This window comes from Nomia melanderi, chromosome 10 (assembly GCF_051020985.1).
Source record: "Nomia melanderi isolate GNS246 chromosome 10, iyNomMela1, whole genome shotgun sequence".
In the NCBI taxonomy this organism is placed as follows: Eukaryota; Metazoa; Arthropoda; class Insecta; order Hymenoptera; family Halictidae; genus Nomia; species Nomia melanderi.
The window spans coordinates 17614959-17903316 of NC_135008.1; the positions used below are offsets into that span (position 1 = coordinate 17614959).

General features: G+C 39.6%; 1 protein-coding gene and 3 long non-coding RNA genes across 19 annotated transcripts; 3 read left to right on the forward strand and 1 right to left on the reverse strand.

Moving 5' to 3' along the window:
* Positions 1 to 3173: 3173 nt before the first annotated feature.
* LOC116428753 (uncharacterized) lies at positions 3174 to 158572 on the forward strand. Of its 8 annotated transcripts, none has more exons than XR_012999564.1 (4): positions 3174 to 3416; positions 5432 to 5507; positions 17810 to 17920; positions 155799 to 158572. It is a non-coding gene; the product is annotated as an uncharacterized LOC116428753 (long non-coding RNA). The 8 variants fall into 8 exon arrangements; XR_004235337.2 differs by lacking the exons at positions 17810 to 17920; positions 155799 to 158572 and adding exons at positions 7959 to 8293; positions 8374 to 10627; XR_004235338.2 differs by lacking the exons at positions 17810 to 17920; positions 155799 to 158572 and adding exons at positions 7959 to 8220; positions 8374 to 10627.
* Positions 158573 to 196758: 38186 nt separating this feature from the next.
* On the forward strand, positions 196759 to 205068 carry LOC116433733 (uncharacterized). Its single transcript, XR_004236347.2, has 3 exons — positions 196759 to 196941; positions 201325 to 201440; positions 202058 to 205068. It is a non-coding gene; the product is annotated as an uncharacterized LOC116433733 (long non-coding RNA).
* Positions 205069 to 210225: 5157 nt separating this feature from the next.
* LOC116433732 (uncharacterized) lies at positions 210226 to 229243 on the forward strand. Of its 9 annotated transcripts, none has more exons than XR_012999555.1 (5): positions 210226 to 210463; positions 210542 to 211552; positions 211783 to 212167; positions 213387 to 218226; positions 228580 to 229243. It is a non-coding gene; the product is annotated as an uncharacterized LOC116433732 (long non-coding RNA). The 9 variants fall into 9 exon arrangements; XR_012999559.1 differs by having other exon boundaries at positions 213387 to 213459; positions 228580 to 229193; XR_012999562.1 differs by having other exon boundaries at positions 211783 to 212096; positions 213387 to 213459; positions 228580 to 229193.
* LOC116433731 (uncharacterized) lies at positions 214232 to 215369 on the reverse strand. Its single transcript, XM_031992152.2, has 2 exons — positions 215221 to 215369; positions 214232 to 215149 (listed from the first exon to the last, which is right to left on the reverse strand). The coding sequence occupies exons 1-2, from the start codon at positions 215316 to 215318 to the stop codon at positions 214660 to 214662; spliced, it is 588 nt and encodes a 195-aa protein (XP_031848012.1). The 5' UTR covers positions 215319 to 215369; the 3' UTR covers positions 214232 to 214659.
* Positions 229244 to 288358: the final 59115 nt, after the last annotated feature.

Sequence of the window (288358 nt, forward strand, 5' to 3'; positions counted from 1 at the left end):
TTTTCGCTCTCACTTGTCATTTGGCAAGCTGTACGCAAATTTCTTAAATAGGGATAAACAGAAAGAATTTTTAACGGCCAGAATAATCAAATCCGGCAATAAATTCAGAACAAACAGTTCTTCCAATACTAAATAACATCTTAATCGACAAAGAGGCAATGGAAACTAACCAACTGTCAATGAGTAATCATCAATCTACTATCAAGAAGTGTAAAATTCATCTTTCCTGATCTTTTCATTCAAAACTTGGACATAGACTAGTCTAAATGGCTAACAAATATTCCTGTAGACAACCGTTTTAGTATTTTACCTGCAGTTATTGATCAATATATGAATACTGCTACGACAAAACCATGGAATCAAAGCTTTTACCAAACCACATCGAGACTCAAATCATTGAGCCACTAATAACACTTCTAAATGAAACAGCAGGTAATAATTATACTTTACAGCAGATAAAAACTAATCATATTAAAGTTCAAGCAAGTTCCACCGGAATCTATAATAAGTTTTTACCTTAAAAAACAAAAATTCTAACTTCTATACATATCAACTCAAGAAAGACAGAAGCTACCAGATAGTACTCAGGGGGATGTACCTTAAAACAAATGTTCAAAGCATTATCAATGAATTAAAAGAGTCCAACCATCAAATATAATAAAATTCTGTTAATTTTTGCAAATATTAAATGTAAAAGACTGAATATTAAAAGTTCTTGTACTATGTATCACTTTTCAGTTAGCAATACATTACAGATGTTCAGGGTAAACATTTCTGTTGTACCTATAAGCGTACAGAAAAGCTGAAAACGTAAACATTAATACTGACTGCTACGTCAAAATGATAGCACAGCTTCAAAGTTTTCCTACTTTAGTTGGTACAGAGTTGTAAAATTGTTTACACCAACAAGTATATAATATTATGCACATTTTAAAAGCGATATCTTGTAAAATTATATAGTTTATTATACAATGAGTCATGGTAAAAGATTAAGTGATTGTGAAATAGCAACAATTCAGAATTTATGTAAAATTTGTGATAACATTAAATCGTTGTCGTAAGGTTAGTTATAACTTTTTTCAAAATATGCAGAATTATGAAAAAATAAAGAAAAAGTTGTCCAAATACGATAATTAATCATTGTCAACATACAATTTTAAGAACTGCATCATATTCAGCATTAACTGCAAGAGAAATTGCAGCAGAAATTGGTATAGATACTACTATCCATAATGTACAGTGTATTATAAAAAATTGTAAATACATAAAACACTGGAAACTTATGCATAAATCATCACTAACAAAGTTGCACAAAGAAGGTTGATTACAATTTACAGAAAAATATATTCACTGGGAAAAGAAATAGCAAAGAATCAGTTTCAGTAACGAAAAGAGATATACATTGGATGGATCAGATGGATGTCAATACCATTTTTATGATTTATGTAAAGAAATACAGATTTTAAATCGTCAACAAGCATGTCATGGAAGAATAATGGTCTGCACTGGAATTGGCTATTATGGCAGTACTAAAATTACATTTAAAGAAATATGCAATGAAGATTGTAAAGCAAAATTTTTATTTATTTTTGAACTGAACAATGTAAGTGCTAATAAAGCAAAGTGTGTACAAGAATACTTTAGAGAATAAAATATTCAAATTTTAGAGTGGTTGGTTAAATCATCAGTCTTAAACATTATTGAAAATTTTTGGGCATAGTTAGTTGAAATTAGTATATGTTAAAGAAAGACTATTTCATACCATTTAAGAATTAAAAAACTGTATTGAACAAAACTAGACATTACTAAGCAAAAAAATTGTTAAAAAATGATTTAAATCTATTCCAAGATATTTACTGTCAGTTATACGTACAAAAGGAGGAGCTACAAAATATTGAAATAATATTTTCTTTTACATATTAATTTAAGAAAAATTTTCTATCTTTTTGACAGACTAATTTTTTACTTTCTAGTACATATTGTTGAATTTTTCTTTTTATAATTAATCTGTTTAAGTACATTAAAATAATTTGTTAATTTTATTAAACAATATAAATATCAAAAGTAATTCAATATATGGTTTTAAAAGGTAAAAACATATTATTTATATAGTGTGCTATCTTTTTGTCGCTGAGTGTATCAAAGTCACTACGGTTGTTCTTCACAAAATTCGAATCCACTAATAACAACAAAGAAATCTTCAAAATAAATAGACTCCTAAATACTATAGTTACTTTCGAACCCCCTAAAGCCAAAGGCAATATACCACAATGTATACAGTGTCAAATTTATGGCCATACTAAAAATCATTGTTTCAGAACAACTATATTTGAAAACACTGCATATGGCACTCGGTTCGCTTAACGTGCTTCCAGTGCCTGCACATTTCTGAGAGCCCCGAAAAAACTTTGTGCATTGCATATTTAATAATATTACTTAATTCAAGAATGTTGCTAGTGTTAAGTTTATTTTGATCAGAAGTGTTATTTGTGTGGTGTATCCTATAATTTATCTTGACTTTCATTTTCTTTAAAAGTACGATACACAATTGACACAGACCTACCGATATAATGACAATACTGACCGATTGTTGGCTGCTCTTTCAGAATTTCGACATACATTTCTTTCGTTAATCATTTGTCATAAGAATATGCAAGCCTTCGTTGGCTTGGTAACATAACAAGAAAATCAATTTATTATTAATTTTTTGAGTCGTCGATACGCGCGCATAAAAAACCAATAAAATGAGATATCTCGTAACCCAGCCGCAAAGTTCGGTTTACTATGTACGAGATATCTTGTGACCCGTACGCAATGTGTTAAGTATGTTAGAAAAAATTTTACTTCACTATGCCCTCTTCAAGGTAAAATAGAAAATGTAAGATGTTTTAATTGCCAGGGTAATCACCTTGCTAGTTACAAAGAATGCCTTGCTCGGAAGCAACTTCAGTAAAAACTCTATCCTACACTATATGAAAAATACTTAACAATGGCTCTAACACTCATATATATAATTACACCACAGAATATGATAATATTGTAAATCGCACCTGCGGTACCATACACAAGTTTGTGTTAGACCACGAACTAGAAAATTTTATTGAGTGCAGCGTCTATACTTGTCGTAAATCTGTGGCATTAGTTTCTCATGTTTGAAATTTGCATTCCCGCCATTTATTGATTATAACATCGCAACATCGAAAAGTATTTTCGTTAAAATGGTTATAGTAATTTACCGTTTTGTTTACTACGAAGGTTATTTCTATAAAAATTAAATAGTGCTCCGCAGCCGTAAGATTTTATAAACGTTTTACCCCATAATTAAGATTAGTTTTATATTTGTATTTGTTAAAGCTAGTTTGATGTGTTGCCCTTTTTATACCGGTAATTTTCTTTAACACGTGAGAAATTATTTGGTAAGTGTAATTTTATATCTGCGGAAATGCCGGTCTTATACGTATGTAAATAATTTAAACATTTTTATTTTCCATATGCATGTGTGATTATTTTTTATTATTAATTACTATGATTTTATTAGTCTACACATTCCATTATACAAATACAAAACAAGAAGTTCCATTATAAGTATGATATTTGTAAAAGAATGTTTTGTTGTACATAAATATTGAATTATATTTCTTCATACTTATACCATGCATATTTTTTAGATGAATTTGTTTTACTTAACAAAATTTAATTATAATTAACATTCTAATAATCTTTATAATTACAATTTGATTTCTTCTTATATGATGCAATACTATTTCTAATTGAAAAGATTCTTTTCATAGAAGTTGCATCTTCAGGCAAACACAAAATAAGTTATATTGTAGTACGAAAATCCTAAAATTATATACAATAATTACTTCAAAAAATGTTTATATGTACTTATTCTGTATAGAAATATTTTTTGCATCTTAAACATTCAGTTATTGTATAACTAAACTTGTATATTTTACCAGGATATGTTCCGCAAATAGAATTTCCTCTTGTTACATTTATTCCGCTCTTTACTATTTTGTGTTAAATTTGTTTTTCTTTTTAAATACCTTTTGCATAATGAGTAACATCGATTTAAATTTTTCAGTGTTTTGTAAGCTGAACGTTCATTGTTTTATGTTTACTGATATGGTATTGTACAAATTTTCAATAGCTTCATAAAAATTAAGTTCAATAATTTCAACTGTATTTGCTAATACTTTCAGTTCATTGTTTATGTCAGTCTTTGCAAAGAGTTTAATTTTTGAAGTTTATTAACAACATGTTTACTTTTAACTGCTACTTTTATAGGTGATATATTAATTTTTAGTTAAGATGACAAATGTTTTGAATAATATGTAATATTATGCAAGTATAATAAAACTATAATTTTAAACAGGAATCTATAAATAGTTCGTACCATAAGAGAATATATTTAAAAAAATATATAATATGAATTAATTCCACCAAATATGATTAAAATTCTGTAAGTTGATAAATCTAAGGACAATAATTTTATGTTCTTATGTTACATGTATTTGATGTAATTCTCTCTTGCAAAATTAAAAAATTCTTTAAAATTTTATAATCCAAACTGCATATAAAATAATAAATATTAAGTACTATAAATATAAATACAAATATAATTCTATATAAAACATATTCGTACATTTAAACTGTTAAACATCCAGTATCAGTTAATAATTAAGTATACAGAAGACAATTATAACTTTTCTTTTATTTTCATGAGTATTGCACAAAAGTAGGTATAATTGAATAAAAGAGTCCATTGAATCAAATTAAATTTATAATTAATAACTTAAAATGTAAAGGTATTTTTTATTTTATTTCAATTTTCATTCTTCACTGGGTTAGTAGTTTTAGGAAAAATATTAGATCATTAATTTTTGTTTCATTTTTAACTTTTAATTACATGCAAAAATTTTGAAAAGTGCTATATTACAGCTACTGCAACACATGTATAGGAATGTTTCTTAATATTTAAATAAAAATCCTAGTTATAAGAAATTATCATTATTTATATTTTTAGAGTAATAACATATTATTATAAAATTATTGTCTTCAAATTATTCAAGTCTTTATGATGAGATCTGCTGTAGTTAGAGAAATTTAAATTGTATTTATTCACGTTTTTTTTAAAAAGAAGTAATTTATACTTATTTACACCTACAAGATATACAAGAAATATAAAATAATTGTTCATTTATATTTTAACTGCAGTATAAGTATATATTTACTTAGAATTGATTTCATGTGCACATAAATGCTCAATTTTGGTTAGAATTTTCAGATAATTAATCAGTGTTTAATGAATTTTGTTTACTCTAACCATATATTTTAGAACATTAAACATTTCTATGCCTGGAAACTAAATATAATTTAAGCAATCAGATCAAATCAGCCAATTAAAACTATTGTATATTTTTTTCAGGAATATATATTGAATTGCCAAGATGAGCTGTTTTGCAGTATATCAAATTATGGAATCAATGTGTACTTTTTTGAACGTGAGTTAAAAATCATATAAATTAACTCTTTTTTTTCATTATATTAATCAAATATTTCTCAAATTCTACATTATGCATGAAAGAATTATATTTTAAGTTTTGCTTGCACATTTGTTTTTTCAGAAGTATTTATTTTTTTGTAAACAGAAACAGAATCAATATTGTAACTTTCTTTGAGGGTATTTATATAAATGAAGTCTGCTTTATAGTATGATATTATTCAGTTTTATCTTGGACTCTTAGTTTTCAAAATACTTTTTAAAACTTTTGAAAAATTGGTGTGTGAGTATTTTGTTTGCTTTAAGGGAATTTTACTTAAATATGTATAATGATAAATATGTGTTATCTTATTTAAGAATGTTTGTAGAATTATATTATGCAAAACATTTGAATAGCTTTTAATGTTAACACAAATATATATAAGAATTAAAAATTTGATTTTGATTTCCCAAAATAATTGTTTTAAAAGCTGTGCATAATAAAAAATAAATAATTTGCAGATTGTTATCCAATATATGAGAATTTATAAGTATCGCTTTTTGTTTAACCTATTAACTGTGAAATTTAATTTAAAAAATCTCTCATTTTGCGTGCAATGAAATAAAAGAATGAAGCATATACTTGTCACACGCAGGACGAATACATCTAGGGTATATTTTAATGAAAAACTAAAGCAAAACAAAGAAGAATTACATGTTTATTTGAAAAAAATAAATAATTCATTATTGAAAGAATTAGTATCATTTCATGTCTTTAAGATGACGTGTATACTAGTCAGATGCATTTACCTGGTTAATATAGCATAAGAAACATGTTATATAGTATTAGCACTATTAGTTTTCTTAGAATAGTGGGTCAGTGCTTTCTGGTATTTTTTCCAACATTTGTTTCATTAATTTTAATTAAAATTTTATGATACACCTATTTTGATTTGTTTTTATTTTATATAAGCAGTAAGCCTTCCAAAAGCACATATTCATGATGCAGAAAATTATTTTTTGTACTATTATAACCTTCTATGAACCAGATGAATAAAAATCACATCTTGAACCATATAGGGTTAATTGTATTTTAAACATTATCTATCTACTATATCTGTATAATTATTTATTTTATTAAGTAACATGAAATATTACTTAGAGTTCTCTTGTTCCCTTGTTGCAGTACATGCTGCTACCATGACCATACTTATAGTTTATATTATAAAACTAGTTTTAGATAATTATCTTAAAAACAAAAGAAACAACTAAACATAATGTCACATGTGGGCAAGATAATGAGGAAAGTTCACTTTAAAAAACATAAAAGGAAAGTTTTAAGGAAAATCGCAAGAAGACTTATTGAATAATCCAGTATATACATAGAGATACTTTATGGAAACATAACTTATTAATCAAAACATATATTTTATTTTATTGGATATAAACTAATTTAACTCATTGCCGTCACGATTGGCTTCTTGCTTTTTCCATTTTCTTTCTATCTTTTTTTTATTAGTTGCCAAGTGTATTGATACCTGCGTAATTTAATCTGGAAAAGAATATGGAAAATAGTCAATGAATTGCTTAACATTTCACAGGGTTTTGGAAATTTATCTACAGTAACAATTTCATTTTTTATTTGATTATATAATGTTATAACAGCTGATATCATTTTAAGAATAACATTTTTTTTCTAAATCGAAAAGCTGTAATAAGTATAAAAATGAGAATACTCTTAAATGTAAAAAGACACAATCTATTCACGACAATCGTTTCTCAATACATAAACCACGGATTTGTGCAGCAACGGCCTCTGAGTCTGAACTCGAGTCTGAGGCTCAGACTGCTTGCGGCGCGTGGTCGCATGCGTAACATAGGGAGGCTTCACCTCTAGATTGCGATTGTCAATTATCATTTTCCTCGAGTGGTTTCTCGCTCAAATCGCCGTTGTTATAGCTACGCATAAACGCATGACGGGCCGTCGAACGTTCTCGAAAGCGGGACGTCTGGAACGTTCTTACACCTAAATTGCACGGCGCTGACGCACTGATAATGTAGAGTCTAAGAGTGATCCGAAAGATTGCCAAATAGAGCTTTACCAGATTTGCGAAGTTCATAATGTTGAGGAAAGGGTTGTATTCCTGGATATTATTGTCCACACGATATTCGTTTCTTTTGTACTAAACGATTTATTTGTAGTGCTCTATACATACTGTGTCGTTGCCAGACTTTGCGCTTCAGTCATTAACGAAAATCTCCTCACAAAAAAAAAATCTCTTTTTTCTAACTCTCGTTCTCGCTTATATCTACTTCTATTCTACAAGGAGGAGTTGCAAAGTCTTCTGCTGATTGGTGGACTCTGTTCGCACGGGTTTCCACCAATCAGAGAATTTTACAACTGAGCGCCTACTCTTTGTACCCTCAGTGCGCTTTTTCAGAGTGGGGGTAGTTGTTAACTTAATTCTTTTAGGTGATGCAGTGGGGTGTTTTTCTGGCCCAGTCCCAAGTGCATCGTGCAGCCTTGGTCCCGCCTAACTGGCATCTACTTTCGCCGGCTGACGAAAACCAGGCGTGCGCTTTCTCGAACTTGAGCTGTAGCCTTTAAGCAACCCAAGATTTATGATATCCACTGGCGCTATTAAAGATTGCTGTGCTAGACTACGTGGACAAGTCTGGCCGCCAAATGGCTAAAAAATCCTAAGAACACTTTCTCAAAAACAGCGTCTTACATTGTGCGTACCATAAATCTCACTAACTCTTGCATGCCGAAAGTTCTTCTCCTGGCGCTTTGTTAGCCGCTACAAGGTTAATTTTGATTTGAAAGGGAACTTTAACTCGATCTCTCTGAAATCGATTCTTATAAAGCATGAATAATATAATTTCAGGAATGCTTCTACGTTTTTGGACCGACGTGACAGCATGAGATTCTAAACTAGTCTTGACCGATGTCACCTTACAAATGTCTAACTGACTCTGAAATGGTGTGAGTAAAAATTAACAGGTTTATATACAGTGACTCGCAACCAAAATTGTACATCATGCAAAACAATGTTTCATGTTGTAAAAAACTTTGGGGTTAACTTGGAAAGAAAGTGCAACGAATACATATTGTCAATGTATCTATATTTATTATGTAGCAATAACAAACGAAACTAACCTTTGTAAGTACAAAAAAATAAAGTTACTACATTTGGTCTATACAGTGTCTCACAGCTAAAATCGTACACGTATAAAAAATATTAATAAGTTAAAACTAATCTTACTTTGAATTTAAAATTAATATTTTGTAGGGTAGTCTGGACTACATTCTACGGCTCTTAATTTGTTTGGCAACAATCTCACAACTTTTTCAGTAACATCAGATTCAATATTATTCTATTCTTCTATTAATGTTTTTATTTGAAATTGTGTGTTTTCGTATTCTTACTTCTAACTCGTTCCAAATATTTTCTATAAACTTTAAAGATTTCCAAAATGCCTAGTTTTTCAGCACTGTTTTTTTTAAATTCTTTTTTTTTTAAGGTATGTAAACAATCATACTCATTCATATTTTCGTTGATAAATTCCAAATTACCAACATCAGCAGCTGATACACAATCCCTGACCATTAACAGTGGGATATAAATTTTGTATTTTAAATTCCTGATTTGGTTTGCATTAACTGTACCATCGGATTGAAAAAAATTAAATTTACTTTCGTCAGTAAATATTACTCCCTTCCATAAATTAAATTAAAATCTTTATTTAAAAATTGTTGTGCAAACTCCAACCCCTTTTGCTTATTTTTTGATTAATAAACGGTTTGTTCCGAGCTATTCTACCGTGAAAAGTATTCTTCCGCAAAACTCTCCTAATTTTTTCTAGATTAATATGTGTTTCCAAATATTTGTCCATCTCATTTGTTATTTGAGGTGCAGAAAGTACGTTGACCGCATGTACGAAAGAACAGTATAACGTCGTACAATATACTGAATGGTACTTGCACTTTTTCCAGTTATTTTAGAAATTTCTCGGTAGTTTTTGCCACTATCAAAACACTTTAAAACGATCTGCTGCATTTTTACCGATGTTTGCTTCATTTTTACTATTTTTTTTGCTGTATTTTCTGAGTATAACAATATGCGACTTTACTGAAAGGCCGTAACAATTTAGCATTCTTTTGTTTAAAATTATTCATTTGTTTTCGGGGATTCCTTGGTAGGAGTACCAACAAAATGTATACTGTACGATTTTAACTGTGAGGTATTTTATAGACTAAATATTTAGTAATATATAGTAACTTTATTTTTTTATATATTTACGAAGGTTAATATCGTTTCATATTACTACACAATAAATGTGGATATATTAACAATATATATTCATTATATTTTCTTCTCCAAGTTAACTCTAAATTTTTTTTCAATATGAAACATTTTTTTGTGTGGTGTAAAGTTTTGATTGTGAGTCACTGTACCTCAAAAAAGAGGTAGAGCCGGCTGTATGGAGTATTGGTACGGTTATGTTGAGTAACATTCCAGATGCTCTAGTTTCCAGTGAAACCAAACAATAGCTCGGGTTATTTAGATGAAGGGTTACGAGAGGTTATTTAGGGCGATCCCTGCCAGAGATTGAAGGACATTGTATGAAAAAATATTTTTCGTAGGTAACAGGACACTAATGGTATTAGATCTTATTTTTTTTCTTATTTCTGCCTACCGTAACTCTGTCGAATTTAAATTGTGCCTGTTGAGCGTTATTCTTAAAACGTTAATTTTACCTGGTTTTAAATTTTCATTTATTTTATTTTTTCTATTATTTGAAATAGTTGGTATTTTCTCATCCTATTATTATATGTAACATTATTTTTTATTAGTTAATAAGTTATAGCAGCTTTTTTGGCATGTGTAGTAGGTATTTTATCTATCTGCACCGAGTGATATGGTGTATTATCCATCACTATAAAGTTTTCGGGATGTTTGCTATAAATTTTTCTTGTAAAACAACACGTTTGGGCGTAAAATAATAATGTGATAAAACTCTATTTGAACAGTACTGTCTTTAATTCGGTGATCTTCGCTTGGAGGCTACAGAAAGAAGGAAGGTCCTTTCTTAGTCGGAAGGACCCCTTTTGTCAGCGTGGGTCTGGCTGTTTTTCTTTTTTACGTGGGGGAACCTTCATAGGCGGACCCCCCCCCCCCCCCCCCCTGCCTACACGTCTAAAAGGTCTACGTCCATTGACAGATCACCCCAATCAATGGAAGACAGTTCTGGGACTTCTACCGGTTTCTTCTTTTTTTTAGCCTTCAAGGCCGGGGCCTGTTGTTGCGGCCGCCTCCTGCATTCTAGGCGTAGTGTTTACGCTGCGGCGTCTGCTCTCTTGTAGGGTCCGGCAATAGGGCCCGCCCATTCGGTGGTTACCCTCATAGCTTCTGCTCTTACAGAGAAGGCAGGAGTGCCTCTCTTCCTTGCATTCAGCAATGAGGTGTCCCTTATTGCCGCATCGGAAACATTTCGGCGTTAGGGCCTCGTTCACTTTTGGGCACCGAATCTTCACGTGCCCAGACTCCAGGCACTTGTAACACTGGAGTGGCCTGGCCTCCACTGGCGTCACAATGGTGGCCGACCATCCGACCATAAGCCGCTCCAATGCTACAATTTTCTTCGCTACAGCGACAGGACATTTGTCCCATGCTGTGCCCATCCCGTAGGGTGAGAACTTTATGGTTCCCACTTTTATATCGGCCACATCATAGCCACTGCTAGCGGTAATTGCCGTGACGATATTCTGCAGGGTCACCGAATCATCAATCCGCGTGATCCGCACCTCCGACATTTTTTGTGGTACCGCAATCTTTATGTCTGTCCTTTCTTGGAACAAAAGCCTCATAGATGTAGCCAGGGCGGTTGCTTTCCCTTCTAGGTTCATGGACCCGGTGATTGTCCGTTTGGGCCTGAGTTCACCGGGTCCGATGCCTAACCCTTTAAGCGCTATGTTTGCCCTGGCTTCTTTAATAGTATCGGCCATCGTCGCACTAATGCCAGGAACTAGGCTGACCGATACAGCCGCGCTCTTAGGGACCCGCCCAACCTTCGGTTTCCCTTTTTTGGCTTTCTTCTTGGTTTTCCGCCTGGGGCTCTCTGTACCGGAAGTAGTGCCATCCGCGTCCGTGGATTGGTGTAAGATTCTGGGTGGGTGGGAACGACCCACGACCCTCCTCCACTCACCGTCCTCCTCGGAGTCTGTCCCGTAGGGAGTAGAGGATTCTTTAGATTAGTTAGATTCCTCTTTTCGGCCTAGTGCCTAATGTCAGAGACTTCGCTGGTGGTCCTTTGTTGAGGCATTCCCAGCTAACCGGGTGCAACGGATGGGGGCACTTCGAGTCGCGGTCGCGGGTGTCCGGGCTTCTACCCTCGTTTTCCCGAGGATGCCTTCAATCGTCCCCGTTAACCGTCTCGTGATCCGGTCCTCCATGGCCAGGAGATCCCGACGGAGAGCCGATTCTTCCCTCCCTCGTTTCTCTTCCTTATGATCCTGGGCCTCAGCGGAGGCCAGATGGGGCCGTTCTCTCATGCGGTCCATTTGTGCCCTCAACTGTTCTACCGTCGTTTTTAACGTGGCTATGGTGATTTCCTGTTCGGAAACCTTCATCTCAAGGGTCGCGTTCTGGACCCTCAATTGCCTCACGTCCATTGGCACGTTTGAGCGCGCGTGCGGCTCTTCGCCGAGAACCTTTGTGACCTTGGCACAAAGCCGAAGGTCACGTTTAAAATTTCCTTTTAGGTTCGTGCTATGGTCGGCTGCATAGCGTATTCGGTTCTGCAACTCGTTGATCCGCGCGATTTGGTCAGGGGTCGAGAGGTCGCTCAGGGACGCTTCTCTTAACCAGTTAACTGTGGCGACCTCTTTTCAGAGCGCGTACCTGTATGTGTTGCGAAAATTCTGCGATGACGTGTATACTCGTCAATCACAGAGCAAGTGTCGTTGTTAAAATATTGGATCAAAATGATGGTTTTATTTTATAGAACTAACAATTTTATTACTAATATTTACTTACTCATTTAACCTAAAAATATGCTACATACATAGTAAATGAAAAACGCAGAAAAAATCAAATACTTATAAAAGTTAAAAATTCAAATTGCTGCTTTGGAGTGGCATTCAGTAAAGCAAGAAATGATACGTAATGGGACTTTGCACCTTCAACACCAATATCGTGATTCTTTTCTCATCTTATTTTTATAACAATTTGAACACCTTAGTGTAAGATTGTTTTTTGATGAAGTGCCTGGTATATAATCGGGACCATGTTTCCCCATGAAGTGTGTAACATTAAGTTTAGTTGATCGAGATTGTGTTGATTTTACTGGTTCGATTGGATACGATGCAATAGCTTCTTCAATATATTCCATTAAGAAGTTTACACGCGTTAACGTTTCATTATTCTTTTTATATAGCAGAAATAAATTTAAACAAATAATATCTATGTTACGGCGTGAACAAAGGTTCGCGACGCGATATGAACTCTACGTTCTGTAATGCTCACCTCCAACATAAATTTAATTGTGATGGAAGATCGTTAGTTTTTAGGAGAGGAAGACGTGACTCCTAAGATGTATGATAAAAGAATGTTTAAAGAAAACTTTAATTATTCCGTCCAGTAATTATTTTGTAAATAATTTAATCTCAGTTGGACTCTGGCATGCCAATTGTTAATGTGTGCATTTCGAATTATTAACTGCGTAACATGATTGTTTCTTGGTAATAAGATCGGATATTTTTTGCCGTAATTCATAGACGCATTTGTTAATCTGTGAATCTACAAATGGATTGAGTGTGAGTAGTTTGCTTTTGGTATGTAATTGAATATCGTTTCTTAGCTGTTCTAGATCATGCAAAATGTGCGTCCTGTACATGTTTTATAACTTATGCCCGTACGTCCCTCAATTCCTGAATGCTATAATTTTGCGTGACCTTTTGAGTTATCTGTCTATTATGTATGGCCCCACGACAAAATGCCAGGAATCTATCTAATTTGTCCATAGTCGAGAATCGTTCACATGTGTCATTATATTTAGATTTGTTTGTTGTTCTTAAGGTTACTAAGCTAATTAAGTTACATTTTTCTGGTATTTCTATTTGCGTTAATGGATTTGCCTGCCAATGGCACTCACTTTGAGAAATGCAGGACTGTGAAACCATTGGTTGTTTTTATGTAGTTTTCTGACTATTTGATTACATAGATGTATCTTATTATACTTTAAATTTACCCCTTCTATTACCGTATGCATTAACTTGCTTAACCTTTTATGACAGCGCGTTATTTGCATGTCAGTCGCTGCGACTGATCGTCCATTGACCGACTAGTGTCCAACGACCAAAATAGTATTCGAAGATTTGATACCATTCTTAGGATTTAAAAAATAATAATTGCAACTAAATAAAAAATATCCATTTTTTATTTGTTTTTAGTAGTTGTTTAAGCTATTTTAATTTACTTAACTCAATTTGCATATTCTTTCAATAATAATGGGTAATTAAATATAAAGGTAAAAATTCGGAATTGATAATGAGGAACAAATTTATTTTAACATAACAACAACAAACAATTTTAACATAATGAACGAATAAAGATAATAAAAGGATAATTGAAAAAATTTAGTAATCAATTTGCGTGTGATATATCTTAAAACATGGATCAATGCATAAACCTACATCGCATTATTTGCATTCGTATCTACTTTCTCGGGGAATTTTATGTTTACTACACACTACACATTTTCGCGTTTGATTTTTTTTTCGAAGATGGATTAAAATATGTGTTTGGAAAATGCCTTTCAATGAGACGTAATGGACCGTCAGTATTCCTTTTGCATGGATATGTATTGGAAAAGTTCATAGATATTTTTCAAATATTTCTTTTATCAGTTGTAAATGAAATGTTGCGAAATGTAACTCTTTACCTGATACGTATTTATACAAAACATACGAGTTCCAAATATTTACATCTAACAAATGGAAAAAAAACTTTTTATACCACTTATAATTTTTTCTTATGCACTCAGTTGTACTAATCACCGTATCAGTCTGATGGACAACACCCATATAACGATTGTAGTCTTGAATACATGTCGGTTTATTTATCGGTAATTTTGTCCGATAATGAAGCTTCCCTGTCTGTACAATATCAGCGTTATGTAAACTGGTCAACATCCACACTTCTCTTTCATCCTGCCATTTTAAACATAACAGGGTGCCAGAAGATCGAAATGATATTTCTCCTTTTTGTAATTTGTTTGGAATAATTGGAAGATGTGATGTTTGCGGCTTTTTTTTACGGTACAACTATTTGTCTGGTTCCGGTGTAAGATGTTAAATAAAACTGGACTCGTATATCAGTTATCAACATATAAACTGTGACCTTTCCCGAGGTAATCTTTCATCAGCGTCATGACTATATTAACGGATTTATCTAAACCTTCTTGAAACTCAGAAATTTGTATATTCAAATCTGAGTATATTAACAAATCTAAAATATATGCCGTTTCACAGTCGCAAATAATGAAAGATTTTATGCCAAACCGATTACGTTTAGACGGAATGAATTGCTTGAACGATAAGCGACCTTTGAATAATAATAAACTTTTATCGATACAAATATTTTGAAAAGGGTAGAAATTTTGTTTTAAAAGCAATCGAAAATTATCATTTAATTCACGAATTTTAAACAATGAATCTTTATAATTTGATACTTCGAGATTGCTGAAATGGAGGCACTGCATTAAGTTCAGAAATCTGTCTCGAGGCATCATATTATGAAAAATGTCCGTTTTTAGAAATTTGTCGTTCGAGCAATATTCCGAGTAAGAAAGTTTTTTTGCATGCGACATTAACAATACGGTATCCAAGAAACAGTATATTTCATCTGCACTAGTATTATACTACGAATTTATTCGCGAATTGATTTTCCAGTTATGCTTTCTTTTTAAATAATTATGATAGTTATTTGTTTCCTTTACAATGAAATCTACTAAAAATTCTGGGAAAAATAATTGGAAATAGACCAACGGTTTTGATATCTTGTCCAGGGCTGCTTTGCATCCAGAATTTGTTTTGTCAAAATTATGTGTTTTAGGATTTAAATTTTGCTGCGACCAAGATGTCCACAAATGGAACTGCTGATGTAAGATTCGTGGCCATTTATTTCTTGTGGTTGCAAAACATCTTGTTCTTCCGTTCCTAATTCAGAGTCAGAACTTAAAATGCGCAAAACGCGTTTTGTTTTTTGTCTAATGAAATCCTCTTCTTTAGATGAGGAGAGTGTTTTATCAAGTAACACTATTTCTTCCTCTTCACTACTACTTCTGTGTACACGTTTTCTTTTCTTTTAGCAAAACATTTTTATGGTGCACTATATTATTTAGAAAAATAACGAATGGATAAAATAAATAATTAAATTGAACTGAACAATACGATAACAATTGAGTGAACGATAATAAAACACCTGCCGCTATCTTAGTTGCTATGTTACATAGGAGGACGATAAATTCCATGTTGAATCAATAAGTAAAACAGTAAAGATGTTATAGTACAAAAATGCAGAGAGCGTATATTTACGCCTTTCGTACATATTGATAGACTTGTAAGTACGTATATACATATGCCTTTCGTAAATATTGATAGATTCATGAGAGTGTATATATACGCCTTTCATAGTCAATCGAGGGACAGTTATTGTTTTCAATGGAGCAACTCTAGATTTCGTGCAAATTAATTGAACCGTGCACTTATTTGATCTGTCTATCGTTCTCAAATAGATGCAAGTTCCGTAAGCTACTTGACTTGCATCACAGAATCCACGTAATTGAGTATCAATGCCGTTGGGCAACCTGATGTGTCGCGGAAATTTAAATTTATTAAGTACTTGTAATTCGTGTCTAAAGATAATCCATTTAGTGTGAATTATTTGAGGCATGGATTCATCCTAATCTACCTTGCCTTTTCACAACTCCCGCATAATCACCTTAGCTGTTGGTATTACGGATTCTATAAGTCCTAATGGATCAAATAATTACGCTATCTAAGATAATATGCTTCGTTTTGTTACCCGGCGTTCTATTGACAATGAGGAAAATGAACATTAGAGTACGTCTTCGACTGCGTTCCAATGGATTCTCAAGAGTTTATGCTGAGTGTTGTTTAAGCAAATAAGCTGAGTTGCACTTTCGGTGTCGGTATTAATCGTTAATTCAGTTCTATTGGAAGCCTATTTATGGAATTCGAAACCGCCTAGTCTTAAGAGTTTGATTAACTGTGTGTTTAATTGTTGTGTTTCTTGCAAGGAGTTAAGCAACGGTAAGAATATCATTAACATAAAAATCGGTTGTTACATTTGCTGATGCTAATGGAAATTTGTGTCCCTCGCCATGGGCTAACTGCGCGAGGATTCTAGCTGCTAGGAAAGAAGCGGAGGTAGTGCCTTCAGTTACTGTGTTTAATTGATATATCGATACAGGTACGTCTTCATTTTCTTGCCACAAGATTTTTTGGTATATCGAATCCGATTCCTCGACCCTAATTTGGCGATACATTTTTCGTAAGTCTGTAGCCAGTACTATCGAGTGTAGTCGGAAACACATCACTGTGAATATTAGGTCGCTTTGAATGGTAGGGCCTACCATTAACGCATCATTTAAGGATACATTGCTAGTGCTTTTGGCCGATGCATCGAAAACTACGTGGACCTTAGTAGATAAGCTTTTATTTTTTATGACTGCGTGGTGTGGTATTTAATAACCTTCCCGTATTTGGTTGCGTGCTACACTATTGCTCGTGTGTTTCAATTCATAATATTGTTTTAGAAATTCATGGTACTGTTGCTTTAAAGCGTTATCTTTAGACAATTTTCGTCCTAAGGAATAAAAACGCTTTAAGTCCATGTTTTATGATTCTCCCAGCTTGAATTTTTTGTCATTAAAAGGTAGTTTAATGACATATCGTCCTTCAGAACCATGTTTTGTTGTTTCTTTACATAATTTTTCATATTTAGCTTCTTTTACGGATTGGAGTTTTAGTCGCGGTACCTCTTCTATTGTAATTCCCAAAATTCAGCTACCTGCTGTTCTAATTGTGTGGTTACGCAATATGTTTGTTTTATATTGAGTTTATAGTGATCGGCTTTTCCTACTGCTATCCACCTTAACAACGTTTTTTGTAACATTACGTCTGATTCGTTTGCTAATTTAAGTTGTCCATTACATTGTAGTTTATAAAATAGCGTCGTACTTATTAATGCGTCTACTCTGCAGGTTTGTTAAATTCTGGCAAGATACCTGTTACAGTGGGTAGTGCTACAAACTCTACTTACGCTTCGAACGGATTTGACTGCGACCGGATGATAGTTTGTACGCTGTACTCGGCACGAGTTGTAAGCTGACCCAAACCAGCGAACGGTAAATTTATCAGTTTCTTTTTAAGCCTTAATCTCTCGGCTAGACTTTCAGAAATAAAGTGACTTTGGGAATACCCGTCTAACAACATGCGGCACCGATATTCTCTGGTTTCGTTGTTTAAAATAATTACTTAAACGATGCCTGTAGCGTCCTAGCACCGCAATTGTTCGTACAATTTCGTGGGGTTGTAAATCCCGTTAACGCGGATCGCGACGGTGAATCAGACGCTGGCTGGATCGAACTTAATTGATTCCAGTCGGGTTCGGTTGGGTGAATGAACTGGCACTCACAGTTGTTCGGGTGAAAAATTATGTATTTCAAATGATATCGGAGCTGGTGCTTGTAGTGTGTTTGAGAACTGTTTGAAGTGTGTTTTGCTACTGATTGTCGCGACCGGCTGTGTCGATCACGAAGTCTCGATTTTTGTTGTTGATCGCTGATTGGTTTTGTCTAATTTCTAACATTACCAATCAGTAAGCCTGTCTAAGAGTTCCGACACACTTCCTTGCGCCCTTAGCGCGCTCCCTTGGGGAGGGGTGTTGCGGAGATTGTGGGAGTGCCAACCTTGGCAACGCTGCGGAAATTCCTCCAGGTGGTTGACTGTTTGGTATCTTTACCGTTACAAACACATGTCGAACTACCCTTCAGAACTTCCCAGTTTACGATACGGCCACGGTTATTGAGAGGCGAAAGAAGCGAACCTCGAATCCTCATCGACCCTGAGTAATAATTCGCTTTCTCTCGCCAAGACATATTCTAACACTAAAAACATGCTAATTATATGCTAAAGTCCTAAACTCAAAAATAACCATTTGCGCACGTCCGTGCCATAAACCGCGTTGGCGATGGTCGTCGAAGGCCTTCGAATTTCCGTCGGTCTTGGGACGGAACAATGCCTAATAGGACCTCATATTTATAGGTAACTGCATATGTTTGTCTTGGTTGTGAATTCGCGGTTTCTGTGTTTGAAGAGCCCTGACTGAATTTGCTTACTGTAGTGTTCTTTGGGTTTGAGGAATCTGTGCAATGTAGGAGCGTGTAATGTTTCCTATTGCTTTTTTTACAAGTGGTGGCAATACAATTATTAGTTGTGTGGTTGCTTCTAAGACAACTGAGACAGAATTGCTTATTTCTAACTGCGTGTGCTCTCTCATACGGGGTTAGATTTAAAAATTCGGAACACATAAAAACACTATGATTTGCCTTACAGTAATTGCATTCTATTCTATTTTGTGTGCTTATAAACGTTTGTGTGCGTTGATTTGGGTATCGGAACGGTTGTCTCTCGTTTCTAAATTGATTTTGAGGTCTATGTATAACGTTGCTAACAATTTTTAACTTACCACCTCGTTCTTGTTTTGATAGGAACGCGATTAATTCTTCGAAGGTTGGTATTTGTATATTTTCTAAGGTTCTCTTCCATGCGCATCAATTATTTTTGTTTAATTTTTGAAATATAAAAACTAATATTGCATCTCAAGATTGCACAGGTTGATCGAATGCCCTCAATACACTGACATGCTTTAACCCTTAGCGCTCCTCAAGTTTTTGTACCACTGCTTACTAGCAACTCCGGCACATTTTCGCAGCGGAACGAGTAAGAAGAAGGAGCCTTATTTTTAGTGGGAAGAATTACACGTGCTTGTGAATGTTTTTGATTTTATTTATTTTATACATATGCATTTTTCTCTTGTAAATGAAAAATAAATTTTAAATTTTGTAATTTACCATGGTGTGATATCTTTGGAAACAATTTCAATAATTACTCGTAAGTAAGTAATCACTCGTTTGACGTCTGCCATCCATTTCTTTCCTTGTAGAGCACACAACGCAGTCCCTCTTTGGATCTTTCTTCATTATGTGAAGTTTTCCGTTAAGTCTGATTTCAGAAATTGATGTAGAAACTCTTTTTCGATCCTGACAAAAATCTGCTACAAGTTGATCGACTAAAATTTTTCGATACTGTGAATGCGTCACTGCTTTCTTATTTTTATTATGCTGTACAGTTTTATACATAATGTATGAATTAATTATTGATATCTCCATTCCCCCCAAAAAACAGTTTCCGCCACCACTTAAGTGATTTCCTCAAAAAGCAATAACTAGAGGCATATTGATCAGCCCGATTAACACCACCCATCGACTTTGTGTACCCAACAACTACACTTGGTTTTTCGATTACTTCGTTTGTACCGCCTCGTTTAAATCTTTTAGTGGTTATCATTCCAGCATTATGCCAGTTACTCGATAACGATACTATTCTCTTATCCCTCCAAGCTAAGAGCATTGTATTTCCTCGTTTATATGCGAAAGTTCTTTTTCAGATAATTTTGGTTTCTTCAGAGTTGTTGGAACACCTTTTCTGTTCGTTTGTATGGTACCGGTCAAGTGGCACTTCATTTTTCTTAATTCTTCAGCTAAGGATACACTAATGTAATATCTGTCGGTATGCATCTGATATCCTTTTGCGTTAGGTACCCGATCCAATAATTGTTGGTACAGATGCAGGGTAATTCTGGTGCTGAACAGTAAATCTGGTCTTAGCAGATTTTCGGAAGTGATACTTCCATAATATGGAAGGATGCCATACACATATCCTGTTTCTGAATCTGCTAAAACATATATTCGAATGCCTCACTTGGTAGGTTTAGTGGGATTGTATGTGATGAAGCTTATTTTTCCTTTAAATTTTACTACGGATTCCTCAACACATATATTTTCTCCAGGTATAAAGTAGTCTGAAAATCTTGAATTTATATATTCTAAAAAATTACTTGCTCGTTGAATACGTGTTCTAATATCATTTTTCGTAGGATAAGGTGTTTTCAAATGCAACATCCAGAATATCTGGTTGAATCTCTTTCTTGTAAATATGTTACTAAAGAAAGGGTTCCAACTATTATTGTTGAGCTTCGCAGTTCGTTACGGCGATGCTCTGGCTCAGTTTCAGATTAGTGATGTTGAGCCTGAATGAACTATGATAAATAATGAGGTTTTCGTTGAGTTTTAACTGGATCGATGTCGATATGTTAAGTTGTGGAATTCTTGATGATAAATTCCGTCGATATGTGTTGTGGTGGAGCTCTTCGTTAGAGACTCCGTGGAACTCTTGGTTAGAAATTCGCCGATATGTGTTAAGATCTACCCTTAAATAGGTGGCTGTAAGGGTAGCGTCGGGGGATGAGACACGCGGATTGGTTGTTTCCTAGAGTTCTACGTTTTGGACAGGGAGGAGGCCGTTTTTCCTGGTTGGTGACAGTCACCGGCTCCAAGTCCATCGGTCACCTGCAGGTATCGAGAGTACCTTCGCGTGACGTCATGGACATTCCACGTGCCTCGACCGTAGCAGGTAAAAAACTGTATGAAGCTCCCTAACCCTAATAAAACATGCAAAGAGTAAATATCTGAAATGTAAAAATGCTAATCCTCGAACAGCTGAGGGTGGTTGTTGAAGGTAATGGTCGATGGCTTCATAAAGTTATTTGAGCTACGATCCCTTGAAAGATTTAGAGGAACGTTGACGTAACGGTGTTTCAGTTTGGGACACCGAGCGTCAACAATTATCCTTAATCGACCAGTATTCTTGCATATTTGCCAGAGGTATCGTACCCATATTGACCGTAACTCCAATAAAAGCCCAAAATTCATCCTCTTCAACCGCACGCCATGTTTGCCAAATAGAATTACTAGATATTTCTTTTTTCTTTAGAATATTTTCTGCGTAATTATTGCTTTCTTTTATAATTTCATTTATCAATTCGTCTGTGAAAAATAATCTAAAATATTGTATCGGCTGTATAATATTTGTAGGAACTTGTGGTCCAACGACCTTTGGCGATAAACTAAAATGTATTCTATCCGGAATATCTAATTCTTCCGTGACATCGCACCATTCATCTAAGTCTTCCAGCAAATCTTCGCCTTCACTTTTGATAATTCTTATCCGTCGTCTCTTTGGTAGTTTAATTTCAGAACCACTGCTTGAAGTTTCAGAATTATAATCAACATTATCCTCTATAAAATCTCCTGACACTTAAAAATCAAGTATGTCTTCACTATCACTCACCTCTAAATTCTCATCATAATAATTATTTTTCTGCATGTTTTTAACCAGAAAAAGGTCAAAAAATGGTTTAATCGTAACAGTAGAGAAACTTAACATGTTTTACCTACAAATAACAATTGCCAAACGCCAACGATACCGTAGCACCTTAAGCGTAATTATGCTAAAAACATTTGGCTCCGCAGCGGAGCCTCCGGAGTTACGGAGCAAATGATGGATGACTCCGTAGCGGAGCCAACGGAGCGCTAATGGTTAATGCTCCTTCTTTTAGATTTCTTAATCTAAACGGTAAGCGTATATAGTAAATCAGCTACGTTGCCACGAAATGAATTTTTTAGTAAATGAAATTTTAGTACTGCTAGAATTTTCTTATCGTTATGCATTAATTACACTGTGGAACAAATTTTGACCTATGTCAGTTTTTGCAGTAACCACTATGTGATTCTTATAGAGTTCGTTATCCTAAATACGAATCCGAAAATCAAATTGCTGGGTCAGGTCCAGTTTTCGAAAAAACTAGGGGTTTGTAAAAACGGTTGAATTTTTCAGAAAACCAAGTGTTACGAATTGATTGATTAGTACGAATTTGCTGTGCACCATTGGATTCTGCAGACATTTCTGAAGAGGACTCCCCCCCCCCCCCCGGGGGAAGCGTGAGATCGTTTTTTTTTGGGACAGGGTAAGAAAATGTCCGCGAAGAGCACGTGCACAGAACTTTCGCGCCACACGGCCATCGCTGGCCGGCCACAGCTATGCAGGGCCGTGACTACGCGCTGTATAGATCTGGACCCCGGTCACTTCTTATATGTATATATATATAATGTTCAATTGTTTTATAAATTCTCATAATAGTTATGAGAAAGTTTTCACTATCGTTCTGTTTTAAATAATTTGACGTTTAATATAATAATTTAATATAATATAATATAATATAAAGCAAAAACATTATTTTAATCGGTTTTTTACATGGTACATCTAATGATGAAAAATTAAGAATAAGAGAAAATCTTTGTATTCTCTATCACAGCCTTATGTAAACTTGTACTAAGATCAACAAGAGCAACTACATAAAACTAGTTCCTTGTATCCTAAGATCATTAATTACTAAAAATTTAGAAATTGCTTTGATGGCCCTCATGTCAGGCCCAATCAGAAACGTTTCCGTTTTAAAAGGGGCATTCCATCCTAACATCCGAAGTTCAGTAGTCAAGACAGTTCTACTTCCATTAAATCTAGAACAATCCTACAGTATATGGCACAGATCCTGAAGCTCAAACCCACATTCACAAGAACTGCTACGAGTTATGCCCACTCGAGCTAGAGACGCAGCCAGGTTGTAGTGATTAACTCTGTATCTACTGATCCAAACTGCAGTATGCCTTGACAGATTTCGGTTATAAAACCACAGCTTCCTGTTGCGCTCGAAATATGTGTTGAAATACGCTGAACCCTTGGATGCTGCTTCACCAAGCCACGTATTTACGGAATCTTTCCACATAATCTCCCTTAAGATAGGAGAAAAATCAATATATGGAACCTTAAAATTGAAATCCTTGCTTAAACTCGAAGCTAACTTAGCTGCTGCATCAGCTCGTTCATTTCCAAAAATACCCCTATGAGAAGGTAACCAAACAAACTCAATCCTACATCCGGGAGAAGCCATTGTTTCAAAAGCAATTAGTTCTTCCTTAATCTCTTTTAACAAGGAACAAGATCGTTGGCAGAAGACTTTGCCATCAAGCGCCTCTAAGACACTAAGTGAATCACTGCATATTATGTAGGAATTACTCCTATCCTTATTGGCCAAATTAACCGTCATATGAGTTCCATGACATTCAGCGGAAAATATCGATGTTGCATGGTTAAGGCTCTTGGTAAAAGAGCAATCCGACAGAGGGCAGACACATGAGGCTCCAGTTGAAATGGCTCCATCTATCTTTGATCCATCTGTGAAAATCTGGACGTACCCAGGGTATAAGTCACTGACAGCACTCTGGAAGACCTTGTCTGGAATGCTAGATGATTGAAGAAAACGTCCAAGAAGAGTATTTATGCTGATTTTACTAAGCTGTACTCTAAATTCCGTAAGGTTGCATACTAAAGACGAATTGCAATCCAAAAAAAGGAATAAAATTAAATATTTCATTCCAGCAGGATCGAATAAAAAGAGAGCGATTCCTTCTATATGGACTAGGGGTAACAGAAGCCAAACTGGAATTAAAGTATCCCGAAATTACCTTGGAAAGGGGATTAGATTGACAAGAGAGAATTTTAAGAATGTATTTCGAGCCAAGCAATTCTGTTTTGTCACAAATGAACGGCAGCTTAGCCTCAGCAAGGGTGGCATTGTTAGGTGAAGACTTCCTAAGACCCAAAGCAATTTTAGCTGCAGGAACTTGAATCCTCTCTAGCTGATTCCTAAGTTTTTGAGAATTATGAGGATAGTACCACATACTACTATAATCTAATCTGGATCTGATGGTACTACAGTAAAGTATCAGCAAGGTCTGGGGTTCACATCCTCACCAAGTATTTCTCAAGAATTTGATTATATTGAGATATTGGCTACACTTTGAAACCAACTGCTGAACATGAATATCAAAACGAAGCTTGTGATTCAAGTAGATACCAAAAAACTTAACACAGTTATTATTGTAAACGGTTTCGTTACCAATTCTGAGGGAAACTGTTCCTGGATGACCAACTGACTTATCAAATACGAGGAACTGTGTTTTAGCTTCTGCCACCTCCAGACCAATTTTCAGTAAATTGCTTTGGACAATACCAATTGCTGTTATAATACCAATCATCTGCAGATTGATTGAAATGTAGAGATACCAAAATTTCCTCCGGGATACCATCAAAGATTCCAGAAACATAAAGGTTATACAGTAAGGGGCTTACCCCCCCCCCCCCCGAGGTACCCCCTTGTAAACATGGTTATACTTGTAAGGTTCTTCAAGATGAACATCACCAACAACCTGCACCTTCCTTACATACATCCAATCCGCCAGGAAATGAAGAATGTTGCTTCCTACTCTCATTTGCGAAAGTTGCTTCAAGAGGATATCAGGCAAGACATTATCAAATGCCCCCCTAACATTCAGAAATGCAGCTATTGTGCATTTGCCAGTATTTAAACTTTCTTCAGCCTGCAAAACCACGCTGCCAATATTATCCATACAGGATCTGCCTCTCCTGAATCCAGATTGAGTGGAATGTAGCAAGCCAAAATGCTCACACCACCAAAGAAGTCTATTTTTCACCAATTTTTCAAAAAGCTTGCAGAGACACGAGGAAAGGGTAATAGGCCTTAAACTTCCACCATCTGCTTTGGGAATGAATAAAACCTGCACTGCTTTCCAGTCATCAGGAACAATATGATTAATAAAAAACTCATTAAATATGTCCAGAAGAATTAATCTAATCCGAGCAGGGAGATGCTTAAACATATTGTTATCAATACAATCCGGACCAGGAGCAGAACCACAGTTGCTTTCCTCTATAGCATGATTAATTTCCAGTGCACTAAAACCATCATTTAGGAACAAATCATCTTTGCCTAAAGGAACTTTGTATCCCTCCTCCGGCACCCAAGATGGGAATAATTTGTTGACTGCATGCTGTGACATTTTTTTACAATCCTTAGAAATAGTGTTACTATTAGAAATTCTGGCCCATTTAGATTTAAAGATTTTGATTTTATTCCACAAGTAACCGATGTTGGTTTGAGCATTTAAAGATGCAGCAAATCTAATAAATGATTCACGCTTCCTTGTATGAAGAGTTTTCCTCGTGAGTGCACACTGCTTCTTATATGCAATCCAATCGTGCATGGCTTCTGAATGTTTAAACTTAAGGAGAGATGCCTTCTTAAGCCTTACAGCTTTAGTACAATCAGCATCCCACCATGGTTCAGGATTGGAATGGAAAGTAAAGCGATTATCTCCCCTATAATGGGTGTTTTACTGAACAGCCTCCTTCATCTTATCAACAAACATGGTGTATTGATCCGTAGGAGATTTGGAACCAAAATCAGAAACTATGAAAAACTTCCACTTATTATCCATTGTGGTGTAATATCCAGTCCAGTCTGTTCTATGAGTAGAAATGCGGTTTGTTTTACATCTGTGAAAATACTTATTTGTCTGCAGCTGTATAGAAATAGGATAGTGATTAGATCCCAAAGGATCATCCAGTTGATGAGCTTGAATGAGATGGGCAACGCCTGCTGAAGAAAAAACTAAATCCAGATTACTATCTGTCTGGAAACAATTGCTAATTCTGGATCGTGTGTCAGCATTGTGAAGGAAAAGATTCTGACTTTCCATTATTTTATGTAAATTAACCCCTGCATCATCAGAAGCAACATAATTCCAAGCTTCATACAATGCATTAAAATCTCCGAACAAAATGCAGTCACCATCCATCAAGAGTCCTTCGATTGCCTTTTCCCAGCTGCTTAACCAAAGACTATGACCAGGAGCCCTATAACACGCTACAATATTAATTGGTCTATTCAAATTTTCTACTCGAATGGAACACATATCAGTAAATTCATCAAATTTGATAACGTTATCCAGAAGGTTGGCGGAAAGACCTCTTTTAAGGAAGATAGCTACGCCACTTCCTCTGTGGTTTATCCCATCTTTTTTTAGACAATAAAATTCAGGCACGTTAAACCTAATATCTGGCTTGAGCCATGTCTCAGTGCAAATGATAATATCATATTGCGCTGAAATAATTTCTATTTCAGATTTTTTGTTTTTAATACTTCTGCAATTCCATAAAAGAATATTGAGATCCTGGTCCATTATTACTATTTCTTCTTAAGAATATTAGGTTTATATTGCTTAATAGCTGCTTTCAAATTATTGGAAGGTACTATAGGTGAAGATGAACGGCTTGGTATTATCTCTAAAGTTTCCTGATGCGATTTAACTGCAAGTTTAGGAACTGACTTAATTGGAAATTTGTTTCTGAATATTTTCACAGAAGTTGATTTGATAGTAGACTGAATATGATTTTCTGAGGAAGAAGGAATATCCTTCTAAGGAACTGCTGGAGTGGAAGGAATTTCCTGCCCTCCAAAAGATTTAATAGCAATAATTTTTTCAGGAGAAGGCTTCTTCAGTTCCAGGAAGTTCTCTTGAGTAAATGCAGGAGCACAAGGAGCAACATTACTTTGAACCATACCAAGGAATTCAACAGCCAACTTTTTGGCTTCTAAATGAGGAACATTCTTAAAGGCCTTAATCTTATTGATCTCCTTCTCAGGGGTTAATACCTTACAGGAGGAGTCAAGAGTAAAATGGTCACCCTTGCAATGCAAACAAGTTTTAACACCTTGCTAACATATTTCCTCAGAATGCTCTTCTGATTATCCACAAAACCTACACCTAGGTAGACTCTTGCAAAATTTAGCCGAATGCCCAAAACGTTGACATTTATAACAGATTTTACTGGTTCAATGTAAACTTCAATCTCCATGTTATAAAGCCCATAAACCTTAATTGCATCAGGTAAAACACCACCTTCAAAAGTAATCAACACCGTTTCACTTGGAACCCATTCAGGTTTACCACCTTCTGTGCCAAATTTCTTCCTATTCAGTCTCACGGCCTTCAACACTTTACATGGAGATAAAGCTCTGTAATTAAATCTTCAACATTAAGATCCAAATCAAAATTTGTCAGGATACCTCTTCTCTCAGTTCTAAATTTGGGGCTGAAGGCTCTGATACCTTTCTGTTTAATTTCAGAATTTAAAACAAAACAATTAGCAGCTTCCCCAGATCTAAATTTAGTTTCTGCCTTTCCCCTACCTGACGGGATAACTTCTTCAGCATTAGCTGTGAGAGAATGAATGGTTTCTGTCAAATACAACAATTGGCTGCCAGTACGCTTTAAGAAATCCGACTCAATTATCACTGAAATGTAAGCCGGGCCAATATGCGATTTCGGATATAAATTAACCTCTTTAATGCTCTTAAATTCATTTTATTATTTTTCCCTGATGGTACAGACTCCCATTTCTCAGTAAAATCTTGAATACAACTCATTTCCTCTTTCCTGATGCCATCGGCCCCGTGGCCTGCCAACCGGTAATTTTGACTGATTCGATAGTTTTAGTGTTAATCATCGTAATAATATTACTCGTATATGTGTATTCACATATTAAACGTCAAATTATTTAAAACAGAACGATAGTGAAAACTTTCTCATAACTATTATGAGAATTTATAAAACAATTGAACATTATATATATATACATATAAGAAGTGACTGGGGTCCAGATCTATACAGCGCGTAGTCACGGCCCTGCATAGCTGTGGCCGGCCAGCGATGGCCGTGTGGCGCGAAAGTTCTGTGCACGTGCTCTTCGCGGACATTTTCTTACCCTGTCCCAAAGAAAAAACGATCTCACGCTTCCCACGGGGGGGTTCCTCTTCAGAAATGTCTGCAGAATCCAATGGTGCACAGCAAATTCGTGCTAATCAACTCACTTTTCGTAGAAATGTAACAGAAGTGCATACAAAATACGCGCATCTACCCTTTTTTAAACTTTGATCATCGTTTACAAACATTTAATGATACGAAAAATTCAAAATTTTTATAGCGTATACGCCCCACGATCAAATGAGCGCATCAGCAATAGTATTAAGATGCCCATAATTAACTGCATAGGGAATTTTTTAAAAACTCTTTATTTTACAATGATAATACCAAATGGTTTGAACGGAAAGTTCAGCGTGGGGCGTATACCCTCCACGCGGCTGGGAACGTGTTACTGATATAAATGCTCCGATTCTGAACTGGATGCGACTAAAATATCGTCGATGTAGGCAGCAAAAATCTAGCTCCTGTAATACCTCGTCGATGAACCGTTGGAACGTCTGAGCGGCATTACGAAGGCCAAACGCCATGAAAGGAAATTCAAATAACCCAAAGGAGGTCGTAAAAGCTGTTTTTGGAATATCTTTTATTGCCACGGGAATCTGAGTGTACGCTCTAACTAAATCGATTGTTGAAAAAATTATCTTACCGCTCAAGGACTGAGCAAAATCCTCGACGTGTTTAATCGGATACCGGTACGAAGTTGTGCGTACATTAAGGACACGATAGTCGCCGCACGGTCTCCACGAATCGCTTCCTTTTTTCGAAACTAAGTGTAACGGTGTAGACCAACTACTTTCGATCGGTCGCGCGATGCCAAGACGTATCACTTCCTCGAACTTCTTTCTGGCCTTTTTTTTTTTTAAATTTACGCACTGGCACCCCGGCAGCCTCTTCATTTTTGGTTACCGGGATAGTGTGGGACTCACCAGGTGTGTTTGGGTCCAGCCCTTCGCTGACTCTGAGGAGCAGGGTCAAACGTGCAAGACCGGTACTACCCACTAAACCACCACCGCGGTCTTCCCTCCGGTTCTTGGTCCTTAGAGCTGCCCCGTACTGCCCTCCGGTTTTACTTCTGGGCTGCTTTGGTGGAATCCTGCCCCTGGAAAGAACCTGAAAAAAGAAAAAAAACCCTGAAATAGAAAAGAGATATTAATACAATACCCCCTCCCCCCACACGGCTTTCCCACACGACCAAAATTCAGGGTCATGGTCTTCGTGCCGTACGTCGTGATCGGGGTGTCGTTTGCCGCAGAGAGCTCGTACTCGGAGCTTGGGCACGGTCCATGGATCGATTTTCTCAGAAATACACAAAGGTCACCTCCTGTATCCCGATCTCCGATCAAGGACGAAAAGACAGCGAAACGTCGGGCTGGTATCGCTAGGGGCCATCAGCGAATGCCGTAGTTGTTTCCTGGCAGCGGTGTGTAGGAGCAGAGCGAAGAACACCGACGCGCATTGGGTCCATACGTTGTGTGGTACCAGCACACACCACTAGACGTAGGCGGTCACTCCCGCGAATTGTATCGACGCTCCGATGTACTGCGTTTCCGATCAAACCGGCGGAAGGGTCGATGGTACCTTCGTGAAATGCGTAATTCCTCGATTTGGCCCTACATAACTTCCGTTTGTCTCTGCAAAGTGACGAGCAATTGCATCATCCGCTTTGTTACAGAGTCAACGGTACTTAGTTGCGCTGATGCACTCATGAATGTAATCTCGGCCACCAAGGGACGTCCAGGCATGGTGTTCGTAATCGTATTTGCTAATTCGGCCACCTTTTTCAGCGTCGTATCTTTTTGCGTTGCCAGAATAGCCTGCACATTTCCAGGCAAACGGCCCAGCTAAAGGGTTCGCAGTAAGGGTTCGGACACGCACGTGCCAGCTAAGCCACGCAAATGCTGAAGGAATTGCGACGTCTTGTGGTCACCAATTGCCTCATGTTCTAACAGTCAGAATCAAATCCCTTTTTAACGTCTCGTATAGGCCGGTGGGTGGAGCATTCAAAAGAATATCGCGCACCTCGGCGATATACCGCGGACCGAGCGCCATCCATTACATATCTGGCCATGACGCTGTCCAATTTAATTCCGCCTGCCACGAAATTGCGTTCCAAGAGTCAAAACCACAGTTCTGGATCATCCGGTGTAAAATCCCTCATTACCCTCGTTGTTTGTCGACATTTTTTTAAAGTTAGTCTTATCATTTATCAATCACCAGTACTAGATACACTAAACTTATGATAATCGAGAGTCACAATAAAGTGTTACTGCAAAAGTCACAAAAAATGTCACGTAAAAATTGCACTCCACACAAAAATTCACTGCCGCGTCGACGATCACGTTAGGGTCATCAATTTGTGGGGTGGAGTGTAGGCGAAGAGAGATGATGGAACACACACACACACACACACACACACACACACACACACACACACACACACACACACACACACACACACACACACACACACACACACACACACACACACACACACACACACACACACACACAAACACACGCGCGCGTTTCTGTTCGCGGGAGTATGTTGTGGAGAAGGTATTAATGCAGCAATGTTTAGATTTATACTCTTCGTCATCCAGCGTGGACCCGTCCTTTTATGCACTTTTTGGGATCCACGCTGGAGACAATTGAAGATCGATGGACGGTCGATTCTCTTCATGGTCCGCGCTGCTGCGCCACACTCGTGGCTGGCCGCGCAGACCGCCACAATCTCTTGTAACTGTACTCTGTACTCTGGTCTACTCTCATTACTCTGTCCTCTACTGTACTCATGTACTCTCTACTCTCTACTCTGTCTGTACTCTGTGACTACTCTCTCTGTACTCTGATATTTTTGGCCCTTTTTACCATATTTAAACCCTCTGTTCTCCCTTCCATTGCGCCCTTGGCGTGGTACTTTTCTGGAAGGGGAACAGAAGTTCCTACGGGGGAGGACGGCGTTTCTTGTAAAAAGTTGGGTTTTTCCAAGAGCTCGTGATGCGGTTCCCGTTTTGCCGAAACCGTTACTTTTCAGGTCTGTCCCTTGACCGTCGAGTCCTCGAGGTTTATGACATGACCTGTGCCGCTGAAGCCGAAAAATCAATAAATGAGTGCATGGTCGTAACTGCCTTTGCTAAAACTAAATGTCACGTACCATCGTAGTGCTGGCATACAGATGGTACGGATAATAAACTATGGAATTCAAAAGTGGCCAATTCTTCCGTCATGTCGTAAACCTCGTCTGTATGAAACTCCAACATGCCGCCCCCCTTGAACACACGGTGTGTTCAATATTCTAAACCTATACTATGCAGTGTTATAATCTATACTATTTCTATCTATTAATTAACTTGTATGTTGTCGTAGTTAGCAGATCCGGCTCGTATAACCAGAAATTGCTATACTACGATCGACAGGTCGACGCTTGTTCGCGACTCGAATGTTTTCGCGAATTTACGTAGACCGTACGCGTGATGCCCGCCAAATTAATCTTGGGCACCTGGATCCGTCGGTGGAGCAGTGGTCGCGTGTTCGCGTTACGTTTTGTTCGAATCGAGATTTTCGTACGAGTCTTTCGTGTGATAGACTCGAAGGTGATACGTGATTGAGTTTTCCGAATGTTGTACGTGAACTCTATTTGTCGAGCGCGTGTCGTGAACTATTGAAAGTGTATCGAGAACTATGTTTATCGAATGCGTGTCGAGAACTGTTTGAATGCGTGTGCGGAACTATACTATGAAATGAACAGTTCTTGTCGAATGCGTGTGTATAACTATGAAGTGAACTGTTCTTATCGAATGCGGGTGGATAACTATCCTTCGTCGGAACTCTTGCACCCACAAGTCAACTTTCTTACCCCTCCTTCGGATGTACGGAAGGGGATGCTGACGGAGTGGGAACAAGAGATCGACGAAGTTTCGAGTAAAAAATACATTTGGCAACAGCGAGAAAATACCGCTACCTTGACGAACGTGCAAGGGTGTACCCCGATGCGAGTACGCACCCTTGTCCGCAGGTAGTCCTCGCTGTTGCGCGCACGTTCGGTTAGTCAGCGACGAAAACCCGTTGCGTGGGCCCATGTGCACGTGCCTACCTAAGTACGGGCACGTACCCATGGCCGCGGGTAATCCTCGCCGCTGCGCGAGAATTTGTCTGGTTTATGACAGGGGCGATTTTTGTACGGGACAGAAAATGCGAGGCTGACTTGCACAATGGCCGAAGCCGGGCCCCGGATCAACTGTCCCGAACGCTCGATCGTGTTTGCGCCCGTGTCATAAACCAGAACCGTGTATCGACGTGCCGCGGTCCTCGGTATCCCGAAGGGCCCCTTGTTCCACGACGGAACAAACTGATAATCTGACTTATATAATACTAGTGTATATGTGTTATTTACATCTGTATGAGACTGTATGTACATTGATTTTTACATTCTACTCAGAGTCTGAACTGTCTGGTATCGGTAACATGCAAATTTTTGTGACTGGCCGTTTGTAGAGTCCGTCAGAGGTTCTTACGGAAACAACCCGTACAATCCCATCTTTACCTTGGTGTAGTTCTACTATCCTGCCAAGGCACCAACGTAATGGGGGTAAATTATCTTCTTTGATGATGACCAAGTCACCCTCCGCCAGATGATGGTTGGTTGAAGATCTCCATTTTTCTCTCTGCTGCAGTTGATGTAAATATTCCTTCTGCCAGCGCTGCCAAAAATGTTGGAACAGTTGCTGGACCAGTTGATATCTGTTTAACCTGTTTAACTTGACATCTTTTAGGTCATGGTCCGGTAATGTACTCAGAGCAGTGCCAATTAAAAAATGTTCGGGGGTTAGGGGCGTTAAGTCGTTCGGATCTGAGGAGATGGGGCTGAGAGGACTGGAATTTAGGCATGACTCTATCTGTGTTAGTAGCGTGTATAGTTCCTCGAATGTCAATCTCTGCTCTCCAATGACGCGATTCAAATGATATTTCGTTAATCGAACTGCACTTTCCCATAACCCTCCAAAGTGTGGAGCATGGGGAGGTGTGAATAGCCATTGTATTCGATCTTTCTTCAAAAAACTACTGATGCGCGTATTATAATCGCTACTTCCTACTAATGCATCTAAATCGCTCAGTTTATTCTTCGCCCCTACAAAATTCGTTCCATTATCCGAAAAAATGGTATGACAGCGACCTCGACGAGCTATAAAACGTTTGAGGCAATTTATGAATGCGTCTGTACTTAAATCTACGGCTAACTCTATGTGTATTGCTTTAGTGGCGAAACATACAAAAATACATATATATGATTTTATTGTTATTTTACTACGACTGCGCCATAAGTGGCGAATGGTCGTGCAGGTGTCACCCTAGCAGCCGGTAATTGGCCCATAGGGTACTGCACTCCTCGTGGATTGGCTCGGAAACACCTAACACAGCCTCTAATTACTCTTTTCACATTTCTTGTACAATTTATCGGCCAGAAGTTTTCACGAAGTGACGCAATGACTTGTTGGCAGCCCGTGTGAAGTAATCTATTGTGCTCCCGTTTAATAATTAAATCAGTTAAATGGTGTTTTGCAGGCAATAAAATGGGATGCTTTTTATTGTATGTTATAGGCGCATTACTCAGACGCCCGCCGACCCTAATAATTCCTGTTTCATCTATAAACGGGGCCAATGTCTGTAATGGACTTTGTTTCGGTATACTCTGATTTTTACTTAACGCGAGAGATTCGTTAGGAAACGTTGTTGCTTGTACCACACGTATTAATGTTTTTTGAGCTTCTTGCAATTCTACTACTGATAAGCTACTGCTTCCTGACTTCGTTAATTTATTTGTTTTGGATTTCCGCATGTTGTTAATGAACCGGAGGCAATAAGATGTTATTCTCAGTAATTGGTCGAAGTCAGAGTACCGGTCAATGATTTTGTTGTTGGCAAGGGTGACGGTGGCCACTAATATTATGGGTTTCTTTTGCTCTGGGATATTAACTGTCTCTTCTATTGATTGTGTCCAGAGATTCGACTCATTCTTTAACCATAACGGACCTGACCACCATAATTCACTAATGCTCAGTAGTTTGGGGGTAGTTCCACGAGTTATTAAATCTGCGGGGTTTTCATGTGACCGAACATGAGACCAATTCTGTTTGTCGGTTACCAATTGAATTTGCGTGACTCGATTTGCGACAAAAATCTTTCATTTACTTGAATGACCGCGAATCCACGCAAGGGTAATTGCCGTATCAGAAAAATACCATTCCCTATCTATTGAAATCCTAAGTGATGATTTTACCTTATGCACTAATCTTGCAAGTAACAACGCGCCGCATAGCTCTAACCTAGGCAGAGTTATGGTTTTTAGAGGGGCAACTCTCGATTTCGAGCATAAAAGTCTAGATTCCCATTCACCTGGTCTAATGCTTGACCGTAGGTAAACGCATGCCCCATACGCCTTCTCTGATGCGTCGGAAAAGCCAACTAACTCTATCTTCCCCGTAGCGATAAGTGCTCGACGAGAAATCTTCAATTCATTTAAAAAAGCTAATTCTTTAACAAACTCCATCCATTGGTCATACAAACCCTGGGACACTGATTCATCCCAGTTTGTCTGCAGTTGCCACAATTGCTGCATTATTAATTTTGCATTAGTTATTACCGGACTGACTAAACCTAATGGGTCAAAAATCTGTGCTATCTGAGACGAAATTCGATACTAAAATCCAAGTTACGGCTGTAAATGCGGGCCACCGGATGGGTACCCGCGTAGGGTTCCTCCATCCACAAAGATTCGTCCTGCACTGACTCCTGCTTAGCCTTAGTGATGCCACGCGTCACTTCGGCGGGGTCGGAAATTTCCTTAGCAGGTGGTGGTGGGGTATCCACTTTCGTAGTTTTCTTCTCACTCTTCCAGTTTTGTGACCGTGCGGTGGGCTTTCCGGTGGTTTTACGTGGACCGGGATTTCTAGGTCCCCATTCAGGGTCCCAGTCATCGGCCCAACTCTCGGGAACAGGAGCTGCGGCATGTTTTCTTAAGTTAAACTCTCGCATGCGTCTCTGGTCTCGATTCATCTGTGGAGTTCCAACAGGAAGTGATTTGGTCATCTGACCGGTTCGTTTCATTTTCATTCAAGAACAAAAGTATTTTCAACAAAAATCGTCTCGTCCTTAGCTGGTAACCACTGTAACCCGAGTGTTTTTGTACTCTTATCAGCACTTGACATTTTATCCTTTATATCTAAATGTTGTGAGAACGCCGGACTGTTGGTAGCCCATTTTCGTAGTTTTAACCCTGCCCTTCCTAAAATGTCCCACAAAGTTTCTTTAATCTGCTCTAATTCTGACATTGTTTCTGCGCCAGTTAGTAAATCGTCGACATAAAAATCGTTAATAATGATTCTGCTAACGGTTGGAGCTTCTACTGCACAATCTACCCCGAGTTTTTTCAGAACACGCGTGGCTAGAAATGGCGCGGAGGCAGTGCCGTACGTTACCGTATTTAATTCATACGTCTCAATTGGAGAATCTTGATTTGGCCGCCATAGAATTCGTTGCAAGCAACGCTGCTTTGGTTTTACTAAGATCTGCCATTACATTTTTTCTATGCCTGCTGATAATACGTATTGGTGTATTCTAAACCGTAGGAGGATGTCTATCAATTCGCTCTGAACTGTTGGACCGACCTTTTGGGAGTACAACACGAAGTTTCGTTGTTGTACTCCCTTCTTTGATTACGGCGTGGTTAGGAAGGTAAAATGATAACCCGGCATCTGATTCTGAAATTGGAACTCGCGACATATGACCTAGCATTTCGTATTCATTAAGAAATTTCACGTATTCTTCGCATAACTGCGGTTGCCTAATGAATTTAGCTTCTAGTGACTTGAGCCTATTTTCTGCTTGCTGTCGGGATCATCCTAATTTTCCGACCTGTTCATTGAGCGGAATTTGTACTATGTACCGTCCAGTTTCGTCTCTACGTGTCGTGGCTTGAAAATGTAATTCACAGTCATCTGTATTGTCTTTATGCTCTATCGTTACGTTTTCAATTTTCCAAAATTGTTCTAATTGATTGGACAGGTCATGATTGGTAACGAGATGACACCGTTGAATCGGAGATTTATTCTGAATGGGCCAACTGACCGTTCCTCCTAAAATCCAACTTAGCTGCGTCTTTTGCCACAGTAAGTTGGTCCCTGCTCTTTGTTGGCCGACGCATAACACATGACAGAACAATCTGGCACCGATTAACATGACGATCGGCCGACACTTGTCGAAATCCGGATCTGTTAATCTAACATGTGCTGGTACGGATATCGCTAATTTATCTAAACTGATGTTCGGCATGTCTTGAGTAATTTTATCTATTGCTAAACATGAAATATTGGCGTTGAAGTTGTTAAGTCGTGAAATTACGTTTATGTTGACTCTATCTCGTACTATCTTTAATTTTCTGCCAATCCCTGATACCTGCATTTCTGTCGGCTCATAACTAATACCTAATCTTTTGCATAATTCGTACGTAATAAAATTCGACTGAGACCCTGAATCAAGTAGTGCCCGACATTCTAATCTTTGTCCCCTTTTATTCTGTACGTAAATGACTGTTGTGGACAGTACACTGTGCTCCCATGATCTATCATCAACGTTAGCGACACACGACGTTATTTTATTGGAGTCAGAAGGACCCGCTTCCTCGGTCGAAATGTTGGTTGCTTGAGGAGCAGCTTCCCGATGCAACAATACGTGATGTTTCCTATTGCAAATATAACATTGTGGTGCGTACTCGCATCAGGGTATACCCTTGCACGTGCGTCAAGTAGCGGGATTTTCCCGCTGTTGCCAAATGCATTTTTTCTCCAAAATTTCGTCGATCTCTTGTTCCCACTCCGTCAGCATTCGCTTCCAAACATCCGAAGGAGGGGTAAAAAAGTTGACTTGTGGGTGCAAGAGCTCCGACAAAGATCAGTCGCAGTTCACTTACCACAGTCAGTTCACTCACCGCATTCGAAAACCACAGTTCATTCACCGCATTCGAAAACAACAGTTCACTCACCACATTCGAAAAAGAACAGTCGCAAACACTCGTAACAACATACCTCGCTGGAAAGACTCCTTCACAACTCACGCGACAACCACTCGAAATCACACTCGAATCATCGTTCCAGATTCGAAGACTCGTTTACAAAAATTCTCGATTCGAACACAACGTAGCGCGAAGACGCGACCACAGCTCCACCGACGGATCCAGGTGCCCAAGATTAGTTTGGCGGGCATCACGCATACGGTCAACGTAAAATCGCGAAACCATTCGAGTCGCGACCAAGCGTCGACCCGTCGATCGTAACAAAACGTGTGCACTTCGTATAACGGAATAATACAAACTGAAGAACAACTGAACAGCCACTTAAAGACCAACCGCCGGTCTCATTTGCTTGTTTCTGAACATTGTGTAGCTAAAGAAACTATTCAAAACCCTTAATCTACAATTTAAGATAAACACAAAATAGATACATAATCGAATTTTTTAATTTATGATTTTAGAAAAAATACAGTTGTTTATTTCATGGTGGATTATTGCATAAATATATAATATAAACAGAAAATAAAAATATTAACATTTAAGGCATGTATGGTATTTTTCAAAACATTTATACAAGCAAAACAAATTCCGCAACATCACGGGACCGGATCTCAAGTGATAAACTCAGAATCCCGCGTTAACGCGGGTCCGGTGCTCCATGTGTTAAGACCACGAGTCAGACTCGGGATATTCATGTTTGGCCTGAAATGTCGATAACGAGTCAGACTCGTGATATTCATGTTTGGCCCGAAATGTCGATCACGAGTCAGACTCGTGATATCCACGTTTGGCATGAAAATAAACAACGAGCCTGACTCGTGATATTCAAGTTTGGCCTAAAATTTTCATCACGAGTCAGACTCGTGAAAATAGTGCAAGGGGTTAACGTTCCGTCGGGCAGCGTAACGTTGTTGGTTGTTCGATATTTTAGATTCTCATTTTTCCGGGAAAAACACCGTACAGTCAAGGCGTCAAAAGACACTTCAGTTTATGTAATTCATTAGTTGAAATGTAACTAATGTAATATCGATCTGTAAACATGTGATGTCCTTGCGTACCTGGAACTTTATTCAATAACATTGTAAATACACTCCGGGACAAAAAGATAGCACACTCTTCATTTTCTTATATTTTGTATTATAAACTGTAAGAAATATATATTGTATTTTATCAATAACTTCGGGCACATCTGTATGTATAACCTGCTAAATATCATCCACAATACTCATTTTAACAAAATTTTGGGAACGCAAATGTAAATATTACAGTTTACAAGTGGGACAAAATGATAGCACATTTAAGGAAAAACTTAACATATAAACAAATTTTTAAATAATATTTACTATTTAATATTTTGTGGCACCTCCTTTACATTTAATGATAACAATTATCCTTTTCGGTAAAGATTTATATAATTTTTGAATACTTTTTTGTCTTAATTTCTCCCATTCCGCTCGAATACATTGTTTCGAATCATTGATATTTCCAAATTGTCTGCCATTTGCGTATACTGCTCTAGAAAGGTTTTCCCAACAATTTTCAGTAATGTTCAGAGATTGGGAGATCTTGCTGGCCAATTTAGAACACGGATTTTTCGCCAAGAAAAGTACTCATTTATTATTTTTGCTGTATGCACTGCCGCGTTGTCTTGCTGAAAAATAAAATTATCTCCAGAAATTCTTGCGGCATATGTGTTGATCTGTTTATCGATCATTTCCAAATACTTTTTGCTGTTCATTCTGCCGCTAATGAAGTTTACTTATTTTTTTCCATGATAACCACTGCCGGCCCAAATCATAACACTGCCGCCTTCCATTTGGCGACGATTTAAAAAAACTGTTGTTCTTTTTTTAAATCATGGTAATAACGATTAAAACCGTCAGGTCCATCCAAGTTAAATTTTTTTTCATCCGTAAATATCACATTTCGCCATTTTTTTTTCACGTAAATATGTTTTTCTGCGAATTGTAACCGTGTGACTTTATGTTACTCTTTTAACCACGGTTTTTTCTGCAATTTTCTTCTTACTATATGTTTGCATTTTTGCAAAACACGTCTCACGTTCTTTACATTGGTGTTTATACCCACACTATTCGCAATTTGTCTTGCAGTCATTTTAGAATTCGATGCTGTTTTTAAAATTGCTCGTTCATCACGAGTTGTTACGTTTCGCGGATGACCAATACTCTTCTTCTTTCCATAATTTTTTGGACTTTTTAATAAATTTAAAATTACTTTTCGACTTCTATTCGTGTAAGGGCGGTTTGAATAATGACACAGAATTCCGGTCAGGATGAATTCTTTATTTTACAAGACCGACGCGTTCACGACTATCGGAAGTTTCCGTGTTTTGACTCTCTCAATGCTTTTACCCGCCAAAAAGATGTCTTTTCTTGCTTTTCCGCTCCTTAAGGAGGAAGGTCCGCGCCCCACTCCTTTTTAGGGAAAACCCCAACGTTGCTGGTTTTCCGAGGCCTGATCGTCGTCGCCCCAAGCGTGAGGGGGTGAGCGCGATCGGGTCTTTTCCACTTCTTACCGCCATAAGGGCTCCATATGCTTGGGCCCCGGTTTATGGCGGTACCTAACGGAACACGGTTCTCGCAGGCTCTTACAATCTCGGCCAATCCTGACCATCGAGTCCGACCCTGGACTCGCCCATTCATGCGTACGCGTACATTGAATTCGACTTATTTACTACTCTAAACTTAAAGCCTCTAAGCCTAAACTCTAAGGTATAAATTTATTATGTTGAGTTTAACACAAGCTTACCCTAATTCGGACACCATGATCTCGTGTTTGCGGATGCCCAGGTACCCTGGTATGGTCTTTGGGCGCTTTAAAAACCTTTAATGTCAGCTACTATGTATCGGTCATTTCGTAACTTTCTTACAATTTCGTAGGGCCCCTTAAATTGAGGAATTAATTTTTGGGAGGCCCTGGGAGTGCTTACAAAATTTCTTAACATTACGTAATTTCCGACTTGATACTCGTAGGGCGGTTTGTGCTTCTTATCGTAATACGTTTTATTATAATTTTGTAGATGTAAGTTTTTCTTCGCGGCTTCGCGGCGGCACGCCTCTAATTTTGAAGGTTTGCAGTTTGTTTCGGTTTGAATACATTTTCTTAATACATCTGGCACTCTACCCGTTTGATCAACTCCAAATAACTTGCATGGCGTTTCGCCCGCGGCTTTATTTACCGTGTTTACTCGGCATCCTCTGTCGGGTTTGCAAGAATGTTCAAAATTTCTAAAACGACATCGTCCATGATTTCCGGTTTCGTTAGCGTCATCTCAAATGATTTAAGGGCATCTCGACCTAGCACCACTGACGTGGACATTGTTTGATCCGACACGACCAGAAGTGAAATGTTTTTACGGACATTATCAAGTATAACCTGGGCATGAATTGTACCTATTGGATTTAACGCCGATCTGTTAATCCCTACAAATCGATTGCGCCCGCCATCGTCTATTCGATCTATATCGCAAGGAACAAATGATTCTTTTATAAAGCTTACGGGACTCCCGGTATCAAACAAGGTTTGTAGTCTAACTTCTAAATTGTGCATTGTATAGCTAATATACCGGTGAAACTCGTCTTCTTGTAGCGGTAGCTCCTGCACGCAGGTAATTTGGGGCCTCTGTTTCTTGGGGCAGGCAGGTAGTAGGTGGCCCATTTCCCCACAGTCAAAGCAAGAACCCATTTCTCTTTTCGGCCGGTTGCACTCCTGGGAACTGTGACCCATCCTGTTGCAATTATAGTAGCGTATTGGTGTTACCTGCTCCGTTGTCCTTTTCGTCATTGCTGGTTCCATTGTCCTCGGTCGAGTCGGTGTACCTGGCGTCGTCAAGCTCTTCGTGGTAGATTGCAGCCTGATTTTGTTAAAGGCCTCTAATAATGCCGGCGCCGTTTTAAAGTTGCACATGCGTGCCTGGTTCCGCAGGTTGATATCCGAAATCCCGTCTATTATGAAATCAACCATTTCTTCGTTGTCGATTGGCTCCTGCCCCAGGGGCCGTGTGGCGATCACGGTTCGGGGAGTGGCGCCCCCGGGCTCCTTAGCTAGGGTCTAACCAACCCTTGGTGTGGACGAGACACCTTGATATGGCAGGCACAGCTTATTCATGTATGTAAGAAGCCGAACAGGTCCTACCAATAGACCTGCGATTGGATTGGTACTACGGGCGCTCCGGTTGCCCATGAGGGCGTACGAAGGGTGCCTAGTCCCCTTGTCCCCTCACAGAGAGTGACCATGGGTGCTTGTCCCCGGGTCCTCTCGGCCGGTGCAATTGGTGTTGGATTCGTAGTGGCAGTGGTTGCAGCCTACATGCTGGGCAGAGACCTTTCGAGGGTCTCGGCGCGTGAGCAGCGTCCCACCTGCTCCTGGACCAGACAGGAAATCTGGTAGAGTTTTTGGAAAGGTAACTCGGCGCTACCAACAGTCTACTTCCATGGGACTCGTCATCCCCGGGAAGCAACGCTGGTAAGGCTTCGGCCTCAGCTGACTGAGCTTAATCTCAGTCCCACGCCCATGGGGGCTCTCCTTGGTAAGCCTTCGCGGCAGGAACTTGGAGAATAATCTAGGGTTTCCTCTGTCGATTGGCTCCTTAGCTAGGGTCTAACCAACCCTTGGTGTGGACGAGACACCTTGATATGGCAGGCACAGCTTATTCATGTATGTAAGAAGCCGGACAGGTCCTACCAATAGACCTGCGATTGGATTGGTACTACGGGCGCTCCGGTTGCCCATGAGGGCGTACGAAGGGTGCCTAGTCCCCTTGTCCCCTCACAGAGAGTGACCATGGGTGCTTGTCCCCGGGTCCTCTCGGCCGGTGCAATTGGTGTTGGATTCGTAGTGGCAGTGGTTGCAGCCTACATGCTGGGCAGAGACCTTTCGAGGGTCTCGGCGCGTGAGCAGCGTCCCACCTGCTCCTGGACCAGACAGGAAATCTGGTAGAGTTTTTGGAAAGGTAACTCGGCGCTACCAACAGTCTACTTCCATGGGACTCGTCATCCCCGGGAAGCAACGCTGGTAAGGCTTCGGCCTCAGCTGATTGAGCTTAATCTCAATCCCACGCCCATGGGGGCCCTCCTTGGTAGGCCTTCACGGCAGGTACTTGGAGGAAAACTCTGGGTTCCCTATGTCGATTGGCACACGATTAGCCAAAATTAATTTTTCACGCGGCGCGCTGCGACTGTACGGATGCTTTCAGAGCCGAAGTCGTCAGAGGTCGTAAATCTCTGACCGATTTTTTAATCGACGACGCGCCGTGTATTTCCCTACGACCCTTTACGGTGTTCGGGATGTTAGGGGGTGTAAAAATGCAGAGAGTTCCGTAACTAAGATAAACTATTTAATGAATGCAAGAAAAAACACTTAATAACGAATATTTTTAGATAGAATTGTGTAGGTGTTGTGCGTGTGACGAGGGAGGATAATGTTTCCCGGTACTGTGGAGATATATGTTTCTCGCGGAAGAATGGTGTTGCTTCTTTTAGTCGACGATGCTAACTGACCCCTTGGAGACGCAAATTCACTTCGCTTCGCCCACGCCGGAAGTGAATTTGCCGCGTTGACGGAACGCACGCGGAAGTGGATACGTCGAATTTTCTAATTCGCTGAGATTGAACGCGTTGGCGTGTTCTCAAATCGGATTGGGCGCTTGAGAGACGCACCAATCAGCGAATCGGAAATTGCCGGAAAACGGCGGTCCCAATTGGCGGGCCCCTCGGACTAAGGCGATTCTTGTGCCACCTTTATGTGCGTGGGTATACCTTAGCCGCAAGAGCCCGCTCTTCTTGGGGTTTTCCGGCTTCACGTGACGTCATCCCCTCTCCCTCCGAGGGTGTCTCCAAGGGGTGGTTTGCCAAGACTGCGGCATGTGTTTTGCAAGCCGTCGACCATGGACCGAATTTTTACCGTTAGGCCGGAGGGCTGCAAAACACGTGTATCCCCCGTCGTTTACTCGAACGAAAATATTTTTTCGCCAAGTTGTAAAATGACGAAGGGCTTTATGGAAATTTACGATCTCTCTCTTTTGTCCTTCCGTCTTCGGACGACGGAACAATGACCAATGTCGTTATGACAAATCTTAATTACGTTACTAATCATCGCTTCGGGTACAAAAAATAATATTCTATCGCCGTCCTTTCTATAAACAACGCCATTTCGTAACTTGAACTTTGCGTTTTCGGAGACCTCAAGTTCTGTATGCAATTTCTTAATTGTAGGATCTTATAATTGTTTATAAACTAATATTTGCTCGAACGATAACGGTTCAATTACTAATACGTTCCGGCTTAGAGCGTCTACGTGACGCATACGATCAGCTGCACGATGCTCTATCTTGTAATCATAATTTTGTAAAACCAAGCACTATCCATTAATGCGATGGTTAATATCTTTTTTACTTAATGCTAATTTTACCACGTAACAATCAGTTACTATAGTAAAATAATGTATTCCTTAGAGATAAATACGAAATCGCTCTAGTGCATAAATTATAGCCAGTGCCTCCAACTCATAACTAAGATAACGGTTTCCTGTGTCTGTTGTTCGTCTGCTAAAGTACATTACAGGATGCATACGTTTGTCCATCTGTTGTTGCAATAAAATAGCGTAATACCCGTACGAACTGGCATCCGTATGTAATTCCGTAACCGCGATTGGGCTATCAGAAGCTAGTATCGGTTTACTTATTAACAAATTTCGTAACGATTTGAATGCAGTTAATTCTTCTACCCCAAATTTAAAAGATATTCCCTTTTTAATCAAATTGTCCAATGGTCGCGCGATTCGAGAAAAATTAGGCACAAATTTTCTAAAATAGCTAGTGTATCCTAAAAAACTTTGAACCTGTTTTACTATCTTAGGTTGTGGGAAATTTTGTATAGCTTCAACATTCGACTCATTCGGTGTAATTCCACTAATACTGATGTTATACCCTAAACACTCAATCTCTCGCTTAAGAAATTTACATTTACTGAACTTCCATTCTAATTTATGGCGGCCTAATAGTTCCAAAACCTCTTTCAAAATTTCTAAATTTTCATTAATATTTTTGGTGGCGATCAAAATGTCGTCTAAATATAGTGTCCCGGCACGGTTTATTTGGTTAAGATACATATCATAAAAAAACGGCAGCTCAACGACTTAAACCCCGAGCCCACAGCTATCGGTACCTTTGCAGGTCAGAAGGGAAGACGTACCCCCTACCTCCACTACTAGTAATGTGGGCGTAGGTTAAAAAACGGCAATTAGCAACACCTCGAGCATTCTAGCCTTCTGATTTGTCACTAAGGACACCGCTCTATCTCTGTATTTTTATATATATAGAGAGACATTGAGACAGATAGACAGACAGACATACATCACAAGTTCATGACAATCACGCTGTACTCACTGGACAACACACACACTTTAACTTTGTAAACACATACACGTTCCTTTCACTCAGTATTCAACAAATACAGTCCACTTTCGAACGAGAAAAGGAGAAGCCTTTTTTCATCACATCCATTTCACACAAGGTTAATTCGGCGCGTGAAAGTGTTACGTCAAGTCCACTATTATTGCCTGGACAGCGTGCACGACCATATAGCAAGACCTTTCCAGATTCTAACAGCGGTCTAAACATTAAGTTAACAAACCTTTGAAAACCTGCCGGTGCATTTGCAAGTCCAAATGGCATTTTTAAATATTCGAACTGTCCGTCGGGCGTGACAAAGAGGTAAATTTTAGTGACTCTTCGGAAATAGGGATGTGATGAAATCCGTCTTTTAAATCCAAACTTGTAAAATGGGCATTGTTAGACAATCTATCAATTTGGACTTCTATTAACGGGAGGGGGTACCTGTCTTTCACAGTGATTTTATTTAATGCCCTATAATCTACGCAAAGTCTGTAAGTACTATCTTTTTTCTTCACTAAAACAATCGGACTACAAAAATCTGAATTGCTCGGTCTAATAATCCCTCGAGACAACAAGTCATTAATAATTTTCCAAACTTCCGTTTTTTCATGCCACGACAATTTTCCTAGGCGAAAAATAAAAGGGCTTACTATTCTCGGCGAGTGTAATTTGAAGTTTATAATCAACCGGTTCAGCAGTACGTTCTGAGTTTACATAATTCTTTAATAATTTTATTAAAGTTTGCTTAACTTCAACGGAAAGCGATGCATCCAAATTCTCTGTAACCGTATCTAATTTTTCTTTCATCTCTATGGACTCAATATTTAATATTTCGTCTCGATACTTTCGATCATAGTGAATGCTCACTACTTTGCTAAGAACAACCGTCATTTCGGGCTTAGTCATAAATTTGCGCCCTAACAAAGCGCTGTATGTCATCGTCGAGTTGGGTACCACCATAAATCGCACTTCAAAAACATCATGCGGTAGCAACTGTAACTTAATTGGAATATTCACGAACCCCATAACTGACAATGGTAATTGGTTTACTCCACCATAATTAAAATTGTCCTTACTTTGCAGCAGTTCGTAGCTACTAAAAAAGTTATTAAACGTCTCACAAGTCATAAGGTTTATCGCACTGCCTGAATCCACTAACGCTTCCACGAAGTAATTTTCTTCTTTTTCCTCCGTCAATAGGACACAATAATCCCGAGACGGACCCTGGAGTGATGAATGCCTTCGTTGTCCTTAAGTTGTTGAACTCTGCGATCCGTCGATCAGCGACACACTTGTTGGCTCCACTTTTGAAGACTTTGGACACCTCAGGTAGCCGTGTCCTTGTTCACCGCAGGAAAAGCATGACCCACGCTCTCTCTTAGGTTTGGGATAGGAGCCTGCCAGATGTCCTTCTCCATAACAGTTGTAGCACCGCCGCACAGGCTGCAGTGGGTTTACAGTACTAACATTGTCACTGGGCTGTCGATTCGTTACAATTCTTCTGTTGACAACGACGTTTTTATTCGTTTTGGGTTTCACGAATATCTTCTCAAACGCCTCTAACAATTCGGACGGTCCCGTAAAGCCATGCACTCGCGCTTGATTACGTAACAGATCGTCCGGAATCCCGTCGATCATGTAGTCAATCAATTCTTCATCTTCGACACCCACTTGATTAGCCAAAATCGTCTTGTCGTGATGATATTCACTGAAGTTTTCTTGAATTCTCCACGATCTTTCTTCAAACTTTCTCCTTAGCGCTAACTTATTTTAGCGATGATCAAACATTTTTTTCATGTTGGATAACAAACTTTCCACATTCATTTCAATGTGTTCGGGCTTTGAGTGAAGCCACTCTAACGCTCTTCCCTTCAGTTTCACCGTGATGAGAATCTTGATAGCGTTTTCATCTAGTTCATACGTATTCTTCAATAATAAAAGAGATTTTTCCCACACTAAAGAAGTATTGGTGGATCCATCAAAGTCGCTCAACAAATCGCCAACTGCTCTCACGTTAACATTCGGCCCATGACTTTGTACTGACCGAGGCGAATTTCTTAAAATTTCATTCTCTCGCCTCATCAAGTCCATTTCGCGTTGCAAAAGGTCTCTCTCTCTCTCTCTCTCTCTCTCTCTCTCTCTCTCTCTCTCTCTCTCTCTCTCTCTCTCTCTCTCTCTCTCTCTCTCTCGTCGAATACATTCTAACTCCCTTTCGTATTGGCTCCGTGGACCTGTCTGTTGTTCGACCATCTCTGTCTCATCTAGTTCTTGGCATGCGCCAGGTTCATTCGGAAGAGACATCCACGAACCTTCTGGATCAGCCGCGTTTAGCCTTGCTAATAACTCGCTCTTCGATCCTGACGTTGGCAGATCAGATCGCTTCAAACACTGTTTCAGTTGCTGAATCGTAAAATTTTGACTTATCTTCACAGTTTGTTTCAAAGTTCACAAAATCACATACACACGCTATTTTTTCCAAAATGCTTCACATAAAAGTTTACTTAAAAGTTCACATAAAAGTTCATTTAAAAGTCTTCGTTGAACCCGTATCCCACTTCTGAAGATTAACACTGTAAGGTGTCAGGAAAAATTTGGCAGACTTAGGCCAGTATTCAAATGAGTCTTAATATTTCAGTTAGCTTTAATGAATAGAAAAATAGTCGGTTCACGACTGCACGAAGAATGAATACATAAAAAACGTAATAAAACGAAAATACGTTCTCCGTCGACACGACTGATCCCGACCACGGCTCGACGAGAAGTGTCCCGATGTCCCATAACGTCTTAAGCATTTGTTTTTTCTCCCCCAAAATTACCGATGCGCATTTCGGTGCAATTTAAACGGGCGTTGGCACCTCTTACAAAATATACTAAAGTTGTTGATTTTGTACCTCAATGTTTGTTTCTAACTGTCTTCTTCAGTGTTCATAGTTATTGTATATTTTTAATAATAAGCGTAATAAAATATACATTTCAATCCAAATAATCTTAGGTTCAAAGTAAATTTTCTTCTATTACATCAAATTTTAATGAAATTTTTGGTGGTAAATACAAAGATTAATGATTTCTAGGTTAAATATTGATTTTGGTAAAGAAATATTTTCCATTACTGTAAAAAACAAAAAATTAATAATAGGTAATTCATTGCGGACCGCATTTCTTACAGATGCAGGGTGGTTCCAATGTATATTTTCCGCAAACATATTTCTTATTGTGTTTCAAAACCTTATTTGACATGTTTTACATTTATTAGAATCTGTCGTAGAATTAATCGATGTTCTTTTCTTATTTGTTATTCTTATTTGTTCTTCTCGGACTTCTCGATAATTAGCGACAAGTTCTACTACTAACTGGGGTAAAAAATCTTGTCTCAATATATTTTCTTCTGTCGTTTCCTTATACAATATCCAGGCATTTATGCCGGCTAAATCAAGGATATTATAAATACTTGGAATATAGTTTGGTTGTAATATGAAATGGTCTCAGGTAAACTTTTATCATTTTTTTTAACTTTTACAGATCTAAGCTTGGAGCTAAGTAAAAGTACTTTTTTCTTCGGCTTAATTTTATAAATTGTAAGGGTACAATTATCTGACTTGAAAACTTTCGTTGAAAACCGTTTCATATCATCTTTATTTTTCTTGGCAATTATGGGCAATTCCCTTTTATTGGAGCGGATAGTTCCAACTAATGTAGTCCTTTTTGCTGTAAGTTTTGTAGCTAGAGATATGCTTGTAAAAAAGTTGTCTGTAGTTACAGTTCTTCCACAACCCGTAAATAGTTTTATAAGTTTCAGTACAACATATTCGGCTAATGGTACTCACGAGTGCCTATCTTCACCTTTTCCCAAGTATGGAAGTGCGTTTATGATGTACTTACTGTCGACGTCTGATGCTAACCAGGATTTGATGCCTAATTTTTGCCTCTTATTATGTTGTGTTGGCTCGACACTTATTCGCGACTTGAATGTTTTCACGATTTTATGTTGACCGCACGTGTGATGCCCGCCAAATTAATATTAGGCACCTGGATCCGTCGGTGGAGCAGTGGTTGCGTGTTCGCGATACGTTTTTGTTCGTAACGAATGATTCGAATGGACGACTTTACCCTTAAACGTTTCGGTAGCGAAATTTCCGTGAGCGAGTGTTTCGAGTGAGTGTTCGAATCCGGAACGATTGATTCGAGTGAGTGTTCGGTAGTAAGTGATCGATCGTATGCCTTGTTAGCAAGTGTGTTTCGTCGGCGCTCTTGCACCCACAAGTTAACATTTTACCCCTCTTTCGGACGTTTGGAAGAGGGTGCTGATGGAGTGGGATCAAGAAACTGACGAAGTTTTCGAGAAAAAATGAAGTCTGGCAACAGCGGAAAAATCCCGCTACTTGACCCACATGCGAATGTGTACCCAGGTACGAGTACGCACCCTTGGCCGCAGATAGTCCGCGCTGCTGCGCAAAAGTTCGGTGAATTTGTGATACCGGGGGGCAGCGTAGGAAAACTCGCTATTTGGGCCCATGTACGTGTGCCTATCTAAGTACGGGCACGCACCCATGACCGCGGGCGATCCTCGGCGCTGCGTGAGAATTCATTTGGTTTATAACAGGGGCATTTTTTGTTCGGAATAGAAAATGCGAGGCTGACTTGCATAAGGGCCGAGGCTGGACCCCGAATTACTGTCCCAGACGCTCGATCGTGTTTTCGTCCGTGTCATAAACCAGACCCGTGCATCGATGTGCCGCGGCCCTCGATGTTTAAACGGGTCCTTGTTTCGCGACGGAACACCTCTGGTTTGTAACAGTTTTGGCTGTTTTCAATTAATTTAATCCATACCTCAGATATCAAAGCGTATTTATCTGTTTTCAAACGTTGACTCAGCACACTTTTATTTATCATAACGGATAAATCTGAGAATTTCTATAAAACAATTTCTGCTCATGGTTTCTGAGAAAAATTTAGGGCTCCGTGTTCTATTCCACAAGAAAGGAATTTCCAAATTGTGTGCTCCATACGCACCTCGTGCATATAAAATTGCAACAAATGCATCTAATTTCGCTCGAGAGAGGCTCCATTCAGTTTCTAAAACTTTATTTGCTTCTTCTATTGTGCATATTCTTATATGTTTCATAATGTGGTGGTCAATAATCAACGGAAATGCAGTCTTCATCTTACCCTTCATAACATTACGTTTTGCATATCCCGTTGGACCTGGTTTTTCCCTGAAAATATTATAAAGTGCTACTCTTCCAGGTATAGCACCTATTTGCATTTTTTCCCGTACAGTTCCATCAATTGAAATATGATGATCATTTTTTTCATTCTGCTCTTCAGAACTTCTATCTTCATTTTCAGAGAGTTCATCTTTATCAGTTCCCGAAAACTTTTCGCCTATGTTATTTATTTCTTCTAAGTACTTGGACTGTCTTAATTGTTTCGACATTTTTTTGGATAAACGGTAACACTAACGTAACGGTAATGGAGTAACGCCCTAAAAACCAAAATATAAACTTGCTACCAACAATATTTAGTTTTTTTTTATCCTTCTTTCCACTAAAACGATACTTGCAACTTGAAATTTTAGGCACTTTATTGAAATTTCAATTCACAACTATTTTTGATTGAGCTTACTAAGCAACAGAATGTGTCATTTTTTACTTGCACGTTAATAGTGTTTTCCACATGTGTTGAATTATGTGAACTTACATTGTTTAAATTTTTCTGTCCCTGCCCTGTAACTAGAAGAGTTGTCGCGACTCGTTGATCCGGAATAACTATTTCCGACAATTGTCTAATTTTCCACTAGCGGTCAATTTGTGTAAGCCATGTAGATCCTTATAAACAATGCGTATTTCTAAGGAACTCGAACGGGTTTTGACCGTGGGAAAGGTCGTCCGCGATATTGTGGTCAGTGGATGTATGATGCCAATCTTTGATATGAGTTTTCAACTACAGTATGCCCTCGACTTTCGCACATAATTGGTTCCTGAAAGTGTGTGCGAATGTTGAATGTTCGAAAGTAGAGGGATGTAAAAAAAATATGCACCAAAAACTGTGTTTCAAAGTATTTATCTATCAATATGTATACATAATAAAGTTAAAGAGGCGTGTTAAGTGCTTTCGGGTGTTTTCTTTATAAAGTTGTCAAGAGTTAGTTGAATACCACCCATTTTTTTCTTTTCTTGATAAAGATTTCTATAACATGCTGTGTCTTTCTCAATTGCCCTACGTACTTGAGATGTACGTTCTCCATTGGCATCACATTCATCCATAATAGTCAAAAATTTGTCAAGATGCACGAAGGCTTCATTCATATTTTTAATTGTCGAAGTCTTGACGTTTTTATCAGCTTCCTTTTTCTCACTTTCATTGTGTATATCACTGTTACTCAATTGTTGCTCAATTAAGTATTCATTTGACAGCGGTGCTGAGTGAGATTTAATCAACTCATTAACATCTTCTTTGTTGACTTCCCAATTTAGTTCATTCATTAAGGTAACTATTTCATCTGTGACAGTTTCCAGTATTTCTTCAAAATTTATAAAATCGCTCATGATTTCTGGGCATAATTGTTTCCAGGATCCTTTCATTGTCGACTCTTTTATTTCAGCCCACGAGTCTCCAATATTATTTATTGGGTTCCATATATTACAATTTTTCTAAAAATCTGTTAATGTTGACCCATCTTGCCTGTCAGTTGTCTTGATGGCCTTAGTCATTATTGTTCTCATATAATATCGTTTAAATGTAGCTATCACTGTTTGGTCCATGGGCTGTATGAGGCCGGTAGTATTAGGAGGAAGAAACATAACATTCATCTCCAGGTATAAATTCTGCAGAGATTTTGAGTGTTCTGCAGCATTGTCTAAGATTAATAATGCTTTAAATTGTAAATTATTATTTTTACAATATTGTTTAACTGTCGGCACGAAATGCTGAGTGAACCAATCTTTAAATATTAACGCAGTAATCCAGGCATTTTTATTTGATTTCCAAATGACCGGAAGCAATTCTTTATTTTTCGAAAAACTTAGAGGGAAATTATTTTGATGTTGATCATCAATCCATGATGACAAAGATCTTTCCATTTCATCCATCACTATGTCGTGTCTTTTGGAAACAATCTTCGAAGATATATTTCCACAATTTTGAACATATTCCTTAATTTTACTCTTGTTTTTCAAAATTGAACATATCGTAAATCTGTTTAGACCGTACAAACATCCGATCGAAACAAAAGATTTACCGTTTTCAGAACGTTTAATTATTTCCATCTTTGTCTCGATCGTATGAAGTTTATGAGTCCTTAATTTCTTTTTGTTCGTATCAACACTGCAGTTTTTCCGTTTCTGACTCATGTTTATCAATTTATAAGCGCGAAATATTTAAACTTAAACAAATAAATTAGCAAAACACACAACACGTTGACGCACGCCCTAATGTAAGACTGAAACTGTTTTGTTCTCTTGATCCGAATAACATTGTAATTTGATGGTTAGTCTGATGTCCCCTGAGGGAGGACATCCGATCGCAGAGGATTAAACAGTTGAATCTTTAAAAACGTGCGAAACAGTGAATTGTGCGAAAGTAATAGAATGTGCGAAAGTCAAGGGCCGCCTGTAGTAAATTTCTGCTACTCGATTGGCAACGAACGTTTTTAGAATATGAGAAGAAGCTGGAATCCAATGTAATACAATTGTGGAGTCAAACCACAAATAAATTCTGTTAAATTTTGATTTGAATACTTCTAATACCGTTTTAACTATGTTTGCCAATAGATGAGCTGCGCGTAATTCTAGCCTAGTTATAGTCATTGTCTTAACACTTTATCGACCGCTAACCTATTTATCGGCTTTTCGATTGCCAACGCTTATCGACCGCTAGCCATTAATAATGATGACACCGCTGAAGTAAATATCGATATATGGTCAACAAATGACAAATCAATTACTTTGGAACCTTTCGAAGGCAGCCCAGGTATAAAAATTCTACCAAAATCTGAAGAAAGTGTAATGGACATTATGAATTTATTTATTGGAGATGACCTTTTGGAATATTTGATTAAAGAATCGAATAGATATCACTATCAAGTAATCAATAAATATAAAAATATCTCAAGGACGAAGAAATGGGTGGATATTACGTTGCCAGAAATGAAAAGATTTTTAGGTCTAATTGTTTTAGTGGGACAAGTAAAAAAAGAGAGACTTCACGATTACTGGTCAACTGAGCCAAGCATCGAAACTCCGTTTCTTTCGAAAGTAATGAGCAGAAGCAGATTTATGCAGATACTGCAGAGCTGGCACTTTTGTAATAATGAAGATATATCCACAAATTCAAACAGACTTGTAAAAGTTCAGCCAGTGATAAATTATTTAAAGAATAGATTTATTGATGTATATAAACCTTATCAACAATTATCATTAGATGAATGTATTATTCCGTGGCGGGGAAGACTATCATTCAGAACCTACAATCCTCCGAAAATTGTAAAGTACGGCATACTTGTGAGAGCAGTCTGTGAAGCTCACACGGGATACATTTGTAATTTTGAAGTGTATGCTTGCCAAGGAATGAAATTGGAAAACACTATTCTAGAAGTTATTGATCCTTATAAAAATATTTGGCATCACATTTATCAGGACAATTATTATAACAGTGTCCATATGGCTGAAGTTCTCCTGCAAAATAAAGTACTGGTATGTGGGACCATTCGGAAAAATAGAGGTCTTCCTCAATGTCTTCAAAAAATAACCCTTTCAAATGGTCAAGCTACATTTCGTAGAAAACACGATCTTCTGTTACAAATATGGAATAACGGTAAACGAAATGTAAACATGATATCGATGATACATTCTGCGCGAATAATGGAATCCGGAAGTGTAAATAGAAGATCACATATATCAATTCAAAAGCCTGAGTCGATAATTGATTACAACAAGTATATTATGGGGATAGATCGCGCAGATCAATATCTGTCGTACTACTCTATTTTTAGAAAAACTAAGAAGTGGACCAAACGAGTTGTAATGTTTTTAATCAATTGTGCACTTTTTAATTTATTTAAAACGTACACAACACTGAACGGAAAGAAGATGACATATAAAAAATTCTTACACAAAGCGGCAATTTTGTGGATATCCGATTTATCATCAGCAGATTCTCAAAGTGACGACACAGCAGACTCAACTAACAAATCAAATACTTCAGAGCTTACAAGAAGAGCATCAAGATCAGATCATCCAGAAAGATTATCATGCATAAAGAAGAATAAACTTATAAGAATAGTGACAAGTGGTAAAAGCAAAACACCTCAAAAACAATGTAGAGTATGTGCATCGAAAAAGATAAGAAGTCGAACATGTTTCGTGTGTAAATTTTGTAATATTCCGTTACATAAGGGTGACTGTTGCAAGAGATACCACACTCTAAAGAATTATTAAAAAATTGAATTACTATTACCTTGAATTTATTTTAGGAATGTTAGTTTATAAGGCCCTTTATTATATAAAATAAATGCAAAATTAAGTATAAATATCAATAAAATTACATTCCTTTCAAACAAAAGGAATAAGCACAATACAATGAATAGCGAAAATTTAGCCGGTACTGGGAGTAAATGCGCGCGCGACTAAGCCGGTACTTACTGAGTGGCAGCCTCAACCACGACCAGTCGATAAAGTGTTAACTTTACGCGGGATTAGGCGCACAACAATTATACGTAACAATCGTTGTTGTTATTGATGGATCTTATGTATGTCGGGTGGTAATTCTACATGTAAAAATAAGTTGAAAAAAAGAATAACATTTGTTCATTTAATATTTAGTTTTTGGAAAACATGAGTTCTAATATCTGTCAGAAATCTCTGTATTACCTGTAAGTTTTGAAGTCTGAAACTTCCGTTTCTACTCGTGTTTGTATTATATATAATACAGGGCTATATATTGTAGGGCTACTAAAATAAAAACTAAGTCCGTAGTCAGGTTAAATATATTTATTATGCAATGTGGCTCTAACGAGGAACGGCGACTAACTAACTTTTTCTCAACGCTTTTCTAAGAAGGAAACCTCTTCAGACGAGGGCGTACGTGACCCAGGTCCTGGTGGTCCCCTCGGTCATAAATTAGTCAATGGGCCTGGTCTATCTCTGAGGCCCCCAAGTATTGACGCGAAAAAGGGCGAACCGTCTACAGTTTGGCTATTCCTGACAATAGTGACCGTCCTCGGTCACGAGTGCTTACTTTGAAGTGGTGATAAATTCCTAAACAGAAGAATGACTTAACAATAATGAACTGTCTCCATGACACATTCTATAATCTATACATAAATAACATACCGGATACGCACTCCATACAATGCACACTTTATACAATATTCCTAAGTCTATCATAACACACACACACCAAGTACATTAAATATTAAAACGAATAATGAACAAAATATAGTGTATTACAGCATAAAAAATATAGAACAATTATAAAAATTTAAACGGACAGTAACGGTGATGCACAATGATTAAAAGCGGATCCAATTTTTCATTTGGTCCGGGCCTACGACCCCAGTGAAGGGTATACGCGTAAGCTGGAACCCTTCTACATCTGTTACCACGTATCTATCACGGGCTAACACTTTCTTAATCACATATGGTCCTTTGAATTTTGGGATTAGTTTTTTGTTCACCCCCGGCGTAACATCAGAATTACGAATCATGACGTAGTCTCCCACTTGATACTCCGTTGATGCCTTATGTTTTTTGTCGTAGGCCTGTTTATTTCTTTCTTGGTTTTTTATTATTTTTTCGACGGCTTCCTCGCGTATTGAGGGAAGGTCCCTGTCCTTTTCCGAATGCGACTCTAAAACTACTCGTAAATTGTCGTTTACAGTTCCCATCTGGTTGACCCCAAATAATAAACGGGAAGGGCTTTCTCCTGTTGATCTGCAGACTGTATTGTTTAGCGCATATTCTACTGACCCTACAACGCGGTCCCATTTACCGGGTGTTTCAGCTAATTTCGATAGCATTGGTGCTAACACTCGATTAAAACGTTCCACTTGCCCGTTTGCTCGTGGTGTTCCGACTGCGATGAGGACTTGTTCGATCGAGTTACTCGCTAAAAATTCTTTAAATACGCTAGAAGTAAAACAAGTGCCCCGGTCACTAATAATCCTTTTCGGTTTGCTGTAGCTTCGAAAATAGTCCGTTAAGTGTTTAAGCACCTCTTCTGTCTTCGTTGTTTTACACGGATATAGTTTTAAAAATTTGGTAAAGCCGTCTATAACTGATAATATGAATTTATGCCCTTTTCCACACTTTTCAAGAGGGCCATAATGGTCAATGTGGACAGTCTGAAAGGGTAGGTTACCCTTATCCGGATTGTGTAAAAATCCTTCGGATTTTCCACTAACAGGAGAAAACTCGATACACTTTAAACAATTTCCGATATATTCTTTAATTCTCCGGCGCATAAGCGGGAACCAATAGATTTGGTTTAGAAATGTCCTAAATCGTCGTGATTTGTACAAATTACGTTATTTACCAGACATTCCGGGACGTAAAACAACAACTTATTATTTTTTGCTTTTCTATATACTAAACCATCTCGTAATTCGTAGAATTTACTCTCGCTTGTTTCTAGTTGGCTACGTAACTCACGGATTATTTTGTCTTGACATTGTTTAATTGACAATATCTGTTCGAATGTATTTGGCTCTAAAATAAGGATTGAGTGATAGCGGCTAAGTGCGTCAACGTGCTGCATTTTATTTCCGCTTCGGTGTTCGATTTCGTAATCATAGTTTTGGAAAAACATTGCCCACCGGGAAATTCGTGGGTTAACATTCTGTTTACTTAGGGTTAACCTAAAACTATCGCAGTCGGTGATTATTTTAAACGGTACACCTGAGAGGTACACATGAAAACGTTTTATGGCGTACACTACGGCTAAGCATTCAAGCTCGAAACTGTGATATTTGGATTCCTGAACTGTCGTCCTTTTACTAAAATAAAATACGGGCCGGAATAGACCGTTAGGTTGTTTTTGCAATAAAATCGCCCCGAATCCGCTGCTACTCGCGTCGCAATGTAATTCGGTTCTTAACTTCGGTGAATAGATCGCCAATAATGGTTTATTTACTAAGCATTTTTTTAAGCGTGGTAAATGCGCGATTTTCTTCCGGTCCAAAGTGAAAAATAACATTCTTTTTTAACAGATCGTATAGCGGTTTCGCGATAATTGAAAAATTTTGAATGAACCGACGGAAATAACTAGCTAATCCTACGAACCGATGTACCTCTTTTATGTTTTTTGGAATGGGATAACTAAAAACGGATTCTAAATTCTCTTCAGCGGGCGAAATACCATTGTTCGATATCGAGTATCCTAAATAAATAATTTCTTGGTATGCAAACAAGCATTTATCTAATCTATTAAAAAATCATCGATGTACAGTAAAAGTTTATTCTGTCTAACTAAATTGCTAAAAATCTCGACTAAAAATCTCTGAAATATACGGGGTGCATTTGTTAAGCCAAACGGCATTTTCAAGTATTCGTATTGCCCGAAAGGTGTTATAAAGGCTGTAAATTTTATAGAGGTCTCGGATACTGGAACATGGTGAAATCCGTTCTTCAAATCTAATTTCGTAAAATACGTTTTATCGCGGAGTTGATCTAGATAATCGTCGATGAGCGGGACCGGAAAGTTTTCTCTAATAGTGATTTTGTTGATTTCTCTATAATCCACGCATAATCGGATTTCTCCATTTTTCTTCCTTACTAAAACAATCGGACTCGCATAAGGAGAATTGCTCGGCCTAATGATTTTTTGTTCCAATAGGTTGTCTAGGATAAATCGTAATTTTTCTTTATCAGAGAAAGATAATCGACGCGGGCGAAAACTGATCGGTTGATCGGATTTTAACGAAATGACCGCTTCGACGTGGCACGAATGTTGATCTCCGTTAATTGGACGGTTCAGTTCCTCCAAATACATTTTTTCAAGCTTTTCTTTCATTCCTAAATCTAATTTGGGGTTAATGTGTAGGCTTTCGTTCGCGAGCGTTGGTTTTTCCACGTATTCGATTTGTAAAATTTGTCCCATGAATTTTTCTGACTTCGATGCGTAATTTTTTTCACCACTCGATGTTATTTCGAAATTTTCTCCCATAATAATACGGACTGATGGTGACAAGATAAAGTCTCTGCCGAGAAGACAGAAACATGTGATGGCGTTATCTGGTACTATTAAAAATTTAATGGCTGATTTTAAGTTGCTAATTGTAATTTTGGTTGTAAAAACTCCTACGATATCTAACGGTGAACAGTTGATCCCATAATAGTTACACAGTTCCGGTGGATCAGATCGGAATGTAGAGGGTAACAGACTTTGTTTAATTAAACTAACGGGCGAGTCGGAATCGATCATTGCCATGACGACCAAATTAAAAATACTACCACTATGATCTTTAATTTCGAACGTTACCGGTGCCATGAATGGAATCTGGGGAGAACTTGGTTGAATAAGGTTTGCTGAGTTTCCTGGCGCCGTTGACGATAACGTCGCCGTCGGTATCCACGATGGCCTTTTCGCCGGGCCGGTTGCATTTTGCGGACAGTTTTTAATGTGATGCGATGCACCACATCTAAAACAGCTTCCTCGCTCTCTTATGGGTTCCTGGCAATCCCTCTTCCAGTGTCCCACCTCGTTACAGTTGTAGCATCGGTTCTCCTTCGGCTGTTCCGCGCCCCTTATCATCTTCGCAGGAACCGATTTCCTTGAAATTTTGTCCTCCCGAGCACTCTTTGCGTCATCTCGCAACGTCAGCTTTCTAAATGTTTCTAAGAGATCTTCGGCTGTCTTGAGACGCTGCATTCGCACTTGATCTCGAAGGCGCGCGTCGGGTACTCCGTCGATCACTAAATCAATCAGTTCTTCCGGGTCGATCAAAATTCGATTGGCCAGTGTGATTTTATCGTGGAAATAATCGCAAAATGACTCGTCTCTTTGCTAATTCCGTCTTTCGAATTCTCTTCTTGCGGCCAATTTATCTACCCGGTTTTCAAACATTTTCCGGATTTCTTCTAATAGTGCCGATGCTGGCAATTCCATTAGGCTTGGTTTCGAATGGAACCATTTCAATGCCTTGCCTCGAAGACGCAGCGTGATCACGGTTGTTGTTTCGCCGTCATCCATTTGGTACATGGTCCTTAGCCGTTGTACCTGCTGCCTCCAAATTTCAAAATTTTCGGAACCCGAAAATTCGCTAAGTATGTCTGAGATTGTTCTCAGACTGGTCGTAGATCGGAGACTTGCACTGGTCGAGTCAGTGCCGAATCCTTTCTCGCCTAGTAAATTCTAATTCTCGCTGTAATAAGTCTCGTTCGCGACGAAGGAGTTCCATCTTCTGTTCTGTATTGAGAACACCGCTCACCGTTCGCTCGACTATTGGAAGAATTGAGGCTTGGGCGCTTTCGCACTGTTCCGTGTGCGAATGCCTCTGAAGAGCATCTTCAATATCCGATTCAGCAGCGAACAACCGGGCGATTAATTCGTTTTGGCTGCCTGACACGGGCAGGTTCCTAATTTTTAGTTGTTCCTTCAATTCTGCCATGGTCAAGTCATTCATGTTCTTCTTTCCTGACATTGTACCACAGTTCAAACTAAATTGTATGTCCACTTATTAAAAGTTCACTAATCTTTGCGAGAAAGAAAAATCGGTCTAAATTTTCCGTTCCACTAACCACGTCGCAGTACAACTAAAAGTTCAAAAGTTCTAAAACGTACAAAATTCACAGTGTTAACCGGCCTAAAGTAGCTGATCGCGTTTTCTTTATCACGCACCAACCTAAAACTGCACGGATCCCACTTCTGAAAACTGTAGGGCTACTAAAATAAAAACTAAGTCCGTAGTCAGGTTAAATATATTTATTACGCGATGTGGCTCTAACGAGGAACGGCGACTAACTAACTTTTCCTCAACGCTTTTCTAAGAAGGAAACCTCTTCAGACGAGGGCGTACGTGACCCAGGTCCTGGTGGTCCTCTCGGTCATAAATTAGTCAATGGGCCTGGTCTATCTCTGAGGCCCCCAAGTATTGACGCGAAAAAGGGCGAACCGTCTACATCATTAAACATCGACAATGTCGTAATTTGTTTTCTGTTATTGTTGCGATCTTATTACCGTGATATCGATTACTACATTTCTTTATTCTGTACTTAATTTGAATAGTTTCATAAATAAGAATGAAATTAGTTCAGGTTAAAAATGATTTCATTAACCATGTGTGTTTAGCCGCGCACCCGCGATGTGTATGTGGTGGGAACCAGCATACAAACCAAGGGCGTAAATCCTGGTCTCGACAAGGTCGCACCGCGCGATGGTAGCTTTCCTTGTGACCCTTTGCGGAGGCAAGGAGATTTGGGGATGTTTAGTGGATCAGTGACGATCAGTTGTTCTCTAACAACACTATATTCACTATACAACAATAACACTATAAGTCTAACGATGGGGTGAGTGAGTGCATGACGAGTGTTGTGTTTTGTATGTGTGTTTAACGAAGTAGTGTGTGGACTTCGTGATTCCACCTCTCGTGAGAACGTCTACTCCGGAGTCTTTTGAGTTATATGTTGCTTGATTCGTTCTTGGTTTTTGACTGACTTGAGGCTAACAGTCTTCTCACCTCCCCAAGAACTTCCAAGGGGGTGGAGACCTTGGGCGTAAGATAAGTTTTTTGAGTTTCCCTGATTGACGGTGACTATTTGACCAATCAGGTGCTTAATATTTTGACAGCACCCTATCCGTGCACCCGAAGCGCGGTCCGTGCGGACTAGAGGGTGTCGCGTGGAGGTGGTAGGAAGAAAAAACGGTCGCGCTGTTTAGACTTTATGTCAAAAAGACCCAGTACATTTATACGCTATGAACAACTGATGGTGCGCTCACAGTTTGTCGAAATAGGGTCTCTCATCGGGCGGCGTGTACCACCGGTGACTCACACTTGAATGTTCCATCAGATGGCGAAAAAAACCAACTAGAAAAAATTGCCATATATATTTATTTGCGACATATTTATTTACAATGTTCTTTATACACTTATATTTACAATTTCAGACAAATATTACAGAATGTAGTCTATAGTTCGACACGTCTTTTCTCGTCAACGTTCGCTCGAAGACTACTCGCTTGTCTTCGTTTACTCTGACCAACTCCTTAGCGACCAGTTTATTTCAACCTCCTTCAGATCCTAAGGGTCGGTTCAGCCGTGCGTGCTGGAGGGACGAGTTCGATACATCGCAACCTCGTCAGTTCAATGTATCGCAACAGTATATTAATTGATAAAAAGTAGTAGTATAAGGTTTATGCAAAATAAAAAAGAACTTTTCCACTGTTTTATTTATCTGTTAGAATATGTATGTATAAAACAAAACCCGCACTACTCTGATCGACATGCTCGCCGATTCTCTTACTCTCTTTTCCACTTCTACACGCACGCTCGCTACTCTTCAATTTGCTAACTTCGATTGCTGTCGCTAGCATTCCTCACTTTGTTTATATGCTGTTGTCCCACTGAATGTTCTCCTGCCACTTATCCTACTTGGGACAATTTTAGTACAGTATAGATCTTACAGCAGTTACTTTATTTTATCTGAATATTATGAATATAACTAACATAATATTATAAAGATAACTAACAAAACTTCGATACTAAAAACATTACAATTCAGTATTATAAACTTAACTAAACATGATATTATACACGTAACTAACAAAAATTCGATTGTAAAAACATAATTCAATATTATACACCTAACTTACTGTTTATATGTTCTATGGAATTTTTTAAAACATTTCAAAGTGCTGGCTGGTCCTTACAACTATTTCAATAAGTCGTTACCCTTTTTACCTTCCTCGCGGCATAGTCTCTTCCTTTTTTTTTATATAACTGTAACATTCCTTACGAATCAAACGTTGATTCGTTAGAAAAATTGTGAGGTGGGAAAGGCCAGCCCCTACAAGAAGGGGTAGTACGGGGACGTACCAAAATTACAGAATTTGGGCAATCCCGATGGTCACCCGAAGGTACCGTTGTGCGCCTTCGATTGACCGTGGCTCGTAATAAACCTGGTAAGCCGTGGTTTGAAAAAATCAGTCATAAACAGGGTCGACGAGTAACTTCTAAAACATCTGGCACAGAGAGATAGGAAAGACAAATTTCGTTATATGATGGTTCTTGAGTGGTTACTGTTGTTAAAGGCAATTATTTAAATTCGGCGTTTCATTTTGGAGGCCATAACATAGGGTTCGCAACGCGACATACCGGCCCCCTTGAACGGTCACGTTCAAAAACCTAAACGTCTAGAGTCAACGAACAGTCACACTGTAGGCAAAAACTAAATACTTAATACTATAATACATTATGATATACATATGTGCGGATTCTACGAAATTCAACTTATTTTATCATTGTCTCAACTTCAAATGTATGTTGTAATAAACTACTTAACTTAGCGTAAGGAGTAAAGTATCCTTAACCTAAATCACTCTTAATCTAAATTAATTCTTAAGGCGACTTATTCTAATCATACACTGGTCATTCATTTCGCACAGTCTATCGGTAGTGGCGCAAGTCTTTTTATACTCTGTTTGTACACTCCTAGCGGTGTCTTTACAGTCACTACACGGATAATCTTATCGTCTCCTGGATGTACCTCCAAGATTCTGCCTAATTTCCACTGCAACGGTGGTAGGTTGTCCTCTCGTATCAGTACCAGTGTTCCTTCCTCAATACCTGCGCTGTTACCAATATGCCATTTGCATCTTGTATGCAACTCGTGTAGATGCTCTCGATGCCATCTACTCCAAAAGTGTTGCTTCACCCTTTGAGTATGCTGCCACAATGACAGCTTGTTGGTATGCACATCTGTCCACTCATATTCCGGAAGGGTTTGTAACGAATCACCAATTAGGAAGTGCGCGGGTGTTAGGGCGATATAGTCATTAGGATCAGAGGATAGGGGTGTTAGTGGTCGGGAATTTAAAATAGCCTCGATCTCGATTATTATGCTGTTTAATTGTTCGTACGTGAACAGTGCTTCTCCGATCGTACCTTTTAAATGTTTTTTAAAAGCCTTCACCGCGACTTCCCATAGACCCCCAAAATGAGGCGAACGGGGTGGAGAAAACGACCAGTTGACTCCTTCATCGGTTAAGTACCGTTTTAATTTTCCCTTATGTTCTTCCGAATTTACGAATGCAGTCAGTTCCCTCATTTCATTATTCACGCCTATAAAATTACTCCCGTTGTCTGAATATACGATTCGTGATCTCCCCCTTCTCGCGAAAAATCGCTTGATAGCAGCTATACATGCCTCCATGGTCAGATCTGTGACCAATTCTAAATGAGTTGCCTTTGTGGCAAAGCATACAAATACTACACATATCCCTTTATTCTATTTACATTTCTGTGTTTCCGTTCCTTTAGAAAGAATGATCCGCAATAATCGACTCCTGTGGTTTCGAATGGCCGTGTTTGAGTCACACGGTCCTTTGGTAAATTTCCCATAACATACTCGGATAGCGTGGGATTGACTTTAAATTAATTTATACAGGCGTAAATTAATCTGCGTGTGAGATTTTTGCCATCTATTGGCCAATATCTTTGACGGCGTTTAATGTGGCTTGAATACCCGCGTGCCAATGTTTTAAATCTTCGTGCCTAACTATCAATTCTGTAACGTGGTTGTTACGTGGTAATAAGATTGGGTGTTTGTATGTGTACCTTATCGATGCGTGTTTTAATCGACCACCGACTCGGATTAAACCCTTTTCGCCGATGAAAGGTGTTAAGTTGAGCAGTTTACTCCTTTTACTTATTTCCCTGCCTTCCTTTAAATCTCTTAATTCCTGCGCAAACTCTTGTTCTTCTATTAATTTTACTAAGTGTACGTGTGCGTTGGAAATCTCTAAACTAGTTAGTTCGCCTGCTACTCTGTTTCTGCTCTTACAATTATTATAAAAACGTAGTATGTATGCAAGTACTCTGTTAAGTTTATTTATTGCTGAGAATCTATTAACGAACTCTGTTGTATCAACTGTTGCTACTAAAACCTTGAAGTTACGTGTTTCCAGTATTTCTATTGCAGGTAATGTCATAAATGGCCAAGCTCGCTCGGCTTGTGACAGCCACTGCGGACCCTTTAACCATGTTGGGTTATTAAGAAAGAGAAGAGGTGTTTGTCCTCTGGATATAAAATCTGCCGGATTTTCTATACTAGAAATATACCTCCAACTTTAAACATCTGTTTGTTCTTGAATTTCGCTTACGCGATTAGCAACGAATGTTTTTAATACGTGTGGTGGAGTCCTAATCCAATTCAAAGCTATGGTTGAGTCTGACCATAAAACAATCCCTTTAAATTCAATGTGGGTCATCGCGTTAATGGTTTCCCTTACTAAATTTGCTAATAGCTTGGCGGCACACAACTCTAAGCGAGGTGATGAAATAGTTTTTACTGGGGCAACTCTTGATTTCGCGCACAATAGGTTAACCTTACAGTCTCCTTGCTTGTTAATTGACGGCAAGTAAATGCACGCACCATAAGCCGCCTCACTGGCGTCACAAAACCCATGTAACTGGATTTCCAATGGGTTGTCGACAATGATTTTCCGCAGTGTCGAGAATTTATTCAAGTATGGTAGCTCTTGCATAAATTCCACCCACAGTGTAAAAATAGATTGGGGAACAGATTCATCCCAGCCTAGGTCAGCCTTCCACAGTAATTGCATAATGATTTTTGCGCGTACTATTACCGGTCTTAGTAGTCCTAACGGGTCAAATAACTGCGCGATCTGTGACAGTATCGTACGTTTCGTAGGTCGGGGTTTGTCTTCGGTTAGCTTTATGCTGTATTGTAATTCGTCCGTCCTTGGGTTCCAACCTATACCTAACGCTTTCCTGGTCTCGTCTATGTCTAAGGAAAGAGTTCGTTCTTGATTGATCGATTCTAAGTCCTCAACCAGACTCCCGTCGTTTGACGTCCACTGTCTCAAGTGAAACCCGCCTAAACGTGCTAATGCTATTGCCTCTTCGCGTATTTGTAATGCCTGTTCACGTGTGGGTGCTCCAGTGAGCAAATCGTCGACATAAAAATCTGTTCTGAATATGTCTGCTGCGACGGGAAAACTATTCTGTTCATCGACTGCTAATTGTTGGAGACAACGCACGGCCAAAAATGGAGCCGACGTGGTTCCGTACGTTACGGTATTTAGTTCATAAGTTTTAATTGGCTTATCTCGCGAATGGCGCCACAAAATCCTTTGGAACTTCCTGTCATCCGTATGTACTCTAATCTGCCGCAACATCTTCTCTACATCCGCCGTTAAAACATAGGAGTGCGAACGAAATCTAAGTAATATTTTGTATAGGGTATCCTGTAGGATAGACCCATTTAACAAAGCGTCATTGAGGGCTATTCCTGTTGAGGTTTTTGCAGATGCATCGAATACTACGCGTATCTTCGTTGTCTCGCTCGACTCTTTTATTACCGCGTGGTGCGACAGATAGAAACCCTCGGTGAGATCGTCTCCGCTGACCTGTGTCATATGCCCTAATTGCTTGTAGTCCTTTAAAAATTCCCGATATCCTGTTAAAAGTTCATGATTGGAATGTAATTTCCGTTCTAATGCATAAAATCTTTTTAGCGCTATCTCTCGCGAACTCCCTAACCGTTGTTTATTTTCGTTGAACGGTAATCTTACGCAATATCGTCCGTCTGCGTCTCGTATTGTACCCTGTTTAAATGAAATTTCCGCGGCTTTTTCTTCTTCTGACAAATACGATTTCTCCGCGAATTCTTCTATCTCTCAGAATTTGTTTAATGTTTTATCTAGACTTGACGTAACATGGAACGATTTTACTGACGGGTTCTTATACGTGGGTTGTAAATCTGTTTTGCCGATAACTATCCATCCTAATCTAGTTTTCTGCAATATGATCTTGTTATTATTCCATTTAATTTGTCTAATGCTTAATAGACTGAAGAACAATGTATTGCCTAATAACGCGTCTATCTTCCCCGGCTTACGGAATTCCAGATCTGCTAACGCGATGTTTTGAGGTACTTGAATCGCGGTTCTGTTTACTTGTCGGGACGGTAGTAATCCGGTAATCGAGGGTACGGCAATCATTGATATCGGAGTGGAAAAATTACTATTCCGCGCCTTGACTACTGTTTTTACACTATATTGTGCCCTGGTCGCCTGCTGACCTAAACCTGAGAATGTTAAATTTACGTTGTGTTTACATAACTGCAATTTTTCTGCTAATTCGCTGGTTCTAAAATGTCCGTCTAATAAAACGCGGCACTCATGTTCCTTGTTGGATTTGTCCAATATTTTAATTCGTGCTGTCCCAAGCAATATTTCGGAATCGCATGTGACCGTTAACGCAGTTGCATTGGCTCCCGAGCTTGTTGTTTGAGCTCCTACTTGGGTGTTACCAGTGTTCGTATTGACCCGGTGTTCATTATTAAAATGTAGTAATGTGTTGTGCCTTTGGTTGCATTTCTTGCACTCGTTTGCTTGACACGTGCCGACTAAATGTCCAGTTCGAAAACAATTAAGACATAATTTGTTTCGTTTTATCACCTCTAATCTATTCCGAATTGAAGCTTGCAAAAAATGTTGACAATAGTAAATTTCGTGGTTATCTTTACACATGACGCACTTATTGGTATTTGTCGTCGCTACGTGAGTGTACCTCCTTGCATTAACTTTGTTTCGTAGCGGACGATCTTGATATGGAACCCGTTTAATTGCGTTAGAAATTTCCGTTTCAATCTCATCGCCACGCGCTTGTTTGTTTACAAAATTAACTAACTGCTCGAATGTCGGCATCTCATCATTTTCCAAAGTGCATTCCCATCCGCGTCGCGTATTTTTGTCCAGTTTTTTCCCTAGCAAATAAACTAATATCGCGTCTCATTGTTCTACGGGTTGACCTAGAGTGGCGAGTGCATTTACATGCATTTGAGCTTGTTCCGCCAATGATCTGAGGCTCGAGGGTGCATCGCGAGTTACTCCTGGCAATTCAAATGTTTTCAAATGCGACTGAACGATTTGTCGCGGTCTGTTGCATCACCTTTGTAACAAGTCCTAAGCTACCCGGTAATTAGGTTCTGAAGCGTTTAACGAGGTAATTACAGACGCGATTTCTCCTCGAAGTGCATTTTTCAATAAATGGAATTTTTGTACTGCAGGTAAGTCTAAATTGTCGTGGACCAATGTTTTAAAGGTATCGTGGAAACTGTGCCATTCAATGGGATTACCGTCGTATGGTTTTATCTCTATTTTTGGTAAAAGAATGCTTTCTTGCCTTACCGTTACGGTATTTGGCGAGTCTATGGATCTACCTGTGTTTGCTAAAGTGTTAGGGGTTTGCAATTTCTCAATTCGACGGTTTAGGAGGCTACTTATCTTAAAATAGTTTCGTTCAAACTGTTCTCTTTCCGAATCGTGATCGGAAACCTCATCCTCTAACTCTATGGTTGACTGAACGTTTTCAAAGTTTCTATTTAACTTTATCACCTTTTCACTCTTCTATTAACTCTATCACAGATATGTTTCTATTCGCGTAAGTTGCCCTTTAATTGTAGCTCGTTGTCTCTTAAAACCTTTTAATTGAGCTGTCTCAGGTATGTTCGTCATATTGCGATAATTGAGCAACTAATGGAATCGAGATCGCGATTGGTTAATAAGGAACAATGTGTGAAAGGAGTGGTGATTTCTAGACTCACCCTACAGGTGTCTGATCTTCTAAATGATGCTGCTGCTACGAATCCTTGAGACTGCTGCGATGCCTTGATGCTGCTGCGATGCCTTGATGTATCCACTGTCCGACGGTTGCTTCCCCGGTTGAGGCGTCCAACTCTGGCTGCTTCCTCAGTTGAGGTGTCCGATACGGCTGCTTGCGAATAACTCAGCTTCACCGGCGACGTATTATTCTACGATGATGCTGTTGATCTGCCCTCTCCAAAGCGAGACTAAGATCCTAATATATGAACTGGTCTTTCTGTTGCACTACAAGCTCTACACTGCTAACAACTGTCAATGATGTCCAAGGAGGATACACCAATCACAATTGAGTCACTCCTCGGTAGTCACTACACTGCTCTATATTTCCGTATTTGCCGAAAATCTGGCTCGAAGGACCAAATGTCGTGTATGCGTTTTCCACCGACGATGTTCGGTGGTTAAATTAGTACGTCGCACGCCGAATTAAATTTGTGCGAATTTTTAGTTTCGTTAAGTGGACTGTATTCACTTGTGGAAATCAATGTAGTGACTTGAAACATTTTATATACTCTTTATTTGCTTGTCTGCTCGAAATTCTTGTTAGATCTGCAAATTCTCGTGAGCGTCGTTATTTATACATTTTTTGTTGGGCGTGTACAATTACTACGAAACGTTGATTCGTTAGGAAAATTGTGAGGTGGGGAAGGCCAGCCCCTACAAGGAGGGGTAGTACGGGGACGTACCAAAATTACAGAATTTGGGCAATCCCGATGGTCACCCGAGGGTACCGTTGTGCGCCTTCGATTAACCGTGGCTCGTAATAAACCTGGTAAGCCGTGGTTTGGAAAAAACAGTCATAAACAGGGTCGACGAATAACTTCTAAAGCATCTGGCACAGAGGAATAGGAAAGACAAATTTACTGTTGTTAAAGGCAATTATTTAGATTCGTGTTTCATTTTGGAGGCCATAAAATAGGGTTTGCAACGCGACACTTTCTTTTTCCTTTCGCTCAAAAACAACGTAGCATCGCAGGGCAGACTCCATCCCCGAACACACACACACACACACACACACACACACACACACACACACACGCGCGCGCGCACCCTTAAAACACGTAGGTTACATATTTTCTTTCAGTACCAACAAAGAAGACCACGCGAAACAATTAAAAGGAATCCAAGATTTTGTCAGGCAATCCCGACAGAAACCGACAAAAAGAAATCTCCGTTTGCCGCGTCGCGAAATCGCTTTAACAAGGCTATTAACGAAACCTCCTGCGAGGCACTTTAGAGCCCTGGGTATTTTTACCATAGCAGGAATAAAAGCCCAAGGAACCGTTACTTCATTAATTTAGTCGCAGTTGCTTCGGCACGTTTTGCCAGTTTTGTAGATTTACCATAGTTTTAACCTTACATCTGTTTGCCAGAAGTCGAGGCGATCCTTGGTTTTATTACTCGCTATGGTCAGTGTTTCACACTATGTGAGTACGCATTCACAACGAGACTGTGACCTTTTACAGTGATAGGGTGAATAACTTGGTATTGTAATGACTTTTATAAATGTTCGATAAACTATAATTTCCGATGCTAAAGTTAAACAAGTGTTTGTCGTGTCGTGTAGTGTCGAATCTATGTGAGTTACGTTTTGTTCCGACAAATTTTCGCTTTGAATGGTACGCTTTCCGCGGGAGGATGATGTTGCTCCCTTGACTTGATGATGCTAACTGACCCCTTGGAGACGCAAATTCACTTCGCTCTGGTCCTTCGAGCCGGATGTGAATTTGCCGCGTTGACGGAACGCACGCGGAAGTGGAGACGTCGAATTTTTCGATTCGCTGAGATTGAACGCGTTGATGTGTTCTCAAATGGAATTGGTTGCTTGAGAGACGTACCAATCAGCGAATCGGAAAATGCCAGAAAACGACGGTCCCAATTGGCGGGTCCCTCGGGCCAAGGCGATTCGTGTGCCACCTTTTTGTGCGTGGGTACACCTCAGCCGCGAGAGCCCGCTCTTCTTGGGTTTTTCCGGCTTCACGTGACGTCATCCCCTCTCCCTCCGAGGGTGTCTCCAAGGGGTGGTTTGCCAAGGCTGCGGCATGTGTTTTGCAAGCCGTCGACCACGGACCGAATTTTTACCGTTAGGCCGAACGGCTGCAAAACACGTGTACCCCCCGTCGTTTACTTAAACGAAAATATTTTTCACCAAGTTGTAAAATGACGAAAGGCTTTATGGAAATTTACGATATCTCTGGTCTTTCCGTCTTCGGACGACGGAACATCCATTTTACAATCATTAAGCAATTTTTGTATCCATACAATTTCTTTTGCCGCGGACGCTGCACTTACACACTCAGCTTCAGTCGTCGATAACGATACGCATTGTTGTCGCTTACTTTGCCATACTATCGATGCATTCGCAAATTTGCAAACCAAACCTGATGTTGAGTTTCGACTTTCCTTATCCCCCCAAAATCATCATCACTATATGCCTAAAAATTCCCATTCTTACTATAAAATAAACCTATGTCTATGGTACCTTTCAAAAATCTTATTATTCGTTTTACCAGTAACCAATGTGCTCTAGTTGGTTTATCTAAAACTCTCGATGCTATGTTCACTGCAAAACTTATATCCGGTCTACTCACTGTTTGTAAAAACATTAAACTACCCACAGCTTCGCGGTACGGTACATCATGACAAGTATCTTTAATAAAATCGCTCGCATCCTAACCGACCTCTATTGGAGTTGATGCATTATTCGCGTCTGTTAAATTAAATCTTTGAACTATATCCTCAGTATATTTATTTTGACCAATAAAAATTGAACCGTTTCTCAGTCTGAAAGTTTCAATTGCAAGAAAATTATTTACATCTTTTGTGCTTGTTATTTTAAAATTTTTACCTAGTTCAAGAAAAAATTTATCTATTAAATCCTCGTATGACGCTGCTATAAGCCCATCGTCAACATAAACTACTAGAAACATTTTTCCATCATCTTTATCATAGCTATAGGAACAGGAATCGGCTGAACTTTTACTAAATCCAAATTTTGTAATAAAAATACTAAAATGTTTGGTCCAGCATCTCGGAGCCTGTTTCAGCCCATACAAACTTTTCAACAACTTACAAACATTCATTGTTCCATCACGGAACCCTTCGGGCTGTTTCATGTATATGTCCTTGTCCAAATTTCCATATAGAAACCCGGTCTTTATGTCAAACTGACCCAAACTTAAACCATTATTTGCAGCAATACTTAACAAAAATCTTACAGTATCGTAACGGGCTACCGGACTAAATGTTTCTTTGTAATCGACCCCTGGTACCTGTGAACACCCTTTTATGACTAACCGCGCTTTAAAACGTTCTGTACCATCAGGATCCTTTTTCTTCGTATAAACCCAGCGATTATTAATAACTTTACGATTTTCAGGTTTTTCAACTAACAACCATGTTTGATTTTCACGTAAGGCATCCTGTTCGTGTAAAATAGTTGTGATGATGAAAAAAGGCGTTTCCTTTTCTCGTTCGAAAGTGCACTGTATTTGTTGAATAATGAGTGAAAGAAGTGTGTATGTGTATACAAAGTTGAAGTATGTGTGTTGTCCAGTGAGTACAGCGTGATTAGGAATGAACTTGTGCTGTCTATATGTCTGTCTCCATGTCTCTTTCAATGTCTCTCACTATATATATAGTGATGCAGGGCGGTGTCCTTAGTGTCAAATCAGAAGGTTAAACGATCGGGGTGTTGCTGATTACAGTTTTTTAGCATACGCCCACATTACTTGTAGTGGAGGTAGGGAGTACGTCGTCCCTTCTGACCTGCAAGCGTACCAGCGGCTGTGCGCTCGGGGTTTAAGTGGTTGAGCTGCCATTTTTTTTATGATATGTCAGCTGCTGGTCATTTATGCCATCGGATGTAAAAGTGTAGCTAGCAATAAAACGCTTCCAAAATTTACTTAGATAGTGTTTAGACATGAACGAGCACAATTGGTCATATCATAAATCTTTACGTACCGACGACTGTGTCTCAACCGAATAAACCGTGCCGGAACACATCCACCTCTTCTTCCATAGCATTAATCCAGAAATCTTTCTCATTACAATTAATCGCTTCATTATAATCAGAAGGTAATTTTTTAACATGAAAGGTAATCGGACAACCGTAAAATTCTGTACGTTTAATTGTTCGCCTATCACGGAGTTGTTTTACGTTACCATTGTCAACTGAAGATTGCAAGGGTTGCACTTGATTTCTACTGTTATTGACTTCTTCAATTTTATCGCCTTTTTGAAATGTATCTAATTCAATGTTATTAGCTGTTAGCCTCTCCGATTTAAATAATACATCACGACTCAAAACTACATTTCGTAAACCCGGCACATATACTCGATACCCTTTGCAATTTTCAATATATCCTACTAAATACCCTTTTATAGCTTTTCTGTCGAGTTTTTTTCTCTTCTCGTACGGTACATGAACAAAACATTCTGTCCCGAAAATTTTTAAATTATCTATATTCGCCTCTTTATTACGCCATAACCCATAAGGGGTCTGACCTGGCTGTTTTGACGGTCCCGACCTGTTAATGACATACGCAGCTGTATTCGTCGCTTCAGCCCATAAGGATAGAGGTAATTCCGACTTCGAATATAACATTGACCGCGCGCCTTCGACAATAATTCTGTTTTCCCGCTCTGCGACAGCATTCTGTTCAGGTGTATACGGAACACTTAAAGTATGTTTTATTCCTTTATTACATAAATAGCGCTCGACGTCCTTATTTTTAAATTCTTTTCCGCCGTCACTGTGGATTTCCTTTACGTTTTCCCCAAACAAATTTTCAACTTCATTGCAAAATATTTGTAATTTATCTACTACTTCTGACTTTTGTCGCATAAAATAAATTTGTCTAAACCCAGAATAATCGTCTTTGAAAATTAAAAAGTAACGTTTATTTCTAATCGATTCATGTTCCATCGGCCCACATACGTCGGTATGTATAATCTCGCGACATTTCGTAGCACGATCGCTTCTGTTATAAAAACTCAACCTATGATGTTTCTCATAGGGACAACCATCGCAAATAACGCTATCGTCTATAACATGAATTCCCTTATTTTCTAAAAAATGTTTCACATGTCTGAAGTTCTGATGGCATAGCCTCTCGTGCTATAGCCGTAAGCTCTTAACATTTTCAGCTAAATTACATTTTTTCGGTGTTACAACGCGCAAATTTACTTTGAACAAGTCACCCCAAATCGAGCCAGTCGCTATAACTACTCCGTCGCGTGAAACTAGACATTTCTCTCAATATTCGGTAATCGCGTGATCAGTTTCTTTCCCCGTAACAGTAATTATCGAAAATAAATTTTGACTTAACTTCGGTACAAATAAAACGTTGTACATAATACCCGATATCCATTTTCCGTCTACATATGTTTCGATTTCAATGTTACCTTTTCCATACGCAGGAGTAAGCTCACCATCATCTAATCGAATTGTAATCGGCTCTTTAAATTCTTCAAAATCGCTGAAGAAGTCTGGTCGATGCGTCATATGATCGGTAGCTCCCGAATCGATATACCAGACGTCGTTGCTGCTGAATCCTCTGCTGCTTCCTACAAAAGCCTGATTCTGGGTCGAAGTCGATGTCTGCTACATAGTATACACGCCACCGCTGTTTCATGTGCGGAAATTTCCATTCTTCTTAAAACAGTTCCTACTGAGATGTCCTTTTGATCCACACACGTGGCAACCAACACAATCTTTCTGTATGTGGTCTGTTTTGCCACATGTATAACATCCAGACAAAACTTTCTTCCGACGCTCATCTTGATTCGGTTTGTGGTTATGGTTATTTTTCGGAAATGATGCATTTGACGACCTTCGTTTCATCAATAATCCCACAGCCATATCCTCGGAGCTATCCTGTTCTTGAGTTCTAACTTTCTCACTCATCAATCGCGCCGTTAAATTTTAAAGGGTCTTTTTTTTATCTTGCACGGAATCCCACGCACTGTGAAAGTGGTTAAACTTCTTCGATAATATCGACAATATACGTGTCAATATCATGGAATCCGGAACTGCACCACCGAGGTACTTCATTTTAGTTGCTATCTGCTCAACTTTTGCCAAGTTATGACTAACACTTTCATCTGAGTCCCATTTAAAATCAAAAAATTGTTTTTGCACTATTGATAAATTTTCGTCAGACTTCATGTCGTAAACTGCATTAAGTTCCTCCACATTTCTCGTGCGGTTGTGCAACTCAGGAGTAAATCAAGGGGTTTCTTTTCAACTGACGTCACGATCAACCTGCGAGCTGTTTTATCAGCCTTTAAAAACTACTGTATGTTGATTTGATAATTTGCTGAATTTTCAGCTGGACGCTTGAACTTCCCTTCACACACAGCAAGCATATCGTCATCTTCCTCTAATAATGTACGAATGACGAAACGCCATTGCAGCCAATTCTCATTGTCACGGAGCTTTTCTATTTTCAAACTCATCGACTCCATTTTCAAATTTGTTACACAACTCACTGCACTTTTCAAACGAACTATTTTCACTGATAACTTGTGTGACAACCTGGACCTATAACTTGTTAAGGGGTTATGTGAAATAAAAAATACACGCGTAGAGTATGTCAGAGTAATGGTTATATATATAAAGAGATGTTAAGCGGTGGAAACTATTGGTAGAACTCGGTGGTTACAAGACGGGCGCACAGTTAGAACTAGCTAAGGAAAAAACTGCCACGACAGTACATGCGTCTATACCTGGAGTACTCGCAGGCCCCAGACCCTAATTAACCAATAACTGCAAAGGATGTGGGATTTTCCAAAAAACGGTATAAGCATGGTCAATGCTTTAACTTCAACAAATATGTATTCCAAACTACAATATCTAACAAATGAAAAAAGTACTTCTTATACCCATTTATCGATTTTCTGATGGATTTAATGGAACTAACAACGATATCACATTTGTCGACAGCGCCCATTGACGAATTATAGTCCACTATACATTTGGGTTTGCGTATAAATTCTCCAATCTTATAATTTTTCTTTCCGGTACATATAAATTCGCTATTATGGAAAGTGGATAACATAAAATCATCCCTTTTATCACGCCATTTAAGGGCTAGCAAATTACTCGATGCCCGAGAATCAAGCTCGCCTTGTTTTAATTTTTTGTTCATTGTAGGCATTTCTCTTCGCCTTCGCTTTACAGTCCCAAAAGCATTTGTTATATTTGTATGTAATAAATTAAAAAGAGCAGGACTGCTATAATAATTATCTACATACAGTATATGGCCTTTCCTCAAGTAAGGTTTTAAAAGCGTCAAAACGATGTTTCCTGTTTTGTCAATTTCTTCCGTGTTTTCTGCTACGTCCGATTCGCTACCTGTATATATAATTGTATCTAGTACGTAGCCTGTATTACAGTCGCACAATACGTATGTTTTAATGCCAAATCGGCTTCTTTTGGCCGGTATATATTATTTAAAAAATAGTCTATCCTTGAATAATAAATGACTTTTATCTATGCATAAATTTTGAAAAAGATAATGTGAGTTTTTAAAAGATTTTTGAAGTCTACTTGAAATACTGCTAACTTTTTGCAAACGAACAAAAGACTGTTGATTATTATCAACAAAATGCAACATTTTCAATAGAATTAAATGTCTGTCTCTGCGCATAATTCCGCTGAACATATCTGTTTTTAAAAGTTTATCTATAGATCAATACTCGCTAAGCCGTAATGTTTTGTTTCTCGGCATTAGTAGCGTACATGCGAGAAAACAGTACAGTTCGTCGACTGTTGTTCCAATGTTGATGTTAAGCACGTCATCGCTTCCTGTATGTACCCAATAGTTATTTGTTTTATCCACAATAAAGTCCAAAAGATCAGGTGAAAAGAATAATTGAAAATAATCTAATATTGCAGAGGAGAAATTTATGTCTTCACTCTGAAGTCCAGAATTGGAAGTATTAAAATTGTGAAATGTTAATTGAACATTCTCCATAGCCCATTAAATATTATTAGAACTAGTTGATGGCAAAGCATCTTCGACATAATCATTTTCTGATTCTGACGTACTAAGTATATTTTTCCTTCGAATGCTGATTGCTTTCTTTCTAGCACAAATATTGTTTATTGCAGTATCGCTATCGGAGTCCGATGATTTATCGTACATTTCGTAGCTCTCGTTTTCGATGCCGTCGCAGTTTTCTCTCCTTCTTTTGTAATTTGTATTCATTATCTTTGAGGCGTGAAAAATAAATGAAAAATATAATAAAATGCAATGATACGAAAAATACAAAAGATAAAAGCACATACCATGCAAATGTTTCGAACGTGTGAGTGAGCCGTGTATTCTTTATGCCATGTGGACCAAAAATTCTGCCTAATCTTCTGGATATGTTGTCAGTTAGAAAGTTTATTAGCCGGCGTTGTCCTGAAATCAGTCTCAGCAGGGCAAGTCAAAGAATCACAAATCACGAAATGATTGGGAGTTAGGGCGGATGGATCGTTGGGATCGGTTGAAAGAGGGGTGAGAGGACGTGAGTTTAAGCTAGCCTCGATTTCGATGACAAATGTGTTGAACTGTTCAAACGTGAAGAATTTTTTGCCGACTACCTGTTCGACGTGGTGTTTGAACCCTTTAACGGCAGCTTCCCACAATTCGCCGAAATGTGGTGATAACGCCGGCATCAAGTGAAAAATCTCTGTAGCCCTTCGTCCTTTGATAACGTTTTTTGCAGCTGTGTCAATTCGTTGTCCGCACTAAGTGAAATTAGTCCCATTGTCGGAATAAATGTTCCGACAATGTCCGCGTCGTGTGACGAACCGTTTGAGGGCCGCGATGAACGTCTCCGTCGTTAAGTCACTTGCCACCTCTAAATGTACCGCCTTGGTCGCAAAACGGGTAAATATTGCGACGTACGTTTTTACGCGTGCTCGGTTTCGGTGGCGCTTTTCCTTTATATAGAAAGGACCGCAATAGTCTACGCCGCATTTGTAAAAAGGTCGGTTTCCGGTGACACTTGCCGCAGGTAGAACGGCCGGTGGATTTACCCGAAAATACCTTACGCATTGACGGATAATCTTCCGCGTTGTATTCCTTCCGTCAATGGACCAATATTTCTGGCGTATGTTGTATAATGTTGTGGTTACACCCGCGTGATAGTTCTCCTTGTGTGAGTCGCGAATGACGAGCTCGATCACATGGTTCCCCTTGGGTAGTAAAATGGAATGTCTTTGTGAGAACGGCAAGTTGGAATTTTGCAGTCGCCCTCCCACGCACAATATTCCTTTATCATCTAAAAACCGATGGAACGGCTGGAGCTTATTTTTTGAATGGAGTCCCTTGGTTTCGAGGTTTGTGATATCACGTTCAAGTGCGGCGGATTGAACAAGTTTGATTACGCGAAGATTGGCGCTTTGAATTTCTTCGAGTGTCAGTGGTCCAGCGATGCGGTGTCGAATACGGAAGCAATACGCGACGATTCGCGTGAGTTTCTTGATACACGAGTATCGAGTGAGAATTTCGTCACTCCGAACGGTTGAGTTCACGAGACATGTTACCCTTTTCGCTTCGGGTATCTCACTCGAGGCCGTGTATCTCGAAATTAGCTACCTTGCTTGATCCATCGTGAGCCAGTCCGGACCGTGAAGCCATAGTGAGTTTCGGATAAACTGCGCGGGCATTACTCCTCTTGAAATCAAGTCGGCCGGATTGTATTCCGACTTGATATGGCGCCACGTGTGTGTCTCGGTTTTGCCCTGTATATCGGCCACGCGGTTGGCCACGGACGTCTTTAGCATATAGGATTGTGCGTTGATCCAGTTTAACACTATTGTGGAATCGGTCCACAAAAATGACTCGTGGATCTTGACCGAGATCGCCCTTTGAACGGAAGTGTATAAGGACGTCAAAAGCGTGGCACCGCACAGCTCTAGACGCGCGAGCGTGATCGTCTTGAGCGGAGCAATCCGGGATTTCGCGCAGAGCAGGTGGATTTCGATTCGTCCCACTTCGTCTATTGTACGCGTGTATAGACAGGCACCGTATGCGCGTTCCCTAGAGTCGTAAAATCCATGGAGCTCGAAGCGTTGGTGGCTCCTCAGAGTCACGCAGCGGTTGAACTCGATGTTGTTCAGTTCTTGAAGTTGCGCTGCGTACGTGGTCCACTCCGTGCGAAGGCTGACGGGAAGCGTTTCATCCTAGTCGATTTTCAATTGCCACAGGCGTTGCATTAGGATCTTGGCGATGATGGTGATAGGGCCAAGCAGTCCTAATGGGTCAAATATCTTGGCGATCGTTGACAAGATGATCCGTTTGCTGACCTTGCCAATGACTTGAATTTCGACTGCGTAACGAATCGCATCGTTCCTGGCATCCCAGGATATTCCCAAAGCCTTCATCCTCTTATCGTCGCCGAGGATCTTCGGGTGGATTTGAACTTTACGGAGTCCCTTGAGAAGCGCGGGTTCGTTTGAAGCCCATTAATGGATGTTCAATCCACTCTGTTGAAGAAGTTCGACGATTTGACCTTGTATCTGTTTCGCTTCCTCCATTGTGTTGGCGCCCGTGAGAAGATCGTCCACATACAAATCTCGCTTCAGGATGCCTGCTGCTTCCGGATACGCGTTGCACTCATCGTCCGGTAGTTGGTGCAGGCATCGAACCGCAAGGAATGGAGTCGACGAAAGGCCGAACGTAACCAGGTTCAATTCGTAGGTTCTTATGGTGCTTTGCTCGTCTCTCCATAAAATGCGTTGATACGCTCGATCTTCCGGTCGCACGAGAAATTGGCGATACATTTTCTCAATGTCTCCGCTAATCAGGAACGTATACGTCCGGAAGCGCAAGAGCAATGAAAAGAGATCATGCTGTATCGTAGGGCCTATCATTAGTGCAGTAGGGCCTATCGTTTAATGATGTTCCGCTACTCGTATTTGCAGAACCTTCGAAAACTACGCGTACCTTCGTCGTCGTACTCGATGGTTTTACGACGGCGTGGTGCGGCAGGTAGAAGCCCGTTGCGTCGAAGGTTTCTACATGCGTCATGTGTCCGAGCACGAGATATTCGCTCATGACCGCAGTATATTCTTTTCTCAATTCCGGATCCTGTTATAATTTCCGTTGAAGCGAACGGAAGCGATGCAGGGCGCGCGTCCGAGATTCGCCTAGTTCGTCCCGTTTTTTCGTTGAACTACGTATCGCCCGGAATGGTCGTGTCGAACGTTCTTCACGAAATGCTCCTCGCACTCGCGCTCTTCAGTTGATGAGTGTCGAAACTCAGGTCCTTCTTCCACTTCCCAGAATTTCTGCAAGTTGAAGTCTAGATTCGCGATGAAGGTCTTGCGTGTCGTACGTGCGGCGGCGACGGTTGGGACGTTTCCCCTTATGATCCAGCCTAATTCTATCTTTTGAAGAATCAGATCTCGTCCGCTTCGATCTGAAAGGTCGTGTTTTCCGATGCTGAGACACGATAAAGCTGGACCAGCACCTATGAGCATGTCGATCTTCCCCGGCCGGTGGAAATGTGGATCTGCTAATTTTATGTTCGGCGGTATTGGTAATGTCGTTCTGTCTATTTGCTTGGCCGGTATTAATTCTGATATTTGAGGGATTATGAAAAAGGTTAACGTCCGCTGGTAATTGGATGATTTTGACTTAATTTTTGTGGTAACGAGTTTATTTGCTACGGTTCTTCACTGATTGAGCCGCTGAATCCCTACGGAAGCCCGCGCCGTTAGCAGGTGTAGTTCTTTTGCGAGGTTTTCTGTCATAAAGTTTGCATTTGAGCAGGTATCTATCAGTGCCCGACAGTGAATGGGTCGTCGGTTGTTGTCAAGTACCTTAATGACCGCGGTTACCATTAAGCCGTTCGTTTGTTCTTCAGGTATCGGGGTAGCGCTTTGTCGTTGTAACGTCGGCCGTCCTGTACGCGAAGGTGTATGTCAGCTTTTCCTATCTTCGCGTGATGCAGTATCCCGCTGGAGTTTCGTGTTTTTTCGATTGTCGCAAACCCTGCATCGTCCAGCTCGACAGTCTTCGGTCGCGTAATCCGATTGAAGGTAATTTTCGCAGAGTTTTGCCTTCTTTGTCGCTTGTATCCAATTTTCGACCATTATGCCGAGAAATTTCGGACACTGGTAAGCGACGCGTGATCCGCCGTTGCATATCTTGCAGTTGGAAACGGTGCTGGTTACGTAAGTCTGCCGTGTTTTCCGTGACGATGGCGGCGACCATCGAGACGACGTTGGTTGAATTTTCACCGATGGTGATGGTTTCCGTTTCGGAACCGGAGACCGTTGCGGACGGTATTATGTCGGGTGATGGCGAGAATTATCCGTCTGTTGATAATTTGCGACGCGATTCGCAGATGTTTTAAAATGTCTACCGCTTTAGCAACTTCGGTGTCCCCGAGCGTCCGTTCCCAGGCTCTTCGCGTCTCCGTAGACATTTTGGAGAACATCATACTTGTTAAGAAATCACTGGCTATATCTTCCCAAGTCCGGCCCAGTGCTTGGAGAGATCGTATATGTAGCTGTATATGGTTTACGAAGTCGCGTATGGCCTCTGGCGAATCATTGACCATCGGAGGAGTATCGCGTAGCAAGGTGGCATGACGGAGTACGAGTACGCGTTTCTTATCGTATATCTCCCAGAGCTGATTCCAGGCGGCGTCGTAATTTTCTTCGCTGATTGTAAACGTGTCGATTGCGGATTACACTCGTCCGGTTAGCGATAGTCGAAGGTATTGCAACTTTTGGATGTTGCTCAATCCCGGTTGTGAATGAATCATCGTTTGAAACGCGTCTTTAAACGTAATCCACTTTTCGATCCGTCCGTAGAATTTCGGCAAATCAATTTTCGGGAGATGAACCGGTAGCGCGAAGGATGACGTTAAATTGTTGAGCCGGTTGATTTAAACGATCGAGCAATACGGTCGCGGTAGTTAATGTGTCGTCGAAAGCTTCGGTTGTTTCGCGTTCACGTTCCGCGTCCTCTACATTTTCGAATAGGGCGACCTCATTTTGAATGTCTTCGAAAGCATCGAAATGTTTTTGCAGACGTTCGATACGGTTACGAAGCTTTATTCGTTCGCTCGTGGAATCTTCGAATGTACCGACGAAGTTGGTGAGCATCGTTATTTGTGTTTTAAAAGCTCGTCGCTTTTGCTTTAACGCTGGTATGCGTGAGTCGGTTTCAGAAACTCTTTGCGTGTTTGGCTTCGTCACTTTCCGATTGAAATGAGGTTAAAATGAAGAAATTGGAAATATGGAATACTTGATTGGCAAATCTATAACGTGCCTACCTTGACTCGATTTCGATTAGACTCGTCTCAGAACCGCACGTTGTCGTTGACGATGTCGTTGATAATTCCGGAATCGTGGTAGCTCCGCTTCCAATCTGGATTCCCAGCATCAGACCTCGAATCGGATGGTTGACTGCTTTCCTTGGATCCACTTGTGCACTGCAATTTCACAGAACGCGGCCTCCCGCTCGAAGGACCATGAAACGAATTGTGTTTTCGTTGTGTCACGACTTACCGCGCGAATTTTAATTCTGTTCGGGGTCATAAATCCCGAAGTAACCGTTCGGTACGCGACTCTTCTTGACACTTGTCCGCCAAATTAATATTGGACAATTAGATCGATTAGGTTAAATCCCGACTGATGGACTGTAGTTCCCAAAATTTAAAGTATTCACGTTGTCCCGAACGATGGACTCGTGATTACTAAGAGCGTATGATTATGAGTCTCGTATGAGTGACTCGATTGAACTTGTATCTGTCCCGAACGATGGACTTGTCGGTACGATAAAATGTTTGTAGAGTGAGTTTGTGGAGTGAGATGCGAGTGCAAGCCTGTAGGTGTTTTTATACAACACCTTCAGGTCGCATCGAGTGCGCTGATTGGGTATTTCCGACTTTCCAATTAGCGCATAATTCCAAAAATCGGGGCGTTTTGGACGACGCCCTTTTGCAAGCCCTGTTGGTGTAACGGTGAGGGCGACGGCCACGTGCGGGGAATCCTCGAAGATTTGCCGATGCCTTGGAAATTTCCTCCAGGTTGATTCTTGTCTGGTGGAACCGTTACGAACGAGGTTCGAGTCGACCCTTTGGAAATTCTCGGTTTACGATATGGTCGGTTATCGGTACGAACGAAGTAAAAATTCCAAAACTATTGTCTGAACACGCGCGGAGTGACTAAATGATTTTACCATGATTAGGATGAAATTGCTCCTTGTAACAAAAAAATAAACTGAATTCGAAAAAAGTTAATCCCGAAAATAATTTTGTTGGCACGTCCATGTCGTATATGAATCTTCGAGAATTTTCGCCGTTTTATTCCGCATCAGACGGAACACAGCGTCCCAACTAATGATTCATCAATTGATGGTTCTGTATGTGGTGTATAATGTAATTTGAAGACTCTGTTAGCATGTCTAACAAGTGGCTCGAATTTTTCATAGGGATTGTAGGAATTTTGCAATAGGTAAAATATTTCAAAATTTGTTGAAATCTATTTTTCGGGAACATTTTTCGGAACTACGGTATGTTCCGTGAATTTTCGGTCCAATACGAGCATATATTGAGTCTTATTCTAATTTCCATTTCTAATAAGAGTGCTGCAAATGTCTTCATCTCTAATACAGTAACTGGTGTCCAGTTCTGTATTTTAGACGATTCTAATGCTTCAGATAAAAGCCCCGAATATTCCGCGTATTTATTAGTTTCTTTGACTATTAATGACCATAATACCGAATCAGAAAATAGTTCAAAGCATTAGATGGGTTTATTTTCGCTAGAGAAGTTGTATTACGTTCCAGAATTGTCGGTATACTCGAGAGGATTATGTTGAATATAAATTTCTTCGATAATTCCTAAAGAGCTCGTTGTACTTTGGAGTTCTAAAAAATGACTGTCGCTCTCTGAAGTATTTAAAAGATGTTGTCTTTTACACTTGTTAGCAGAAACGATGTCGTCGTCATCTTCGTCACTTAAATAACTTGAATTTTCGGTTATGCTTATAATTTTTCTTTTTTGCTTCATTATACTTTTCTGGGATACAATAAATTATAAAACTTAAATCAATAAACCTAAGTCAATTGTATATTTACCTTCTCCTAATTTTGAAGGACACAATTATCAGCGATGATAAGTATTTATGCAATAATACGTCCGATCAGTTTGACAACTACATTAACACTATGCCGCCCGATGACACCACGTTGGTGTCTCGCGAAAACAGTCGGACAAATGCCGGTGACACCACGTTGGTGTTGTGTACCGAGCTATCAAACAAATGCCGGTGACACCATTGGTGTCGCATGTGAAGCTACCGAAATTTTGCGAAAATGGAGGGACAGGATTGAGAACTATGGAGATTAGTAAAACTTGAGGTTCGATGATCTCCCGAAACCTTGAAGAAACCCCCGTGACAGGCGAAATGATCCAAACGAGTCCTACCGGCGCCAAACAAAAGATCCCCGATTACGCGCGCAGACAGCATAGTGTTAAGTTTGACGACGTAAAAACAAGTGTAAATTCGTTACCTGGAAGCAGCAAACATAAATTCAAACAAGCGCAATAGCGCTGATTGGTATTTGTTGACACAAAATAAAAAAACGCTATTGCGCCGCTTGGCTTCTTTCGCAATTAGTTCCGACAATCTCGTTAGGTTGCTCACCCGTTCGCGATCACCAGTCGCTTCAATTTCCGAACTTAATCACTTCCGTACGGCGCTCATCGACCTCGAAACCTTGCCCACAGCCGGCATTCACCATCCGCACGCTGTTTCGTGCATCGACAGTGAATCCGTATTGTTCTTTTACAGATCTGCGATGAGGAAAGCTTTGAAACACTGAAAGCTTGTTTTACATTTCAGGCAGCATTACTTCTAATGTAAATCAACAGAGCATATGTGTTTATTACGATATTTCTAAATGTTCACAATTTTATTTTGATAAATGAAAAATTAGAAAATTCAATTCAATATTATTGTTTTATTTCATTCATATCGTTAAGAAATAAGCAAATTTTTGAATATTACAATAAGTGTTATTGTTTGGTATGATATATTTCGAAGCATGGGACTACATATAGGCCAACATTGTATTGTTTACGTTAGTATCTAGTATTACGCCTTTTGTTATCCTTTGAACACACGATACATTTTCTCAATGGATTTTTCCTTTTTGTTTTATGACTATTGTACAGGGCTGGAAAATGTCTTTCTTTGAAATGTATGAGATATGCCGATAAAGTACCAGGGTTGTATTCCCTTGATTCCGAGTACTGCTTTAGAAGTTATGTTATTAACACGTTCCGTGCCACGGCAATTTTTTAAGATTTTCCATTCAGGCCACGTGGGGCGTATACAACCCACACTTTAAAGACTAAAAAAGTATTTTAAGACGTATGCCTTACATTTCTTTCAGTACTACAAAGCTATAATTAGCAGGAAAAAGGTATAAATTTTAATATGCATTAGACAACAAAGCAATAAATTTAATTTTTAAGGAATAATTTTAACAAACACAAGGTCGAACGTTTCCTCTACCAGACGAGTTGCAAGCTCCTACATAACCATTTTAATAAAGTCCAAATGCATAAAAAATAAAACATTTTACTTCAAATATGTTTAATATTATTACTTATAAATCTATTTACGATTATAAAGGCATATTGCGACTTGTCTAGACAACCATCACAAAATGTTATAACTTTTTTAGTACAATTTTTTGCCGATTTCGAGCCAAACTTTTTAACATTACTTTCATAGCAAATTTTGCAGCGTTTTCTAATTAAATCAAATTCGCCATCCTTTTTTTAATTTCATGGCGAACTCTTTTTGGTACGTTGGATAAAGAATTATTATCTTCGTGGGACATCCTTTGCATAGCTAATTGTTATCTAAATTCAACACTTGATATTTTATTGTTTGTTATGTATTATCCGCGCATTTACGACAGCAGTATTCAAAAAAAGTTCAAAAACAATTTTTTTACACCATTTTACGGATTTGCGTAAAGGATTGCAGTATGACGACATTTGATCGGAAACAACTACGTAAGATTTTCCTTCATTGTAATGTATCAATTTTTGGTTTGACACAGTCATACCCCCTTTTCCGTACAACGACAGTTTCGTCAGAGTGCTTTGTAGATAATAAAAGGACGTCGCGTTTGTCTTTCCATTTTAGTACCGTTATACCATCCAAACTTTCTTTTGCAATATATGCGTTACGCTTTAATTTTTTTGCGACCAAATCTTTTGGAATGCCGCGGCGATTCGACCGCATTGTTCCAATGAGATGAGTGTTTCTTGCAATTAGTTGCCTAACCAAGTCGACACTTGTGTACCAATTGTCGGTACACAGTGTATGACCCTTACCAAATATGTTTTTACGTAATGACAAAATTACATTTGTAGGCGTCCTTTTCTCCGTGTCTGTTTTTTCTCGCAATAAATTTGAAAATTGACCATGTATCCCGGCCCCCAACATAATTTAAATATTTTTACACCGTATTTGTGTCGTTTTTGCTTTATGTACTGCTTCAAGACGATGCGACCTCGAAAGGGAATTAAAGATTCATCTACACAAACAATTTCGCTTGGATCATAGTGCTTTTGAAAATTTTCGTTTAGCATGTCAATTATGACTCGAATTTTGTACAAACGATCGTTAGGATTTTCATTTTCCTTATCACAGAAATGTAACATTCGCAACAAAAGCTCGAAACGATTCCTTGGTAGTACCGAAGAAGGGAGACTTTGAGCATAAGCTGCATCTTTGGACCAATATAAATGAACTTCCGGAAGTTTTACTATGCCCATCCACATGATGAGCCCAAAAAATCGTTTCATTTCGGTTTTATCTGTCGGTTTCCATTTGTCTAACCGCGATGACGTTTTCTCAAACATCTTTTCCGCATATCGATTGGTTTCTTCCGCCATAATTTCGAGGATTCTATCATCCAGTAGCAAGAAATAAATGTCTCCTACATTTTCATAATTTTATAGAGTGGTCAGAGATTTGGTAATAGAAAAACAATTTATTTTTGTTGACTTTACAAAATATGAGCCTGTTGGGGTCGCGGTCTATCCCGTGAATGATTTAGAAATCGCGACTTAGCGAAAAGAGTGGACTGCATTTGAACAACTTAGTCGGGTTACAAGTTTTCTAAGTGTGACTCTCCTAATCGGTGGTTCCTTTGCGAATGAATTTTGAACTCGCGAGTGTTTCTCAGCTCCCCCTTGGAATTTGCAATTGTCCACTGATTGGTTCTTCCTTAACACGTCGGTCGCAGATATTTCGGTGTTTTCTTAATTTTATACATGTCATTTTCCTACTCGCTACAATTTCGATTTAACATTTTAAAACAATGTGCACCTTCGAAAGGCATAAGCTGTGGTTGGTTTCCAATAGGATTAGACCAGTCCGTGGTAGAAGCATTTGTATTATTGTTAATAATATTCGATTCATCTTCTTCGTCTTCACTGCTTGATAAAATTATATTGCGACCCACAAGGAGACGATGAAAAGGTATTATGACGCTTGAGCTGTCTGTTGAAGAATCATGAGAACTTATGCGTGTAATCCTACGGCGTTTTGCTATAGCTTCTGATAGTGGCATATCAGAGTCCTCGCTCAAAAATTGTTCATTGGGCAATTCCATTTTTGGTCATAAGGGATAAAAATTATATAATTATTTGTCTGTAGCACACAAATAAGTATATACTTATTGTATGTTATGTATCCTCCGTTTGATTTCACTTTAGAAGCAAATAAACTGAACTAAATAAAACTGAAAAGTTTTGAACTGAATAAACACCAGCTTTAAATCAAACAGTAATTGTTGCTTCAACAACGCGCGAATAAATGACTAAACGATAAAATGTCTCCTGTTTGATAGAGTTGACATAAGACAGTTGAAAAAAAATGACTACCACGCCGCGTGGGGCGTATACGCTCCACACTACAATAAACGCTGTATACATGATGTGAGGTTGTCTGTATTTGACTGTACATCAAATTTTTTAAGAATTCTTTGTTTTTTAATGAGAATTCCAAATGGCCTGAACGGAAAGTGCAGCGGGGGTCGTATACGGCCCACATGGCACGGAACGTTTTAAAGCCAAATGGTATTCAGAGATCGATATATTCTTTTTTGTGTCAAACTAATATAGACAATATGCATTCCATATTGAAATGTCTAGTGTTCGCGAACGCGTCCGCGACGATGGTAGTCGTTATTTCTGTTTTCGATGTCATGATTCACGCTCGGACCCTACGACGTTCTACAGTGATAGGGTTAGTAAGGGTGTTGAATTGGTTTGTTTGTTTTAACGAAAAAATATAATTTCACAATTTAAAGTACAAATGTTGAAGTAAAACAGTGACTCGGACAATTTCATCAACACAAAGGTTGATTTGTTTTTTTTGGCTGCTTGTTTCTAAGGCGAGCCAGTGGTCATGGGGTGGTTTGGTTCCAGCCTCGTAGTGCGAAAGACCGGGTTCGATTCCCGGTGAAGGTCGATTTTTCCGAGTTGGGTTTTTCTCGCATTGCGATAATGGAGCCTGACCCCCTGATCACGGGGAGAATAATTTCGGCAAGTTTCGGGGTAACCCAGAATTTTAAGAAATTATTCTCTCAAGTCGGACCATCCCTACCATAGCTACACTATATGGTACTCGCCGCCCTACTCCTACAGACGGGACTATGGTAAAAGGGGTTGGCCGGACGCAACGGGAGAGGCGGCAGCACATGCGTATGCATGGTCTGTGCCGCTTGAGTGACGGAGGACCTGGCGTAGCCATGCTTGATGTGCGCCCCAGCATCATAGCGTGTTACGGGGAATAGTCGTGGTCCTTGGAGAATGGGGCTATCTCGCGAAATGGTTCTCGTAGTCCAAACGAATAAAGGTTTCAAAAATGAACTAAGATTCGACGTAGTTAGTGTTTTCTACAATACTGTCTTTATTGTGTTTTTTCGAGGTACTTATATACATAGGTTCTCAGGGGAGGGGTCGATTTCTAAGCTGTCTATGAGTTAGTTGTTTTGGAACATTTTAGATAGCGCATAGTTTGTTACGGTATGACTCGGTGTGCTACTCATCGCTGTCGGGGTGGTTATCTCTGTTTTACCCGTTACAAGCACTGCGTCAGTGACGCGCGGGTCCGTCTCCGATATCGATGTTCCTTAATAAAAAATGGCCCGCAATAGTCAACCCCGGTGTTGGTGAAGGGACGAGCCTCGGTAACCCTTGCTGCTGGCAGGTTACCCATGACGTAGTTGACCATTAGTGAATGGGCTCGGAGACAGCATAGGCAGGTTTTTATGGTCTTATCTGGCTCCGGCCGTCAATGGGCCAATAACGGCGTCTAACTGCGTAGAGTGTGTTTTGGATACCGGTCTGTAATTGAGCCCGATGCTCTAAATCGATTATGAGGGTGGTTATGCGCGACTTCGGAAGAATAATCGGATGACGTTGAGAAAATGGCACCAGGGAATGCTTAAGTCGTCCCCCCACTCGCAGAATACCTTCCTTGCCTATGGATTTGATGAATTTTGTGTTGGAGTTCGAGAGAAGTCGCAGTTCTTTGAAAAGTATCGTTGTTGCAGAAGTTTGATTAGGATATTCTGGGCATTCCGAAGTTCTGATACTGTGAGGTTACTCTGTTCGGTATTTGTCCTTTTCCAGCGGAGACAACGCTTGATGATTCATTGCATCTTGTTCCGCGAGGAATACTTGTCGAAAATGCTTGTGTCGACGGATATTGTGGTTAGACAAGTTGCGGGTTTTTGTTCTGGGATGATGTTGTATGGTATTATTTCGTTGGTTGGCTACACGGATTCTTTCGTTTTGAGCCATCCTAGTCCGTGATGCCAGATGGATGGTTGGAGGAACTCTTGTGGGCTTTGGCCTCGCGAAATGAGATCTGCGGGGTTGTCCGATGTTGAAACATGTCGCCAATCCTTGATGTTCGTTTTCGTCTGGATCTCAGATAGCCTGTTCGCGACGAATGTTTTCAATTTGTGAGGTGATGCTTGTAACCAATGAATAACGATGCTGGAATTGGTCCAGAAGGTGGTGCTGTCTATTGCTACATGAAACCCCCTTTTTGCTGTGGCAACCAATGAGGTTAGAAGTACTGCACCACAGAGTTCGAGTCGCGGAATAGTCTGAGTTTTTAACGGTGCTACTTTGGATTTTGCTAGGAGAAGCTCTACGTGTATGCGGCCGTTCGTGTCTATCAAACGGACGTAGAGACATGCTCGGTAGGCCTTCTCACTAGCATCACAGAATCCCTGTAGCTCTGTCTTAACTGGAGAATTTATTACTGTTTTCCTATGGAACACTGCATTGTTGAGCAGTGGTAGCTGTTTGTATAATTGAGCCCATTCTGTGTGAAGTTCCATGAGCAAGGATTCGTCTCAGTCTACCTAGACATTCCAGATCTTTTGTAGCAAGATGTTGGCCACGATGATCACAGGACCGAGAAGACCTAACGGGTCGTAGATTTTGGCGATTTCTGATGCGATAGATCGTTGGTGATGTGTGAGGTGACGAATGATGCCTTGACCTCGTATGATATGGTGTCATCCGAAGAATTCCAAACGATTCCTAAGGTTTTCAGCGTTGATGATTCATCGCGATAAAGCTTTTTATTGATCGTTTGGTCCGGTAACCCATCCAATAATGCCGTATGGTTAGCCGCCTATTGTCGGGTGTTCAACCCTGCTGACTTGAGCAACCGCGTTAGATCGTCTCGCAGCACGCGTGCCTCTTCGATGGTCGAGGCTGGTTCTATTGCGTATCTTTCTGTCCTTTATAAAGAAGGGACCGCAATAATCTACTCCTACCGTTTGAAATGGTCGAATTGTTATATTACAGTCACGAGGTAAATTTTGTCACGCGTAAGTAAGTTATACCTATTTCAAGCATTGTGAGCTATTTCGCATCACTGCGAAATTTTACCAAAGAAGCTACTACGCGATTTAGTAAATTTATTGAGGAAAATCTTTGTAATAATTCGTTAGTGCTTTGATTTGCTACTAGTGACACTATAGTACGTTGTTCTGGAATCTCTCTCAAAGATCCTAAATTGGTAACTGGCTACTGACGTTCCTCTTGCGTAAGCCATGATGGACCGTTTAGCCATGTGTGATTTTTAAGGAATAGTGCAGGCGACTGTCCCCGCGATATGTAATCCGCTGGGTTGTCATGACCTTTTACGTGGTGCCAACGTTGCATATCAGTTAAAGATTGTATTTCCTTTACACGATTATCCACGAACGTTTTTAACAGGTGTGGAGATGTTCTAATCCAGTTCAACGTTATTATTGAATCTGATCAAAATCCAATTTTATCAAATTTAATATTGTTAATTGAATCTCTGCGTTCCTTGTACAATTTCGCCAATAATTAAGCTGCACACAATTCTAGTCTTGGGAGTGATATGGTTTTGACTGGCGCAACTCTAGATTTTGAACATGGTAAGTTTACTTTGTAGCGGTACGTGGCTCGCAGCGTTGGTAGGAAATAGCATTGACCGCTTACAGACGTTTAGGTATAGGCAATTAAGCCTACCCTAAAGTCTGTAAGTCGGCGAAAATATTTTACACTTTTTACACGTGCGTAGCTGAATAGGCTACCCTACAATAAACGCTGCCAGCCATGTCCCGTTAAGGCTTCTTCGGCCGCACGGTCAGCGCGGCTCGGAAAAAACATTACAAATTAGAAATGCATAATTTTTCCCCTACCAAAAATCGAGGCGACGTTGGAGAAGGGAACTAGCTCCACCCTCGAAGTTTCTAAGGGGTAACGCCTTTCCGAAGACTAGTATAAATAAAGCGGAAAGGCGCGAGGAAGCACCTTTTTACATTACATTACTTTACATTACAACACATTACCCGTTCTGCCTCCGAACACTCATCTACGCAAATAAATAACTTGTAAACATATTTATCGCGAATATTAAATAACACTCTACATTCCGACAACTTCTTGCCTACTGAATTTATTAGTGGACCTAACATAAATACAAGCAACGTATGCTATTTCACTGGCATCGAAAAAACCATGAAGTTGTATTTCGATTGGATCCTGAATTATAACGTTGCGAGATGTCGAAAAGGTATTTAACCCTTTGCGGACGGAGATGTTCGACGAGTGAGCGTCACTGTGGACGAGAGGCATTGGAGCGCACACTAAAGAAAGTATACACGTTGAACGTTTGCGTTATAGAAGCTAAAACTTTATTTAATACGAAAAAACTTTTTCATAAAATACAACAAAATTATGAACAAACAACAAAAATAAATTCGGTTGTGTTTATATATTTCCCCTTTTATATTCGTGCATTGTGTGGTATCGTTCAAAGCAGTCTCTTCTTCCATATTTTACTTTCCGATTAGAACATACTACACAATCTTTACTCCTTCCTGTATCATCTCGCCGAATAATATCTAAAAGACCATTCAGCCTTTCTGCTGTTCCAGAAGTCGAAGGATTCTTGATTTCATGTCGAAAATCTCCAATTAACTGAGCCACCAAGCGACATACAAATTGTAGATGCATTAACTTTTTTATATTGTATTTCTTCTCATGTTTCCGATATAATAGATACGAGTTTATGACAGAAACATCCAAGCCCCAGAAAAATAATTTCCGCCACCATTTTTTATGCTTTCGGAAAAAAGCAGTACGTGCCTGTATACTGGTCTGCTTTGTATACACCGTCCATATATTTATTATAATCTATAACCACATTTGTCTTCACAATATTAGTTCTTCCTTCTTTGCGTGTCCTTTTAGTGATCGTTTTCGAAGACGAGGTAGCATAAGTGCTCTGAGCATTGTCACGATACGTTTATCTCTCCAAGTCAATAATAATGTGTCTTTTCGTCTGTAGGCAACGATTTCATTTTTCGCAATTTTTGGATTTTTTATTTGGCTTGGAATAAATTTCCTGTTCGTCTGGATAGTTCCAATTATGTAGCATTTCATTTCAAGTAATGCATCAACCAAGGGAATGCTTGTAAAATATCGGTCGTTAAAAATATAGTATCCCATAGCGTCAGGATTGGATTGTAATAAATTTTGACACAGTTGTAAAACTATTCTTGTGCTCATTGGGAGATCAGGTCTAACTAATTTCTCAGTGGTAAAACTGCCATAGCATGGCAAAATAGTACATAACCAATATTGGCATCCGCAAGAACATAAATACAGATACTCGACTTGGTTGGTTTTTGTGGGTTGTATGTAATGAAACTTACTCTCCCTTTAAATTTTACAATTGTTTCATCCACCGATAACTCCGCCCCGTGTACAAAATTTTCATAACATTTACTTTCAATCTAATCTAAAAAATTGCTAATTCTTTGCGTCCGTGTTGTCATGTTTTGCGTACCTTCAAAATTTACATTTGTATAAAGCATCTTAAATATTTGTAAGAATCGGTCTCTCCTGAATATTTTGGCAAAGTATGGGATCTTACACTTATTATCTGTTGATCAATATCCGTTTTTGTAACATTAATCCATGCATGCCGTGTGGACCGTTTTTTTTAAATGTTTCTCTTTTATTTTATTATTTGCGTACCGATTCTCGTCAACTATCTTCTTGATCAACTCATCGGTAAAGAATGAATTGAAATAATTAATGCTTCGATAAAATTGGATTTAGTTTTGAACCAGGATTTCATGATCCAGATCTAAACGGTATTTTTTCTAGAATGACGTCCGGATTGGTTACATTCCTCCATTCGTTATCACGACTGTCATTACTATCATGAATATTTATTTCTTCGCCACTGCTACTATCACTGCCAATATTGAAACGCCTGAGTGAATTCCTCGTTGTACTGATATCACTTCCATTGGATGAAGCAATATCGTCATCTTCCGTCTTGTCATATTCAAAGTAGTATTTATCAGTACTATCACTGTCAACCGTATCGTCTCTGAATCTTTTAGCCATTGTGTGTGGAATGTTATAAGATATAAAATATTAGTAGTATCGAGAATATTTATTGTAGGATGAATGGTTTGTTGTGCGTGCGTAAGGGCGACCAGGTCGTATTGCGACGGACCGGCGCCGGGATGTTTGGGAAATAGTGTGACTGCGTTTAGACAATTTCGAGTGGCTGAAAGAATGCAAGGAAGAGTGTCTGGAACTGAGCGACTGAACCGTGAGAAAAGCGTGTACGTGACTGCGTGAATTTGGACTATGGACGAAAGATGCGAGTGAGAAGGGTGCAAGGGTGAGAAAGACAGAGCGAATGGGGGTGTGTGTTAAAAGCGAGTGGAAATGCGTGCATGGGGACATTTTGGTGAGCGACAGCGGAGAAGAACATTTTTGGTGCGAGAGTCGTGTGTTGTATTTTTACGTGTTGTCCGTATTGTTTTCTTTATCTTATTAAATATATTGTTGTTTTCCTAATTCTCTTTTTACTGAAGATCCACATTTTCAATATCATCTAATAGTAAACTATCCACTATAAAATTGGGGGCTCGTCCGGGATCGTGAGATCAAGAAATTGTGGAATCACAGTAATCAAGAATATAGGAAAAGTGTTGATTTGTGTTGATCTGTGTTGACCTGTGTTGAATATTGCGTTGAAAATGAGTGAAGAAGGGAACAATACCATTGTTGAAGTATCTAACGGACAGAAGACCAGCGAAAAGTTGGAGAAGATATACTCCATGAGGCTCACCGAATTGAAGGAAGAACTGGGAAGGCGTAAGTTGAAAAAGAACAGGCAACAAAAAAGAGTTGCAAGACAGATTAAGGGCAGCCTTCATGTTAGAATTTGAGCATGGAGAAGATGAGGCGGAAGAAGAATCAGAAAGCGAGGTGGAAGAAGAGCGAGATGTTCGAGGTAGTACGAGACTCCACAGCACTTCACATCTGTTAAGTTTTCGAGATGTCGAAGAGTCAATGAGAACGTTCAGTGGTGATGATGGGGTAAACGTTCGTTGCTGGGTGGAAGAATTCGAAGATATGGCTGATGTGTGCGAATGGACGGATGTGCAAAAGGTGGTGTACGCAAAGCGGCTTCTGCGTGGTTCAGCCAAGTTGTTTGTGAACTACGAGAAGTGCGGCAAAAGTTGGATTGCGTTGAAGAAGGCACTGAAGTCCGAATTTACAGAAAGTGTGGATGCATATAAAATCCATAAAGAGTTGTCCCGTCGCAGCAAAAAACCTAATGAAACGTACAACGAGTACATTTACCAGATGTTTGATATCGCGAAACGAGCGGATATGTCGGCTGTGGCAGTCATCAAATATATAATTGACGGAATCCACGACGAGGAGGTGAATAAAATGATTCTGTATGGAGCCAGAAGCATCCAGGAGTTAAAGGAGAAGTGCACGCTGTACGAGACGATGAAGGAGAATACGAAGACGAAGAGGAAGCCAGCGGAGACACGGTCCAGCCGTGCAGTCGTCCAGGAGGTTGTGCGTCGCTGTTTCCTGTGCGGGGATCGGAACCATCTGAGTTCGAGTTGTCCAACCAAAATTAAAGGCGTTAAATATTTTAAGTGTAGAGAGTATGGGCATATTGCGTCTGATTGTAGCAGTGTAGAACAACCTGTAAAGGATGTAAATAGTGTGTCAGTGACCAGGAGACCAGATTAAAAAGGGATTATTGGTTCCGAAACTTGCGGGAAAAGGTGAACAAAGTGCTACAAAACTGCGTTGATTGTATTTTGGCGGAGCGTAAACAATGGAAGCAAGAAGGCTTTTTGAATTGTATAGAGAATGGATGTGTATTTTCCATGTGCAACGGTGAAGTGCTGTTAGCGACGTTACACAGCAATTACTTAGGGTCCTTATTAGCGATAGAACACTGGAAGAAACAGTCAATTCTGTTCCGAAAACCTCGACGAATTATACCAGATACTGACCACTTGTGTAGTGACACCGAGAGAACCTAGAAAGTGACGATGAAACATCTGAGGACAGATGTTCGGTCAGGAATGGCCGAGTGTAGTATCGAGAATATTTATTGTAGGATGAATGGTTTGTTGTGCGTGCGTAAGGGCGACCAGGTCGTATTGCGACGGACCGGCGCCGGGATGTTTGGGAAATAGTGTGACTGCGTTTAGATAATTTCGAGTGGCTGAAAGAATGCGAGGAAGAGTGTCTGGAACTGAGCGACTGAACCGTGAGAAAAGCGTGTACGTGACTGTGTGAATTTGGACTATGGACGAAAGATGCGAGTGAGAAGGGTGCAAGGGTGAGAAAGACAGAGCGAATGGGGATGTGTGTTAAAAGCGAGTGGAAATGCGTGCATGGGGACATTTTGGTGAGCGACAGCGGAGAAGAACATTTTTGGTGCGAGAGTCGTGTGTTGTATTTTTACGTGTTGTCCGTATTGTTTTCTTTATCTTATTAAATATATTGTTGTTTTCCTAATTCTCTTTTTACTGAAGATCCACATTTTCAATATCATCTAATAGTAAAACCATACTATATATATAAAAAGGCTGCTAGTTCTTTCGGTAGTGGCAAAGAAAGACTGACTCGACAAACTAAAATTCGTTCTGACTCTGTCATCGTCTCACATCTTAAGTTTACATTATACGGAAGATAAGTCTTCATCGCTAAAGATCCATTTCATTGAAAGGAAACTAGACTCTTTAGGCTATTATACCCATGCGTATCTTATCGTTCAGAACGACAGACATACGCGAGCTGCTCCATAATATGTCTTGCAGCTGTGAACTAAATTGGGCGGCTATATGCCGATACTCGTCCGCAAAGGGTTAATAAATATGATCCTTCCTTTAGACCTGACCAAGCTTCGTAAATGTGCTGGGGGACTGATTCGTCCCATTCGATCTGGGCCTTCTAAAGTTGTTGCATTAACAATTTGGTTTTTATAATTACTGGACCAAGTAATCCTTGAAAATCGAATAACTGAGCAGTTTGTGAAAGTATTACTCGTTTCGTGGTGTGTTGTTTATACGAAACTTAATGAACTATATAATCTATTTTGTCTGTAACTGGATTCCAGAATATTCCTAACGTCTTTGTACATCCTGTAGAATCCAACGCAATATTTTTGACTTTGTTTTTGTCCTGTAGATCTTGTGAGGCGGTTACGCGTGGGGAGAGTGCGGCGCACTAATGGACGAGAATTCGCGGTCCCTCGATAACACCTCTTTTAATCGTAGCGCAGAGGGAACTGCCTGAGTTCAGTATATGATTTAAAAATACGCGGTCGACAAAGGGTTGACTCGCGTTCGGGCAGCGTAGCGTTTTGGCGAGGTTGAATGTGACAGGATGACGGTGTACTGACTGTTGAGAACTGAGAACTGAGACTCGTCCTTTTTTTTTTTAATTGGTTTTCTCTTGAGTGGGAGATGCCTGTACCAGGGATATTTGGTCCCGTTTACCAGGATTTATCTAGGGAGTTGTAGAGTGTTATTGCGTCATGAGGCGCTGGGATATCATGTTAGGTGGTTGCATGTGGTGTAGTATCAGGGTAAAAGTTTCAAAAAACCTGATGTCTTGAGAAGTGTAGGAGATGGATTAGGGTAGGGGGTTTACGGATGTTTTTAAGTTATCAGCTGTAGTGTCTTCATGTTGGGGCGGAGTGGGTATTCATCTTTTATGTAGTTTCCTATGTTTGCAATGAGTGGATTAGTGTGGTTTAGATTGTATGCGTGTTCTTGTATGAATTGCTAAATTGTTGAGAGTTTGACTAATTCGTGGAGGTTTTTAATGGTTGTGCGATGGATTTTGTTTAGTATAATTCTAAGGAATTTGTTTTGTATGGTTTGTAATTTTTTAATATGGAAGGAGTTTGCTGGGGTCCAAACTTGGAACCCATAAGTGAGGATTGCTCGGACTACTGAGGTATATAGTAGTTTTTTAATTTGGATTATTGATTGCTTTTTCTGTTAATAAGGGGGTAAAGGGTGCGGAGGCAGACGGTTGCTTTGTTTGCTGTGTCCTGTATGGCTAGATTCCATAGTTGCTTGTTGTCCATGAGGACTCCTAGATATTTTACTGATGTGGACCAGGGAATTTGAGTTCCTTGGATTGTGAGCCCTGAGATTGATTGTGATTTTTTCCTGTTGAAGTTTATAGCCTGAGTTTTAGCTGGGTTGACGTTTAGCCTCCAGTCTTGAAAGTAAGATATGATTTGATCAAGGTGTTTTTGGGCATATTTTACAGCTTGGGATTGTTTCTATGGGGATGCTATTATGGTTGTATCATCTGCGTAAAGAGCTAAGTGGGTTTGGGAACTTTTTGGTATGTCGTTTATGTATATTGACAAAAAGGTTGGGGCTAGAATTGAACCTTGGGGGACTCCTGATTTGATTTTGAGTTTTGTGGAATAGGTGCCTTTGATAGAGACTAAGATGTATCTGTTTTCCAGGTAGCTTTGGATGATTTTTTGGAGGTAAATGGGGGTGAAGATATTATTTAATTTGAGAATTAGGCCTTCGTGCCATACTGGGTTGAAAGCTTTTTCTAAATCGAGGAGGACCATGGTGGATACTCTGTTTTTGTTGTATTCTGTAGCAATGAGATCGGTTATTCTCATAACTTGATTGATGGAGGCGTGGGCAGCTTTGAATCCGAATTGCTCATTTACTATGATGTTGTGTTTGGATAGATGTGCGTTGAGTTCATGCAGGATTAGTTTTTCTAGTATTTTTCCTAACAGGCTGAGAAGGCTGATAGGTCTGTATCTGGAGGGTAGGTTTGCTTGCTTGGACGATTTCTTGATGGGGATGATTTTGGCAGTTTTCCATGGGTTTGGGAAGTAGGCCTGTTTTATGGATGCTTGGAAGATGTAAAATATTTGACAGTTGATTTTGTTTGGGACATTTTTTAGTTTCGGGGCGGTAAGTTTGTCCATACCTGGGGCTTTGTTTTTGAGTTTCTTTATCATGTTTTTGATATGATTTGGGGATAGGGTAAGTGGTGGATTAGGGATTGGGTCAGAGTTTTTTAGTATTGAGGTTTGATGGATTGCTTTGTGGTCGTGAGGTGTGGCGGAAGGGAGGATGTTATTGTATGTGGAGGCGAAGTACTCAGCAAGTGCATTTGCTTTTTTTTCATCTGAGGTGAGTATTTGTCCTTTGTCGTTTTGTAGGGTAGGAGTTGTTGGAATGGATGGTTTTAGTATTTTGTACGTCTTCCAGAGGGAGTTATCTTGGGTGGTCAGGGTTTTTAGTTTTTTATCCCAATTTTTGTTTCTCAGGAACTGGATTCTGTATTTCATCTGCTGTGTGAGGTAATTTCGTAGGAGTCTGTCGAATGGATTCGCGGTTTTTTGATATTTTTTTCATGCCTTATTTCTTTGTTTGATGAGATTCAGGAGTTCATGATCTGGTGATGGGTGGTGAGTGGGATTGTTAGTTGTGAGGGTAGCCTTGAAGTGTGCCTTGTTTATTGTGTTTTGCAGGTTGATAATTTCTGTGCCTATTTCCTGTTTAGAGTTGACTCCGGATTTTAGTATGGGTCTGTTGCATATAAGTCTGTATTTGTTCCAGTCGGTGGTTGAGATGGGATTTGGGATTCTGGGTTTTTTGGTATCTAAGGTAAGTATGATGGGGAGGTGGTTAGATGAGAGGTCGTCTAACGTGATGCAAGTTATTTGGTAGGGGAGATTTGTTAGAAATAGGTCTATGAAGGCGGGACGTTTGCCTGGTTGTTTGTATGTCGGGCTTTGGGGTGTGATCAGTGTGGTGTTGGGAAGAAGAAAGCAGAGACGGTTTTGTTTGGGTATGGTCCGATACTTTATTTAGACTGGCGTCTCGTCACTGTCCTGCGTCATACCTGTCTAGCGGAGACACTCCCACCGCTCGACTCTGACACACAAATTCACCGTACACACTCATACGCACTGGCGGTCGTCCGTCTATACCACTGTAGCGAGGCAAAATAGTCGGGAATTTTCCATAGTACACTTTCTCGCGTCTCGCAGAGGCCGTGCGAGTCTATCTATGGTCAGTTCACGCATCTGGCGCGCAGATTCGCACGAGCCAGGGTTTTTCCAGCCAGCCACGCGGACACTTTCACCGGGGTTTTCGCGCGCTTTTCACGCGCGCTTTTCACGCGCGTTTTTCCTCCCGCGCTTTTGGGGTTCGCGTGGCTTGCTTCCTGTCCTTGTCTAAGGACGGGGGGATATAACCCGGAAAACCGGCGGGACGACTTTCAGTTCTCAGCTATCCATCCGCCACTGACAGTGCACCGTCACTCGGTCAGACTCAACTTCGCTACAACGCTACATCGCCCGAACGCGAGTCCACTCTTTGGTCGACCGCGTATTCTCAGTTCATCTACCGAACTCGGGTAGTTCCTTTCGCGCTACTATTAAAAGAGGTATTATCGAGAGACCGCGATTTCTCGTTCGCTAGTGCGTCGCGCTCTCCCTACACTAACCACCTCACCACAATCAGGTTTAGATTTGAGGTGTCAAGGAATTTTTTAAGTTCTCTGCCGTTTTGGTTTTGGTTGGGGTTTCTCCATTCGGTGTGTCTGGCATTTAGATCACCTCCTAGGAGGAGGAGATCATTCCTGTTTGGTTGCTGGGTTAGGGTTGTGAGGTCGATTTGTGATAATTTTTGTTGAGGGGGACATTATGCTGCTCCTATTCTTATGTTGAAGTGAGCTTTGGTATGGATAAATATGGATTCGATGTTGTTGGGAGTTGATTGGTTGGTGTTTTCGTGTGGTATGTCTTTGTGTATGAGTATTGCCACTCCGCCTCCGGCAGAATTTCTATCTTTTCTATAGGTGGCGTAGTTTTTGAGTTGGAGGTTGTCTCCTGGTTTTAGACAGGTTTCTGTGATAAGGACTATGTCTATTGAGTTATGGTGGAGGAAGTGTTGGAGTTCGATGGCTTTGTTTTTTAAGCTGATTGCGTTCCAAAGGAGTATTTGTGTGGGGAGATTAATTTTGGCTATCCAACATTTGAATGATTTTAAGGGTGGCTTTGAGTCTATCTATGTTGTTTGTGCATGGGATGTAGTGGATCTGGATAAGCTCTATTATGTGGAAAAACTGAGGTATGTTAGTTGAATTGAAAATATTGGAGATGTTGGGGTAGTCGTGGGTGTGTGGGGTGTTTTGAGTATTGTGTGGTGGGATAGGGGTTCTTTTTGTTGCTTGAGCGTAGGAGTTTGGAGCAGTTGTGTGTGAGTTTGGGAGTTCAGGGTGGGTATGGGTTTGGGGTGGGTAGGAGGTTGGTGGCTTTAGTGACGGAAATTCCTGGTGGGTGGGGATTTTGTTTTTTGGGGAGGATGGATGGATATGAAACTGGGGTGTTTCTTTTGTTGAGGAAGGCGAGTAGGGCTGGGCACTGTCTGTAATTTGCAGGGTGGTCTCCCTTGCAGTTGAAACAGGTTGCAGGCGTGTTGGGTGATTTTTTACAGGTGCGTGTATCGTGGTTACCTGCGCATTTAAGGCAGTTGTATGCGTTGTTGTAATTTGCCGAAGTGTGGCCATGTGCTTGGCATCGGAAGCACTGGATTATTGGTTTGCAGGAGTCCTATTTCTCCTAATAGATTTTGAGGCGGAATAGGAATCTAACTGTGTTGATTTGCTGGATTGAGGTTCCAGCGGTGAAAGATATTTTGTATATGGGTTGTTTGGTATTTGGGATTTTAGTGATTTGGGCCGGGGTGAGTCCTTGTTTAGTTATTTGCTGTTGAATGTCAGTTAATGGAAAAATGGGACGTCCCTTGAGGACTACCGTGGTTAGTTTTTCGTTATGCGGAGTGTAGGTATGGAATTGTATGTCTTCCTGCTTGCAGTCTTTGAATGCTTTAAAATTTTCCAGCTCATTAAATTGAATTTTCTAATGCTAATGCTTCGTGGAGGTTTGATGTACCCGTGATTAAGTCGTCGACATTAAAGTCTGTTTTTAGAACATGTGATGCTATTGGAAAATCCATAGATTTGTCGTCAGCCAAATGCTTTAAACACCGCATGGCTAGAAATGGTGCTGCAGCAGTACCGTACGTGACTGTGCTTAAAGTATAAGTTTTAACCGGTTAATCTATCGTAGCGCGCCATAAGATCGTTTGATACTTGGAGTCGTCAGGGTGGATGTTAATCTGGTGATACATTTGCTCGATATCCCCTGTCAAAACGTATGCATATGTGCGAAATCTCAATAAAATCGAAAATAGCGAATCTTGAATTGTTGGACCAACTAACAATGTGTCGTTTAATGAGACTCCTGTTGAACTTTTCTCAGACGCGTCGAAAACAACCCTAACCTTTGTTGTATCACTTGAATCCTTTATAATCGCGTGATGCGGTAAATACAACAGCCTCTTGTGGATTTGAATCTAACTCAGCCTCACTCATATGCCGTAGCGCGATATATTCTTCTAAAAAACCTCGATAGTGCTGTAATAATTTGCTGTTCTGATGTAGTTTCCGCTCCACGGAGTAAAATCATTTTAATGCGACATTTTTCGGTTCTCCCAATAGTTCCTTCTTGTCATTAAATGGCAAACGAATTACGTACCTGCCACTAATTTTTCTCGTGTTTTCAAGGAAATGTTTTTCGCAAACTAACTCCTCTGTAGATAAGAATAATTTGTGTGGTAGTTCTTCCATTTCCCAAAATTGTGTCAATTGTTTCTCCAATGACACTGTCACATAACTCCCTCTCCTGCCGTTTTGATTAATGAATTTAGTTTCTAAATTCGTCTCCCCAGTAACTATTCATCCTAATCGTGACTTTTGTAAAAATAATGCTGCCTTTGCATAAATGAATTTGTCCAACATTTAATACTTTATAAAATACGGTATTTCCTAATAAAACATCAATTTCTCCGGGCTTGTGGAATTCTGGATGAGCTAATTTGATATGTCGCGGCAAATCAAGAAGATGACGATCGATTTGTTGTGATGGGAGTAAACCTGTGATCATGGGTAAAACAAAGTTAAATCTAACTTCTGTACAAAAAGAGCGATCAACGGACCTGATAGTAGTCTTAACTGAATATTTGGCACGAGTGCGTAATTTTTGTAACCCAGCAAAATCTAAATGTGTTATTTGTTTTTGCAATTGTAATCTATCCGCGAGTTGCTTTGTCATAAAATGAGCTTGTGACCCTTCATCAAGTAATGTACAGTAAGCAGCAAAACTGAATCAATTTAAAAAAATTTCAGTAAATGTATTATTTATTCTCATATAAAACGTCGAAAAATGAAAATTAGCAATATTGATATGTTGCTTATTCTTGTAGCAAATTCAAATTAATCTTCAACATTGAAAATATGTTCTTCTTCAGTTGCAATAAATAGAATCAGTTTCGCACCACGATCTTATGTACTAGAATTTTCAATTTTTTACCTACCTTAATATTTTGTCCATAAGCCATTTGACTTTTTAACAGCATTAATACGTTTTGGTATACTTTATACTAATCTTAAATAGTAGTCTTGCGGAATTTGTTTCCATTGTTTCTGAACTCGTACGTCTTGACCTGTTAACGCTTTTGGTCGTCCTCCTAGTGCGGGTAACATATTCATAAAGTGTTTTTTGCGTATTCGAAACACTGTAGGTTGGCTCACTGCACATATTTCAGCTACTTTACCCGTTGATAAACCGTCTTTTAAAAGAAAAACGATTCTGTTTCACGTATAAAATGAAATTGGCTTCATTTCACCTTATTCCTAACCCAATATGTTCACAGAGCGAATAACAGTTGTAAACTGAGTGTGCTAGTATAAGGCGGCTTCTAATGTAAACAAACAACTATTGAACGTAAACATTTTGTCACGGAATACTCATTGTACGGAAAATACATTATACGAATTCGTCGAAGAAGTATACACTTTGAGCATTGAAAAATCGTTTGTCATTCCCAGAACAGTAAGCTAACAATTGGAAATGTTGGTTTTTATTATTATATGTTTTGTTCAACAATAAATAATATATTCTCTGAAAATTTGTACGGTTGATTCAGTTTTGCTCTTTATTGTATTTATGTTGTCAGATTTGTCGACTATTTTTATCTGCGCTGTGCCAAGTAAAACTTCTGAGTCAAAACGTACTGTTAATGCGGTTTTGCAACTGGTTGATTTGCTATTCTCTGAATTGTTACTACTTGTTTCCGAAGTGTTTAAAGTTGAGCTTCTATCGTTTGGAAAATGCAGCAGGGTATTGTACCTTTTATTGCATTTCCGACACCCCTCTAACCGATACTGGATTATGCTGTAATTCGCCTTTAAACAATTGGTGCACAGTCTTGCTTTCCTTACTATCTGTGCGATCTGAGGGAGATAAACTCAAAAATCAAGCACACTGATAAATTTCGTGCGACTGTTTGCAAATGGGACACAAAGGTTGTCTTTCGGTCGTGATAAGTGTGCTACCTCGTATGGAGTTCCTAGCCTTGTTGGGCGTATCTAAATTATTTGTTCTCACCGAATTACAAATCCCTAGCTCTGAGCTTGTTTGTTCAAGAATGCTATGTTCGAAACTAGGCATCTCGTCATTTTCTAATGTACGCTACCTAGTTCTACGAGAATTTCTATCTAATATTTTTGTTAAGATATACACTAGAAATGTATCCCAATATTGTACTGACTGATATAATAGTTTGAGCGTGTCCACGTGCATTTTTGCCTTCTCTGCAAGACATTTCACATTGCTAGTAAAATCGCGAGTGATTTCTGGCAGGTCAAGAAGCAGCTTTAAATGTGCGTGTATACATTGGCGTGGTCTATCGCAATGCTGTTTTAATATATCCCACACGACCAAATAATTCTGCTTCGAAGCATTGAGGGAAGCGATCACTGAAGCGACCTCTCCATGAAGGGAACCCTTTAATAAATGAAATTTTTGAACTGCAGGTATTTCTTCATTGTCATGCACTAGTAATTTAAATGTATCATGAAACATGTACCATTCAATTGGATTTCCATCACACGGAGGTATTGATTTGGTTTGTCGTATCATTACCGTGTTCGGAGACTCTAAACTTCTAGTCGCGGATACTGCAGGTGTTGATGCTTCTAATGTTTTAATACGATGGTTGAGTGTGCTTTTTAAGTTGCAATAGTTGTTACTACTTAAAATTGAATCGTTTGTCACTGTAGTCACTGCCCACTTCCTCTGCTTCAATTTCTAGTTGTATAGAATTATATGCTTGATGTAACTCCTTTAATTTGTATAAACGTAAAGTTAAATCGAAACTGTCTAAATCTGTATGGCTACCTATGTACGAAATCAGACGTGTGATTTGACCTTTAATGATCTTTCGTTGATTGATTAAATGCGTGCTGGGCACGGAGATTTGTTCGTTCGGCATGATAATTGAAATAAAAGAGAATGTGAGAAGAAGATGTAAAGGGAAGATGATTCAGTGTACTTACGGAAGCGATGACAACTGGACTGTTGTAGAATATGTCGATGCTGCACTGGTTGCCACGGCTCTGCCGGCTGCTGTGTCCGTCCAGATGCTGTGTCCGATAGGCCTCGTCGTAGAACACCTCCTTAACTTGGTAGATTCCTTTCACTCTGATATCACTCTATGTCAGTAGAAATGATATGATGTGTATGTGATCCAGTAATTCGGCTCGAAGGACCAAAAAATGTTCGTGAACGCTGTTCAGGCAATGGTAGTGGACGTTGCGTAACACTTTCATACGCCGAATTAACCTTGTATGAATTGGTTAGGATGAAGAAAGGATTCTTCCTTTTCTCAGTTGAAAGTGAACTGTATTTTTGTTCGTTGGTAAAGAATGAAGGGATTGTGTATGTGTTTACAAATTCGATGTGTGTGTTTGTGTAGTGAGTACATTCTGAACCCTTTGTGCGCGCGGCGGTTTTGAGTAAACCGTACCGTGGGGCCGAGCCACTGCCGCGATAGTCATTTAAAACTACCAGCGCACATTTCTGCTTAAACGCGATTTTCGTTCATAGCGCTTCAAGATGTCAAATTATAGACATATGTAGATATGTACATGCACAGATTCTCCAGAAGATAAATAAGATATTTATTTGCTTACAAACATTATTTTTTAGAAATCGAAATTATAAATATTTTGTCATATTTATTAACAAAACCAAATCAATGTCTAACTAAAAGTTTAATCGATAATTTTTTTGTGTGTGATATCGTTCAAAACATCGATGAATGCAAAGACCTACAGTGACGGTCATATACTTACGTACAGTTCCTATTTAAACTTTTAATGTTTATTTATTTCCTTAAAGGGTCTATAGCGCCTGTTTACATATTATTTCTAAGAAGTATCTATTCTAATATATATAACAGCTTGAGGGTTTTCCTTGATTCTTCGAAACGAAGAAGTTTGTAAATATTTTGTTTCAACATGTTAGTTTCATAGCGGACAACTACTTACATACACAGTACAGTACTCACATTTTTATAGTTTTTAATACTTGTATTATAATGTTTTTACAATATTTTAATATCTGGTTGGTATACCCTTATTTTTAATAAATTTTGCACATATCCGCGGCATCGATTCGATAAGGCGAACACATCGATCAACTGGTATTGACTCCCACGCTCCTTCTGTTGTGGAGTATAATTCTTCAATATTTCTTGGTCTTTTTCTTTTTACATATTTGTTCGTATCAATCCATAGCATTTCTATTGGGTTTAAACCAGTCATTGTGCCGGACATTTCATTACATCAATGTTACTGTCATTTAAAAATATCTTAACGACTCCTGCCGTGTGCTTCGGATCGTTATCTACTTGGTAGATCCAGTTTTCCGGCATACATTCTTCAGCGAACAGAAGTTGTACATTTTTTACAATATTTAAATAAACAAATCTGTCCATGATCCCTATTATTCGATGTATCGGACCTGTACCATTCATGGTCATAGAGCCCCAAAAGAGGACTGATCCACCACCGCCTTTCACAGTCGGTTTTGTACAATTTTTTTTATATTCTTCTTCTTTTCGACGTTTTACGCATACTTTTCTGTCAGATCCGAAACGATTGAACTCAGATTCGTCAGCAAAAATTACTGTCGACCATTGTTGCATTGTCCCATTAATATGTTCTTTCGCGAAAGTAATCCTGGCTCGACGATTATTTTCTGATATGAAGGGTTTCTTTCTCGCAACGCGTCCATTTAATTGAAATTCGTTTAATCTGCGTCATACAGTCCTTACACTAATGCCTACTTCCAAATTTACTGATATTTTATTGTAAATATCAACCGCTGTTTTAAATTGGTCAGCTTCAGACAGCCGATGTATCTTGCGATAGGTCCTTGCATCAGTTTTTCGGGGTCTTGCTTTACGGGGAAGGTTGTCTGTTGTTCCATTTCGTTTAATAAATTTTATAGCTTCATGAGAAGCCATCACAGATATTTCAAATTCGGCTGCGATTCTTCGATATGACATTCCTTTCTTACGAAATTCCTGCACTCGACGCCGTTGTTCCGGAGTGATGTTCTTACGTTTACTCATTACCGCACTATTGTAACATATCTAACTACTCACACTGTTCAACAAATACTATGAAGTATTGTTTACATCGCAAGTACTTTTGACTTTTGACGCATATAATCGCAGTGTACGTAAGTAGTTGTCCGCTATGAAACTAATACATTAAAAGAAAGTATTTACCAACTTCTCCGTTTCCGGGGATCAAAAAAAACCCTCATGCTGTTATATATATTAGGATAGATACTTCTTAGAAATAATATGTAAACAGTCGCTATGGAGGCTTTAACCCTGTTAGTGCTAGCGGGCCGATTGATCGGCTCTCGGTCCTTATGCGAAAACTGCCACGGGCCGATGCGTTGTGGCGGGCTTACGTGCTGAGGGGCTTTTTCTCAGCCTCGTTCGAAGGGCATCGCTTGTTTACATTATTGCTCTGAATGTCAAGTGGCATTCGCTTACACTTAGTCCTTATCTCCGATGTCAATAGTATAAACCACACCATGCTTCGGTTCATTTGGTTTTTCTTCAGTCTTTCTCTGGCGTCAGTTAGTGAAAGTCGAAGCGTTTTCCTGATTTCTTTTATTCCAATATTTGGTTTTAGTCAATTCATATATTATTTTGATATAATACCTCGGTCAATAATGGCAGAGCAAGTTCAAAAAGATAGTGCAGAAAGTTTGAGAATGAGAGAATCATCGAATAGTGATGACTCGCTCATCCACCCTGTTGGACTTACTTCATCAAGAAGACGAAGAATATTGTCATCCGAAAGTGAATTGGGAGAAAATTCGGGTACAGCAATAGCAGGTTGGGAAGAAGTGTTCCAGGATACTGATAATCCACCAGAAGCCCACTACAAATTTAATGAAATACCAGGTCCAAACCACACACTTCCTCGTGCTGCAGCGCCCATTGCTTATTTTTATTTATTTTTTACCAATATTCTGCTGGAAACAATTGTTGGGATCCGGGTGAATGACGTGAAGTCCGATTCGTTAATAATAATTATATTTTGGCGTTTCAACGTATACTCCGGATATAACACATCGAACGACGCGGAAACGGACAATTTCGGACAGACCGCGACGCAACAGGGTTGAAAGAATAACAATCTACTATTCTAGAGATATCAATTTTTATATACTAAGCTTTTCGCTAAGGAGGGGATATCGATGACCCTTGGTACCTGATGACTCGTTGTAGATGACTAGTCCTAGATGAGACATTTGTGTATTTTATCTAGGATTTTAGACTTGTGAAAAACAAGGCTGACTAAGATATTTTGAACGCAGCGGTTCTAGTACACTTATCTATGGTGCGTCATTAGGTTGGTCATCCACACAATAGTAAATGAAACGAACGCCTATGCAGATAATTTTTTGTCACGGAGAAATCTACACCCGAATTCCACGAAAGTGGAAGGATATTATGATATCTGAACTCAAAAGATTCATCGCCTGCGTAATAAATATGGGTCTAGAAAAACGGCCAACCATTTCGTCGCATTGGTCTACTAATAACTCGCAGTATAATCCGTGATTCCTCCGAATGTTTTCAAGAAACCGCTTCCAGTTGATTCTGAAATTTCTTCATCTGGCCGATACAAAGGATCTTTCTCGATCCGGACAACCTGGATACGACCCATGTGCTAAACTCCATTCACCATGCCCCTCATTGACCATGCCAACACATTATTCAGACAGATCTACACTCCCCACTAGCAGATGAGCATTGACGAGAGCTTAATGGGAACCAAAAACCACACACAACTGTTGCAGTACCTTCCTAACAAACACCATCACTGGTGGAGAATAAAACTGTGGATGTTATGCAACTCTGTTTCAAACTATTGTTTGGCTTTTTACATCTACCGAGGAGCACAAAGTGCTGCAGACAGATTCGAAATCCAAGAGAATGGCTTGGCGCATACAGTAGTCATGAAATTATTGACAATGGGAAATTATTTCTCAAGAAGTTACCACATTTTTGACGACAACTTCTTCGCATCAGTATCTCTGGCGAAGACTTTATACGGTCTGGGCACTTACATTACTGGAACGATTCGCAGAAACCGAAAATTTATATCCGAACCGCTTACTGAAAAATTTGCTATAGGCGTAACGAAATTTTTTAGACAGGGCCCTTTCCTCACTATTTGTTACAGGGAAAAGAAGTCCCAACGTTTTTCAGTTATTTTATTATCTTCCAAATCCAAAGCGCAAAGTACCACGCATTTCCGCACACGTAGAGGCCAAACCGAGGAAACAGTCAAACCATTCGCTATAGAATGTTATAATAATTACATGGGCGGAATCGACACATCCGATATGATGTTATATACTTATCTGGATGAAAGGCAGACAGTAAAATACTGGAAAAAAGTATGCTTCAATGTGTTTTCGAGAATGATGCTCAACAGTTACATCATTTACAAAGAAAGTCTCCCCTCTGAGGAAAAGCCTATTACTCGTTTCCGTTTTATGATTAGTATTGTGGAAACTCTTGCAAAGGAATGGGAAAGTGCGAAGAAAAACAGCGGTGCGGAATCCAACAAACTGGAAAAATTACCAGGAGAAAAGGAGAAAGACTGTTGCGTGTGCAGTACGAGGAGTAAAGATGACGGCGGAAAGCGAAGAAGAATCCAAACGATATGTTCAATTTGGAAGAAAGGTCTGCATGGTGCATGCTTTCCACAACATAGATGTAATTCCTAAAATATTATGTTGCTTGTTAACACATTGAGCGCCGGCGACCTCAGAGCCGTTTACAGCCTGAGCGCCACACCGTCTCGGCCGTTTAAAGCCCGAACGCCGGCCTCTTTCGCTTGTCTCTGATCAATGAGTAGCCAGAAAAAATATTCAAAACATTATACATTTTCGTAAAATAGTACATTTTAATTGCATATTCGTCATATACAATTTAACGGAAATGAAAAATAGAAATAAAATTGAAATTTTTAATTTATAATTACAAAAAAAATACAGTTTTTTATTTTATGGTAGATTATTACATATATATAACATAAACAGAAAACAAAAATATTAATATTTACAGCAAGTATGGTATTTCTCGAAACATTGTCCAAGATATAAGGGTACTAAGCATTCAGCACACATAAAACTACTCTGGCTTCTTTTTTTAGCAGCGAACTTTACATGGACGTCGTACAAATCGATTTGTTTTTCCTGATCCAACAATTCTGGTAACTTTATGTTTCTTCTGTGGCGGCCGAAAAGCTGCCTTACGCCACTGGATTTCCTCGCTATTCTTTTACCGAGCGGAGGGTGGCAACGGCGCTCCAGATCCGTCTCTCGTCGGCGATGGCGTTCGTCCTCACGATCCGTGGAGCGGAGCGACGAGGGACGAGATTACCAGGGAAAATGCTGGTACCACTGGCGGTTCGGCACGAACGCGCGGCGATGCGAGCTGCCCTGCAACTGGTCGACCCAGGGAAACGACCAGGGAAATCGTTGATGACGGCCAACGATTCCAAAACAGCGTCACGCCGTCTGTTTGTCACGGATGTCAGGACCAAGACGCGATTCCTGGTCGACACGGGAGCCGACCTTTGCGTTTTTCCGCGGCGATTCTTGCGCGGACCGCGAGAAAAGTCGACATACGAGCTGACCGCGGCGAACGGAACGACCATTGCTACATACGGCATGGTAACGCTTACCCTGAACCTCGGCTTGCGTCGAGAATTCACATGGAGGTTCGTGGTAGCGGAGGTCACAAAACCCATCATTGGAGTGGATTTTTTGGCCCACTTCAATTTGATGGTAGACATCCGCAACCATCGACTGATCGACCCCACGACCTCTCTGTCTACGCGAAGCCGGGCAGTCAGCAGCGAGGCACCTTCCGCCAAGACGGTGGCGGGAGGATCGGTCTACCACGAGCTCCTCGTCAGGTTCCCGGAGATCACTCGACCTGGGGGAATGCCGGCCGTCGTCAAGCACACGACGGTACACCACATCAGGACGACTCCCGGACCACCGGTTTCCAGTCGACCACGTAGGCTGGCTCCGGACAGGCTTGAAGCAGCTACAAAGGAGTTCGAGCTCATGATGAGGATGGGCATCGCGCGTCCGTCCAGGAGTTGCTGGTCCTCCCCGCTACACATGGTCCCGAAGAAAGGAGAAGACGCATGGAGGCCCTGCGGCGATTACAGGGCACTAAATGCGAGATCCATTCCGGACCGTTACCCTGTGCGGCATATCGAAGATTTTGCGCAAAATCTCCAGGGTAAGAGCGTATTTTCGACTATCGACTTAATGCGTGCGTACCATTAGATCCCGGTCGCCCCCGAAGATATTGCGAAAACGGCAATCACAACGCCGTTCGGCCTATTCGAATTTCCGTTCATGTCCTTCGGATTACGTAACGCCGCTCAATCGTTTCGGCGGTTTATAGACGAAGTTCTTCGTGGATACGACTTTTGCTACGCGTATATCGACGACATTCTCGTCGCGTCAGAATCACGGGAACAACACCTCCAGCATTTACAAATGTTGTTTGAGCGGCTTAGAGATCACGGTATCGTTATAAACCCCGCGAAATGCAATTTTGGTAAGGACGCGGTAGAATTCCTAGGGTATCGGGTTTCGGAAGACGGGACACAACCTCTACCCGGTAACGTGGAGGCAATCAGAGCGTTCCCACTTCCAAAGACGGCGAAGGATCTGCGGCAGTTTTTGGGGATGTTGAATTTTTACCGTCGATTCATCCCTAACGCTGCGCAGAGCCAGGCCCCTTTAAATGACCTGCTCGCGGGTAATATAAAGGGTAAAACACCGGTACCCTGGACGGAAGAAGCGCGGTAGGCTTTTAACACCTGCAAAAACGATTTAGCGGCGGCTACATTATTATCACATCCCAAACCCAACGCACCGTTAGCGCTTACCTGCGACGCCTCCGATTACACGGTCGGGGCCGTCCTGCAACAGCGCATCGGCAACGACTGGCAACCATTAGCGTTTTTTTCAAAAAAGTTAACGTCAGCAGAGCATAAATAAGGCGCATACGACTGCGAGCTACTTGCCATATACCTGAGCATAAAACATTTTAGACACATGGTCGAGGGTAGAACCTTTGCCATTTTTACCGACCATAAACCAATCACATTCGCGTTTAAACAAAAGCTAGATAAATGTTCCCCAAGACAATTCAGGCACCTCGATTTCATAGCACAATTCACAACAATATCCGGCATGTATCCGGAAAAGATAATGTCGTTGCCGATGCGTTGTCGAGGATTGAGACCGTACAGACACCGCTGGATTACGAAGAATTAGCGCAGTCACAGGCCCACGATCCCGAAATCCAGCGGTTTCTGTACGCGGAATCGGGTCTACAATTGCGCAAAATTAGATTACCTGGCTCGACTACGGAAGTGTTTTGCGACGTTTCGACAAACGCAGCAAGGCCCTTCCTCACGCCTCCGTTTAGGCACACCGCGTTCACCGTTACGCACGGATTAGCCCATCCAGGCATCAATGCGACGGTCAACCTCATGACGCAACGTTATGTTTGGCCGTCGATTAAAAAGGATGTACGCCGGTGGACGCGGTGTTGCATTCAATGTCAGAAAACAAAAGTTACACGGCACGTAGCATCCGAGCTGAGCCCTTTTGTTCCACCTACTGCGAGGTTCGAACACATCCATATAGACATTGTAATTCTACCGATTTCCGAAGGGTTCAGGTATTGCCTCACGTGCGTAGACAGATTCACGCGTTGGCCTGAGGCGTTTCCCATGGCAGATCAGGAGGCCTCAACCGTAGCTCGAACGTGTTATGACGGTTGGATAGCACGCTTCGGTGTTCCGCTACGGATTACCACAGATCAGGGAAGACAATTCGAAGCCAAAATTTTTGCCGCACTTAATCAACTAACCGGCACAAAACATTTGCGCACAACAGCATACCACCCTTCGGCCAACGGAATGGTAGAAAGGTTCCACAGGCAACTCAAAGCCGCTATCCGTTGCCACGAGACAAATCGATGGACAGAAATTCTTCCGTCGGTCTTGCTCGGGATCCGAGCCGCGTGGAAAGACGATTTGCGGGCAACGTCGGCCGAATTAGTATACGGCGAAACGGTACGATTGCCCGGCGAATTTTTGTCCACGTGCCCATTAGAAAGGGGAGAAAATGACAGGGATTTTGTAAACAACATCCGCAGTCATTTTGCCAAAATGCGCCCGAGAGATGGTACGCACCATACCGCGAAACGCACCTTCGTTTTCAAGGATTTAAATACAAGTTCACATGTTTTCGTGCGGGCCGATGCAACTAAACCAATTTTACAGCCATCATACGAAGGACCGTATGCGGTAGTACATCGAGGCCCGAAAACCTTCGTGCTTAATATTAAAAACAAACACATCACAGTAACCATAGACAGGTTAAAGCCCGCGTACATTTTGGCAGAAAACGGTTCTGGCCAAGAAGATACACAACCTTCCGATCCACCAGCGACTACAGCAAGCGTGCCCCTCATTATACCGCACACACAGCGCGTTACCCGTTCTGGCAGGCGTGTGCGTTTTCCGGAACGTTTCCAGGCGGGCCTCCGATAAGTCACAAGCGAGTGACGCTCTACGAACGCCATATTGTACCGGGCGTAGTGCGAAACGGGTACCTAGAGCAAATTATGTTTAATTGTAGTGTACCAGCGATCGCGATAACACCCTAACCATGGCTAATCGCATTTAGCAATGAGTACCACACTGCGTGCGTTCCATATTCCTTTTTTTTTTGTTTTCGTAATTAAGTCAATTACTGGCAGGGGGGTAATGTGGCGGCCGAAAAGCTGCCTTACGCCACTGGATTTCCTCGCTATTCTTTTACCGTTAACGCTGTCCTTCCGCGCGAGTCTGTTTCGTGTCATCGCACATTTAGCGACCAGACCCGCGCGGGCCCTCGAATTTTCCGAAGGTTTCCCAGGTCTCGCACGGAACTGCCCAGTTCGAGGGGCAGGCCCTTGCAGGTCCGGAAACTTTCACCGTTCTTACGACACTCTTGTTTACTTGTCTGTTCATCATCATCCTTCTTCTTCTTCTCTGTCTTTTGGATCTTTTCTCTCTTCCTCGTTTTTCTTCTCTGTCTTTTGAACCGTTTCTCTCTTCCTCGTTTTTCTCCTATTCTCCTATCTTTCTGTCCTTCTTTAGAGGAATATATATTTTCCGGGGAGAGTTTAGGAACTCTCCCTTTTTCTTCACCCGCGACCGACGTCATCACGAACCTCCGCGACACCGACCTTTGGCAAACTGTGTTGAGGACCGTACTTCACCAATCATTTTCGGTTTAACTTCACCGAACCCTCCACACTTCATATCACCCGAAAGTCTCTGAGGGTGATCATATCTTGATGTATAAGGTGTAGGAACAAGTACAGAAGTATTAGAAGTATCATTTGATACATCTTGAGTATTCGGGAATTCCTCGATCCAAGAACGTCCAATAACATGTAAACATTTTTTATATTTTATAATGTTGTCGTTCAACCTAATATATAACTGAAATGCATTAAACATTGCGCAATTTAAAAGAAATAAGACTGTCTTCTTTGTCCATTTCTCCGTTTTTCTCATGATGGGATAATATGACAAATACCGATCTGCCAAATCTACATCCATCATATATTTATTATACTCCATGCCGGAATGCGGTTTTATAATTTCTTGTTCCGTTTTCCAGTATATTTTTTTGGTGTTCGTTAATTCTCCTGAATGTATCGTGGAAACCATGTACACGATCTTATGTTTCGGTTTCCACGCCTGTACTAAAACTTCACCCTTTCTTTTACATGTATATTCTCCAGTTTTCAATCTGAGATGCTGTAAAAACTCGGGAAAACACCTCCAGTTGCTCGGAGTGTACCGCAAACTTGTGTACCATTTTTTATAAGCAATTCTGCGGTATTGATACTATTATAATAGTTATCCATGTATAAGTGGTATCCTAAAGATATATTTTTATCAAGTAATAACATTATTGTCTGGTCTAATTTTTTACCTTCCGCACAGTATATTTCCATGTTGCAAATATATCCATTTCTAGCTTCGCATAGCATACGGCAAAGTAGGCCGTTCTTTATTATTTTTGCCGGTGTTAGGTACTCGTGGTTACCGTAATGGTGGTCGAGCTTTGTAGGCGTTTACACGTGGTGTGCCGACTAATAAACTTGTATGTTCGAAGGACCACCCGATAAGATCGGGAACAAAACATAGAAAAGATAAAAAGTGCATACAAAACTAAAACTACGATGGTTTAAGGGCTCAAACGAAACGGTTAGACTATAAGTGGCCTTAACAGCCGGATTGTATGTTTTTATAGATAATATTCCACGCTATGGAATAATGGATTCATCAAGCGAAAGTTCTTTCCTAGGCGTGTATACCGATTTAGATTTATCTAATAAATAGCTCAGTATGGGATGAATCTTCTCCAGCTTATTAGAACCGAGTATTGTTTGATTGTTCGAAAAATGCCACGTGTTCCAAATCTGGCGAAACCTATTACGTGCCATTATAGTGGAGAACGATGGTGTTTTCGTATAAAACTCTGAGAACCTGTAATCATCTTTCTTTACCTGGCCCATCATTATAATCATGCCTAGAAATTTTGTCATCTCGGCTAGAGTAATATCATTCCACTTTGACATTTTCTTCCCCTTACTCATCTTGTCCTTATTTTGCTATAAATAGATGTTGGATTCATTTACCATTAATTGAAACAAATCATTACCAATAAACAATTCGACGACTTCTTTTACGCTTTTCTTATCAGTAGAAAAAATGTTTGGATCGGGTTCAGCAGTAAAATCTGGTATGTTAGGAATTTTATAGACATCTGACCATATTTCACTGTAACTATGCGATTCTGTAGACATTTCACAATCACTGGAATCATCGGAATCACTTGAATACTGTAATGGAACTGCTCTTGATCTTCTCCTTGGACCCTGTTAATATGCTCGTGGTAGTCGTCCACTGTCGAGCTTTATTGAATTTTACACGTGGTGTGCCGACGTTAATACCTTCTCGAAGGACCACTGAACGGACCCGGACTGCTAGTGAATTGACTTCTGTTCTCTATCGTTTCCTTTCGTAGACTCACTCGGTCCCGGTTTTTTTTGTAATTCTCCGGACGCACCGATAGATGCACGCTGATCGGGGGAAAATTGCCAAATTCTAGGGACCAATCAGCGTGCCTAAAAAATGTCACCCACGCCCTCCTGTACGCCCTTAGCGCGCTCTGTTCTGAAAGGGTGGGAGACAGTGTCCGTGCAGGACGAAATGTTTGGCAACACGGGGGAGTTTCCTCTACGTTGTCCTTTTGGTCCTTGTACCGTTACAAACAGATGTGTACTCTTCGGAAATTGCTGGTTTATGACATGTCCGCGAGCTGTCGAGGGCGAAAGGCATCGTTAAAATTAACTAAATTATTTAAATGCCTTCGCTAAGAACTGGGAACGACAGCTGCAAGTAATTAACAAAATCCTGACTCAAAAACAGCCTTCCTGGGCGATCGTGTCATAAACCGTGACAATGAAGACCAAACATCCCGCCCACCTTGAACGGCACACGTTCAAAACGAATGTTTCCAATATATGAACTCTTAATACTAGAAACTATCATGCTATCTATATACAGATCCTTAAGGCTATCATACAATATGGTTCTTATTACGCAATTACCTTAATATTAAAGATACACGTGGTCTGTTATGTTTGCACTTCCTCTATGGGTAGAACGCAAACTCTTGAGACGGGTCTCTTTATGATGCCGTCCACCACCTTGATCGACACCACCCGAGAAGTATTGTCGGAGTCTGGGTGAAGATCTGCGATTCTTCCGAGTCGCCATTTCAGCGGAGGGGTGTTGTCCTCTCGGATGATGACCAGTGCACCGGCCTTGACGTTGCCTGGTGAGTCCAACTGCCATTTGTGCCGTTGCTGCAACTCATAGAGATATTCTCGGTGCCACCGTTTCCAGAAGTGTTCCGCTTTGTACTGGATTAACTGGTAGTGATTTAGTCGATTCTGATTCAAGTGAAGCAGATCGGCCTGCGGGGGTGCCGTTAGCGCGTCGCCAATAAGGAAATGCCCTGGGGTTAGAGGGGTGAGGTCATTGGGGTCACAGGATAGTGGGTGAAGCGGACGGGAGTTGAGGCAAGCTTCTACCTGCGTCCAGAACGTATACAACTCTTCACACGTTAAGCGTTGTTCCCCTATGACTCGCTTCAGGTGCTGCTTCGCGGATTTGACCGCACTTTCCCAGAGCCCATCAAAGTGCGGGGAGTACGGGGGAATAAGGTGCCACTGTATTTGTTCTTGTGCCAACGCTCTTTGGATACGATAGTTATGTTCCTTATTAATAAATAACGCGCCTAATTGATTGAGCTCGGTACGCGCTCCTACAAAATTCGTGCCATTGTCAGAATAAATACAGTGGCTCCTACCCCTACGCGACATGAATCGATACAGGCAATTGAGGAATGCATCGGTATCTAGATCTGTGGCTAGTTCAATATGGACGGCTTTCGTGGCAAAGCAAACGAAAATGCATAGGTAGGACTTGTACGTGGTTCGCGCGCGACCTCTTTCCTTGAGCATGAATGGCCCCGCGTAATCGACACCACAGGTGAAGAAGGCTCGAGCAGGTGTTACACGAGCTGCAGGCAGATTACCCATAAGGTAATTAGTGCCCTTTGGGTTGGCTCTGAAGCATCTAATACATTTGTGTAGCACTTGTTTGACTACGCGTTTTTCCGTTACGGGCCAGAATCGGGTGCGTATTGCGGCTAGCGTTAATTGATGTCCAGAGTGGAGCAGTCTATTGTGTTCGTATGTGATTATGAGTGTCTCTGATCGTAAGGGATGGGCGCATTTTTAAGACGACCGTCCACCCTGATTAGTCCGTTTTCATCCAAGAACGGGTTCAACGATAGCAATGGGCTTTTAGGTGTTAGCGATTTTTGTGCACTAAGCAAGGTGAATTCTAGGCCGAACTGCTCTCTTTGGGCGAACTTTATTAGAACCCTTTCAGCATCGTGCAGTTCACGCGTGGTTAGATATTGCGAGCTGACCGGACTTCTTTGCGTGTTCGAGGGCTGCGACGGTGGTTTCCGAAGCTTGTTTGCGACTGCTTTGGTGAACTTTAAACAGTAGGCCGTGATTCTACGCAACTTTGAGTAGGAGGAGTAGCGCGAGAAGAGATCAGAGGGTGGATTGCCTTGATGCGCAACTGTTAGGCAAGTGCTGGCTTGCCGTGCCTTGGGAATCTCCTGGGGACAGGCCACTACCGACGGCCAATGATTATCCCCCTGTGCAAGCCAAGCGGGTCCGAACCACCATAGACGGCACTCGGTCAGTGCGCTAGGACTGGCACCGCGCGATATTATATCAGTGGGATTGTCAGGTGACAGTACGTGATTCCAATGTCCAGAATTTCTTATTTGCTGAATCTGGGAGACGCGGTTCGCCACAAAGGTTTTCCACCTATTGGAAGGACCCTTAAGCCACACGAGAACTATCATGGAGTCCGACCAATAACATTCGCCGGAAAATTGAATTCGAAACGCGTCTTTAACCTTCGCCGTCAATTGGGCGGCCAGTAGAGCACCGCACAGTTCCAAACGGGATAGGGTTACCGCCCTTAGTGGTGCCACCCGTGATTTTGAGCAGTGTAGGCGGACTGTTACGTTATCGGCGGTGTCCACCGTACGCAGGTAGATACACCCCCCGTAGGCTCTTTCAGAGGCATCCGAAAAGACATGAAGCTCGATCTGAATCGCGTCGTTAGCAATTACTCGGCGAGGTACAACTATCGATGAAATGTCTGTCATTTCTTCGCGAAATGCGGCCCATTGCGTGTGCATGTCCTGAGGAAGAGTCTCATCCCAATTCACCCTTGACTGCCAGAGAAGCTACATGAATAGTTTAGCCCTCGTAACTATTGGCCCTATTAACCCAAGGGAATCGAAGATTTGCGCAATTTCCGACAGCACACCGCGTTTTGTGATGCGCTTCCGTTGATGACTTCTAACCGAATAGCTGAGCTCATCGGTTTGTGACATCCATAACAGCCCCAGTGTTTTTGGTTCTTTATCGGGAATCTTGATCTCCACTATCCCATTGTCTTGCCGTGGTGAGTTTAAGACGTTACTATTGTTACTCGCCCATTTTCGTAGCGAAAGCCCCGCCCGTTCTAATATTTCTCTTAAATCGCGACGCAACTGCTTCGCTTCAGAGTCAGTTTCACAGCCAGTGAGTAGATCATCGACATAGAAGTCATCAACGATTGCGCCGCTAGCAGACGGATGCGTGAGTGCGTGGCCAAGTCCGACTTGACGTAATACGCGCGTGGCCAAGTACGAAGCCGACGCGGTTCCATAGGTTACCGTATTTAGCTCGTACGTACCGATGGGTGCATCTCTACTCGAACGCCACAAAACTCGCTAGAACTGACGGTGTTCTGGATGGACCTGCACTTGTCTATACATTTTTTCAATATCCGCGGAAAGTACTATGCGGTGTTTTCGAAAGCGGATCAATATAGATAAAAGATCGCTTTGCACGGTCGGTCCAGCAAGCTATGTGTCGTTCAACGATATACCCGACGAGCTTTTCGCGGAACCATCGAAGACGATTCGAAGTTTTGTGGTGAAGCTGGATTCTTTGATCACGGCGTGATGAGGCAAATAGTAGTTAGGACGTTCATCAATGACTCTCTTGTTTGTGATCCGTGTCATATGTCCTAATGTTTCGTAATCCGTCATAAATGCGCAATACTGTCTGTGTAGTTCCGGGTCTTTGGCGAGTCTACGCTCCATGCCTAATAGACGATTTTCGGCCTGAGTGCGCGACTCGCCGAGATCGCTTAGTTTGCTGGTGAATGGAATTTTTACGATGTATCGTCCGTCATCGTCACGTGTCGTCGTGGCTTTGAAATGCCGTTCGCTAGGGTCGTCCGCCGCGTTCGTGGTCCGCATTGATGTAGGGTAGCTGTCTTCAATTTTCCAAAATTGAGAAATCGCTCTGTCCAATTGTTCGTTAGTCGCCACGTGGCAGGTAGAGGTTTCCTTTCCGTTCGCACCAGGTAGCCAGCCTACCCGACCGCCCAGAACCCATCCTAACCGCGTTTTTTGCCACACCAAGTCGCTTGAATCTATCTTGTGCTGTCCTATGCACAGCAATTTCCAGAAAATGCCAGTTCCTATTAACAAGTCGATTCGCGAGGGTTGATCGAAGTGCGGATCAGCAAGTGTAATGCCCGTTGGTCTTGAAACCTTTACGCTACTTAGCGGCAAATTTCGCGTGTCATCGGTAATGGTTTTTATTACCAGACATGACAAATCTGCGTGAACGTATTACACCTTGAGCTGAGATGGATGTTTGTCCGCGACCGAATCGAATTGCGTGCCCTACCGAGACCACCCACCGCTGCATCGATGTGAGAATATGGGAGATCCAATCTATTGTGTAAGTCCTCAGTTATGAAGTTCGCTTGCGAACCTACATCTAGCAAAGCCCTACATTCATGTTTCCGACCCTGCCTATCCTTGATAAACACGATTGCCGTGGACAGTACGGTGTATTCTGTCGCGACGCTAACCGAATTAGACACACACGAAGTGGTTGTTTCGACCAGAGCTTCTAAGGAGACCGTCTCCTGTTTCGCGTCGTCGCGGTGCAGAAGAGTGTAATGCCCTTTTCCACACTGTCTGCATGTTCCCCGAGTACAACCCTTGACACTGTGCCCCTGTTGCAAACAATTAAAGCACGATTGAAGGCGTTTAACTGTTTCATGACGCTTAGAGGTTGGCATTGCCTTTAACTAACCGCAGTGTTGTAATAGATGCTCACCCTCGCATAGCACGCATTGATTACGCGTACTTGAGACGTGAGCCGTTACGGCACATGTCTTGACATGGACTTTGGACGCGCGACCCTGATGGGTCTGATTTGCGGATACCTGCGCGGCTGACTGGTGGTTCGAAGTTGCTCGGTCGAGGCGTTTCGCTTGCTTTTCAATGAATTTTACGAAGTCGTTAAATTTCGGCCTATGTGGTAGGTTTGCGGCATGCGTATCCTAGTCATTCTATGTTATTGAATCCAGCTTTTCGATAGTAAAGTAACGACTATGGTGTCCTACGCGTTAACCGGTTCACCTAACGCGCATAATGCCACGATTTGATTATTCGCATGGTCAATGAATTCCCTAAGCGCATGGGTACTTTGTTTATGCATACTTGGGATTTCTAACAGTGCATTTACGTGATGGTGGACCAGAGTGTCAGGATCTTCGAATCGTCTTTTCAAAGCCTCCCATGCAACCCCATAATTCGCTTCCGACACACCCAACGATTCTATTATACGCGCAGCGGAACCCTTTAAAGTCGAAGTTAAGTAGTGAAATCGCTGAATATCGTTGAGCAACTCATTATTGTGGACCATCGTCAAATACGTGTCGTGAAAACGCACCCAATGCGTCAGCAATATACTCATTAATAATTTCACGCATATTATATGGGTAAAAAGGTACAGAATAATAAGACTTGTTATACTGTTTAACCAACAGTGAGTAACCAAGTTTAACTCGAGAGTGATTCTCGCTTGGATTGTTTCTGAACCATCGTATACATTTTATTTTTAGAGTATAACAAATGAAGATCGACCTAACCATACAAGTGAATGCAAATCGATGTGTAAGGCACCCATACCAGCAAAAAAAATTCCACATGATCGTGGGATCGGCGCTCAAGCGATAGATTCCTAATCCCGCGTTTTCACAGGGGGCTGGCGCTCAATGTGTTAAGTTCAAAGTTTAAATAATCTATATACACACAAGTACACAACAATTTTATAATTAAACATATTTTATAAGTAAAAATTTTGCTGCACAACATTATATTCCATATTCTTTAAGTTTCAAAAGAATAAATAGTAAAATTTTTCTCCAGGAAATTGGAATTTTATTCCTTATAAATGTTGGGGGTCGCGGTCTATCCCGTGAATGATTTAGAACTCGCGACTTAGCGAAAATAGTGGACTGTATTTGTACAACTTAGCCGGGTTACAAGTTTTCTAAGTATGACTCTTCTCGTCGGTGGTTACTATACGAATGAATTTTGAACTCGCGAGTGTTTCTCAGCTGCCCCCTTGGAATTTGCAATTGTCCACTGATTGGTTCTTCCAATTTTTGGAAAAGTCCAATCAGCGAACCTAGGTTAGAAGACACCCCTTCCTTTACGCCCTCGGCGTGTTTCCTTGAGGAAGGGGTCGTGAGATTTTCCAAGGGGGGAGAGACTCGAGAATTCGGCGATGGTGGACGACGCATCTGGTCAACACCAGAGACGGTTTCCTGGCCCTGCATCGGCCGCGGAAACCGTTGGGCGACCCATGGTTCTTGCTGACATGCTCAGGCCGTGAAGGTTTACAGCAGGGCAATAACTATTGAGACCAACGAAAAATGCGTGCAAGAAACTAAAGGTATCGACAAATGCTACGACAAAGAGTAAAAATTGTAAAGAGCGTACCATCCGGCGAGTGTCGTCCAGATGGCAAAAAAGAAACTAAATTTACGAATTCTCAAAAATAGCTGTGCTTCTAATCCCTGCCATAAACCCCGTACAAATCGGCCCGAACAATAAAGCTATTTATATAAGCGCGCATATCAAATCGGCCCGTGGCATTTTTCGCATGTACTTTGTAAAATGCCTGGCACTAAAAGGGTTAAGGAAGTAAATAAACATTAAAAGTTTAAATAGGAACTGTATGTAAGTATAAGACCGCCACTGTACATTACATTCCTTGCATTTATATCGCGTATCTTTCCTCTTCTTATAGAGCCTCTTTCTTTCTTTTCCTCTCTGATAGAGCCGAAAAGGAAAATTGTCGGTATCTTTAGTTATAACTGTCTGATTTATCGTATCTTGGAGGTATTTTTATAAGATTTCTTTTGCACACAAAAGATGAAATTTGCTAAACTTTTATTTTTTACCAGTAATTTGTTTATAAATAATAACGTGAGCGTTATATATTTTAAGGTCTAATAGATGAAAAAAATATTTTTTGTGCCACCTTACCGATTTTCTTAGACAATGCAATGAACTTAAAGTCATATCTACTTTATCGACAGCTCACATATTATAATTATAATCAATAATGCACTTGGTTTTTTTAGGTAATCCCGTGCGATAATCTATCCGTCGACTTTCAGTAATTTCAGCACTGTAGACTGTCCACAACATGCACACCTCTTTTTTATCGAACCATCGCATTGTCAATAAATTATTTGTAGATTCATATTCGAATTCCTCAGGCTTGATTTTTTTTCATCTGCACCATTCCAACTCTGTTCTTGTTCACAGTCCCGTATTCATTAGTTTTATATTTACGGAGTAATGTATACAAATGTGGGCTTGTGTACCAGTTGTCAGCAATTAAAGTATGGCCTTTCCCAAGATATGGTCGCAGAAGTGTTGTAACTATATTTCCAGATTTACGAAGCACCAAATTATTTGTCTTAATATCTGTATCTTTTTCAGTGTAGATGATAAAATCTACATGATAAACGATTTTACTCCAAATCAGCTCCTTTTAGAAAGAATGTATTGTTTGAAGTAACATCTTCCTTTGTATAACAACAGACTTTCGTCAATACAAAGATTCATGAACGGATAAAAGAAGCCAGGGAAATTTGCTTTCATTATGTTGATTACAGGTCGTAATTTTATTAACGGGTCATCCGGGTCTTGTGCATTAATATCATTAAAATAAATGTTATTAAATATTTCTAAATATCTGTCTCTTGACATGACTTTAGAAAGATTGTTTAAAGATAATATTTTATCCGTTGACCAATATTGTTTCACCTGAAGGTTTCTCTTTTGCGTCATAAACATAGCCACAAAAAAAGATCTATACATTCCAGATAACGATATGTTTTTGCAAATGTTTGGAGACGGTGAATTGCGTTCAGATTGCTTCATTGCAATAGCATATTTCGCATAATTATTTGTCTTTTACATTATGTGCGAAATTAACTCTTTTGAAAGGAGTAATGAAAAGACATCAAAACGAGTAGAGTTTGAATTTATATTCGCGTTTATCCCAGCGTCAGTTTTATTAAAATGATGTACTATAAGTTTTAAATTATTTTTTCACCATGAAAGACTTATAGGCGTATTTCCAAAGTTATTCATATTTTCATCAATCGAATCTTCTGAACACGTACTTATTATTCCGCGTCTTTTTCTATTCCTATTCAATAACGTCATATTGTTATTTATAATGTTGTTTGCACCTTCTGAATCTGATATTTCCATGATCTCTGTGCTGTTTTCATTATAAGTTTCTTCATCATCGAATACAATCCGCGACAAAACCAGAAGACATCTGCAATTTTATTTAATATTTTATTAATACTAATTTTTTCGTAAAAGTTTTCTTTATTAATCCAAAGAATCAACTAAATTACATACATTTCTATAGCGCAAAGTTATTGAATTGGATTGAGAAAAGTTTCATTGAAATTTCTAATTTTTAATAAAATAAGGCGTGACAAAGCTATAGGACAATGTATATTTTTGGTTAGAAAAGTAGATAGAAGTTGATGAAAACAAATTTTTTCTATTTATTAGTAATTGTGCCACCTTTATTTTTCATATCTTCAATTAATCAGCGTGGTATCGATTTAGATAAATTTTGTGTTTGATCTTCACTTAATTTGGCCTACTGTTCTTCAATATGAGCTTTCAACTTTTCCACCGACAAAAACTGTTTCCCATTTCCATATATAGCTCGTCTTAAAATTCCCCAGATGTTACTTATTATATTTAAATCTGGAGTAAATTTGTACATTACGGTTTTCAAAATATTTTTTAACACGTTTTGCTGTATGCACAGAGGCATTGTCATGTTGAAAAATATAATTTTCACATGCAATAGTGCTGGCATGTCGCGTTAATTGTTCTTCAAATATTTCTGTATATTTAATTGCATCCGTGCCGTTGTTAATAAATTTTATATCGGTTCTTCCCTGGTACCCTATTGCTGCCCATACCATGATGCCGCCTATGCCCATTTGCCTCTTTGACAAATGCAATTCTCTCTTCCGCAAAGCATGAAAATTATATGAAATACCATCCAGTTCATCTAAATTGAAACGTTTTTCATCTGAAAAGATAACTTTTCTCCACTTTTTTTGCACTAGGGATGTCTTTCCGCAAAATCTTTCCTAGCTGCTTTGTGTCGATTCGTAAGTGGCGAGTTTTTCTGCAATTTTCGTCTTTTTAAATGCTTGGCTCGTTTAATTATCCGTTGCACATTACGAATATTGGTGTGAACGCTAACTTCCGCTGCAATCTGCCGTGCGTGGTGTCAAGCTAGAATTCGACGCTAACCTCAGAAAGATTTCACCCAATCACTCTTGAAGTTTCTGCAATAGACTACATGTTCGTAAACGCGTCCTCGGCGAGACTAATGGCCGTACCGAAACCGAATCTACGGAGGTTGTAAAGCTCCGTTTCGAATTCTTCTTCGACGTCGCGATTCACGTTTGACCTTACGACCTTTTACGGAAATAGGATTATTAAGGGTGTCGAACTGGCTGTGTTTTTGAACGAAAAAATATATAATTTCAAAATTTAAAAATACAAAAGACGATTTTGGTTGACACTGTTTCTACGATTGTTATTCAAAGCTGATGCTGGGTTGAGTTGTTGGTATGAGCGGTACTCACCGGTCACGGTTGCTTCGGCACCTATGTAGAATAGGTAGGGAAGCGACGACGGTTTGCCACCAATGCAGCAGGGAGGAGGACTCGGCGCTGGGGGTTTGCCCCACCTTTTCAGCGCCGAGTCCTTATGGATGTCATTGGGGAGGACCTCTCGCTGCCGGCAGTAGTCGAAGCTATGCTGGCAAGTGAGAAGTCCTGGGATGCCGTGGCCTTCTTCTACGACGAGGTGTTGTCAGTATTATATTTATCGATATAGCCTCCGTGTGTTACATACAAAAATCCAGAATTTTTAGATAGTCTTTTCAAGTTATTAAGATCGATATGCATTCTGGTTTTGCCGTGTCGACTCGGCAAATACTCGTTTTGTAGAGTTGGATTGTCAGATATCTTTGGATATTATTTAACATCTGGATCTAATTGCTTACAAGTCGTGCTTTTAGCTTCATCAGCTTTTGAAACACAATCGGAATGTCGCGGAATTTTAATTGCGACTTCTAGAAGTTTACTCCTCCGTCCCTTATCGAGTGAAAACCTTGTTGAAACCTCCACATCAGAAACTTTGCTATTATTTACTTTAATAGCTGAGGGTTCCTGCTCGTGTTGTTGTTTAGTTACACGAGGGGGATGTTTCTTAAAGGTTATTACGTCATGTCTTTGATTTAGCCTAACTGTGAGGGTTTTCCCCTTTTTAACGATAGAAAAATCTTCGTTATTAGCCAGATCTGACGAATCAATAATGGCACCTTCATTATTTCGAGGCAAGGGTAAGTCATCATCTCCTTCTGGCCGATGAATCCCGCGATCGTCATCGCAAACCTCCTCACTAGCTTCGGTTATCTTGATGAGAATATCCCGTGAGACAATGACATCTTTAAACTTCTGTTTAAGATCTTTAATTAGAGCATGAGCTTTTTCCAAAGCGTGTCGAAGTCGTGAGATTAATTCTGGATCGTGCTGAATTAAAAATGCAATACAGCAGGCGTACTACAACCCTTTGGACAACATGTTCTCGCTTTGATGGAGCGTTCCTCTCTCGATCCCGCTGGGGCATTTCGGGGCACCAACGGCTGAGAGGCCGCGTAAGAGCGCTCCCGGGCCCCTCTCCCTGATGGAGGCGGGCGGCAGTATAAAAGGCCCACTGTGAGCCTGCCCGCAGCCCGCCAGGAGATCAAGGTGACCAGGGAGTGAGAGATGGCGGCCACTGTCGTCCTCCCCCCGAGTGGCCGCGGACTCAGTGCGAGAGCCCTGGGTCCCGTTAACCCTTTCGCGACGGGTGTATATACGGCAGTCACTTGATGCATCACAGTGGCTGACGCCGTGTATATATGGCAGCCACTTTTTGGTCCGCAGATGCTGACACCGCTTATATACGGCAGTCATTTATTACTTTACAGCGGCTGACGCCGTCTAGATACAGCAGTCACTTATTGGTTTTTTTATATTATTATTTTATTTCAATAGCGAACTCAAAATAAAGCTATAAATACATTGGTGGCGAAGTATGATTCACTTGCGCTTTCACGAACGACGACAAAGTATGGTCAGTCGCGCCGTCGCAAAAAGTGGCCAAGTATGGCCAGTCACACTGTTGCGAAAAGTAGCGAAGAATGGTACAGGTGCGTCGTCGCAAAAGGGTTAAGCGGCCGCCGTGAAGTCTGCGGTGCGGGGCGCGACCTCCCTGCACTGCAGAAAGAACAACCGTATGGAAGAGGGGGAGGGATTGGCGTTTTTCGTCCCTCCCCGGTACGGGGCCGGTCTAAGGTTCATGGGACTGGCCGACCGGGCCTGGGGAAGTCGCGGTGGTGTTCTTCGAGAGTTCCCGTGGCTCCTCCTTATGGCCCAGTAAGGTCGCTGTGTAGGTTTTAGTGGGTAAGACCCCCACAGTATCCCCAGCCGCTCCCCCGGGCGATCGGGGGTCTCTGAGTACAGATTTCCTCCACGTTAAAAAAAAAGAACTTACCATGTCCTGTTCCACCAACTCTTTAACGTCGAACTTCCAATAGGAAAGCAACTTTCAATAATGTAGGAATAATCTCAGGATGCAATGGTACAACTGACAATCTTTCTACACGACTCGACAAACAAAAAAACTGCTCCCAAATTCAATTACACTCTCCATTTATGCTCGCATCTTTCATCTCATTCGCACACCTTCCAAAACATTCTTTCGTCACTGTTAGGTACTCGTGGTTACCGTAATGGCGGTCGAGCTTTGTAGGCGTTTGCACGCGGTGTGCCGACTAATAAACTTGTATGTCTCGAAGGACCACCCGATAAGATCGGGAACAAAACTTAGAAATGAGTAGGAAGTGAAGCGGACTTTGACTCTAGTGCTATGCGCTTGATCGAAATTGCTAATTGATACTTTGTAATCCTTACTTCCTACTCCGTACTCTGTGCTATGTACTAGGTGAGTTGATACTTGTCTAACTATGTGTTTTCAACTGACTGGGCCTCCCAGAATCGTCTTCGACGACACCTCCGCAAGTCGTCTTCGCGGGGGTGAAGTCGTTCTGGTTGGCCCTTTAGATCTAGATGCTTGTGGAAGGGAGAGACAGTCCCCTCCCTTCTTGGGTCTTCCAAGTTGCTAATGTTAATAACTAATTCGTCCCGTTTGCAGTCGTCGACCGTGGCAGGTAAAAAGCAAGAAACGCTTTGACCTTAATAACACAAGCTAACAGACGGGCTAGAGAGTTAAAATACTGGTGACTGGACGCCAGATGTGAACAATAGACAAGGAAAATCTACAGCAAGAATCGCGGGCCTTATGAGTTCATGGATTTATGGCTGCCACGGTCCCTTCTCGTAATACTTAAGGACGCTTGCAAGTTGCGACGGGACGAGAGCTCTTATTGTTACGAAAAAACTGCCAAATGTGCAGCTAAGTCTTAAAAAACGATAAAAGTGTATACAAAAACTAAAACTACGATGGTTTAAGGGTTCGAACGAAACGGTAAGGCTATAAGTGGCCTTAACATACCGCCCACCTTGAACGGTTCCGTTCAACACGTCTAAACTAATACATTGAGATGCGAAGTCTTGAGAGTTCATAATCAAAATAAACTAACTTATATCTGCACACAAATACATATAGGTATACACAATGAACTATAGTACATAATACTACGCTCAGTCTTCACGAGTAGTGGGTGTAGACGGGGGTGGACCAGTGGCTTGATCCGAATCGGCATTCGGCAATGGGCAGATCCTTGTCACCGGTCTCTTGAAGACACCCTCAACAGTCCGGAGCGTCACCACTCTGATGACTCCGTCTGGCCCGGGGTGCAGTTCCGTAATTCGCCCAAGTCGCCATCTCGTCGGTGGTAGGTGGTCTTCCTTGACTAAAACCAATGAATCCTTTTGGACGGTGCCAGGAGGACTCGTTTGCCATTTATGGCGCTGCTGAACGTGATGCAGATACTCCTTCTGCCAACGCTTCCAAAAATGCTGTACAATCTGCTCGATCAACTGGTATCTATTTAGCCTGCCTTGGTTTATGTTAGTGATGTCCGGCTACGGAAGTGCCATTAATGCATCTCCAATGAGGAAGTGACCCGGGGTCAGGGGAAAAAGATCGTTTGGATCATGGGATAGAGGATATAAGGGACGTGAGTTCAAGCATGCTTCGATCTACGTTAGAATGGTATAGAATTCCTCGAAGGTTAATCTTTGCTCCCCGACTACTCGTTTGAGATGTATCTTAACCGATCGCACACCTCTTTCCCATAATCCTCCGAAATGAGGTGCGTTCGGGGGTATGAAACGCCACCTTATGCGTTCCTTGGCCAATGCATCTATGACCTGGCTATTATGCGTGTCGGAATTCAATAAGATCCCCAGCTCTCGTAGCTCGTTTCGAGCACCCAGAAAATTTCTACCGTTGTCGGAATAAATAGTGTTGCATCGATCTCGGCGCGAGATGAAACGGTGCAGGCAATTGAGAAAGGCATCAGTCGTTAAGTCCGTAGCAAGTTCAAGGTGTACGGCCTTTGTATTGAAGCAAACGAAAAGGCATATGTAACATTTTCGCGCAATGCGAGAGCGCCCGTATTCCTTGTTTAGAAAAGGACCTGCGTAATCCACTCCGCAGGTAGTGAACGCGCGAGCAGGAGCCACGCGGTCAGTCGGTAGGTCGCCCATTTGATACGGTACCCCGGACGGCTTGACTCTAAAGCAGGTAATGCATTGGCGAAGGACCTTTTTTACTGACCGCTTGCCAGACATTAACCAGTATTTAGCGTGAATGGCTGCAAAGGTTTGTTGACAACCAGCATGTAATTGTCGCGAATGTTTGTGCCTTATTAACAAGGTTGTGAGTGGCCCTGATTTCGGAATAACGATGGAATGTTTCTGATCATATCTTAATTGGGCATTCTCAAGACGTCCGCCCACCCTAATGAGTCCAAGTTCGTCGATGAATGGGTTTAAGGAGATCAATGGACTGTGTTTGTCCAGGAGCTTGTTTGCCGCGAGAAGCGCTAATTCCTTGCAGAAATACATCCCTTGGACATCGCGGATAACAACCCCTTCGGCCTCTGAAATTTCGGATGCCGACGGTGGGTAGCGATGGCAATTGTTGCCTTGTATTTGCTCCGAAAATCCCTTAGTACAAATGTTCCGGGTAAATCGCAAACAGTAGGCTACCACGCGAAGAAGTTTCAGGTAAGATGAATATTTTGAAGCTAATTCAAGAATTGGCGAGACAACTGGGTTCGATATCGTTACGTTTGCGGAAACAACGCGCCTTTGCTCCGGGATATCGGTTATGGCTGTCTCGGATGAAGGCCACGTGCTTGTACACAACACCACAAACTGTTGTCCTTCAAAAGAGATGGATTAGTGCCTCGCGATAGCAAATCGGCGGGATTGCTAACGGAAAGTACGTGATGCCAATCATTGGCCGATGTGAGCCCTTGGATTTCTGATACGCGATTAGCGACGAATGTCTTTCATCGACACGGCTCGTCCCGAACCCAAGCTAATACTATCGTGGAGTCCGTCCAATAATATTCCCTTATTGAGTCTAAGCTTAATGCATTTCGTACCTTATCGGCTAATTGGGCCAGTAGTGTCGCACCGCATAATTCCAGCCGGGGTAAGCTTATTGTCTTGAGCGGAGCCACGCGGGTCTTGGCGCATAATAATCGGGAGGCCTAAGCTCCCTTCTCGGTTCGGGTGCGCAGGTAGATAGCGGCCCCGTAAGCCTTTTCGGACGCGTCAGAAAAGCCGTGAAGCTCCAGGCCTTTATTTGAATTAACAAAAACCCCACGTATCCCACCCTATTTAAATTTGCCAAAGTTCCTGCATCAATAACTTGGCCTTTACTATAACAGGCCCTATAAGGCCTAGTGGGTCAAATATTTTTGAAATTTCCGATAGGATTGTACGCTTGGTGACCCTCGTGGTTGGAACGTCGACGATGGCGTAGCTAAGTTGATCCGTGTTTACCGATCAGAGCAAGCCCAGCGTTTTTGGGTCCTTGTCCGCGGTTGGAATTACTACTGTGCTGGCCCCCTTCGATTTGTTACGGGTTACAATGGCGGGATCGTTGCTAGCCCATTTGCGCAGGCAGAAACCTGCCTGCGCTAGGACCCAGGTCAACGAATCCTGTAATTGCCTAGCCTGCTCAATTGTCTCACATCCCGTTGCGAGATTGCGCTTGCCTAAGGAAACGCCGATGCGTAATCCTCCCCTACCTGCCGGAGTACGCAGGTTGCTAAAAATGAAGCCGACGCAGTTCCGTACGTTATAGTGTTCAATTCATACGTTTTGATTGCCTCGGTGTCGGCAGCTCGCCAAAGGATTCTTTGATATTTTCGATCTGCCCTTGCAACAAAGACTTGTCTGTACATTTTCTCAATGTCCGCAGACAACACAAACCGATGTTTACGAAACCGAATAAGGATCGTGAATAGGTCACTTTGAACTGTCGGCCCTATTAGTTAGGCGTCATTCAGGGAAATTCCCGATGACGTCTTCGCCGAACCATCGAAAACGACCCTAATTTTTGTAGTCGTACTGGACGCCTTAAACACCGGATTATGCGGCAAGTAGTAGCACGCATTCGAATCTGTTAGGTTTTCCGCGGAGACTAAAGACATATGACCTAGATTTATATATTCACTCATGAAATTAGAATAATGGAGACGAAGGGCCTGATCCTTCTTAAGTCTCCGTCCGATGTTTATTAACCGTCTCTTTGCCTGCTCGCGTGAATCGCCTAATCCAGTGACGCGGTCGTTAAAAGGTAAATTTACAACGTATCGTCCGTCCGAGTCCCGTACTGTTGTCCTTGTAAAATGTATCTCACATTCGTTGCTCTTTACGTTTGCCGATGTGGATTCGCGCGAATCGACCCCCTCCACATCCCAGAAACCCGAAATAGAGGCGTCTAGTTGCGCGTTTGTGATAGCGTGACATGTCTGAATGGACTGCTTAGTTTGTCCGGGTCAATGCAAACTTCCCCCTAAAACCCAACCCAAGCGCATCTTTTGCCACACTAAATTTCCTACCCCCACCTTGTGCTGGCCGACGCATAATAATTTCCAAAATAAGCCGGCACCGATCAGGAGATCGATCGGATCACGTTGTTGGAATTCGGGTTCTGCCGGAGTGACTCCGGGCGGCATTGGGATATGTAATTTATTAAGGGGAACGTTAGGCATAGCCTCTGTAATTCCCTTCATCACTAGGCACGATACTTCGGTTTTGAAAGAATTATGTCTAGAAACGATTTGTAATGTTGTTTTCTTCTTAATGGTATTTCTTATCCCGGCTAAGCGGCGAACGATTAATTCGGCGGGTGTACAATGAATATTAAGCCGTTTGCAAAATTCCTCAGTGACGAAGTGCGCTTGCGAACCCGCATCTAACAACGCGCGACATTTATGCTTGTTGCCCTTCTCGTCTATCACGAACACGGTCGCGGTTGATAGGATCGTATACTCGGTTGAGGACCCACCCGAATTCGCGATGCACGATTGTACTATATGGGACGTGGAGGGACTTGAACGCTCTGTTTCTGCTTCATTTGCCGTGATCATGTCTTCCCGATGTAAAAGAGTATTATGTTTTCTTCCGCATTTTCTGCACGTTCCGCGAGTGTAGTTTTTGACGCTGTGTCCCGGCGATATGCAATTAAAACAGACTTGCAAGTGTTTGACGGCCTCGTGTCTTTTGGAGAATGCTAGACCTAACAGATTAGGGCAGTGCTGTAATACATGTTCACCCTTGCATAATAAACATGCATTATTCTGACTGGTTATATGTGAGAGGAGGGCATACGGGTTATTGGCCATAGCGCGCAGCCGCCTGTCCTTTCGCGGATTAATAAGGGTTGTAGTACTCGCGCCTGTCTTATTCGCGTCCCTTCTTGTGATGTAGCGCTGCTCCACGAATTTCGCAAATTCGTCGAAACTGGGCCTAGATTGTGTTTCTGCGATTCTTTTTTCCCATTCATCGAGCGAAGCGAAGTCTATTCTTTTAGCTAAATAAACATTAGTTAGGGCCTCCCATATTTCAGCGGGTTTCAGTAATCCCTTTAAGGCACGAACATTATTTACCGCCGTATCTATAAATGCACTGAGTGCCTCGCCGTCCTGCGCTCGAACAGGGGCTATATCTAATAAACCATTCACGTAGTGGTCAGCGCCTTCGAGTTTTCATATCGCTCCTTCAGGCGTGACCACGCGAGGTTGTACTTCGCGGCCGATACGCTGAACGATTCCAAGACGCGAGCCGCAGGACCTGATAACGCCGATACTAAATAATTAAATCGGTCAATGTCCGTCAGTCTGTCGCAGTCGTGAACGAGGGACGTGAAGGTGTCGCGAAACCGGACCCACTGGCCTAAATCGCCATTGAACGTTGGGAGCTTTATAATGGGAAGGCGAGTTACACTACCCGGATCCGCTGATGCCGATGGAGCGGCCGTTGCCTGTGACGGCACAGGAGTTGTTTGCCCACGAACACTATTTAAATGCCTTTCGGCCTTCGAAAACACGTTAAAATAAATATCTTCAAACGACTCGCGCTCCTGATTATGTGCCTCTTCGTTTTCGGTATTTATTACAAGGGCGACTATTCTGCTCTGGACACTATCGAATTGGGTATATAAACCTTCGTTTGCCTTGACGCGTTTCTCAAATGCCAGTGCATCTGTTTCCGCGGCGTATGTCTCTACAATCTTCCTGAATCGCGTTAGCTTGGCCTTTAAAATTGCGCGTTCGGTCACTAATGCCTTGAGGGACTCCATGTTACTATTCAACGCAAATTAACGAAAAGGAACAAACTCACGTAATAACAGAGGAATTGGATCTGCTCTGCTTGGATGCTTCTTCCAGCTGTGCCGTTGAAGCTCTTGAGGCTGCGTCTCTGCACGGCTGCTATCTAGTCCAGGAGGGTGCGTAGTCCAACTACTACGCACAGACACCTTCCTGGATGGTCCGCTACAGATTGCTGCACTGCTTCGTTGCTCTTCTACACGTTCTCACTGACAGCCGTGGGTTTATTCACGTACCAGGCTGCTCACAGTGAGCCTAGATGACTTCTTCGTAATAAGAGTGGATGCACTGGTAGATCCGGCTCGAAAGACCAAATGTTAGGTACTCGTGGTTACCGTAATGATAACGCACGCATCCTCAAATTATCTATTCACACTCACGTTGTGCATAACTCACATTTGTTCTCAGATATTGGCTCCGCTTCATTGTCGACGCTTTCATCGTTATTTATGTCGGACTCCGCTCCAACCCACAGTTTCATCTGATCCGCCGCAGTGGATGTCTTACAGGGTCCCTCATGGCTTCTGACTTTTCCGACGATGTACCGGTCGTGACGCAGCACTTCTGCGATACGATATAGGTCCAGAAATTTCGCTGCTAACTTTAACCCAGGGCCCGTTTGAGTCCTTTTGATAGCTACTAGCTCGTTCATCCGGTAGCCCGTTGCTTTCTTCTGCCTCTTATCGGTGTCCCTTTTGTTCTCCGCTTGGATTTTTGCAATTGATTCTTTCGCTTTCTCTCTCATCTAGTTTCGGTTTCCCTCGAAACTGGGGGTCCATTTTTCCTCCAATACTTCTCGTACCTGAGGATTATCCTTCGTTCGCATACGTGTTCCAAAGAACAATTGAAACGGCGATGTATCAATACTACGATGCGGTGTCGCATTAAAATATTTTTGTGCAAATTCTAGAACTTTCCTTTATCGACGGAAGAGGTCCAAGATGATCTATATGATAGGTATCCAACGGCACCTCACCCTAACAAATTGGAGTGAGGAAACAGTCTTGTTTTCCTAATTTACGTTCTGCCAATATGCATTCGACGCAATTTGCAATGACTTTCTCAGTTTTTGGTTTAATACCCGGAAACCAATAATCCCTTTTAATTAATGTTTCTGTTTTCGTCGCCGCAAAATGGCTATTCTCATGTGCTTGTGGTATTACTTGTGATTGTAATCCTTCTGGTACAACCAGTCGGACATCACCGTCGATAATTTTAAGAAGCAAACCACCCCGCACTGGATAGCGGCTCATTTTCCCTTCCTCGGTCTGTTCGAAAATCCGACGCGTTACATCATCTTTCTGTTGCACTCTTTAATTTTCGCGAATTAATAAACATTCTGGCAGAGGATTTCTGCTTAACGCGTCTACGTGTGTCATTGCTTTGCCCGATCCATGTTCTATATCACAATTGAATTCCTCCAGCAGCAGAGACCACCTGGTTACGCGAACCCATAAGTTCCGTTTTTTCATTATTAGTGTGAAAGCCCTACAATTTGTCACGATTTTAAGATTAATACCCATTAAATATATCCTGAATTTCTTAAGCCCCTTCGCGATTGCGAGAATTTCTAACTCATAGCTGGAGTATTTTTCCTCCGCCGGTGTAGTCTTCCCGCTCGCGAAATATACCGGATGCATTTCGCCATCGTCATCGCAATGTACATTGACGCATCTGTGTGAAGCTCGGTTCGAGCTTCTGTTCTATACAATTTTAATACCGGCGACTCACATAATTTTAACTTTAACTCTTCAAACGCCGCTATCTCTTTCGACCCGAAAACAAATTTGACATTTTCCCGTAATAGATTGCTTAAAGGCCTTGCGATAATTGCATATCGCCTTATAAATTTCCGAAAATACCCAATTAACCCTAACAAACTTTGTATTTCTTTAATAGTTGTCGGTTTCGAGAACTTAGCGACAGCGTGCATTTTCCGCTCGGAAGGTCGAATCCTGCCGTTTTCAACTATGTGTAATATAGTATAATACTTGTTAAGTACTCTTGGTTACCGCAAGGATATTCGAGCCTTGTATGTAGGCGTTTTGCACACGGTGTGCCGACGTATAAACTTATCCTGCTCGAAGGACCACCCGAATAATCGGGGACAAACTAAAGAACCTTGTTGAAATTTTAGATATACACTGTACCAGCGTTGTACAAGTCTACTGTCGACAAATTAATTTCTTGTCTGAGTTGATCTTGTGCAAGTGGCTTCTGTGTCCTTTGCTAAATTGTGCTTAGAAAATGAGTAAGTGCTAAGTTATGACTATGTTCTTGTTGCGACTTGTTAGGTTCTAATGTGTGATGTGAATTCCTACTATCTTAACCTCCCAGAATCGTCTTCGGCGACGCCTCGGTGGAGCCGTCTTAGCGGGAGTGAAGACGTTCTGGTTGGGTTTTGTAAAGTGCACAAGATTATGGAGGAGAGACAAAGTTCCCTCCCTCCTTGGGCCTTCCTAGTTACTAATGTTACTAACTAATTCATCCCGTTTGCAATCCCTAATCGTGGCAGGTAAAAGGCAAGAAACGCGTTGGCCTTAATAACACGGTTGCAAATCGCAACGAGACGAAGGCTCTTATTGTCAAAAAAATCTAAAGAATGTACAAATGTAACTCTTAAGGGAAGATAAAATGCATACAAATCTAAAACTATGGTAACCTGAGGACCCGGACTTATTATTTTGTAATAACGCGCATTTTTTCCAATTTATTTCGAGGCCGGCTTCTTTTGCCGTAGAAAGGACTTGCGCCAGTATTCGTATCCCAGTTTCGAGATCGATCAATGGTACAATTAAATTGTCCATGTATGTTAGTAGAATTTTTTTGTTAATTAAAATCCTAAATATAGCATTAATAAACATTGTGAAAACGATGGGTAAATTACATAGACCAAACGGTACGCGCAAGAATTCGTATTGGCCGTACGGTACAACGAATAATGTGAATTTACGGCTGTCTTCACTCACCGGCACGTGAAAAAATCCGTTTTTTAAATCAAGCGTGCTGAACATTTTCGCGCCTTGCAACGCATCGAGCTGTCTTCTACGATCGGTAACGGATATCTGTATTTTACGATTGTTTGATTTACTTTTCGATAATCTACGCACAGTCGTTTTGAACAGTATTTTTTATCTACTAGAACAATAGGTCTTGCGTATTCTTACAGTGATGGTTGTACGATACCCCTTTGCACTCATTCCTCGATCTGTTTATTTACTAGCGCTCTTTCCATCGGTGCAAGTCGTCGGGCTCTTTGATAAACCAGTTGTTCATCTACTAATACTATACGCATTTCTACGTACGTTCGTTTCGCGTTCGTTTCGCGTTCGTTTTGCACTTGAGAATATAGCTCGTGACCATCTATCTGACTTTTTTCTTTAGCTTTGCGTCGGTTATATGTCTCAAATCTGTAGTGTCGATATTTTCCACACATTCAATGCGAAATATATCCGGAATATTTCTATCGGCGGGATGCGCTTCCTCATTTCTCTCTATATGCACTACTCTTCTCCTTATCGCTACCTTTACCCTGTTTAGAAAATCTGTCCATATAAACAAATCATATTTCAGCAACGAGTCCGATACAACGTGTATTTTAATTAGATACGAGCCCCCGTCGATATCAATCTCCGCCATAAAGCTACCACGCGTTTTTATGTCTCCAGACTCGATTCCCCGAAAAGTTATCTCGCCATTTTACAATTTCGGTGTACCGATTTTCTCGTAACATTCAGTTTTCTTGAGTGACAGGTCGCTACTCGTATCGATGAGGGCTGTTATATTGGAGTTCTTTATTCTCACCGATTTGTACATCTTCGGTCCAGAATTCTGCGCTGCCAAATTCGCATTTCTCAGCTGTAGACACCCTGATGTGTCCATATTCTCCGCATCAGTAACATCGCAGGCCCCGTTCTTTTGCTCAGATGTCCCGCCTCGCGGCAGTTATAACATTTCCCTGCATCCCTTCTCGGTGCTCTTCCGTCCCATTGCCAATGTTATCCCGCTCTTGCCGTTGAACCTGCTCTCCAACGGTCTTCTCGGGTATTGCTTCCTTGGCTAGCTTGCGGTAGAGAGAGCTTTTCGAAAACTCGCAACAGTGACTCGGGATTACTGAAGCAATGCCTGATTGCTTAGTTTCTGAGCGTTTGATCCATAATGGCCTCTACCAGTTAATCCACAAGCTCATGGGAATCGTCGATGGACACCCTATTTGCTCTAATTACTTTGCCATGATAATATTCTATAAACAATTCGCCCTTTTTCCACGCACGCTCTTGTAATTGCCTTAACGCCACACTTTTACTCGGCCGAAAACAGAATATTTTTTTATATTCGACCAGTAATGCGTCGATCGGCATTTCGATCAATTCGGGGCGCAAATGCATCCATTCCCATGCCTTTCCCCATAACCTCATCCCCATTAGAATTTTTGTCTCGTCATCCGACAAGCCATATGTATTTTTTAGCACCCCCAACTGCTGCGCCTAATTCGGAAAATCTTCGGACATTCCGTCAAAATACCCTAATAATTCCGCCACAGATTTTACACTCACGTGTGTGTCGTGTACCTTGTTTTCCACCGACGATGTTCGGTAGTTAAACTAGTACGTCGCACGCCGAGTTAACTTTGTGCGAATTTTTAGGTTTGTGAAGTGGACTGTATTTACTTGTGAAAATCAGTGTAGTGACTCGAAATATGTTCGATGCTCTTTATTTGCTTGTTTGACTATTTGTTTCCAACTATGATTCTCGACTCCCTGGGCCTCCCAGAATCGTCTTTGACGACACCTCCGCAATGTCGTCTTCACGGGGGTGAAGACGTTCTGGTTGGCCCTTTTCGATCTAAAATGGTTGTGGAAGGGAGACACAGTCCCTTCCCTTCTGGTCTTCCTAGTTGCTAAAGTTAATAACTAATTCGTCCCGTTTGCAATCGCCGACCGTGGCAGGTAAAAGGCAAGAAACGCTTGGCCTTAGTAACACATGCTAACGGACGGGCAAGAGAGTTAAAAATACTGGTGACTGGACACCAGATGTAAACAATAGGCAAAGAAAATCTACAGCAATAATCGCGGGCCTTATGGGTTCAGGGATTTATGGCTGCCACGGTCCCTTCTCGTAATACCGTAAGGACGATTGCAAGTTGTGAACGGGACGAAGGCTCCTATTATTCCGAAAAAACTACCAAATGTACAATAAGCCTTAGAAAACATAAAAAGTGTATACAAACTAAAAAGTACGATGGTTCTAAGGGGTCGGAGGAAACGTTAAGGCTGTAAGTGGCCTTAACAGTGTGCTCTACTCGTTTGCGGCAGCGGCTGTTCTTCTCCTATGTCGCTTCTCCGCTCCGGTTTCAGCGGCTGTACGACTCCGTTTTATAGATTCTCCACTTGCCGAACCAGCCTTTCTACCTCCCATAGAAGATCCTCCAATCCTCCAGCAAGGAAGGAAAAAATTTTTCTTGATACATAATTATTTATGATTTGTATAAAATATGTTTATATCGCCATCCCTCTATCTATTTATTCTATAATAAGTTATTAGTATTCCATTTTCTGAAGATCTACATATGTATATTTATTCCAAAAAAATGTTTTTCTCTCCTTATCTTACGTTCGAATCTAACCGAAAGAAAATAGTTTGCATCTTTGTTATTATTTGGAGGCTGTTCGTCCTTCGCTATTTGTTTACTTGACACTTGGCGCTGTATGTAGTAGTAGAAGGACTGTTTACATTGCAAGAAAGCCGTATTAAATATTTCACTCTAGTATTAGACTCTCATAAGATAAAACGTTCCGTAAAAGGTTCTGCAAAACTCCGTTCTGCGAGCTCCGTCGGCCGGACGTTGTGAAAGTATTCGCGAAGTTGGTTTATAAATTCTGAAGATCCCACGTTATTTCCGGATGGGGCTACAAGAAATTCTGCAGATAGGCGTGGGTTTTCGTCATAAACTAATTTGTAGGATGCCGCTAAATCTACCCTATGAGCAGTGCGAATGCCTAATAGCACGATTGGTAGGACATCTGTCCATCGTTCGTCGTTATGATATTTAATTGCCGCTTTGAGTTGTCTGTGAAATCGTTCTACTAGCCCGTTCGCCGCTGGATGGTACGCAGTTGTTCTTAAATGTTTTACACCTAGAAGTGCGTTCAGGTTTTTGAACAGATGGCATTCAAATGTCGCCCCTGATCGGTTGTGACGCGTAGGGGTGTTCTAAATCGTGCTACCTATCCCGCAACGAATGTTCTAACCACTGTTTCTGCTTCTATGTTTTCCAGTGGAAACGTTTCTGGCCAGCGTATGAAGGGATCTACGCACGTTAAGCAGTATTTTTTTCGTTTAAGGTCAGTAATGGTCCTACTAGGTCGATATGTACGTGTTCGAATCTAATGGACGGCGGAATAAAGGTACCGACGGGACTTACTACATGTCTGCTTATTTTTGCACGTTGACATTGCAAGAAGCTGCGAGCCCATTCGCAACAATCCTTTTCGATTGATGGCCAAATAAATCGTTGCTTTACTAATTTGATCGTTGCTTTTATCCCCCCATGTGCTAAGTCGTGCAGTGAGGCGAATGCTTGCCTTCGAAAAGATTTCGTTATGAAAGGTCTCGCGGTCCCGGTAGAGATGTCGCAATAAACGTTGGCGTCCTCGTTCGTGATCTGACTCTTGCGAACACGCTAATTCTTTAACCCTTTGCACTTCTAGCAATTTTTAACATGACGTTCCAGCAACTCCGGGTCATTTTGAGCATGCAAATAACCTGCTCCAAAAGTATTTACAATGTTGCGACCGCGACTCTGACAAAGGTCAAAGATCCTGCCTTGTCATTAAAGAAAGCTCGCATACATTTGAAAGTTATGTTTTATTAACAATATTACAATATAAAGAACATAACAATACGAAAAATAACTATTTTTTGAAGTCCTTCATTGTATTGTATCTTGAAGAGCAATCCCCAAGATGCATTCGTAGCTTACCGGGACAAGTATCGCAGTATTCACTGGTTTCATGCCTTTCACCTTTCTTCTCCATGTTGGAGCAAACGAAACAATCTGTTTTTTTTTTGCCTCTGCGCATTTTGTACGACTTCCCGTTTAACCTTATGTCAGATGATGCAGATGAAGAAGTTGAACCTCTGGATCTTTCTTGTCGAAAATTGTTAATCAGTTGATCAACTAGTTTTAACGTATTTCAAGTGTGTCAACGATTTCTCATTTCGATTTTTTTTACAGTTTTATACATAATATGGGATTGGAATGAACCAAAACAAGGTTTAAAATAATTTTGATTTAATTTTAACTTATAATTACTGCTCTTTCTCGCAATATTCACAATACTCGCTTTGTTCTTGCTAGCTCGCAATTCTCACAAAAGACTGTCCTTTCCTCATGCATCCTTCCTAAATATACCAATCACTCACTCACATTCTCACATACACAGATTTTGCGGTTATCCCTCCTAATATTCCGCTCTCGCTCTTATTTTCATTCGCACTCTCTGGTTCACACTGTGTGAATACGCGTTCGCAACGAGACTGTGGTATGCGTTGAAAGCCGAGTCAGCGGAGGTCGTAAATCTCCGGTACGATTTTAAATCGACGTCGCGATGTGCGTACGACCCTATGACCTTTTACAGTGATAGGGTGAATGAATAACTTGGTATTGTAATGACTTTTATAAATGTTTGATAAACTATAATTTCCGATGCTAATGTTAAACAAGTGTTTGTCGTGTCGTGTAGTGTCGAATCTATGTGAGTTACGTTTTGTTCCGACAAGTTTTCGCTTTGAATGGTACGCTTTCCGCGGGAGGATGATGTTGCTCCCTTGACTTGATGATGCTAACTGACCCCTTGGAGACGCAAATTCACTTCGCTCTGGTCCTTCGAACCGGATGTGAATTTGCCACGTTGACGGAACGCACGCGGAAGTGGAGACGTCGAATTTTCCGATTCGCTGAGATTGAACGCGTTGACGTGTTCTCAAATGGGATTGATTGCTTGAGAAACGCACCAATCAGCGAATCAGAAAATGCCGGAAAACGACGGTCCCAATTGGCGGGTCCCTCGGGCCAAGGCGATTCGTGTGCCACCTTTTTGTGCGTAGGTACACCTCAGCCGCGAGAGCCCGCTCTTCTTGGGTTTTTCCGGCTTCGCGTAACGTCATCCACTCTCCCTCCGAGGGTGTCTCCAAGGGGTGGTTTGCCAAGGCTGCGGCATGTGTTTTGCAAGCAGTCGACCACGGACCGAATTTTTACCGTTAGGCCGAACGGCTGCAAAACACGTGTACCCCCCGTCGTTTACTTAAACGAAAATATTTTTCACCAAGTTGTAAAATGACGGAGGGCTTTATGGAGATTTACGATATCTCTGGTCTTTCCGTCTTCGGACGATGGAACACTCTCTTTCACTCAATCTCTCGGTCGTTCACCTGTCGCTTGTTTACTCTTTGGATGATCGACAGCTGATCGGCAGCCCTAACAACAGCTGGTGTTTGCATTTCTTTATTTGTTCCTAACTGCCGCGTCGTTTGAACTTTAACATCTTAACTTCCTACAATAATATATGAATTAATGACAGACACTTCCATGCTCCAAAAAAACAATTTCTTCCACCACTTAAGAGATCTTCTCAAAAACAATACGTAAATGCGTATTGATTAATGCCGCCCATGGAAGCTATGTAGCTTACAATTGCAGTAGGTTTTTTAATGTTCACTTCTTTACCTCCTCGTAGAATTCTTGTTGAATGCAATCATTCCAAGTACTCAAAAGTGATACAATTCTCTTGTCTTTCCTGGCTAAGAACATGATATTCCTCTTTTTTACAAGCAAAAGTTTTCTCATCTGAAAATTTGGGTTTTTTCGGGGACATTGGAATCCTGTTGGCTTTTACAGTACCAGCTAAGTGGCATTTTATTTTCATTAATTCCTCCACCAAAGATACTAGTATAATATCTATCAGTAAACATATGGTAACCGGTAACCCTGTGCCTCGGGAATTTTATTTAACAGTTTCTGATACAAATGAAGCGGAATCCTTGTGGTAAAAGGTAGATCTGGACAAATAAGATTTTCGGATGTCAGACTCCCATAATAAGGTAGGATAGTGTAAATATATCCTGTTTCAGAGTCCGCTATCGAATAAATTCTTATACCCCACTTCGTTGGCTTCATAGGATTATAAGTGATGAAAGAGGTTTCCCCTTTAAATTGAACTATGGATTCGTCCACACAAATATTATGTCCAGGAATGAAGTGTTCGGAAAATTTTGAATCCAGATATTCTAGAAAAATGCTGACCCGTTGTATGCGTGTGTTGAGATCCGTGCTGTTTGAGTTGGGTGTTTTTAAATGGAGCATCCAAAATATTTGATGGAATCGAGCTCTTGTAAATATACTCGAAAAGAAAGGGATTCTACTATTATGTTTAGTAGATCAATATTCTTGCATGTTAGCTATAGGCATTGTACCCATATTTAGGACGACTCCAATGAACGCCCAGAAATGATCTTTATCTACATCGTGCCATGTATGCCGTAGAGAGACTTTACTTAGATTTTTTTATGACAACACGGATGTTGCATGATTATTTATTTCTCTTATTATTTCATCAAGAAGATCGTCCGTGAAAAATAGTTTGAAAAATTGGATCGGTTCAGAAATATCGGAGCAAATTTGCGGACTTGTCACTTTTGATCCTATGGAAAAATTTACTCTATGGGACCTGTGTACCCATCCTCTGTAATACCGACCCAGTCATCATTTTACAGTGAAGTACTTGCGTTATCATCGATATCAGATTTGATACGCCGTATTTTTCGCCTTCGATGAACTATCATATCGCTGTCGTCACTATCGCTCGCAGTATCACCATGTCCATCTTCATCTCTATCACTTTCAACCAAAATTATTTCTGTATAACGTAAGTTCCAGTTCATCTTCACTTTCCGAAAATCTATTCTTTTCGTAACTATTATTTCTTGCCACTATTTGACGGTAAGAAAAATATTGACGTGCCAGCACAAAATACGTGGTAAAGGTTTACCGCACAGGACTTTGAAAATGAAAAATCGGTTCGGCACTGGGCAAACGTGTGTCGCGCAGGAAATTTTTTAGAGATCTTAACGCCAAGAAACTTTTGAGGTAAGTGCCGTGGGGTTCATTATAATCTTCCTACCAGAAAGCATCCCTGCTTTGTCAACTCTGTGGCCAGATCAGTTATCGTTCAGATAGTGAATGTTTAGGCAGGACGACGTCGGATCGCCTATCTAAAGTCAACATCTGGACTAATAAACAAACAATAGATTTGCCCTGTAGCGGACCGTCTTCGAGAAAACCCTACCATAAATCAGTCTTAAGCTAGACAGTGCTGGGCTTGTCACCTTTCAACTTTGAAAAAAATGGAGCAGGCTCGGTCACCAGACCGATTACACTAAGCTTGTGCTGTCGTCGAGGTGACCTTGAGAGTGTGTTTCAAGGGAGGAAGTTTCACTGGTTTTGTAACACTAGTTTTTATTAAGTTGACCTGAGTACAGTGTTTTAGTACAAACTTCGCAAAGTCGCTCGTCTAAAGAAAACTGCGTCCTCTTTTCCGTTTTTCCTCCGTATTTAAAGGATTTTGTAAAAGAGTGGGGGAAAGGGATTTTGGGAAAACTGAGGGCTGCAGCGATTTGGTGGGGACGTAGCTTTGTAATCTTGAAATTCCATCGCGGCAGTCCCTGAGTTTTTGGAAAAGGTGAATTTTGTCACCGGATGCATAAATTTGGTATGTAAGAGGAAAACTGGATAGTTAAAAGGAAAAAGGGATTTTCAGGATACATAATTTAGGTGCATAGACAGGAGGTTGTTTTAGGTTCGGAGAAAAGGCGGAAGATTGGAATGCAACCTCAGAAAAGACCTCCACTTAACGATCCCCAAATGAGGTAAGAGGGGTATGTGGGGATGCCTATCACGGCAGTGCCAAAACATCTTCTTATCTGTATAAAGATACAATGTTGTCTCTAGATGCCGGCGTGCCGTGTCGCCGCAGCGGCGAAAACGAAGCTACCAGCTTACATTTCAATGTCGTCTTAGCGGCGAGAACGGAGTGCAAAGGGTTAAAATCTATGGACGCTGTGTCTCTACTCTTGATAATGCGTCCGCCACCTCGTTGTCCTTGCCACTAATATGTCGAATATCGGATGTAAACTGTCCTATAAAGTCGAAATATCTGAATTGTCTGGGCGTGCATTTTTCTAGTTTCTGCCTGAACGCATATGTGACCGGTTTATGATCGGTATATAAAGTGAATGTTTGGCCATTTAGCGCGTGGCGGAAATGTTTAATGACTGCGTATACAGCTAATAATTCGCGATCGTATATGCTGTATTTTCGTTGCGGGGGCGACAGAGATTTCGTGAAAAACCCGTGGGGTTGCCACGAATTTCCTTGTCGCTGTTGCAGGGTGGCGCCTAACGCAAAGTCTGACGCGTCTACAATAATCACAAGTTGCAAGTTTTTATGCGGATGCGCTAGTAATGCGGCGTTAGCTAATGCGTCTTTCAGTGCCTTTAACGCGGTTTCCGCATCTGTCGACCATTGGATAGGCGCGTCTGCCTTTATTTTCCGCCCTTTTAGGAACGCGTTGAGGGGGCTCTGTATTTTCGCGGCGTTTGGAACAAAACGTCGATAAAAATTGACCATCCCTAGAAAGCGGCATAATTGTTTAACCGTCTTGGGCGTATGGAATTCTCTTATCGCATTTACTTTATCCGCGAGCGGTTTCGTGCCTTGTGCATTCACGAGATATCCGAGGAATTTTACTTCATGCGCGGCGAATACGCATTTTGTCGGGTTTATTATGATCCCGTATTTCTCTAATCGTAAAAAAAGTTGCCTTAAATGTTCCCTGTGCTCTTCTTTATTTCTAGATCCGACTAAAATGTCGTCTAAATACGCGTAGCAAAAATCTAAGCCTCTGAGCACATTGTCTATAAAACGCTGGAATGTTTCAGCCGCGTTTCTCAACTCGAATCGCATGGAAGTGTATTCGAACAGCCCGAGAGGCGTTATTACCGCGGTTCTAGCGACGTCGTTCGGATATACCGGGATCTGATGATACGCGCGAACCAGATTGATTTTCGTGAAAACCGTGTTTCGGCTCAGCGTTCGTGCAAAATCTTCGATGTACGATAATGGATAACGGTTTGGGATTGTACGAGCGTTGAGAGCGTGATAATCTCCACAGGGCCTCCATGTGTAAGGCTGACGCCCATTGGCTCTTTGAAGGTCGTATGTGGCCCTGACTCAATAAACTCTCCATGTTAATGTGTAATGTAGGTCAATGGACCAAAGAAGTTGTTAATTTTATGAATCTGGTTTGTAAGACCAGATATTTATTGTAACTTGGTTGCACTGGCGTAATGAATGAGTTTTAAATAATTAACAAGGCTTGGCTTGATTTATCGGACTGTGTGTCCCTTTATTTTGTTGTTGAAAATACTTGTCTTAATACTATGATGTTGCTGTCTTGATGAACTCTGGAAAATTTGTACAATCGAGCGTGTCTTATACTAATTGTGGAGATGAGGGTGTGTACTGTTTCATGTGTATGTTAAAAGTGGGAAATATTTTTGTCCAATGAAGTTGTTGGGGGTTGAATCTGCTGTCTTGTGGTCCCGCCTTGTAGGGTAAGTCGGACAGGTCAAGTCAGGTATCGTCAGTAGGAGTGTGGAGTACCGTTAGGGTGTTGTGAAGCTAAGCCGTCCTTTGTGTATTGAAAATGTCTTAATTTGTTTTATGGTGTCTCGAATGGTTAGGGTTTTATTTAATGTGTCCGGGCCTTTTTCTCTATTGTTGTAAAAACTAAATGTTCCTTGACTATGCAAACGGGACGATGAGGGTTACTTCTTAATTGTACGTAGTCTTAACACTCCATTTCCGTTTTCGCGATTTTGAACATATTAGGAGAAAGTCTACGCGGTTTACAAACGATTGGTTGACCAGGGGTAGTATTAATATAATGTGCGATATCGTATTTTAGTCTTACGTGCATTCGCCGGCAAACGCACGATGTCAGGGAATTTTGCCAGCAATCTTTGGTAAGAGGAGTCTCTGAGGATGGTCTTTATAGACAGAATGTTTTCCTCTGTTCTCCTACAGGTAGACGACAGTGAGGTCAGTTTGTCCAGCAGCCGGCGGTTCTTCAAATCCACCAGCAGCTCATAATGGGATAAAAAATCGGCCCCGATGATTGACTTCGCGACGTCCACTACAACGAATCTCCACTGGAAAGCGTGGCCAAGACCCAGGTCAAGATTGATCGTCCGTAACGGCGAGTCAGTGGTCATGGTGGTTTGGTTTCAGACTCGTAGTGCGAAAGGCCGGGTTCGATTTCCGGTGAGGTCTATTTTCTCCGAGTTGATTTTTTCTCGCATTGCGATGATGGAGCCTGACCCCCTGATCACGGGGAGAATAATTTCAGTGAATTTCGGGACAACCCGGAATTTTAAGAAATTATTCTCTCAAGTCGACCATCCCAGCCACAGCCACGCTACGGTACTTGCCGCCCTACCCCTACAGACGGGACTATGCATGTGTCTGTGCCGCTTGGGTGACGGAAAACCTGGCGCAGCACATGCTTAATGTATGCCCCGGCATCATAGCGCTGCGTCAGTGTCAATAGGACGGTGTAGTGTGGTGGCGGGCTTAAACCCGCCTGACACCATCGAACGGCGGTGGGGCAACCATGGGGGAGCCGCGGTTGCGTTCGATAAGAGATCCCGTAACTTCCCCGATAAGCCTGTGGAAGGTCGTCGATGTAGGGCGATCATAAATTTTGATCGTCCGTACGTCGTAGGTGTTGATGATCGACCCCTTTTGCCGCGAACATCTCATATTCCGTCTTCTCTGTTCGGCCTTTTAACCCTTTGCACTCCGGGCCTTTTTCGCACGGCGCACCAGCAACTCCAGACGTTTCGCAGCCCTTTTGACGCATTTCTTACCAGCGACTTAAAATCATTACACACACAAATTAATGTATAAAATTTTTATATTTTAACATTTCATATATCTCTACACCTTTACAAACATAATTTCTTAAATATTAGTCTCTGTAATTTTTCTGTGTGTGATATTTCATGAAACAATTCCCAAGATGCATGCCCGGCTTGTCGGGGCAAGTATTACAATAGTATGTACTCCGATGCCTTTTTCCGGGTTTATTTCTCTCAGAACAGACTCCGCATTTCTTCCTAACTCCTGTTAGAATATTGTGGAACTTACCATTCAAACGGTTATTTTCGGAATCCGAGGTTGAAGTCGAGGCTCGATCTTGGGGCTGGCGAAAATCTTCAGTCAATTGGTGGACTAATGTTTTCAAATATTTCAAATGATTAAGCGGCTGTTCGCTTTTCTGCTGTTTAGTGGCTTTGTATAAAATATATGAATTTATTAGACAAATTTCCAAGCCCCCAAAAAAACATTATACGCCACCATTTTAACGATTTTCTTAAGAAGCAGTACGTTGAGGCATACTGATCTGCACGATCGACACCGCCCATGTGTTTGATATAATCTATTACTAGATTTACTAGACAAACGTAGTCCAGCGAGCAGGCCGGCTCAGTCGTCTTCGAAGAAAGCCAACGCTGATAAGACGGTGTCGTTGAAGACTATCTGAGCCGACCGCGCAGCAAAACAAAAATTGAGAGTCGCTCGGACAAGGCAACAATTGCACACGAGTCAATCAGCTACGAAAGTCATTTTACACTTCATAAGATTATACAGAAAGAGCGTAGGAACCCGCGTCGAAGAAACTAAACGTAAACAGTTACTGCCGCGTATTCGGTTACCATAGCAAACCAAGTGGTGAGCGAGAGTCACCTCTGGAGTTGCGGCATCAAACCACATGGCGAGTGAGAGTCACCACTGCAGTGCAAAGGGTTAATAGCCGCATTCAGTGGCGTGTTTACTCGTTTCCCAGCTAGAAATTGCATGGTAGCTTACATTTTGTTGCTGTCTCTCCAAATTTCCAATGGTACCAACACTGCCTTCTTTTTGCAAACGATGTTCCTGCACTTCCTCGCGTAGATGGGTTTCTCCTACCTAATGAGATCGAGCGGTCTCGGAAGTTGCTCCTCGATCAACTCCGTGAGCAGGACCGTGTTAATTCAGCCACCTGCTGTGTCAGTTGTTCTAGCTGCCCCAACAAATTCTCTGTTGATCTGTCGTGAGAGGTATTTGCGACTTCTGAGTGCGTGGTGCTTTCACAAATTTTATCGGCAATTTCTGCCAGTTTGCTGAGCGGGAGGTCAGCTTGTGAGTTAACTATCGCGTGAGTCATAGCCGGTAATCTTTGTGCCCATAACGTGCGCAGGAACTCTTCGGTTATCACTGCACCTGCCAAGTTCTGCACATGGCGGAGGAACTGGGATGGTATCCTATCTCCGATGTCTTCTTTCTCCAAAATTTTTTCGATGCGTTAGCTCTGTGATGCTGAGAGGTGACGAACCAGCCCGTTTTTTAACGTTTCGTACTTGTTCTTCTGCGGAGGATTTGAGAAAATGTCTTTACTCATATACTTCGGAAAACGGTGTGTCTGATACGGACATCTTGCTTCGTTAAATAATAATGAATTTGAAATAATAAACTGTGACCACGTCGGGGTCACCAATGAAGGAATGATGGACGTGTTTCAGAAATCATAGTGAATTTGTTATTTATTAAAAGTATAATGCTAACGTATGGCCGAGGTGTTGTTCACAAAGAAGGGTAGCGCACGTTCGATCGCGTTTATATACACGCACTCAGCCGAACATTCTCAAAGTTACATATTTTAAACGGTTTCATTTTACCCGTCAGCTGTTTAACTGCTAGAAATCCGGGTCCAAGCGGTAGGAGACGACACGTGGTAAACAGACCAGACTGATGCTCGAGAACAGTGGCAATACGAGTCGAAATGTAAATACCTATGTAAATACTGCTGTTGAGGAAGTGAACTCTAATCCTTTTACTTTTATAGATATTATAAATTTATTATATTTTGTAATAGATAACAGTTTCAAAATTACATTGCATGAGTAAACAATACTTCAATGGAAATTCAAGTGTCTTCAAATGTAATTTCGTCCTAAGGAATATAATAATACTGTGCCTAAAAATAAATAGCATATTATGAACAAAAAATTCAATCATAAAAAATGTTCAGCTTGAATGAATGTCTAAAAAGAAAATACGTACAACTCAAAAGTCCTCCATGGTATGATACTTCCTGAAACATTCTGGCAGATGTAAAGCTACTTCACATTTCGCGCATTCCCACTTCGTTTCACTTCGTATTTTATGTTTATAACAAACTTTGCAGGTCCTTGTTGGATGCTTATTCCGAGGTGTCCGATCGATATTTTTGGGAAAATGAGCCCAATATCGAGCTTGGAGTCGAAGAGGCGTTTCAACTGATGTAGATTTCCCACGCATTTTGTAGTCCGGTAATTCAACAATTTATAAAATTACCTCTGCTATATTTATGCGGTAAGCAACATAAATCGGTAATATAGGTATTGAACAGAGCCATATCTGATATGTAAAAGAAAAGTTTTCGGTATCCTTTGATGACTTTCCTCATGATTGGGAAACAGGCTAACATCTGATCTTGATGGTCAACTGCACCCATACCCTTGTTATATTCCAAGATACATTTCGGCTTCATTACTTTCTGTAATTCTTTGTGTGATTGCTCAACCATTTCTACAGTTTCGTTTTCGTTGATATCATATACACGTCGCGCTTACCCTTCCATCTCAGAGCTATCAAATTATTGCAACATCTCCATACACATTCTCCTTTCTTCAAAGTATGTTTTTGAATAGCGTTTGGCATATTTTTCCTGTTCTTGCGTACTGTCCCGATAACGTTTGTCTTTTTGTGGTGTAATTTTAAAAAGAGGTTGGGTGAAGAGTACCAGTTGTTCAGAAACAAAGTATATCCCTTGTTTATTATAAATTTTGACAGCTCCATCACAACGTTCTCCGAAGCACTATCCTTTCGATCAATTTTGTCCTGCCCGGTATATATTTTAAATCCGTGACAGAAACCGGTACTTGCCTCGCACAATTTGTAAATTTTCAATCCAAATCGAGCTCTTTTCGACGGATTGAATTGTTTATACGCTAAACACCTTTTATATTTCATCAAGGATTCGTCTATACTAACATATTCATTGGATGTGTAAATTTCTTTAAATTTTTCATTCCAAAGGTTGATGATAGGTCTTGTTTTGCGAAGTCGGTCATTACTATCGGCAGTTTCATTATCAGAGAAATGTAAAAATCTCGAAATTTGCCGAAATTTCTTAAAGGGCATCGTTTGTCTAAATATTGGCGTTTCTACTACAGCTTTTCTAGTTCAATAGAGTTGAATATTTGATTTTTTCACTTGGTCCATCAAAATGCAGAGTGCACAATAGGCCCTTATTTCGTGTAAAGTAACAGGATACTAAGTGTTGTCCGCATGCCGCCTTTTACGCTCGTCGTGTATTGTCTGATGTGCGAAGCAATTTATTTTCGTAACCAGTATTTCCCAAAACTTGTTATCAAATGTAATAAAAAATAGGTCTAATATTCTTGGATTCTCGCTTAAATTATTTAAAAGAAACGCTTTTATTCCATGATGTTCAGAATACTTCCAAACTATTGGTGTGTTTTTTACTTCCTGCCAAATCTATGATTGTTATGTCGTACCTTCATCTTCACTACTGTCATCTATAATCATACGCCTTACACGCCTTGTGACTGGCGCAAGCACGTCACTGTCACTGCTTTCATTGAACACTTTTGTATTTTGCATTTTGTAGGGGTTTCTTAAATTTCAATAACTTAACTGCTTTATAACTGTGGCGGCCGAAAAGCTGCCTTACGCCACTGGATTTCCTCTCTATTCTTTTACCGTTAACGCTGTCCGTCCGCGCGAGTCTGTTTCGTGTCATCGCACATTTGGCGACCAGACCCGCGCGGGTCCTCGAATTTTCCGAAGGTTTCCCAGGCCTCGCTCGGAACTGCCCAGTTCGAGGGGCAGGCCCTTGCAGGCCTGGAAACTTTCACCGTTCTTACGACACTCTTGTTTACTTGTCTGTTCACCATCATCCTTCTTCTTCTTCTCTGTTTTTTGGATCTTTTCTCTCTTCCTCGTTTTTCTCCTACTTTCCTATCTTTCTGTCCTTCTTCAGAGGAATATATATTTTCCCGGGAGAGTTTAGGAGCTCTCATTTTGTCTTCACCCGCGACGACGTCATCACGAACCTCCGCGACACCGACCTTTGGAAAACTGTGTTGAGGACCGTACTTCACCAATCGTTTTCGGTTTAATTTCACCGAACCCTCCACATAACAGAAATTATAAGAATCGCGACTAACTCTCATGGGGTACTGATAGGAACTAACATTCAATTACGATCATAACTGGCAAAAAATCATTCTGCGAGCCTGTCTTGTTATGTTTACGTTTGGCCTGATTATCTGTTCGCGAGCCTGGCTGGTGACATTCATGTTTGGCCCGATTTTCAGTCCACGAGTCTGACTCGTGCTATTCATATTGGGCCAAAATACGGGAGGGGGTTTATGACCGTAAGGTGAAGTGCCTATTTTAGCGCGCGTTTATGTCCTTGCGGCGTCGCGAGTTTGTTCACGCGACTTATTTGTATTTTTTTGCCTTATCATTGTCAGCTGTTTAGCTGACAGGTTAACCACCGCTACACCTTCATTTCTAGTTGAGCTCTAGGGGTGAGCTTCATGACCTCCGACTTATTTCCCACTTTATCCTTATTTCTTTCTTGCATCTTGTGTAGATTTGCTTTACTCTTTAGTTCTACCTCCTCTCTACTTCTCCTCCCACATTTCCTTCTTGATTTTCCTCACTGTTTCAACGTATTTTTTTCTGTCTTCTAGCGAGATAAGTATAGCGTTCTTCCTTGTTATTTTTGGTCTCGTTTTCTTTTTGGGTATGGCATCTTCTTCTTTGGTCATATGAACCATTGCTCCCCAGATGCGTTGTTTTCCGCTACCTTTCTCTTTCTAGTACCTTCTTCTTCAGGTTATCAAATAGCTTAACGCGTTTCCTTCTCCTGATCCTCTCTCCTAGGGCTACACACTCCTGAACGCTAAGTAGCAGTTGGCTAATGAGGTTTATGACCTCGGTCGCATTTGGTCCTGTTTTGTCTTTCTGTTTTATTCCGATTACTTCTGTCTCTTTCGCATCCCTACTCTTCTGTTCTTTATCCATAACTTCAGGTGTCCTCTTGCAATTCGTCTTTGGGCTGTCACTCACCTGCGACCTTGCTTTTATGCCCCTGTTCTGACCATCTTCCAAGTCAAATGATATCCTCATCTTTGTGTCCTCGAGTCTTACTACTGATACGGCGCACCCTCCCATATTTGCCATTTATCATTCTACCATTGTTCAAGTGGAGCTCTCATTGCGGTAACCGACGCGACCGTTTTAAAAGCTAAAGGTGCCTTTTTTGGGGGATGTATCAAAAGTGTTACATTAAGTAAGTGATGGTTTGTCTCTTTAAAAGCCTTGATTTGATCTATGTTCCAACGAATGATTCTTCGATCTTTTTCCTTTTCTCCTGATACGCGCGGAGAATAGTTTTCGTACGACTTTTTGATCTTTGGCAGGAAGCAACTTATAGATAACCACTTAACCTTCCATCTAAACAATTGCACCCTTCGAAATAGAGCAACTAGACTCGCAACTACAATAGTGCGTCATAGGGCTAGTCCCACCTATTTTTAGGGATATATAAACCCACTAATTTTACTATCATTGGTTCAAACAGAAAAATTCCCGTGCTGTTACTTCGATCCACGTCGGTTATAAATCGGCCAAATCGATCTCTGTGAGATTTGGTTGAAGTTCCCTTTCGAATCAAGATATCCTTATAGAATCCGCAAGTCCAGTAAAGGTAGTATTTCACAGTTCTTTTCGACCGTCCCCGGACACTGAATTGCTAGTGCGTCAACACCGAGTAACGTAGGTAATAACTTTATAATGGTTTAAACTCATCGCAACACTACGTCGAGTTGACGCAACAATTCCTTGCCGGTACAGGGGCCGCATACAAGACGATGGATTGCACCACTTCTGTGTACAGATGGCGCACCAAGTTCCCCGATCCCTCGAGGTTCACTTCGCAGTTCCAGTGGCTATCAAGGTTGAGCCCCAGATATTTCATCCGAGAACTCACCTCTACTGCCGCCCCACCTACCCGGACCCACGACCTTTCCAGAGATCTCCACCGAGGCCGGTCGCGAAACCACACCGCCCCAGTCACAACATCCACCGTCGGCTGCCACTGGAACTCCTTCTCCAGATCTTGCTTGTCGGTGATAGGGTTGGAGAATCTTCTCGGCGGTGGAGGGATCGAGTATCCTCTCGATCTCCATCACCTCTGCCTCCGCCTGACAGGCCCCCACGTATTTACGTTTAGCCTCAGCGAGGCCAACGTAATCCCCAGACGTCGGTAGACGCCCTCACTTCTTCCCTCCTATACCCGAACCACGGCTCACCACGGACCGGGTCGATGACTCCGATGTGTTGCAGTCTGTACCCGCATCCTCATCGACGTCGTGGGGGGGGGGGGGGGCAGGTACATCCTGCCACTACGGGTGATGCGACACTACCCCGTCGTACCATCCTCGTCAGCACCCTCGGTGCTGGTGCTTGGGGTGGGAGAGGACACACCCTCTACAATACAACGCTGGGAATTCCAGCGCCCCTCTCTCCGTCACTCCTCATCACATCGTCATGGTTACTTGTTTTTGTTTGAGATACATCCATGATAATCCCACGAGCGTGGTCGGAAGGAAGATCATCCCGGGCAGAGCCGCCATACTGGCTGAAGGCTGTGTACGCCCGGGGGGTCGTTAGGTACCCCGCGGTTGGTCGCTAGCGACTGGTGCACCCACCGGCCACGCCTGGCGCTTACTCCAGGCGCGCCCTCCTCACCGCGTGCTGCAGCTTGAGCTATGGATTTTTTATAGCGGTTGTCATCCTCGCGGGCCGGCCGGTTAAGGAAAGCCCTCCATTCCAGTAAAACATGACCACTGGTTTACAGTGTGATTGAGCTGGGGCATTCGCTTTTTGGTCCCCCGTACCGACGGGTGTCGATACGGAGTTACAGGTTTTGACTCGACTCGTAAGTTTGTCAGATAGGCATGAGGACCTCAATGAACTGCTCCAGCATCGAGAAAACCACGCCCAGACTCGTGCCTCCCACTCCCCATAAAATCGTTCATAACCGAAATAACCCGTGGTATAAAACATTCTTTAATGAAACTAATAGGACTACCCGAATCAATTGATGCGTTAATTTTCATTCCAATATTACCATTATGCATTTGTAGCTCAACTTCCCGGTGAAAGTTGTCGTTCTCCAGTAGTTCCTGAACTACACAGTTTACGTCTTGTTTCGGAGGATCACACGGGTCCGCTCGATGTCCAAACTGTCCGTACTTGAAGCATGACCCTCGTCCTCTTCTTGGCTTTATGCAGATCATTGCGAAGTGTCCAACTTCGTTGCAGTTGTAGCACTTTCCTGGTATTTTCACCATCGTCCTGATTCCGCGTTGTTCTTCGTGATGCCTCACTATCCTGATCCCGCATTGATCTTCGTGATACCAAACCATCCTGGTCCCACATTGTTCCTCTTGTTACTTCCTTTGCTACGTCATTCGCGCCGTCGGAAAATAATCTCGCCGTTGCACCGAAAATCAATTAGGAACGAATTTGGGTTATGGAATTTCTGCGAATGTAGCTCGTAACGCACCCACCGACTGATAGCACTGTCTTTCGGCCATCGCGCGCAATTCTTGGCTGAGAATGCCATCAATAGCATACATAAATACCTCCTTATCGGAGAACGGCACTTGATTTGCCAGAGTAATCTTATCGTGGAGGTATTCAGCAAATGTCTCACATGTACTCCATGTTCTCACCTTAAGTTCGCAGCGTAAAGCTAGTGAATCAGGCTGTTCTCTGTACATCTTCCGCAACGCATGTAGAACTCATGCTTTTCCCTTTAACCGGCTGCATGTTGGCACTTTCGCCTGCAGGTTGTCCAAATTGTAGGTTGACAAAAGCTTGTTCACCTGCCCTTCCCATCGTTGGTAATCCAGATTATTCCCGACTTTACGTTTAACCAACTCCTTCTCTCTTCGTAAAGATTCCAAAGCGCGCGATTCCAAAATTTAACCGCACTATATTAACTCCGATCTCAATACCGATGGAATCCCATTTCTCAATTTGTAAGAATTTTAATTTTAAACGTACACGGTTACATCGGCATTCAGCATTCAGCATTTTATAATAGACTGATGCCACGGACGTGTTGCTCGTTCTTTTATCACTTCCGAACCGGAACCTGATCTCAACCGAACCTTCTTGAACATTCTTCTACATTCCAGGCCTTTCTCGTAATTTCCCTTTCTGGCAGTTTCCTCTTCGAACTTGCCGCTCTCGAGCATCAATGCGGCACATCATGGTCATCAGTCATCTTCACTCCTATCCATACTTGCCATCTTCACACTACATTCAAACTACGTTCGTACTTGTCCATCTTTGTGTCACGTTCACACTTGCCTTCTTGCAGAAATGAAGGCTGTACTTACATCACATATAATTCTGCACAGATTCCCGAAAATTACAATTTGTTTACGGAATCGCATAATCACGTTGTATGGATCTTTAAGTCTATAGACATTGATGAGGAGATAAACCTCGATGCACTTTAAATCGACTATGCGACGACACACATAATAACGAGAGGGAATGCGTGGAAACTAAGTGATGTCTAAACAGAAGAAAAATACGTGGGAGTGGACGCGTCTAAGACGATGTTCGCTTGTTCAGCGCGTGCTTATTACCGCGGTTCGCATGAATGGCTCAACAGACATTGTACCTGCTAAGACTGCTAGAATATCTGTGGAGGTGGTCTTGAAAGCTTTTGTTATCCTTGGTAGCGTAAGTCTTTGCGCTTGGGTGAGTTTCCTGATGTAGTGTACATTTAACTTGTCACTCCAAGCCCCTGCTGCGTACGTAACTGTCGGGAGGAATGTTCCTTTATATAGTGTGGTCATGGTTTTGTAGTTTAGTACCCAGCTTGCTGTAGCTACCTGTGATAGATTATGGAAGGCTTTGTTGACTTTCTCTGTTATCGGTGAAATATGCGGAATTATGTTTAACCACGGACTGAAAGTTATTCCTAAATATTTTACTGTCTTTTTCCTCTTTATTGATTTCTGTCCTATTTTCACTGTTGAGGGTCTATTTGTGTCTAGGAATCCTTCCACTAGCAACATTTTTTATTTTTCCCGTGAGAAAGTGAATTTCAATATGGAACACCAATCTTCTATTAATTTTTTGACTTTATTTGCCTCTTGTTCTATCTTCTTCCTCGAATTCCCGGGGATCGATACCATAAAATTGCCGGAGTACGCTGCACACTCGGAGTTTTGTCCTTTGATTTTGTTGATCAGGCTGTCGAATAGTAGGTTTCACAGCTTTGGACCCAGCATGGAACCTTGTGGGCATCCTTTTGTAGCGTTCTTGGAGACTCTTAAATTGTTGTTCTGAACTTTGACGATTCTGTCTGACAGATAGGTGCTAACAAGCTGGAAAAGGTTCCCTTGTCTGCAGGTTTTGGAAGATTCTTGACCACCACACATTGTCGACAGCTCCTGCAATGTCAAAGAACAGTGCAAGTATGTACTTCCTTTTGGAATCTTTCATTATTCCCCTTGCTTTTACTATGGCATCTTCTCTTGATCTCCCTGTTTTGAAGCCATATTGACTTGCTGCTGCGAGGTGGTGTTTCTCGAAGATATTGTGGAGTCCACTGAATATCAGTTTCTCCAAGATCCTTCCAAGGAGTGATAATAAGCATATTGATCGGTATGACTTTGGGTTCGTCGGATTTTATTAGGAACCTATTTACTTGTCGTTTCTAAGCAGGTGTTGTCACGAGTACTTTAGATACATGCTAATTTGTACTACTCGAAGGACCACCTAGTGATGGAACGAAAGACTTTCTGATGACTAACCGCCTGACTGACTGACTGAATCACTGACTAAACTCCCCGATGGAGGTTTTCTGAATTTGTTCCTGAACTTGTTTCTGATTGAACTTGTTCCTCACTGTACTTGGTTGCCGATTAAACTTGTTCCTAATTTAACGTGTTCCTGACTGACTTTCGTTGCGCTGATTGTAATTCTGCCTGGATTTTTTTATTCTCCCTGGGCCCACTCCCTCCCTCTTGATGTACGAAAAGGGTGGGGCCTCAAGAGCGGTTTTTCCATCTCTTCCTAGCTATGATGGCCACTCCTGTATGAGGGTAACGAAGTTGGTCGCTACGATGGACATATGTTTGGCAACATCGGGGAAATTCCGTTAGATCAAGATCCTTGAGAACACTTATTTTTGAAATTCTAAGGAACCCTCTGGAGCACAACTTTACGATACCCGGGCTGAAGTGAAAAAATAGACAATAGCTGATTTCTAAAATGAACCCTTATGTGCCGCATATTAGCTGCAGGCCGGCCTGCTAAACTACCGAACGGAAAGTTAACGGTTATGAACGACTCTACGAATATTTTACCGTATCGTAAAGTTGTCCCCTCGTTATCCTAACACGAGTATTGGAAATAGGCATTTATTAAATAGAATTTCTTGCCTTCCGTGGAGCCCTCGATACATGTGAAGTGGGTATTACAGTATTTCTCCAGTTTTAGGATGGTAAATTCCTGATTGAATATTACTATAGCACACATCGTTTGACTGGTTGATTTTTTAGTTGAGAATTTTTTGCTATCAGTTACGGTTTTTGATGTCAGGCCCAGACAGAGCGCTTTCCCAGTCGAGTGGAAAATGTACGGTTCTTGAATGGCTACAATATCTATTTTGTCTTGCGTTGCTATCAGTCTGAGTTCATCCATTACAGTCTTCGAGTTCCCCGCATTTACCTGTGCCAGTGCCCTTCCGCTCCGCAGTGCCCGCACAAGTCGACCTTGCTTTTTCAGTACTTTGTCGTGTGTCCGTAGCCTTGACATTTGTAACATCGCATGGCAGCGATGTAATCCTTGATTCTGCTGCAGGTCCAGCCAATGTACAGTCGTTCCTTTTTCATTAACATTTCTTTGGCTTCCTTGTACGTATTGACAATCCAGTGTACGGTATCGAGTTTCCTGTCGTCTGTTTTAAACGTCTCTGATGTCATCTTCGAAACGTCAAAGATGATGATCCTTGGGTTTTTCTTGCGCGCTGCTTTTACTATATCCCGCTGCATTAAGGGGTAACGCCACTTTGACCGCTTGAAAATTTCGAAATATTTTTTTCGCTTAAAGTAATCTTTATACACATGAAAATCGTATGTTTTCTTCACTGCAGTTTCAAAGTGCTCCAAAGTAACCTAACCAAGACTTGCAATGGATTTAGAAATTTATTATGCGATTCTGCCAATATATGAAGAATTAAGCCGTGAAGATTTATTAAACCGTTGTTTAGGAGGTTTTACGCAAAACGCAAACTGGAGCGTTAATTCCACAGTATGGGCGCTCGCTTCAAAAGCGAGGTCCAGTGGCAAAACAGTACTGGAAATTGCAGCTCACATCGCCACATTCATGTTCAATAATGGAATGACAGAAATATTAAAGATGACGGAAGCTCTGGAGATTCTGGTTAGTTCAGAAGAAGAGGACGGGAAGAAGACGAGAAGCGCATGAAGTTGACTGAACGCTTTCTGGCCACCGGGACCAAAAATGCCCGAAAACATGCAAAGTCAACCAGAAAAGCAACGGATTTGGATGCTATTAATGTAGAGGGATTAGTTTATGGTCCTGGAAAGGCAGTTTAGAGGTAACTTTCGTTTCAGTCGTTTCTGTTCACGAATAAACAGGAGCAAAAACTTTGACTGAAAATTGGAAAATGCTATTTCGAGTAAAACGCTTTTAAAGTTTTTTAATCTACTTAAACCTGTAATTTAATCCTTACATATTTTTTTAGTGAAATATGTCGAATTTTTTCAAAATATTGATATTTCGATTTTCTGTATAACTTTAAATAACGAAGTTTTTGGTTGAAAATTTATGTTTTACTATAAATCGATGCCATTTTATTAAAAATGCATATTTTTAACAACGACTACGTATTTCATTAGCGTTTGGATTTAAAGATCTCATTTTTTTGTTTCATTGTTCTAGGTTATATCTAGATTGAGTTATCATTGGGCCCTAACCGGGGTGAGGAGCCAGCGCAACGTGCAAAAGCGAGCAGAAGCTATGTGGTAGAGCGCCCCCGGACCCCACCCCATGACGGAGATGGGCTGCAGTGTGAGTGGCCCTGGAAAGGGGGCCTTTTCCGCCGATCGGCGGGAGCCCTGAGTCTTTTAACGCGGCCCTCGGGGTAACTGCGGCACGGGGCGCGACCTGCCTGCACTGCAGAATACATACCATACGATATAGGTGGAAGGTCAACCTCCTTCGGCACGGGGCTGGCCTAAGGTTATCGCAAATGGTCAGTCGGGCTTGGGGAAGTCGCGGTTGTGTTCTCTAAGAGACCCCGTGGCTCCTCTGTGGAGGCTTTAGTGAGTAAGAGCCCTACAGTACCACCGGCCGGTTATTGGTCTCTGCTTGCAGATTTCCTCCACGTTAAACAAAAAAAAAATAGGCTGAGTTATCAGCTGTCAAACCGCTATTTTTCGTATATCAACAAAAAAAAACAATTTCTACTTTAATATATGTATAATAAATTAGTATAATTGGATTTTCATAAACACTTTGTATTTTTTAAAAATAAGTCCCGAAAATGTCTTAAATTTTGAAGCGGTCGAAGTGGTGTTACCCCTTAAATTTCTGATTATCTATCAGTGTTGCTGTGTCACGTTTGCTGGCGGTTTCTACCAGGATACCGTTGCCATGGATTTTGCGAACATTTATCACCTCCGGGTGCTGTTCGCCTGAAGAGATAAGGTTCTGGATTGTTGCATTCGTTTCCTCGCTGTCCCCTGATATTTTATTATTTTTCGGTATTATGGTCACAACATTTAGTTGATTCTTTTTCTGCGTCTCTATGGTTGCAATCGTTGATTCAATTCCGACTCGTTCCGCGCAGGTGATAGGTTTTTGCGTGGCTGATATTTTGTTTGGGATAGTTCAGTGACCTGTCGATGTTTCCGTAGTTCGGTTTCTAGGGTTTCTATATGGCCTTCCAGTTTGCTACAACGCATCAGCGTTTCTGTTAGGACGGAGTGTGTTCTGGAAACTTTGGTGACAAGCTTGCGAATGTTGTTTGGAGATAGCGATTTTCCGATGTTGATAAGTAATAACAGTAGGCTTTTGTAGATGTTGTTGTCTTGTTGTTTCGGAGGCCATAGAGGCTCAGAGGTCCTGACATTTCATGTCATGTTTCAATTTCGTGTTGTTCGTTGCTCCTGCTGAGGTCGAATTGTGCCTCTCCATTGAAGTTTTATTTCCGCTTAACCGTTTGAGTGCCACAGGTCTTTGCTGTTTCCCTGTCTAAATGTGCCATGAAGCACTTTTGCGCTTGTTTTATTCCCCCTCCAAAAATGCCAAACGTTGCGATAGCGCTTGTCTTATTCCTCGATCAAAAATACTAAGGAGCGCTGTTGCGCTGTTTTGCACTGTTCAATTCAGTGTTGTTCTGGCATTTTTCTGAGCATAAGTAGTAACATCAGCGTGTTTAAATCGTACAAAAATTTTATTTTATACCCTTCAGCAATTCAATGGCTTCTAAACGTAAAACGAGTAGCATGATAGAAGATTCGAATTACGACAGCGATAGTAGTTATGTTGTCATTTTTAAAAGAAGAAGGATTAATGTCATCGGCGATTCTGATTCTGATGTTAATATCCATAATACTGGTCACATTTCAAAATATATTATGATTACGGAAAACGAACATAATGACCAAGGCAATTCATTCCAATTCGTAGAAAAATCGGGACCGCAATACCTTTTATTTAATAAGGCCAAACCGATCGAATATTTTAATCTCTTTTTTTAGTAATTTTCTTTGGGTAATGATGGTTGAGGAAACAAACAGATATGCCAAAGAATTGTTATCAATATCCAGAGTAACTGATAAGTCTAGAATGATAAATTGGTATCCAGTCTTTTGAAACTGAAGGCATTTGTAGCCGTATTATGCCGTAAATGCCTTCTGGAACTGAAGGCATTTGTAGCCGTATTATTGGAAATGGGAATGACAAATAAGCCAACAATATAATCGTATTAGGCTGTAAGTTCAAGAGCTATACCTTGGTTTCAAAAAATGTTTCCAAGGAACAGATTTCAAAATATTTTAAGATGTTTCCATGTAGTAAATAAGAAAAAATGTTTTCCCCCAGGACATGAAAAATATGACGCATGTGTCAAATTCAATCCGGTCGTTGAACACGCCAATCGGGTGTTTCAACTATATTACATTCCACACAAAATATTGTCTACCGATGAATCTTTAGTGGGAACTCTGTGTCACTCAAGTATCACGCAATATTTACTAAACAAGAAACATCATAAGTGGGGCATAAAGTTCTGGATGCTTTATGATGCAATATAAAAATATTGTATATCATTTTATTGTTATCAAGGTGCAAAATTAAAGAATTCATAAAATGGACTTGGTTACAATATTGTAAGGAAATTACTGCAAGATGCTGATTGTATAGATAAAGGACATCATACATATGTTGATAATTTTTTTACAAGCACTGCCTTGGCTAAATTTTTACATTCAAGATATACATATATAACGGGAACAATAAGAAAAAACAAGAAAGACATTCCTAACGAATGTAAGGAATTAAAAGTTGGAGAAACGAAATATTTTCGAAACGAGGAAGTACTTCTATGCGCATATCGCGAAAAAAAAACTTCGAAGAACCCCGTTTTGTTGATTTCTACGGAGGCATTGACACCGAATGTAACAATAACTAAAATCCGCTATGGGAGGGAAAGACAGAAAAAAAAACCACACATTATTAATTCATACAGTAAATTCATGGTTGGTGTGGACGAGTCGGACAAATTGCTATATACGTATCTGGATGAACATCGTACTCGGAAGTACTGGAAGAAAATAACATTCAATATATTTTCAAGAATGGTATTAAATTCGTATTTATTGTATCAAGAAAATGTGGGAAAGGAAACAATGTCAAGACTCCAATACACATCGGATATAATTTCTAAAATAGAGCATGAATGGATAGGAACAAGGAAGGTGAATTTAACATGAAGGGGAAAAAACGTACGGATTAGAAAAACTACGAGGACGCAATTTGAGACGTTGCTTAGTCTGTAGTACGAAAAACAGTCCTATTAGAAGGTCAAGATTGATTTGTGAAGCATGTAAAAAAGGTTTGCATGCATTGTGCTTTGACAAGCATTTCTGTAAATTTTAATAACATTGTTTTTTATAATCTATTCTACATTATTTAGTTCATTATATTATTATAGTAATCGTAATTTATAAGAATAAAAATGTATACACCTACAAAGTATAATATTACTCCATTTTTATTTTTAATTTACCTAAAACAGAACCGTAACCGCAAAGTCGTTCATTGACAGAAACCGAGCGTGTCGCGATTGTCAGCTTCGCAGCCTACAGCACTAGTAGTTTTAGAGCGAAACAGAAGAAGCACAAAATCGCCACTTGGCACTTAAACGATTAGATTTCTTCCCTCTCCTGGTCATTTATCATGTCCGTTCGTCTTGCATACTCTGGTAGAATAACAGCTTACGCGGAAGGGGTTGCAGGACAGGGGGGTAGCCAACTGATCTGGCGTTTGCCACCGTCCACACAATGGCGTTTTTCTCGATCCAGGCAGCCCTGAAAATCACTTAACTTATCAACCGAGGTTCCTTTGTAGTCCCGCCCGGACCTGGTAGATGGCGCCTCCCGCTTGCGCTTGTTGCGTATCTTTATTCGATATATTTATTTACAATGGTCACTAAATTATAATGTTGAAATATTTTTATCGACCAACTTCTGTGACGGCTTGTTTCCAACTAACTATTTGCAAAAAGAATGTCACAGATATTAACAAAGGAATTTTATAATGTGAAGTTAAACAATTTCTAATAACACATCAAAATTGACTTTAGAAATAAAAATTGACGTTACCAACACATCGGCTACATTACTCTCCACCGGACGACAGCGATAAGTTTAAATATTAAACCTAATTTTCTTCGCTTTTGATCCAGGATATGTTCTAAGTTCTTCTGAAACGGGTTGAGATGTATTTGGTGATGTTTCTGATCAATGTGTTTCCTGGGATGTATTTTCTCCAAAAGTATTTTCGTTGAAGGCTGACTTAACTTTCTCGACACTGACAGTTTGTGATTGACCACATAAGAACAAGTGTAAATATTTGAATGTATAAAAACCTTATTTTTTGAATGTTGAACTGTTTGTATTGGTTTAATGTGTTCTTATAATTTTTGTAGAAAAATTGTTTCGTTAGCTGAATACTCGTTTACAATAAAGAGTTCTCCAGGTAAAGGAAAAGTTTCTCCGTATAATAATTTTGCTGCAGATACTTCAATGTTTTCTGTGTATGCAGTTCTTAATCCTAATAAAATTGTTGGTAGAGTTTCTGTCCAATTTTGACTTTCTTGACATCTAATGTGACTGCCAGTCTTAAGTGATCGATACCAGCATTCGATTAAACCATTAGAAGCTGGATGATATGCAGTTGTCCTTATTCTTTAAAATCCTACAATAGCAGCTAAGGCTGTACAAATTTGCGATTTAAATTGAGATCCTCTGTCTGTCGTTATCGTTGATGATGCACCAAATCTTCAAATCCATGCTTCGTAAAATTTCGTGGTAATAGTAGTTGCTGAATGATCTGATCTGCTATCGGTATTGTATCGAGCCCTCGAGAAAAACAATCTATCATTGTTAAACAATAACGATAGTTGCGTTAAACAAACGAAATGATGCGTCCCTACAAGTTTTAAGTACGTAAGGTCTAATGTTTTCATTTTTAATATTGTAGTATAAAATTTGATTTTTGTTTCTGTAATTGCAATGAAAAATTTTTATTCTCGATAAGTTCTTTTAACTATTCACTACTCTTCACAATGTTAATGTTAATTGGTACATATATAAATCCAATTCTTGAAAAAAAACCAGCAACGACATTACCTTCTTCTTTAACAAATACTACATTTGTACTGAACTGACCAATAAAATCAAAGTCTGGGTGAAACTTTTGACGATTTTTGTTTAAATGCAAAACTTAATGGTTTGTGGTCAGTTTTAATAATTAAATTTCAATCTTCTACCATATGTATAAAAAATGTTATTCCGGAATAAATAGTTATAAGTTCGAGATCATAAGTACTGTAGTTGCTTTAAGCATCCGACAATTTTTGACGATTTTTGTTTAAATGCAAAACTTAATGGTTTGTGGTCAGTTTTAATAATTAAATTTCAATCTTCTACCATATGTATAAAAAATGTTATTCCGGAATAAATAGTTATAAGTTCGAGATCATAAGTACTGTAGTTGCTTTAAGCATCCGACAATTTTTTTTAATTAAATCCCAATGATTGCCATTTATCATTTTGCCATTACTCAAGTGTAGCCCCCATTGCAGTATCTGAAACATCTTTGTTTTGATAGAGACTTTTGAGATTTTTAAAGGTGCTTGAGTCTGTGCTGCATTTGGAATGAATCTTCTATATATAGACGCGTAGGCTAATTATCGACGTAGAGCGTGCATAGTGTAAGGATGGGTGTGTGTGTGTGCGCGCGCGCGCGTTGTTTTTGAACAAACGAGGAAAAAGAAAAAAAAAGAAGGTGAAAAGACAGTTTGTGATGAGCGCTTGTATGCAGACGAAATTTGTGTTGACGACGAAATAAATTCTTATCGATCAAATAAATGCTTATAAAAATTCAGAAGTGGGATAAAGAACTTGTATTTTTTTTCTCTCCGGACAAGGTATGGCCGCGAGTGACAAGTGAAAATTTTGCGTGAATTGTTTTGTTTAGTTGTTTGATCGTGAAATAATTGTGTCTTTTGGCGTGGTGTAGCGGGATTAACATATTGTATAGCCAGAGGATTCAGCATATTGGTGCATTTGTGTGAACTTGAGCGACGTTAATCTCACCAGCTATATGTCGAAAGATTACACAATCCACGAATTGAAAGGGTTCCTGCCTGTACGAAATTTGCTAGTGTCGGACTCAAAATCCGAATTGATTCTAAAATTAGAGGAGTTCGATAGAGACATTTGGGACATAATTGCGGCAGAAAGAGAGACGATACGGGGGGTGAGAAACCACGAGAAGAGGAAGAAGAAGTAACCAGACCGCCTATTCGGAACGGCAGATACGGGGAAAACGATCTACAAGAGCGGGAAGTTGAGCTCCTACGGCGAGAACAGGCAGGATGGATTAACCGATCGACTACTAGCCCAGGATTGTCAACGGGTATAAGTCAGAGTACTTCGTCCGCGAACATGAGCGTACGTGCCATCAGTGATCTGTTGTGCGAATTTGATGGTCACGACAGCGCATATTGGAAGTGGGAGCAGCAGGTGCATCTCCTGCGAAACACACATGAGCTAGACAATGCCACGAGGATTTTGGTTAGCTCCAAATTGAAGGGACGCGCGGCCAATTGGTTTCATTCGAGAGCGGAACATCTCATAATGGATATCGAGACGTTGTTGCAGTAGACGAAGAAAATGTTCGATCATCGACCGAGCACATTATCATCGCGTAAGAAATTTGACAATAAGGTTTGAACCATAGGTGAACGTTTCTCGGAATACCACCTCAATAAAGTGATACTGAGGAATCGAATACCGATCCCAAATGATGAAATGATTGCGTATCTCATTGACGGGATCGCTGACTCGCGGCTTCGGAACCAGGCCCGAATATTACGTTTCCGGACAACTGCGGATTTATTGGAGGCGTTCGAGAACATCACCCTGGAGACAAAGAAGGTTGTCTGCAGTGAACGGAAACACACGGTCAATAAGTGGAACAGTCAACCGAAAGAGAAGTCAGAGGAGCAAAAGAATCCGGTGCGGTGTTTCAACTGCGGAGAACCAGGACATGTCTCCAGGAGGTGTCCAAAGCCAAAAACACGGGAGTATGGATCCTGTTTCGGTTGCGGATCGACAGCTCATCGACTTGGAGATTGCCCACGACGGATGTCGAATCCACGAGAAGGAAGCAGCACGCGAAGGGAACCTAACGCGACCACGTCAACGAACATGGTTCAACCAACCCTTCCAGCGCCGTACCTGCTTCAATTAAGTTATAGCGTAATCGATAAGAATGGTCACCGTTGTAAGTCTGTATTGATCGCAATGTTAGATTCGGGATCGCCAATTAGTTTCATTAAGGATAGTTTTGTTCCGGTGGAAGCGCAAACTCCGTTGCTGAATAATATTCATGAATTTGCGGGAATCAATGGCTCACGGATGGAAGTTGTAAGCCTTCTTAATTGTGAAGCCGTGGTCAAGGGAATTCCTATTGAATTAACATTTTACGTAGTGCTAGAAAATACAGTGTGTGTCGTTTATGGCGGTACTTGGTCAGGATTTTTCCTCAAACCCGTCGGTAAAATTGTCTTTCGAGGACGGACTTGTGGTATCCCGGAGAAATAAATCGTTGGAAGATATAGTTGCAGCTATGACACAAATTATGAATGTAGATTGCGTTAGTCAACCAATTTTCACATCCGAGAAATTGCAAATTAATCCCGACATTGATCCTGTGATTATTGAAGGTATCAAGGAATCATACGAATTAGATTACAGAAAAACGATGAATTCGAGTACGGAACGCGTTGATTTTGAAATGAAAATTGTATTGAAGCATACACAGCCGATTAGTTGTAGACCATGACAACTCTCGTACGCGGATAAGGGTAAATTACAAACTATTTTAGACGACTTGTTAGAACGGAAAATAATCCGTCCGAGTGAATCCCCATATAGCAATTCAATTGTGTTGGTTCGGAAGAAGAACGGAAAAACCTGACTTTACATAGATTACTGCGAACTTAATAAAATCACCGTTAAAGATAATTATCCCAGCCAATAGATTGACCATAATATTGACCGGTTGAAGGATAAATGCTATTATACAAGGCTTGATTTAAAAGACGGCTACTATAACGTTCGAATGGTAGAGAAGTCAATTAAATTCACGTCTTTTGTAACACCTCTCGGGCAATATGAATTTTTGTATTGTCCCTTTAGATTGACGAACGCGCCAAAAGTTTTTGCTCCATTTATTAAACAGTTATACTCTAATCTAATCAGGGCTGAGAAAGTGCTAGTCTATTTCGATGACTTTTTAATTGCCACCGAAACTCTTGGCGAACATTTACAGATTTTACGAGAAGTCTTCTGAACCGCAGGAGAAAACCGATTAGTTTTTAAATTGAATAAATGTGTTTTCGCACAATCGGAAATTGACTATTTGGGATATCGAGTAAGTGTTCAAGGGATTCGACCAAACGACGACAATTTGAATCTGTTATCAATTATCCGATACCGTGCAACGTAAAAGATGTACACCGTTTTGTATTCCTCGCTAGCTACTTCCGGGGGTTTATACCAGGATTCTCAATTACTACGAAACCTTTATACTTCTTCATTGTGAACTTCATTTTGACGCGAGCGCATCGGGATTTGGTGCGATATTACTTGAAAAGCAGGTAGATGGACACTTTAAACCGACTGCGTATTTTAGTCAATGAAGCTTCGAGCTAGAGTGTTTGGTGATTGTGAACGCGCTGAAACGATTCAAAGTCTATCTGAGCGGGATACGTTTCCGAATTATTACTGATTGTGATAACTTCTGGCTGACACTAAACAAGCAAAACATGAACCCAAGAATTTCGCGTTAGGCTTTGTATCTGTAAGATTTCGATTACGAAATTCAACACAGACCGAGGAAAGGATGAGCCATGTGGACGCGCTCAGCCGTTGTCACAACGTGTTAGTAATTGAGGGCAATACCTTCGAATAAACACTGTCGGTGTGTCAAAATAAAGATTCCGAGATAGGGAAGATTCGGAATAAATTAGAAAAAGGGGAATTAAAGCAATTTGAGCTTCGTGACGGACTCGTGTACCGAAAGGATAAAACAAAGAAACTGCTATTCTATATACTGCGCTCGATGGAAGATAACGTTATTGGCACATGTCATGACGATCTCGGGCACGTAGAGCAAGATAAAGTTGTTAGTAATCTCCTGAAACTGTATTGGTTTCCGAATCTGCGACAAAAGGTTAAGGAATATATTTCTAATTGTTTGCGATGCATTGAATTCTCACCATCGGAAGGTGAACAGACGGGTCGTTTGCATTACATTCGTAAGGAAAAAGTGCCGTTCCACACCAACCATCTGGACCATCTTGGGCTACTGGAGAAAACAGGGACGGGTTACAAACATGTACTCGCCATAGTTGACAGGTTCACCAAATTTCTCAAATTATTTCCATGTAAGTCAACCGGTGCCCAAGAGGTGATTAAATTTTTAGAGGAATATTTTCGAGCCTACAGTAAACCGAAACGAATAATGATAGATCGGAGAACCGCGTTCACGTCAAGTGTTTTCAAAGAATTTCTAGAGACTGAAAACATTGGCTATATCTTGATTGCAGTCGGCACCCCTCGGGAAACGAGAAGATCGAACGGTTTAATCGCGTAATAACTCCGATGCTCTCAAAATTATGCGAAACACCGAATAAATGGGACCGCGTGCTTGATCAGGATGAATTTGCCTTGAACAATACCGTGTGTCGGGCGACAAAGGACACCCCTAGCCGGCTATTATTTGGCGTTAAACAGGCAAGAAAACCAAACGACTACCTGCGACTTTTATTACAGTCAACCTCAGACGAGACTAGAGACTTAGAGGGAATACGCGAAAGGGCAGCAAAAACTATTGACAAAACACAAGCGGTCAATGAAAATTATTATAACAGTAAGCGTAAGGACGCGTTTGTATACAACATTGGAGACTATGTAATGATTAAAAATGTCGACACCTCAGCGGGCGTGAATACAAAATTGCTACCTACGTTTAAGGGACCATACACGGTAAAGGTCTTAGATTGTGATCGACATGTGATTAACGACATTGACGGGTTCAAAATAACCTAAATGCCGTACGGCGGCGTTTTGTCACCGGATAATATGAAACCGTATGTCGTAATATAAGCATTGAAATAAACGAGGACAATATAATTAGATCCTCTAACAATCTAATCCTCTAAGTACATTGTCTACGTGTCTTTGAAATGTTTGAACTGTATTGCAAAGTCCAAATGGCATTGCAGGAAATTCAAATAGTCCAAAAGGAGTAATAATGGCTGTCTTCGGAATGTCAGCTGAAGCTACCGGGATTCAATTATATGTTTTAATTTAAGTCTATTGTTGAGAAAAATATGGAGAACTGGATATTTATCTAAAACAGTGATCGAATTTAATCTTCTATATTCTCCACACGGACGCTGTTCTCCATTCTTCTTCGGAATCATGAACAATGGGCTTGCCCACTGGCTCGATGAGGTCTACAAATTCCTTTTCTTATCATGTCTTCAAATTCTGCTTTGGCAATTTAAAATTTTTCCGAAGTTAATCTCCTAGCTTTTTCGACAATCGATTGGTCAGTTGTTATGATATAATTTTGAACTCTTTCATCTTTATTTGTAAATTCTTTCCTAACCGGTTTTGTGATATCTATGAATTCTTGTAATAATTCTTCATCCTCTATCTAATTGATTGATCTTCTGCTAACCAGATGTGAGTTCTAAACATCAAATGGAAGGCTGTTGTTTTGATGCTACGACTTGGGGTGGAATTTAAATGTTTTTGTGTAACATCGATATACCTGTACCATTCTTCCAGTTTTTGGAGCTGACAATTTCGACAGTAACGGTATTAATGTCCGATTATAAAGATAGATCCAATTGTCCGTTTCCTCTTGGTATCCCTGTTATTACCAGAACGTGTTCAATCTTCTCTTCCTCACAATATTGTTTGAAAGCCTATGACGTAAAAGCTGTGCTTCGATCAGAAATTATGCGATGTGAATTTTCGAAGATTGCTGCCATTTTTTGGAGACACTGCAATACGTCAGCACAGTCTGTTGATTTTGTTGGGTATAACCAAACAAATTTTGAAAAAGCATCAACTATTACCAAAATGTATTTGTACTGCTTTCTGGTTGAGGGCATAGGACCTAAATAATCAATATATAGAGTAAGATTCATAATTTTCTTTAAATCTTCGTTAACTTGCTGCGCTTTTCTTAATCTTAAAATGATACTTTCCTCAGCTTCATCTACAACTAAACACGTCAAAAGCAGATAACGACTAAGAGCGTTTACGTGTTCCATGCTATTTCCCGACTATGTTCTATAATTTAGTCAAATTCTTCTAGTAATAGCGCCCACCCAGCAACGCGCAAATACAAATTTGCTTTTTTCATTGTTAAAGCAAACGCACGACAGTCTATTACAATTTTAAAATGTACACCTAACAAGTAAACTCTAAATTTCTTCAACGATTTAACTATTGCCAACACTTCTAATTCATAATTAGAATATTTTTCTTCAGCACAGATGGTTTTCCCACTTGCATAAAAAACAGGATGAAAAACTCTATCATCGCTATCACTTTGCATAAGAACAGATCCATAACCAAATTTAGATGCGTCTGTGTGTAATTCAGTCTCGGCGCCTACTTTATATAATTTTAACACAGGATTTTCACTCAACGCTTTTTGAGGATTTTTAAATGCACGCTCTTCGTCACACTCAAACTTGAACGCCACATTAGCTCGCAAAAGATTAGACAACGGCCACGCAATGAGAGAATACCGTTTAATAAATTTTCGAAAATATCCAGTCAATCCAAGGAAACTCTGTACTTGCTTGGAAGTGGTCGGTTTTGGAAATTGCATAAGTGCTTGAATTTTACTCTCCGTTGGTCAAACATGACCGTTTTCGATTATATGACCAAGAAACTAGTAACTAGTAAACTCTACACTGTTATGTAAAAATCTACATTTTTTTCCAGTTTATTATTAATCCATATTGCGCCGCCGTTCCTAAAACCTTCTTCAAATGATCCAATCCAGTCTGATAATCCTCCGTAGGTACTATAAGATCATCTAAATATGTTAGTACAATTTTATCTCTTATCAAATCTTTAAATACAGCATTTATAAATTGTTGAAAAATTGAAGATGAATTGGACAAACCAAACGGAACTTTTAAAAACTCATACTGCCCATCAGGGACAATGAAAGCTGAGCATTTTCTGCTTTCCTTTTCAATAGGAACATGAAAGCTAAAAACTGTTGAACCTTCTAATAAATCCAATTGATCTTCAATTAGCGGAAGAGAATTTTTTATTAATACGACAATAATCGACACACAATTTCATGGATCCGTCTTTCTTTTTTACCAGTACTATAGGGCTAGCAAATTCAGACAACGACAGTTGAACAATACCGTCTCTAAGCCATTCTTCAATTTGGACATTTACTTTTTCACGTTCTAGCGGAGACAAACGTTTCGCCCTTTGAAAAACCGGTTCCTCATCTTGTAAAATTATTTTCATTGCAATTCCTACTTCCTGTTTCTTTACTAGATCGCATGAATCATATGAGTCAATCACGTTGTCGCGTCGCTAAATCTCTTTAGGGGGGTTATTGACGACACCTTCTGCGAGGCACATTGGAGCCCTGAGTATTTTTTACCATAGCAGAAATAAAAGCCCAAGGAACCATTACTTCAATAATTTAGTCGTATTTGCTTCGGCACGTTTTGCCAGTTTGTAGATTTACCGTAACTTTAACTTACATCTGTTTGCCAGAAGTCGAGGCGATCCTTGGTTTTATTACTCGCTATGGTCAGTGTCAAGAACGTTCAAGACCCTTGCGTGGGTCACCCGGGGGCTGCAATCGGCAACCCCCTCCAGGATCACTGGTTGACTCCCACTCAGACAAATTGTGTACACCCCTACCAAAAAAGGTTTATAAAAACCCACGCAAGGTACAGAGACGAGAGACACAAGAAAAATTTTGAACTAGACACGAGACGGAACATAGACGTCGTTGTATACTCTCGCCGCTGACGATTATTATTGAACTAACCAAAAATAAACACTAAAGTATTTTTCACTGAAGTAATTAGATACAGTCCACTTTCCAAACAGTTCGCACAAAGTTAAGTCGGCGTGCGACGTACGGGTTTCACTATAAGATTTTCGAATAGGAAACGCGTACACAACACACGTTTTCTATCTTTTTTTTGTTTGAGCTTGATCACATAACCGGAATCCCCTCGATCAAATACTCGATCATATCTGCTTCATTAATATTCACCGAAAGTTTCGCTCCTTCTCCATGTACAACCTATGAACTATTTTCTCACTACAATGGTGTTCGATTGCTGGTAGAACATCGCGCGCATTTCACGTAGCAAATCGTCTATACTGTTCTCTAAGTACTCAGGCTTCGAATGAAACCATTCAAGAGCCTTCCCCCTCAAACGCGAGCCAATAAGTATCCGTACGACATCTCCTTCTAATCTTTATGTTGTTTTCATTGAACACACTTGCCTTTTCCACACATTATAGACACACTTGGTTCCATCGAAGAAATTTAACAATTCGGCGACAGATTTGATAGTCATTTTTGATTGATTCGACGAGGCTATTTCTGATGATAAAGATTGAGCACTGTGAGCGTTGAGCTGTTGAAACTGCCGCAACATTTGCGTTTCCAACAGTGCCACACGCGCTTTTTCTTCTGCCAGCTCCTTCTCTCTTCGCAACAATTCTAACTCTTTTTGCAACAGATCAGACGATCTCATATATGTCTCCGACACACTAGCTGGGTATGCTCCTGCAGATTCCGCTGTATCGTACCTGGGTTCGCTCAAACTCGCAATACAGTCTCCTTCAAGGTCGACCTCCAACAACCTCGTGACTAAATTGGCCTTAGTGCCCGCTGTAGACAAATTATTATAGTCCCTATCTATTTCAATGCATTTCGACTCGATTCTACATAAATATTTTCCGCACAAACTCACAAACTCTTCACAATACTGTTCCTCACTTTTCCCTTTTTCTCTTTGGCTCCTTTCTATCCCAGACGAGCCCCCAAATTTGTAGGAGAAAGAGAATATTTTATTGAAACAGTATAATTATTTCATCACAGCTCACAATAAAATAATCCATCTCAATTAAATAACGCGCATACTGTTTATACACTTGGATGCTCTTGTCTCACTCGCACACTTTCTAGAACATTCTTTCATTACCTTGCATTAACTTCACGTATATTTGGAATATTCTAGATTCATAAAAAATGAACATCATTAACATAAAAATTAATATAGAGGAAATCAATTTGGTCTAGGATATTCTAATGCTTTGAACATTTATTCAAAACACTCTCACACACACAGTCGCATCATCCATCTATTGTACACACATTCATCACACATCAATATATCTATTCTCACATTCAAATACATCCATTCCCGCAATATTAATCTTTTATCTTTACTCTCTATTTGAGATGCACATAAATTTCTTCACAGTAAATTTCTTCTTATGTTGGGTATATGGTAAACATTCTGTAAAATCAAACTAAATACATTATTATTCACATGTGTTTCTACATTAATGTCACCAATTCCTACTGCTTCTAACTCGTTTTTGTTATGATAATTGGTTGTATGTATAATTAAAGAACTACTCTTTATATTTACATATGTGGTGAGCATCACCATCAATTAGCTAATTGTTATCCAATTGTATATTATTTTCCTTTAACAAAAGTGTTTTTTTGATTATGTGGAGCAAGCATATCTTATTTCCAATTTAGGGTTATACACGGTACTCTATGGGTTATCACAATATGACCATTTTTATCACATTTAAAGCATGTTTTGTCTTCTTCTCTACATTCTACTACATGGTAAGTCACGGCTTTGGTTTAGTGATACGCTTCTCTCTATCAACTAGCTCCATATGCTTCCTTCTGTTAACCCTTTATAGGGAAAATTATTTTTTTAATGATAATTCTTATTCCCTACCGTATACATATTAAAAATACTTTAAAAAACAATTATTATTGAGAATTTTTTTTTGAAATTTTCCTAGATTCCTTGTTTTATGGTGGTACTTATTTGTGCCACCAACCATTCCTGCAACACCATAAGGATCAAAATGGTGATCAGAGTCGTTGTAATTTGACCCGTAATGAAAGTGGCATCTATATGTGCCACCAATCTATAAAGGGTTAACCAAATCCATTCATCTCTTTTGCTGTTCTCCTATCATATTCGGTTAACAGGATTTCCCTTATTTCTGATTACTTGAACTTATCATTATCCAGATTTGCCAATACCATAATAATTCCTTCTTACCTATCTGGTAAAGCAGACAACATTATATAACATATGTATCAGGTCATCGTCTTTGATTTCATGTCTAGCTTCTTTTAGGCTATCACTACAAGTTCTTATTCTTCCAAGTTATAACATCATGGTTTCATCAGATGGCAATTTTATAGAAATCATTTATTTCTTCAACTGTAGTATCCTTGACCTCGATTTCGATTCGAAAACTTTTTTTAGTACCTTCTATGCCTCATATGCTATGTCGCAATCTAATATGTGTACCTATTGGTCAGATTTCACGCTCAATGCAATAGCCATCAATACCGTTTCTTTCTTTCAGTTAAATTGTTCTACATCGTGCTCATCGTTTCATAATTCACGTTGCACTCATGTCATTTTCATATTAAATTTCCATGTTCTGTAATTATTTCCGTTCAATTTATCAATTAGATCCTCTGAATTAACTAACAAAGTCATTTTATTGGTTTTCCCTTTATTTTTTTTTCGTTCCGTTAACATGGGTACTCCGTGCTACCCACGTGAAGAGAATCACATAACCTCACTCATAGTTTCATCGTATACATATACTTGGTATACCATCGGCTACCATCGCTACCGAGGAACCGACAACGTTGGATGCTGATATCTTGATAAAAGCTTAAGCAAAAAATTTCATGTTTGTGACTTGCAAACGTCTGAATGTCGGCTTCAAACATAAAACGGAACGGAAATCACAGGATTCTGTGTAAGAATTTTAACATGACCTCTTAGCATGACGTTTCAAGGTCACATCACGGTCAAATACCTCCTATTATGGCATATAGTATTTCATACCCTGTAACTTTTGTTTGACACATTTGTTCGTATCACTGATACTTTTCGAGATAATTCGTGGTGGTCCACGAACAGTCCGAATCCAAACTTGTGACAAGAGGGCAGGAAGATGCTCGATTGAACAACCCTGACGCGTTAATTTCAACAGGATCTTCGTAGTGACTCAACCTTGAAATGCGCTAGAGCCAGTGAAACGTTTGTAGACTCCTATGAGAACATATGAAAGAGTAAAGGAAGGTAGCGGCCCGATCGATAAACGATGTCATTCACATTTTCAGACGGAAACCCATAGTGTAACAAACAAGGACCGTGAATATTGTGTTCCTTTATTCCCTCATGACAGACATTTAGTTCTTTATACATTGTCATTTGAAGAGATTTCAAGGTCAATGTAATCTTTTTACATGGAACTACGTATTTCCGTTAATGTCTCTTATTAAAGATTAAAGATTAATCTCTATTCTAATGTATATTCTAATCTCTTTATAACGGTACCTAATATGGAACATCTATTTTTAAAAAACTTGCCAAAATGAGGGATATGCATTTTTTAAATAAAAGCTGCATCAAAACACGAAGAAATTAATAAACATTTATACACTGATCGATAACGATCTAAAAATTTAATTGTCTTCACACCACGGTAAGAAATGTGTGGTGAAGGTAAAAAGCAGCAAAGAAGTAGTACGTAGAGAAATGTTTTATTTGTGAGTTGCACAACGTTTAGATTTACACTGAGTCCTTGGACCCGTCCTTTTATGCGCTTTTTGGGTTCCTCGCTGGAGACAATTGACGATCGATGAACGGTCGATTTTCGTCATGGTCCGCAGCTACTGCGCCACACTTGTTGCTGGCCGCGCAACCGCTACAAATGTAAATAAAGTAGAAACAACGATTTGAACAAGTGGCTCCTAATATGGAATACTTAGGTATTTTACAAACAAAACTCATTTTTATCGCGAGAAATGAATATTTATATAACTAAATCGAATAAATAAACGAATTTTCCACATTTTCAACCTTATATTATGTTAATTTTCACCTTTTTTTTATACATTGGAAATATGAATAGTACATCGCGTCCACAGTATTCTTAGTGAACACAATGCATTGGACATATTTTTTTCTATTATTATCATTTTTGTAATTTCCGTCATAAAATAAAAATATAATATTGTAGGGTCTTTTTACATAAGTGAAAGTTAGAACGAGTCAGAGTGGATGTTGTAAATCACTGAACGGATGAGGTCGTATGCCTGCAAAATTGTTTGGAAGAACGTGGAGTGTGAAAGAAAAGCGTGCATGCGACCGGTGTCGTCTGGCGTCTAGGCGGCGCCGGGATGTTTGATAAATAGCGTGACTGCGTTTGGAAAATCTTGAGTGGCTGAAAGAATGCGAGGAAGAGTGTTTGGAACTGAGCGACTGGACTGGAATTTTGACTATGGACGAAAGATGCGAGTGAGAAGGGTGCAAGGGTGAAAAAGACAGAACGAATGGGGTTGTGTATGAAAAGCGAGTGGAAATGCGTGCCCGCCCAATTGAGCGTGATCTTTTGAGCGAGACATAGAGTGGGACGTTTTGAATTAGCGAGTCAGCGAGTTATAATAGAATAAAGTATTTGTTATTGTTATCTAGCGAGTCTAATTCTTTCTTTTTATTCCTTCCCGCGGCAACACGTGGGATTTTAATAAAATTAATTCTGCAATATAATAATATGTAACATTAACAAAGAATGTGCACCCAATATGGAGCGTGTTTCATATTAGAAACCCACGTATTCTGATAGAAAAATAATAGCTATTCTAAAAAGAATATAAATATGCAGTAAATTGCTTTTGAATAGTCAAAAATAAATATGTTCAATGATAAATCATGACAAAATAAAATCTTTTAGAAAATTTAACGTACTATCAAACACAGTTTGTGTACGAAAGTGAAAGATACATAATAAAACATTGAAGTATTATTTAAAGTATAATATATATTTAGCTGTAAAGCTTTCATGTTGCTAAAAAGTGTACAGAATTTTTTTAAGAGACAAAAATGTTTCGAAGGATGAGAAAAGCAAATTGTGCGTAACGAAAACTCCGATCTTTCAACAAAGCACAGTATTTATGAGTACACAAATGAAATAAAAGCTATTGGTACTTCATTCTTCACACACTTAACTATTATTAGAATTAATTTTTCAAAAGAGCATTATTGTATCGGCGAATTATTTTAAGTGAACTAAAAATCCGCCGCGAAATAGTCTGAAACACAATGCTTTTCTGATTTTCCTGATTCAATTACTACTTCTAAAAGATTTGAATTATTTTAATCTCGAAATACTTAAAAGTATATGTTTGAAGCTAACAAGTATTCATTCTGCGGCTTAAAACTAGCTTGTGAAATTCGAATATTTATAAGTACCGTAATGAATTTTTATATCTTATTAATAGTGTTCTAACCCTCTAACATGAATCTTTGGTACTGAATTTTACTCGGATTTGTAATTACACATTGAACTTGATTTCTTCGCTACCTGTTACACTGTCAAACACAATTTTTGTTTTGTAATAGCCACTGGGTAGTCCTTATAAAGTTCTTTACCTTAAATACGAATCCGAAAACCAAATTGCTGGTTCACGTCCAGTTTTTGAAAAAACTAGTCCAGATCTATATAGCGCGTAGTCACGGCCTTGAATAGCTGTGGCCGGCGAGCAATGGCCGTGTGCCGTCAAAGCTCTGTGCACGCGTTCTTCACAGAAATTTTCTTAACCTGTCCGAAAGAAAAACCGTTCTCACACTTTCTGCGGGGTGGGGGGGGGGGGGGGGGGGGGGGGGGGTCCTCTTCAGAAATGTTTGCAGAATCCAATGGTGCATAGCATTCAACATTTTTATAGTTACATATTCGGGCAACTCTTCTCTATTTTTTATGGCAAATTTTAACTGCCTATCGTTTTTAGTTTCCACGTAACACTTGGTTTTCTGAAAAATTCGTCTGCTTTTACAAAAACCCATTTTTTTCGAAAACTGAAGCAATTTGGTTTTCGGATTCGTATTTAGGGTAAGGAACTCTATAAGGACCACCTAGTAACTATTACAAAACAAAAATCGTGTTCCACAGTGTTATTGGTGCTTTTAGTTTATTTAATTTTGGAGTGGGATTAACTGTGGGACGGTGCAACGCGTTTATGCGTTGACTACAGACGTTTAAACAAAAAAATAGTTCGCGATCGTTATTCACTACCGCTTATAGAGGGCCAACTAGATTTGCTCCAGAGTATCAAATTTTTTAGCACATTGCATTTAAAGAGCAGGTTTTTGCATTGCCCGTTAAAGAAGGAGAACTGAAAATTGTATAAACCTAATTTTAACAAAGAATAATTTAATCAAATCGGTTATATTACTTAACATAATCCTCTAAAAATATATAACGCTAAATTGATTTCATAACGATTACAGTAAAAAGTTAAAAACTTAGTTTAGGAAAAATGATAAAACTTAGAAAATAATTTTAAGTTCGTATTTGCAAAGGTGTTTTTTTAACACTTTTGGTAAAAATAGGGTAAATGTGAGTACAATAGGACCCTGTATAACGCGCTATTCTTATAACGTGAACTAAAAATTGCGTTATTAGTCCTGTATAACGCGATTAAAAAAATGCTGAGGACAATTCATTTATCACATGAAAATATATGTATGTGGCTCTGAACAGACAGAAAAATTACAATTTTGTACTAAATCATGTGCAATAAGAATAGTTTGTTTAAAGTGCATACTGTAACACAGTCATTTCTATACAGGATTATTTGTGTCATCGTAAAAAGAAATTTATTTCAATTATAAGGAACCAATTATTCAATTATTGCAGTAAGATTATTTAAATCTTTCAATATTTTCATTCATAACTCTTAATTTCAAGGGAGTATTCTAATTTGACGGGTGTTTAAAAACTATTAGCATAACTTTCATGTTGTTAATTATACTGTTTATAAAACGACTACTTCAGTGTAATATGTATATTCACCTCTTAGTATATATGGATCAATTCAACACGCGGTCTTCACCGTACAAGACTGAGAAAGAACAATTGCGAAGCAAAAACAATAAGCGACTATCAAACACACTCGCTACTAAGTCCACAGATGGAGCGACCCACAAGAATACTGTGGCGTCACTTGTCATTTCCGAACGCAGAAAAAGGCGCGTTCGCTCTCGTCTCTGAAGAAAAACGGAACGGAAATGGAAACATAAAAAAGAATAGCGACACCTTTTTCCAGATTCACCCACGCTGAAAGAAAAGCGTCCCTCGTTGACTCTTCAGCAATCTCTGCTAGCAGCAATACATCTCGAACTTCAAACATCTCCGTTAAACAGAATACCATCTTTTCTTCATTATATCGTTAAACCTTTCTTTGTTGTAAATGTTTGTGTTAAACTTTATTGCATCAAATATATATGTATACATCAATGTTTTGGAAGGAGTGTAAAGATAGTGCTAGTTCCTGATAAAATCGTTTGTTGAAGTACGCGTTTTCTATTTCGAAATTTTAACAGTGAAACCCGTACATCGCACGCCGACTTAACTTTGTGCGACTGATTGGAAGTGGACTGTATTAATATTTACTTCAGTGGAAATAACTTGCTGTTTATTAAGAGAATTCAGTAATACTCGTCAGCGGCGAGTGTCTACAATGACTTCTGTATACTCTGTCTCGTTTGTCTAGCTTGAATCTATCTTGTACATTTATCGTCTCCGTATCTTGCGTGGGTTTTTATAAACCTTTGGGTAGGCGTGTGCAAAATTGGAACTCTGCCTGATTCGTAGACTTCCAAGGTAGTGGGCGCGTACAAACAAATTCCTTCGAGTGGGATTAACTTCCCCTCAACCAGTGATCCTAGAGGGGTTGCCGATTACAGCCCCCAGGTGACCCACGCAATGGTCCCGAGCGTTCTTGTCACTGACCATAGCGAGTAATAAAACCAAGGATCGCCTCGACTTCTGGCAAACAGATGTAAGGTTAAAACTATGGTAAATCTACAAAACTGGCAAAACGTGCCGAAGCAACTGCGACTAAATTAGTGAAGTAACGGTTCCTTGGGCTTTTATTCCTGCTATGGTAAAAATACCCAGAGCTCTAAAGTGCCTCGCAAAAGGTTTCGTCAATAGCCTTCTTAAAGCGATTTCGCGACGCGACATCGTTCGCTCCTAATACATCGGAAAAGTAGAGCACGTGCGTACCGTCGAAATACGAACACTATAATACAATTGTATATGTACATCTAACCAGATCATAATATTTATATATATTTGAAGAATGATTACAAATCTTTTTGTTTTATAGTCATTCAAAATATCTGCTACGGACCATGTGAAAGTTGAGTATAAAAGAAAGTAGGTTGTTGGTTGCCATGACTTGAGCCATTCTGCTTATCTTGAACAAAAATATCCAATTGATTCTCAAATAGTATGAATGTGACTGCCGCAAGTATTAAAAGGAAATAAATATACTACAAATTTTTTAAATGATGGTGCTTTGAATTTAAAGTTTCGTCTTTTCGTACCTTTTTTAATTTTCGGATGACTATAGAATCAGAAAAAAATATATTTTCGGATGATTGAAATACTTACAATAACTCTGCATGTGCTGATGATATATGGAAAATTTCAGGTTGATTAGTGCGATAGGTTTTGAAATATCATGGCATCCAATTCAAAAAATATAGTTCTGAGAAGACCATGTTTAACACGTTAACACCGGTGCTATACTTTACTCAACTCGGAGTTCTTTCTGAAATTTCTAAAAATTTCGAAGCTATATCGAAATACCTCTTATTAACCGCGACAAAACTATAAGACAATTGCGTTTTGTGTAAAAAAAATAACATGTAGAGTTTACTTTTATTACTAATTAATAATATACGGTGACACCTTTATTTTTTACATTGTATGTATTTCTAACATTCTTCTTGGTAACTATTTATACAATTTTTTAACTGTTTTTTTGGCTTAAACGTGCCAATTGCTCTTCAACGTACATTTTTATCTCTTCCAAGGTGTTATACTGTTTCTCTCTGGAGTATACTACCCTAGCTACTATTCCCCAACAGTAGCTTGCACTACCTTTACAATATGCATAGCTCAATTATCTTGCTGAGAAATGAATTTTTGTTTCGCTATCTTAACTGCCTGTTTTGATAATTGCTTATGTACAACATTTATACAGGATGACCCAAAATTCTACATGTAAAAATAAGTCGAAAAAAAAGAATAACATTTTGTCATTTAATGTTTAGTTTTTGAAAACAAATGAGTTCGAATATCCGTCAGGTACTTCTGTATTACCTGTAAGTTCCGGAGTATAAAACTTCTGTTTCTACTTGAATTCCTTGATATTCTTCTATACAATTAGTCTCTTGCGTTTCTTCACGATGTCAACATACACAAATCGAGAATATGTAGACATAATCTTTGCTTTGGCAGCATACCATGATAACGCGTCTGCAGCAAGTCGTTTGTACAGGGAACGTTTTCCGATTCGTCGTTATCCCGGCAGACGCATGATTACAAGAACGGAGCAAAATCTGTTTAAAGGTGGTTCTTTTCGGCCAGTTATCGGTAACAATGTACGCGGTAGGCAATGAACGCGTATAAACATTGAAAATCAAGTTTTGAGTAGTGTGACGAATAAATACTGAGTTGAGTACGAGGATTTACTGCATGGTGTTTTAAGAATGGCAGTTCATCGTGTACTTCGAGATAATGAAATGTATCCTTACCACTTGCAGAAAATGCAACAACTTAAATCTAGTGACCACGTTAAAGGATTGCCTTTTTGTCATTGGTTCTTACAGCAACACCGTAATGATCAGAATTTTTCAATGTGTATTTTATGGACTTGTTTAAAATTTGATTTGTTCAATATGTCACCAAAGAAATTAATTTTTAAATTTATACAAAAAATTAAGTCGCTTAAATATGGCTGAAATGGCGGCCAAAGTGTTGATAGTATTGTCACAAAAACTTCAAAAAGATACCTCTAGTAGAGAAATCATTAAAGTTTCACGTTAGAATCGCCTGAAATTCTTTAATTCTACAATCCGTTGAGCGGTGTAAAAAATAGCATTTAGAAAAATATCCAAAAGTTATCGAAAAACGCATTTTTCAGTCGTTTACTTATGTTAAACTAATAAATAATACATAAAATATAAGAAACTTATTAGATGTTTGAGATGCAACCTTCTTTATGACGAATATGAATATAGGATTTCGTGTTATATTTTGAAGTTTTCTTATATTGATTTCTATGCTTATATTGACATTCAATTAATTATTATATGTGTCATTAGTATTAGTAAGCAGTCTGAAATAAGAATATTTGGAGGACATACATATCTAATTCTTGACATTACTTATTTCTATTTTCTATATATTGTACAAAATTTCAAAGGTGTCATAATCACAACCTGAGAAAATAAAAATGTCGCGTGTGTGTTATCCCTTCGCATAGGAGTGTATTTTCATCTTCGAAAAATATAACTAGAAGTAATATTAAAATTTGCCTTTAGATTGTCGATAAAATCGTATTTTCTATTGTAAGATAAATATAGATATTTAGAAATTGATTTAGCAATAAAACAAATTCTTAGACAGCATACTGCATTAAAATGAAGTAATAATAAATATCTATTTACTTATTCACCGACTGAATCACTATAGAAAAATACAAATACATCGTATAACGATACGGTGTTCAGAATTTGAAAAAAAAATCAGAAACCCCTTATTTGGACGAGCTCGGTCATTCTCATCTTAAGGCATTGTTAACGCGAATAGAATCAGCTGGGAGTGTGGCGGCTCCTGTAATCCAGCTACCTGGAGGCTGGTTATGTCGGAGGATCTGAGGCCTTGGAGATTCCTGTTAGTGCAGATTCTCACAGCTAAGGGCGTCCGTGCTAAGCTTGCCATCAATATGGCCATCCAGGAGGAATCCAGGGTGGCCAGGTTGGCTAAAGAGGGGCGAACCGGGCCAGGGGGGAAACCCAGCAGCCAAAAGTCTCCGTAGCGGGCCGTAGTGGGATCGCGCCCCGAAGTGAAGCCGCATTTACAGGCCTGGTCAATATGACTCGACACATAACTTTTTTTTCTTTTTTGTAACACATTCGCAATCATGATAAAATTTGAAACACCATTGCTGTGGACCGTGCCTTTCTTGCAACTGTTTAACGCGATGTGTTATTCATATCATTTTTACACATTTAAAACATAGTAGATAAACCGAATAACGCGTTTAACGTAAATGTTATATACGTGTGATATTTTGACATAGGCACTGCGACAACAAGGTGTACCTTACCTAATTTAAAGAAGGAATAATATTGACCCGTTCATCGTACTTCGTGTTGTTCACAAGAAGAGTCCTGGAGGGAATGCGGGTTTAATTAGTCAACTTCCATATTTTTTTATCTTCTTTTCCATACTAATTTTCCATTTGTCAATGTGGTTATACGTTTTATACAGTTATACGATTTGATTGGTTAATCAAACCTATGAACAAAACACAGCGGGAGACCCCCCTTACCTCCTGTGCCGTCCAGGGGCTCTTCTCATGAACAACGCGGAGTCCAATAAAAACGCAAATTACATTTATATGTCAGTTAATTATTTTTTATTAGTTACGATTAAATTATCTTGAAGGTTTTGGGATTGTAAAATCTGTCTTCAAACGTTATTTGTTTATGAGAAGGGGAAATTACCCTTATAGCATATAGACGAAATAACGAATAGAATTCACTAAACAAAGCAAAAAAGCCCTAATGAACGCGGTTCAAAATCTCAACGGTATCCGAGATAAAAATAGGTTTTATATTAAGACAAAATGTATGACGACCGAATTGAGAACACCTAAATATCTTAAAAAATGTGAGTGTTGTGCAGAAATATAGTGAGGAAAAGCGTCAGGGCATGAACTACTATATATCATAGCGACAGGTGTTTGATCGTGAAGTGACCGTGAAATATCCTATAAAGGTCATATTAAAATTCTTAAACAAAACCCTACAGTTTATATTTCATATTTTTCTAGCTGACATTCAGATGTATTCAGAACAGTAGAAATTAATCTTTTTGCATACACTGTTACCAAGATACGAATGATCAAAGTTTTCAGTTCATTCTCAGTGATAGAACTCGGCGGACGGTGCGGCCGCCATGGAAGGGTAAAGTAATGCGACATCTAGGGTCCATTTGTGTTACACGATGGGTTATTGGACTGAAAGTGTAAAGGACATTTTGTATGGATCTAGTTGTAGACTCATATCTGAGAACGTAGTCATTGCATTCGTTACAACGACTAATCGATATTCGTGCATTCCTTTACTCTCCCATGCGACCTTATGGGCATCTACAGCGTGACATTCGCTCTACATCTCAAGGTTGATTCTATATTGTTATACGCCCATTCCTTCGTTTATGCAGCACTTTTCTACGTGAGTACCTTTTTTACGCGATGAATTATAACATTATTTACGGGATATTGTTTATACGCCACATCAATTTACGTGATATGAATTTAGTGTTGGATGACCAACCTAATGACGCACCATAGATAAGCGTCCTAGGCCCGCCGCGTCCAAAATATCTTACTGAGTGTCACGATGTAAGGTGTTATTGAATACTCGCGACAAGTATGTTTGCAAGTTATTTATTTATGTAGATGAGTGTTCAGAGGCAGAACGGGTAATCTGCTTCCTCGTGCCTTTCCGCTTTATTTATTTGCGTCTTCGGAAAGACGTTACCCCTTGGAAACTTCGAAGGTGGAGCTAATTCCCTTCTCCAACGTCGCCTTGATTTTTGGTAGGGGAAAAAATTGTGGATTTCTAATTCGGAATTTTTTTCCCGAGCCGCGCTGATCGTGCGGCCGAAGAAGCCTTAACGGGACATGGCTGGCAGCGTTTATGGTAGGGTAGCCTATTCAGCTATGCACGTATAAAAAGTATAAAATATTTTCGCCAACTTACAGACTTTAGGGTAGGCTTAATTGCCTATAACTAAACATCTGTAAGTGGTCAATGCTATTTCCTACCAACGCTGCGAGCCACGTACCGTTACATCAGCATGTTTTTCACAAGTCCAAAATCCTAGATAAAATACACAAATATCTCATCCAGGACTAGTCATCTATAACGAGTCATCAGGTACCAAGAGTCACCGACATCCCCTCCTTAGCGAAAAGCTTAGTATATAAGAATTGGAATCTCTAGGATAAGGGATAGTTATTCTTTCTACCCTGTTGGTTAGCGGTCTGTCCGAAATTGTCTGTTTCCGCGTCGTTCGATGTGTTATATCTGGAGAATACGTTGAAACGCCGAAATATAATTATTATTAAGGAATCGGACTTCGCGTCATTCACCCGGATCCCAACATTAGTGATACCAAATAAAATTTACTTTTGCTTCCTGAAATGTTATTATTATTACTTTCCTCGTTATGCTATGTAAAATAAATATGTATTTTTAAAACTTACTACAGCTTTTCTTTTTAATGTTCTTTTTTGTCCTGACGAACTCTATTTACAATACTTCGCGTAAGTGGAGGGACGGGTGCATCTCACTACCGACGAACCGGCAACTTTGGATGCTCATACCTTGGCAACGGTTTATACGATAAATTTATTTCTATTGTTTTGAAAACGTTTGGATGTCAGTTACAACAGTATGGAATACATGTAGGAAGTAGACTCTTTAAACGCCTCCAAAATTCAAATCTTCACTCGCGTATCTACGACGTTTTCCGTACATATCAGGCACACTTTCGCACACCGCGGCTATCGCACCTCATATTTGTTTTTTCTCTCGCATTCTCGTACTCGGTTTCTCACACTCGCTCTTGGAGTCGTTCATCTGTCGCCTATTCACAATTAGGCGATGCTCGGCGGCGTCTATCTATGAAAAACAATTACAACACAATACGAAAACGCGTGTTGACTTTGAGACGGTTTAATCCTCGAATGCTCCTAACGGATCAACTTTCAACATCCGACCGTCCTGCACTGATATTCGACTTCGGACATCGTCTTCACTGGCATCGTCATCAGTTGGTTTGGCCCATAAGTGCGACCAAACGCCCGTTTTGTGTACAAAACTCAATAACTTACATAAAAAGTATGAGCGATACAAAAAAATGCTTCAGATAAAGGTTGTAAAGTACAGAACTAAACATACGGTGGTTACATTTTTTTTTATTATAGGGATATGTAGGGATCCGTTTATCCGTCCGAGTCTTCCTAAAGGATCTCCCGGGAATAAGGAACCCCGATGTTAGAATAAAATAATAAGAAATCGGTAGAAAACACTAACAATATACTAATGAGTATAATCGGTTACAGACTTGTACGTTCTTTCGAAGCTGGACGCAGACTCACTCTTCCTCGCATACTGCCCTACTCCTAATCCTCGTCGCCCTTTCGATTGTTTGTCTTTAGGCCATTGCGTACATCGCATTCGCCCGCTTCACTCCCCAGAGATATTATAAAGATTTTTAAATGACAATGGATATTTTGCATTTCGATTACAATGTTATATAAATAGAGAAACGGTATTTATTTGTACAAGATTATGTGAAATCGGATCTACATAATTAGGAGAATATTTTCCATTATTAAAAATCTGTATAAATATATCTAACAATACCGTACTAAACAGTGACTAATATTCGTTAATTTGTTAAACAAAAATCATTTTAAATAGTAGCGAAATTTTTAATTTTCGTTATGTGAATGGTCGAATTTTTGGGTTTTATTCACAGACGGCTACATTGTGTGGCCTATTGTTTAGTGTGGTTTGCAGGTGTAGATGTTCATAAAGGTCCCTCATGGTCGCTTATCTTTTCACAACGTATCTGTGTCAATCGTCTTCCTATTTTCTCTCTGTGTCGCCTCGATCGCTTTCCTGGAACATTCCCGTATTTCGTCTCGCTCGATCTCGAATTGTGTAACCCATTCTATTTCTAACAATTCTCGATTTTCTGGGTTTTCTCACAACCTCGCGTAGATTCCAAAAAGTATCTACATATGTGTCGTACTTAAGTCGCGATGCATCATTGTATTCAGACATTGTTGTGCTAATTTTAAATACTTATACCATTCTTCGCGTTTCGAATGTGCTAATTTCGTTAAGAAAGACACAAAGAGTACTGTTTACGCGCTCTACCTGATCGTTCCCTCTTGAGGTGCTAGTCGTAATCAGTTGATGCTGAATATTCTCCTCTTCGCAGTATGTCGAGAATTCTGCCGACATAAACGCTGTTCTGCGATCAAAAATAATTCTATGGGAGTTCCCAAATACGACTCATTGCTTTTATAATTGCGTGATTACTTCCGCCACTCCCGTGCTTTTCGTACCGTACAACTACGTGAATTTGAAAAGCACGTCGACTATCACTAAGGTGTGGTTATAGCTTTTTCTTGTGAAGGGTAGTGATTCGAAGTGATCTATGTGCAATGTGTTCAGCGGGATTTCACATTTTTTTAACTGAATTAGTAATTCCTCCGACTTACCTGGTTTCCTATTGGCAAGAATACACTGTGCAGTTTGACACGATTTTTTCGATTTTTGCCTTCGCAGTCGGAAATCAGTAATTATTTTGCAGTAGCGCTTCCGTTTTCGCCGCGGAAAAATGATCTTCCGTGTGCGCCTCTCGGATGACCTGCCTCTGCATTGGATCCGGGAGTGCTAATAAGTGATTATCGTCTAGCTCTCTAAACAATAGACTTCTTTGTATGGTATTACCCTCGATATTTTCCACTCGCGCAAAATCTAATATCTCTTTTAGGTCTCTGTCCTCGCTCTGCGTCTTTCTGAACAGTGACATTATCGCCTCGTCGTGCGGTTCTATCAGCATGCAGTTTGGCAACAGTAATGCTTATCTGGGACCTGTGCTCTGTTTCATAGTAAAACTCGTCTAATAATAAGGTCTATTTCGCGATGCGGACGCCCAAATATTTTTTTCGCATCGTGTACTTCGACTCTGTCAATGTAGTTATCCCGCTCACGTACTACACAGGATGCATCGTATTGTCATCTGTGCTTCTTTGGGGGAATATCGCGCCGCAGCTATGCATTAATACGTCAGTGTATAACTGCCTTTCGGTATTCTGTCTATGTAAAGACAGTACCGGCTTGTCGCTCAGAATTTTTTTTAATTTGTTAAATACTGCTCTTCCTTCCTCATGAAATTTAAACGGTACTCCCGCTCTTAACAAACTACTCAGCGGACGCAGCATACTCAGCGGAAGCTCTCTATCTGTTTTAGGCTCGACGGCTCAGGGAATTTCTTAACTGCGTCTACTTTGCGAGGCGACGACCGCACGCGTCCGTTTTGCACAATATGGTCTAAATACTCGGCTTCTTCTCGTAGAAAACAACATTTTTCAAATTAATTCGCCGAACTCACTCACAATCGTCTTTACGGCTCTCCATCCACTTATCAGGTATCTCGATTCTTAGTAATGTCCATCGAGTACAACGAAAGCGGTATATTTTCAGTTCTCCTTCTTTAACGGGCAATGCAAAAACCTGCTCTTTAAATGCAATGTGCTAAAAAATTTGATACTCTGGAGCAAATCTAGTTGGCCCTCTATAAGCGGTAGTGAATAACGATCGCGAACTATTTTTTTGTTTAAACGTCTGTAGTCAACGCATAAACGCGTTGCACCGTCCCACAGTTAATCCCACTCCAAAATTAAATAAACTAAAAGCACCAATAACACTGTGGAACACGATTTTTGTTTTGTAATAGTTACTAGGTGGTCCTTATAGAGTTCCTTACCCTAAATACGAATCCGAAAACCAAATTGCTTCAGTTTTCGAAAAAAATGGGTTTTTGTAAAAGCAGACGAATTTTTCAGAAAAATAAGTATTACGTAAAAACTAAAAACGATAGGCAATTAAAATTTGTCGTAAACAATAGAAGAGAGTTGCCCGAATATGTAGCTATAAAAATTTCAAATATTGTGTATCATTAAATTTTTGTAAATGATGATCAAAGTTTAAAACGGGGTAGATGCGCGTACTTTGTACATACTTCTGTTACATTTCTACGAAAAGTTGGTTGACTAGCACAGATTTGCTGTACACCATTGGATTCTACTGACATTTCTAAAGAGGAACACCCCCACGGGAAGTGTGAGAACGGTTTTTCTTTCGGATAGGTTAAGAAAATGTCCGTGAAGAGCGCGTGCACGGAACTTTGGCGCCACACAGCCATCACTCACCGACCACAGCTATGCAGGGCCGTAATTACGCGCTGTATAGACCTGGACCCCGGTCACTTCTTATATGTATATATAATGTTTAATTGTTTTATAAATTTTCATAATAATTATGAAAACGCTTTTTACGATCGTTCTGTTTTAAATAATTTGCTGTTTCGACCTCAAATGGACTCAACCGAAACATACGCACTTCTAACAGCCTTTAAATTCATTGAAAGTTTTCCTCCAAACAATCTAAGTTTATTAGTAATGAATGAGACTCCAAATTTGTGCCAACCTTGCGTTTTTCCCATGACACGAAATAGCACTCTGGCAGGCAGTCGAGGACAAGACAACTGTTTACCCCCACGCTGTTGTCAGTGGCGCAGGGCGTCGAAGGGAACAACCGATCAAAAACGTTTCCCCAAAAAATAAACCTAGACGCTATCATCAATGAAGCAGCCTCGAAGAAAAATCAGACAGATCAAATCACGACAGCGCCCGAGCAACAGATTATGTACAAGTCTAAGCATTAAAGTTTTATTAAATATTGAGTCACGTTAATTCACATAGTCATATCCGTCTTCCTCACCAATCCAATACAAATCCTTCCACTGCTATTAATTTCGCGTTGGAAGTGGGCATTCCACGAACGGATCGTTCACATCGCGATTGCGACCATTTCTTCACACCTCGAGAAACTTCTAGTCGCCTTATGGGAGAGCAGCCGTTATTTTATCATCGCGGTCAACAGTGAGTGAGTTGGAGAGTCTCCACATATTCGTTAATTCCTTCCTACTATATTAAACAAAGATAAATTTTCTGTCATCAACGTAATCAAAAATTGTTCATAATACTGGCGGAAGCAAAGTATAAAAGCTTAGTTCAAACTCGGGCTAATGTTAAGGGAACGGTAACCCGTATAATAATAATATTATTTATTTTAATAAACAGCCAGCGGTAAACATCAGTGATATACATAGAAGCAAGTGAAATTAAATTGGAAGAATCTCATAAATCATTTGAAAAAATACAACTAGAAATAGACATTTTGTTGCAAGATTATCCAAACGATGCTGACTTGATTGTAGTACAAAAAGCAAAAAAAACTTTATTCGAAGAGCAATATTATAAATGTGTAAAAATAAGTAAAAAAATTATGAACATTTACAGAAACGAGTCAAAGATCTGATGTATATCAGAATATCACACAAGTGAATAATGATCATGCGTCAAATATGATCATTCAGTGAACAAATACCATATTACCGATGTGATGTCGGATGACCGACGTTTGATTTGGTCTCCTGACATCAGACGATTGCCGTTCGCACTAGTTATAAGTTAGTTCGTAATATTTTAGCCTTCAGTTCATTTACGCATTCTTCTCTTACGGGATAAGCTTCATCTTAATCTCACGATAGTTTCATAATCTTACCCTTGTTTATATCTCGCGCGATTTCTTATAAGTTAGATTACTCATGCAATAGCATTAAGTAAGACGAGCCATCCTGATACGTTAAACATCCTCCGACTCTTCATATCTCAACCAGTCCCCTGATTACCCTATCGCCATCACCCAAACATCCGCCAAATACCAATCATAATTCCCACAACTCCATCAGTATCAAAACCCCTCACACCAACTACCCAGGGCTCATTCCGAGCTTACTTTTTTTCCGAGCCCAGTCGGCTCATACGTCTCTTTCCGTCTCAGTCTTTTCACGCGTTACTACTAGTTACGGGGTTCGATCTCCTCGCACTTGTATTTTACTATTCTTAAATCAACTATTATAATTTGTCACGTTCTATTATATATCCTAGAATACATTTTTATTCATACTTTAATTTTGTTTATTATAACCATACATACTCACGTTATACCGGTTGTGCGCGTCTCGTGTCTCTCGCCATCGAAAATCATCCTCTGCGCTCAGACGAGCTACAATCATCAAACGACAGGCAAATATTCACCAAGGAGCACTTCGGTAAGTGAAGTCATCAGTGCACTCGGGATCCCTGGCAGACGACGGGCGTACGTACCGCGTGGCCAAAAAATTGCACACATACATATATAACGCTCAGGATCGCGTAGAACCGCGCTAAAGCCCGATCTGGGACGTAACACCGAAAATAAAAATTTGCCCTTTTGATGGCAATCTGATCGATTGATATAACTTCCACAATGTTTTTAGTCTTTAATTCATAATGACTGTAGAATTTCAGCCGTTCAAAAATTCCCCGTTTTAAAAAATTCTTTATATGTATTAGTGGGACCTCTTAAAGTTAAGGTGTGATAGGCCGAGGCCAATCATTTATACATACATCAAATCCTTATTAGAGTTGACTGAAATTATTAAGGACTCACCGCTGAGTATACGGAATTTTAAAGAACGAACATTAATGCATTACAAGGCACTGGAAGTACTCAAATAGCCAATGAAAGAATGAGATTCAATATTGTAGGAAGTTTGGTGTTGGTGGTGGAGAATGTTCAAAACACTCGAAGTTAATAACAACAATAATTTATTAACTAAAACTATAACAGAGATCACACATAAATACTATCGTTACGTTAATCATACAACCACTCGCTTGTTAATCGCACCCAAAAAACACTCACCCACGCATTCTCACTTGCTTTTACAGCACACTCATTCGTTCTTTCTTTCTTACAGTTTCAACCTTCTCACTTGCATTCCTCTCACTCGCATCCTAACGATTCGTCCGTAGCCAAAATTCACGCGGTTATGTACACGTTTCATTCTCATGGTTCCAGTCGCTCGGTCCCAAACACTCTTCTTTCGCGCTTCCAGGTACCCGACTTTTTCACACGCAATCACCCTTATTTCCAAACAAACCGACGCAATCCCGTCGCGAGGTGACACTGGCCATCTACAGGCACGCTCAACCATCCATACCCATAATATTAGTGTACATTATTACTCAAAAGCTTGTCAAAAATACGCGTAACAAAATGCACAAATTAATGTGGTGCTTAAAAATGCTTGTGCAATACCACGCGATTCAGAAGTTTTATTGGGCACTGCGTGTGTAAAAATGTTGAATAAAAATCAAACAGCACATGAATGTCGCATGTTGTTGGATGGGTGTTCAGAAGAACAGATTTAATGAGATGTAATGCCACTAACACAGTATTAAAGTAGACATTTCCTTCCTGGGTAGTACCTGTGATATCTTCAAATGTATCATCAAAAGTGTTACTCTTATAAACATCATGCCTTATTCCTTGTAATAGATCTGAACTTGTATCATTAACTCCAAATGTCTCTAAAATTTTGCGTGGCAATCATAATGCTAATCCAAGCTGAATTCAGAAATATCTGCAAAATCCAATGGTGCACAGCAAATTCGTGCTGGCCAACCCACTTTTCATAGAAATGTAACAGAAGTGTGTACAAAGTACGCGCATCTATCCTTTTTTAAACTTTGGTCATCATTTACAAAAATTTAATGATACGCAATATTTGAAATTTTTATAGCTACATATTCGGGTAACTCTCTTCTATTGTTTACGACAAATTTTAATTGCCTATCGTTTTTAGTTTTTACGTAATACTTATTTTTCTGAAAAATTCGTCTGTTTTTACAAAAACCCATTTTTTTCGAAAACTGAAGCAATGTGGTTTTCGGATTCGTATTTAGGGTAAGGAACTTTATAAGAACCACCTAGTGGCTATAATTATTTGTTTTGTAAGTGCTATTATTTTAGACGAATTTACGTTTTTTCGCTACTAATTTCTCGTGTAATTAAAAAAAATGTGCGTACTGGGGATTGCATAATACTAAGAGTGTTCCACTCTTATTCTGTTAATAATTCAAAATTAGATTTGACTAATGCTAAAGTTAAAATTATAGCCCACTTCTATTCTATTAATCTCTCAAACATCTGATATGTACAATTCCATCGTGTTTCTACATCTATAATCAATTTATCATATATTATATCAGCACGATATAATAAGCGAGCACAATAAGATGAGGTTTTTGGTCAGCAGAAAGTAAGGGAGTAAGGGAAAGAGTTATGAAAATAAATATTATTACGTGAGAGTGCTGTAAAATAAATCGTATTTTAAAACGCTCCAAAGAAAATATTACTCCTTGCCACACTTTGAATTCTAAATCCCACACTACCGACAATTTTTTTGTTTGTAATGTGTATACTTTTAATTATAAAATGGTACGTGATAGTACATCGCACATTCATCAATTGAAAAGTAAGAAGGGAGTTTAGTGGTTGTTATTATTGACATTGAAAGCTGCAATTAGATTACAGGATATGTGTCCATATGAAAATCCGATAGATTATGAAATTATAGTTATGCATGTTAAAGTAAATTATGCATTAAAAGACAGCATAATTGATTTTAAAAGTAAAAATAATAATGAGAAATTAGAAAAATCAGAGAATTTCTGGTATGATATTCATACAAATTTCGAATCTGTTCGACTAAGATTCGAATATACAAAGAGTAACTTTAATATTCGGACACTATGAAATTTTTATTTTGTTACATCCTAACACAATTTAAATAAAACACTGTCCGATTTTCGCGTTACTTTAATATTCGGACACTTCTAGAAACGATTCATTTTTAGGTTACTTTTTGTAATAATATGTGTTTTAATATCTTGTTGGGTAGCCATCCTGCTGTATCACTTCTTTTAAACGTTGTGGCATATTGCTAATGATTTTTTAAAAATATTCAGTACTTATATTGTCCCCTTCTTCTTTTAATCGATGTTTCAACATTTCTTTGGAAGATATTGGTGTTTTTCTGATACGTCGGTCATTGTTCTAGTAAAATTTAAATGTGTTTAAAATTCCCATTTGTGTAAATTATTTTTTAATATGTTCAAATACACATTTATGTCCATAATATTGGCAATGAAAACTAATTCATCCGGTTCAAATGTATTGTAGATATACAGTCCCAGACAAGTACACTGCCACCTCCGTGCTTTACAGTCGGCCTTAGATTTTTAAATTTAAATTCTTCATTTTTTTTCCGCCACATCATCCTTAATTTTACTTTCTTCTTATCTTTTTTAAATTTTACTTAAATTTACTTTCATCGGTAAAAATGACGTCGTTTCACTATGTTTCTTCCTTCAAAAGAAATACTTTAGCAAAATTCAATCTCTTCTTCGATTCTGTTCAATCACATATGGTTTCTTCCTAACCACTTTTCGATTGTAGCCACTATTTTTTAAGGCTTTGTGGATCGTTTGGGAATGTACCTCCTTCCCAGTCTTGTTTAAGAGTTCAGTTGCTAATTTTGGTGCACTGAGTATAGGATCATAAACTATAAATTATGAATTATAAATTACAAACCATACATGTATTTTTGTTTATCGTTTCCAGTTTGTAAATTTAAATATACAAAACGTTATGTGAAGAGAAATCAGGAAAGAAAACTATAGGTTCTGTCTCATTTGCAGTACCCTTAGAATTATTTGGGATACACATTAGCAATGTCGTATGGCCTGGTGTTTATCATTGAATGAATGTTGCAAATTTCATGTGAATCAAATTGATAATGTGACCTAAAACACTGTCCTTATAAGCTAGTTAAGTTTACTGGCAGATTCAATATTATTTAAAAAGAATAGGTTCAGATAAAGTGATGAAGAAGCATATCCGACATTGTATGCTTTATGAATTCCATAAAGGAAACAATGGTATCGCCATCACAATCAATATTAATAGTATTTATCTGGAAATCCTAAGTGTCCGGAAATGTCAATGATGACTCACAAAATATTGGAACTAGGCTTTCGTCTTACAAGGCGATTAGAGATCAGGAAGTACATCTCTTCTTAAAGACGACGAATTGAAGGCAGTGGTTGAAAAAGATCTGAGTTTAACAATTGGAGAGATTGCAGAAATGCTTGCTATACTGTGATCAACAGTTTATAAACTCTTTTAGAAAATTGGAAATGTGTGGTGATGTGGAAAATGTATCCCGTATATCCTTAGTGCAGACAATTGAGCAACAAGAGTTGCTATATGCAATTCTTCGTTATTCGTTAGACACGAAGCAAAGCCTTTTTTGAATCGTTTAGTTACTGGGAACAAAAAATGGGTTATGTGTGATAGTCCAAAGTGGAAACATAATGATTACTTCCAAGTGATACACTGATGGCAACTTCAAACCCGAATATTCATGCGAATAAAGTGTGTTATGTGTATGGTCGAATTTGTAGAAAGTTACTCATCTTGTTATTCATTCATTTTAAAGGTTTTTAAAGACCAGAAGTTCTGGTACTGTCAGCCTTTATTGAGAACAATTAACATTATTAAGCAGTGCAATTGAAGAAAAACATCCTGCTGTGGTTAACAGAAAGGGTGTTATACTGCAGCACAGCAATGCAAGACCACACACTGTAAAAGTCACGCAGTAAAAAATCAGAGAAGTGACCTGAGGAACTTTAGTACATCCGTCGTAATCTCCTGTTTTAGCCTCACACGTTTTTCAGTTATTTAGATCTCTTCAACATTTTTTAGATAGTAAAAAATGTTCGAATTACAAAGATGTGAAAAACGGAATACAAAAGTATTTTAATGAAAAATTAAGGGATTTTTATAACAGGGGCATATAAAAGCTCGTAACTAGATGGCAAAATGTCGTAGATATTTGTATGATTTAAAAAATGTATATAAATTTTAGTTTCAAGAAATAATATTACTTATGGTTACCTCTAATATTTTATTTTTCAAAATAATATATTACTTTATTTTCCAGTAGTATAATCCGTTCAAACATCTCACATCGTAAAATTACATCATGTTTAATATTATTTTGGTTCAAAAAATCTCATAAATACGTTGATAAAAGTATGATTTAAAAAAAACCGTAAAATTTGTGGTATTAACCCCTTCGTATTCCTGGACGATATATTTCACGACCTGATACTAGCCGATTAACACTTTTGACGAGATGTCTTGCCACCTAGTGCCAGTGGTTTGACATTGTAGATGAAATATTTTGTGTTTTGCCTCATCTTGCCCGATACACGTATGTCTACAATGTTTATCTATACTTATGTGCTTGTAGTATGTTGTGAGCAGTACGTTGATAAATATTGAAGTCGTAGCACAGTATTCATCGTATAGGAGTTTAGTCTTGATTTGTTATTTAAGTAAACTTTCAATTGAAAGCGTTACAACATGTTCAGTTAGAGTAAGAAATATGGTAATGAGTGTTAGTGGAAGCATTAATTGATCAACGAGAAATACACGTCAGCAGTATATACAGAGTGAGTCACCTAACGTTACCACCTGAAATATCTTTGTTGTTTTTAAAGATACGTCAAATATCTTCAGGACAAAATTAAATGGTTTAATGAGACTCACAGGATACCAAAAATATTTCTATTTTTCTTTCATTTTTTTTCTGAGTATAAAATTGTTGACCTTCATATGTCCTAAACTTGATAGTTAATGAGATATTAGCAATAGTTTGATCTGCGTAAAGTGAATATCTCCGAGTGTCCATTCGCGAAGATGGCAGTGTTTATCTGACAGTGTTTATCAATATGTCACGTACTCGTACTTTGTGCTGTTGTTTACGATTTCCACTTCGTTACCGAAGGAAACAATAATGTGGTAACAACATGACGGTTACCTTATCACCTTGACTTTTTTAAATGGAACCACTCTTTTTTAAACACCTATAATGATAGTCTCAGTTTGCTCAGGGTACCTTTCTTTATAAAGCAATCGAGTCTCTACTGCATTTTGTCTACATTCACAGTAAACCATTATCATGTCATTTTAAGTATGCTTAGAGATAGAGTTCAGCATAGATATTGTCATGTTTGCCAATTCTAATCGCAGTTGAATTTCGCGGTAATCTGTTTCGTCGTCGTTAGAGTAAAGTGTCGTGGTTGAGGTTCTGCCGATGTATCCTGGACGAATCTGTATAAAGTTAAATCCATTTAAGTGTATGGTGGTTACAGCTGAAGTGTCTGGGCATGAAATGTGTAAAGCTATGTACTGGAAGTTGCTGATATCCATTCGTGGTTTGAATATAACCGAAGTTAAATAGGTTTTCGTCGTTTAATGAAATGACGTAGGTTGGGGTATGAACTTCCAGTATCTTGGGTGGTCCCAACCATTCTGCGTCTATTTTGCTTTTTGTTCTATAGTTGTGCAACATTACTCGGTCTCCTATGTTAAATATGGCTTGGATCCTAATGATTTGTGCGTCTTGCAACTTCTTATGTTTTTGCTTTCTTTCTTTAATTGTCGTGCTGCTTCCAGGTATGCATTGTGGTGTTGCCTCCACATTCTTATTAGGCAATCTTTTATAAATATTGGCGTTACGGCTAATTTTACGAGGGTAAATTAGCCTTTTTTCCGAATGTAAGTTCAAATGGTGTGAAATCAGTGCCTTCATGTACAGCAATATTGTATCCCATACATATTATGGTCAATCTTTCATCCCAGTTGTGATCCCGTCCATCTAGACTGGTACAGATACAGTCTTTTACCACAGCATGAGTCCGTTCTAATGATCCGTTGCTTTGAGGGTGAAATACAGTAGTGCGTATGTGTCGGATTTTTAATGCTTCTTCGAATCGTTGCATCATTTGGCTAACAAAGTTGGTTCCTTGGTCAGTCGATATGTGTTTAGGCGAGAAGAAGATGTAAATGTAATGTTTCAAGACCACGTGTATAATTGCTTCTATGTTTTGAAATTTAAGTGGAAGAAGTATTAGATATTTGGTTAGAACGTCTTGCACAGATAGAATGTATTTATTTCCTTTATCAGTTCGTGGCAGTGGTCCAAAGATGTCCAAAGCTAATTTTTCGTAGGGTTTTATGGGTGTATCGGTTATCACGACCTCTTCTTAAAGATAGATAAAGATTGATGTTAAAATGTAAAACTGTAAAGATTGATATATCATACATTTTTCGGACTCGGTATACAAGTCACTCGAGAGTTTAAGTCATATTGTTTTTAGGGTTCTGTTTCTCCTTTTGTCAATCATTTCTTTTAGTCTTAATAGCCATCGATTTCCCGTATAGGGTTCAAGGTTTTGTTTAAACACTCGTATCCAGTTGTTTCCGCAAGCGTTTACTTCTTTTGTGAGCTGAAATTGGGAATGGGTCTGCCATTCTTCGAAGTCGTTTCCAAAAGTGGAAGAAATACCGGATATAGGTGAATCTTTGTTTGATTCGGCTGTTTCCATTGTGGATCTAAATGTGTTGTCAATTAAATTTTTAAGTCCGGCGGCAGAAATGAAATTTTCGAAATTATCGGCCTCCGAATTGTCTTTTGCCTGGTTGAGGAGTCGCTCGGCGTCTATCACTGTGAGTAGTAGAATACGAGATAATGCATCAGCGGCTTTTCCTTTACAATGTTCTATCGTGTAATCATATTCTTCAAGCTTCAGTCTCCACTGTAAAAGTCGTGAGGAAGGTTCTTTCATGTTGAAAAGCCACTTTAATGCACTGCGATCGGTAATGATTTTATGATGATTATTTTAACCTTTTAACTGCTCATACAATAGCCAAAAGTTTCTTTTTCGTTGTGATGTAATTTTGTTTGGCCGTGTTCAATGTTCTGGATATATAGCAACAGGGGTGCTTTTCCTGGGATAATATCGCTCCGAGCCCTTCATTAGATGCATCGGTTGAAATCGGTGTGAAATCTTTGGAAAAATCGGAATATCTCAAGACTGAATGTTCGTAAAGCATTTATTCTAACATGTCAAAAGTGGTTTGGCAAATATCGGTCCAATAAAAAGGAGTTTCAGTTTTTGTTAATTCCCTAAGGAGTTTAGCAAGTTTGACGAAATCACGGATGAATTTTCGATAACACTATGGAACAAAAGTAATATCCGACGAGACCTAAAAATCATTTAACCTCAGGTTGATTGCGAAGGATTCTGAAGCATTCAACGGCTTGAATTTTCTTGTTGTTCGGCTTTACTGCTTCAGGGGTGATGATGTGGCCGAAATATTCCAGTTTCGGTTGGAGATATTCGCAGTTGTCTGGTTGTAATTTTAAACCTGTCTCTCTTAGTCGCTGAAACACTATTGCAAGATTCCTGTTATGTTCATCGATTGCGAATCCGAATATTACAATATCGTCCAGGTACACGAAGCAATATTTTCTGATTAATCCGTTACGGGCTTTCATTCGTTGAAAGGTGGAGAGCGTGTTCTTTAGTCCGAACAGCATAAGGTTGTAATGGAGGTGTCCGTCTGAGATTGACAGTACCGTGTACTTCTTTGATGCAGAGTGGATTGGAATTTGGTGAAATCCAGAACGAAGGTCTAATGCTGAAAAGAATTTTGCCTCGCTCAACTGATCCAAAATGTCTTCAATATGTGGCAGTGGGTAGGCATCCTGGTCGTTTAATTCGTGTAACTTCTTAAAATCAATAACAGTCCTCCATTTTCTTACTCCTGAAGCGTCTTCTTTTTTTGCTACGATCTTAAGGGAGGAAATCCCTTTAGACAGATGAAAACGAGCTTATCTTTATGAATTTTTTTGTAAAGGAAAGGGTTGTTTTACATTTTTGAAACTTTGGTTATCATTTATTATATTCTTTCTCCATTACAACGCATTTTTTGTTTTTCAAAATATTTAAAAATGGCGGAGTTATGTCCCTGTTTTTCGGGAAGGTTGTGGTGCGACTTATTAAATGGTGTAAGCTCTAGTATTGGCTACATTGATTTGAAGCAAACCAGCAAGACATATTTCGATAACTAACATTTACAGGTTGTAGATGAACCTACAGAAAATGAAAAATATTAAAAATTGAAAAAATGACACACTTTTAAACAGAAACTTTGAATTTTACATGAAATTTTCGCTATATTTTGCAATAAAAAGATACTTTTATTTACAATTTATTTCATATCTCTAGGTTCATATATAAGACAATATTATTATAGATATGTGTGCAAAATTTCAGCAAGATTGATTAAGTAGTTTTTGAGTTATTGATTCCACCGATTTCGAAAATGTAGTTTTGAGATAAGCACGTCTGGATGCAGTAGTGCAGGATGTTCTATAAGGTCCAAATTTGCTCCTGTAGCTAGAGCTTTCTGCCACTTGCACCAGCTGTCATTTCCTATCGGGTAGTATTTGTGCCTTGGATTTTCTTTGGTGGAGCATAAGTGATAATACGAGGCCATTATAGCTTTCTTCATATTTTCCACACTATGAATATTTCTTCGTATGGCTAAGCCATAGTATGCGGTGAGTTTCCTGATAAGCGCATCAGTCAGCTTGCCTTTTCCACCGAGGTTTTTTGTTTTTTTAATATTTCGAAGCCGGCTGTATGATAATTTTTCTTGTATAACGCAAACAATCTAAAGTAACAATGTTTACAATGATTGAGAGGAGGGAATTATGAAAGGCGGGTCCTCCGCTTCTAGCGCGTGAATATATACCTGCGGTGGGCTACCGCTTATGAGTCCCGATAGCATCAGAAGGGCTCCGAAATTCGCTTTAAAACTTTGGCACCATACTTTTAAGATGTTATACTAACATCTTATAGAAAAAAAAAATATTGCGATTTTGTAAGGTTCTAAAGGTATTTCCCCCCTTAAGGATGAATTATATGGTGAGTCTGATTCTTCGATGACGCCTTTAACTAATAATTCTCTCATTTGTTTTTCAGTCTCGATTTTATGGTATTCTGGAAGTCGATATGATTTTACATTTATCGGTCGCGGGTTTTTTTACAACACTTCGTGCACGGTGAGCACAGTACATGGTAGCAGATCATCTTCTAAGGTAAATATGACGAAATAACTGAAAATAATTTTTTCTATTGGCTGTCAATAACTTTCTTCGATATGGGAAACGCGTATTTTTTCTCGAAGCTGACGTAGGCGCGGAGGTAAGTCTGGAATACCCGATTTAAGTCTTACTTTCGATTCGGTGGTTCGGATGTCTGTTAATTCCGGATTAATGAAATTAACTTTGATCGTTTCATTCATTGTTCTAATTTCTTCTGTCGTTATTTATCGCGTTAGTATGAGGAGTTCGTCTCGTAATGGGATACAAAAATCATTTAGCGTAAGCGAATCATTATCGATAGAGAACCTGTAAAAATTCAGGTAAGGCAATCCTATCAATTCTGTACTCGTAGATTGAAAAATCGTCCGGTACAATATGAAATTTATGATACTGTCCCAATGAGTATAATGTAACTGATTCTGTTGATGTATGTCTATCATTATACATCTTAAATTATTTGATTTCGTCTCTTTTTTCTATTGTTTTGTTGAACAAACCGTTTTTGATCAGGTTTACGCCTGCTCCTGTGTCAAGTAAAAGTCATCCGAATTGCCCGCTTGTTCTAAATATTCTTGATATTCCGTCTCCGTCATTATTATGCTTTTTTTCAGGTTGTTTATTCGCAGTGATAATTTGCCGATATGTGGTACTTGAAAATTTCGCTTAAAGCATTGATCACGTGCATGCCCTAATCTCCCACAAATTGTGCATTTTAATTGGAGCCGTTGTTGCAGTAGTTGTGCATGATTTGGTACGCGGTTACTAGCGAGTGGATTTTGTCTTGGTGAGATGACGACGGTTGATATGATCGAGGTGTCATCTGTGCTGGCCGAAAACGTAACGGTGGCTGTGAATCTGGTCGCGTTGATACATGATTTTGTGCTTGACACGTTCATGTTTCTTCTTCCACCTCTAAGGTAATTTTACGAGATATGGGTCGCGGGTATTTATTGTGAATGGCATATCGCAATTCATTCAACTGTTGACGATACGATTATATTAATTCGGTAAATCCTTGTTTAATGTTATATAATTTACATCCTGTATTTGAAATAATTACAGGTGGGGAAACGTGCAAACGTAAATTTTCCTATAATTTCTGCCTGATTTGTTATCTTTTCTGCTATAATTAATCCTAGTAAAAGATCTTCTTCATTACACTGCGCGCGTGCCCCCTTTATCGCTTTGATAAAATCCTCTACTCCTATATCATTTCTTCCGTTTAACGCACAGATCGTGCGGACAATATCTTTGGCTGGTATACGTATTCCCGCAGTGTTGACTCGTCGGCTTGAGCAGCAAGTTCTGTAGTTTCGCGACGCACCGGTATGTGCTGTCTCATGAATCGTCTTAGGAAACTGCTAACGTTATCTTCTTGATCGAAATGTTCGAACGTGGTGTGGTTTATACTTATGGATTCGTCATCCGTTGCCAACTGTCCTATTCTGAATGCTAAATTGCGTACTTTTTCAGACCGCTTTTTATTCTCGTCTCCTAATTTTACTATATCTCCTTGTAGCATTTCTTGGTGTCTTTGTATCGTAACTCCTAATCCTTCGATCGATGCGTTTAATGCGGCTATAGCTTTTTTTTATTTGTCAAATTTGGAATCCATTTCAATAACCGAATTCATGGATTCGCTATTGCAGTCGCTACTATTGGAGTCGAGAACCGTGTTCGATTTGCTTACCTTGGAATCTGTTTCTTTGTAGGGCGGCGTAGCTTTGCTATCAGGCTCTCGTAGTCCCTGTTCATCTTGTAGTTCTCGTAGTCGTCACAATTGACAGTTTCTCAGCAAACGGGTCACATATAGTCCCTTCGTTGATTCTCGACCTTGCGTAGTTTCAATTTCGCGGAAATTTGAAAACGATCACTTTTAAACAACAAATCTCTCTATCCTGACAAGGTCGCCAAATTATTACAGGTATTATTTCCGTTTTGAATAAAATAGAAAAAACTCCCTCTTAATCACTCTCATTTATTCGAATAGATAGTAAATCTAAAAGTCACGAATCTTTGGTTGATGAAAATGAACTGGTCTTTATTATATCTCCAACTCACGGCTTTTGTAATGTTTTAACTTGGCACGGGATGGGGTCGGCGGGAGACCGCTGACCATGCTGATCCTGGACTCTCTCTGCGTGTCAGTTTTCGTTACAATATCGTCGACCACCTCTGTTCCTACGTATTGTGTGTGTGTGTGTGTGTGTGGTTTTTAACGTTTTAACAATACGTTCAATTAGTGAAAATGCATTTCACTGTGCTAAGAAGTAGAACATGTTCGCCTAAGAGGTGATAATTATTTACCATACACTGAAGTTAGAAATAAATTCCATGAGCGACAGCCTGACAAACCGAAACCAGCAGTGTCAACTATCCGTAACTGTCCACTTATTTCAAGAAACGGCTAGTGTCAACAACAATAAAGTCGACAACATAAGTAAACAGAAAATGCCGAAATTAATGTATAGACAGTTATTACTACTTATTCCAGAATATCTATTCACGCACTCTCAGTTAAATCTGTGAAATCTCCCTTGAGATTTTGGACCTCAGATAGGATTCTCTTCGACAATGTCGCAAATGATCCTAATTTTGTTTGCCCTCTGATGATAATAGATAAGTGTATTTTTCACACAAACAGCATGATTTGCCATCAGAATTCTCAAATGTAGTCAGAAAGCAAACATTTTTCTATGGGGTTATTTAAAATAGAAAGTTTTTGTGACAGTAATTGAAGATGTCAACGAATTACGTAGGCAAATTACAGACATATATGAAAAAGTTCAAAGATTAAAAAATGTTGAAAAAAAACTTACTAAAAAGACTACAAACATGCATTATTAATGATGGTGGTTACGTTGAAGGGAAAGGTAAATAAAGGAACTATTGGCAAATTCTTGTTATTAAAACTTAAATAGTGAATAGTGAAAATTAAAATCGATCATTAATGCCATTCGAATAATTTTTTTATATTTCGATGCGCTAAACCCACTATTACATTATCGAAAAAGAATGTATGATTCTATTTAAAAAAACTAACTTGACCTTGATATCTCCTCCACTTATCTAGCTATGAAAATAACATTACTACCCCATAATGTGTCTTTTCATACCAAACAACTTTTCTAAGAACATTATTTTGTAACTTCAATACTTTACGACATATTCCACCGTACACACCTAAACGACACATCCGTATATGCAACTAATTACAATTTGACAACCTTTTTTCAAATCTTTGCATAAATTAAATATAAAAAATGACACAAAAACTGCTTAAACAATGCTGAATGTTTATAGTTTGCGGAATTCAATCAATGTAGAAAGTTCATAAGTTAAAGTTAAAATGATAGAATAATAGTATTCATATCATTTACAAGATATTATGTACCAACATTAAAAAGTAAAATATATAAGAAAATAGAAATATCACTTAAAAATCACTAGGAAATTTAATTGAGTATTACTAACATAAGAAAATAAAAAGAATAGTTGTATAGAAACTTTATGATATCCAAAATAAGAAATTAATAAATTGATGGAAATATATAAAATTGAATATATAATAGTATGTAATATAAACACAAAGTTTCTTAAACATTCTACAACAAAGGGCCCACTGATGGTCTAAAGTAAAGAAAACATTTCTGCATTTGATGGGTAAGTATGAATATTTTCTGAAGAAAGTAAACGATATTCATAATTTTTTGATTTTATAAAAAGAATGTTTTAAATTATTTAATAGCATGTAGCCTAAAGAGGAATCCACGTTTTTCATGAAATTATTGAACATATTACTTAGAAGATAAAACTGTAATAAGAAATATAATAAGTTTTAAAACAAGATATTCGCAGATTAAAATTTATTACGCAAACTAAGTTCATTTAAAAAATATACTGGATTAAGCATAAAGGTATGTACATCAACATAAAAGTTTTTATCTAGATTTTACAAAAAATTGTTTTAAGTTAAATATTTTTATATAATAAAACACTTTTCTTTAAATCTTATATTTTTCATACATGTCTATTTATATTAATAGGTTAAAGTCTAAGAAAAAGATATTGATTAACATGTAACGAAACACAACGATACACCCACATAGGAGATACAAATTTTGTAAAGTAGCTTTGTAAATATGAGACAAACGTTTTTTCGCAGACACAAAAATACACTTGCCAAATATCTTCCTACGTGTAGAAGGAAATCGTTCGTCACGAAGAGGAAAACGGTCTAACTTTAAAGACCTGCAAAATCACTATGAATAATCGAATATATTTCCTACGACGTTAGATGATATTATACACTGCACTATTGAATTCTAATAGCAGTAATCATAGTAGGAAATGTAAAATTAAATTGCATCGACCATTTGATTAGAAACGTCCTTCGCCGCGATGCAATAAATAACGAATAGCGGGCATGTAAAATTTAAACGAAAGTATTTAATGTCACAGATTTACGATATGTATAGACCGCGGACACAATATGATTTTCTGTCTCGCGATTAGAAATTACGTAGTCATCGTTACTACTCTCGTTTCGCTTGCTACATTATCTCTAAAATTTGAATAAGTTGAAATAATTAAAAATAAAACATGTTTGTCTCATATAGGATGAGCACATATGTATCTGTCTAGATCTACTGATACACATGACGGTTTCAACGACCGCCGCTCGCTGCCATTTTTCGCTATAGTTATGAATTCAACTGCCAGTTGTTTTGATTCGCGATCGTTGCAAGAAGGCATTGTCATCCGTGGGTGTTTGTGATGGAACCATTCGGTCTTAACCGTCACTAGGGGGTGGCAACTGTCAGTTGAATTCAAACAGTTTGCGTTTTAATTAAAAACATATATACCATTTGAAAATATAAAATGTAATAAATACTATTTCTACCGAGATAAAAATAAGTTTTATATTAATAAGGATGTATTGGAACCGAATTGAAAAATATCTGATTATTTTGAAAAATATGAATAATACGAAGAAATATATTAGACAAATGTTATAGGTTGTGAACTGCTACATACAACGGTGTTAATCACGAAAAGTTCTATAAAAGTCACAATAAAATTCTTTAATAAAACCTTGCCGTTTTTATTCCATATTTGTGTAACTAACATTCAAAGGTATTCAAACCAATGCAAATTAGTTTTATCACATAAATTATTACAAAGATACGAGCATCCAACATTGACGATTTGCGCCGATAGCAATGGTATTCAACGGACTGTCATGGGACAATAAAGGAAAGCGACATCCATTGTCATTTTCTGTTACACAATAAATGACTGGCCTCGATAACATAGGACTTCATCCTGCATCAAATTACGTCATATTTTGTCATTTTGCACCATAACAGAACACAGTTATTGTATTCCCGGACTGGAAAAAGACACTCGATATCAGATTTCTATACTCTCCCAGGAAAATTTCAACAGCAATTTGCATATAAACTTTTCATTTCCGATCCAGAGTTTCTTTCAGATTCTTTACTTCCGCAATAAGTAGAACACGATCCAGGGATTCCAAATTTTAACCCCTTTCTTTAAGGTTACGATGAAGTTTGAAGGCACTTTCTTACATCCTTTTTCATTAAATGAAGAGTATACAGTGTTCTGCGTTAGTTTTAAAGGTGTAGAATCATGTTGTAGTGTTTATGACATGTACTTTTAAAACAACCTGTAGGTAGAGAGTTAGCAATAGACATTGTTAATGTATTGTTAATGTTGTTTATGTAGAATATGGGTATTTGTATGAAAATGGCTTCAAGTATGAAGGCTTAGTAGATAAGAATTCAATAGAAAATACTATTTGTGGTTATCGCGGATCAGGACCAAGCACTATTCGCGACTATTTTAAACAATACTATGGAATTTATTTAATAATAGGTAAATTAAATAACAATTTTAAAGAAATAGTGTACATTACAGATTTGCAAGATCACGGATTGACACGCAATGAAATATAAATCATATAAATTCACGCTTTCTTTTTATACGTTCGAATTTGTTCAACTCACACGTACAAACATTATGCAGCTGTAAAATGAACAACTTTTAAAGTAAGAGTGAACTTTATTCACACAAAATAAAACGTTACAATGAACTTTTTCTAAAACTGAAAGGAATACAACGATAAATTCGCTTTCCCTTTTACTATTCTGCCGTGATACGTCCACACAGGGCAAAACTTCTTTACGATCAGCCTTTATTTTTTCTTTTTCATAGCGGTCGGTTACCAGGCCAATTACAATAATTATTACATTAAGATCATGTGATGTTAACGGGGTCTTAGAATATAATATCCACAGAATTGAAAACCATGAAAACCATAATGTTCTCGAACGTTCTCTGTTTTGTAGGCTAATATAAACTACTGGATCTTTTGCGTTTCGATTTCAATATTATATAAATAGAGGACTGGAATTTATTTGCACAAAATTATGTGAAATCAGATCTACATGCTTCGGAGAATACTTTCCATTGTTAAAAATCTGTATAAATCTATTTAACAATGAATATAAGGTAAAAATATAAAATCCGAAATGTCTGTAAGGCCATGTTTGACCCTGCTAAACAGTGGTTATTATTCATTAATTGTTGTAATAAAAATCATTTTGTATAGCCAGAACTACTTAGAAACAAATAAATAACGTACAATTTTGATTATATAAATAGTCGATGTTTTGGGTTTTGTCCACGAGCGACCGCACTGTGCGGAAGTTCGACTTACCTCTCTGCCCCTCAAAACTTTATGCTGCACAGCATAGTCCTAAATAGGTGGTGTGCAATACAGATACGCGAAACAAAGTAACTTCCATCGACCAGATCGTGAGGAGAAAAACTCTAGAGAGTTTGTGAGGTCCCAGTTCGATATCCTTGATTTAAACCACAGTTAACTACGTAGCCATGTTATGCAGCGATTATTATCTTTTGTAAAAAATCGATGAAAAAGAATGCTGTTCCTTCAATTACGGCACATTGAATCCTAATTTAACTACATAAATTTCTATATTATATTCATGATACGATTGCCACTTTCGAAATTTCATTCGCATACGTAAAAAATCACAATTACATAAATATTACAATAATGCCCGCTTAAATTTCACTTAATTCGGAAGTCAGTAATGAAATTCAAAGATATGCCGCGACTGAAAAAAATAATCATGCAATAAAAAAAATTTCAATTTCAATCATTTTCATCTTACCTTTATAAATGTAATACTAGTGAATTGCTGATATTCTTTTGATTAAAGTGAATCTAAACACAACGCAAATTGAACTAGTTTTATCGACTTGGATCATTTATGTATTTAATATTGTTATTTGTATAGACACTAAACGTACCAAGTGGGGTCAAATGACCCCTTTCAAAATTTACTTTAAAATCATACATTTATTGTTATTTCTTTCGCTCATTTGACTTTCTGTAAATTCTTATATCATCTGATTATTCAATTTCTCGCTTTCCGTTTTTCTCGTAGCTTATTTTTTACCGAGAAAAATTCTTTACCTACCTTACGTACCACGAAAAGTCATTTGACCCCATACGAAGTTTACGTAATTTTCGGCAGTTCTTCTACTGGAACCTTAGTTCTAAAGATACGTTTTTTCAGATACGCTTTTCAAGTGAAAGTTTCATTTATCTGAACCTGACATGTGTGTTTGGTCTCCGCGTGAGCGCTTGGACGACCCGATCGGGTCCATACGACGTAACGCATAAACAGAAAGGACTCTTATCAGAGATTCACAAGCAACACTCCCTCCAATTAGTTCTCTATAGCTAAACGAAATAGAAATGCAGTCGTATATTGAGAGTCAGAGAGTAAAGATCAGAGCCAGAAGAAATCAAATTCGACAAGGAGTGATAATACACGACAGTTTCATTGTTACATTGTGACAATTTCCGTTACATTTAATTGGCCTTGTGTTTTACTGCAACCCTCAATAAGTCGGCACGGTCAGTGAGACAGTTATTGGAAAGAATTTGAAAAATAAGTGAAGCGAATTCAGGTAGGGAAATTATAAGTGTATAATTTGTAAAAGATTTGTCTGCGGGAAATGTACGAAGGAGAAACCAATTATCTGTAAAAAATGTCAAATGACCGCTCATGGTAAGAATAAGTAGGTGTAAAGTACCGCCACATTTAGTATTAAACTGGTAAAATTAGTCCGATTTACGTCTTGTGCGGGCTCATTTTAATCAAAAGAATCTCAACTATCCCTTGGTGCTACGATTACAAAAATAAGATGAAAACTATAGAAAATGAAATTTTTTTATCGCGGCATACTATTGATATGTGTCTGTTTCCTTTTTTTTATTATATTCATTCTCTATCATTGCCAGTTGAAGTAAGATTTCGTTGAGTTTGAGGCGCTAAATGATGTGAGAAGCGTGGGGATAAATCTTGAAAATTTAAAATCTAAAATTTTTAATTTTAAATTTTAAATCCCGTACAGATTTTAGTGTTTAAGCAAGCGTTATTGTATTTACAAATAAATACATAACATTACAGTTGATATTAAAAATTATCATAAGATTATAATCAAGTTACAATCAGTGTTACAGACGCGTACACTTATTATTACTATAATATTATGTAATTATAATTTTACTCTGAACCGATAAAGATAAGGCGGCCACATAATCTTCAGATCATGAGATATAAATTTCCTATTGGATAGCTAATTTGCTCTGTCGATATTTCAGGGTCGTAAACAAAAACGTCTATCATATATACCATCTATGTACATTTCAAAGCCGTGACGTTACTGCCTCATGGTTGAATATCACATTCCCGTTATTCTTTGGTTTATTTGTTCCGACATGAAAGCATTCCCACTGAAACAGTTGTAGTTTAACTTTTTTTCCTTATGGCTGTGATTATTTCTCCTAAAGTTAGCTAATTACCAATATTAGTTTTATATTTTCTATTCTTTTAGAATTAGTTTATTGTTTCCCCTTTTCCACCGGTGACTCTCTTCTGCACGTGAGAATTAATTTGGTAAGTATACTTTTATCTTGACGGAGGCATTTGTTATCATTGTGTCTTATTATATAATATTTAATATATTTTTGTTAGATAACAACAACAACAACAACAACAACAACAACAACAACAACAACAACAACAACAACAACAACAACAACAACAACAACAACAACAACAACAACAACAACAACAACAACAACAACAACAACAACAACAACAACAACAACAACAACAACAACAACAACAACAACAATAAAAATCCATACAAATAGATAACAATTAAAAATAATTCATAAAATTCAACTAAAAGTTTTTATGTTGTTGTAGAGGCTAACTACATACTTTTATGTTTAGCTGTGTGTATTTTTCAAATGAATTTACTTTGTGCAACAAATATTGATCTTTTAACATCTTGCCTTAAAACTGTAATAAAGAATATAATAAGTTTTATTTTCTAATTGATATGCATATTAATTTGACAAGTAATTTGGGTTTCTCATTAAACTACAAGATGTTAATGACATAAAATATTCTTTTTATATAAGTTGTATTTCCAAGAAGATAATAATAAGATTAATAACATATGAAAATTCTAGGACGAATTTTTTAAATTACAGCTACTAAGACACATATTGGAAAGTCATATCTGATTTTTTTGGTTGAATATTTTAGTCGTAGGTAAGCAAACAAGCTGACAACTTTCAAAAATTTAGATTTTTTATTGTAGTTTAAAACTGACATTATTTATATTTCTGTGGTAGTAATATATTATTATATTAAAATTTGTATCATCTAGATTTTTTTCATGTTTCTTAGTGAGATATGCATAGCTAAAAAAGTGGGAATCGAATTAATTACTAGTCAATTAAATTTTTTATTCTGTTTATTAAAAGTCAGTTATATATTAGATTTGTATATAAAAAGTAGTTAACTGTCTGTTAAGAATGTTAATGTAATTAACTGCTATAATATGTTCAATACGTATCGCATCAGATATAAATAATTATTCTTATTGGTTTTTAGGTAGGACAGGAATGTGGTACTTATAGATATATTGAGAAATAATAAAAATAAGTATAAATAATGCAACAGGGAAAACAAGTAAACAAACATTTAAAACAAACATTTTAAACAAACATTTAAAATCTGAATAATTAATATTTTATTATTTTGAATTTGATTTACAACTATTATTAGTTATATCTATTATTACAGAATCAATGTTTCGTTCAGTAATAAGATTTAATTTCAAAAATGTATTTTCAACTTTTATAATAACTATCTCCTTATAACTACTGCTGGGGATTTTTTCTATTTGAACTTTCTTTCAGGTTTTGCGAGAATCTTTTTAAACCATGTTTCGAATGTCCGAATGTTCATTTCTTCATATTATAAAACTATTATATTATAAGATATTATAAAACAATTGAACATTATATATACATATAAGAAGTGACCGAGGCCAAGTCTACACAGCGCGTAGTCACGGTCCTGCATAGCTGTGGCCGGTGAGTGATGACCGTGTGGCGCCAAAGTTCCGTACACGCGCTCTTCACGGACATTTTCTTAACCTGTCCGAAAGAAAAACTGTTCTCACGCTTCTCACGGGGGTGTTCCTCTTCAGAAATGTCCGCAGAATCCAATGGTGCATAGCTAGTGATTATTGCAAGACACGAAAAAAGTTCAAATTTGTTCCACAGTGTTATTAGTTAATATGTAACGTATTTTATTTTTAAATTCCAATTAGAGAAACTAACGATCTTTCCACCAACCATTATATATTTCATTAAAATCTTTATTAAAGAAATTCCTGTTCTTGGTCATATGACTTGTCGCTCTGGAATCAGTGTACCAAGAATCTGTCGACTATATTTTTCAACGACTTTGAATGCTTTCCCATTATTGTTACTTCTTTCCATCTGATTATGTATTCTTCTTCTGTACTCATCCACCAGTCTACTTTTAACTAAACTAGCAATAAATCATTTTCCGGCCTACTCTCCAGTGTATTTCTTAAATATTTTCCTTAATATTTTCTCCAATCACTGATCTTGAATATTAGACATATCAATTATATGTTTCTTCATATCATCATTTTCTTCTAATTTCGTACTACGTCTACTACTTGTTTTAATAAAAAGATCTTACTTGATGACTCTTTCTGGTGGTATTTTTGTAATGATAGCCAAGCCTCTTATGTCGTTGTTAATGACTGAATATGCACGAGTTAATTATCTTCTACTAGAAGACCAATTGTTACCCTTGTCCATGCATCTTGAATTTTCCAATATTCGCTTGGTTGCTCTGCTTTCTTCACGACCGTATCCCATAGTCCTTTCTTTATTAATAGTAATTTATTTTTGTATCGCAATGATTAATAATTATCATTGTTTAATTTTGTGATCATAATACGAGCTGCATCCATCATCTTGTTTTATTCCTGCATTTCTTTGCATTATTTTCTTTTAAAGAAAAATGTGATTTTTATTCACTATAAACTTTATTGCGAAAGCAATACTTGGGCCCATAACTTATTGGTTTTATAATGGAATAACAAGTCAGTTTTTGTTTGAACTAACACAGTAGAAAAACACAATGTTTTTATCATACAAAAACTCGGAATATAATGAGAACTACATTCATTTATTCTCTTTATACGTCATGGAAATCCGAGATTTCTTTTCAATGGATTATAATTTTTATCCACAGAGTCGAATCTATAGATGGTGGCCATTATTAATTCTATTTTTAATAATGTCCATAAATGAATATAGTTTTAAGAAAAATATCGGGTTTTTGTCATTAGATTATTATTGTTGTTTTAACATATTTCTTTTAAACATTTCAACTCTTAGATATTTTCTCTTAAATTCAGACTGTTGTTTTTAATTATATCAATTTAATTGATTAAAGCTCTTACGTCTATTTCTTTCAGAGGTATGTATTTGATAAACTGTCAAGAGCTTGGTTGACTGATCTTCAAGATGTGAAACTATGGAATCAGTGTGGTGAGTTGCACAAACTAACTTATTTTTTTTTACATTAATCATTTATTTGTTATATTTTACAATACATGAAAGAATGATATTTTTTTAAAGCCATTTTTAAACTACAGTGACTCACACAACTGATCAAATAACAAAAGAAATGATTAGAAAAAAAATAAAATATATGTATAAAGTATGTATATTATTTTACAAATCTATAAGATATAAAGTGATTAAACAATACACTGAGTTTTCATACAAAAATATAGTTAAACATAATATTACAACTTGATCAAATATGAGAGTTTTTCCTATGTCGACTATTAACACTAAACGTACCGGCATTTTGCATATACCTATCTTACCATAAGGGGTCAAATGATGTTGATGCAATAAATGTTGATTTTTAGAAAGAAATTCTTAATTTATTAGGAAATCATTCGCAAAATAACGTCTGATTTCTAATAAAATGTTCAAATACGTATTTTTATTTAAATAAAAAAAAAATCAATTAATTGCACTTTTTACATATGACTGGTTTTTCCTTCATACATTTTCCACAGAAAAATTTTTTACAAATTATGCAAATTTGAGTGTATTGGGGTTTTATGGGGATAAACCAAATCACCTAACCAAGACCTTACCTCTGTCGACACATTTTTTCTGTATACTCTTTAGCACGTGGCTTCTTAACCTCACTTTCCTTTTAGTTATTTCACGTTTACATACAATGCTCTGGGCCCATAACCTATTGGAGTTTTATGGGGATAAACCAAATAACCTACACACTGAGCACTTTCTTTATTGTATATTTAATATGATGCGTTAGATGTCTTTAGATTACAAACTGTCGCAGAACGTTTCTTTATACAGAGCACCGGTACGCACAGAACAACGTGGACTCACCGAATAGCCGTGCCGACAAAACGATATACGAAAACTTAATGTCTTTTGTTTGTAGAGTGGGTAAATAGCCGATTTAACCCTTTTAGTGCCAGGCGAAAAAGAGGTGCCAAGCTCTCACATGTCTTGCATGGTTTCTTTTCTTCATATTTCTTTCTCCAATCTTGTTTGCCATCCTTTGTTTTTGTGTTGTACTTTCTTTCTACCATGCTTTCATAGTTTCTAATCTCATTGAAGAGCGTGGTTGAATCTTTCACTTCTTCCTTGTTTATTTTATTCATTATGGATTCTGGTAATCCTATGGTTATATGGTGTTCTTTAATCTATGTCTTTATTTACATCTAATATTAATCTTTCTTTTTTTGTAGCATAATTAATCAGTGAACCTTCTTTGTATCTGAATGCTAGAGCATATTTCCATGTACTCCATCCCTTATCTGCGAATGATTTTAAAAATCTATCCTTCCAGTCTCCCCAATTATTGTTTATTGATAGTTTAATGGTTGTTGCACGGTGCCAATCGGAGCATGATTTTTCCAAAAATAGTCTCAATATTTCAATCTTCATGTTGTATTTTGTTATTTTAAATCTTGTACATTCCTTTTCAAATATTTCCATCCACTGTTTAGCATTTGAGTCTTTGCTACTGAGTTTTTCTATTATGAATTTATCTGCAACATGTTTTAAGTTCTTCTCCTCTTCCTTCTCATTTGATGACTCAAGTAACTTCTCTAATATCTTGGGTAAGTTTGACTTTTCTTCCTCACTGCTGTTTTTCTTCTCCTTTATTTCATCTAAGAGATATTCCCTAAATTCTATATCTGTTAGTATGAACCATACACTTGCAGTCTCATGCCTATACTTCAGTTTAGCCTTTACCTTAGTGCACTTTCTGTCATTAGTGAGGTTATGGTTATCACGTTGGATTTCTCGTCTTTTGGAGACACTATTACTTTGAAATCAAATTGCAGTTTCATTTTTGACTACGATTGTCGTTTATAATTATCTCTTGCTATCTGCCGTCGGTGGTAATAATAGAACAACGGGTGTTTCTCTGTGAACAAAGTTTCAACATTTATTTACATCGATTATTTACATTATGTACATTATGTACCCCCTACCTGTGAACAAAGAAACGACAATTGAAGCCCCTTATTATCACCTCTTTATTCACGCCAACTTAATTGTTTTTATCTTCTAATGTTTAAAGTTCTATTTGTCTATCTTGCTATTATGCACGTGTGCCCGATTACCGATTATCCCCATTTTTATCGCCATCTAACGTAACGTAACGTAAGTTAGTTAAACGCGGAGTGGAGCGCGGCAAATTGGATCTTAAAGGGAATATATTTTCTTTAGATATATATCGAGTCAGGGGGTGAATAATGGAAATACAAAGCCTAGTGTAAGGGCAAAGTGCAAAGGACAGGATGAGTCAGTAGGTACAGGAGACTAGATGAGTAGGCGCTTGAATAGTGTGATTAGGATGTTTGTTGCCGGATGATTCTATGTGTTTATGGAGTGATGAGATGTTGCTGTTGTCGATGAGTTGGTCTTACAACACCTCCCTTCTTTTTGTCCAAAATTTCTAATTTTGGAGTAAGATGTCAGCGATTTAGTATCCTTACGATTAAATATTGTAACCTACGTTAATTATACAAAGGTTCTATACTATATATATGTACGTATAAATTTGCCGCAGTCGTGTACAATAATGAATGTTTTAACTCTATACTATAATTTATAAATGTTACATATACAAATACTATAACCTAGAATAAGAGTAGTGTTACAAACATGGGTATACGTTAAAATAATTTGGTAACGAGATCGTATGAATCCTTATTACTAGCAATTATTAATAACTATGCGGAACACGCGATTACAAAGAAGTTGTACTTTTTCGCGTTCGTGATCCAGACTTTGATCGGAGATTGTAAGTATGACTCTTTGCCTGGTGATGGTCCACAGGTTCCTCTTCGGCAATGCTAATGGGTGTCTCTTGTTGTAGGGAACTTTGTATCCCTCCACGCCTTTCGAACAGAACGATGTTGTTGAAATGGTCTCTATGTTCACTATGATTATTTGAATCAAAATTACATTGAACGAAGTTTTTAATAATTGGTAGCACCATTTCTCTTGTTCTGGGACTCCTGGTAAAACAGCAAAAACGCTTGAGCAGGTTCCAGCAGCCAAGCCAGTAACAGCAGTTTCCAAAAAGAATAAGGATTAGGATGGCAGTAATTACTCCTAATGTTATCGTGTACCAACTTGTATGAGTAACGATAAATGGCTCCTTCAGGAGATGAGTTAGCAATTCATCGAACTCGTTGAGTTTTTTGCTATTATATTTTAGATCAGTCAAATCAATGTTCATGAGTTTTATGGCCTTCAGAGATGTTACAGATTTATGAAGTAAATAATCTGTTGCTTGGGTACAACAGTCGTCTTCAGTTAAATTAATTCGGGGGACATAATGACTAATATTTTTGTTTATGTAGTTTGTGGGTTCCAATAAATAAGAAATAGTATATCCTTTGCTGCCATTGTGCAATTGTATTATGCCTGTCTTCTTTAAAATGATATCCTCCATGTGATTATTGGTGTCCTCACCACAGATGATTGTCAGCGTAATTGATTTTTGTAAAACATACAGCTACTGATTGTTTCCAATGTAACTCCATACTTCCATTTCGGCGTTTATTGTTCTTGTTGAGCAGTCTTGCGGTAATTGTTTAACATGGGGAGATAACAACCGTACCTCGCAGGTGGACTCCTCGGTGGTTCTGGCTGTATTTACGTTGGTGCATACGTACTTTCCTTCCAGATACTCAGCGCAATTCTTCAAATCCGACAGGACGGCGAAATAGGATTTTTGCTGGGATATGAGTAGGTATGGATTTTGAGGTGTGATAAATGAAAAGACAGAAGTATTTTGATGTTGAACGGGTAGTGGAATCAGGTTGAACAGGTCGAAATTACTTTTTTTCACGAGTGGTAATTGTATCACAAATACTACAAGCTCGTCTATTTTGATGCTCTGAAGCTTCTTTAACTTGTAAATCTTAGGTAAATTTTTGTAGGTCGGGGTAATAACTAATTCAAATTCACCTTTGTAATTAGTTAACTCTTTGCAAAGGTTCTTTGGTGTAATTAGAAATGGGGAGATTATGTTATGATTACCTAAATTAATGGATTCTATATTCTTGTCAAAATTATCAGAGACCTGAGTGCATAAAGAGAGTAAGATGGCTACTTGTTCCATAATAGTTGCTTCTAACGATAATTTTATAACGTAATTATTTGTTTCTAACATATAGTTATTAATTGTTTTCATATTGCTGTTCAGAGTGTCTTCTGTATGTTTTAGAGATTGAATTGAATTATTAAAATTTTTTATAGTACCCGAAACTATCTGTATCTGAGATTTTAACAGGGTTTGCGTTTGTCTATTATCATTTAATAAAGCTTTGATACTATCAGAATAATATCTGGCATCGTCCGCGTCCGGGGTGCCGATTAACCAATTTAAAACATAGGAAGCTCCATTAATTAATCCGCGTCGTTTACGCTGTTTTAAGTAATATACTAATATATACTCTTTACCTTTTGGATCAAATTTATTCCTTATTCTTGTACCTTTCTCTAATGCGATGACCTTGCTTCCTATTTTTCTGAGAAAACCAATAAAAGGTTTTTCATAGGTCCATTCTTCATATGGAGTGACGTCTTTGTTGGCTTTGGTTGGAGATCGATTCTTCAAGAATACTGATGTGTTTATGGCTTTGGCCCAAAGTGATGTCGGAAGCATACCTTGTAGGAGCATACAGCGTGCCATTTCCACCAAAGTACGATATGTCCGCTCAGCAATCCCATTTTGCTATGGTGTGTATGCTGTTGATAATTGACGTGTTATGCCACTTCCTTTTAGAAATTCATTGAACTCATGAGATAGGTACTCCTTCGCATTATCAGTCCTGAGCTTCTTTATTCTGCAGCTAGTAGTATTTTCCGCATAAGCTTTATATTCTTTAAATGCTTGGAAGACATCCGATTTGTTTCTCAGTGTTTTTATACATATGTATCGACTCTTGTCATCGATAAATGTGACAAAGTATTTAACTCCCCCAAGTGACTGTACACTAAATGGACCACAAATGTCACTATGCACAAGCTCTAATTTTTTGCTTGCTCTGTGCTGAAAAGTACCGAATGGGAGTTGGTGTATCTTGCACTTGTCACATACTTCACAACTCGGATTTTGTTTTTCAAAATTATCATTTATCCCAATTGCCATCTGCTTACTCTTTAGATTTTGAACATCATTGAAAGTCAAGTGTCCTAGTCTTTCATGCCACTTGACTAACTTATCTTCATGTTTCTGAAGCATTGCCCTTTGTCGCATTGTCTCTTCAACTACATATAACCCATCTTTTTGTTTGGCTCATTCTTTGGTCAACAGGTAAAATAACTGTCACATAATTTACCAGATTGCCAACTAGATAACATATCGAGACTCCGCTGGTACCAATCAGGGTGCCTCTGGATATATTTAGACAAAGTATGCCCTTCATCTAATGCTCCCGTGCTTCAGTTAATATCTTGCACTTGCGGTGGAGAGATCTCCCATATTTGCTGGTCAACAATCTCATTGCACAATATATCTTTCTCAATGCCCTTTGATCCATGTGTCCAGGGTTGACATCCAGTCTGTTCTTGACAGACGCTTCCTTCTACTTGTCCGTGTTCTGTGTGTGGCAGAATGTGCTGTTTGGATTGTCCATTCCCCAGATTTTCTCATTGAACCCTGCTATCAGACTATTCCTGGTATTTTTCGGCATCAATGATTTCCTTCTCCTCGTTATGGTTCCTAAACTGTACACATTGTCCATCGGTTTTATAGCACTTTCAGTCCATCTTAATTTTCTCTTTATCAGGCCATCGATGAATTCCTTACACCTGAAGTCCCAGTTGGGATCCCACTCCTCTTTCAGCGTGCCTTCAGGAGTGTCTATGTCAATAAGTACTCCGCCTGGTTTACATACATAGGTGGCGTGCTGTTAATTGTGCCTTTGCACAGCTTTTGCTTGCTTGTCTTTTGCAGAACATCTCCCAACAACACGTAATGCGCTAGACATGTTTGCGAGTCTGCGAACTAGATAAAATGGTATCCCTGCTCTACATAGTCACCTAAAGCACCAGGCTCCACTAGAACCTTACCTCTGTCGACACATTTTTTCTGTATACTCTTTAGCACGTGGCTTCTTAACCTCACTTTCCTTTTAGTTATTTCACGTTTACATACAATGCTCTGGGCCCATAACCTATTAGAGTTTTATGGGGATAATCCAAATAACCTACACACTGAGCACTTTCTTTATTGTATATTTAATATGATGCGTTAGATGTCTCTAGATTACAAACTATGTCGCAGAACGTTTCTTTATACAGAGCACCGGTACGCACAGAACAACGTGGACTCACCGAATAACCGTGCTGACAAAACTATATACGAAAACTCAATGTCTTTTATTTGTAGAGTGGGTAATTAGCCGATCTTCATTATCAACAGAGTCGTTTTATTACCCATGTACAATCTTATTTGACATTTTCTTCGTGATTGGGAAATATTGTTTGGGCTGCTTGATGTTCTTTGTTGTAGGTTTTCCTTACTTTCAAGAAATTCGTGATACTTTGTGACTAGGTCATCTGCTAAAGGGAAACGCTGTCTTGATATCTTTATCCCAGTTGTTTCCCGATAGGGTATCCATGCACTGTTTCCGGCTAAATCCAGGATATTGAAAAATACAGTGCTGGACGAAAGTATTGGCACAGCATGATTGTTATGATACAAATGTTTATAACTACTAAACAAATTGATTTAAACAAAAAACTTGTTGACGTATTCATTTATTATCTATCCTAGTTTATTACATAACAAGAGCAACAATATAAATAAAATAATACACAAAATAATAGCAAAAATATATTTATTGAGCATTTTATGGGTGGTTAAAAGTATTGGCACAGTAGAATATTTACGCTAATAACTAATTACATAATAAAGTTCTAATATTTTGTTGGCAATCCTTTCCTTTTAAGGACTTCCTGTAATCTTCTGGGCATCGAGTGGACTAATTTTTTAGTGAATTCAGGCACAATATTGCTCCATTCCTGCAGAAGAACTTTCTTCAGTTCAGACTTGCTTGTGATATTATGTTTCCTAATTCTTTTTTCCAATTCGTTCCACACGTGCTCAATGGGATTCATATTCGGACTTTGAGGTGGTGTGTTTAATGTGTGGGCAGTGTTATATATTATCCACTGACGAACAATATACGTCATATGTTTAGGATCTCGATCCTGTTGAAAATAAAAATCCCTGGGGAGGTTCCATTTTTGAGCATTTTTCAAAAGATTTTGTTTGAGTATATTTAAATATACATATTTATCCATTGTCTCATCAATGAATATAAGTTCTCCTACACCCGATGGTGCCATACACCCCCACACCATTAAACCACCACCCCCATGTTTCACGGTGGCTTGCAGATTCAGTTCGTCCATCTCCGTGTTGGGTTTTCGCCATACTAATATTCTGCCGTCATATTTAAAAATATTAAACTTACTTTCATCTGAAAACATGATTTTGTTCCAAAAATCAGTATCTTTCGTAACAAACTCTTTCGCGAACTCTGTTATTTTCTTTTGGTTTATCTTACTGATGTAGGGCTTTCTTCGTGCTATACGGGCACAATAACCGGCATCCTTCAATACCCTACGTACAGTTTTGGTACTTACTTCTTTTTCACATTCAGCTTTTAACATCGAGGCAATTTCAGTCGAATTAGTTTTTGGATCCTTCTTTACAATATTTATAATTTTCCTTTTTTCTCGAATTGTTACCTTAGAAGGGCGACCACTCCTAATTTGATTCTCTAGATGTTCTTCACTTTTAAAGCGTTTTATGACTGAACGCACAGTAAAACGACTTTTGTTTATGATTTATGCAATTTCGTTGTAAGATTTATTCATCTTGTATAAATTTAATATTATTTTTCTTTCTTCAATTGTGGTTTCTTTCATTTTTCTAGACATTATTACTCTTTCTTGGTTTTTTGCTGTTTAATAACTGAAGTCTCCGGTTTCATTGATCGAGTGTTATAACAAAAGACTAACGGGGGATTCCCCTTCGCTATTTCCAAATGACGATCGGAAATCGTTGAAAACGGCGACGATACATTGTTTATATATGTGCTGTGCCAATACTTTTGTCCACCCATAAAATGTTCAAAAAATATATCTTCGCTATTATTTTGTGTATTATTTTATTTATATTGTTACTTTTGTCGTGTAATAAACTAGGATAGATAATAAATAAATATGTCAAAAAGTTTTTTGTTTAAATCAATTTGTTTAATAGTTATAAGCATTTGTATCATAAAAATCTTGCTGTGCCAATACTTTTGTCCAGCACTGTATATGCACAGGCCTATTCTATTATCTATTGGATTTGGATTTGACGCTGTATTTTCGCGTCATTTGGTGAACCACATCGACGCCAAATTTAGTCTTATTATAATAACTAATTGTTTCAGGTGTTCGCTTTCTATTATTTTTGGTTTTGACAAAATTTGGAGAGAATTTTTCTTGGTAAAAAATAAGCTAAGAGAAAAACAGAAAGCGAGAAATTGAATATTAGATAATATAAGAATTTACAGAAAGTCAGATTAGCGAAAGAAATGACAGTGAATGTACGATTTTAAAATAAATTTTGAAAGGGGGTCATTTGAGCCCGCTTGATACGTTTAGTGTTAATACTTTGTATAGCCTCCTTCTGTTTTTATTATTGCTTTAATATGCCTTGGCATGCTGTCTACGAGATTTCTGCATTGTTCCCTTTAAATATTCTGCCATGATAGCACGACGTTTGCCCATAGTTGAAAACTACTTCTTGAACCAGGTTCAAAATTAGCTACAAATCTTTTAAGTAAACCCCTTAGACGTTCTGTGTGATTCAGGTCGGGAGATTGCGGAGGCTAATTAAGAACTTGATACTTTCACTTGAATGGTCACTAATATAGTATAGGTTTGCTCCATTTTTCTAAGCTTCTTAATAAACTATTTTCTAAAATTTTTATGTATGACTTAGCTAGTCATTGTCCCTTCAATTTTTTTTTTCAACTAACATCTTCACTATGATGACTTCATGTGTCTGTGATGACTTCAGTTCGGATAATCCAAGGCCACTTCGCCGGTGGATCCAACCAAATGTAACAATCTGATCAAGGTTTTCTCGATCTGATCGTTTGAATATTGGAAACGTGTTTCTTCGGCTGATGCCAAATCGAGCTTAGCTCGCAACACGAGTCCGGGGTCGTTGCAGAAAAGAACAATAAGGATACTGTCCAAAGTCGAAGGGCCTTTATATTTTAGGCTCTCTGTTGGGTCAATACTACGATTCAAGTCGGCGGTATCTACACACTCAGAGGGTTTTTCGACGCAGAGAGTTAATTCTGATTCTCTCAAATAACGCATAAGGTATTCGCGCTGTAGCATCAACTCTACAAGCATGCGTTTCTCCGGTGACTTATATCGTTTCAGATTAGCAAACATCAATGCGTAGTGACTTTTCACGTCTTCTCTCCACGCATGCAATTCCTTACCCAACTGTCGACAGATGTTTTTGGCGCAACTTTCCAAATTTGCGACCTCACGTGTCAGTTTTCTTGACCACCTCCAAATTTGACAGTCGGATGAAGGTGGTGTGACTTTTGCCCAGGACTTCTCCATGTCCATTCTTGACCCTCCGATCTGAAATAATCAATTTTAGTTTCATCAGACCATATTACTTTGCTCCAATCAGCTTCCGTAAAATTTTCGTATTTTCTGGTAAATTCCAGTCTGAGTTTCCTATGACGCTTAGTGAGCAACAGTTTCTTAATTTTCATACGCCTATGCATCCGTATTGTTTTGGCACTAACATTAATATTGCAATGCGTATGTAAGTGCTGTTTCATTTTTACAGCATTATAAATATTACCATTACGTATTTTTCGAATTATTAATCGCTTTGTAGTAGAAGTCAACTTTTTTTAGGAACACTTTTATTTTTTATTAAAATTTTTTTGAAATGTTGATTGCAATAATTTTCCAATTTCTACTGTTTTGGCTTTATCTAGTCGTTTCATGGCTACATATAATAAAATATGCTTTTGAAACACTTTAAGTATATTTTAATATATTCAGAAACGTAAATAGTATTTACTTGTATTTTTATATATGGTAGAGTTGACAAATATTGATCACAATTAGAGATTTATTAATACTAATTTAAAATTCACAAAACTGATTAAATGTAATATTGCTCTTACTTTTCAAATAATGTATGCTTAGATCTACTGAGATGTACAAAAAACTGACGAAAACTAAAAATTCAGTGCCCAAGCTACCAAATAGCAGATAACTCGGTGTAAACAAATGGTCAGGGTCGCTGCATTTTGTTATTGTTTTGAATATTTTAAACACTTGATGAGTTATGTGAGTCACTGTATATGTCACATGATTTATGGATATTTGAAGTTTTAATATTTATAAAAATAATAGCATAAAAATCAATTATTATTTTAGTCTTAATATGCCCGCTTTTTTATGACGTAAAAAAATATGTAGCATTCCATTTAAAAAAATGAAGGTGACCTTTATTTCTAGAAAAATATTAAAAATACAAAAAATTTAGATACTCTATCATATTGCTAGTAAAATATACTACAACTTTCTTCTTTTCGGTTTTTTTTCTAATGTTTACCGTTTATGAAGAAACTGATGGTACAAATTATCGCGATATATAAGTTAGGAACAAAAATATTGGTACAACTGACTCTTCATTATAGAAACGCATATAAATCAAAGAAAAAACACAGGATTAGATTAATTCTTTTCATGAACTATAACTATTAGGTTTATAGTTTGACAATATTACAAATATATTTATACTAATTTATTACAAAACAAAAAAGAATAATAAAATGCACATTGACAGCAGTTTTTAATGGAACAAAAGTATTAGTACGCTTACAAATAGATAGTATATTATTATGTTTTTTATATAATTTAATATTTTGCGTGTAATCCCTTATTGTTTATAACGGTTTTCAAATTGTCTGGCATGGAATGCACTAGTTTTTTTTTGTAATTTCGGAGCTTATTTTATTCCATTCCATCATCAATATTTTTTACAATCGTTGTCCGTTGATGATATAACGTTTTTTAATAGATTTTCCCCAATGAGCCCAGAGATGTTCGATCGGGTTTAAATCTGGGGATTGCGGTGGGGTTGATAAGGAATGTAGGGTATTAAAAGCTGTTAAATTAAATATTTATTGTATATAATTTATAACATAAAGAAATTACAATGTAAACAGAATCACTGTGCTTTATCGTGCCTCTTTATGCTTAAAAGACTTACAAAATGTGAAACCATAAAAATGCGCAGTTTTAACGAGCACACTAATACTTTCTGTTGAATGGGAGGATTAACTAGAGTATAGATGTCGCGAACATCTTTCAATCCCCCACTTTTGCGACCACATATACCTAATAATTGTTATGTCTTGTCCTATCGTTAGTTTACATTTATTAATCCTATCGTTTTTACGCATTCATCGTGTTTGACTGGTTTTAATCCCTTTGTGAGTACATCTGACGAATTCTCATTTGATGAAACGTATCTTAACTTTATTAATCCCTCCTCTAGTTTTTCTCGTATTACGTGATATGATATGTCTATGTGCTTTGTTCTTGTTCTGTCCATCTTGCTTTCTGAGTAAGCTATAGCCAACCTGTTATCGGAAAACATATTGAACGCTGAAATATAATGTAACAGATTTAGTTCTTTAAGTATCATCTCTAGCCACATTATTTCTTTAACACCATACGACATTGATACATATTCTGCTTCCATCGTTGAGGTTGAAATACATCTTTGCTTGGAGCACCTCCAGTTAACTACATTACCTGCTATTTTTACAACCATTCCTGAGAAGGAGTGTCTATCGTCAGGAGAAAAACAAATTGTTAGGAGAAGGGGAAGGAGAGGAACTAACCCACAGTAGGAGTCACTGCTCCAGTCTGCATTGCAAAATACTGATATGTCCTTACCTTCGTTACATTTATATAACATACCATAGTTTCGCGTTTTACTTGGATATCTTAACATATGTTTTACTTGAGACCAATGTTGTTCACTAGGTTCTGTATTGTACTGAGATAACTTTGTTACAGCAAATAGAATGTCTGGTCTGGTTCATAATGCTAGATGCATTAGTGATTCTATCGCTTCTCTATATGATGCATTACACGTACTCTTTTCTTCCTCTGTCGTTCTTGAATGCGTCTCTCTTACTAGTCTAATTCCTAGTTTCAATGGAGTTTTTGCACCGCGACATACTTGCATTCCATATCGTCTTAGTATTGATTCTGTTGGAGTTTCATACAAAGTATAATGGAACAAAAGATTGTGGCATTCGACGCGGACAGCTACGAGCCTAGCGCAGCAGCGCGGACCGTGGAGAGAGTCCGTCGTCTTTTCGATCGTCAATTGTCTCCAGCGTGGATCCAAAAAATGTATAAAAGGACGGATCCACGCTGGACGACCAGAGTTGTGTAAACCTGCAAGCACATCATTACGGCCCCATTCCGTGTAAAATTGGGTGGTCCTTCGACAATAAATTTAGACGGCACGAAGTGCAATAATTAGGGTCTAGTTCGTACCCTGACATTGGTCCTTCGGTGCCGGATTGTTCTGGCATCTGTTATCAATGTCAGGGTACGAACTAGACCCTAATTATTGCACTTCGTGCCGTCTAAATTTATTGTCGAAGGACCACCCAATTTTACACGGAATGGGGCCGTAATGATGTGCTTGCAGGTTTACACAACTCTGGTCGTCCAGCGTGGATCCGTCCTTTTATACATTTTTTGGATCCACGCTGGAGACAATTGACGATCGAAAAGACGACGGACTCTCTCCACGGTCCGCGCTGCTGCGCTAGGCTCGTAGCTGTCCGCGTCGAATGCCACAATCTTTTGTTCCATTATACTTTGTATGAAACTCCAACAGATTCCATATGTGGTTTTTGTGTAAGTAGTATATTTCCTTTGGTATCTCGTTCTATTTTCATTCCTAATATATGATTAATTTTTCCTAGGTCCTTGGTCTCATAGTTCTTAGAAATCCTCTTTACAACTTCATTAATTTTCATTGCTTCATGTGAAAAAATAAGAATGTCATCTACATATGCTACTAGTATTGTTTCATCTTCTTGTTTGTAGATACAACTTGATGGTTTTAATCTTTTAAATCCACAACTTATGAGAAAACTATCTAATTCTTCGTTTCAGTTTCTATTGGCTTGTTTTTAACCCATAAATTGGTCGTAATAGCTTGGCTATTTATCCATCATTTCTCTTGTATAACAGAGTTAAATCCATATATATTTCTTCTTTTAGCGAATCGTACAGAAAAGCGTTGTTAATGTCTAGATGTCTAGTTTTTCGTTTAAGTGTTACAGACATGGCTAACAGCAATCTTATCACAGAAAAGCTTGCTACCGGTGAGTAGGTATCAGTATAATTTTTACCTGGAATATTTCATTCCAGCAGGATCGAATAAAAAGAGAACGATTCCTTCTATATAGGTACCTCCTCCAGCACGCAAGATGGGTATAATTTGTTGACTGCATCCTGTGACATTTTTTACGATCCTTAGAAATAGTGTTACTATTAGAAATTCTGGCCCATTTAGATTTAAAGATTTTGATTTTATTCCACAAGTAACCGATGTTGGTTTGAGCATTTAAAGATGCAGCAAATCTAATAAATGATTCACGCTTCCTTGTATGAAGAGTTTTCCTCGTGAGTGCACACTGCTTCTTATATGCAATCCAATCCTGCATGGCTTCTGAATGTTTAAACTTAAGGAGAGATGCCTTCTTAAGCCTTACAGCTTTAGTACAATCAGCATCCCACCATGGTTCAGGATTGGAATGGAAAGTAAAGCGATTATCTCCCCTATAATGGGTGTTTTGCTGAACAGCCTCCTTCATCTTATCAACAAACATGGTGTATTGATCCGTAGGAGATTTGGAACCAAAATCAGAAACTATGAAAAACTTCCACTTATTATCCATTGTGGTGTAATATCCAGTCCAGTCTGTTCTATGAGTAGAAATGCGGTTTGTTTTACATCTGTGAAAATACTTATTTGTCTGCAGCTGTATAGAAATAGGATAGTGATCAGATCCCAAAGGATCATCCAGTTGATGAGCTTGAATGAGATGGGCAACGCCTGCTGAAGAAAAAACTAAATCCAGATTACTATCTGTCTGGAAACAATTGCTAATTCTGGATCGTGTGTCAGCATTGTGAAGGAAAAGATTCTGACTTTCCATTATTTTATGTAAATTAACCCCTGCATCATCAGAAGCAACACAATTCCAAACTTCATGCAATGCATTAAAATCTCCGAACAAAATGCAGTCACCATCCATCAAGAGTCCTTCGATTGCCTTTTCCCAGCTGCTTAACCAAAGACTATGACCAGGAGCCCTATAACACGCTACAATATTAATTGGTCTATTCAAATTTTCTACTCGAATGGAACACATATCAGTAAATTCATCAAATTTGATAACGTTATCCAGAAGGTTGGCGGAAAGACCTCTTTTAATAAAGATAGCTACGCCACTTCCTCTGTGGTCTATCCCATCTTTTCTTAGACAATAAAATTCAGGCACGTTAAACCTAATATCTGGCTTGAGCCATGTCTCAGTGCAAATGATAATATCATATTGCGCTGAAATAATTTCTATTTCAGATTTTTTGTTTTTAATACTTCTGCAATTCCATAAAAGAATATTGAGATCCTGGTTCATTATTACTATTTCTTCTTAAGAATATTAGGTTTATATTGCTTAATAGCTGCTTTCAAATTATTGGAAGGTACTATAGGTGAAGATGAACGGCTTGGTATTATCTCTAAAGTTTCCTGATGCGATTTAACCACAAGTTTAGGAACTGACTCAATTGGAAATTTGTTTTTGAATATTTTCACAGAAGTTGATTTGATAGTAGACTGAATATGATTTTCTGAAGAAGAAGGAATATCCTTCCAAGGAGCTGCTGGAGTGGAAGGAATTTCCTGCCTTCCAAAAGATTTAATAGCGATAATTTTTTCAGGAGAAGGCTTCTTCAGTTCTGGGAAGTTCTCTTGAGTAAATGCAGGAGCACGAGGAGCAACATTACTTTGAACCATACCAAGGAATTCAACAGCCAACTTTTTGGCTTCTAAATGAGGAACATTCTTAAAGGCCTTAATCTTATTGATCTCCTTCTCAGGGGTTAATACCTTACAGGAAGAGTCAAGAGTAAAATGGTCACCCTTGCAATGCAAACAAGTTTTAACACCTTGCTTACATATTTCCTCAGAATGCTCTTCTGATTATCCACAAAACCTACACCTAGGTAGACTCTTGCAAAATTTAGCCGAATACCCAAAACGTTGACATTTGTAACAGATTTTACTGGTTCAATATAAACTTCAATCTTCATGTTATAAAGCTCATAAACCTTAATTGCATCAGGTAAAACACTACCTTCAAAAGTAATCAACACCGTTTCACTTGGAACCCATTCAGGTTTATCACCTTCTGTGCCAAATTTCTTCCTATTCAGTCTCACGGCCTTCAACACTTTACACGGAGATAAAGCTTCTGTAATTAAGTCTTCAACATTAAAATCCAAATCAAAATTTTTCAGGATACCTCTTCTCTCAGTTCTAAATTTGGGTATGAAGGCCCTGATACCTTTCTGTTTAATTTCAGAATTTAAAACAAAACAATTAGCAGCTTCCCCAGATCTAAATTTAATTTCTGCCTTTCCCCTACCTGAAGGGATAACTTCTTCAGCATTAGCTTTGAGATAATAAATGGTTTTCGCCAAATACAACAGATTTTGGCTGTCAGTACGCTTTAAGAAATCCGACTCAATTATCACTGAAATGTAAGCCGGGCCAATATGCGATTTCGAATATAAATTAACCTCTTTAATGCTTTCAGGAATGATAGACTACTTCTTCTTTGACAATACGAGGTGTGGCTATTAAATAACGAAACTGACGCTGTAAAACATTTTATTTTGATTTCATACATATTTACTTATTATCACCTTCAATATACACCCCTCCTCTATCCCTACAACGCTCCATGTGAATTTTCCATTGTTCGAAACAGTGCTGGAAGTCTTCTTCTGTCAGCTCCTCAGGACGCGTGCCGCTTTCTCTTTCACAGCTTCAACGGACTCAAATTTTGTTCCTTTTAATGCAGATTTCACCTTAGGAAACAGATAGAAGTTGCATGGCGCAAGATCCGGCGAATAAGGCGGATGGTCTAATACTGGGATGCTGTACTTGGCTAGAAACCTCTTGACAGACAATGCGGAATGAGCCGGCGCATTGTCTTGGTGGAGAACCCATGACTTGTCCTTCCACAATTCGGGTCGTTTTTTCCTTATTCTTTCACGGAGTTCAGCAAGAACGTGAAGGTAGTAATGTTGATTAATAGTTTGACCTTCAGCAACCCAGTGAAGGTACACAATCCCACGAATATCGAAGAGTACAATCATCATTGCTTTGAATTTTGATTTGCTTATTCGAGCTTTTTTGGCTCTCGGTGAAGTTGGGCTCTTCCAGTACATGGATTGCTGCTTCGTTTCAGGATCATAAGTAAAAAACCACGATTCGTCACATGTTATTATCCTTTCCAATAAGTTTGGGTCATTTTCAATGGCATTCAAAGTGTCAGTACAAACATTTTTGCGAGCTTCTTGTTGTTGAAACGTGAAAATTTTAGGCACCATTTTGGCACACACTTTTTGCATGTTAAAATTGTTATGTAAAATTTGCCGTACGGATTCTTTGTCAATTCTTACAGTTTCAGCAATCGCACGAATACTTAATCGACGGTCAGATCGAACCAGATTACCGATCTTTTCGATATTGTCATCCGTTTTTGACGTGGAAGGGCGACCCGGGCGTGAATCATCTTCAACGTCCTCTCGGCCATCTTGAAAACGCTTAAACCACTCAAAAACACGTGCACGCGATAAACATTCATTGCCATACACTTCTTTCAATAAATTATAAGTTTCAGTAGCGGTTTTTCCAAGTTTCATGTGAAATTTCACAACAATTCGTTGCTCTATTGTTAACACTTAACATTTTTCCGGCGCAACAAAAAAGCAACTCTAATGCGAACGAAGACTACGGATATACGGATTTGTTTACAGAAGCGAGAGGCACTACATTCGAAAGAGAAGACTTCACGCTAAACAGCTGTCGGTCGCTGGCGTTTGGCGCATGCGTACTTCTTCTGTAGCAGCGTCAATCTCGTTATTTAATAGCCACACCTCGTTCTATTCCCTGACTTTCTGGCAGAGATTCAGCAGATCCCATGCTTTTCTTTCTTTTTAAATTCATTTTATTATTTTCCCTGATGGTACAGACTCCCATTTCTCAGTAAAATCTTGAGTACATGTTGGATTCCGGATTGAGGAATTTAAACGCAACTTGTTAGAGAGGCTCGAAGGTTTTTATTCGTAAGCGGTAAGTTCCGCACGCAAGTACGAACTACAGAGAACTGACGCGCTGGTTAAAAATGGTAATATATATACTACTGGAAATGGTCGGCATAAGGGTAGAGTGCAAAAAGGGGCAAGATGAGTAATCGGGTACGGGAAGCTAGCTGGTTAGGAATTTGGAATCTATGAGTTAGGATGTTTTTCGCAGGATGATTTGTCGTGTTTGTCGCGGGGCGATACAATATCTAAGGTATCGGTAGGTTAGTCATGCAACATACAACTCATTTCGTCTTTCCTGATGCTATCGGCCACGTGGCCTGCGGCAAATAGGTTAAAAACCACAGCTTCCTCCCATTGAATTTTCTTAAGTTTTTTACACTAAAAGTGAAACTTTAAACCAGATTTTTTCCCCAATTTGAAAAATAAGAAATAATACCCCACAATTAAACACAAAACCCCACTTTAATAATAAAAAAGAAGAAAACAAAAAACGTTACTCCAGCTCCTTCGTATCCCAATTCACGCGGTTAATCCCGGATTATATCATTAAGGCATTTTAATAGATTTTATTGAAACACGGTAAACATAAAAACGGTTGTCCTTCGCAGGTATTATAAAATGTGACAACCCGTTCAGTCATTTTTCTGGCCATTGCTGTACCATATTGTGTCGCATTTATTGTGTGCCATTTTAAGGTTATGTTTATATAATTTCTTTAAATTTTTTACTTAGACCACTTTCATAATTAACACTAAATGAATTCCATATAATGTTGAAATTACAACCACTATCTAATGGTTCATTTTTAACAATACCGTAAAAATTACATTGAATTAATTTAGTTTAAAATAATGTGGTGTGAAATAACTGATAAATTCATTTTTTTTTAAATTTTGACTTAGACCACTTTCATAATTATGGGCTCATATGTTATCGTAGAATAAAGTTCCAAATTATCTTTTATCGTTTTCGCAAGTGCGGCCAATTCCCTTCTGCTCGCATGTATTGTTCCGACTAATATTGTCCCCTTTGCCAATAATTTTGCAGCCAGAGATGCAGTGGTGAAATCATTGTCCGTTGTAATATTTCTCCTACAGTTGGTGAAAGGCTCGGCTAATTTCATGACAACAAATTCACTCAGTGGTATTGGCGCCGATCTTGTTTCATCCCGTCCTAAGTAAGACAACCCGTTTACAACATATTTGATTTTTACGTCAGACGCTAACCAAAATTTGATTCCAAATTTATCAGGTTTATTTGGCATGTGTTGCGTAAATTTACATCTTGTTTTCATGGGAAAGAGTTGCTCGTCAATGCTCAGATCCGCGCCTGGCTTGCAACAACTTTGGCTATTTTCAATGAACTTGTTCCATATGTCTGAAATTAGAGCGTATTTGCCCACACTCAAACATTGGATTCGTTGTATTCTGTTGTCGAATCGGAGAAATCTCAAAATTTCTGAAAAAGCGTTTCTGCTCATAGTATTTGAAAAAAAGGGAGGTCCCCATTTCGAATTTCACAGGTGTGAAATGGTTAAATTTTTTGCCTGATAAGCGCCACGTGCATATAAAACTCCGATGACGGCATATAATTTTGGAATAGGCAGATCCCATTCAGTTCCCAAAACTCGCAAGAGTTCTGCTTCTGTACATTTTTTTATGCTATCAATAATGGTATAATCTATTATCACCGAAAATGCTGATTTGGCTTTACCATACATAATATTTCGTTTGGCGTGTGCCGTTGGACCTGACACTTCTCCAAAAGTAAATGATGGTCTTCCGATTGCCTCGGGATCAACCTCGAATAGAATATTTTAAGAAAAGTTAATGTAATATATTAAAAGAATACAATAATACAACAATACAAAATACAAAAATACAAAAAACAGAATATTTTAAAAAAACTTAATGTAGGTTTAGAATTTTTAAATCCAACCCTTTATTAAAGAACATTAGACGAACAGGTACACGAAAGTTACAAAACACGCACACACAAACCAAAAACGTTAGAAAATCGTAAGCCGTAATCGTATTCCGTAATCCGTAATCGTATATCGTAATCGTAATCGTAATCGTAATCGTAATCGTATATCGTAATCGTAATCGTACTCGTTACCCCCCTCCGCGCCGCGGTCGCGTCCTTATATTCACGCGGCGCCCGAACATTCTCTACCTTTGATTTTCGAACCCTTCGCGAGTTTTCGATGTTCACAAGTTTTCGACATTCGTTAAAATTGTGACCGTTCTCTAACGTTCGTTCACTTGCCGCTTCGTCAACACTCACTCTTACATACACACATACACGCGGGGTCGACGCGCTTGTTGGTAACGGCTTCGCCGGATCAGCTGTTTAGCCGCACGGTGTTATTATTGTTGTATTCGCGATCTTTCCAGCCTATTCGCGGCGCGGCGGTTACCGCTCTACTCCTACATTAATGTAATGTATTAAAACAGGATAAATAAAAGTGTGGTGTGGTTTTACATTCATTACAAAAGGTGCTAACTTTTGATGTTGAATTCTTCGCCATCTCTGAACCTAACGTTTGGGGATTCCTGTTATAACAATTGGTACAGTATCTCCGAGTTTTATGAACACGGCCTTCCTTTTTTAGTTAATTACGATTTTTGGTTTATTGACAAGTTGTCTTTTTGTGCGAACATTTCTACTGAATGCTTAGTATACAATAATAGCACCTCAGGCTTCTCCTTCCATTTTAGAATCGTGATTCCTTCTCGATTCTCTTTCGCAAAATATTCTCCCCACTTCAGTTTTTTGGCCACTACTTGTTTTGGATTGCCTTTCCGATTGTTTCGAAGAGTACTCATCAAATGCGTATTTCGTTCCATAAGTTGCTTTGCTAAATTTATGCTTGTGTACCAATTGTCTGTGCATACTGTATGGCCTTTGTGGAATATGCCCTGGCACAAATTCATAACGACATTCGATGGGGTTGTATTTACTTCATCTGCCATTTTGCCACTTTAGACACAAAAGTTATACGTATATCCAAACCCGCAGCAAAGTTTGAAAGTTTTTATACCATATTTATGCCTTTTCTGCTTCATAAACTGACGGAATAATATCCGTCCATGAAACAGAATCATGGATTCGTCAATGCAGATTAATTCTGGTGGATTGTAATACTTTTTAAAATTTTTGTTCAGCTCATCTAAAATTGTTTGAATTTTCTATAAGGGTTTGGTCACATCCGTTGTTTCATTTTTTGTGAAATGCAGCATTCTCAAAAGTATCTCAAAACGGTTTCTGCTTATTATTTTATGAGGGAACGGATGGTAATATACTGGATCCGTGGATCAGTATAAACTTATACTTGGCAATTTTACAAGGCCCATCCAAATAATGAGTTCAAAAAGGCGCTTGATTTCCTCCTTATTGGTAGGGACCCACCGATTCATATGCTTCGAAATAATCGTTGATTTCTTTTATGTTGCGTATATATTCGTCTGTTCATTTATTTCTTGAAGCATTTCTTCAGTGACTAATTGCGCATAGAAGTCTTCCACATTGATGCAATTCTGCAGTTCTATATTACTTGTCTCAACACCGCACACACTCGTAAAGGTTGTGAGATTCGGTTGATTCACATTCTCTAATAAAGTATCGTCTTCGGATGACAGCAGAATACGACGACGACGATTTCTGGGCGACAAAATCAATTTGCTCAACGTATCACTTTTCGATCCACTCAGCATTTTTAGGGCAATAAAAAACTTTGAATTTATGCCGAACAAGAAAATTGGTAGATCTAGAGTAGTGAACGAACTGAACTGTGACTTGTGTGCAACTGAAGATTCGTTAGGCGTACAGGCATCGTTAAGTATTAACGTGTTAACTATTCCATACTTTGCAGCGGAAGTTAAATCCTCTATCTTCCTGATTTGCTCGAGTATGTTGCTGATACTGTATTCCAGATCTAGAAGGATTTCATCTATTTGTATATCTACTCCGTTTACTTGTGATAACTCCCTCAGTTTATTAAATTGCGCATTAACGACCTCTATTTGATTATGCGTTTTATGGAAAAAACAGCATTGGTTTTTAAGGCGTTTAATATAATACTAGTTTGATTATTTACGTTGTGTATTATTGTTTTTTGGTCTTCGTAGAGCTTGTTTAATTCGCTATTATAATACTCTGCGTCTGACGCATCGAGTGTTCCAAAAAGTGTTTTGCTAATCGTTACCATGAAATCAAAGATTACACGCCGATCGCGCGGCAAGCTGCTGTTAATACCCGCAGCGTAAAATACCGAATGTGGCTGAAATCTGTGATTCGTTTAGTTATTCGATCTTGCGAGGAACACGTAAATTTTGTTCCGGTCATATCTCGCAGACATAGCTTGTTTAACACACGTTGATGTAGGTCCTCGACAGCTCTCAAATCTTCTGCAATGTGAGTAAAATCGTAGCCAACAACTATTTTCCATTGTTCATGGTATAGTCTGACGCGGTTCAAATGTTCCAAAAAAACCGTTTCTTCGTTGCTGAGAGGAGTGATATGATACTTTCCATCACTACTTTCTAGCGAGTCAGATACCTTAATCGTTGCTAGAGTCGTTAGTGGGATCAGAACAGTCACGAGATTATGCTTCATTGTCTGAAAGAGGTTACGCGACTTGTTTAAAAAGTTTAATATTTGTCCTATGATGATCAGTTGGTCTTTCGCGTTCTTTAACTTTAACAGAGTGACCACCAATCACTTCCAGGACCTCGAAGGGTCCTCGCCACCGTTTTTCTAATGGTTTCGCGTTGTAGTTCTGAATAAGGACGAGATCACCCTTAACCCTTTCGCTACGGTAGTGTGCTCCGTCGGAGTGACACCGCTGAACGGGCCACCGCGCCGCCAAAGTAGCGGCACTGAATGGAGCACTGCGCCGAAAAGTGTGCATATCGCGCTTAGGTAAACTGGTGTTCGGACTTACATCTTTCGGCGCAGCCTCGTCATTCTCTTAATCGTACGATTCTTTAAATTTTATACAACAACATATTGGAAGATTTTGCAATTATTATCAATAAAAATGTATTTAAAAATTAAAAATTACACTTTACAATAACAAATTAAAATTCTTAATAATTTAATTCACAGTGATAAATTTTAAAGCAAGGGTCGACACATAATCCCACATTACAGTTTTTACATTCATACACCATTTCGCGTCTTTTATCGTTCGCATGGAAAACGACACACCTTCTTCTTGGTTTTTTTCCTGCCGCTTTGTAAATCGACGGAAAATGTTCGATTAATCTCAAAGGATTATTATTCCCGATTCGATGTAGATGACTGTTACTTTCATGGTACATTCCCAGTATCTCCCTAATTAGTTGCTATTGAAATCTTGCCATTGATATTGGTTGTTTCATCTTATGTTTGTATAAACAATAAGCGTTCCAGACGCAAATGTCCACCAGATGGAAGAAAAATTTCCGGTACCACTTCAAAGATTTCCGTGTCGAGTTCACGGTGCTTATGACCATATCCGCTTTGTTCACTGCACCCATTGAATTATTGTAATCTAACACGCATACAGGTTTGTGGATAACTTTTTTTCCTCCGTGCCTGATTAACGTTTTAAACTCTGCTGTATGCATTGTAGAAATCATATATACCTCCTTCTTATCCATCCATTTTAAGACCAATAAATTATCGGATGATCTAAATGCTGCTTCCCCCTTTTTTAATCGTTTGTCAATTTTGGGCATCCCTTTTCTTCTTTTGGTTACGGTGCTGCACGCGTTTGTGCCATTATTATGTAAAAACTTAAATAAAGCGGGACTCGCATACCAATTATCTACATAAAGGGTATGGCCCTTTCCTAGATGCGGCTTCATAAGGGTTTCCACAATTGCTCCAGATTTTCCAATAGCTAGATCTTCACTATCCACCATTGTAGATGATCCGACATAAATTATCAGATCTTGCATGAACCCTGTCTCACAGTCGCTCAAAATAAACGATTTTATACCAAATCTGCTTTTCTTTGATGGTATATACTGCTTAAACAAAAGCCGCCCTTTATACAAAAGCAGACTTTCGTCAATGCATAGCCGTTGATAAAGTTGAAATGCTTCATTAAATACTTTTCTTAATATTTCAACGACGTTTCGTATTTTATATAAACGATCATTAGTACGATCAACATCATCGGTGAAATGTAGCATTTGTAGTAATTTGAAGTAACGGTCTCTCGTCATTATTTCTCCAAAGATATCACTACGTAGAAGTTTATCTTTGCTGCAGTACTCTGCTAATGATAATTTCTTGTTGCGTGTCATCAATAATAACACAGCAAGAAAACAATATAATTCGACTAGTCCTGTTCCATCTGACATATTTACGTTATTATTACTCTTTCGAGACCAATATCGCTTACTTTCCCTTGTAATCAACTTTACGAGCTTTTCGGAAAGTAAAAGTTGAAAAAAATCTTTTTGTGGATCTATTAATATTTTTTTTTTATTCCTGAATCCGCAACCGCAAACTTATGTATTTTGGGGACGAATGTTTTTGACGTCCATACTTCAGAGTTATTGTCTTGGGTTTCAATCTGTTCAGCTTCTGATTCAGAAGTACTACATATAACTCTTCTATTTCTCTGTGGGATTACATTAATTTGATTTTCAATATCTGAATCACTGTCTGAATCAATTAAGCCATTAGAGGATTGAATTCTTTCCGAGCTTCTCTGTGACATTCTAATAAGGGAGATACAAAAAGATTTTAAAAAACAAACTAAACAGAGCCCCAAGTAAAATTTTCAAATAAATGTTGCAAACCTTGAAAACTTAACAGCTGCTATCCAATTTCTTCTAACGATTTAACCAGTACACGCTCTTACTTTACCGACTGTATGTCGCAATATGACGAAATATTTTTACTTTGTAGTATAGTTGCTTCACCTCGTTTTAATTTTTTACTTTCTAAAGCTTTAGGCATATGTTTTCTATCATACAATGTCGTCGATGTAAACGAAACAGTTAGTACCTATCAGTCTCTGCAAGCTGCGATTCATCTGTCACGGGGGAGATATCGCGTTTAATAAAATAAATCAGTATATGTTTAACAGGAGGTATTTCACTTGCGAATATATTATTTCCCTAATAAGATCAGACCGTGGAATGATCTATTGAGGAGGAGAATGACAAACCGTGACGTTCGTTAATTGACTGAGCACTTTATTAAGGTTCTGATGGTCTTTTATACACCTCGGGAGAGGGGCCTACGTGACCCTTGATGCGTCGTTCGTGTCTTGTGTGGTCTGGCAGGATGTGGCTATCGTTTGATAAGCCTGTGTTATAGTTTCAGGTAGCCCGGCGGAATGTACTTATCGGTAGGTGTTGTTTAGACTAGGCCTGCGTCACACCCCTCTTACTAGATTCGTTTTGCTCCCGAAAAACGGACAAGTTTGGCTGGTTTGGCGGTTCGTGCTGCTTGATCTGCGGGCCAAAGGCTGGGTGGTGGTGATGATGGTTCCTCGACGTAAATGTCCTCTCCCGGGGGTGCTGGATAACGTACTGTCTTGAATCGTTGTTGCGTTGTTCCAGTATTCTGGTAGTTGTCTTGACAAAATATTTTTACACAAATACTATTTGGTACAAGTTTTGAAAACAGTTTTCCTAATAAATTAAGTATGCCTAATCGGTAGGTTACATATAAAAGAAGAAATCCTAATGATACATATCCTGCATAAGTTAATACATTGACAGTAGTTTCCGTGGCGCTTTTAATTCTATGGTTGTGAACAATGTTTTGTAACTGAAGATTCATTTCGTCTAGAGATTGTTCATACTGGTTGAAATTTGGAGTTATTCGTGGTATAGTAGGAAGTTTTAATTGGTCTAAATTCATATTGGTAATATTCTCTGGCAAGGAATATGAGTCTAGTGTGATATTTGTTTCGTATGTGGTACCTCCAAATTTCATTACATTATTATCGTAGAATATAGTGCAGTCTGTAGAGCTAGTAATTTTTGCTGGTCGGGATAGAGTGAATTTATGTTCGCGGTCGCACAGAGCGGTAACAGTTATGGTTTTTTCTGGTATCATAATGTATGTGTTAGGTGCGTGCATGGGAACGAAAGTTAATTGGTTTATACTGAAAGCTGAGTATGAACATTCTTCGATTCTGCAATTTAATGAAGGAGCAATCTGTTGCGTGGGCTGTGTTCTTTTACATATTTTTCCGACGTTGGTGTTTTTACAAAAATGATCTAAATATATTTGGTCTATTGGTATTATGTGTCCCTTAGAATACAGCAGATGGTCATACTTAGGTATAGGTGTAATGAAATTTCGTCCGTGTCTTTGCGGTATGGGATAGAGTTTAACATGAGTCCATTCTTCGTTTTCTAGTGTTGGAACAGAAATCTGGTATATAATTTTGTCTTGTAAAAGAATCATTTTTAGTGAGCTAATGTCTATTAGTGTTTGGAAATTGGAAAGTACTGCCGGTATGTGAGAAATAATCGTATGTGTTTTCAATATTTGTTCATATGCATCAATGAAAGTATGGGGATTTAGAAGCTCCGACAAAATGATTTCTTGTTTGCCTAAAACAATGGTTTCTTGAATTTTTTCGATGTTTTCTCTAATATTGGTTATTATGGTCTCGGCTGTGAGTAATAATTCTAAGTTATGAACTTTCTTGTCCACATTGTTTTGTCGTAACCGGCTGTCTTGAATAAAGCGAGGCAAAGTTTGGCTCTGTAAAACTGTTTTGAACGTCGCGGTTTGATTTTGTACAATTTCAGATAACTTGTTATTTTCATCGAATAGTTTGTCGATATTTTTATTAACGAGCGTGAGATCGTTGTCATCTAAGGTTCCGAAAAGAGCTTTTGATGCGGATCCTACAATATTAAGGAGACCTCGTTTTATTCGATGGTGTAACACGGCGGTGAGTTGGTCATAATCTTTATTGAGCGCTTTGAGTTTATTATAAAGGTAGGATTGTCCGAAAGTATTGCAGTCTTCACAAGAGGTTTGAATATCGTTAACGATTCGAGTGATAGTGTCTAAATCTTTTTGGATGTCTTGTGGATTAATGATTACATTGATTTTAACTTCGTTATGAAAGATGTACACAGTTTCTATGTTTTCTTTGACTATCTGGGTTTCGTTTAACAGCGTTATTCCTAGTCTGTTGCAGTAAATCTAGAAGGTAAATGGTAAGGTTTAATTCTGTTGCCGTGTACTAATAATGTTTTGTTATTATTGATCTGGAGTAAATAATTAGGTTTACGGATTTCAAGAATTTTATATGGTCCTAAGAATTCTGGGCTGAGTTTGTTTTGTTTGTGGTCGTTATGAAGCAGTACGAGATCGTTCTCATTGTAGAAGCTTTGAATTTTGATCTTACGGTCTTGGTCTCGTTTGTATCTTTGCTTAATAAAATCGGTTATTTCTTTAGCGTGTTTAAGGTATTCCGCGTGTCTTTGCTTCCACAATTTGAACAATTCATTTTGGGTTAGTGAAGGAGTTAGGGATATGGAAGAAGGTAGGTTAGCTCGTCGCCCAAAGGTTAACTCAAATGGGGTATAACCGGTTGTGCTATGTACTGATGTGTTGTATGCCATGGAATTCAAGTTCAGATGCTGATCCCATTCCTCTTTACTTTCGTCAATACAAGTACGTAATAGATCCTTGACCGTACCATGAGCTCTTTCTATTGATCCGTTACTTTCTGGGTGGAAGCTAGTAGTTTTTATGTGTTTGATTTTGAATATTTTTTCAAATTGTCCCATCATTCTGCTGACGAAGTTTTGACCTTGGTCGGTTAAGATATGTTTAGGGGAGGAAAAGATATATATATATATATATATATAGTGATGGATTAGTTTATCAATGATGGATTCTGCTCTTTGGTCGGCTAAAGGAATAAGCATGAGGTATTTCGTTAAGTAGTCCTGTATAGATAGGACGAATTGGTTACCGTTCAAGGTTATAGGTAAGGGACCTATTATGTCCATAGCAATTTTATCGTTTGGTTTGGAAGGAGTATCGGGTGTTATGGCTTCTTCTTTGGGTCGAATTCGTGTTAGTTTAGCGCGTTGACATATGTCACAGTGTCGTATGTAGTATTGTACGTCTTCTTCGAGGTTAGTCCAATAGTGGGTTTGTTTTATGAATTCGATGGTCTTATTTTCTCCTAGGTGTTTTAAATTTTGGTGGGCTTCCTTTATGATGTTATGTCTTTCTCTTTCGCTGTATTCGCGTACTGGCGTGGTGGCGACTGTCAATGTTTTATTGAGGTGACTGGATAAGAATCTAAGTATCAGTTGAATGGAAACTATTTCATAATTTGAGAACTTGTCGGATATTCCTACTTTTATTTTGCCATCGTTCTTTAATAGATCAGAAATTTTATACAGCCAAGTGGATTCGTTATACGGGCCTAAGTATTCTGGAGTTAGCTGTTTCCAATGAGGTCGATTAGCTACAAGTTTTAACGGAGAAGCTTTGGGTTGCGCTTTCCAAAGTTCAAAGAAATTTATTAGGGTCGATGGTGCGTCGTTGGTATTTTCTTCATTATCTTTGTTGAGTAGTTCGTTAGGTAAAAGTTTGTCTATTTATTCTGGAGATGCTTGGAGTTTGATGTTAAGTTTGACGGATTTGTTTTCTAGGATTTTTGGTCGGTTTTCATGGGTTTTCATGGGGTATATGGGGATAGGTGTTCGCGATAAAACATCCGCGACTGCGTTTTCTTTACCCTTCTTATACTCAATTTCAAAATCATATTCCTCGAGTCTCAATCGCCATCGCATGAGTCTCGAAGATGGATCTTTTACGTTTTTTAACCAGACCAGGGCTTGGTGGTCCGTCTGTATAACGAATTTTCTGCCCAGTAAATATTGTCGCAGTCGTTTTATAGCCCATACGATTGCGAGGAGTTCTTTCTCAGTGGTGGAGTAATTTCTTTCGGCAGGATTTAGGGTTCGGGATATGAAAGTGCAAGGGTGTCCGTCCTGTGACAGTACTGCTCCTACCCCATCGTTACATGCGTCAGTCGTGAGTGTAAAAAGTTTGTTAAAGTCGGGATATTTAAGGATAGGGATTGTACAGAGTTTGTCTTTGAGGTAATTAAATGCTGTTTCCTGTGATTCTGTCCACCTGAATGGTTCGTTTTTCTGAGTCAGTATTGTTAAGGGTTTCGCATGTTTGGCAAAGTTTTTGATGAATTTACGATAGTAGCCTGTTAGTCCCAAAAATGCTTTTATCTGTGTGGGCGTTTTTGGTTGAGGGAAATCTTTGATTGCTTCTAATTTCTTTGGGTTAGGTTTAACTCCTTCAGCTGTGACTACGTGTCCTAAATATTCCAGTTCTGGCTCCAGGAATTCACACTTATCTAGTTGAAGTTTGAGCCCTGTCTCTCTTAGTCTTTGGAAAACGATAGCCAGGTTTCTGTTATGCTCTTCTATTGTCTGTCCAAATATTATAATGTCGTCCATGTATACGAAACAATGTCTGTCAATAAGTCCTCGTAATGCTGTGTCCATCATGCGTTGGAAAGTAGCTGGGGTGTTTTTTAAACCAAAGGGCATCCTATTGTAATGGAAGTGTCCTTGCGAAGTTGAAAATGCGGTGTACTTTTTACTATTTGGGTCCATAGGGATTTGATGAAACCCTGCTGATAAGTCTAACGCGGAGAAGAATTTTGCGTTCCCTAGGTGCTGTATAATTTCGTCTGCGTTGGGTAATGGGTAAGCGTCTTGTTCAGTCTGTTCGTTTAATTTTCTAAAATCTATGACGATTCGCCACTTACGTTTACCTGAAGCGTCTGTCTTTTTTGGTACTACCCATATAGGAGAATTAAATGGGGAGTCTGAAGGTTCGATGATTCCTTTCTTTAACATTTCTTTCGTTTGTTGTTGGATTTCGATTTTGTGACATTCGGGGGGTCTGTAGGATTTGATGTTTATTGGTTTTGGATTTTTAAGAGTTATTTCATGCGTGGTAAGTTGAGTGGAAGGTAATGGATCCGTTTCCAAGGTAAAAACGTCGTTATAGGCTGCGATAATCTTTTTGATGGGCTCGCGGAAATTTTCTTCGATATGATTAGTTCGTAATTTAGATAGAAGCTCTGGTATACGGTTAAGATTGGATTCTACTTGTTCAATTTGATCTGATGTATTGAAAGTTTGCTTACCGGTGTTGACGAAATTAATACGATAAGGTTGATTATCAATAAGCTTAACATGGTTGATCAGCTGTCCTGGTTTGATTTCAATGTCTTCTGGTGTGATCTGTAATTCAAGCGCGGTATCGTTTAGTTTCAATTCGTTATTAGTTATATGGTATTGATATTTCTCAAGGAAAGGAAGTCCAAATATTCCGTCTTCTAGTAAGGGGAAATCATTAGGAACTATGAGGAATTCGTGGTTTATTCTAAGGTAGGGAATGTAAGTGAAATGGTGTATAGTGTGTCGGTCGTTTCCTAATTGTATAGTTCTAGGTCTGTCGAGAGGTAATTTTTGTGGTGCGTCCCGTTCCTTTACTATATTTACTCCCGCTCCGGTGTCCAGTAGAAATCGCCGCGGTCTCCCTGTTGGTGTGGGTCTGCATCGTACGTGTCGCAGTCGTCCGGGTGTGTAGTGTATTCTGTCGATTTTTCTTCTAAATTGGTCGCCTCTGGTTCCGTTAAGTTGTTCACTCGGGGGGTAGCTTGCCTGCTTGGCGGACTTGAAAATTTTTCAGCTGATAGCATTGGTCTTTGCTGTGACCGGGTTTCTTGCAATGTTCGCACGTTATTACTGCGCGTGGTTGATCGTACCTGACTTCCGGGCGTTTAGTATGTGTGAATATGTGATTTCTTCCTTGGGATGATGGTCGAATCGGTAGTTTAAATCGATTCTGCGGTTGATTGAAGTTACCACGTCCAGCACGGTCTTTTGTCCATAATTCTATGTAGGTTGCTTTGGTCTGTGCCTCGCTGAGTGTTCTCGGGTTGGATGCTATAACGATTGACCCGATCTTCTCTTGGAGGTTCATGGTGTAGGTTCTGACGGCTTCCTCCTCTTCTTCGGTGATGGCTACACGTCTTGCTGTAACATTGGAATGCTTTGCTTGTACAGCATACAGCAATTCACTCAGAACCTGTCGGAATCGTACACTGTATTGGAGCACACTTTCACCAAAACCTTGTTTAGTTGACAATAGTTTGTTTCTACATCCGTTAGTTGTGACCGGAGTGGACACTTGGGAACGAAGTACCGAGTACAGATTTTCGAATGTTTCGATATTGTGGTAGCGAATGCTTCTTTCGGCTGATTCGGTTATTTTTTCGGCCAATATGAGTTTTAGGAGCAACACAGGTTCACTACACGAGGCTTTCGCGAATTTAACTTGTTTGATGAAATCTTCTACTCCCATATCGTCCTTTCCTTTTAACGTCTTTATTGTCCTGATGATGTCCTTTGCTTTACTCACGTTTGTTGGAACTGGGGTTTTTGGTGTAGGAGGCACAGTACGTGGATGAAGTGGCGTGTCCTCTGCCTCCTCGTCGTCTTCCGTGAGTACGTCTTTGTCGGACACTCCGTGGATTCCAAGTGATGTGAAGGCTTTGCGAAATTCGTCGTTCTGGTTTTGCGCCGCATGATTGGTTGCGTTCAATCCCTCTTGTAGAAACCCGATGTCGCGAGTATTGGCTCTAACTGTTTCTTGAATTTGAATTTGGGTATCTTGTATTCTAGCCAGTTGAATCATGATGGAATCAAGGGTTCCTTGTAAACTCAAAAGGGGTGAGTCGACTTTTGGGTGGTCCATATTTTCGTCGTCTGAGGATATAATAGGTGGTGGATTTCTATATGACGTGAATCCTTTACCTGTTAAATTGTTCGTCCAGTTGTCCAGAGTGAATGTGGTACTCGTAGCCCCTGCGTGTGATGTTCCGTAGAAGATCCCTGGGCAGTTTCTTCACTCTTGAATACACTGGATCCTGGCAGGATCGCCAAATTTATGTCACGGGGGAGATATCGCGTTTAATAAAATAAATCAGTATATGTTTAACAGGAGGTATTTCACTTGCGAATATATTATTTCCCTAATAAGATCAGACCGTGGAATGATCTATTGAGGAGGAGAATGACAAACCGTGACGTTCGTTAATTGACTGAGCACTTTATTAAGGTTCTGATGGTCTTTTATACACCTCGGGAGAGGGGCCTACGTGACCCTTGATGCGTCGTTCGTGTCTTGTGTGGTCTGGCAGGATGTGGCTATCGTTTGATAAGCCTGTGTTATAGTTTCAGGTAGCTCGGCGGAATGTACTTATCGGTAGGTGTTGTTTAGACTAGGCCTGCGTCACACATCAGTCGTTGGAATGTGGGCGGTGCGTTTTTTTTTAGATCAAAAGACATCCTAACAAATTCTAAGTGTCCGTCGTACGTCGAAAAAGCTGACTTATGAACGTGATGCTCCTTGATTCCAATCTGGTTTTTGCGTTTAGCTTACGGTAATCTATAACTAACCGCCACTTTTGTTTACCGGAGGCGTCGGCTTTTTTAGGCACGATCCATAATGGGCTGTTGTATGGACTGTCACTATCTCTAATTATTCCTGCTTGCAACATGTCTGTTACCTATCTTTTAATTTCGTCCTAATGGATTGGAGGGTATCGGTATTGCTTGGTGTGTATTGGAGTTTCGTCGGTAGTTTTGATCGCATGTCCGAGGATTGAGGATAATTTCCCATAGCCGTTCTTTACCCTCAGTTAGGTGATTTAGGCGACTATTTTCCCGTAGCAAGTTCAATCTTTCTTTCGAACAGTCATTACTCTATACGAAAAACCAACTTTTCATCAAAATCTTCTATGGACTCAATTTGACTTTTTAGAAAATCGGACAGTATAGGTTGTCCAGTTGCATCAACTTTCGTGATTGCTCCGGTCCTGCTATAAAATTGACGAGCACCGTCTTATTTGTACAATTTTCGTTTCGACTATTAATGTACCACTTGGCAATGTTACCAATTTTGAATGCTTTACATAATAACGAGAAATCGTGATCAAACAAAAAGTCCGCGCCTAGTATACCGTCTTGAAGAATCGGAGAGCTATCACCTACTACGCGGAATTGATTACATTTATCATTAAAAAGGATATAGATTGAGTATAATGTGTCTGTTGTATTGTTTGTGATACCTCTGAGTGTCAATGGAGCTCCCTTGTGGAGATCGTTGTTTATTATCTGTCTTTTTTTTATGATACATATTTCGCTACCTGTATCGATGAGAAATGTCATTCTGTGCTGTGCTTACCCTGGCGTTCCTGATGTTGACCGCGTGTCTGGTGGTGGAGTATTTGGTTGAATCCTCCTGAATATTTCGCTCCTTTTCTAGTTGCATATCTTGTCTTTCTCTTCATTGCTTCGTCCAGCATTATGGTTCCGTATGTCCATATCTCTGGCAGTAGTCGCACATTTTCTTGCTCCATTCTTGTCTCACGTGTGGTTGACGCTGTTGTCCTTCTGGCTTCTACGTTCTCCAAAATCTTGACTGTTATTGCATGTACTGGAGCTCCGTATCGTACATGCGTGCGGCCTCAAAAGCTTGGTTCAACGTTTCCAATTGCTGACTGAATAAATATTGAGAAATTTCGAGCCTGACGTTGCGTGTTTTCGGGCTTGACGTCGATGTAGATTTGTAATCTCCTTTCGAAGTTTATAGCGTTCAGCAGTTCGTCGTGAATTTGGGAGAACCGGTGTATGAAATCGTTTATGGATTCGGTTGGTGTTTGTTTACATGAGTCTCATTTGGTTTTTAACACGTTCCCTGCCAGACCGTTTTTTGAAGACTTTCCGTTCAGGCCGCGTGGGGCGTATGCGCCCCACGCTTTACAACTGTATTGTTTCGTTTCTGGAGTATGCCTTACAATGATTAAAATAATGCAAAACTCATAACTGTCAAGAAAAGGGTGTATAGTTTAAGATGCATAACATAACAAAACAATAAATTAATTTTTTTAGGAATTAGTTTAATAAATACCTGGCTGAACATTACTCTACCGAGCGAGTCGCATCCTCGCGCATAATATTTTTTTATGATGTCTATATTAGTTTAAAATAAAACATTTTAGTTGAAGTATATTTAATATTATATTTATGTCATAAGTTATATGTCATATCATAAGTATATAATCAGGAAGGAATATTACGGTGAACTTTGTTAAAACATGGCAAACATAAATGTGGTTTATCCACACAATTATTACAGAATGTTGCAACTTTTACAGTACAGTTTCTTGACGATTGGGAACCGCATTTTTTAACGTTAAAACAAATCGCAGTAAAAAAAAGTGACTACCACGCCGCGTGGGGCGTATACGCCCCACGGTCCAATTAGCGCATCAGCAATAGTATTAACACGCCCATAATTGACTGCATAATGAATTTTTTAAAAATTCTTCATTTTACAACGATAATACCAAATGGCTTGAACGGAAAGTTCAATGTGGGACGCATACGCCCCACGCGGCAGGGAACGTGTTAATCATGCCGTGTCAGTTTGGGGATCGTGGTTATGGAATCTGGGCGAATTGTCAATGCGGCCCGTCCTTTTAGCTTTTGAGCTATTATGGGCAGAAGGAGCAGCGAGTGCTGATTTTGGTCTAACATAGTTGATGCTGTTATGACCGTGGTAACGAACATCTCGGCATTCGTTCCGTCAAAGTCCGGGATCAGTGATAAACATTGTTCGTACCTTTCCATTATTGGTGTGAATTGTGCTTTTACGTTTAATGGAACTGTATGAACTGGTGGATCTGGGTGTGTGTTCGTGATTGTATGTGTGGTTTGTCTTCTAATATTCTTAATTTATCGCGAATTTGCAATACTCTCCCGGCTATTAACACTAGGTTTACGGACGTTTTTTATATACCTATCTCAACGGCACCCGTCAAATTGACGGGTGAATGAAAATACGCACTTTCTTTAAAAAACCGATTTATTCAAGTTAACTCAAAATTGCACAATATTTGGCTTCACGTTTAAATAAAGTATCAAGAAATAAAAAGTCCTTTAAAAAATATCATGGAAATAATAACAATAATACTAACGGGTAATCCTACTTATTGAGTACATTTTTTACAGGTATATTGCACTTTGCCTGTGCATTTTCCGCATACCATTTCTTTGCAAGATATGCAACAATTGCTGCTTTTATTTTTGTTGCAGTAGCGCACTTGACAACTTTTTCGCTCTTGTAGTATTATAGATGATGAAGAAGCGTCTGATCGTTGGCAAATGTTCTCCTTGTTTTCCGCACCTAATTCCTCAGCTAAACTACACATGTATTGTTTCCTGGATATTGTGGCTCCGGTGCACTGTTTATATAGTATTCACGCGTTTATTGCTGCCAAATCTAATATATTGAAAAAGATTTGAGGAGGCCATCGGAAATTGCCTGCTTTTACGCTATATTTGCGTGCCATCTGGTTAACGACGTCCACTTCGAACTTCGTTTTATTATAATATGATGTAGTTTCTGGAAGACATTATTGTACACATTTGGACATATTTGTACACCTGTATGTCTGGTGCTTAGAAGGAGGACATTTATGTTCGGCTTACTTTTATATACAGTAAGGATGAAATTTTCTGATTTATATAAATCTGAGGAAAACAAAGTCATCTTATCTTTTTTTTCCTTTACGGGTTTTGGCAGTTCTCGTTTGTTTGACCGGATGGTCCCAACCAACGTCGTTTTTCGCGCAAGCAATTTTTGAGCTAGCGGGATGCTTGTAAAGAAATTATCTGTTGTTATATTCCTGCCTCGTTCTAAATATGGTTCGGCTAATGTCAATGTGACAAACTCACCCAACAATTGTGAGCTTCGGGCTTCATCTTTCCCCAAATAAGGGAAACCGTTCACAATATATTTTGATTCGACGTCAACTGCTAACCAAAACTTGATGCCGAATTTATGAGGCTTATTCGGCATATATTACGTAAATCTGCATCGAGCTTTCGTCGGAAATAACTGTTTATCTTATTGAGATGTTTTCATGTGGCTTATAACAAGCCTGTCTGTTACTTATAAATTTCCTTCATACTTCAGCGCAAATTTATCTGTTTGCAATCTTTCGGATCGTTGGTTTTTTTTATCGAAGCGTATGAATCTTAAAATTTCTGTAAATTTATCTCTGCTCATTGTGTTTCTGTCCGAAAGGGGGGCCCCATTTTTCCGACCATAGATAGGAAGCTTTCAACGATCTCGCTTCATATGCGCCCCGAGCATATAGAACTCCTATAAAACTTCGTAATTCCGCAATTGTGATTGTCCAGTCTGTTTTCAAGACGCGACGTGCCTCGGCTTCAGTGCAATCTTTTATGTGTTGCATTATATGTTTGTCAATTATCAAATCTAAAGCGCTAAGCATGCAACCCGCCATAATATTTCTTTTAGCATGGGCAGTAGGCCCTCCGACATCCTTGAAAATCATACGGATGAGCGTCCTACCTCTAGATCCGCCTGGTTTCAGTTTTGTCCACTGTGTCCCGTCAGTCCCCTAGAAAGAATACGCATTCTTTTCTTGCTCCGACGGACTGTAAATAAATTCTCCTCTTCACTATCCGAAGATAATTCTGTCCCTCCAGTTTCAACACATTGTGTAGTTTCACTGTCGGGTTCGCTTTCGCCTAATCCACATTCATTTTCTTCAGAGGAATCCTCGGAACAATCCTCACTGATCTCGAGGATTTTATCTAATATCTTATTATATCTCCTGGATTTACGCATGATTGCTAGAAAAGGGGGGTCGGTCAACATAAAAAAATACTGTGCCCTAATTCTATTACCCTATTGTAAATACCTACAATAAGCGGAGACTTTCTACAAGAACCGAAATGTTTGGACACGGTTTTTTTAAAACGTTCGTACACTGTGAATGCAGCACTCATACTGAAGATCTTCTCTTGCTCTTGAGCTCTTTTAGCGATAGGAAATAAAAGTTGCGTAGCAGACCCACATAAACACTCAGGTCATACGACCCGCTTTAGTTTACACTATCGAGACGAGATTGAGATAACGAAATGCAACCGGAGATCATAAAGACGAACGGAGATGTGGCGAACGAAGCAAAAGTCAATTCGACGGGTCCCGTAGAGATAGGTATACCATGTATGAATCTCAAAAAGTAAAAGGCTTAGGGAACAAGAACTGTGTGTATAAATTCTTTAGAAGAAATGATTAATTTACGATGCAAAACGGTTGAAATCGATCAAGCGGTTTTGGAGTTATTTCATTGCGAAGTTTGAATTCCGTCAAATTGACGGGTCCCGTAAACCTACTGTTAAATTCATGTCGAACGTATTTCCAATCGGGCTTTGTGCTCTTGACATACTGTAGGTACAGAATTTTCAAATTCGTTCCTTGGAATGTCAGTTGATACGCGTACTGTCTTGTTGCTAAGGTGGGCTGACGGGACATGCCGATGCCAATCGTCGACGTTCACCTCTATTCGTAAATATGCGCAAAAACGCCCGCTTCCTACACTCGGCCGTCCTGAGAGGGCATATTGTCGTGGAGATAACTGAACAAAGCTGGACTGGTATACCAGTTATTAACAAACAATGTGTGCTTTGTCTTAAATGTGGCTCCAGTAGCGTAACAACAATTTCACCTGAATTCCCGAGAGACTTTCCTGTTACGGTTTTTATCGCGGATTCTCTGCCTGCGTATACAATAAAATTTAAAACGTATCCAGTTTTACAGTCGTAAAGTGCAAAAGATTTGATACCAAATCTATTCCTTTTTGATGGAATGTATTGTTTGAATGACAACCTGTCATTGTATAATAATAAACTTTTATCGATGCATAAATTAGCAAACGGCCTGAAAGTATTTTGAAACGAAAGGCGAAGCGCGTATCACAAAACTCTTTTGTTTTTGCTGACCTATCGGAACTAGTTGTCGTTAACTCACTAAAATGAAGCATGCGTAATAGAAAAATATATCTGTCTCTATTCATGATGCGTCCGAAAATGGGAGTATGTAGAAATTTATCTTTTGACCAGTATTCGGTGAAATGTAACTGTTCAGCGTTGTTGCTTGTTAGTGGTGTGGCGTTTGAGCGACGTCTACTAAATGTTCCGAGAAAACCTTGCTCATTTTCTCGTGAAACACACTCTGCGTAACGCGATAGAGCGCGCTGAGCGGAAAATCTGCCGGTGGAACAGGCGATTTTATTGCACGAGCGGAGCACATTGCTGCTACGCTCAACATCCCTATGCCTCGGGTATTGACTGCAATTGGTTGCTTAGGTTTTAGATTACTTTGGAGCAATGCTGCCAGTTCATCCCGGTTGTCAAGAAGATAAGCTGATAATATCTCCTCTCGCATATTAGCCACGGTTTTGTTAGATTCTGTCTCACACTTTGACTCCATTCTGCGTTTGTCACGTGCGCGCGCGTATTCCTTGGCTTCGCACTTTTAGGCTTTAACGGCATAGCCTTAGGCTCAGTCTCGTCTACAGTAGTAAGAGATACTTCTTTATTCGCCATGATAGTAGAATAAAGTAGTGAGCTCTCCGGATATCCAGGAGAAATCAGTACGGTTGGTAGATTGGTTTTTTCAACGATAAATGCTACTAATTCCTCGGAGAAAAATAACTGGAAATAGTCTAATGCGGTAGCACGTCGACTAATTTTTTTTGTTATTCCCGAGTTACGCGGGTTAAATTTATATACTTTTGGCTTTAAATTTTTCTGCGACCAGACAATATCCTTTGGACGCCGCCTCTATAAGAGAATTAGAATCAGAAGATTCTGACGAACTCATTATTCTTTGTTGTGATTTTCTAACGCGCTGTCTACCACTCGTATTTCTCTTCAATGCGTATTCAATTTCCTGGTCCACTTCTGACTCATCAGAAATTGGTCTCTGCCTTCATTTTTGGACTGACATATTAGGGGTCAAGAATTCTACAAAATTATAAATATATGGAGCGTAATGTTAAAATAGCAATGAGAACACGTTCAGTGAGAACACTTTACGTGAGAGCAATGAAGATATATGAGAGAACGAAAATATAGTTAACAGATCCAAACAACGTTATTAGCAGGTGGTCAACAGTTGAAGCGCCACGATATTTAATAACGTCAGTATTTAAATATCGATTGTTGGGCTCCTGGTACACAGAGACATTTGGATTCTCGGTGGCTAGATGGTATTCTCGTTCTTTTAAATGATATTGCAGCCACTCAATTTGTAAAGTTAGTACTGCAATAGTACGCTTTTCAATTGAACGAAAGGTTTTTATCTGTTTAAAGATTTTCTCGTACCTTTCTTCAACTCGAGCTCTCCAATTGCCAAGATGTTGGTGTGTCAATCTGTATAGTGTTGCCACGTTGTTCGCAAGTGTAGCAACGTCTCGCCTAAGCTTTGTTATCCTGGTGGAGCGCAGTCCGGGGACTGGCATATGGATGTCAGAGATGTCAGAGTAATCTGAATCATCTTCTTGCCCACCTGGAAGGCCTTCTTTAAAAAGCCTATGAGCGATGGCGTTCTTTACACTTAGTGAAATATAGTATCCTTCCTTCTTTGCTGTCTTCTACAGACAACACATTTCCTTCTTGTCGATTTTTTCTCTGCATTTAAAGTTTTTGAAGGAAAATGTCTCTCATTCAAACGAAATGGTAGGCTTTCTACGCTTCCTTTGCCACCGCCCGCTTGTTTTCTATTTTGAGGATATTTTTGCAGAATTTATTTGTTTAGTGACAGATGAAAATCGTTATATTTTAGTTTATTACCAGTCACACATTGATACCGGACATACGGGTTATATATTGAGATGTCTACTAAATGGAAAAAATACTTCTTGTACCAGTTCAGACATTTTCTGCGTGAATTTATTGTACTTAGAACCATGTCAACGCGGTCTACAGAGCCCATTTTGATGTTGTAATCTACAACACATTCTGGTTTTAACTTGGGCGACCTTGTAAGATAATTTCTTCGACCAGATTCTATCATTTTCGGTTCGTGAGCACTTGATAATATCCATACATCTTTTCTATCTCGCCACTTCAATGCCAATAAATTATGTTTACATCTGTAGTCAAATTGCCCTTTTATCAATTTTCCATCGATATGGGGCATATCTTTTCTGTTTTTCCGTACTGTCCCAAACGCATTAGTTTTATGTTTATGAAGTACATTATACAAATGCGGGCTTGTGTACTAATTATCTGTTATCAATGTATGGCACTTTTCAAGGTATGGATGTAAAAGTGTCATAACAACATCTGCCGATTTCCCAATGGTTGTAGAATTATGTACAATATCTGTATTTTAGTTTGTTGTGCAGTCGCACCGGATAAATGATTTGATACCAGATCTACTTCTTTTAGACGGAATAAATTGTTTAAAGTAACACCGGCCTTTGAATAACATAAGGCTTTCGTCAATGCACAAATCTTTGTACGGATAAAATGACTGTGAGAAAGAGTTCTTCAGAGTATCAATTATAGGTCGTATTTTTATCAATGGATCATCACTTTGTAAGTGATGTAAAATGCAACATTTGCAATAATATCATATATCTGTCTCGCGCCATAGTTCTTCGAAAAATATCAGTTTTTAACATGTCATCAAATGTTTTAAATGTAGTATTTTCAATAACAAATTTATAATAATTGTTCGTCTCCTCAGTAATATGTGAAATTAATCCTTATGAAAAGAAGAGTTGAAAAGCATTTAAAGGCGTAGCTTCTGGAGTTAAATTTCTTTTTACTCCAGAATTGTTGTCGTTAAATGCATGTAGTGTGGGCTTGAAATCGTTTTTCGACCATGATAACGTTGAAAGCACTTCATTCAAGTCGGATCTTTCTAAATTCGAATTTGAATTTAAATCATCCTCATCGGTAGATGTTCTAAGTATTCTTTGCCGTTTATTGTTCCTTCTATATCTAACTATCCCATTATTTAGGCTATTTTCTGTATCTTCCAAATCTGATGACAGTAGAACATATTCGTGTGGTACCTGTATTTCGTCATCATAATTGTCGCTTAAATCTGTCGTTTCATCAAAGTCGTCATCACTGTCGTTTCTTGTAATAATTTCTTTAAAATTGGCACACGTTTTTAAAGTATGAAAGTAAGAAGTATATTCGGGGCGAATATCAATATGAAAATTACGTGCACTATAAGTTTAATACGACAATATGCAAATGCAACAATTATAACTGTACGGCGTAACAGGAGAAATGAGTTATCAGAAACTAACTGAAGTGGCGTCTAAAACAAAATTTTGTTTTTCATCGTTACTAAGTAACGAGGTATGTGGTTTTTGCGAGTGTTGCATAGTACACTGATCATTTTTGCCAGGCGCGTATTTGCGTCCATAGTCCATACTGATAACATCTGCTGAGCGCGTACTTGCGTCCATAGTCTATATCGATAGCTTTCGCTGGACGCATATGTGCGCCCATAGCACTCAAAGGGTATATGCATAGCTACTTGTTTTCTAAATTTAACGCTTGATATGTTATTATGATTTGTGTACAGGATTGTAGTACAACATTCGATCGGAAACATCTACGTAAAATTTTCCTTCATTATAATCTACAACAATTTTTGGTTTTACACAATCATATCCTCTTGTCCGTATAACGACAGTTTCGTCAGAGTGCTTTGTTGATAATAAAAGAACATCACGCTTGTCTTTCCATTTTAGTACCGTTAATCCATCCGAACTTTCTTTTGCAATATATTCGTCACGCTTTAATTTTTTTGTGACAAAATCTTTTGGAATTTCGCGGCGATTCGATCGCATCGTTCCAAATTATATGAGTGTCTATTGCAATTAGTTGCGTAGCCAAGTCGATACCTGTGTACCAATTATCGATACACAGTGTATGACACCTATCAAATATATTTTTACATAATAATTTAAAAAATAAATTTGAAAATTGACTGTGTATCCCGGCACCGAACATAATTTAAATATTAGGAGTGCGGTGAAGGTAAAAATGCAGCAAAGAAGTAGTACGTAGAAAAATGTTTTATTTGTGAGTTACGCGACGTTTAGCTTTACACTGAGTCGTCCAACGTGGACCCATCCTTTTATGCGCTTTTTGTGTTCTACGCGAGACAATTGACGATCGATGAACGGTCGATTTTCGTCATGGTCCGCGCTGCTACGCCACACTTGTGGTTGGCCGCGCACATCGCCACAGGGGGACGGGAAAATAATGTCGTTTTTTTACATTAAATTCAAACAGATAAATTTTTAACAAGTTTTTATTTTTAATCAATAATGTAATCATCCTCGTTATCAACAACCTTTTGTCATCTAGTTTGCAAATTTACATATATACATATAAATGTTCGCAAATATCACTGAATTTGAGAAATACCGAAAATCCAGAGGTGTCCTATCATTTTGTCGCGGAGTGTACTTTCGTAAGTCACTGTAGATACTCTGAGTTATTCGTATTCAAGTAATTCGAGTGAGCTCTAAGTCTACTGTTGTGGGGAATTTTGAATTTGGAAATGCACCCGAGTACTGTGGCTATCCGTCGGAAGAGTTGATAGATGATGGAGGTTCGCACGTGAAGCATTCATAGTGAATGATTATCTGATTGTTTGACGGTGAGAGATAGACCTGGTCTTTCTTCCAAAATTGCAGTGAAGGCCGATTGAGGAAAATTTTCTGACCATCTGTCTAGAGACTGAACTGGTCATGGAGGACCTGACCACTATAAATTGTGGGATCGTAGTTTTTGTGGAATCTTTACAATGATCCCCTAAAACTTAATGTAAGGGATTTTTCGCCATTCTATTGTACCTTGAATAACAAGTGTATTGCTAGCATTAGAATCTGTGTGGTTGAATAATGAAATACTGATCCAAATCATTATAGAACTACTGTGGGAAGATCTAATTCCAATCACATTTTTACTTCGGTAACAAAGATCGAACTAACGCCAACGATGTTAACTCTTTCCACTTGAGAGGCGACTCTCGGTTGCCACTTAATTTAATAGAGCAAAATTCTAAAGTTTGATGTTTAATGTTAACCTTTTAGGTACGGCGCGCTCGTCCGCAAGTGGGGACCCCTGGGACGGCGCGCCTGGCCGCGGATGGCACACAAAAACCGTTCATGACGATTTCTACTACGACATTACTTGGGAATAGAGTTCCAAATGAATAAATTATAATTTCTTTTTATATTTTCCAAATTGGTGCGATCCACGAAAGTCACTATAGTGGCGTTCCATAACAATAGAGCGTCTCGGCGGAAGGCCACTATAGTGGCTAAACTTTCTATAATATATCAATGTTGTTCTTCGTCTTGTGTGTGCTTTTTCGTTAAGTTCGTTACAAGAATGTCTACATCTCATGAGAAAATGTTGAATACTTCCAATGAAAAACTTTGAAGTGCAAAGGGTTAACAACAATCGGTACTCTATGCCAAGCCAATGCACGTGATTACGAGTTTAAATCAAATGTTTTCTACAATATTGAAAGGTTAAAACCGGTATTTGTACAGGATTTCTTGAATGCTGCTCCAATTTTACAATCATCCGATGAATTGTCTCCACACTTACATTAGCTTCCGCTAGAACGGAGTGAATTTCATTCTCACCTTAACGAGATAATGTTATAGGATAATACGACTACGCGGCTAGATAGAAATATAAGACATTCTTTTTAGAACTCATTAATGTTTGTATTACGTAATTACACGAGTAATGTCGTTTTCTTATGCTAACTCCTTATACAAAAAGTTAGTACTGATATTTTTTCTCTGATTCGTCAACATATTGAATATCATTGTGTATGATCTTTTACCTTTTTCTGATTAATTTTTTAATGCTATTTTCGAAATGGCATTAAAAAATATCTTACACAGTAAGACAAGCAACAAAATTACTTACAAGATGGCCTAATACAAGTGTATGTATTTAATCAAGAAAAAAATGCATGTAAAAATGTACTCTTGAAATACCATCGTGATGTGAAAAGGTAGTAAGTGTTAAAAAACATTTGTCTACAGCAGCAGTAATTTCAAAATTCAGATAGAACAAAATTATAAGATACAAATTAACGAAACAAGAAGTGTGCCATGTGGTAAATTGTTACGGGTAGTGAAAAATTGCATATCTTATGATTGCATTTCATTCAGAGATAAGTTTGCACCGCTTCTTTATAAAGTTTCAAAATGTTTATTTAACAACCAAAATTAATTGCAACTAATCGATGATATGTTTGATGCTCGTGTTTGTTGACCACTTTGTGCCTGCGGTCATTTTTGAATACCACGGCGGTAAACAACCGCATCCTTTGAGGCGAACCAGTTGATAAGCTAATCTTGCAAGCCTTGTTCTTTATCAATTGAAACGCCACGACACGCATTTGAAAGTGAACAGAAGAAGTAATAATCTGAGATTTGGAGAGTTTGACGGATGTGGAAGATTTTCTCAACCGAGTTCCTGCATGCCTATTTTGATGAGCTTCGGGGAATACGGTTTTTATGTTGGTATATCATCTCAAATTGAGTATTTGGACGTTTTAAACAAAATGCTTTTATCAAACGCCGGAGTTGTTGGCAATAAACATCAACAGAGATTGTTGTATTTCTATGCAAAAATTTCCAGTGGATAATTCCCTCCATGCCTCACCAAAGACAAAGCACTATTTTGAGAGGATAGGGATTTTCCTTTGGACGAAGAGCTGCCCGCCTTTCTGAAGCCATTATTTTCGTTGCCTCACATTCACGTACAGACATCATTTTTCGTCTTCAGTTGCAACTACTGAAAAAAATGGACGATGCTGATTTACAGCAAGATGTAAGCGGGCAAGCAAAGAAATGCAAGCTGAAATCCGATCATTTTTGTTTTGTATGAGTGCGTGCGGAATCCATGTTCCAATCTTTGGGACTTTTTCCATTGCATGCAAGCAGTTAAGGACTGTATTTTGGCCACAGTTTGCTTGATCTGCCAATTTTGGTGTTTTCTGATGATTCGAGACCCACCAACAATTGCTTGTCTAACTCAACAGAGCAACTAGAGAGAGGAGGGTCACTTTATTGAAAAATTCCCTCTCTAAAACGGGAACACCGCATTCTACCCTCATGTGCGGCACTTCAACTACGATTAAACTCGAAAGGAAGGAGGTGTTAGAAATGTTCGTTTTTGTCGACTTGAACCTCTATTGTCTAAAGGGTAAAAGAGCACAGATTTAAATAAAATACAAAAAATTAATTAAAAAACATGAAAAATCTAATGAAAAATATAAAAAATAATAATGAACAAAAACGGCACAAATTTATTCTTCAACCAGGTAGTAAGTCTTTAATAAAGGCGTTCTCATAAAGACTGACTCGAGAAAATTCGGCTTTCTGGCCTTTCCGCATTCATTTGTCTTAAACAGCACGTCACACGTATCAATACATCGTAACTTCTTGTTGCGCGTGTACAAGTGAATAAATGAACGCGGGAAGCATTAAAAGTGAAAAGTAAAAATTTTAAATAAATTTTAAGACTAAAAGAAGCTGGTATTGTTTTACGGAGTTTTTTTACGTAATCCCAGAAATTACGAAAAAACGAAGAAACCGGAAGGGCCACCAACTTCAATTGCAAGGAACAAGAGAGAAACCCTTAAAATACATTAAATTTGGTTAGTACATTTAGTCAAATTTTAACTGAATGTAACCAGTGAATGTATCAGTGAAGATGACAAAAAGAGTGGATTGGCAGGGTAAAGTACCAGATAAGAAAAAAATTGCTGCAAGTCGGCTATTAAAAGTACGGGGCAGAGGACACCGATTGGACGTCGCACTGGATTATCTTCAATGAAACAAAGAATGGAGAAGAATCATTTGCACTGACAAAAAAAGTGAATTTTGATGGACCCTGATGGCTACAAATGGGTTCCCGTAATATCTTGAACAAGTATTGCTAAGAATGGAAAGACAGAAATTAAATTTTTTAGCCTTGGTCGTTTAAAATTATAATTCAAAAACAAATCCAGGACTATGGTACAAACATTGTTAGAGAAATTTTATTTATCAACATGATAATGCAACAACTGAGTATAATAATACAACTGAAATTATAAAAGACTTCTTTGGAATCAGAAATGTACCAGCCTTTGCGATTTACCAGCATGGTATACGAACCTTGATATAATCGAAAATATGTAAGGAAAACATATCAGAACCGTGAAGGCCATACAAAATTGGAAAATGATACAGCAATGTTCATAGAGTAAAAGAAGAGGTACTGAGTTCATGGAGAAATTTCGATCAGTGTTTTGTAAATGTTATACAAGAGCAGGCCAAAGCAAAAACAGAGGAGGATCAATCTACTAATAACATTTAAAACGACTTTATAATTCTTCTGAATCATGAAGACTTTATTTTTCTTATCAGTGTGTTATAATTTTATTCTAATGAAATTACGTTGTTTTTGTTTCAATTGAGAATTTGTTGAAATATTGCCTTGATCTATGGAACTGTGTATTAAGAATACGGAAAATTGTTTTTTATGTAGTGCTATTTACAATACATACAATCAAAATACTTATACCAATGATTTTCAAGGCATCTTATAATTTTGCTTATTAGTGTACGTGTCGTGGTATTATGCAGATATTGTGCGAATAGTAGCATATTCGCGCAATATCTCGCCTATGGCAGTCCTTGTCGTGTGGAGAAGCTTTGAAAGTTTGAGCAGAAACTTGAATCTCTTGGTATCGAGTATATACATGCTCGATTTGTAACGGATTACCATACTCCGCGTTGCTCACAAGAAGGGTCCAGGAGCAGTAGAAGGGCAAGAGGAGTATCTTGCTATGTGTTTTGTTCGTAGCTTTTATTGGTTACATGTAATCACATCGACGAATAGCAAAGTAGTATCGAAAGTCATATGAGAACAGATAAAAGCTGACCAATTAGAGTTACATTCCTTCCGGCGCTCTTCTCTTGAACAACGCCGAGTACATGCAACTGTATAACGTTGATTTTTTCCTTCTTACAGAAGGATTAAATGAAGGTCAGATACATTCTCTAACACTGTAAACATTCGAAAGATTTTTACTGCAGAAACTATGTACGGATACACTTTGAAGACCTTGGACAGATATCCCGCAGTACCTATAATGTAACGAAGTGTCAATATGCAACAACGAAAAAATGATAAAGCATTAAGATAGTAATTTGTAAACAGACCCGGAACATAGTCAGACACAACTGCATACGTAGGGCATATATTAAACTCACACATTAAACACATATACATCACGGACAACAGATATAAATCTAAACATGCAACTTTCTCGTGATATATTTCGGGTTACTTCTACATAATGAATTAGTTCATAAGTTCAATAAAGCGGCGACGAAAATCGTGCAGTAAGTTTTGGGGAATCATTACGAAGGAGAACCTTCAGTCTTCAAATTTGTGATAGATTCAATTATGAAACCGATTTATTAATGTCAGTAGAGATGTTTAAATTGACAAATAAATAAACATTAGAATTAAACGAATTCTCATTTTCATCAGCATTTAGCGTATTATCATGAGAAGCTTTTAATGGCCGAAGCATTTCTAAAGTTTCCTTCAAAAAGAGCTTCCATTTTCTACTCGTTATTTCTTTTATGCTAGCCAAGAGCGAATCCAATGTTAAAAATAATCTATTAATCATATTCGGATTAGATGCTTCTCTTGAACATTTTCTTCAATAATTTTCTCAGTAGAATCGAAGGTATTTGTTATGGGTTTTAGTTAATTTTTCGACAATTGACCAGTAGGCAGACCAGAGTGTGTTCCATTACAGTGGAACTATGAATTAGAATTTTATGGAAATAGTTGGTATTATCAGGTACCAATCATACAAATCTATATACAGTTTTCTAGTATCTGAAGTGTATTTTTTAAAATTTCTCTTCCCGCATTTTGTTATCGACACTTTCAGTTTCTTGAAAACTTTTAATAACATTCATGTAAGCAGATCGTGAGTATATGGCACGTTCGGGAAATCGTTCAGCATAGAAACGGACTGCTTTTATTACAATTTCGTGGCATTCCCCATCAACAAAAACCATATCTACTTCCTCCGTTATTGAATAACGCATTTCAGGAACTTAAGATACACTTCGCTTGGCAGGGATTTTCATAAATGGCTAATCGTATCTACAGGTGAAGCGTACAGGGAGTACAAGGAAATGTTCGACCATTTCCTCAAAGTAAATTACTTTCCATCACAATTGGCATTGTATGCGTCATAAAACACTCTACTCGTTCTTTCGCCAATAAAACATGCAAAATATTGGTCTTGCCTGTCGACACCTCCCATTCCACGATTGTACTCCACAACACAGTTTCTTCTTCGCCTCCCTTCTTTCTTCTTTTCCCCGTATCAACCATTTCTGCTTTTGAGTGTTTCGTGCTTATTATATATACATCCTTCTTGTCATGCCATTGTAAGAACAGAATACCTCTACAAGATAGTTTTCTTACTTCTCCTTTTTTAGCTTATACGATGCCTCAGCTCCTTTGGCATATATTTTTCCGATTTTTTCTCACCGTTCCAACAACATTTGTATTTTTTCCACGCGAAACTTTGAATAAATTAGGAGATGAATACCAATTATCTAAGAATAAGGTATATCCTTTCCCTAAAATGGGTTCGGCTAGTTGCATGACTACACTTTCCGATACAGATTCATCACTTCCTTGAATTTTCTCTTGTCCTGTGTAAATTTTAAATCGATAACAATACCCAGAATTGGATTCACATAATTTAATGAATTTCATTAGGAATTCGTCTATGACGATATTATCTTCCGGAATACTATAACTGTTGGAATCTGGTATTCAAGTAATTGTCACGTAAACCGTACCCCCGAACAAATTGGACAGCGTTTCGGTGTAAATAGTGTAGGAGAAAGAGAATTTTATTTGAAATAAAATAAAATTTTATTATTTCATCACAGCTCACACTTATACTTTTCAAATAAAAGTATAATTATTTCATCACAGCTCACAATAAAACACTAACTAAATTAAACAACGCACACACTATTTATATACTCAGATGCTCTTGTCTCACTCGCACACTTTCTAGAACATTCTTTCATCACCATGAATTAACTTCACATATATTTGGAATATTCTAGATTCTTAAAAAAAGAACATTATTAACATATGGAGAAAATCAATATAATCTAGAATATTCCAACGCTTTGAACATTCATTCAAAACGCGCTCACACACACGGTCGCGTCATTCATCTATTGAACACACATTCATCACTCAAATACATCCATTCCCACAATAGATTGAATTTTATTTTTTGACTGACTATGGCGTATTTTACATGTGTATATATGTGGCGGGTACAATGTAGAGATAGTGGTAGGGGAGTTGGCCTACGTGGCTTTTGGGGCATCCTCTAGCGTTGTTCCGGAAAAGTCAAGTTCAGAGTCGACTGCAGATATGCTTGGCGTTGACCGTGATGAGTCGAGTTCTGAGTTGACTTGGTGTATTTGCTCCGGATGAGTCAAGCCCGTGACACTGGACAGGCCAAGTGTATCGGATACTGAGTGCTAGACAAGCTAGGGTTTGCTGCGCGTAACTGGAGGTGTTCTCTGTTCGAGAAGTGAAGAAGAAGTCTGCTGGCTTAATCTTGTCGTCCTTAACACTTGGCATGCGGATATACTTCGCCGCCAACTTACGCGTGCAGCGGGCGTTTTCTCGTGAATCGTGCGGGAGTTTGGTCATTCAGTAAAATCGCAGTAAATCGAAAACTACTTCGTTTTTATCAACGAAACTTGTTTTATTTTACACTTAAATATATACTCTATGATTATTTTAACAAAAAAGGACATTTTTACGAAATCACGAAAATAGACGATTTTTAAAGTTTTACTATGTATTCAAAAATATTTTTTCATGACAAGTACTGTTCAAAGCATTTTCCTCTATGAAGCGGAACACCGCAGAAGTTACATATGAAACACGTTTCACTCCGCACTTTTTTGGCTGCGCACACGCGACACTGTCTCTGTGGTTATTTCTTCTTCCCGGCACCAACAATTTTCTCCAATACGTGTTTGCGCATATCCATGGATAATCTTCCAGGAGGGTCGCGTTTCGATATCACTTGCTCTGGTTCTTCAGTGCTGGTTTCTGGTAGTTCATCAGTAACCCAATGCCGTGCGATGTCATCCAAAAATTTCTTGTACCTTATTTTTTGCGTCTTTGTCGAATTATATACTACGTATGCATTGAAAAACGCACAGCTCATCATATACATAGCTAAGCGCTTTGTCCACTTCACTGTTTTACGCAAAATACTATAGTTTTTATAGTATATACTTATAGTACAGGATCGTCGCAGAATAGGATAAGTAATATATTATCCAAAGTTGAAGGTCCTCGATATTTGAGACTATCAACATTAATACTGCGACTTAATTCAACAACATCAGTAATCACTGTAGGCTTTTCAACACAGAGAATTAACTCCGAGTCCTTCAAAAACCTCATTAGATACTCTCGCTGTAGAGTCAGTTGAACAATCGCCTTCTTTTCCGATGATTTAAATCTGCGAAGATCTTCAATGATACTTTTGTATCTCAGTTCAACTTCTTTTCTCCAATCGCCGAGTGTTCTATTTAAGTGTTTACAGATGTTTATCGCGCAGCCTTCCAAATTACGAACCTCGCGAGTCAGTTTCTTAATGCGTTCTGGGCGTAAACCTGGCAGGGGTAAATCAATTTCGGCAAGGTTTCAATATTCGACTCATCCTGACCACCAGGCAAACCCTTGCTAAGGAAATAATGTGCTAACACATTTCTGATCGCAGTTGGTATTGGGACCGAAGCGTTTGCAAGCAGCTTAACTAAATAAGCAAAAGCTTTAGACGCAAGTCCACCAACCGATAACCATTCCGGCCTATCAAGGTCGTTCTTCTTCAGATCTGCATCTACGTCTTGACAAATCATGGCTTGGAATTTTTTCATAGTTGATGTCTGTTCAGCAAAAGCGTTCCATTCATTAGGAATAATATCCAGCATTGGATCTGAGACCTCCATCGTTCTAAAGCAACAAGACTCATCGTCGCAGTCGCAAACACGGTGGTTTTGTTTATAGGACAAATACCGATCGGCCCGATTTACTCCTTTCATGTACTTGTTGTAGTCGATCAAAGCATTTGGCTTTATAATTTTTTTTCTCGTGGTACGATCAACATTACTACTTTCTTTCATTTCCGCGGAATGGACTGAAGAGATGAAACTGACTTCTTTCTTAGATCGCCAAACTTGTACCAATATATCTTTTTTCTGCGAAAGATTGTTTCTCCTTTTTCAAATTAGTATTTTTTCAGGCACTCTGGTAGACCTCTATTCTTCCTAATGGTTCCGCAAATTCGTATTTTTTGTTGTGAAAGGGCTTCCGTGTTATCGACGCTGTTGTAGTAATTATCCATATACAAGTGGTGCTAGACACAGGATATGGCGAAACTACTGTGCGTATCGTTTCGATCAACCGTGATCCTTGAGCTGCATAAACTTGAAAATTGTAAATATAACCTGTGTCACTTTCAGACAATATTCGTATGAGTATGTCGTATTTTATAATTTTTCCAGCATTGTAAACTCTAACAAACAATCGTCCTTTCCAAGGTATTATGCCCTCATCTAACGATACATGTTGTTTTGGTTTGTAAATGTTATTAAATATTTCAACAAAATAATTTAATATAGGCCTGACTTTGAATAATCGATCAGATTCGTCTGTAATGTCTTCATTGTTATTGAAATGTCCAAGCCTGCCATATTCGACGAAATCTATTCCTTGACATAGTTTTTGAAAAAAAAACGGCGTACTTTTGCAGGGATCGGTTGACCAATAATCTCGTGCGTCTTTACGAATTTGCCTCATGAAAATAATAAGCCCCAAAAATTTCTTCATCTCCAGAATCGTAATATCTCTCCATTTCATTTGTTTGGGAGATATTTTGAACTGATTCATATTTTGATAATAATACCTGTTTGATTCCGTGACTAAATATGCAAAAAAGTCGTCGCCTATAAATAACTTTACTGCATCAGCTATGGAACATTAGCCATATCAGTTATCCCAGGATGACCCAAAAACTCTTCAAGGACTGGAGGATTGTCAATCGATGACCATTCATCTGCTTCTTCATCGGAAATTGTTTCAGAACTACTAGAAATTCTTCTGCGGATAAACACTCGAGAACGTGGAATAATGTCATCATCGTCGCTTTCTTCGGTATCTTGACTTTCAGAATGACTGTCAGCGCATATTTCTTCATCACTATCTTTGTAACAACGGCTCATTTTATCAATTTTGTAATCAATAATAAAAAATCAAGCTTCAAATTGACAAAACACGACTTATACGTTTTGGAGCTAGGAACTCGATTGAAGACCAAGTAACTCAGCAAAAGACCGAGTAACTCGACAATCGATACTTGTGGGAATAAAAAATTCGAAACTTGAGGGAATAAAAAATGCGAAACGTTGCCTAGCAACGCAAACAACACATATACAATGTTATACGATGTAATTATACAATACCTGCTATCCGCCACAAATCTACTAAATACGTATTTTTACATGACCAGTGACAGACTGCGAAAAACGTAAAAGTACGTTGCCCGCATGCTAAGTGTTAACACGTTGAGCGCCACATCAGCCATCGGTGGCTGACACTAGATTTTCCCTTTAGGCTGCGTCAACCACCGCTGGCTGACAGCGTGTAATATGTTATAGAACTATAAAATTTACACTGTTTTATGGAATTACAGAAAATTTATTTAAAATTTACTTAATTTTGACTCATTACAGGATTAATGGATTTCATTAAAACACGGTAAACATAAAAATCGTTCTGCTTTACAGGTATTACAAAATGTGACAACTCGCTTAGTCTTTTTCTTGGCCATTATTCTACCATCTTTTGTTACATTTTTATCATAACATAATTTACAATATTTTCGTACTTCAGAGACTTTTCCCGGTTTTCTTTGGAGTTCGTGTTGTTGTTTTTTTTAGACCTTTTTGCAATTCTGTTCGATGGAATGTCTTCTTTTTCACTTGTATGGTATACTGCTAATTTTTTCCGGAATTCAGTAATGTTAATTTTCTGCTTCGTAATGTTTTTGTACAGAATGTAGCTATTTACAATTTAATAACAATTTGAAAGCTAGTTTTCTATATTATTTTATGGTCCTGCGTAACGGATTATTGTAGGCATTCATTTGGTCGGATAAGTCGACAGCTGCCTTTTGTCTGTTGTTGTCTACTATAATTTGTGGCTAGGACTTGTTTCCTGATCGGCATTCAACATTCACCATTTCTGACGAGCGCTTTGTCGATAGAAGGATGTTCTTCTTATCTCTCCATTTCAAAATGGTTATTCCTTGGTTATTTTCTTTTGCTACGATTTCTCCTCATTTTAATTTTGTTGATATCGCTTGGTGCGAATTTCCTCGTCGATTTGAACGTAATGTTCCCATTAAATGGGCGTTTTTATTGATTAATTTTTCCGCTAATTCTAAGCTCGTATACCAGTTGTCAGTGTAGAGCGTGTGTCCCTTATCGAATAAATCTTTGCAAAGAGACATTACAATGTTAGTGGGCGTAGTGAATTCATTTTCTAAAGTTTTTCCTGTGTATACACGGTAAGCATACGTATATCCCGATCCACAGCACAACTTAAATATTTTAATTCCATATTTGTGGCAATTTGGTTTAACCTTTTAAGTACGGCTGAATTCTGCGTGTGGCTATTTCCCTGGACGGCAGAGTTTGGCGAGAAAACGATGTATAAACGATACAATACTGCAAACTGTGACGGGCAATGATGTTCTGTGCACGAGTACATTCAAATGAAGTATTTGATGATTAAATCATAATTTAAAAAAAAAAATATATTACACATAGTTTAACTTCAACAATTCACTTTAATAATTAATAATATAATTGAGTATGATATATTTTGAAACATGGTACAACGCATAAACCTACGTCACAATTTTCACATTCATAACGAGATCTTCGCCTTGTATCGTTTTTTGAACACACTATACAATTTCGTAACGCTTTTTTAGAATTTTTAGATTTACAGTACGATGGAAAATGTTTTTCGCTCAGTCTAAACGGTTGGTCAACGGTATATTTACTGCAGCTAACGTTATTGTTCATATCCCCGTATTTTCTTGAAATTTCTTCGAACAATGTCAGGTGAAATGCTCGCATTGTTACGTTTTTTTTTTAAAGCCTATATAGACAATACGCATTCCATATTGCCACGTCAAGTAGATGGAAAAAAATTTCTTATACCATTTTATACTTCTCCGGATGGACTGTACACTCGATATAACTTTGTCCCTATTGTCGACTGCACCCATATTACCAGTATAATCAACAACACACGATGGCTTTGGTATAATTTCTCCGGTCCGATAGTTTATTTTTTTGGTGTTTATGAAATCCGCGGAGTGGCAAGTTGATAACATATATACCTCCTGTTTGTCTCTTGCCACTTAAGAGCGAGCATGTTGGACGATGATCGAAAGCGTATTTCGCCATTTTCAAGTTTTTCGTTTATGACAGGCATGTCTTTCCTTCGCGGTCTTACGGTGCCACAGGCGTTAGTTTTATTTTGGTATATATAACTGAATAAAGTCGGGCTGGTATACCAATTGTCAACGAACAATGTATGCCCCTTTCCTAAATAGGATTTCAATAATGATGATTTAGTTTTGTTATCTCAGAATCGATGCCGACACATACAATAAAATTTAACACAAAACCCGTTTTACAGTCACACAATACAATAGTCTTGATGCCAAATTTATTCCGTTTAGAGGGAATATATTGTCGAAATGACAACCGTCCCTTATATAACAGTAAACTCTCGTCTACACATAAATTACGGAACGGAGTAAAACAATTTTGAAAGGAACTGCAAAGTTTATCAGACAGTTCCTTAATTTTTGTCAGTCGGTTGGATCTTTCTAATTGAACTGTACTAAAATAAGGATTACGTAACAGAAACGTGTATCTATCCCGGTTCATAATTTTCCCGAAAATATCGGTTCGCAGAAACTGATCTTTCGTGCAATACTCTGTGTATTGTATTTTTTTTACTCTTGCCATTAGTAAACGAATAACAAAGAAATTGTATATTTCGTTCAGTGTTGTTTCCCCTTCGTGAGCTTTTGTGAACGAGCGCTTGGTAGTGTTCATCTTGAATCTTCGATACTCATTTGTTTTTTGAACAATAAATGAAACCAAATCTTTCGAGAAAAATATTTGGAAATAGTCGATCAGAGTTGCAGATCGATTGAGCCGAATTGCCATTCCAGAATTTCGCGAATCAAATTTATGCACCTGCGGCTCCAAATTTGCAGGTGACCAGATTATTCTTTCAGAGCTTTCTTCTTCGCGCACATCAGAATCTTCTGACTCGGATGAACTGAGTATTCTCAATTTTTTTATTTTCTTCCTACCCTGCATGTTTCTATTGATTTCATTTTCGATTTCCGAGTCGGATCCTGAATTGTCAGAAATTGCCCTTTGTTTTCTATTTTCTTGTGGCATTCTGGGGTTAAAGTATAACGATAATGTTACAAAAAGCAAATGGTATATTTATTTAAGGAAAAAGCAACAATTTATACCTGATACTGCCGTATTAAAAACAAAGACTGTATATTCTGTCTGTCTATTGTTAATACTGTTGTAAATCGATGTAAAGACAAAAGAAGTGCGAAACAATGCATATGAAGACAATTATTAAATTCAAACGGTGAGCGAGTGAGCCACTACAGTGGCGCGTCGTTCAAAGATGAAATCCGCGAAAGCCACTACAGTGGCGCGTCGTTCCTAAAAGGTTAAATATTGCCTAAATATAATGCGGCCACGAAAGGGAATCACGGATTCGTCAATACATATGTCCTCGGTTAGATTGTAATATTTTTGATAATTGGTTTCTAAAGTGTCTATAATTGGTTGTATTTTGAATAAACGATTGGAACCATTATTGTTTTTGTTGTCTATAAAATGTAGCATTCTTAGTAACAGTTCAAATCTGTTCCTTGACATGACTGTTTTCGGGAACGTTTGCAAATAAGCAGGATCATTGGACCAATATTGGTGTATAGCTGGTAATTTTACTAATCCCATCCATAGAATCAGTCCAAAAAATCTCTTTATTTCAGATTTACTTGTCTCTGTCCACTTTGCCAAGCTCTATGTGTATCCATCTTCTACTTTCTGTGATGCATATAAGTTTGTATGTTCGGCAATTTCCTCGATCAATTCATCCGGCACAAATAATTGATAGCTGGTTTCTACGGCCATATCTGATCCTATATGCAAATTTTAACTTACAACCCCAGAAGGATGTGTAAATGGCACAATCTTTGGCCGATTACCCCTCGGGTCATGCCATTCTCCAACAATCTCCTCCTCTTCGTCAGATGATAAAAATACATCCACTCTAGGCCGTCTTTTAGCAAAGAAGGTAAAGTAAACTGATTTTCTCTTGCATCAAACGAGAAAGCGCCTAAGGTCACAAAAGTATATACTTGCGTCCAACCGGACGAGCAGACTTGCGTCGCATATAAACCAGTGTGACAGTAGCTTAAACGAGTGACAAGAAGTGGATCATGCACCTTCAACCATTAAGGTGGAAGAGCGCATTCCACATCCTCACGACCAACGTTGGCAAACCCATGAACGATGAAAGAGGGCAAGGAATTCTCGCCAGGCTCGTATGTTGGACATATAGGCGGACCAGCATCACGAGCGATTCGCATAGTCATTTCGCGCACTTGAGACACTGCTGCATCATAGTACAATCCACGCACCGCCATAACAATAAACAACTCCATCACTCCGCCAAGCTCGGCGGTCTCTTTCCCATTATCCGTAATGTATAGCGTGACTATCTTCTTAGCTTTATCAGTCTGATAACAATACCACTCACGGCTGGATGGTTCGGTGGGACGCCAGGTATAGGTAGAAGACATATGACGTGGTGATATCTTGCTTCCAGGAAAGGTAGGAAGTGATCTAAACTAGGACGTCTCCGTGGCTGTTCCATAAGCACTAAATCCTCCTTGATCTGGCAAGACGCCAACGTAAAGTCCCGTCTCAGTCGCTGCTTTATTGGGTCGATACACGCACCGAATCCTCAGTATTTTGAACTCGTCAAAGGCGGCATGGAATGACGTAGTTAACTCGGAAATGGAAAATTGTTTATACCACTTTCCATTGGTACCACTCATATCAGACCACAAATACACATGCTTAGTTCTAATGTCGGAACCTCGCAACGCGTCATTGGCCACACGTCTACGACGGGCACGACGACCACGCTTCCGGCGATTCATTCTGATCATGCGTTTCTTTGAAATCTTTGGTCGAAAGTCTTTTAGCAAAAAAGGAACACCGGCCACGAATCCATTTCGATAAAATGTTATCTAGAGGGCCAAACGATTTTTTAACACGTTGACTGCCATGGGGGTCACTGGTGACTGGCACTCGACTTGGCTACAGCGCCGTGGGGGCCACCGGTGACTGGAGACGCAGCAAATAACAAAAGTACATAATTAGAGTAAATATGGATACTGATAAATTTTTCAATAATACCATTGTTACTATAATGGTTTGAAGAAATTAATGCAATATAGAACATCAAAAATAATTTTATTACTACATGAAAAATATACATATTATCAGCGCATGTTGCAATGAGTCACATTGAAACACTCAAGGCAAAGAACAGGTGAATCAACGCAATCGGAACAATATGTCACCACTTTTTTAGTAGAACTCTTTGCTCCAGTTCTTCCTAGCTGCTTTGAATTTTTTTTTATAGCACGCCTTACAAAATCGCCTTACATTTCGTGCATTTCCCGGAATTTTTTCAAATTCATGATGAGGTCTGCTCCGTACGCAATTTATTGGAGAAATACAATCATTGTCGGAGCATTTCATTAGATACATTGCTAATTTCATCCTAAAATCAGGAATTGCAATATTTTTCCGGGTTACTTGCTTGAATAACACTATTGAATTTACAATACCAGTATTTAGTAAAAGCTCTATTGCCAGTTTCTTGTACCATTTTATAGTTTTACGCAGTGGTGAGCTATAAGCAATCATTTGATCAGACAAGTCGACTGAAGATTTCCTTAAATTATATTCAACTATCATTTTTGGCTTTTTGGATTCGCTGCCAAACAGTTCCATCAAGAGCCGTGACAGTGTCTTCAAAATTCTGTTCACTATCGCGTTCAGAATCCGATAAAAATCTTCGGCGCCTCTGTCCTCTACGGAGATTCAAAAAATACTCAGTTTCATCGGCAACCACATTATCATCCTGTGTTTCCTCATTGTCTGGAAAATCACTTTGACTTTCAGTTTGATCATCTTCTGGTATTGAATCTTCTTCACCTGAATTCACTTCACTTATTTGTCGAATTCTTTCCAACGCTCTCACTGACCGTGCAGACATATTCAGGGTTGCAGTGAAACGTAAGTCCAATTGAATGTAACTAAAACTGATCTTTGCTCTGCGACTCTCAATGTACGATTTGTTTTTCGTTTGGCTACAGAAAACTCATTGGAGGGAGTGTTGCTTGTGAACCTCCGATAAGAGTCTGTTCTGTTTATGCGTTAGATCATTTGGGTCGTCCAAGTGCTTACGCCGAAACCAAACACACATATCAGGTTCCGACAAATGAAAGAGTCATTTGAGAAGCGTATCTGAATTTAGAACTAAGGTTCCAGTTGGAAAATTGTTGAAAAATACTAAACTTCGTATGGGGTCAAATGACCCCCGTGGTACGTAAGGTAGGTACAACATTTTTCGTTATAAAAAATAAGCTACGAAAAAAACGAAAAGTGAGAAATTGGACAATCCGATGATATAAAAATTTGACCCCGCTTGGTACGTTTAGTGTTAAGTTAGGGTGAGAGGTAGGGGTAGTCTAAGCGTGGGGGTGGCGTTGGCGTTAGACGGGCGCAGGGGCGCTACTCTGGTGGGCGCGCGGGGTAGTTATGGGTCATGTAGGGGGCTACAATCTCCCCCTCAAAACATGTATCGGTACGATACAGGGTTTTGTAAGGGTTGTAGATAGGAAGGGTTAGGGCGCTGGTTTCCTGGATTGTCCTCGTTTCTTTAGGGGCTGGATCGGGAAAACATCTTCCTCCGAGGTGGCTGACTCCTGAAAGGGTGTTAACGATGAAGCGTAATTTGTTCCTAGTGGCGTCGTCAGATTCTTTGGGTTGGCTATTTCGTAGCTGCACAGTCCTTTTGTCGCGAGGACGACGTAGGGGCCGTCTCTCCTTGGTGCGAACTAGGTCCGGCCTTTAGCCGCTTGGCTGAGGGAATGGGTGGTTACCCAAACTTTGTCTCCTGGGTTGAAGGTAGGCGAGGGGCGACGTTTGGCATCCGCGTGCTGTTTTCTTTGGTCTTGTTGCCGCTCGTGGGTCTCCTTGACCTTTTCGTTGCTCATGATTTGTCGGAGGTCATTAGCCGCTTCAAATGGGAACCTTAACTCTCGGGCGAAGGTAAGGTATACTGTGCTGTATCCGGTTCCTTGGCACCTTGTCGAGTTGATTGCGAACGGAATGGCGGGGAGTTTGGAGGGCTACCTTCCATGTTCGTTTCCTAACATTATTGCTAATTGTGTTCTTAGGTCCCTGTTTTTTCTTTCCACTGGATTCGCGCTAGGGTGGTAGACAGGTGTGCATCTGTGGTCTATGTCCAGGCAGAAGGTTAGGTGTTGCATGATTCCACTAATGAATTGGGTTCCATTATCGCTGATCAGGCGTCTGGGGACTCCATAACGCATGAATATTTCGTGGATTAATATTCGGGCGCACGACTCCGCTGTGGCGTTTTCTAGGGCAAAGATTTCCACCCACCGGGTGGCGTAATCTTCGGTGATAAAGATCCACTTTTCATCCTTTGGTCCTGGCGGGAGGGGTCCAAATAGGTCGATGACCAGGATCTCGAATCGCTGCTGAAGCACCGGGGTTTGTAACAATCCTGCCGGCTTGAGGTTTAACGCCTTGTACCTCTGGCATGCTAGGCACGTTTTAATATACTGAGCGACTGTTGCTCTCATTCCTGGCCAGTAGTGGTGTCTTCTAACCTTCTCAAGTGTATGTTCGACTCCATAGTGGCCAGCTGTTGGGGCGTCGTGGTACTTCTTGAATACTTCTGTTTGTTCTTTGGCTGGAATTACCCTTTGAGCCTCTTCATAATCATCGTCCTGTGTATAACGGTAAAGGACTCCGAGATTTAGGACGTATCCTCGGGACCTCCATGGGGCGGCTTCTTCCGGGCTGCCTGTTTCGAGGGCTTTGACAATTTTCTTTATCTCGGGATCTTCCAGCTGGTCATTACGTATTTCTGACTCACTTCTTGTTGGGAGGTCCATGGAAACAAGGTGTAGTGGGTACTCCTGGGCCGTTTCCTCCGGGCACGGGGGACGTGATAGAGTATCTGCCACTACGTTCGACTTCCCTGGGGCGTGCTTTATCGCGATGTTGTACGGTTGGGGTTGAAGGGCCCAACAGGCTAAGCGTCCACTCAGAGACTTAAGCGACATTAGCCACTTCAGTTGGTGGTGATCCGTAATTATTACCGTAGGTGCGTCTTCTAGGTAGGGCCTGAATTTTTGAACTGCCCAGACGATAGCTAGAGCATCGCGTTCGGTCGTCGAATAGTTCCTTTCTGCTGAAGAGAGTAGACGACTAGCGTATTCGATAGGGTGCTCGTTGTGTTCCTCCCCCTGGAGAAGGGCTGCCCCTAGTGCATAATTGCTTGCATCTGTGCGCAGTACATAGCCTATGGATCTGTCGGTTTGCGCTAAAACTGGTGCTGTGTTTAATGCGGGTTTTAGCCTCCCGTAGGCCTCTTCGCGTTGCTCCGTCCACGTAAATGTGGCGTTCTTCTTGGTAAGCTCGCAAAGGGGCTTTGCGATTTCTGCGAACCCTGGTACGAACTTCCTGTACCAGCTGCATGTTTGTAGGAACGTTTGGACGTTCTTCGTGGACCTCGGCGTGCCCAGATCCTTGATTGCAAGGACCTTTCCAGGATCGGTTTCTATCCCCTGGGGAGAGATTATGTGCCCTAGGTACTTGATGGATCCGTAACTCATATTGTCGGAGCCGTTCAAAAACATCCCTAAGGTCCTGGAGGCGTTCCGAAGTCCGAATGGTAGCCGTTTGAATCGGAAGAGACCGAAGGGTGTTATCAAAGCGGTTTTGTCGATGTCTTCTGGAGCAATTTTGATTTGGTAGTAGCCTGCTTTCAGATCCATTGTGGAAATAAACGTTCCGTTCCCCGTGGAATGGAGAAGGTCATCCAGTCGAGGAAGCGGGCAAATGTCTGGAGTGGTGATGGCGTTGAGGCGGCGGTAGTCGACGCACAACCTTAATTGTCCTCCGGGCTTGGGGACGAGTACTATTGGCGAGGCCCATGCACTTTCGCATTCTTCTACGATTCCCATTTCTTCGAGCTGCTTTTATATATTGACGAAATACTATAGGGCCTCGAAATGGCACTAAGGATTCATCCACGCATAGTATCTCATCTGGTTTATAATATTTCTTAAAATTATTATTCAAATGATTGATAATATGAGCAATTTTAGATAATCTATTTTTAGGATCATTTTCTTCATTATTGCTGAAATGAACAAACCGCAATAACAATTCGAATCGATTTCTTGGCATAATTGTGCGTGGAAGTGTCAGGTTTTATCTTTCATATTTACTCCAATACAGCTCAATTTTTGGTAATCGCACTAATCCCATCCATATAATGAGACCAAAGAAACTTGTTATTTCATTAGCATTTGTTTCATACCATTGATCTAAACGATGTGATTGCAGTTCTGATTTTCTTTGCGTAGTATAGATGTTCGTTTGCTTTGCAATGATTTCGAATATTTCATCAGTAACAAAAAGGAAATAAAAATCATGTGGTTCCGTACAAGCAAAAATTTCTGGTTGATATGCGTTGATACCTGATGAATCCGAAAATGTGATGTTGCGTTTATTACCTAACGGAATAGGCCAATTCACATCAAACTCTTCTGATATCTCATATTCATTGTTATCGCTATCTTCAACTTCAGTTTCACTGTCAGACTCAATTCGGCGCCGACGTACCGTGGAAGCTCTTATCATATCGGATGAACTACTCGATGAACTTTCCTCGCTGTCTAATAGCAGTCGAAATATTTTTGAGGGTTTTTGTAAAACTGTACCGTCAGATGATGTACTTGATGAATAATCTTCCATTGAAACCATATTTTTAAGAGCTAATTAAAAAATTGAATGAAAGATATAAAATGCAAAAACGTATGTAGAGTGAAAAAATATAACAAACGCACTCACTTGTTTGTAGGACGCACTGAATAAGACTAAATAATGAGAGTAGCCACTTAGCAACCGAAGCACGACGGTTTGAATAAAGGACAATCGTAAAAATTGTCTACAGCGCCGTGGGGGTCACCGGTAATCCCCAGCACGAAAAATGCTTCAAGCATGATTTTATAACTCACTTTATTTGCTGCAAATAATATTTCAACATAATATGAATTCGCATAATGAAAAATTCACGTTAGCGCCTTGGGCAAACCATGGAAAATGCGCCTGGCAGTCAACGTGTTAATATTTCGAAGCCGCGTGCCCAGTCGCTTTCCGACGTGTCCAACGCACTCGCTTTTAACAACTTGATAATCATCACCGTATGGATTCAAATCGACAATGGCTTTGTATGTTTTTGAATCACCGTCTCCAATATAATTTCAATATTTGACTCCAAATTTCTCCTCCGTTCTTAAAAACATTTCCCGTACAGAGTCTACTTCCATCTCACCAGCCGATCCTGAATGGTTCGCGAAGCATTCTTCTCGATGATTTTCATACCATTCAGTATATTCGTCAATATCCTTATGATTACTCCATAGAGTACACGCATCACAGTAGCCACTTTTGACGACAAGGTCTATTGCTTACCAGTATAATACCCGATAAGCGTCGTGACACCATATAAAGAGGTAAACCCTTGTTTCTTCCACGATCCATTGCCAGATACCTTCAATTCTCTTGGAGTTCTTCCTTCTTTGATATTTTCTTCTTTTTCTTCTTCGACGGCCTTTTCACATAAAATTTTAAACACCGAACTCGCGGCTGCGTGTATGTGTTGCACAAATTACGTGTATGCAGTTGCATACAAACCTTGTCCGAAGTCCATAAGTCCACTAAATATATTTAGCCCTGCTCGGCTAACACCAAGAAGTCTCATGACGAAGACTATTCGTCGGTTGACTTCGTAAGCCGTATTAATTATCGGCCCTGACTGAATTTCACGACGACCATAAGAACACGCAGCTATAAGTTTAAAACCAAATCCGCGGTGTCCGGATTCTTCAAATTTTATATTCTCCTTGCACTGCTTACAAATAAGCCAGCCTGCAAGAGTCCCGAAAACGGAAAAAAATTCAATAATTCTGTAGCAATGCGATGGATTGCAAACTACATCTTCACTATTCGCTTTGGCTAGTTTCTTCGCGGAGAAACTATGCTCCAAATGATCGTCGTCCTTTTTCGTATATTTATTACCCTGAAAATGTCTTTTCGTCGGCCTATATGAACGTTTCGACTGTCCCGTCTTTACTTTTGGATACATTGTCGCTAAAAATGTGCTTATGAATCGAAGGCTAAAACTGTACTGATGCTTGGAAACAACCGCTCCGAAATAAACCTCCCTACGAAATTTCCTTGTTTTTGAATTTACCAGGTAGACTACACTAATACATAAAAAATACGTAGTCCTCTATGTAGTCATTTCTTCGTCACCTTTACCAGGTGACGCCATAAACGATAACGAGAGGAAAATCCGATGCAATGGGTCAGTAGAGGCAGCAAAACTTTTGCCTTATCCGCGCGGACAGATATCTGCCTGGCGCTTACCTGTTCGGCTAGCTGTATCTCTCAAAATACATAAAATTTTGCTCCGTAACTTTATACACGTATTCTAGACACATACTGGAATCAGTTTCAAACAAAAAAAAAAAAACAAATCGAAAATTTTTATTTTGCCAAGTGTATTCTCCCCTTAATTTCCAAACGTGTGTCGCGCAGGAAATTTTTTAGAGATCTTAACGCGAAGAAACTTTTGGGGTAAGTGCCGTGAGATTCTTTATAGTCTTCTTACCAGAAAGCATCCCTGCTTTGTCAACTCTGTGCCCAGATCAGTTAGCATTCAGATAGTGAATTTTTTGGCAGGACGACGTCGGATCGCCTACCTAAAGTCAATATCTGGACTAATAAACAAACAATAGGCGCCTTAGCCACTCGACAGTTACGTGACTTTAGGCCAGCAGCCATCGATGGCTAAGGGCCCGGTCTGCGTCACAGATTTGCCCTGTAGCGAACTGTCTTCGAGAGAACCCTACCATAAATCAGTCTTAGGCTCGATAGTGCTGGGCTGGTCGCCTTTCAACTTTGAAAGAAATAGAGCTGGCTCGGTCACCAGACCGATTACACTAAGCTTCTGCCAAAACATCTTTTTACCTGTATAAAGATACAATGTTGTCTCTAGATGCCGGCGTACCGTGTCGCAGCAGCGGAGCTACCAGCTTACATTTCAATGTCGTTTCAGCGACGACAACGGGGTGCAAAGGGTTAATTTCGTGACAGTCACCTGAATGAGGCATGGTATAAGCATATATGTACGCTCTTCGTACTCGATCGCTCATTTTTCAAGATCGTATATATACACTCTTCGTATATGAATGTTCATTCTTCGAGGGCGTATATATACGCCCTTCGGACCGAAAAGGTTAACAAAACTAATGGTACTACCCGAATCAATTAATAGGTTAATTTTCATTCTAATATTAGCATTATATTGTTACGTCCCGGGACGACTAGCGCGAAAGGAATAACGCGGGCGTTCCTTGTAGAAACTGTCCCGGAAAAGACGCAAGATCTTTACAGATCACCAAACACTCGCTGGCCGATTACGCAAAATCCGCTCACAAAGTCTCGCACTAAGGTCTCGCACTAAGGTCTCGCATTCCCACTCGCTTTTAACCTTCTTTTTTTTAACCTTTTTTTTACTGTGGGGCTTTTACCCACTAAAACCTCCACGGCGACCTTCCTGGGCCAGGAGGGGGAGCCACGGGAACTCTCGGAAAAAACAACCACGACTCCCCCAGGCCCGGCCGGCCAGTTGCGATAACCTTAGGCTGGCGCCGCCACGGAGGGGGGTCTAGGCCCCCCTCCTAAGACCATAACACGATTATGCTGCAGTGTAGAGGGGTCGCGCCCCGCACCGCAGCCACCACGACGGACGAATGACAGGACCCAAGGCCCCTGTCCCGAGTCCGCAACCGTCCAGGGAGGACCACTCTGTCTCTCCCCCAACCCTGGTACGGATTTGGAATCCTCTCCTGATGGGCGGCGGAACGGGCCACAGTTTCCCGGCCACTTACGCCGCCGCCAGGGGGCGGGGCCCGGGGGCGCTCTCCCACGGCCTCTCGGCCGCCGGCGCCCCGAGATGACCCAACAGGAGCGCGTCTCTCTCGATCCCGCTCGGTGGCCTCCTTCTGCGAGATAACCTCATCACAGAAGGAGGCCACAGCATCCCAGGACCTCTCGCTTGCCAGCATAGCCCCCACTACCGCTGGTAGCGCGATGTCACCCCCAATGACGTCCGCTAGGACTCGGCGCAGCGCTGAAAAGGCGGGGCACACCTCCAGCGTGTGCTGCGCCGAGTCCTCCTCCTCGCCGCAATGGTGGCAAGCCGCCGTCGCTTCCATATCGATTCGACACAGGTACTCACCGAAACAACCGTGTTTACTCTCAGTGGAGAATAAACGCAATCATGTGGTTGACGCTGAGGCTGTTTTGGCGCTTTTTCGTCGCAATCCTGGCGAGTTTCTATCGATACATAACTGTGGACGAAACGTGGATACACCACTACAATCCAGAGACAAAGGAACAGTCAAAACAGTGGGTTTTTGAAAGCGAAAGGGCTCCGAAGAAGGCGAAGACGGTGAAATCGGGCGGCAAGGTGATGGCCACGGTTTTTTGGGATGCACGCGGAATCATCTACACCGATCACTTGGAAAAAGGAAAAACAATTACTGGAGAGTATTATGCGTCGTTATTGCACCGGTTGGGCGAAGAAATCAAGAAAAAACGTCCTCATTTGAAAAAGAAAAAAATTCTTTTCCATCAAGACAATGCACGGGTGCACACCTGTGCAGTTTCGATGGCCAAAATCGTGGAATTAAAGTTCGAATTATTACAACATCCACCGTATTCACCGGATTTGGCCCCCAGTGACTTTTTTCTATTTCCAAATTTAAAAAAATGACTCGGCGGACAACGGTTCACGTCGAACGAGGAAGTCGTCGCCCAAACAGATGCCTATTTTGAGGACCTTCCGAAATCTTACTTTTCAGATGGCTTAAAAAAGTTGGAGAAACGATTAGAAAAGTGTATGGAGCTGAAAGGAGATTATGTTGAAAAATAAAAAAAAATCTACCTAAAATAGCTTGTTTTTCTATATTTTTCTAAGGACTTATTGAACGACCCTCGTTGACCTTCAAAAGCTCCGTGTATAATGCAGTCCAGGTCCCCCACCTAGTTTAGATGTACAGGAACCCTGAGCGGCTCCGTCACCACCGCCAGCCGAGCTTCCCGCTCGGCCACGGTCTGCATCAGGATGTCCTGCGCCCTGACCGAGCGGTTCAGATTAGCCTGAATAATTGGGCCCCATTATTCCGCGAAGGTCATCTCGACCTCCGGGTCCATTCATTTCTGCCGCGGGGGGTTCCATAGCGCCCCCACGGTCTTCTGTGCTGAGGCCGCCGTCGTATCCCCAGCCTTTTTCCCCTTCCCCTTCTTTCCTGTTCCCTTTTAGCCCCCCTTGGAAGCGTTGGAGTTGGAGCAGGCTTGGCTCCCGAGGCGGTGTGTCGCGGGTCTCCCCATGTCCGAGCACACCGGACACTTCGGGGAAGACCCGCAGGCACTAGCCTTGTGGGTCGGGTCGCCGCAATTGTAGCAGCGACCCGACCTGTCCGCCTCGCATGTACACCGCTGCCTCGTGTGACCAATCTCAAGGCAGCGGTAGCACTGCAGGGGTCGAGCCTGCAGTGGCTCCACCGTCGCCCGGGTCCACCCGACGGTTATAGCGTTAGCTATGGCCAGTTTTCTGGCCACAGCCGCCGGGCATCGGACCCACAGGGTGCCCAAGCCCGAGGGTGAAGAACGGATCTCTCCAGTCTGAACCTTCTCGGGCCGGCACCCTCCAACAGTCGCGACGGCGGTCGCCACTTCTGAGGGGGTGGTCCCGTCCACCAAGCCGCGGATTCGCTATTCCGCCGTCTTGGATGGACGGGCCACCTTCACCCCCGTTCCCTCCAACGCCTCCGCCATCTTCGTGGCGAGCTGGTCGGCTTTCGTCGCCCCGTCCTTGTCGGGGACTTCTAATATTAGAGCCCCCGTTACAGCCCTCCTCGAACGCAAAGAGGCGATGCCCACCTCAGCCAAGCTTATCTTGGCCTTAGCGGTGGACATCACCTCCGCGTAGGTTATCTTTTTCCGGTACCGTGACGGTCACGGCCGCGGTGCGCGGGGACCTCGCCGGAAGGACCTTCTCGGGGGCCATCCTTGCCTCGACCCCAGCCTTGCCCTTGGCAGTGGATTTCTCCGCTGCCTTGGCCTGGGGCGGCGTTCCCTTCTTGGTGACGGGAGGAGTGGAGGTGGAGGCAGCCGCCTCCTTCCTCCCTTGCCTTCTACCCACCACCTTCGCCCACTCTATCGGAAAGGCTTTTCTGGAGCGACCGACCGGGCGGCCGCTCCGACCGTGCCGGTCCCCACTTTCGTGGAGACCTTCTTCGCGGCTTTCTCGCCGCTCTCCCCGACTACTGGTGTCGCCACCGGTCAGAAGGAGGGGCCAGTAACTCCAGCCCCTGAGCCCCCGATGGGCATGAGCTCCCTCTTGAATGCTTCCAGCTTCGCGTCCATGAGGGAGCTCAATGGCTGGAGTAAACCTTGCTTCAGCGACACCTCCTGCGGAGCCCTCCGGCGCCTGTGGTCCTTCGCGACTTGTTGTAACCGTTTAGACAGACGCACAGTCGTTATGGCCCCTACTCTCGGCGGCGATGGCATGACCGACGGCAGCGGCGCCACTGACGAGGACCGGGAAGGAGCCAGCCCCTCCATGTCCTTCATCTCCTCAAGAGGAGGAAGAGGAGGCCCCAACGGGCCCCCTCCGCCCTCTGGCGGAGGGCGGCCACCTCCCTCCTGAGTTCGGCCAGCTCTCCTCGGAGATCATTCTCCTCCTGAAGTTTCTCGGCCGAGGCCGAGGAGGAGCGCGCCACCAGCTCCTCTATGGCCTTCCTCGTGTTGAGCGCGGCAATCCTCAACGCCCGCACCAAGTTGCCCTTGAGGCCCTTGAATACGGACGCCACACTCTCCACCTCCGTCTGGAAATCCATGACGGAGGCGGCAACGTCCGCCGTCGGCCTCCTATACCCCCTTGCCAGATCTGCCTCATCCGCCAAGGGGATGGAAAATCTGCTGGGCCTTCGTACCGGGGCGCTGGGGTCTAGTGTCGACATCGACGAGGAGGTGGAGCCATCGGACGTAGTTCCATCGTCCTCCTCGCCGATTCGGCCGGAAGCGGAGGCATGCCGTCTACCGCTCGGGGCGAGCCGGATCGGAGGTGGTCCGACTCGCCCCCTCCAGCCATCACTTATTGGGGACTGTTCGCGGTCCCTGACGGCTCGGTTGGATCCTGACGTGGATCTCGCACTGACGTCCTCCAACCTACTTAAAACGACGCTGGGTAAACCAGCGCCGCCTTCCACCACCTCGTTACCCCCCACCCCGTTTTTTGTTTTTGAGGAATCCTTGTGTAATCCACGAGTGTGGTCGGAAAGACGGTCACCCCGGGCAGAGCTGTCATACCCGGAAAAGGCTTATACACCCAGGGGGTCGCTAGGTACCCTGGGGTTGGCGCTAGTGACTGATACACCCATCAGCCATGCCTGGTGCTTACTCCAGGCATGCCCTCCTCACCGCGTTCCACAGCTTGGGGCTAGGGATTTTTTACAGAGGTTGTTTTCCTCTCTGGCCGGCCGATTAAAGCAAGCCTCCCGGCCGATTGCCGCGCGTACCACCAGCGTAGATGGTTATTACACCATCCACCGCTGGTGGGTCGTTGCAACGACAGTCGGTTACGGTATAAGATGCTCAGGTACTCAGGGCGCGCAAGCCCGTACCGGACCACAACGCGGCTCAGCCCCTGGAGACCTCTCGTTTGCCACTCGCTCTTTCGTCCCCCGTACCGGCGGATGCCGGCACGGAGTCACGGAGAGCCCCACGTGAAGGTGAGACGAGGTCGAATTTCGTGCGGTCGATTGGTCGATCGGCCAGACGGCAGTAGCGCCGTTAACCTCTAGTCGAGTCGCGCACTCTGGAAGCTGTTCTCCTATTAAGCTGGCAGCACCGAGAGAGAGCTCTAATGATGTAATTGTGCTCACTGGTGATCAAAACTTAACAACACGCGATCCAACCACACTTGATGATAAATAGTGCGGAGTGGCCGCTACAACATGAGGCACGTCAACACAACTTCCAGCAACGTTACGCTTCTTCTGCTGAACGACCGGTGGAGCAATAGTGGAAAACTGAGACACTAAACGGATAGGACTAGGATTCGTACACGCGAGAGCGGATTTGGTGGCATAACCGCTCCAAGATATTTCACTCATGAAATGGGGGGCCAATCTATGACCTACACGCTGCATTAGATTGGAGTAGGCGTGAAAGTCCGCGCGTAATTCAGCGTCGGTGTACTCAGCAGGATACACCTGATCAGCATTCATCACTAAATCTCCGGCATCGAATTGAATGCCCGGGATGCAACAATGGTCACGAAACACCATTGTGTCGGCATTAGCATAGTGCTCTAAGACTCCACGGATGTTATTTGGAGTTAGAAACTACGCCGCAACCTCAGGGTCCGGAACCTCCTCTAAAACTGAATACACACTGTGCCAAACATCACCATCTACGTCAACTTTGCCGACGCATCCGAGCAAGGCGACGAGGATTGAAGGAACTTGACGCCTAACAGCAAGAACCTCTCGATATTCTTCTGGAATTTCGAATCTTGTTCCATATTCAAACGAGAGAAGCTCGTGCTGGGCCTGCTGTGCTAGATATAATTTATAATGTATCAACCAGAGAGTTACACGATAATATTGATGAATGTTACATATGATCTCTATCTGGGATAACTGCCACGTTGTGACCATTTTACTGTAGCTAATTGAAGCTACAATACCAGCCCCTCGAGTAGCAACGGTCAACGGGCGAGCACAGGCCTGCTTGGCTAACTGAAGATTTTTAAACTGTTCTTCTAGAACCTCATGCGCATTAGCAAACGTGCCAAGGCGTTTCTTTGCTGCATTTTGGGCCTCCTCAGTCACCATATTTCCAATTCTCTTACGAAACGCCTCTTCAGAGGCTTTTTTTGATGCCTTTCCAGGCCTTTGCGCTGGAAGACTTTGCTGCGAGTTTTCTCGACAGCACTCACTTCAGGAATAGAATCTTTGTCTACTGGTTTTGACGCCATGACAACGATGTTAATTTCCGTACAACCGCACGAAATTTGACCAGACGAGGCCCGCCGACTTTGCCGAAATTCCCCGCCCAGTCCGACGCCGAGGCGACGTCTGGTATAAGGGGAACATCAGCGCCATCGTGGTTTTTGACCCGACACGGGGGTTTGTCAAAGAGGCATGGGGACCTCGATGAATTGCTCCGCTATCGGGAAAGCGTACGTCCAGTCTCGTGCTCTCCTCTCGCTTTGAACCCCTTAACCTACAACTACGGGCTATGTCCACAGTAGATGATCGGACCAGACGTGAATATTACGGGCATAGCCTGTAGTAGATGTGTTGAATAATTAGCAGGTTTGGCTTCCAAAAGAATTTATTTATTAATTAAAAATAGAAAACCGAGTATACATATTCGTGTAACTTTAGCAACCGTTCTCTGCGAATGCTCGTTCAGAACTAAAGCACAGAGCGTGACCACAACAAGCCCCGTGCGGAAGGGCAAAAAAAATGCTCCTGACCGTCCTGGTGAAAAAAACCCAGCAAAACAACGGCAAAGAACGGCAGCGACTCGAGTCACAAAACTGACCGTTTTATGATTCCTTCTTAGAACGCGTTCGTCGAACGTACATAAAGACTACGATTCAAAATACACATCGCAAGTCGATTTATGTAAAAATCTAGCAAGATGATCGGGCCAAACGTGAATATTTGCGGCGGCGCCCTTCTAAAGTTATGAATATTTGTAGAATATTTGGTAAGGGATGTAATAATTGTGGTAGATGCAAGTACTACAAAAAGTTTATTTATACAAAAATCAGTAATACAAAATTAATAATCGGCAATGGTGTGATATAATTCAAAACATTCTGGTCGATGTAATGGAACCTTGCATTTCTTACACTCCCACGTTGTTTCTCTACGTTTTTTATTTTTCTGGCAAACTCTACAAGGTGTGGACGGTCTTAATTTTGATGCTGTTGGGTCGATGTGTTTGGGAAAATGAGCCCAACGCTGCCCGTGCAGTCTCTCTGGCATATCTCCGGAAGATAATTGTCCTCGTTCCCTATAATTCGGTTTTGGCATATTCGCTAATAGCGATTCAGCTATGTTGATTCTATAGTCCACGTAACGTTGTTTCTTCCCGTTATTTATTTTCTTGCATAAAATGTAAGAATTAAAAAGGCCTATATCGAAGAGATAAAAAGAAATTTTTTTATATCCGTTCATGTATTTCCTCATTACTGGAAAGCATGCTAATATTTGGTCTTGGAGATCAATTCCATTCATATCCTTGTTGTACTCTGTAATGCAACTTGGTTTTGGAGTATAATTGGATCCTTGTGTAGTCATTTCGACTGTTTCATGCTTTGTTGTCATAATATAAACATCTCGCTTGTCTTTCCATTTTATAGCTAGTATTCCGTTGCAGCTTCTTATTGCGTATTCCCCCCTTTTTAATTTTACATTACATAAATCTTTTGGCATATGCTTCCTATTTCGACGTACTGTGCCAATTACATTTGTTTTATAATTAGACGATAATATCATAAATAATTTTGGGGAGGAATACCAGTTATATATGTACATAGTGTGACCCCTGTGCAACACTGACTGAGAAAGCTCTGACACCACTTTCTGAAGCGCTATTATCACGGTTTATTTTATCGTGGCCTGCATATATTTTAAATTCATAGCAATAGCCTGAATCGGACTCGCACAATTTATAAAATTTAACGCCAAACCTTGCCCTTTTTGATGGGTTAAATTGCCTATAAGATAAGTGCCCCTTGAATTTCATGAGCGACTCGTCAATAGCAATGTCTTCTTTGATTATATATACTTCTTTAAATTTTTGGTTAAAAAATTGATCACAGGTTTAATTTTGCTCAATTTATCTGAATTGGGAACCAGATTATTGTTTGCGAAATTCATACACCTTGTAATTTGCAGATATCTTTTCAATGGCATTGAGTTTCGAAATGTCGGCGTTTCGATAACAGCCCTCTTCGACCAATTCATTTGTATCCTTGGTTTTTTTACCTGTGCCATTATTATGGACAATGCGACATATCTTTTAATTTCGATAGCATCTACAGGAAACCAAGTGTCCTTAAGTTCTCGTCTTCTGTGTGGGTTCTCTCGTATTTGATCTGCATACCGATTAGTTTCGGTTACAATATTGTCCTAGAATACGTCATCAAATATGAGATGAAATATATCTAACTCTGAGAGGCGGCTGCCTCTCTTATGCCAGGAGTCATCGTATAGTCCCAGATTTTTGGACTATTTCTTCTTTCTTCCCAAAGCCAGAGCTCTGGTAGTTGATCGTTGTCAGAAGTATCTTCAATAACTAATCGCCTGCATTTTCTTCGCACACGACATATATCATCACTACTGTCACCTTCGTTATCAAAATTATTACAATTCTCACTGCTCTCATCACGAAATCTTTTTCTTGAAATCATCTTGTGGGGATGCTTCTCAAGAATTTATGGAAATCAATTTCTGTGTGCAAATGGGACCAAGAATAACTTGAAACTGATCACGATACGAAGAGATAATAAGAATGTATCACGAGCCTGATCTGTGCTATCTGCGGTGGAGCAAATTCCAAACTGCGACTGTCGTACAACGAGTGATATCCATAATATTTACGATTAGCTCGATCATCGTACGGAGCAAGTCATGTGAATGTCTCGAAGGCTGCGTGAGGTTGTATACGATTTCGACCCGAAATTTTCGAATCTAAATGGTAGGTTAAGGGATTAACACGCACCCCCATTCGCTCTGTCTTTCTCACCCTTGCACCCTTCTCACTCGCATCTTTCGTCCATAGTCAAAGTTCACGCAGTCACGTACAGACTTTTCTCACGGCTCAGTTGCACGGTTCCAGACACTCTTTCTCGTATTCTTTCAGTTACTCGAGATCTTCCAAACGCAGTCACACTATTTACCAAACATCCCGGCGCCGCCCAGACGCGGAACGACACCGGTCGCATGCACACTCGCACGTACGCATAATAGAGCCATTCACCTTACACTCGGCCGTCTTGACTAAGATACCTGACCTCAGGTATCAGACCTTTGGTCATCGACATTATCACATTCATCTACATCTGATCCTCTTAAGCCTTCATCACCGTATGCCCCCATTTTAGGTGGTCTGCCGCAGTCGAAATCGCTAACGGGCCCTCGTGGTCACCAAACCTCTGCACAACATACCGATCACTGCGTAGTTCCTTAATTACTTTATAGGGTCCTAAAAATTTATTGGCCAGCTTTAAACGTGGTCCTTGCTGCGTCCGTTTTATTGCCACTAAGTCGCCGACCGTGTACTTTGTCGCCTTTTTCCTTTTCCTGAAATTATTGAGATTTCGAGCCACGCGGCACTTGCGCCCGTCGTCTGCTCAAGGATACGCGTGAATTCCGTGGACACTAGCGAAATGAACAAGGTATCATAGAATGCATGCAAAATAATGTAGGTTCACTTACCTTTTTGTTGATGCTGGCTGGTCGGTTGTCTGGCTTCAGATGGTTGAGTGGTCGCTCGTCTGGCTTCTGCAGATCACACTCAGCACGTTTAAGATGACAGCTAGCAAAGACTCGGCCGTTGTTGAGATGTAAGTCATTGAGGATATAAGTAGTGAGGTTCGAACGTGGGATGCAGGTCGTTGAAGACATTAACTCACGAAATGCGAATAACAATATGTATATGTATTATAAAGAAACGAGGTTATACAGTTATACACTTAAACTTACTTTACTGAACACGACGCGGTTATAAGTCGTACGATTTGTTCTATTCACTAAGAAGTAAACTAATTAAAGTAATTCGAAGCTGGAATTATGATTTTAAAATGTCAGAACGGGGCGGCACGCGGGCCGGAGAACGGAATGTGGAAACGACTTGATCATTTTAAGACTTGACGCGAAGTGATCAGAGCCCGATCCGCTGGTCGGTCGGAGGCTGGGCCGGTCCAGCGCATGGTATGGTGGGGGATGAACGCTCGGTAGGGCGTGTGCTGAGTGGGGTAGACGCGCGAAGCGTGCTCGCTGGGCGGTTACATGACTAATACGCTGGTCGGTAACTTATGTTAGTCGATAACTTATCCTATAGTGTTAACAATGGCCTTATCCTATATGGTTAATATAGGATATTATCCTAAGGCTAATCCTACGGTTCGGAGCCAACGTTGCCAGACATAACAATATATTCGTCGCTCAACTTCCCGATGAAAGTCGTCGTCATCCTCCAGATATTCCTCGACTACACAGTTTACGTCTTTTGTTACGTATCACCCGATTCCCCATCTCAAATGTTATAAATACAGCCGGAGTGATATTCTCTCCGCGGGATTGGGAATCAGGAATAAAAATGTAGAATATGCAAAATACACTCCTCACTCATTCGACCACGTTTCTTTATTGCGACGTTCAATATTCAAATTTGTAGGAGAAAGGGAAGGAGAGGAACTAACCCACTAGGAGTGGGTTAGAGGACCCTCACCCCCCTCCTTGTCTACACCAGGTCTCCCAGTTACTGCTGTCCCGGATGTCCCTGCTCCGTCCGTCTCCTCTTCTGCCGGTGCGGTGGTGCTCCCTCGTAGCGTGCCTAGCAACAGTTCAGCATTGAACGAAAGCGTATACTCAGGGCCGGACACGAAGTGTAGCTCACAGGTCACGAATACTGTGCCGGAGTCCTTTCCTGCGTTGT

Bases quoted from the DNA above. Each gene is read 5' to 3' on its own strand.
- LOC116433731 (XM_031992152.2), bottom strand. From the start codon at position 215,318: ATGAAACTGCAATTTGATTTCAAAGTAATAGTGTCTCCAAAAGACGAG. The intron at 215,150-215,220 runs GTAAAGGCTAAA...TATAGAATTTAG, and splicing joins ATGACAGAAAGTGCACTAAG to GGAATATCTCTTAGATGAAA.